Genomic DNA, 288,358 nt, shown 5'->3' with positions numbered 1-288,358 from the left:
GGGGGTGGGGGGTGGGCGTGGGTGGATGGGATGGGACACAGTCTTTTGGTGGTGGGAATGGTATTTATGTACACTCCTAGTAAAGTGCAGTCATATAAATCACTAGTTAATTAATATGAGAGGGGGAAAATTGATTGTATGTCTCAAACTTTTTAAAACACAGACTGAATCTTTTTAATATATAGGCTGTGTATTTGATATGCGGACTCTCTCAAAAGCCTAGACCAAGTAGATCAGAGGCAACCAGTGGCACAGCTATATACAAGATACTGGGTATTATACAGCAAACCCTAACAAAAGGACTTTTCAAAGTTAACCCAGTTACCAAATAATGTGATGATAACAATAACTATCCATTGTCTTTTTGAACCCTAAGACAGCAAGAACCTCCCATTTCCACTATAGAGCCTATATATACCCCAGTCCTGGAACCTTAGGATAGGGTCCACTATCCTGCATACCTCTCCCAATTCATATCAAATAATATTGCATCTGTGGATCACAACCTAATCAACGCAAAGATTGCCACCTCAACATGCTCCAATACACTTTTTAAATAAAGTCTCTTGCCAAAATTTCTTCTGCTTTATGTCTCTGTGTTTTCCAGCTACCAAGTTGCAGATGCTACCATGATCCCAACCTGACTTCCATGAACAGATAACCTCATCATTGAGTCCTGTAACCCCACCTCCCCAGAGCTCTGACCCACTATGGAAAAATAGAGAAAACCTGGAGTTAGGGATTGACCACCCAATGCCCATATCCAGCAGAGAAGCAATTACAGAAGCCATACCATCCACCTTCTGCACCCCATAGAGAACTTTGGTCCATACTCCCAGAGGGATAAAGAATAGGGAAATGTCCAATGGAGGGGATGGAATATGGAACTCTGGTAGTGGGAATTACATGCAATTGTACCCCTCTTATACCACAATTTTACCAGTCATTATTAAATGACTAGTAAAGAAGAAAAACAATAATTTTTTGAAATCTATTATCTCATGTAATTCATGAAGCATTTTACTGCTTAACAAAAAAGAGTGATGGAGCACACAGGTATCCCACCTGATAGAACATACACATTACCACGCACAAAGACCTGGGTTTGAGCTCTAGCCACCACATAGAAGTGTCTGCATTTGTCAAACACCATGAACACAAGCTGGAGTGGTGCTGCAGTGTTTCTCCTCTCGCTGTCTCTCTTTCTCTTTGTCACATTCTGTCTCCCATCTTCTATCTAGAAGAAAAAAGAAAAGGAAAACAAACAAAAATGACTGCTGTAAGAGTTGGAGTTATGCAGGTACCAAATCCCAGAAATAACTCTAACGGAAAAAAGTAAATAAATGGTGATAATTTCTTCTCAGGTTCAAATCCACTTCCCTCTAATTCTCTGCTTACTCAAACTAAGAAAGAACAAACTATTTGCAGGAACAGAAAATAGGTCATTTGGATAATGTGCTGCCTTGCCATGCATACAACTAGGTTTGATTCTAGTTCCCCTTACATTGAAGGAAGTTTTGGTGCTGTGGTATTTGTCCATCTCTGTCTGTCTATCTATCTACTGTCTCCATATAAAAAGAGAGAATATACCATCTAAACATGATTAACATAAATATTTTCCTTTAATAGTATTTAATTGTATAATACCCATTATACTTTTAATATAATGAACCTGAACTTTAAAGTACAAAATTTACATTAAAATATTCCCACAGGATGTAAATTGGAGAGCAGTCTGGAAAACTCTCAGAAGGCAAGAAATGAACCTACCCTCTGACCTGGCAATTTTTTTCCTGGGGATATATCCTAAGGGACCAAACACACCCATCCAAAAAGATCTGTGTATACCAATGTTCATAGCAACACAATTTGTAATAGCCCAAACTTGGAAGCAATCCAGGTTTCCAACAGCTAAGAATGTTGTGGTAATATACACAATGGACTACTCTGCTGTTAAGAATAAGGAAGTTACCTTCTTCACCTCATCTTGTATGGAGCTTGAAGGAATCATATTTAGTGAGATAAGTCAGAAAGAGAAGGAATGAATTTGGGATGCTATTATTCATGGGCAAAACTTACGAAAAAGAACAGAGAGTGAAAACACAAAATAAAACTTGTACTGGTTTGGTGTATTACACCAAAACAAAGGACTCTGAGGAAGAAGGACAGGGAGAAGGATGAGGACAGGGGAGCTTTCGAGTCCTGGCACACTAAGATGGACCTAACTTGGGGGTGAGATAAGTACACATTGCAAACAACTGTACTGTAAGCCAATAATCTCTCAAAAATACAGAAAAAAATGTCCCCACACTAATTTTCTCCAATTTTAATAGAAATAATGTTACCATGGGGCTCACTAATGTTGAGTGTTTTTCATAAACAGAAATAAAATTTCTAAAAAGGTTTATTTTGGTGGGATGCTTGTGGAACATCTAACCAAAAGAACTTCAAAACACCCAGTAGAATGCACATATCACCATGTGAGAGGACCCAGATTCAAGATCCTGGTCCTCACCTGTGATAAAACGGTGTGGAAACTATTTCTTTGTTTTTCCTTCCTTCTCAATTTCTCCTTTCACTTTGTCTCTATCAAAAAAGGGAAAAAAATGACCACAGGGGAGTAGTGGCTTCATTATGCAGGCACCAAGTCCCAGAAAAAACTCATGTGGAAAGAAGGGAGAAAGAAAGAGAGAGAGAGAGAGAGAGAGAGAGAGAGAGAGAGAGAGAGAGAGAGAGAGAGAGAATGGGTTGAAGAGAGAAAGGAGAGAAGGAAAGAGGGAGTGAAGGAGGGAAAAAAAGAAAGTTGTTTTAAGCTACAATGCTAGTGTTAATTTATGACAAAAATAACAGGAAACAGAGATGTTGAAGGCAGAGCTAAGTATATACATATCAGACCACAGAGAAGCTGAAGAAGGATTTGGGGGAAGCAGAATCATTTCTGGTCCAGCTACTGCTTCATGTCAAGGCTAGTCAGCAGATCAGCAATATGTGTTTCAGTTCTGAGAAAGTTTCTGTGTGCCTTCCATTTCCAAATATATCAAGAATCTCCGAGTGACCCACACAATGCAGGAAAAAGGACTCTTGGAAACTTAGTTCAGCACAACCAAACTGACATATTATAAAGTCATTATCTATATCTATATAGATGATATAGATATAGATATATATTCCTTGCCACTGATTTTTCCACTTTCTTCCTTCCCTTGTGGAAACTACTATCAAATTGATTGGTTTTGAAATTTAATCTCCAAATGTTTAAGTGTATTCAGGTTTTTTCTTTAGCAACAGGCAAAGAGTAAATGAAAATATTCCCTATGACATTAGGATATAATTCATAAATGTTAATGTGATTTTTTTGTTTAATCATAAACAAGAGTTGTCTATTCAGTGTAATAATGAATATTTCATGAAAAAGCATCGTGTCTTGAAAATTATCACTACTATAAAACATTTTTACTCCAACTTTTATTAAAAACATTGGAAAACAGGTAAAGTTAGGAAGAGTAGAGAATATCTTTCAGTAGGAACTGTACCCTCTGATCTGTGTGGATTTTAGAAAAAAACTACTTTATTTCTTTAAAACTTAATTACCTGGTCCACAAAACCATAATGATTTCTTCAACTGTCTTCAATTCCAGGAAGCTATAACTTTGTTTTTTTTTCTAAAATTAAAGGGAATGTCATGGAGAGAATTGTTAACACAAGACGGTTGTTCTAGATAGGTTTCTTAACTTCAGCTTTGTATAGTCTGTCTTCATCTGGGCAGAATACAACTTCAAGAGTGACTTAAAGTACCCATAGTGATCTGTTTTTGAAAAATTAACTGAGGAGGAACAGCAAAATCCTTGGACATACTAAGGTTCTAGTACTTCTCTTTAGGCAGTCATAAACCTTTGAAATACATGGAAAGAAGCTGACCTTAACTGCCCCTAAGAAATATTTTATACTGAAGAGTATTTGTGTACTATTAAAAGAAACAGACTGTAGTAGAACAAGAGAATAACTCTAAATTTCCATTGTTTCACAATGACCAGCAGTCACCTCAATCAAGGATGTGCTTTTCTGATGCACAACTATACGAAAGCAAATTTTGACTGTGAAATATATTAGGAATTTAAGTTAATTGCCATATGTTTTATCTAAAAGAGGAAAAAATGGTGTAGAGACAATTTTTTGCCACTTTAAAAGAGTAAGGTACAAAAGGACAAAAGGATAATGATTTTCCCCCTAAACTCCTGGCCTGAATGTAAGTATTCCAAAGTTTCCCTTACCAGATGGCTAGCACAGTAAGGGAAGACAGCCAACTATTGATTTCAAATGCGAGTGTGATTTTTTTTTTTTATTAAATGAAAGATAGAAACTGTCTCAACATCATTATTTCTAGGAGAAGAGGCTCAAGTGTTCAGCATGTGGATCTGGTTTGAGTAAAACTTAGTCTTTTTTGAATAGAAATCATATGTAATCCCAGGCAGTGGCTTGAACCATTTGCTAATACTAATTATTGTTGGTTGAAAGCAGAATAGGAGATTGTTAAAATCTTCCCTGGAAGAAACCTGATCTGTGGAAATGTACTTCACAGGAACTGTGATGAGGTTTGCAGCTGGCAGGAGAGTATGACAATGTGGCCACAAGGGTCTCCATCTTACCCTTGGCAATGGAATCAAGACTCACATGAAACAGTTCTGGGAGTTCACTGTTGACCCAAAGTACATGTTTAGCATTCTGTCCCCCTACACTCCCTCCACAGCCCCAGATCTGACAACAACAAAAAAAATGAAGTGGGTGTATGTAGCAGTTCTAAGAACATATATTTTTAAAAAATTATTATTTAATGATGTGGCTTTTTTGAACTTGATTAATATAAATGTATTTATGCTATAAATTGGCAAGTTGGAAAACCACCAAGTGAGGCCAGATGTGTAAACTGAGTTGATATTTTGATTTAAAACAGCAGCATCAAGTTGAAAGGTCTGTTACATAAGCCAAGTCACAGTGAATTTACACACAAATTACACCTGGCACGTAAAAATCACCTTTTGAAGTTGTTAATCTGTATATCATCGAGTTGATTTTATTATTTAAAACACTGAACAATAAAAGTAAACTCCTGATTTAAATCACTCAAAACAATATTTGAGAAATAGTTATAGTTTATAATACAAATAATATCTTTTACATTTTTGTGGGGCATTTAAACTCATCGTTAAATTACTGTTACATTCTTATATGATTTAGCTTTTGTTCACTAATTCACCTAGAAATCCAGTAGTTCAAATTTCTCTATTCTTCATGAACCCCATAGGACATATGTATGAATCTGTCTTTCAGTTTTGTTGGATATTATTTAGACTTCTTTCAGGTAATGACAATTCAAGTAGTGAAAGTTTCAGGTAAGTGAAGTTCACTAGGAAGACTCGGTATGTAATACCAAGTTGATCCTCTAAATGTACTTTAGAGAATAAAATGTGGGGAAAGGAGGACTTCCTGGAGGCATGGACATGGAGTAACAGGGATCAACTTGGCTCTCCCCCCAGAACAACAAATAAATACAACAAGAACCTAAATATAATTAATAATCTACAACTGAAAGATCTGTAGCCTCAGGTGGGTGCTCACACACAGCTGGGACAAGAAGAAGCACTAGCTGAAAGTTCAACATGGTCAGATCAGAGTTTCAGGCTGCACATCATGGAGCCACACCATTTTCCTCTTACATACAGCAAGCAGTGAGAGTAGCTACCAGTGAAGAAATAAAAGAGAAGAGCTTAAAACTTCACAATCTTTGACTCAGAAGGCTTTTACTCTTTTGAATTTAAAGAACACAGCAAAAAACAGATAGCATTTATGACCATAACTTCCACCCCACCTGCTGCAAAACATATAAACAAGAGAAGCCTAGAGATCACAATAGCAGCACCTTCTGGCCAGCAGTAACCAGCACAATAAATGCATAAGTAGAGAAATAAAATGCAACAAAAGCATGCCACATGAGTCAGATACAAATGAAACAGATATACTCCAAGTAATTACAGATACAGACTATCAGAGACAGACTATAGAAGGCTCATTATGAGGACTCTCCAAGAATCTTAGTATAAAGAAACATATTCAAGACTTGAAAGAGCATTTTACTATGGAATTAAGGCTCACAAAAGGGAAACACAGAATAGAATTCACTGAGCAACTACAAAGCTTGACAGAAGAACTTCAGTCAGAATTCACTAAGAAGTTAGGAAGCTGAAAGAAAAACTTCATATAGAACAGCAGGAGTGAAAGATACTAAGCACAGTTCAAGCTCAGGATGAATGCTTAGGAAGTAGGCTCACACATGCAGAAGAAATAATTCCCAATCTAGAAAATACAGTTAGTCTACTCTTTCAATTTTAAGATGACAGGAAGGAAAGGTTTAGAAATGATAAAGTGACTCTCTGTGAAATTACAGACTCCATCAAAGGGTTGAATATAAAAATGATAGGTCTATCTGAGGAGAAGGACAAGGCAAAAGGTCCAGAGTCCATTTCAGAGCAATTTTAGCTGAGAATTTCCCACACTTAGGAAATCCTCAGAACATACTTATTCAAGAGGCAGACCACTAAACCAGGACTATAAATACAAAAAGGTCAACATCACCGCACATATTGCAAAACCATCAAAACTCAATGACAAGGAAAAAAATTGCAGGCTGCTAGGGAAAAGAAAGAAGTTACATACAAAGGCAGATCTTACTAGGGAAAGAGAGAGGCAGACTGGGGGTATGGACCGACCAGTCAACGCCCATGTTCAGCGGGGAAGCAATTACAGAAGCCAGACCTTCTACCTTCTGCAACCCTCAATGACCCTGGGTCCATGCTCCCAGAGGGATGGAGAATGGGAAAGCTACCATGGGAGGGGGTGGGTTATGGGGATTGTGTGGTGGGAATTGTGTGGAGTTGTACCCCTCCTACCTTATGCTTTTGTTCACTAATCCTTTCTTAAATAAAAAATTTAAAAAACAAAACAAAAAAAAAAAAAAACAAAGGCAGATCTTTCAGAATTTCATCAGATTTCTCTTCACAAACCCTGGAGATAAGGAGAATGAAATAACATATTAAAAATAATTTTAAAAAGGGGGGGATTTCAGCCATGAATGTTGTATCCTGCAAAATTATTCTTCAAATATGAGGGAGAAGTAAAGCTTTTCTCAAATTTTCAAAAGCTAAAGAAATTTGCTGCAATCAACCCCACCTTACAAGAATTACTAAATAGAGTCACACAAGAAAGGAAGAAGAAAAGAAATACACATTCTAGGCAAGGTGAACAGCAGTAGACTAGAACTAAGAACATGATGAAAATAAGGAAGAACAACAAAGCAAATAAGAGAAGGAGTTAAAGGACAAAGCAGTTCAATCAAATGTTTGTTGATCAAGATCAACTTAAAAAAAGATTTTTCTAAATATGCAATTCTATTTATTACAATTATGGTAACCACAAAACAAAACAGAGAACAGAGATTTACAGAAAGCATAAGAATAATCAGTGAGGAATTCACCTCAAAAACTCATCCACACAAAAGGTCAGATAGAAACAAATGCACAAAGAATCAACAATGTAAAAAAAAAAACAATGTAAAAACAAAAAACAGAATGAACATAAGTAAACCACGTGTCAATAATAACACTAAATGTTAATGGCCTAAATTCACCTGTCAAAAGATTCAGGATAAATGAATTAAAGAACAGAATCCATCCATTATATGTCTTCAGGAAATGCATATCCAAAGAAAAAGCAAATGGAAACTTAATATAAGAGGTTGGAGCAAGATGCTCCAAGCAAATAACTAAAAATAAATAAATAAAAATAAATAAATAAAAGGGTAAGGACAGCTATTCTGTTCTCTTACAATATAGACTTTCAGGTAAACAAAGTAATCAGAAACAGAGAAGGGTATTACATAATGGTTAAATGATTAATCCAAAATATATATATATAACCATCATAAATATGTATTACCCACTACTCAGGTGCACCCAATACATAAAACAAATACTTACTGAACTTAAAGCAGACACTGACAGCAACACAATAGTAGTAGGGAATTTTAACATGCCACTTACAATGAGACAGAACATCTGGACAAAAATCAATAGAGAAATAGCAATCTTAAATAAAACCATAGATGAAATGGACCTAATAAACATATTCAGAACTTTTCATCCCAATAGAAATGAATGTACGTTTTTCTCAAATACACATGGAACATTCACAAGGATTGATCATATGCTGGGCCACAAAGACAGCCCAAACAAATATATAAATATTAAAATTGGGGCCAGGTGGCAGTGCAAGTGGTTGAACGCATATGCTACAATGTGCAAGGATCCAAGTTTGAGCCCCTGGTCCCCACCTGCAGGGGAAAAAACCTTACAAGTGGTGAAGCAGTGCTGCAGGTGTCTTTCTGTCTCTCTCCCTCTTAATCTCCCCTTCCCTCTCAATTTCTGACTATACATATCTAATAAATAAAGATAATAAAAATTATTTAAAATGTATATTAAAATTATAAAATGTGCCTTGTCAGACAATGAAGGCATGAAACTAGAAATAAACCAAAAAAGGAAAATAAATTGCCCCAAGGCCTGGATATTAAACATTATGTTTCTGAACAATATATGGGTCATTGAAGAGATAACAAAAGAAATTAAGAATTACTTGGATATAAATGAAAATGAAGAAACTAGCTACCAGACCCTGTGGGGTGCAGCAGCAGCAGTCCTCAGAGGAAAATTCATAGCAACATAGGTCCATATTAATAATAGGAGAAATCATTAGTAAACCATATAACGACCCACCTGAACCAACTAGTAGTAGAACTACAAAGAGACTGAACAATCAGCAGAAGACAGGAAATAGTTAAAATCAGAACAGAAATCAATGAAATAGAAAGCAAAGAGATCATTAGGGAGATTAATGAAACCAAGAGTTGGTTCTTTGAAAGGATAAATAAAATAAATAAACCACTAGCTACACTTATTAAGAGAAAAAGAGAGAATATCAAGGTAAAAATCTCTCAGAAATGAGAGAGGAGATATTACAACAGATGAGGCAGGGATACAAAGGATTATGCAAGAACATTATGGACATTCGTATGGAACTAAATTTAACAACTTAGAAAAAATGAACATATTCTTATTTATTTATTTAAGAAAGGAGACATTAACAAAACCATAGGATAGGAAGGGTACAGTTCCACACAATTTCCACCACCCAATCTCCATATCCCATCCCCTCCCCGATAGCTTTCACATTCTCTATCTCTCTGGGAGTATGAATCCAGGGTCATTGTGGGTTGCAGAAGGTAGAAGGTCTGGCTTCTGTAATTGCTTCCCCGATGAACATGGGTATTGACTGGTTGATCCATACTCCCAGTCTGCCTCTCTCTCTCCCTAGTAGGGTGGGTCTCTGGGGAAGCAGAGCTCCAGAACACATTGGGAAAAATATATACCTGAAAGCAGAAGTACACAAGAGCCTGCAGGGAATATCTCCCCCAACACTTCATCTGCACTATCCAAGTCTTTAGGTCCATGGTTGTTTAACAGTTTGTTTGGCTTTGTATGTTAACTCTCTTGTCAGCCACCAGGTTCGGATGTCAGCACGATGCCAACCAGACTTCCCTGGACAGACGACCCCACCAAAATGAACATATTCTTAGCTTAATGCCAACTGCCAGTCTTGGCAAAAGAGGAAGTAGATAAACTTAACAGACCAATCACTAGTAATCAAAAGCCTCCCCAAGAAAAAAAGATTGTGCCCCTATGGCTATAACGATGAAATTTATTAAACATTCAAAGTAGGACCAGGCAGTAGCGCAGTGGGTTAAGTGCACATGGTGCAAAGCACAAGGACTGGCATAAGGATCCCGGTTACAGTGCCCCCCAGCTCCCCACCTGCAGGGGGGTTGCTTCACAAGTGTTGAAGTAGGTCTGCAGGTGTCTTTCTTTCCCCCTCTCTGTCTTCCCCTCCTCTCTCTATTTCCTCTGTCCTATCCAACAACAATGACAGCAATAACAACAACAAAAATAACAACAAGGGCAACAAAAGGAAAAATGTGGCCTCCAGGAGCAGTGAATTTTTAGTGCAGGCACTGAGCCCCAGTGATAACTCTGGAAGAAAAAAAACCAAACAAACAAACAAACAAAAAATATTCAAAGAGTAACTAATACCCAGCCTCCTTAAACTTTTCCAGAAAATAGAATAAGAGGGAACAGTGCTAAATACATTTTATGAAACTAAAATTACCCTGATCCCCAAAGCAGAAAAGAACCCCACCAAAAGAGAAAACTATAGACCTATATTCCATAATAAACCCTGATGCAAAGAACCTCAACAAAAAAATTGGCTAATTGAATCCAACAACATATTAAGAGGATAATCGACCAAGAGCAAGTGGGATTCAACCCTGGGAAACAGGGATGGTTCAATATCCACAAATCAATCAATATAATCTACTATATCAATGAAAAGAAAAATAAAAAACACATGATTTTATCAATTGATGCAGAAAACACATTTGACAATGTCCAACACCTATTTATGATAAAGACCCTCAAGAAACTGGGATGGGAAGGAAAGTTCCTCAAAATAATAAAGGCCATATGTGACAAACCCACATCTAACATCAAGTCAATGGAAAAAAATTGAAGTATTTTCCCCTAAAATCAGGAACTAGACAGCAATGCCCACTTTCACCATTTTTTTAAATTTATTTTTTATTTAATAAAGGATAAATTAACAAAACCATAGGGTAGGAAGGGTACAACTCCACACAATTCCCACCACCCAATCTCCATATCCCATCCCCTCCCCTGATAGCTTTCCCATTCTCTATCCCTCTGGGAGCATGGACCCAGGGTCTTTGTGGGTTGCAGAAGGTGGAAGGTCTGGCTTCTGTAATTGCTTCCCCGCTGAACATGGACGTTGACTGATAGCACAGCTATATACAAGATACTGGGTACTATACATCAAACCCTAACAAAAGGACTTTTCAAAGTTAACCCAATTAACAAGTAATGTGATGATAACATTAACTATCCATTGTCTTTTTGAACCCTAAGACAGCAGAAACCTCACATCTCTACTATAGAACCTATATTTCCCCCAGTCCTGGAACCTTAGGATAGGGCCCACTTTCCCGCATGCCTCTCTCAATCCATATCAAATGATATTGCATCTGCCAATCGCAACCTAATCAATGCAACAATTGCCACTTTCACCATTTTTATTCAACAGAGACCTAGAAGTCCTAGCCATTGAAATCAGGCAAGAAAGACATATCAAAGAATTTCAAATTGAAAAAGTTGAAGATAAACTATTATTATTTGAGGATGATATGCTGATCTACCTAGAGGACCCCAGAAACTCTGCCAAGAAACTACTAGAAATTATCAATAAATTCAGTAAAGTAGCAGGCTAAAAAAAATCAGTACCCACAAATGTGTAGCATTTCTCTATGAAAAATATTCATCAGAGGAAATGAAACTGAAGGAAGCAATCCCATTTACAATTGAATCCAAAAAGATTAAATACCTAGGAATAAATATAACAAAGGATATAAAGAACCGTTTCAAGGAAAACTATAAGATATTTTTAAATATCATTAAAATGGCAATTCTGCCAAATGCAATCTATAGATTCAATGCAATCCCTATTAAAACCCCAATAACATATTTCAAAGAAATTTAACAGATTATGCAAAAATTAGTGTGGAACTTTAAAAAACCACAAATAGCCAAAGCACTCATAAGGAAAAGGAAAAGATAATGGAGACAAGGCAACAATCAACTTTAGGTTGCACTACAAAGCAGTAATAGTTAAAACTATGGTATTGACCAGGTTCCAGATACTAGCATGATGCCAGCCAGACTTGCCTGGACAGACAACCCCACCAATGTCTTAGAGCTCCACTTCCCAGAGCCCTTCCCCACTAGGGAAAGAGAGAGACAGGCTGGAAGTATGGATCGACCTGTCAACGCCCATGTTCAACGGGCAAGCAGTTATAGAAGCCAGACCTTCCACCTTCTGCATCCCACAATGACCTTGGGTTCATACTCCCAGAGGGTTAAAGAATAAGAAAGCTATCAAGGGAGGGGATGGGATACAGAGTTCTGGTGGTGGGAGTTGTGTTAAGTTGTAACCCATTATCCTATGGTTTATTCAGTGTTTTCTTTTTATAAATAAATAATATTTTTTTTAAAACTGTGGTATTTGAACAAAAATGGTCAAACAGACAAATGGAATAGGATGTATATGTATTATCCACACATATATGTCACATTAGCTATGAGGTAGGTATTGTTATCCCCACCCTACATAAAGTCTAAGTAAATACTCAAAGTTACTAAATACTAAGTGGCAGAATCAAGATACAGGCTGAGTCTTCAATCTAGGAAGACAGTGATGATTCTACTCATCACGGAGTCTTCTTGCACTGACATAAACCCATGCAACTTTCCAGATTTAGGGTCTCCACTGGAGTAAGTTCCTCTGGAAATGCAGTGTGGGAACCCTTTACTGTGGAAATTGTCATTTTATAGAGACCAGAGTGGGTGGAGGATGTGTTATTGGCCTTCTCATTCAAAACTTGAAATATATTTTCCATGGAAAAACATTATGCAGATATGTTCTCCATTTTAAGAAATGTGTGCAACAGCACTTTGTGGAACATGAAGTGATATATAATATGCCTGCAAGGAATTACTTCTCTGCAGTATATTAGCACTATAATTCTGACACATTGTGGGTTAAATAGTCTTTTGTGAAATGGCTGGATAATTTAATCACTCATTATTATATTGTCTCAAAGGAAAAATACATTCCAATAGCCAAAGAACTGCCTTACTACAGACATTTGGAATCTGAGCCATTTATAAATGAGGGCTGCCTGGATTAGCATGAAGAAGGCACATCATCACCACCTTCATCATGTATTATTTATTAAGAATAGTGCACAGGGTGAAGACTTAAGGGTAAAGAGAAAAAAGAAGGGAAGTGTTAATCTAATTTTTAACAGTAATATTCCAGCCCAAATTTTGAATGAATTCAAGCTGTTCTGAAACACCCCTCTCTTCTTTCTCTTTATTTCTGTCTCCTATTTTCACAATGGTTATTTATTGTCCTTTTTTCTTATTTTTCTCTTGTCATTACAGTTTTCTCATCTTCACATGTATTCAACATTTATTCTTGAACTAAGAAAACATTTTTCTTTGTTTTAAAGATTTATTTTATTTGTTACATATGAGAGGGAGATAGATGATAGATAGATGAGAGAGAAAGAGAAAGAGAGTTTCATAAGAGATAGATAAAAGGAGCTAAAGAAACATTCCAGGACACCACTCTGGTACATGTAGTGGCGAGGATGAAACTGGAACCTTCAGCCTTCAAAGTGTGATGCTCCTCTAGTTGGACTATCTTCCCAGTTACAGTGAACTCTTTCCAAGGGCTGGGCTTATTTTCAAACATTGTATCTCATTATAGTAATAAATAAAATCTATAAAAAAATTTAAAAAACAACTACAGAGTAATATATTTTATGAAGAAAAAAAGGACAAAGAATGAGATGTGGTCTTCTCAGCAGTATAATTCTCTAAAAAGGATCTGATAGAACAAAAGTCAGGGAAATTCATGCCTGGTGTTTGCAACTGGTGAAATTTAAGCAAGGGTAGGATAGTGTCAGAAAATACTGAAAAATACCTTAAAATGTTTATTTGCCATTTTCCAAAATTTTGGACCCAGGTGGAAGACTGACACAAACTGAAGTTTCTTCTCGGTCAATAATAGCTCTTAATGCTATCTGTAAGTTTACACCAGTTAAGAAAGAAACACATATGCCCTCTTTTCCTTTCTTTCTAAGAGCTCAGAGTTTATAAATCTGAGACCTGTTGGGTAGAGAAAGAACAAGAATTCCAGAAGTAAAGATGTTCCATAAAATCCAAACTCCCTGGCAACCAAGATTTCAGATCATAGTAGCAATCAGAGATCATGTTTATTCTAAGCTCAGTGGTTTAGGACCCAAATAGAGACTGCTCTATCTCTTTTTGCCCTGAAAGAGCTTCACTGTGAACAGGTTTAGAGATCAGTCCAACCCTATCAATTACTGTGATATTTTTATTGATACCATGAAAATGTACCCTCATTTCTCTTTTGTCACAAAAGCATGTAGTTGAAACATTTAAAACAACTTGGCACACTTTAAAGGTGTTTTTTATAAAAGAGACATGAAATTAATGGTGCAGCTCAGTCAACACATCTCTTACAATGCTTTCTTTTCCCTTCCTTAAATCCACTGAATAAAACAGAATCCAAACAAAACCTCTTAACATTGCTCTGATGGTAATAGCATCAGGATAGCAGGGAATGGGAATCAGTGTTACAATCTGTCTCATACCCTAATGTACACATAAGTAGCATTAAGTAAGCCTTATCATCATATTTCAATTTTTAGTGACATTTTAATTATCCATCTCTTATAATAGCATTTCTATGAGAGGGGGTTGCAGTTTGCCTGCCATTCTCTTACTCCCAAGTCTTTCCCCTGGCCTACCCTTTCTCCTATCCCTTCTCTTCATGTCCCAATTCAAAAATTTTCAGATCAAACGTGAATGCACACCACTTCACTGGTATCAGTTTTTAAACCCAATATTATCCCAACCACACAGAAGTTCCAGCCATCTGACATAAAATCTTAGTTGCACATTAGCCTGTAAATGGGCTCTTTTCCCATCACTCTACCCCCTAGGCCCCCCTGGTTATCTTATCCACAACAGTGCAACTATTACCTCATTCACCCTTGTGCTGGCTCCAGAGATTAAACCCAAAACTGTCATGATAAATGTGCAATTTAAAAAATAGTCAGTTTCCTCAAACTTTGTTTTGTCGGTCTTGTTTTAAATTTCATCTCCTATTCTGACATGACTACCAGAACCTGTCATCTTTTATACTGTTTCATTTCCAAACATTGGAGCCAAACATGATGTCATATGTTCTAGTAGCACAGCACTTATCTGGAGGAAAAAGCAGACCCAGAGCTTTCCTAATGTTTTTATTTGTTATAATAACACACACATAGCACAAGTTGGGATATTTTTGAATGTAAATTCATGATATAACTGATTTTTTTCTTATAAGATAATTTTTTTTTTGCCTCCAGGGTTATCACTGGGGCTCGGTGCCAGCACTACAAATCCACTGCTCCTGGAGGTCATTTTTTCCATTTTGTTATCCTTGTTGTTGCCCTTGTTGTGGTTGTTATTGTTATTGTTGTTATAGATGTTGTTGTTGGATAGGACAGAGAGAAATTGAGAGAGGAGGGGGAGACCAAGAGGGGGAGAGAAAGACAGACACCTGCAGACCCGCTTCACCGCTTGTGAAGTGACCCCCCTGCAGGTGGGGAGCTGGGGGCTCAAACTGGGCTCCCTAGGCCGGTCCTGGCGCTTTGCTCAATGTGCACTTATCCCGCTGCGGTAGCCCAGCCCCCACCTGCAGATAAATTTTTATCCTAAACATTTGGGTTTAATTGATTTGTCAGGAAGGTAGTCCTGTGTGGAAGTTCCAAAGATTGATAATATTATTTTCACACAGTCACATAATCTATATTAAAACATTTTAGGGTGAGTGAAATAGATGGAGGGGAATCAGAAAGTACACATTTCCGGCTGTAAAATGCAAAAGTATTGGAAATTTAATGTATAGAGTACAAACTATAGTTAATAGTACTACTATGTATACTTGGAAGCTACTAACAGAATACATTGGTCTACACTAGTAGACCAATTTAATAATGATCAACAAGATTATGGGATAAGAGGGGTACATTTCCCACCACCAGAGTTCCATACTTCCTCCCCTGGAAGGTTCCCTATTCTTTATTCCTCTGCAGGTATGGACCAAAGATCTTTATGGGGTACAGAAGGTGGGAGATCTAGTTTCTATAATTGCTTTTCTGTTGGATGTAGGATTGATAGGTCAATCCATATCCCCAACCTGTTTCTATCTTTCCTTAGTGGGGTAGGACTCTGGAGAGGTGGAGTTCCAGGACTCACTGGTGAAGTTGTTCTTTGTATAACCCAGGGAAGTCAGGTTGGCATCCTGATAGCATCTGAAACTCGGTGGCTGGAAAGCATTAAGATATAAAGCAGAACAAGGTGTTCAATAATCAAAAACCTAAAGGTAAGAATATAGCAGATGAACTTTGGGTGTTCATAATGGAGGAATCTAGGAAGTCTATTTTCATTATATTCTTAGGGGCCCATGACTTTACTAATTTTTGCCTGATCCCCACAGGTAACATGTAGGTAGGTTAAATATTAACTGGGAAGATAGTGTCAGAGTTGTAAATAGGACTAGAAAGCTGGATCAGGGCAGAGAGTAACTCCCAAATATGGGAAAAGTATGTAAATACTATTAAATATAAACCCCATTAATCTGACCGAAGGTCTATGTCTATTCATATTTAGCACAGGAGTCTGTGTAACCTAGTATTCCTGTCAGTCTGAACTCTCATTCCATGGTCATAGCTAAGAAAATTCTAGGCTTCACTCATTTCAGGACCAGTCTTTCTCAAGTGGCAGAGTAATTTAACCCAGCCTTCCTTCAGAGAGTGGGGTAGTTTGGTTTGTGTGTATGTTTTTTTATTTGTTTGTTTTAATTAGTGATTTAATAATGATTGACAGGCAAAGAAGGTAAGGTAAAGGCAAAGGAGAGCCCAAAATACTTCTTTTTAAAAATTTTTTTATTTATAAAAAGGAAACACTAACAAAAAACACAAGATAAGAGGGGTACAACTCCATACAATTCCCAGCACCAGAACTCTGTATCCCATCCCATCCCCTGATAGTTTTCCTATTGTTTATCCCTCTGGGAGAATGGACCCAAGGTCATTATTAGGTGCAGAAAGTGGAAGGTCTGGCTTCTGTAATTGCTTCCCTGCTGAACATGGGCATTGACAGGTCGCTCCATACTCCCAGCCTGTATCTCTCTTTCACTAGTGGGGTGGGGTTGTGGGGAAGCAGAGCTCCAAGACTCATTGATGGGGTCCTCTGTCCAGGGAACTCCAGTTTGCATCATCTTAGCATCTGGAACCTGATGGCTGAAAAAAATGTTAACATATAGAGCCAAACAAATTGTTGACTAATCATGAACCTAAAGGCTGGAATAGTGCAGATGAAAAATGGGGGGTCTCTGTTTTGTAGATAGTTAGTAGTCCTATTTTAGTTGTATTCCAAAGAGCCCATAACTATAATAGTTTTTTCTTTTTTTTTGAGCCTGACATCTGATATGTAGGTGGACCCAAATTATTGTCTGGGGAGATGATGTCAAGGCTGGAAAAAGGACCAGAAAGCTGGATCAAGGAAGTAAGTAGCTCCCAAACATGGGAAAAGTGTATAAATATTGTTGACTGTAAACCCCATCAATTTGATGTGATCTGGGGTCCATAGCTTAGGAGCCTATGTGACCTCTGCATCCCTATAGATCTGAGCTCACATTCTGTAGCCATGAGTAGGAATGTTCCAAGCTGCCCCAGTTTCAGGACCCATCGTTCTCAGGTGAAACATAAATTATGTTGTCCAGCCACAGAGGGATCTATTGTGTTGTTTCTGATAGAGATGACCAGTAACAATGGAGAGAGGGATCTATTCCAGGTCTAGGCCCAGCCCATCATGTTTGGGAATCTCAGGACTCTCCGACTAGGGCCCCAGTTGACAGGGTTACCTGATAGTGACTAAAGTGTCATTAAAGTATGCCAGTCTCTTGCCTTTATTCAGCTTTTGCTTCTATGGCAGCACGGGTAAAGAATTTCTAACGTACACATAGTACTTTGAAGCATAAGAGGGAGTGCATTCCAAAGAGCCTGAAGATAAGGAACAAACATCTAGGAGTTAACCACTAAGGTAGGATCCATAGTTGCAGATGGCTAATCCCTAATTTACACAGAAAAGCTCTCAGAAACCAACACCAGCATTGCTGAACCTGAGTATGGTTGTTGATATAGTCAAAGAAGTGACATTTCATTCATGAGAGAGCAACCAATCTCTACTGAAAGGATAAGAGAAAATAGCCAGAAAGATAAATAGTGACTGACTACAGCATTGTTTGAGTGAGAATAACTCCGTCCTCCAGATACAATGTCCAGTAGTGGCAAAATCATCCTTGGGTTAGACATATAATTCTAGGATTCAAGATAATCTCTGGGAGACCAGAATAAACATGACCACTCATTGCTGCTATGATTATATGTCTTGGTTGTGGGGAGAGGGTTGAGATTCTCATTTTATTAAATGTTCTTTTCCCTACCCAACTGGTACCAGATTGATAAGCTTTGAGGTCTAGAAGAAAAAAGAAAAAAGGGCATATGTGACTTTTTTTCTTAATTATGTTAAAACAACTTAATTATAATTTTAAGGAGAGTTAAATTATTTATCTATTTATTTTTTACAAGAGCACTTTTCAACTCTGGTTTGTGGTGGTGCTAGGAATTGAACCTGGGATTTTAGAGCCCCAAGCATAAAAGTTCTTTGTATAACCATTATGCTGTCTCCCCAGACCCAGGGGAGAATTTCTTTTAGTATTTCTTGAGGGAGGAGAATTTCTTACAAAATGATTTTTAACTTCATCTTGGTGTATTATTATCTCTATCTTGAAGAAACTAAAAATATTCTTTTATTTTAATATGAAGAACCAGACAAAACTTTATCTAATTTTCTGACATTCAGTAACAATTCATGAATGATATACAACATATTTGATTTTTTTCTATACCTGTCAACAAATATCTTTTTTTATTTATGCTTTTCTATTTTTTATTCTTTTTTTATTATTTAAGGAGACATTAACAAAACCGAAGGATAGGAGAGGTACAACTCCACACAATTCCCACCACCCAATCTCCATATCCCATCCCCTCCCCTGATAGCTTTCCCATTCTCTATCTCTCTGGGAGTATGGACCCAGGATCCTTGTGGGTTGCAGAAGGTGGAAGGTCTGACTTCTATAATTGCTTCCCCACTGAACATGGACATTGACTAGTTGGTCCATACTCCCTGTCTGCCTCTCTCTTTCCCTAGTAGGGTGGATCTTTGGGGAAGTGGAGCTCCAGGACACATTGGTGGGGTCTTCAGCCCAGGGAAGCCTGGTTGGCATCATGATGGCATCTGGAACCTGGTGGCTGAAAAGAGAGTTAACATACAAAGCCAAACAAATTGTTGAGCAATCATGGACCCAAAGGTTGGAATAGTGGAGAGAAAGTGTTGGGGGTACTCACTGCAGACTCTAGTGTACTTCTGCTTTCAGGTATATATTTTGCCCTAGTTTATGGACACGTGAGAACATATGCTCTATCTCACAAAACCCGGTCTATATCTAGGTTTTGGGACTTTGTTAGGAAGTGAACCACCTGAGATGGAATTAGAGAATACTATGAAAGGAAAGGTCTCACCCGAGTAATGAAGCTAAAGGGTTGTCATTCCACACCTGAAGTCTCTGGACACAGTCTGAGGTGAAGTATGTTGAGGTGGTACTCACTCGTTGCGTTGATTAGGTTGCGATCGGCAGATGCAATATTATTTAATATGAATTGAGAGAAGAATGTGGGAAAGTGGGCCCCACCCTAAGGTTTCAGGACTGGGGGAAATATAGGCTCTATAGTGGAAATGTGAGGTTCCTGCTGTCTTAGGGGTCAAGAAGACAATGGATAGTTATTATTATCATCACATTATTTTGTAATTGGGTTAACTTTGAAAAATCCCTTGGTTAGGATTTTCTGTATAATTAACCCAGTACCTTGTATATAGCTGTGCCACCAGTTGCCTCTGATCTACCTGCTCTAGGCTTTTGAGAAAGTCCGCATATCAAAGACTCAGCCTAGGTATTAAAAAGACTCAGTCTGTGTTTTAAAAAGTTCAAGACAGGGAGTCGGGCAGTAGCACAGCGGGTTAAGCGCACGTGGCGCCAAGTGCAAGGACCTGCTGAAGGATCCCGGTTCGAGCCCCCGGCTCCCCACCTGCAGGGGAGTCGCTTCACAGGCGGTGAAGCAGGTTTGCAGGTGTCTATCTTTCTCTCCCCCTCTCTGTCTTCCCCTCCTCTCTCCATTTCTCTCTGTCCTAACAATGACGACATCTATAACAACAACAATAATAACTATAAAAACAATAAAAAACAACAAGGGCAACAAAAGGGGAAATAAATATAAAAATAATAAAATAAATAAAATAAAAAGTTCAAGACATACAATCAATTTTCCCCCTCTCATATTGATTAAATAGTGATTTATATGACTACACTTTAATAGGAGTGTACATAAACACCATTCCCACCACCAAAAGACTGTGTCCCATTCCACCCACCCACCCCACCCCACCCCTGCCACCCGAATGTCCACTCTCCCCCTCACCACAGGGTTTTTACTTTGGTGCCCTACTCATCAACAAATATCTTTTTTTTTCCAGGTAAGAAACAGCTGAAGGAATCTACTATCCATACAGCTTATCTTCTTTGTCAATTGAAGAATTGGACATCTCCATATTGACACACTGTACCTTCTGCATGCAAAGAGAATAATAACATTGTCCAAAGGGATATATATAATATAAAAAGAAGTTATATGAACATGTAACTTTTTATTATTGTTGTCTTGTTGCTGTTTTCATCACCTTCAATTCTGACTGAAAGGAAAAGGGCAATGCTAGTGGAATTTCTATGTATCTCTTTAGTCTTGTATCTGTGGATCAGAAGACTTTATAAACTGTTGGATGACATGGTTCCTTTCTTTTTCAATTAACAGGCACATAGTTTTTATATTCAGTTTCATAATTTCTTCCTTTTGGATCTTCTTGGCATAGCTAAAATTCTGATTAAAATATTTCAGAATCTTGCCATTGTAGACTCATACTCTTTTTTTTAATTTTTTAATTTTTAAAATATTTATTTATTTATTTCCTTTTTATTGCCCTTGTTGTTTTTATTGTTGTAGTTATTATTGTTGTTGTTGTCATTGTTGTTGGATAGGACAGAGAGAAATGGAGAGAGGAGGGGAAGACAGAGAGGGGGAGAGAAAGATAGATACCTGCAGACCTGCTTCACTGCCTGTGAAGTGACTTCCCTGCAAGTGGGGAGCCTGGGGCTTGAACCGGGATCCTTATGCCAGTCCTTGTGCTTTGCACCAGACTCATATTCTTTATGACATAGACTCAAGATTTATATGACCTAATTTACTAGATTTTACCGGATTAAGTCGTAGATTAAATTATATTAATCTATACTGTGTCAAAGAGAGAAGGTAAGCTCTCAGCATATGAGAAGCCTCCTTCTAAGAAGGAAAGTTGGGAATACAAACCTTATGATGGCCAAAATTTGGGAAAATAATATAAATTTATGTGTACTTCATTATATTCAATTACAGTAACCTATCAAATTGATAGGAATTCCCCTAAGATTATATCTATGCAGGTAATTGTTGAAGTTTCTTTTTAAGACTTGAAAGTTAAGAAATGTAATGTGTTGTCCATCTTTTCAAGCCATTCCCATTGAAACATGATGATTTCTGTGCTTATCCTTGCTTGTAGCTTCTTATCTTGTAGTAAGAACTAGGTCTGAGGAGATATAGTTAGAATGAAAGGAAAAAATAGTTTGAACAGTATGGATTTGTACACCCTACTGAGTAGTCTATTCTCATACACCCTTGTGACCCTATGAAAATGGGAACCATGAAAATGTTTTCTGGCTCAGGGGTTAATCTGTGATTCACTTTCTCCAATGTCTTCCATAAAGACCAGATGGGATATTAAAATGAACGAGGTTCTAACTACAAAGCACCCTTGTAGCCTGAGCCTGGGGAAAACATTACAAATATGTGTGTTATGTGGAAATCCCAGCGGGATTTCAACAGAGTCTGTCTGAAGGTGCATGTCCACTCTGGGAAGCAGACCACTCTGAAATTCCCAATTCCCTCTGAACACTGACCTTGCAGCATGGGCACGGAGGCCAATTGGAACCATGTGTATGAGCTACAGCTCTGGGCAGTTTGTGATGCCCTTCCTTTAAGGCCTATGATCATGGTCCCAGAGTCTTCCCAGATCCATGCTTGTAGAACATAAGGGCACTCATTTATCCTGTATGAAAATGTAAACCTTTTGTTATGGGTAAAATACAGGACTTGGTATTATTCAATCCTGGGTTGAATTATAACTCTACCACTTTCTAGATCTATGACTTTGAGAATTCTACCACTGAACCACCCATGCGACAGATCTATGACTTTGACCAAATGATTCAATCTCTGAGTCGCCAGTATCTTCATATATGAGAGGAGGTAATCATGCCTATCTTAAAGATATTGAGCAAAAGAATAGAATAATATAAACAAGCTAGTGAATTGTATCATCTTCAGTTTCCTCAGCTACAGAATGGGAATAATGAAATACTAACCAAATAAGGTATGATTAAAGGATCTAAGGCATTAATACATATTTCATGTTCAATAAATGTTGCCATTATTTGATTATGTGTACAAAATATTTTACAGGGGGCTGGGCAGTAGCACAGTGGGTTAAGCGCATATGGTGAAGCGCAAGGACCAGGATCCCAGTTCGAGTCCCCAGCTCCCCACCTGCAGGGGAGTCACTTCACGGGCAGTGAAGCAAATATGCACTTGTCATTCTCTCCCCATCTCTATCTTCCCCTCATCTCTTGATTTCTCTCTGTCCTATCCAACAGTGGATTCATAATGTAGGCACCTAGCACCAGCAATAACTCTGGAGGTATATATATATATATATATATATATATATATATATATATATATATATATATATTACAGAGGACTGAGGAGAGAACTCAGTGAGTTAGAACACAGAACTTGCATGCCTGAGTACCCAAGTTCAGTTCTTCTCACCCACACTTCCATATGCCAGAAGTGAGCAGTGTCTCTATTCTTTCTCTCATTAAAAAAATAATGAATCTTTTAAAAGCAAAATAAAACATTGTTTTAAAGATATGCATCAGAATGTTATGGTAAAATAAGACATAAAAGTGTCAACATTGGCATCCTTTTATTTTCTTTATAAAATGCAATAGCAGAGAAATTGATGTTTATTTCTGTTGTCCTACAGACAAATTATTAGAATTCTCAAAACTGTCTTCTTTTAAATTGTAAAGCTTGAGTCATCTTTTAATAATTGTTAAATAATCATAAAGATAATATTAAGGGGGCTGGGCGGTGGCGCAGCCGGTTAAGTGCATATGGTGGAAAGTACAAAGACTAGTGTAAGGAACCCAGTTCAAGCCCCAGACTCCCCACCTGTAGGGGGAGGGGCAGTCACTTCACAGGGCAGGTCTGCAGGTCTATCTTTCTCTCCTTCTGTCTTCCCCTCCTCTCTGTCCTCCCCTCCTCTCTCCATTACTCTCTGTTATATCCAAGAACAACAATAAAAAACAAGGACAACAAAAGGGGGGGGGAAGCCTCCAGGAGCAGCGGATTTGTAGCCCCAGTAATAACCCTGGAGGCATAAATAAATAAATATAATTTTAAAAAGATAATATTAGCAAAATTGATAATCAAATGGGACCAGAGACTTAAAAAGAAAAACCCTGACCATTTGTTGCGTTAATTATCATGCCTTTTGACAATCCCTTAATCATTTTCTGTCTCCGATACTCTATCTCAGAATAACTACTTTTCAATTTTTTTATTTACTTTTATTTTACAAAATTACATGTCAATAGGGGTTTAAATCCACACCATTCCCACCACCAGGTTTCTGAATCTTCAGTCTCTCCACTGCAAGCCACCACAGTTCCCGTAAGATTGTAGGCATGGGCCAATCATCATCTATACAACTATCTGTCTACATTTGTACATAATTGCCCCCTTTTTCTTCCAGATCCAATCCTCTGTTACCCTCCAAGCCACTCATGACACCATTACTACTATCTTTTTAAATTCCTCAAAATTTGCTATAACAATAGCTATCCTTACCAAATTCAGTCTGTTGAGTATCTTCAATTTTACAAGCACATATGTACCACAGGTCAAATTAAACTGATTAGGTGGAGGTTAAAAGAAAATGAGGGAGGCAGATTGAGTTGCTGGTGGAGTGATATGGCCCTGCCACAGGAAGATGAGAAATTGTACTCATGTAGCAACAACTGTCTTGTAATTCGTTATTTCTCTAATAAAACTATTTAAAGAAAAGAAAAATGCACAAAGAGAGAAGGTCCAAGATGTGTGATAGAATAACTTGGTAATCTAAAAGTACTTTGGTATTTCTTGAAAATCTCAACAAAAGTTTTGTGAAAAATTATTTTTAGTGAATAAATGAAATATTCACATGAAATATATTTTTAATTTTTTAAAAAAATATCTTTAATCATTTATTGGATAGGGACAGCCAGAAATCGAGAGGGAAGGAGGCAAGAGAGAGAAAGAGAGACAGACACCTGCAACACTGCTTCACCACTGGTAAAGTTTTCCCCATGCAGGTGGGTACCAGGGGCTCAAACTTGGAAACTTGGGTCCTTGTGCATTGTAACATGTGAGCTCGAACAGGTGCACTACCACCCAGCCCCCATGATATTTGACTAAATAAAACAAATTTCATTCTGCTGTTAGGGTACTTAGAAAAGAAGAAAGCCCAATTGTATGTGCTGCCATGGAAATGATTCCAGGTGCAAGAAGTCCTCAAGATTTATATAACTCAATTCTTAATTTATTTCCTTTAATCCACAAGATATTTCCTGGCTTCTCAACTGTCAGTTACACGTTTTTCAATAAAAACCAAGAGGCAGGTGCTGGGTGGGGTCTCAAGGGGGCAAACCCAGTTAAGCACACATAGTACTATGCTCAAGGACCCTGGTTTGAACCCCAGCTCCCCACCTGCAGGGGGGTCTGATTCACTAGCCCTGAAGAGGTCTGCAGGTGTCTGTGTCCCCTCTCAATTTCTCTCTGTCCTGTCAATAGAAAAAAAGGGGGGGCCAGTTGGTGGCGCACCTGGTTAAGTGTGCACACATTCCAGTGTATAAGGTCCCAGGTTAGAGCCCCTTGTCCCCACTTGCAGGCAGGAAGCTTCACGAGTGGTGAAGTAAGACTGCAGGTGTCTCTCTGTCTCTTTCGCTTTCTATCTCCCCTTCCCTTTCAATTTCTGGCTATCTTTATTCAATAAATAAATAAATATAAATTTTTGAAAAGCCACCAGAAGCAGTGGACTCATAGTGCCAGCACCAGTCCCGAGCTACTTCAGGCAAAAGAAAAGGCGGTGGCTCCGAGGGTTAAGAGCACAAGATGTGAAGCGCAAGAACCTGCATAATGATCCTGGTCCGAGTCCCTGGCTTCCCACCTGCAGGGGTGATCACTTCACAGGTGTTGAAGCAGGTCTGCAGGTGTCTATCTTTCTATCTCCCTCTCTGTCTTCCCCTCCTCTCTCAATTTCTCTCTGTCATATCCAACAACAAAGACAGCAATAACAAGAACTGTAGTAGCAACAACGATAACAACAAGGGCAACAAAGGGAAAAGGATGGCCTCCTGGCGCAGTGGATTCCTAGTGCAGGCACTGAGTCCTAGTGATAAACCTGGAGGAAAAAAAAGGGGGAAAGAAAGAAAAGAAAGGGGAGGGGAGGGGAGGGGAGGGGAGGGGAGGGGAGGGGAGGGGAGGGGAGGGAAACCAACAGGCTCTAAACTCCTTAGTCAGATACTGTAAGTTTCCTTCTTGTCCAAAATAAAAAATGTCAGTGATAATCATTTTCTTGTGATATTTCTAGAGTAAAAAAAATCCAGGCTTAATGCTAAATTGTGAAGTTCTGCATATAGATGATGTGCAAATGACTACTGGAAAGTCAGATTTTCATAAGATTGTTAATTTGACTCTGTTTCCACTGTCAAAAGCAGTGCTGGAATTAATTGATAAGCAGCTATCTCCAGGGTCTAGTGTGTGGAGAGTGGGAAAAGTTCATTAACTAACATATGTACCCATTGAAATCTCAATGTAGAAATAGTCTTTGAAAAGATTATGATATAGGAAGGTTACCAAAGGGTATTATTGAGTTTTTATTATCTAGATATCAATGAAAAACAATATAAATATATGTAGATAACAAGGAGAAATTTTATAATATAATAAGTTTCAGTGAAGAAAAACTCAACTTGTTATTAAAAATTAACCTTTTTGTGGTCCTTATCGAAGCTGCAGCTGTTTCCATTTAGCTGCTGTGGTCAAAAAGGAGCCCAAAGTGACATTTTTTCCTTGACAGTCACCATTCTGTTTGTTGTAACAGTTCTGAAACATTTCAGGAAAAGACAGTTTCCATTGTATCTATTTTTTTTTTAATCAGAACACTACTCAGCTCTGACTTAGTAGTGCAGGGGGTTGAACCTGGGACTTGGAGACTCAGGCATGAGAGTATCTTTGAATGACAATTATGTTATCTACTCCTACCCTTGATCAATTCAGGCCTTTAGTAGAAATTATCGTTTTTGGTCTTGTGCAGTTATTAAAATAAGGCTTTTTTTTTTTTTTTTTTTACTGGATGCAGTTGGTGAACTACCAGGTATAGTATACCTTGCTGTGCACAAGCACGTGGGTTCAAATCCATTATCCTCCCACTTGTAGAAGGAAAGCTAAGATAGTATGTTAGTTCCAAAGGGCCTGTGGCTATACTAATGTTTTTTATTTTATTTTATTTTATTTTATTTTATTTTATTTTATTTTATTTTTTCCCCTCAGCCTGAAATCTGATATGCAGGTGGATCCAAGTTATTGTCTGGGGAGATGATGTCATGGCTGGAAAAAAATGACCAGAAAGCTACATTAGAGAAGAGAGTAGCTCCGTAATATGAGAAAGGAATAATGGAGCCCCCCCTCCAACTCTTCATCAGCACTATTCCAGCCTTTAGGTTCATGACTGGTCAACAATTTGTTTGGCTTTATATGTTAACTCTCTTTTCAACCACCAGGTTCCAGATGCTAGCATGATGCCGACCAGACTTCCTTAGACAGAGGACCCCACCAATGTGTTCTGGAGCTCCGATTCCCCAGAACCTCACCCTACTAGGGAAAGAGAGAGGCAGACTGGGAGTATGGATTGACCTGTCAATGCTCATGTTCAGCGGGGAAGCAATTACAGAAGCCAGGCCTTCAACCTTCTGCATACCACAAGGACCCTGGGTCCATACTCCCAGAGGGTTAAAGGACAGGAAAGCTATCATGGGAGGGGAGGGGATATGGAGATATGGTGGTGGGAATTGTATGGCGTTGTACCCATCTTATAATATGGTTTAGTCAATGTTTCCTTTTATAAATAAAAATTAAAAAGAATAAAATAAAATATAGTATGTTAGTATGCAGGGGTTAGATAAGCCTTTGATTCTGAAGACTAAATAAAGTGACGATTTTAAAAAGATCAGCCTTTTCTCAGACTGAAATAAGCCTTTATCAATCAGAAATGTTTATATATATATATATATATATATACTTTTTTAGAAATGAGAATAGCTCTTGGCTCTTTGCAGTCAATTATACAGAGATAATTATACCAATGGATAGCAAATTTTCTATTACACATATTTAAAACTATACCCATAAAAATAAATTGTGGGGAGTCCGGCGGTAGCACAGAGGGTTAAGCACACACGTGGCGCAAAGCGCAAGGACCTGCTTAAGAATCCCCCGCTCCCCACCTGCAGGGGAGTCACTTCACAGGCGGTGAGGCAGGTCTGCAGGTGTCTATCTTTCTCTGCCCCTCTCTGTCTTCCCCTCCTCTCTCCATTTCTCTCTGCAGGTGTCTATCTTTCTCTCCCCCTCTCTGTCTTCCCCTCCTCTCTCCATTTCTCTCTGTCCTATCCAACAACAATGACAACAACAACAATAATAACTACAACAATGGAAACAACAAGGCCAACAAAAAGGAAAATAAATAGTATTAAAGAAAATAATAATAATAAATAAATAAATTGTGCAAAAGTTCAAATAGTTTAACACTATAAGTATCTTTCTCTAAGAGTTCTGAGTAATTATTATATTTGAAAGATAATCTTAAATTTTATGTAAAAAAAACAGTGGCATAAAGCCCTTTTTTGTCATTAAAGATTAATTTGTAATATCCTCCTTTATAGCAGGAAAATCTATTTTACATCATCAATTGCCAATGAAAATTCCATGAGAACAGCATTTGTTCTTTCTTGTGGTGTTTTAAAGCATTTGCAAATATAAGCAGTAGCTATTTCTTATTGAGCAATCAGTGATGATAATTTATTTTTTTAGGATACAACATTCAACTGAACAGCTTTTCACACGCTGTGTATGGCATGTTCATGTCAACATCAGGCAGAAGAAACATGACTTATGAGCGAGGGTTAAATGATAGATAAATCATTTCATGAATAATGTAGGTAAAAATTCTCTAGTCCTCATGTGTATGAGGGCCTTGGCATTGTCTTTATCTTCACTACAGCTGGCTTTCTTCATTTTTTAATATGATTCTCAATGTTTTGATGTCATATGTTTTGCTTTATTCAACCATTTGGAGTACAGGTGTGCCCATGTGTTTCTGATGGAGTGTTGCTATTCCAGAAAGCTCCATCTAAAACACAACCCCACATATGCAATTCAGACTTGAAGATGAGTCAGCCCTTGTGCCTTTGCTCTGAAGTTTAAAAGAATCCTAGAGCCTGTTGACTATAGAATTGATAACATGCACACAATAATTAAGAAACAATCATAAACCTTTAAAAATTATCAATCTCCTCTCATAACTTCTCAAGGAATGAATTTGTTATTAAACCTTATGTTCATTCTGCTAGAGTTACAGTCAACATATTTAGGCTACAAACATTTTTATTTAGTGAGTAATTCCCCCCATGAACACCTCAAAAAATGGAAGCATTCCATAATACTAGTTAAATAGTTTTCCAATTCAAAGAAAAAATCTCCAGTGTAAATACTCCCTAAAGTAATGATTAAGACTGTATTGACCCTGACAAACACCTAAGAAAATTCCTCTTTCTTTGAAAATATTTCAGTTTCTTATTACATCAAGAAAATGACTACTTGCAAAAAAAAAAAAAAAAAAAAAAAACACTTGCAACATCAAAAAAGAGTAGCCAGTTTTTTAGGCTTCATTTGGGTATTATGTTCAAGACATAGCTCGGAATGAGTCTTGGAGTGCTCTGTCACAGACTTGTCTCTGCCAGTGTTTATCTCTTGGACTAACGCAGTTCAGAGATGATTAAAGGAAAAGATGCTGAAAGAAGGTGACTAAACAGGAGGGCAAGTGTCATATTCTTTGTGTTCTTGTTCAGAACTTGCACAGAAAATTTCATGGTGGCAGATTTGGCACTATGTAGGTGGTTACCCAACTTCAAATACTCAGCTGCTGCAGCTCCCAGGGCACTGACAGACTATCTCCTCTACTAAGAAACCTTGGATGATGAGTCTCTGACCCATTAAACAAATGCCCAAGCTCTATATGGCTATTTCTAAAAAGTTCTATCTAAAGATACAAAGACTTTATACAAAGAGCCTTCATATGTCATTCAGTTGCACTGGACCAGTTTATTCATTTTTTTCCTATTTTTATATGCTACTTTCCACTTTGGACCTTTTAATAGATGTGTGGTCACAGATTAGTAGATGGTTCAAACTGGGAAGAATTTTTAAAGCATCCAAATCAAATTTCTTAGAGGATTGAAAGAATATATGTGAAAATACTTTGCAAACTGAAAGAAAACCTGACTAGAAGCAATTTTTTTTATCTGGAAGATGGAGAAGCAAATAGTTGATATGACTTTTCTACTATACTATAGGCTAACAGGTAACTGCATAATTGTTTTTAATATCCTATAGCTTGGGTGGCAGTTCAGTGGGTAGAATAAGTGGCTTTCATTCTTGAAGTCTTGGATTCAATCCCTAACACTGCATTTACTGGAGGAGTATTCTAGTATCTCTCCCTGCTTCTCTCATATTCTCATTAAATAATAAATAACTGCAATATATTTTCCTACAATTTTAATTACAAAGTTCATATAAAACTTAAAATTAGAATATGTTACATGACATTTATTTTGAATGAGTAATTTAGAAATTTGTCATGCAGTATACTTTACAAGCAATACATATTTTTTCAAAGTTTTTCTTTGGGGGAGTGTGAGAATATAATACAGGATATGTGAAATACCTTAAGTATCAGAAGATTCTTAGCACCTTCATCTAGGAGTGTCTGTTTTTCAAAAAGTACGAGGATGTACATGGTTGCCTATGAGTGAGATCATCATATTTTCTCTTTTTTAAATTTCTTTATTAGGGAATTAATGTTTTATATTCAACAGTAAATACAATAGTTTGTACATGCATAACACTTCCCAGTTTTCCATATAACAATACAACCCCCACTAGGTTTTCTGTCATCCTTTTTGGACCTGTATTCTCCCCACCCCACCCACACCAAAGTTTTTTATTTACTTTGGTGCAATATGCCAATTCCAGTTCAGGTTCTGCTTGTGTTTTCTCTTCTGATCTTGTCTTTCAACTTCTGCCTGAGAGTGAGATCGTCCCACATTAATCCTTCTGTTTCTGACTTATTTCACCTATCATGAATTTTTCAAGGTCCATCCAAGATCGGCTGAAACGATGGTCACTATTTTTAATAGCTGAGTAGTATTCCATTGTGTATATATACCACAACTTGCTCAGACACTCATCTGTTGTTAGACACCTGGGTTGCTTCCAGGTTTTGGCTATTACAAATTGTGCTGCCAAGAACATATGTGTACACAGATCTTTTTTAGATGGGTGTGTTGGGTTTCTTACAATATATCCCCAGGAAGGAAATTGCAGGATCATAGGTAGGTCCATTTCTATCCTTCTGAGAGTTCTCCAGACTGTTCTCCACAATGGTTGGATGAGATCATCAGATTTTCAAGTCTGTTTGCAAGACTCCTAAACTAACAGTACTGAGAAGGAAATTCCACACTGTATTCCTAAGGACATCCCACAGGAAAAAAAAAATAGAACTGTTGTAGAAAAATCAAATCTAAGAGCCCTACAGACTGCCACAGACCAAGAACATCAGGCTGTGACAGCAAGGAAGCCAGGAAGCAACTTTAACTTTACACATTGGGCCCTGCATTTGGTGCTCTTAGGTTTGACAGCATAGAGTTGAAGTAGTTGTACATTTACTTCTAGGTGTTCTATAGCATCAACTGCTGTCATGGAACCCAAGACTGCACAAAAGAAATGAGCTCTACAGGGCACAGCTCAAAAAGGCATGGTTTGAGACAGGGATTTAGTGGATTCATGGTCTCTGGTAGGATCTCAACAAAGCCTTCCATTCTATCTTCTCATCATCTCACATAAGTGAAATGCCTCCCAAACCACCGCACAGACAGTGGCCCAAGTATGTGCCAATTCCTCTACTAAAACCTGCTCACACACTGCCACACACTCAGCTGTTTATCATATTTTAAAGAAGAAACAGAGTACTGATGTGGGAAGAGAGGAGTTGGGGAAAGAGAGAAAAAGGAAGTGTAACAGGGTCGACTCACTCAAATCTGAGAAACAAAGCAAAAGGTTTGGTCTCCTTTGAATCTGTTTAACTTCTCCAGTTTTAATCATGATCTCAGCAATCTAGTAGGTAGCAACATGATGCGATTTCCAAGTGACCCAATCAATGGTGAAACTAGACTATAAGGCACCTCAGTGACTTCCCAAGCCTGAAAGAAGTCAGATCTCTATCTTGTATTTCAGTGTCTGGCTGCCTTTTATTTATTTTCTTTAACAAAGTGGTGATGTGGAGGACAGGGATGTACAGCATCACTTATTCAGTAGCTCTATCAAAGCAACTGATAACAACTGTCAGCATACCAGCTGCCCCCCCCCCCATTTCCTGATTAGGTTCTGCCTACTTGTTGGGCACCAGGTCAAAATCTGGCAAAACCAGGAATGAAGTGGCAAAAGTGGAACAGACATCATTTCTTAATTTTACATAGGAAAAGAATATCCATCCACTCTTACTCCCATGATCCTATTTCATTTTTAATAAATAAAGGGAATGGGCTATATTAAATTAGCCCAATACCATATTGGGAAATTTCAGCAATTATCTATTTTTATAAGTTAAATTTTGTCCTGACTTATCCTCAAAGCCAATAAGAGGGATGAAACTGGTTGATAGAGAACACCAATGCTACTCAAGAGAGAATATCTTGCTCAGTATGGTGCATAGGATAAACATACATTCACATACTGTTTATTATACTTCAAAAATTTTTTCTTTCAGTTTAGCATGGGGAAAATTTTTATAGCTGTATTTAGAGAGTGACCTGAGATGTGGGAAAGTTGTCTATTGCTTATGTTAGTTTTTTCACCCACTTTTGAATTCTTTGAGGCTACATTTCCCCCGAGTTAAGCAGAGATTGCCACCCACCTTGGCTCTTCCTGCCTCTGTCCAGACAGAACTTCTTTGTTGTTTTATCTAATCAGATTCAGAGGCCCTGCTATAGTTGGCTCACTTGGATTTTTCAAAGAGGTTATATTTCTTATTTCCCAGGCTTCAGAAGAACTAAAAATAACTGGGTAAAAATCTAAAAGGCAAAGCTGCTCTATGTGCCAGCATTCTAAGGAGATAGAATCCAGCTTCATGAAAAGAAACTGCCTCTTTGTACTAGTGGAACAATTTGAACAAGCTTCTATAGCTAGTACCCATATTAAATAATTTGATTTGTTCTTTTAACATGTCCATAAGCATACCAATATCTTTATGACTATTTTAATAATGAAACTTCCATTAGACTATTTGACCCTTATCTCTGTGCATCTGACATAAAAAGCATTTTGTAAAATAAGCTGAAAGTGACACAAATAGAATGTGTTCTAACCACATGGTCACTCTCATCATTTTTATACTCACAGCTTCTTTCTACGTGTTCACCTCATGTTAATTCTTCCCCCACTCTATGTAGAATCTCATTCAGAAAGTTGAATCCCTAAGATGTACTACAATGGATTTCCTAATCAAGACAAGCAATTCTCTTTTCATAAGGCAGAAACATCTAACTTTGTATTTTCAAAGATGGATTATGCCCATGAAACACGGGTGAAGGAACATCTGTCATATGTGAAAGATAAAACATATCTGGCTTCTTCTTTTCATGTTTTGCTTTTTAGAGCCATAAAAATTAAGAGACTAAGTCGAGGGGGAAAAAGTTCAAAAAAGAAGTTTGTGCTATTAATTCTGCTAGGGCATCAGAGGAGATATAGGATTTCAGTTCTGAACCTACAAATATGTGAAACAAGAGATAATGAAAATAAATCTTAACTATATTCTGAGTTGTCTTCTTGAAAAGTTAACAGTTTCATACTGAATTAAAAGCAAACAAATAGTGGTAAATTAAGAACTTGGTTCAAACTGCTGTCTTTGTTATGCCATAGTGATAATCTACCTTAAAAACCTGAGTAACAGTCACCAGAATAACTGAAAAAAAATACCAGGTTAGAGGGAAACATTTACTTGAATATTTTAATGAATAATTAATCTTAATAATAACATATGAGTAGATGCATATATATGATGTGTATATTTGCATTCTAATCAACAGGTTTGCGGAATTGTTTCCTAGATATGAACTAAATTTCTATCTATAAATCAGAATAATCAGATTGACTTATCCAATAAACAAGATCATCAGCATATGGGAACAGGAGCATCTTTTGAGTTTTCCTTTCTTGGCCACAAAATTGGTTGACAAAGATTCTGGGATCATATGTGGTTTTTGCAAAAAAAATTTATATTTTCTGGACATTTTTAAAAATTTATTTTATTAGTAATTTAATAAAGATTGACAAGATTGTGGGATAAGAGGCATACAATTCCCACCACCAGAGTTTCACATCCCACTCCTCCACTGTAAAGTTTTCTATTCTTTATCTCTCAGGGAGTATGGACCAAAGATACAGGTCCAGAAGGTGGGAAGTCTGGCTTCTGTAATTGCTTCTGTACTGGACATAGGTTTTGACAGGTCCACCCATACCCCCAGCCTGTTTCTATCTTTCCCTAGTGGGGCAGGGATCTGGGGAGGTGGGGTTCCAGGACACACTGGTGAGGTCATCTGCCCAGGGAAGTAAGGTTGGTGTCATGGTACCATTCACAGCTTGGCTGCTGAAAAGCATTAAGATAAAAAGCAGAATAAATTGTTTAGTTTTTTCAGGAACCTAAATGTAAGAATATAGCAGATGAGATTTGGGGTCTTCATATTGGAAGAAGCCAGGAAGTCTATTTTAGGTACATTCCAAGGGGCCCATGACAATGCTAATTTTTGCCTGAACCCAATACCTAACATGCAGGTAGGCTGAAAGTATTGTGTTTTCATGAAGAAATTCCATTGGCTATGAATTTCCCTCTTAGTACTGCTTTAGGTGTGTCCCAAATACTTTTATAGTTTGTATTTATTTGCATTGGATTCTAGGAACATTTTAATTTCTTCCTTAATTTCTTCCTTGAGCCAGTAGTCATTAAGTAGTGTGCTGTTGAGTTTCCATATTTTGGAACTTTTACTAATTTTTTGTTTTTTTTTAAGTGTTACTTTAATTCCACTGTGGTCTGAGAAGATACTTGAGGTGATTTTAGTACTCTTGAATTTGTTCACACTGTCTTTGTGGCCTAGAATATGACCAGGGTCTAAGGGATAAAATACATGTGCACATGTATTCATAATTTAGGGGAAATATATACCTTGGGGTGAGAGCACTCAGCAGTCTGCAGTGAGAAGAATTATACTAAATAAGAGCAGCAAGCAAGTAGAAAGATTTAAGACACCATAAAGTACTTAATGAAAAATTTACTACTTAGGACTAGATACTCTCCTCTCCTACCCCCTACTTCCTGACCCTCAATCACTTTAAGTCTAACCTTGTCAGATAAAGTAAGGAATACAAGCAAAGGACTCTGGGAAAGGAGGTAAAAGGATGGGATGAAGGAACATTGGGATCTTCTTGTGTCTCCTAGACACCAATCAAGGAGAGAAAAGAGAATGTGCCTATGTGTTAATGACTATACTGTAAAACGTTAAACTCCCCAATAAAATTAAAAATAAATTGTTCCAAAATGGACAGAACTGGAGGTGATTATGCTTAGTGAAATAAGTAAAGTTATGAAAGACAAATACCAGATGGTGTCACACATGTAGAATACAGAGAACTGATACACGTGAACTTGGGAAAAAAATTGAAGCAAACAAACTGTTTCTAAGATTGTTCTCAGACCATGCAAGTTAACACGTCTGATAGCTTGCCTGCCATATCCCTGGTGTAAAACAAAACCCACTAAATGTTTTAGTTCATACAGAGTTCATTCAGGGTAGTGAGAATTCTAAGCTCTATAAATGTTCCACCTCCACAGTTAAACTAGTGCAAGTGCTACCATAACAAACCTCCCCCCTCCACACCAAATCAGTTTACTGCCTCTCCTCAGATTTACTAAAAAAATAAATAACATAAAAATAAATGTCTTGTTTGGTTTTTTAAATTTTTTTATTATCTTTATTTATTGGAGAGAGAAAGCCAGAAATCAAGAGGGTAGGGGGTGATAGAAAGGGAGAGAGACAGAGAAACACCTGCAGCACTGCTTCACCACTCATAAAGCTTTCCCCCTGCAGGCGGGGAGCAAGGGCTCAAACCCGGGTCCACTCAACTAGGTGCACCACCACCCGGCCCCATAAAAGTGTTTATTTTTTATTTTTTATTTAAGAAAGGATTAATGAACAAAAACATAAGGTAGGAGGGGTACAACTCCACACAATTCCCACCACCCAATCTCCATAACCCACCCCCTCCCCTGATAGCTTTCCCATTCTCTATCCCTCTGGGAGCATGGACCCAGGGTCGTTGAGGGTTGCAGAAGGCAGAAGGTCTGGCTTCTGTAATTGCTTCCCCGCTGAACATGGGCGTTGACTGGTCGGTCCATACTCCCAGTCTGCCTCTCTCTTTCCCTAGTAAGGTGTGTCTCGATTTGTTTTTTTTAAGACCAAGGTTCAACACTAATGATTTAATATGTGAATTTGTTTCTTCTCAATGACTTGTAGTGCTACATTTTTAAAATTTAAATTAAATCGTAATTAATCACTACAATGTATACAAACCTAAGCAAACTCAAAATATGAAAGTTGTAAACTCATAAGTTGTATTACACTTTTCAAAAGAAAAACAGCTTTAGCATATCTCTTTCTAGTGGTAGAGAGAGAAAGCAGAACATAAAATCAGTCATGCATGGGCCCCTTGGAAAATACCTAAAATAGACCTACTAGTTTTTTCCAAAAAGGAGACCCCAAATCTTCATCTACAATATTCCAGCCTTTAGGTTCACGATTAATCAACAATTTGTTTGGCTGTATATCTTAACTCTTTTTCAGCCACCAGGGTCATCTTCATGATGCCAACCTGACTTCTGTAGGAAGATGACCCCATTAATGTGTCCTGGAGTCCTATCTCCCCAGAGCCCTGCTTCACTACGGAAAGAGAGAGACAGACTGGGAGTATGGATCAACCTGCCAATGCACATGTTCAGTGGAAAAGCAATTATAGAAACCAGACCTTCCACCTTCTGTACCCCATAATGATCCTGGGTCTATACTCCCAGAGGTATAAAGAACAGGAAAGCTTTCAAGGGAGGGGATGGGATACAGAATTCTGGTGGTGGTAATTGTGTGGAATTAATAAGAAAGACAGAGGTTGGGCAGCAGCCGGTTAAAGGCACATGGCACAAAGTGCAAGGACCAGCATAAGGATCCCGGTTTGTGTCCCCTGGTTCCTACCTGCAGGGGGAGTCGCTTAGCAAAGCGGCGAAGCAGGTCTGTAGGTGTCTTTCTCTCGTCTTTGTCTTCCCCTCCTCTATGGATTTTTCTCTGTCCTATCCAATATCAACGGCAGCTATAACAACAATAATAACCACAACAAAGGCAACACCAAGGGCAACAAAATAGGAAAAATAGCCTCCAGGAGCAGTGGATTCGTAGTGCTGGCACAGAGCCCCAGCGATAACTCTGAAGGAAAAAAAAGAAGGGGGGGGAAGGAGGAGGAGGAGGAGGAGGAGGAGGAGGAGGAGGAAGATTTATGTGGAGTTGACTGGAAATTCTACAACTTCCATATCTCTCATTGCGCTACCCTAGACTGCTATGATTGTAATTAGATTAAGAAAGATTATTTTAACCACTAAGTTAAAATGTAAGTTCAAGTGGCAATAAAGCTAACAGTTTCAACAACAACTAACTGGATACCTACATTGTACTCAACACTGGCACGATACATAAATTAGTAACACTTGCCCTCAAAGGTTTTTGATATAGTGGAGAAAACAGAAAGATCAGGCATTTAATAAACAAATTAACTGAAATTTTAAAACACCAATTGAGAAAATAGCTCAACTGTTGAAGCATCAGATGTGTATACCTAAAGTTTCCAGTTTTATTTTTTTTAATTTTTTTATTTATTTAAAAAAGGAGACATTAACAAAACCGTAGGATAAAAGGGGTACAACTCCAAACAATTCCCACCACCAGATCTCCATATCCCATCCCCTCCCCTGAAAGCTTTCCTGTTCTGTATCCCTCTGGGAGTATGGATCCAGGGTCATTGTGGGATGCAGAAAGTGGAAGGTCTGACTTCTGTAATTGCTTCCCCACTGAGCATGGGCATTGACTGGTCAATCCATACTCCCAGCCTGCCTCGCTTTTTCCCTAGTTAGGTGGGGCTCTGGGGAAGCTGGGCTCCAGAACACATTGGTGAGGTCATCTGTCTAGGGAAGTCTGGTTGGCATCCTGATGGCATCTAGAACCTGGTGGCTGAAAAGAGAGTTAACATACAAAGCCAAACAACTTGTTGAACAATCATGGACCTAAAGGCAGGAATAGTGCAGATGAACTGTTGGGGGGTACTCACTGCAAACTATTGTGTACTTTTGCTTTCAGGTATATATTTTGCCCTAGTTTATGGATATGTGTGAATATACGTTCTATCTCACGGGACCTAGTCTATATCTAGGTTTTGGGAATTTGTTAGGAAGTGAATGGCCTGGAATGGAATTAGAAAATAATTTTATAACCAGCACTTTTTGTACCAGAATGGTACTCTGACTTATCTCTCTCTCTAGCATTTGCTCTATTTCTTTCTTCCTCTTTCTCCTCTCTGTCTTATATGAAACACACACTCTCTCTCTCTCATGTGTAATAGAAAAATCATAAATCATTAAAAATAAAAATGACTTTAGAAGCTAGTTATTTTTCACTAGTATTATAAGCAAAGAACTGACTTTTTTTTTTTAAAAGTACCAAAAGGCTTGGGTGGGGTATTAAATGAATATGAATTAAATGTCATTTTATTCTTTATGAAATTTCCCAAGGTTAAATACATTCCTTTAATTATATAGACAGTTATAAAACCATTGTGCCTTTTCATATCTTTTATTATTGAATATGGAATCATGCAGATGGTAGGCTATTTATATTTTTTTATTCCTTTAGTTTTCACCATATGAAATAGTTCACCATTCATTAAAACTTCCTGCAGAGGACAAATGAGGGGAATGATGGAGATTAAATTCATTTTGGAACTTGTTAGAAGCATTGGTGAAAGGTTTGGTGGAATTGTAGAAACAGTCTCTTTATACTTTTTTTTCTTTCAGAGAAACATTGTTTAACATTACTAAATTTATATGGTGACTATAAAATGGTAAGTGTGCTTTGATTACCTGGATAAAGGAGTTCTTTAAAAGAGGACTTTGATGGGGTGGGGGCGGGGAATACAGGTCCAAGAAGGATGACAGAGGACCTAGGGGTTGCATTTTTATATGGAAAACTGAGAAACGTTATGCATGTACAAACTATTGTATTTAATATTGAATGTAAAACATTAATTCCCCAAAAAAGAAATTTAAAAATAATATTAATTTACATTTTCCCTTTTAAGATTAATTTGAACAACAAAAACCAAGCAAAACATTTCTCAATTAACAGAACAGTACAGTATTTTCAAGATTTATGGTCATGTTAAAAACTGATGAACCATAAATATGCTAGAACCAAGCAGATGTACACAATCAAATATTGTAAAACTTTAATATAGTCATTATTATCAAGAAAGGAGCATGAATTAGAATAAAATCTGTAGTGAAGATTTCTGAAGTTCCAGATTCTAGTGCTCATTTGTTACCTCTCACCACCACACATAAATGGCCTTAGCATGAAAATAAAAGGATAGGCAGTTGGCACATATTAGCATTATGGAGGCCACCAGAACTTGATAGCAATCTTAAAATTAAAGAGTAAATCTAATGAAACAGAGTTGACTCAAGGACAAGAGAGATAGCTCAATGGTAAACTGTAGGACAAATATATGTGTGAGATCCCAGGTTCAATCCCAGCACTACACATGCCAAAGCTAATGAGTATTCTGATCCTTCTCACCCTCTCTCTCTCTCTCCCTCTCTCTCTCTCTCTCTCCCTTCCTCCCTCCTTCCCTCCCTCCCTTCCTTCCCACTTCCCTTCCCCTAGTTAAAGAATTTTTAAAAAGGGAATTGTCTCAAAATAATGATAAAAAATGAGGAGGGAGAAATGTTACATTAGATATAACTGAGTAAACATCTTTTCACTTTATTACTAAGGTTTATCTTTACTACTGTTTAAACAAGCAGTCTATAAAAACAGATAGATCTACTGGAAACAAAGGTGTGTTTCTATTTTATTTTATTTTATTTTATTTAGCTTTTTTTATATGTGTGATGACTCTGGGGCTCCAACGGATAAGCATAAAATGTTCTTTTTTTTTTTTTTTTTTGCCACAAGGGTTATTGCTGGGATCCAGTAGCTACACCACAATCCCACTGTTCCAGGCAATTATATTTTCTTTCACTTCTTTTCCTGATAGAAGTAGACAGAAATAAGGAGGAAGAGAGGGGAGTCTCGTGTAAATGCAGCAGGTTAAGTGCATGTGGCGCAAAGCACAAGGACTGGTGTAAGGATCCCCTTCAAGCCCCGGGCTCCCAATCTGCAGGGGTGTCACTTCACAAACAGTGAAGCACGTCTGCAAGTGTCTTTCTCTTCTGTTCTACGCAACAACATGATATCAATAACAACCACAACAAAGATAAAACAACAAGGGCAACAAAAGGGGGAAAAATAGCCTGCAAGAGCAGTGGATTCGTGGTGCAGGCATAGAGACACAGCAATAACCCTGGAGGGGGAAGAAAGGGAGGAAAAGAGGAAGAGAGATACCTACATAAATGTTCCACCACTCATAAAGCTTCCCTCCTCCACAGGTGGTGGGGGCCCAAACCTCATACAAGATAATGTACATCACCAAATATCTTCCTATACATCCGACTGTGGAAACAGAACAAATGACAGGCATAAATAATTGTTTCTCCTATATACTACATGGCATGGCTCACAAATAGCAACAAAGTGGCTAACATATTTTACCACTATTCAAAGTCAAAATGCACAAATAAATGGATCGTGTTATTGTTCAAAGCACATTTTAAACCATTCATCTCTCACAATTGTATTGTATAGATGTGGTAGTTGTACCTACCAAATCAATAAGAAATTTGGAACGGATGCCATCACATTTTATTCTATACTTCTTATGTAATTTATCTTATAATTTCTTTCAGCCAAGCTCTTGTAGATGGTTCATTTGACCAGTCATACCCAGCACAGTTGAGAAGCATTACAGGTGACCACAGGTCCTGGTAACATCAGACTCCACTTTCAGAGGAGAAAATCTTGAGTGTTTAGTAATGACACATGAGTCACAGGATTATTTTCGCTCCACTTTTTAAAAATTGCGGAAGAAAGCCATAAACATAAAATTTACCATCTTAACCATTTCTAAATGTATGTATGATTCAATAATATTCACAACCAAACTACAGAATTCAAATCTTGTGAAACTGAAACTCTATATCCTCAACCACAGATGCTGGCAACCATCATGTATTTCCTGTCTCTGTGATTACTTTGAATAGCTCCTGTAAGTAAAATCACAGTTACTTGTCTTTTCATGACTCATTTTTTAAAATGCAGTCACCTATGCTGGTATAAAAATAGAAACTAAATAAGATCTCATAAGGAAACTTTATTATTATCATCAAAAAGAACAATAACACGAGTGATTTAAGTGCTTTGAGAATTCAAATGGAAATTGTTTTAACCTAGTCTAATAATTTTCCAGGATGAGTAAGTTTCAGATCAAGTTTCTTACTACATGTAAGAGACAAAGTATGTATCATTATAGATACATAAAACTAACTACTATCTGTGCGGTAAGCTATATATTTTGTATTATCAAATTCTCAAGCATAAAGTTTATGAGGGACATTTCGAAGTTTTAAACAGCATACATTATGATTTCAAAGACACTTCTAAGTTTTAATTTCACTTACTTCCTTTCTTTTTATAAACAAAATGATTTTAATTAAAATATTTATAAGTACATTTCTAAGTAAAATAAGTTTGCCATCCTAAGACCCTACAAATTCAAGTGAAATTAAATATTATGTATTGTTAACACAAGTAATCCTCGGTGTTTTGTATATTACATTTTATTCTTTTTAAAAAATTTTTATTTATTAAAAAGAAACACTGACAAAAACCATAGGATAAGAGGGGTACAACTTCACACAGTTTCCACCACCAGACTAAAAATTGAAAGGACAAAAATCAGATAAAAGTCTGGTGTTACTATAAACCACGAGATAACTTCATTTTTAATTGTCCTCCTCACATTACAAATAACTTTAAGTAGATTGTTATTTTTTTCTTGTGGAGTTTTATAGCATGAGTTACAATTCAATTCTCAAATTTAAGTTTGAGAATAAGAGAAAACTCAAATGTTCTGTCCTACACTGTCCTTTCACGACCTCTGATGGCAGAAGTGTAAACTGACATTACAAATACCAACTGAAATAATTCCACAAACTGTTATTGAAGAAGCCTTCCCTTCTTTTCACATTTATTTATCTTAAAATATAATTATTAAACAATATAGAAATAATGTTGGACAATAAGACTAAAGCATAAAAATTTCTATTAGTCAGTCATTAAATTTCTAAGCATATGTGTACACTTTAAATAGTAGGATGAACACTTTAATGACATAGTAATTAATAATTGTGACTACTAACACTGACATAAATTCAGTATTGTTCAGACAAGCTGAAATAATCATTTTAAGTGAAAATAATCATCACTTTTCCTAAATCTCTCTACATATGAATAATTAAGTATAATTGTTTCTTTAGACTAGATTTATTTATTATTCCAACTTAGGTATTACCTATTTGCAACTAATACCCCCTCCAAAGTTTACCCAACAGTAACTTATCTATAAACATGACCTCAGAGATCAAGAATAACTAATGATAGAAAAAAAAGTGAAAAAGAAAAACTGAAATAAGGATGTGTTACCAAAATAATTACAATAGTTATTTCCATCCTATGCAGAATTTCATGTGTCTTGTGAAAAATCTTAATGAAGTCCCTAAACTAAAAAGGAGATGTGTTTTTCCATCACATATGAATGCCTACCAACCACTGTTTCTTTTTAATAATTAGTTAATTTTGGGTAGAGAGAGAAAAATGAGAGGGAAACCATAGAAAAGTAAGAGAGACACATACAGCATTCTCACTTCCTGCACTTTCCCTTCTGCAGATGAGGAGCTGAGGCTTGATTGACCCTAGGTCCTTGTGAACTGCAGTGTGTTCATTCAACCTAGTGAGTCACCACCCAGTCTTGGTACTGTGGTTCGTTATAATAAGTTCAATTTGTATCACACGATCTTCATTTTTATCTCCTGGGTCCCAAGACATGACCTGAGACCTCACCAGTGTGTGAAATGTTATTTCTGTCTGTATACACATGCCTAACTAGGGCACTGTGAATAATGTACATTTCCTCCAAGTATAATTATGTCTAAAGCCATAAATATAGTAGGCCATAACAATGTTCTGTGAAGTGAGGAAACTCTAGTGCTATAATGATTCTCCCTCTCTTCCTTTCTCTTTGTACATATTATACTGGACGCAATGATATCGTGTGTATATTACATCCCAATTCCACAAAGAAAGAAATAATAACCCTAAGTTACCTAGAGATTAATTTCTGACATGTACACACATGGGAATTTGTGTACACACATGTACACAAAAGGGAATTGTGAATTTGAACTGTTGTCCTACATAGGTACATGCAAACTACTTTGATGATTTTTTATTGTTGTCTTTATTATTGTTGTTCTTATTGATATCGTCATTGTTGGATAGGACAGAGAGAAATGGAGAGAGGAGAGGAAGACAGAGAGGGGGATAGAAAGACAGATAACCTGCAGACCTGATTCACTGCTTGTGAATCAACTTCCCTGCAGGTGGGGAGCTGGGGACTCAAACTAGGAGCCTTATGCAGGTCCTTACATTTTGTGCCACCTGTGCTGAACCCACTGTGCTACCGCCCAACTCCCCTACTTTGATGATTTTCAAAAGACAATTTAAAATACTGTATTTTCCTTACTGGTAATAGCGTGCCAAGTGGTATGAACTGTGTTAATCTTTTCCAATTGGAAAAAAATCTACTATAGCATTTAATACCAGTGTTGGCACTGACTTTAATTTTTTACACTCCATTGTCTTCCAATAGTCATCTGGTTTTGTTTGCTTGTTTTTGCAAAAGTCAGAGTGGAGATAGACATGTAATATATACTATATCTGGATTCTTTCTGCTCTTTAAGTCTTTAAATGATGGTGACAACCTCTGCCATTCAGCCCTCAAAGTGCTATTGTTTCTAATTTACTCTGTTGGAGGGGGTGGAAAATATTTGGGGACTTTCATTTGGTTCTTCCTCTATAATGCTTCACAGATCAGGGAAACAGAGTTAAGTACCCTCACATTTACAGTGTATAGAACAGTGTATATTCAACTATTCATTTTGGGGAATGTAGAAAGAGTCACAGGATGGGCCATTGTATGCTCCATGAAACATATTTGAGCTAGAGCTCTAATTTTTACCTGATTTTCATATCTAACTGGAAGACTGTGATGATGTATTCAGGTTCACTGGGACCAGTATCAGTTCATAGTCTCTATTCCATAGTCCAAGCAAAGTCTAAATATTCTTTCCAGTTTCTATCTGCTGTCCATATGTTCCCATCCTGACAAGAACATCATGGTGACTTTTCTGGTCCTCAAGTATTGGTGTCAGCTTATAACATTTATTCACAATTGACCTAAAGAATAATGCCAACTGGACTTCCCAGGGCAGATGAACCCACCAATGAATCCTGGAGCCCCACTTCCCCAGAGCTCTGCCCCACTAGGGAGAGAGTCAGGCTGGGAGTATGGATTGACCTGTCAATGCCCATGTTCAGCGAGGAAGCAATTAACAGAAGCCAGATCTTCCACATTCTACACTCCATAATGATCCTGGGTTCATACTTCCAGAGCGTTAAAGAATAGGAAAGCTTTCAAGATTTGGGATGGGATACGTAGTGCTGGTGGTGGGAATTGTGTGAAATTGTACTCTTCTTATCCTATGGACTTAGTGTTTCATAGATAGAAAGAAAGAAAGAAAGAAAGAAAGATAGATATGTAGATAGATTTCTTTGGTGTATTACTATCTTAGTTAATCGCTTTTCGGTAATTTGTGGAAAGACAAGGAGGATGTTAATAATTATTTTGGTGATATTACAAAGTTTCTCCTCAGGGGCACTAAATCTAGATACTGACTTGTGATAGCTGATACCACTCTTCTCACCAAATGCCTGTTTTTTACTTCCACTATTTAAATGCTATCCATTGAAAATGAACATGTAATATATACAAAAGAAATATCAAAATGTATCTATTTAAAACCCCAAGGCAATAAATGTAAGATGTTGCCATTTAATAAGGGAAAGGCCTGGGGTACTCAGAGAAGTCATTATTATTCCAAGGATCTTGATGTGTGTTTTCATTTCTTGTCCACTAGATGGTAGAATAGAGACACGACCTTCACAATAGAACTTTCTCAGTTTGAGTCTTACAGTGCTAAAAGAGGCCTTCGCAAGTAGAGAAAATGAGATATATCTTTTTTTTTTCAAAACTTCTAGCTGGAAGCTTACAGATCAAACGACAATGATGAAAAAGACTGAGCAGAAGAGACGATGAGAACTACCAAATACACCGAGTAGCTACCCTACATTTCCCAGAAAGCATCAGGCCGCCTACAACTCCCATCATGCCTGTGTGCTGACTCACACTACCCTTTTGACCCTTCCGCTTTTGCAAGGTACAGAGAAAACCGAGGCGCATAAGCTGTTGTTATAACAGTCTCTTCCTCTCCCCATTATCTTATAGAGGCTTGGCTGTTGAAACCTGCGATTTCAGATACACAAGAACCTAGTCACTCTCCTGAAGCCCAAGAACCATGTGACCAGCATGGGTCATGTGATTCTGTAGCGCGGTCGCTTAAGTGTGTTACCTAGACAACTGTCAGGCCCCACCAGACAAGAACAGGCGCAATCAGCTACAAAGGTGGGTGAGATGTGGGCAGCCAAATACATAGAGGTTCATTGTAACTGAAGTGGTGCTCGAACTCGAACCTCAGGGCTTCAACTTCCTGGTTCTTTCCCCTCCTCCGCTGGAAATGCGTCTCAGTCTCCCGCCAACTCTTGAACCCGACTTTCTTGGGAGTCTGGATCCTCACGTGTCTGGATTCTTTTGGTGGGATCTAACTCTGACTCACCTTAGCCTCACCCACCTGGAACTGACCGGACATGCTAATGAGGAGGGGGGGAGTGTTATTTTGTCAGCTGCCTGGCTGTTGTTTGGGTCTCTGAACCTCTCTGCTGAAGTCAGAGCTGGAGCTGCACAAAAGAATTGAGTCCTGGAGCTGGGGCAACTCTGAACGTGTCTTTATTAGGAAAATAGGGGGGAATTTGGCAGGTTATTATTGCATAGTTCTTCTTGGCCTCCCCATGCTCCAAAGTAAACATAATTCGTTCTGATTTGTATACGTTATTAACATTTTGGAGTAATTTCTGTGTCTTAGTAAATTATATTTGTCTTTGTCAGGAAATGTCCCTTGACTTAAAAAGCACTCTGGTTTTGCAGAACTATTAGTCTAGATTAATAAGTGACTAATTGAGATGACAAATGTTCCATTCTTTGCAGAAGAGTGAGAAAGTCTTTTGAGTATGTCAATTTACCATTTTTAAAATACTCCTAGAGAGGACCTAGTTTGTCTAAAGGTTGTTAAATCACACGTGTACACACCAACCAAAATGTACAGATGTAGGAAATAGCATGAAGACCACCCTTTAATAACTGGATGTTAACAGTGAAAATTGTAGTTCTATACAAGGCAAATGTGAAAAACGGTTTTGCCAAATTAGTTTTGTTAAAGAAGTAGGACTGTCTTGTCCAGCTTACTAAGTCAATAATTGTACATATATACTATTTAATAAGTATGTCTGCAGTTTAATCTGGTAGATTTCATGCTGAGGTAAGAATTTCCTCAAAAGATGTTTATGCTTCTTGTTTAGAGCTGTCAGTTTGGCATGCTTGCTTTGGGCAGTGAAAACTATTGAATATGGCTCATTATTCCAAAGAAAAGCTGGATGAAGAATTTGAACAGTTCATGAAAGAGGTAGGTTTGTACTTTTAAGAGGTACATCATGGTCCTGATGCATGATTATGGAAAAGGACCTAAGTTGGGAGTGAGAATGTTTTGCAAACATCTGTCACAGAGATATAAGAGATCGTACCTCTGTGTCAACAGCTGTACCGTACGTAATTCATTGAACCACCCACCCATAAAGAAAGGAAAAAATTTTAAAGAATTCTATTATAAATGCAAGTCATAGGAGACTCATCCTGTAATTGGTCATGTTCTTTCACTGTTCATGGACATCCAGGTCTAGAACACGAGCAACTGAGATCAGTGATTGCAAACACTGGCCCAGAATTTCCATGCCGAAGCCAGCTGGATCATTACTCAAATCAGAGTTTTGTTCCTCCCTAAAGTAATGACTTCTCATCACATATAGAATAAAATCCAAAGTCTTTCCCGTGGTTTTCAAATCCCTGAGTGATTTTGCTTATGTCAATTCATTGACTCTGTACTATTCTTCCTTTTTTAAAAATTTTTTTATTTACTTATTCCCATGTGTTGCCCTTGTTGTTTTATTGTTGAAGTTATTATTGTTGTCATCATTGTTGGATAGGACAGAGAGAAATGGAGAGAGGAGGGGAAGACAGAGAGGGGGAGAGAAAGATAGACACCTGCAGATCTGCTTCACCGCTTGTGAAGCGACTCCCCTGTAGGTGGCGAGCCAGGGGCTCGACCTGGATCCTTACACTGGTCCTTGCGCTTTGCGCCATGTGTGGTTAACCCACTGTGCTACCGCCCGACTCCTACTACTCTTCCTTTTTGCCCACTTCTGCTGCAGTGGTCTCCCCCACTCCCAGATTTATCAAATTTATTTCACTTTAGGGAATTTTCATTAAATTTGCCTTCTGCCAGTAATTTTATTTCTCTGTTCTTTACCTGGTAGGGGCAATTGGAACCCTAAGGTACTAATAATATGTTGCTAGGTTTCACAGTAAAATGATATCTCATCATCTTTATTTTCATTTATCTGATAATCAGTGACAACGAGCATTTTTCATATGTTTATTGGCCTGTTGGATCTCTTTGGTGAATATTCTGTCCATACCCTCTCCCCACTTTTGGATGGGTCACATACAGAGGAAAACCCATAAGATTATCAGCAATCACCTTTTCTTTTTTTAAATAATCGTTTATTTATTTATTGGAGAAAGATAGCCAGAAATTGAGAGGAAAGGGAGAAAAACAGAGAGACACCTGCAACACTGTTTCACCACTTGCAAAACATTCCCCCTACAGGTGGGGGGTGAGGGGGGGCGCTTGAACCCGGGTCCTTGTGCATTGTAACAGGTACACTAAAGCAGGCACACTACCACCTGGCCCCCAGAAACCTCCTTTTATGTCTCACTTCCACCCTCATCTGAGATTGTGGACAAAGGAGTATATAACTTCCTGTAGTCAGAAAGACATGAGTTTAAATTTCAGCTTTAACATGTGTTAGTTCTTTTTTTTTTTTCATTTTTCATTTTTTTATATTTATTTTCCCTTTTTGTTGCCCTTGTTTTTTATTGTTGTTGTAGTTATTATTGTTGTTGTTATTTATGTCATTGTTAGATAGGACAGACAGAAATGGAGAAAGGAGGGGAAGACAGAAGGGGAGAGAAAGACACCTGCAGACCTGCTTTACCGCCTGTGAAGCGACTCTCCTGCTGGAACGGGGATCCTTACATAGGCCTTTGTGCTTTGCTCCACGTGCGCTTAACCCCCTGCGCTACTACCTGACTCCCTAACATGTGTTAGTTCTAAATAATATTGTTGTGTTCTGTTGCTTAGGGAAAATTACCCTTTTAGTCAGTTTACTTATCTGTAAAACAGGCATGGTTATGATGAAGGGTTTCTCATTCAGTAAGGATTAGAGAAAAATGATGGAACTGAAGGTTATTTTACCTGGAAAAGTAAGTAAAAAGATGAAAGACAACCACCAGGTGGTTTCACTCATATGTGGAATCTAGAGAACAGGAATGCATGTCCTTCCGGGGGAGGGTGGGGGGCCAGAAACAAACGGTCTCTAGGACTTTGTGAGAGATAGGGTGGTTAGGAAGCTGGAGCCACAACATTTTGATGGTGGGTATGTGATGCGATCCTATACCCTATAAGCCTGTAACCCTATAGTCTTGTAATCTATTATTAACCACACAAAAATAAATAAATAAATAAGAAATGAACCATGCACATTCTAATATGTAACACAGCAGGTAGGTATGCCTTAAAATAAATAAAAAAATAAATTGACTAACTTTATTAGAGAGAGGGAAAGCCTATGCATGCCCATGAGGGGTCAGAGTTTAGCGCTGGTGTATTAGGGGATTTCACCCAGTGCTTCAGGCCCTGAACTCTATCCTAGCAGCGGCCTTCAGAGCCACTTTTATTCACTTTGGTTTTGTTTGGAATATTTTTGTTTTTCTTCTTGGCCATCTCTGGAGCTTCATTGCTGACTTTTTTTTTTTCTTTAAGATAAAAGGAATGGGACAAAAAGGTGAGGGATTGTAGGGTACAGAGGAAAAGAAACCACAGCACCGAAACTTATTTCATTAATGTGGAGACTGGATTCAAGCCAGGGTCATGCACATGGCAAAGCAGCACATTATCCAAGTGAATTATTTGCCAGCCCATCTTGGTTTTTTTTTTCCCCGTGTGTTTGTTTTTTTAAGTAAAGTAGATTTGAATATTCAATCTTATATTCTATGATTATGGCAAGTACTATTACTAGACTGTGGGGGTGAAATACTAAACCTGTTTATAAACTGAAGGAAGAGGAGGAGGAAGTTAAGATAGGATTTGAAACGGGATAACCACAGAAGTAGGGACCCAAAGAGGTGGAAAATAACACCTGTGCAGATTCTTCTTGGAATCAATGAGGGGATTTCTTTTCTGAGAAAAGAACATAGTGACTTTTCTGGTGGAGTGAGAGGAATGAAGGTGGTTTTTGGCTGATGAAGCACTTTTATTTTCTCAGCAAAGACAAGCCAAAGTTAGGATAATAATTTAGGTTTTGAGTAGAGGGTTTATGATTATTGTCAAATGTGGACCTGAGGAGTAGTAAATTTATAGTGAATTAATTATTGTGACAGAATGCTAGTTTTTCTGGTAAATGCCTGAAATTTTATATTTCCCAGTTTTGGAATTTTGTTTCTCTAGAGTGATGCTAGGTAATAGTGCATAACTATTACTCTTATAGGCCTCAGAGTATCTAAAATAGAATTGTGTCCTTCTTTTTCCTTTTTCTGATTGTTTGCTAGTCAAGTTTCCTTTATTTCCTTGCTTTTATTGTTGATTGTTTTCCTTTGGTTTAATCTGCTTCTTTAATTCTTGACACAGAATTAATGGTAAGAGATATATGTTTGACTGTTAAGTATTTTGTCTTTGTATATTTAGAGATCGGAATTTATAAATTATTATTGAGATTGTTGTTTATTTATACATTAGCAGAACTGAGAGAAGTAATAAAAGCATGTTTAGTGATGATTCTAGGGTTTTCAAATTTATTATATGTGTTTGTGTGTATATGTATATATTTAAATCTGATCTAGCTTTCAGATGATTCTGTTGAAAGTTCAAATAAAACATCTGGTCAGTCTGAGAAAGTCATGAAGAAGAAAGACATAGTGCCATGGTGGATGACTGAAGATGACTTTGAAGATGGTGGTAAATGTTGCTGATTTTTTATTTCAAAGTATTTGGCCACAAGGGGTCAGTCAAGACTTCTAATTCTGTATTTTATAACTGCTATAAACATATGAAAGAAAATAATACCAATATTTTATAGAAAAAAAGAGCATCAATAATCCTGGAGGCAAGAAAAATTTTAGAGTGGGTTTCTTTTTTTTTTTCTTGCCTCCAGGGTTATTGCTAGGACTCAGTGCCTGCACTATGAATCCATTGCTCCTGGAAGCCATTTTTCCCACTTTGTTGCCCTTTTTGTAATTGTTATTGTTGTTGGATAGGTAGAGAGAAATGGAGAAAGGAGGGGAAGACAGAGATGGGGAGAGAAAGGCAGACACCTGCAGACCTGCTTCACCACTTGCGAAGCCATCCCCCAGCAGGTGGGGAGCTGGTGAGCCATGTGCTCTTAACCCACTGGGCTACTACCCAGCCCCCTAGAGTGGGTTTCTTTACCCAGGAGTCTAATCCAGTTCTTGGTTCAACTAAAGATATTTATTGAGTTCTTGTAGTGTTCTGAGTATTAGACAGTAAAAAGGAGTTGTAATTTCTACTATTAAGAGTGTCCCTCAGAAAAAAAAAGGAAGGCCATGACCAATTTCAGATGCCATTAAACATCAGCACTGAGCCACTTGTACCTTAAGAGTTTTGTTTTCCTTGTCAATTACCTTAAAATTAAAATAATCATTTGACATATAAGCTGAAACTATCTAGTCTTTCTGTTCACTGTATTCTTCGTTATAAATACCAGATTGAGTCTTGGTTCCCATTTTATTAAGTCTCTTGTGCACTTGGTCAGTGTAGGTCACATCCTTCAGTTCAGCTGTAGAGCTGGGAGACTGTGGACAGATGCCATGACAGCACCCCAACCTTGACATGCACCTCTTCATTTTGAATAGTTCATGAATCTTTGCAGCTATGTGGTAATTATTCCTTGAGCCAGTAAAACAACATTCATACAAAGCCATAAAATAAATGTACTTCAAACATTCTCCCAAAAGGACACTAATTAGGAAGTTAAAGTCAAGATTTGTTATTTCTTTGACTTAAGTACAAGTTATATTTTCTAATTTAAGTATTAATCTCATACAATATAATAATTTATTTTTGTTATATGTTATTTTATAATGTATAAACTCGTGTAAAGAAATTTTGATACTGTATAACTCTTTCAGTGTTTTCTTATGCTTTGGGATACAGAGCAAAACCTACCACTGACCAGTGAGGATGAGAATGGTCTGATTATTGACCCCTGCTCTGGGCTTCTTTCCTCTGACTCTCCTACATTCTAGACTCAACTTCACTAGTCCTTTATGGCTTCAAATGCTGCATTCTCTCCTCACTGTTAATCCTTTGCCCCTCCTCTTTTCCTTCTTGGAATAATCTCCCTAGATATTTTCTGCTCTTCCTTCATTTAGATACAAGTGGCATGGTATGCTACATGAAGTATTTAGTGGCTCAAAATAGATTTTTTAACTATATCTCCTTATACAAACTTGAACTATTTTATTTAATAAGATGTTCCATCCACAAACTTAAATTGTAATTTTTTTATTTCTAAGTTACATCTATGGATTTTTATTTAGTGGAAAAGATTTATAGCTCTTACGCATCAAATTAGCCTACAGTATTAGTGTTGGCATAGTGGTCTGAACAAGTTTCAGAGCATAAATATCCAGCTATGTTAAATCTCATTCTTAGGACTGCTTGGAACAAATGTAAGCTATTTGAAAACCAAGACGATTTCTCAGCCTATTATGGAACTAGAAGAGGAATCTGCAGAAAAGATTCAATTTCTTAAGAGCAGTGGGACCTCTGTCTTAAGTGCTGACAGCTTAGAAACAAATGGTAAGTGTTCTAAGTTGAAAACTAATGAATTACTATGTTTACAATTAGAGTTTCATAAAAATTGACACCTATATTGGAGGCATGTAGACATTTAATATCTCCCGAAAGGATTTTAGGTTAGATGCTAGAGTTCTAGTGAAGCTTTGTAATGTTATATTTATTATGGATATAGGTCCATAATAAATATAACACTACAAATATATATATATATTACATTAATATATATTTAATGGGTGAGACACTAAGTATTTTAATTTGAAAATTACTATATGTTAATTAACACATCATTAAATTTTATCGCAAGTTTATATATCAAGAAAACACATTTATTCTTTCTGTTTAGAGATAATAGTTTCTGAAGTCAATCATAGTGTTATTGGATTGGGATTGGACACATTAGAAGAACAAGAGGAAAAAGAACAATTTTTTGCCAGACTTGAGAAAGGCTTAACATCATCCATTGACTATTCAAGATTAAATAAGGAATTGGATTCAAATGACTCCACTCATTTTAAAGCACTACATAGGTAATGTAAACACAAAATAATTACTGTATTAATTACATATTTTTCTATTGTAGGAAGGTTTGTATGTGCATAAGTTTATATGAGTAAACGGATGAGAGGTTTTTTTGTTTGTTTGTTTGTTTACTATTGGATAGAGACAGGGAAAATGGGAGGGGAAGATAGATGGGGAAAGAGACAGAATAGATGGAGAAAGAAACCTGCAGTCCTGCTTCAACATTCATGAAACTTACCTTCTGCAGGTGGGGGCCAGGGGCTTGAACCTGGACCCTTATACACTGTCATGTGCGCATTTAACTAGGTGCACTAACAACTGGCCCTAACAGGTGAAAGTTAAACCTTATTTTTAACTCTATTCTCTGTTCATTATTTTGGTCATAGTTTTTCTTACATATGCATGGAATGTATTTGAAAACCCACCTTGTTTCCAGATATGTGAAATTTCAAGCCTGTGATACTGTTGAGACTGATAGCATATTTCCAGAAAGACCTTACTAGGAATGGACTTACTGTGCAACCCAGTGTAGATAACTCAGAGCATCTAGATAACTATTGCAAATTTAGGGGCAAAAGAGAAAAAAAACATGAAGCAAAGAGGTTTGCTCTGTTTCTTACCTTTATATGGGATTGACTCTGATGATGACCAGGAAACATCTTTTACTGTGGAAAAATCTGATAGGTGGCTAACCAGTTCTTTCTATGGACAGCAGATTGTTGATAAATAAATGTACATCTATGTGTGTAAAGAAGTATGGCATTGGGAGTCGGGCTGTAATATAGTAGGTTAAGCGCAGGTGGCACAAAGCACAAGGACTGGCATAAGGATCCTGGTTCAAACCCCGGCTCCCCACCTGCAGGGGAGTCGCTTCACAGGCGGTGAAGCAGGTCTGCAGGTATCTATCTTTCTGTCCTCCTCTCTGTCTTCCCCTCCTCTCTCCATTTCTCTCTGTCCTATCCAACAACGACAACAACAATAATAACTACAATAAGAAAACAACAAGGGCAACAAAAGAGAATAAATAAATAAAATAAATATTTTTTTAAAAAAAGATGTCTTTAAAAAAAAAAAAGAAATATGGCATTGCTTTTCCTCTATACTGAGTTAGCAGCTACAATTAGTCTTACATTTTGAGGATCCTTTATTTCCCAAACCATTTTCCTTACAGCTCCCAAGTTTCTAGTTTTTTTGGTAGAAAAAGAATACTTGAAAAGAAATACAGAATTCTAGACTACTTTTGTTATGGGAGGGAAAGAGAAAAAGTGAATGAAAAACCAGAGCTTCACTTCATATGTAGATCTCGGGTCCTCATTCATGCACAGCAGGTATTTTACCCAGTGAGCCACCTTCTCTGACATGTTTGTGAAATATATACAGAGGGCTATATAGAAATGTATTATTAACATGTAATACTAAGTAAATGCTTTTTACAGCAATCAAGCTAACTTTGAACTAATGGAAGAGAAACATGAAGATGAATCAAAACATGAAGAGCTGTCAGGTAATATCATTGACTTTAACTTTGATAATATTTGATAATTGAACTTTTTAAAATAATTTTTATTTATAAAATGGAAACACTGAGAAGACCATAGGATGAGGGGGTATAGTTCCACACAGTTCCCACCACCAGAACTCCATATCCCATCACCTCCCCTGATAGCTTTCCTATTCTTTATCCCTCTGGGAGTATGGACCGAGAATCATTATGGGGTGCAGAAGGTAGAGGTCTGGCTTCTGTAATTGCTTCCCCACTGAGCATGCGCATTGACAGGTTGATCCATACTTTTAGTATAGATGTTGACAAGAAAAAAATTAAAATCAACTTGTCTTGGGAAGTGTTTTTTTTTTTATTTGTACACTTGAATAATTTCATTCTATGATCTTCTGATACCTCTCATTAGAAATCTGTGATTAAAAAAAAAAAGAAAACTGATGAATCTTGCTTTCAATTTGTATATATTCTGTCTTTTTTCCCTCTGTTTTCAGGATTTTTTATTTCCTGTTTGAAGTTGGTTATAAATCACTGATCTGTGTATATGTAATTTTCCATCAAAATAAAACAATTTGGGATGTTATTCTTTAAATATCATTTGTCCCCTTCAACTCTCCACCCCAGTCTTAATCCCAAATATATTAGAAAGTTAGATTTCATCTGTCACTAAGTCCTTCACTTTTTAAAGCTCTTTTCCCCTCTGTGTTTTAATTTCTATTGCTAAATTTTCAAGTTTATTGATATTTTTATTCTTTAATCATTAATTTAAGAGTGATTTTCTTGTGGCCCAGGAGGTGGTGCAGTGGATAAAGCATTGGATTCTCAAGCAGGAGGTCCCCAGTTCAGTCCCTGGTAGCACATGTACCAGAGTGATGTCTGGTTCTTTCTCTCTCTCTACTCCTGTCTTTCTCATTAATAAATGAATAAATAAAATCTTTTTTAAAAAGTGATTTTCTTTCACTATAGATAATTACTTTTGGATCTTTAGTGTCTTGAAAATAAATTTAGAAATCAATATTAAAGTGTTATATTAAGGTAGTGTGAAATCTGAATAACTAAATTTTTAGTTTCTTAGTAATATAATTGATAAAAAATCTTTTGTTTTTTTGAAAAACTAATAGAATTAAAACTAATAGAAACCCCTAAAAATAAATATCTTAACTATTTGAAATAATAAATAAATAAAATTAAGTTTTTGAATTCTCTACCAACTTTTTTTTTTGTTTTAGATTTTATGTATTTATTAATGAAGAAATAGGAGAAAGGAGAGAAAGAGAGCCAGACATCACTCTGGTACATGAACTGCTGGGGATAGAACTTGGGACTTCATGCTTGGAGATCCAACACTTTACTGCACAACCTCCTAGACCACTTCTCTGTCAATTTTTATAAAACATGTTTTCTGAGAGTCCAGCGGTAGCACAGCAGGTGAAGCACACATGGCACAAAGTGTAAGGACTGGCATAAGGATCCCGGTTAGAGCCCCTGGCTCCCCACTTGCAGGGGAGTCGCTTCACAAGCGGTGAAGCAGGTCTGCAGGTGTTTATCTTTCTCTCCCCCTCTCTGTATTCCCCTCCTCTCTCTATTTCTCTCTGTCCTATACAACAACGACGACATCAGTAACAACAACAATAAAGCAACAAGGGCAACAAAAGGGAGTAAATAAACAATTTTTTAAAAAAATATATGTTTTCTAAAGGAATCTTTAAGTTAGTATTTCATAGGGCTGGCAGGTGACTTACCTGATAGAGCCCACTTGTTATCATGCATGATAACATTAACAAACTCTGAGCCACCTAATGGGAGCATCTGCAAGGGGAAACTTCGCAAGTGATAGACCTGTGCTATATTGTGTCTTCTCCACTTTCTGTTTCTCCTCCATATAAAAGAATGAAAAAGATTACCAATGGGAACAGTGGAGTCATGTAGGCACTGACCCTAGCAATTGAATTATTTTATGAAGAATTCTTCCTTCTGAAGTCAGTTTTTCCTGAAATTTGACATTTTAATAACTTTTATTTGTCATTAATTGTATGTTAGAAGATTGTAAGATTACAATGTATAGTTCTACACCACAACCACCATAGTTCTCATAAATCTTACAATTTGCTTCTGTTTTGTTTGGATTTTTTTTGGGGGGGGTGGGAGCAAGTTTATGTAAATCAGATCTCTAGATTCCACCTAGAAGTGAAACCATCCAGTAGTTGTCTCATCTCTTTACTTATTTTGCTAAGCATAATCACCTCTAGTTCTATCCATTTTGTCCCAAAGGACACAATACCATCTTTTTGATTCCATGGTATATATAGCCCATAATTTCTGTAGTTAGTCGTCTGACGATGAGTATTTACACTTCTACACTTCGGCTATTGTAAATGGTGTAACTATGAACAGAGGGGTGCATGTCTAATTAGTGTTTAAGTGCCCACTGCACAAATGCCGTAGTGTGGCATTGTATTATAAGGTTCCATCTTTATTTTGTTTAAGGATTTCCCATACAGTCTTCCAAGGGACTGTATCAGTTTACATTCTCACCAGCAATGAGGCAGAGTTCCCTTTTTTTCACAACTTCTCCGATACCTGTCATTTCCTGGTTTGTTGATGTAAGCCATTCTCTCAGGTATGAGATATGAGAAATTTGCATTTCTCTAATTAGTGAGATGGAGCATTTCTTCATGTGTCTGTGGTAAATGTATATCTCTTTTTTAGAAAACTGTGTGTTTAGTTCCGTGGCCCACTTTTTTATTGGGTTATTTTTGCTTGTTTTGTAGATCTGTACCTTCTTCTTCTTCTAGCGTTTACCCTTCTTCCGTAGCCAGTCAACAGCAAAGCTGTCAGGAGCTGCTTGTTGCTGCCTTTGAAAGTGACTGGGATCCATGTGGATTCAGTCGGCTAGGAAGGATCGTCAGTTTCCCCAATGAATGGGTACTCACAGGATGCACCACGAGAAGGTCGATCCAATGCAACCCAGATCTGTACCAATTCTGTACAGATGTTTTATATCAATAATTAGTCTGATGTCTGCTGTGAAAATGTCTTCTCCCATTTACTGGGTTGCCTAGTTATCCTTTGTTATTTTGTGTAGAAGCTTTTTGGTTTTGTATAATCCCATTTATTTACTCTTGTTTTTTTTTTTTTTAACTTTTTAAAAATATTTATTCTCTTTTGCTGCCCTTGTTGTTTTATTGTTGTTGTTATTGATGTTGTCGTTGTTGGATAGGACAGAGAGAAATGTAGAGAGGAGGGGAAGACAGAGAAGGGGAGAGAAAGATGGACACCCACAGACCTGCTTCACTACCTGTGAAAGGACTTCCATGCAGGTGGGAAGCCGAGGCTCGAATGGGGATCCTTACGCTGGTCCTTGTGCTTTGTGCCACATGCACTTAACCTGCTGCACTACCACCTGACTCCCTTTGCTCTTGTTTTTATTTCCTATTCCCCAGGGGTTGAATCTTCAAACACCTTTTTGATATGAAGGTCCTGGCAAAATTTCACCGACATTTTCTTCTCTAAATTTTAGAGTTTCTGGTCTGATATCTAGGTCTTAAATCCATTTTGATTTGACCCGGATGTATGGTGTTAGGTGGTGATCTAGTTTCACTTTTCTACATGAAATTTGACATTTTGACGTTGTGATTTTCTAAATAATTTCCTTCAGAAGATTATAGTGATGATTTTGAAGATGAAGATAATGATACACCTTTGAAAACTAAAGAGGAAGAGACTAGTTCCAAAGAAAATTTCAAGTCGCATAAAGTAAGTTTATCCAAAGAGGTTTTTATCAGTTGGATTTTTTTTTTTTTTTTTTTTTTTTTTTTTGGCCTCCAGGGTTATTGCTGGGGCTGGGAGCTGCACTATGAATCCACTGCTCCTGGAGGCTATTTTTCCCATTTTCTTGCCCTTGTTGTAGTTTTTATAGCTGTTGTTAGATAGGACAGAGAGAAATCAAGAGGGTTGGGGAAGAGAGGAGGAGAGAAAGATAGCCACCTGCAGACCTGCTTCTGTGAGGTGACCCCCCTGCAGATGGGGAGCCGGGGGCTCGAACCAAGATTCTTATGCTGATCCTAGCACTTTGTGTCATGTGTATTACCACCCAGCCCCATATCAGTTGGATGTTGGACAACTTTCAAACTCTCATTATTTAGCTAACATAGCTTACATTTGAAGTTCTTGGATCAGAGAGAGAACACAGAGCCACCAAACTTTCATGCCTGAGGCTCAGAGGGCCCAAATTCAGTCTCTGGTACCACAATAAGCCAGAGTTGAGAAGTTCTCTGCTTGGACTCTTTCTCTGTGTTAAAAAGTAAGTCTTTAAAAATTGGAGTTCTTGGGAGTTGGGCAGTAGCACAGCGGGTTAAGCACATGTGGCGCAAAGCGCAAGGACCCGCTTAAGGATCCAGGTTGAGCCTCCGGCTCCCCACCTGCAGGGGGGTCACTTCACAGGCGGTGAAGCATGTCTGCGGGTGTTTATCTTTCTCTCCCCCTCTTTGTCTTCCCCTCCTCTCTCTATTTCTCTTTGTCCTATCCAACAATGACAACATCAATAACTACAATAATAAAACAACAAGGGCAACAAAAGGGAATAAATTAATAAAGATTTAAAAAAATCGTTCTTAATAGCTTATAAAATTAAAAGTCTATTAACAAGCATACACTTTTTTAAAGGAATTTTCTTTTTTTAATTTTTCATTATCATTATTTATTGAATAGAGACATCCTGAAATCAAGAGGGAAGGGAGAGATAAGGAGAGAGATAGAGAGATACCTACAGCCCTGCTTCACCACTCACAAAACTTTCCCCTTGCAGGTGGGGACCAATGGCTTGATCCCAGGTCCTTGTGCATTGTAACATGTGCACTCAGCCAGGTGTGCCACCACCGAGCCCCCATACACTTCTCCTTTTTTTTTGTATTTTATTTATTTATTTCATTTGATAGGACAGAAATAAATTGAGAGGAAAAGACATAGTAAGGAGAAAGTGACAGAGACACTTGCAGCAAGCCTACACCTGCAGGTGGGGACAAGGACAAGGGACTTGAACCCAGGTAGGTCATTGCACATGGTAACATGCACTTTTAAGCAGGTGTGCCACCACCCAGATACTTTCTAAACTCAAGATGTCAGTTTAGGTTAAAATATTAGTAAAATACCTTGGGAATTAATGACTTTCTAAAGGGTTTATTTTGGCAGGTAATTTCCTTGAGCTAAGCTTTAGAAATTGAAAACAGTTAAAATCTTGAATTTAATTTTAAGCCAGTATATTCAACTGCACTTTCTTTGGTGCATCTTATCCTGTGAAGTACAGTCAGTCTCTGTCCTCAGTCATCTGAAACTTACTTGACTAAAATAATGAATTAAATTACTCCATTCACATTGTAAGTAGCTCTGCTCTATTTCCTTTGCTTCTCAGTACTTACTAAGTAACTGATTAAGGATAAAATGTGTATTGCCTTGCAAATAGAATGTATCTTTAAAGTTCTTTAGTCGTACATTTGTTCTATGGGTCTTGATCTGGATACAGCCTCTCTTTGGGGGCTGTGTTAGGACTAGAGGAAGATTCTAGATAGTATTGAATAATTGTTTTCATCACTGGGACTATAAGGCTCTGGGATGACATTTTGTTTTCTAGATAGAGAAAGAGAAAGGCAGAGAGCTGTCACTGTCTACTACACAGTTTATACACATGGGGTGACAAAATTACCTTAGTAATAGAATTAATATAATCTGATTATTATCTACTTACATCCATTATAATTTATACTTAGATGTTGAATATAATAATATTTTATAGTAACTGGACAGCAGAAAGTATGGCAGTGTGACATACTAAGTCACCTAAGCAAATACAGTATCTCAGTTTCTCCTCTTTAAAAAAGAATCTCCATAATGAAAGAAAGCATTGACTTTCAATTTTTGTTTGTGTTGTTGTCATTTTAAATACAGTTTCTTTCAAGTAATATGATCATTTTTTCTTTTAATTTAGGGAGAAGAGAAAACTGGCATGCTTGCTAATGGTAAATATTTTGTACATTCTTACCTATCAGTTGACAGAAAAAAAAAATCCTGTTCAAATTAGGTATTTTGAGATTTATTTTTTATTTATTAGAGGAGAGAAATTGAGAGGGAAAGGGGAAAGAGAGAGAAATCAACAAGCTTTGCTTCACCACTCATGAAGGTTTTCCTCTGCAAGTAGGAACCAGGGGCTTGAACACAGGTCCTTGTGCACTGTAATGAGTGTACTTAACCTGACACAATACTGCCCAATCCTTCAAATTATATATAGTCTGAATAAACCACCACCTTTGCTTTTAAATAGTGCTAATGAGTTTAGAGTCACCAAATTTTTTTAATAATATGTCTCTGATGCATATCTTGAATCCTTCTGTTAAAGAAGTATCATGCTTCCTAATTTCAAACTAATTACAAAGCCTTAGTAATTAAAATGGTATTGCATTGGCATTCAAATAGTTACATAGGTCAGTAGAATAGAATAAACTGGCTAGAAATACCCCATGCATAGATATGTGTATATGTATGTGTAAGGAGTATAGTTTCATACCTATCTGTACAATCTGTACCATATTTTATTGTTAACTATACCTCACTGAAGTTGGGCGGGATAGTATTGTGTTTATTCTTTCCTTAGGCCCTCCTTTTCCCCCCACATATAAATTTACATATGTAAAAATATAAATTATTTATAATTCTTTTTTTTTTTGCCTCCAGGGTTAGCACTTGGGCTCGGTGCCAGCACTACAAATCCACTGTTCCTGATGGCCTTTTTCTTTTTTTCTTTTTCTTCTTTTTATTCTTTCCATTTTATTGGATAGGACAGAGAGAAATTGAGAGGGGAGTAGGAGGTAGAGAGGGAGATAGACATCTGTAGAACTGCAGGTGAGGAGCTGGGAACTCGAAACTGGGTCCTTGTGCATGTCTTTGCACTTTGTACTATGTGCGCTTAAATGGGCCAGACCCTATTATGTATAATTCTTAATATGTAAACATTTATATTTGTTTGTATACAGATGGCATGACAAGGATATTTTTATTGGGAGATTAATAGTTTACAATCAGCGGTAAAATACAGTAATTTGTACATGTGTAACATTTCTCAGTTTTCCACATAATAATTTAACCCTCTCTAGGTCCTCCTCTGCCATCGTGTTCCAGGACCTTAACCCTCCCCCCACCCCAAAGTCTTTTACTTTGGTGCAGTACATCAAACCCAGTCCAAGTTCTGCTTTGTGTTTTCTTATTTTTTTACTTCTTTTTTTTCTATTATTGGTGGTTTAATAATAAACAAGACTGTGGGATAAGTGGGGTACAGTTCATACAATTCCCACCACTAGATGCCATATCCCATCCCCTCCATTGGAAGCTTCCCTATTTTTTATCCCTCTGGGAGTATGGACCAAAGATCTCTAAAGGAACCATAAACATTTTTCTACATTCCTAATAGTTTTCCTTTTATTTCATTCTAGTGGTCCTGCTTGATTCTTTAGAATCCATTGCAGAGGTCAATCTTGATGAAGAGGATAAAGCAACATCTAAGTCCCAGGCCCTGCCAGAAATGATTGATAATGAAATGACAGGGACAGGTAACCATGTCTACAAAAATGTTACCTAAATATGTAATATGTTGTAATAAATGGACTTTTATTTTTAGAGATACGCATGTAATATAAAAAAGTTACATTGACAATAAAAATTAGCATCTCCCATTTTCTGCCATATTAGCAACCTAAATAATCTGATTTAGCTAGTGGTAACAATGATGAGCCACTAACTATAAAAAATGGAGAATCAGGAGGCCAGGTGGTGGCGCACCTAGTTAACTGCACACATTACAGTGTATAATGATGCAGGTTCAAGCCTCTAGCCCCCACCTGCAGGGGGAAAGCTTCACAAATGGTGAAACAGTGCTGCAGGTGTTTCTGTCTCCTGCTCCCCTCTCAATTTCTTTGTCTATCTCTAACCAATAATAGATAAATAAAAATATATTTTTTTAATGGAGAAGTAGCCATCAGAGGCCTAGGAAGAACAGGGAGACAGATGTAGAAGACAGTTGCCACAAGAATACTTTGGAATGCCTCGCGGTGTCAAAGAGAACCAAAGAAGACTGGATGTGGCCATGGGAAATTGCTTTTTATTATATCAGTAGAAGTTTTGGCAGGATATTGGCAAGACCATACACTTGACTGTAAAGTTAGAGGAGTGAATTTCAGTTGAAACACTGGGGGAAAAAAAGGAAAGGAAAAGAAAGGAAAGGGGAGGGGAGGGGAGGGGAGGGGAGGGAAGGGAAGGGAAGGGAAGGGAAGGGAAGGGAAGGGAAGGGAAGGGAAGGGAAGGGAAGGGAAGGAAAGGAAAGGAAAGGAAAGGAAAGGAAAGGAAAGGAAAGGAAAGGAAAGGAAAGGAAAGGAAAGGAAAGGAAAGGAAAGGAAAGGAAAGGGGAAAGGGGAGAGGGGAAAGGGGCAAGAAAAGGGAAAAGGAAAGGAAAACATAAAGAGAGAAAGACTACAAGATGGTTGATGGCAAAGAGAAAGGAGAGGTGTGAGTGAATCATAATGCTAAGGGAGAGACCAAATCCTTCAAAAGAATCTGTCAGTTTGCAGAACTTAATCCTAGTTTAATGCCAAGGTTTTAATTAAGGGTAATAGAAAAGACAATAACTAATGGAATCAAATATAGTCACTGTATTAAGACTTGCTATAAAGATTTATTGAAAATGCTGATTTCACATGGGTAGGGTACAGCTATGCTTTACCAAAGTTGGCATTTAACTCTGCCTTTTGTTAATTTGAACATACTCTTTTGTTAATGCTCCTTTTGTCCTACTGCCTTGTTCATCATTGCTAAGAGATTAAAGCATGGCATTAGTGTTTTATATTTATGTCCTAGTGTGATTATACTAAGGGTTACATTTATCTCAGTAGGTGTTTCTTATGGACAAAGCAATAGTGACATTGAAGCTCTACATCAAGCTTATCATCATGTCGCCCATTCTTTGGGAGATACGGATGAACAAAGAATTGAGGGTTCTGCAGTAGAAAATATCAAGAACTCGGTGAAAGATCATCTTCAAGAAAATGAAGAATCCTCTAAAAATATTTCTACTACAGAATCTGGTAAAAAAAAAAAAATTGCTGTAAATCGTGGAACAATTTCCATGTATTTTTTTCTTTTTTTTATTAGACAAATTTTTGGTTTTTTATTAACCCTGCCTTACAAGGGTATAAATGTTTTAGAAGTACATTTTTTCATTTCTTCAAGATATGTTACTACACACTTAAGTTTTGCAGTCTAAAACTTTTTCCATTGCTTTTTCTATTGCGTTGATTCTTTTTTTTATTTATTTTCCCTTTGGTTGCCCTTGTTATCATTGTTGTCATTATTGTTATTGTTGTCACTGATGTTGTTGAATAGGACAGAGAGATATCGAGAGAGGATGGGAAGATAGAGAAGGGGAGAGAAAGACAGACACCTGCAGACCTGCTTCACTGCTTATGAAGTGACCCCTCTGCAGGTGGGGAGCCGGGGGCTCAAACTGGGATCCTTTGCTGGTCCTTGTGCTTTGAACCGTGTGCGCTTAACCCACTGTGCTACCACTCGACACCCCGTTGCTTTGATTCTTTAGCTTCCCAACAAGAAAGAGAGAAAATGTAAAGCAATTTCCTTTTATAAAAGTTCCTTGACTATTTCTTGCAGGGATGGTTTAAAACTACTGAGTTTGACTGTTGCTTATATAAGTTGTACTTTATCATTCCTTCAAGTCTCATGGTAGTGTAATTTAATTACAATTTCTTGTCATGATTTGTTCTTTTTTGTTTTTTATTAGCGATTTAATATTGATTTACGAGATTATAGGGGTTATAATTGTAATAGGGATGTAATTTTATACAGTTCTACCACCAGAGTTCTTTGACCCATCCCCTCCATTGGAAACTTCCCTATACTTTATCCTTCTGAGAACATGGACCAACATTCTGCTTGGTGTGCAAAAGGCAGGAGTTCTGACTTACGTAATTGCTTCTTTGCTGGACATGGTCATTGGCAGGTTGATCCATACCCCCCAGCCTATTTCTATCTTTCTCTGGTGGGGTAAGGCTCTGGGGAGATGGGGTTCCAGGAAGTGTTGGTGAGGTTGTCTGCCCAGGGAAGTCAGAATGGAATCATAGTAACATCTGCAACTTGGCAGCTGAAATGCAGTAAGATGGAAAACAGGACAAAATGTTTAATAAACAGGAACCAAAAAAGTAGGAATAGAGAAGATGTAAGTAGGGATCATAGGGCTGAAGGAAGCTAGAAGTCTATTTTAGGAATGTTCCTAGGAGCCAATGTCTTAATAATCTTACCTTGAGCTTGATAGCTAACATGGGGGTGGAACACAGATATTGTCTGGGAAGATGGTATCAAGAGTTGAGAGTAGAACTAGGAAGCAGGATTAGGGTAGAGAGTTACTAGCAAACTTGAACAAGATATATAAATGCAATTAACTGTTTACCTTAATGATCTAATCCAGGGCCTGTATCCATTAATATTTAGCACAGGAACCTGTAAAGCCTCTGGAGTCGCTGTCAAGACTGAGCTCACAATCCATAGTCACATCTGGGAACATTCTAGGCTATGCTCAATTCAGAGCTAGTCTTTCTCATGGCAGAGTAGGATGACCCAGCCTCCCTTTCAGAGAGTGGGACAGTCCCTACCGTTGTTATTTCATAGTGAAGGTATAGTCCTGAAGAAGCCTACTGGGAGCCAGGCGGTGGTGCTTCAGGTTAAGTGCACATGGCGTGAAGCACAAGGACTGGAGTAAGGATCCCAGTTCGAGCCCCCAGCTCCCTACCTGCAGGGGTGTAGCTTTACAGGCGGTGAAGCACTGTCTTCCACTCACTCCTCTCTTGATTTCTCTCTGTCCTATCCAACAACAACGACAGCAATAACAACAGTAATAACAACAATGAGGATGATAAATAAGGGCAACAAAAAGGGAAAAAAAATAATTTAAAAAGCCTACTAAAGGTTTTATAGTGATGTTCCTAATGGGTGTTAAGTCTAAGTCCATATTATGATTATTTCTCAATCTCTAATATAGAGTTTGTTCAAACAGAGTCTGGGAAGCACTGGCTTAACTATAAAGCTAGAACCAGACATGGAGTAAAATTTCGCTTCCTCATTGAATGTGTTTTGACTACGTTAAGAAACCTCTTTTCCAGAGAGACAGGCTGAGAGTATGGATCGACCTGCCAAAGCCCATGTTCAGCAGGGAAGCAATTACAGAAGCCAGACCTTCCACCTTCTGCACCCCATAATGATCCTGGGTCCATGCTCCCAGACGGATGGAGAATGGGAAAGCTATCAGGGGAGGGGATGGGATATGGAGTTCTAGGGGTGGGAGTTTTATGGAAATGTACCCCTCTTATCCTATGGTGTTGTCAATATTTCCATTTTATAAATAAAAAAAAGATACTTCTTTTCCATAAAGAAAATGTTCACACATGATTATATGCTTTTACATGATCACACACACATATATGCTTAAATTATGTTTATTAATTTTTTAATTTTCTTTAATCTTTTTTATTTATTGGATAGAGACAGTCAGAAATTGAGAAGGAAGAGGGAAGATAAGGAGAGAGGCAGAGAGACACCTGTAGCACTGCTTCACCACTTGCAAAGCTTTCCCCCCGCAAGTGGGGTCCAGTAGCCCGAACCTGGGTCCCTGTGCATTGTAGTACATGTGCTCAACCAGGTGCACCACCACCCAGCCCCTTTAAATTATTTTTTAATAAAGAAAAATATTTGGGGACTAATTTAACAACATGTTTAGCAAGTGTATACACATACATTTTATATATTTGTATAAATAAATATCAAAATAGGCTCATGGTAAAAGCAAATTTACAGTATGAAACTAAGTTCACTGAATGTGCCCCTTTTAAAGTATGTGACTGTGAAAGAAACTGATGGATTAGATATTAAGCAATTTATAAAATATTTTTTGGTTTCTCTTTTAATATTGTTCTCTCCTCATAGATCTGCCCACAGTAGAAGAGCTGATGAAACCTATCAAAATTGATGCTTTTGGGGTCAGTGGTTTTGACTTCAAATCTATCAGGTATGAGTTTTTTTGGAACAGGTTGTACAGACTGTTCACTTGGGTGAGTTTTTCATTTGTTCCTTATTTTATCCATTCTCAATTAGTTCTTCTCATCCAACTATTAATATCTTGTCAGAAGTAACCAGTAGTAGCTAGTACTTAATGCCCTCATCTCTTCTGCCATTTGTTTTAATAAAGAAGTCATTATTTACAAGACATATGTCACATGGGTTTCTTACCTTTCCATAATATATGTCTGCACACTGCGCAGCACCTCCATCACCATCAGGCACTTAGCAGTGGACCTGTCCTGTGACCCAGAAAGCTCTGCCATTCCTTAATATTCTAAACTTTGTAGGTTTGCTTTGTCACTGTAAAAATGAGCTGTGCCTCTCCACGCTCTAACATCTGTTTCCTTACCACCCTCTACTCAGTAGTAAGCTAGTGACACGCATTTCAAGTTCTTGTCAGCACAGGACTCACATTCTAAAAGAAGGATCTATGAATGGTAGTGCAGTTCAGTTGATATGCAACAAGAATGCGAAAAAGTTTTGTCAAACATCTCACCGGGGTCTGCTGCCATGAAAAAGGAAGGAATTCTATTTTTTTTTTTTTTGATGATTCTGATTACTTTCAAAAACTTCTGACAGTCATTGAAAAACTGATGTTTCTTACATGAAGAATCTTATGCTTTCCTTTAATCTTATTTCATAAGTAACAAAAGAAAACATCTATGATTAAGTAGCTTGAAAATAATTTTTAATGTTCTTCAAGTTTGCAAAATATGCTGGTTTTTAACCATAATTAGATTTTTCGTTGATTTGGTTGAGTTTTTATTTGATTGTTATTTTATCATTACAAAGTTCTAGAGTTATAGAAACAGTTTTAGAATTAATGGTGAATGATTAATTGGTATACATATAAAACTACCTGTGAGTCACTGCTATCATTTTATTCATTCTTGCTCAACTAGTCCATCAAAATTTAAGAATATATCCATATTTTTATAAATATCACACTGAGACATTATATTTTCTGCTGTACTTTAAAATTTACCCTGTACTATAATGAAATGTGTTTTTTAATATATTTACTTTATATCTGATTGACACACAAAAATGATTTCTTACATTTCTTCTAGACATATATGAAAGTGCTTTTATTGCCACAAGTATATATTTACCTTACAAGATATATAGATAAAACATATATAAAAGTTCATTAAGGAGTTCATTATGTTCTTATACAAAAGTAATCCTGGCCTTGTTTGTTTTGTATAAAAGAAAATTGTAAATGTTTTTTAAATCAGTGAGATGATTTTTTTCCATTGGTCCATATGTCCACTTTTGTTCTAAAACACTGTTTTAACTTCTATCACTTTGTAATATAAAATGGAGTCAGGAATTGTGATGCCTTCGTTTTTCTTTTTTTGTTTGTTTGTTTGTTTTGTTTTTTAATTTTGTTTGTTTTGTTTTTTAATTTTTTTCTTTTAATTTTTTATTTATAAAAAGGAAACATTGACTAAATCATAGGATAAGTGAGGTACAACTTCGAACAATTCCCACCACCAGAACTCTGTATCCTATCCCCTCCCCTGATAGCTTTCCTATTCTTTAACCCTCTGGGAGTAGACCCAGGGTCACCATGGGGTGCAGAAGGTGGAAGGTCTGGCTTCTGTAATTGCTTCCCCACTGAACATGGGCATTGACAGGTCGATCAATACTCCCAGCCTGTCTTTCTCTTTTCCTAGTGGGGAAGGGCTCTGGGGAAGCAGAGGTCCAGAACACATTGATGGGGTTGTCTATCCAGGGAAGTCTGGTTGGCATCATGCTAGCATCTGGAACCTGGTGGTAACAAGAGAATCAGCATACAAAGCCAAACAAATTGTCGACCAATCATGGACCTAAAGGCTGGAATAGTGCAGATGAAGAGTTGGGGGTTCCTCCATTTTGTAGATAGCTAGTAGGCATATTGTAGTTATATTCCAAAGGGCTCATGACTATACTAGTGTTGTTTGTTTGTCTGTTTGTTTGTTGCCTGAGCCTGAAATCTGATATGCAGGTAGATCCTGATTATTGTCTGGGGAGGTGATGTCATGGCTAGCAGAAGGACCAGAAAGCTGGATCTAAGAAGAGAATAGCTCCCAAATATGGGAAAAGGGTATAAATATTGTTGACTGTAAACCCCATCGATTTGATGTGATCTGGGGCCCATATTCAGCTTAGGAGCATATGTGACCTCTGCATCCCTGTAGATGTGAGCTCAGATTCTGTGGTCATAAGTAGGAACATTCCAAGCTGCCCCAATATCAGGACCCATCTTCCTCAGGTGTAGCATAGATTATGTTGTCCATCCTACCTTCAGAGGATGTAACATTCTCTACCATTGTTGATCCAATTGAGGGCAAGGTCCTATGTTGTCCCACAAAGGGGTCTGTTGTTTTGTCCCTGATAGAGATGACCGGTAACAGTGGAGATACAGATTTACTCAAGGTCTGGGCCCATCATGTCTGTTTGGGAATCTCAGGACTCCCCAATTAGGACCCCAGTTGATGGGGTGGCCTGATAGTGACTAAAGAGTCACCATTAAAGTATGCCAATCTCTTGTCCTTATTCAGCTTTTGCAGCCCTTGCTTTGATGAGGTTAGCTTTGGAGTGAGTGAGAGAACTGTAATAGAAAGTAGGTGAGGGAGGGTATCTAAGTAGACACTATTTCATTATGAATTTTATACTGACCAGTGAGATGATTTTATGTTTACAAATATCAAATATTTTTAAGTATAGTAAATATGTATGTTATATGTACATATGTATGTTTTTAAAATATTTTAGAAAACCTATAAACTTTATAATTTTGTTTGTTTTGTTTTATAGCTCTAAGAAACTGGCTGACAATAAAGAAACTGAATTTATTAACCCTTCACCTCTGAAAATAAACCCAAATGTTATGTCTCAAGAGGCACAAAATATAAGCCAATTTTTCAACAAAAATGAAGAAAATATTGTTTTACAGAGAACAAATGAAGGTATAGAAAATAGCTGTCTAAGTGCAAATACTACAGAAGAACATATTGATAGAATGTACCTTGATATTTTGAGGAAAAAAATATCTACTGCTCCTTCATTACCTCAGGATGACAAAATTAAAAAGGTTAAGTTTTCATATTCTAAGTTGATATGATGTATTACTGGTATTGTGATCATATGCCCTTCTTAAGCGAGTGGAATTGATAATTAATCTTTAAGTAGATCCTAGATGTTGTGAACAATATCTGTTACAATACCCAACAATCCCCTAGGTCAGAGATAACACTGTGGCTTTAGCTTTCTCTTACAAACTTTATTTACATTGTTTTCATTTTCCAAGTGAATCATAATACTCAAAATTTGAGTATTATAAAAAATAAAGTTTTTTCCTCTCTAGTACTTTCTGTTCAGCTTTCTGGCAATCTGTGTTCTGCAAATGTAAGTGAGCTCTCATTTTATATAAAGTAGCACCTTCTAAGAAACTTGTATTTCACTGTTTCTGATCTATTCTGAATTGTAGTTTCTTTGGTACAAATACTATTTTTTCACTTAATAATGTTGAAGTATGTTTCTTACTATAAACCATCAGGTTAGTAGTACATTTTTAATAGATCAGATCTCTGCTTTTTTATGGTGTTTATTTTTGTCTTATTATTATATGGTGCTGGAGATAGAACTCAGAGCATGCATTCTACCACTGAATAATCTTCCTGGGCCATTTTTTTTTTTTTTAATCTTGAGACATCTGAAGAAAAAAAAAAAAGATTTCTACATGATTTCAGTATGTTCTTATAATCTCTTTCATGCTCATATACAACTTCTTCCTGGCAGTCCTATTTTAATATTTTACTGTTTATCTTGCTTTATTGTACTCCTGACTTTGAAAGTATTTTTCTAAATATTAAATTTAACGTGAATTAGATTGAGGAAATTTAAATGAAATGATTTTTCCCACAAGCTTGATGATATAGTCAAAACTAGTTTTTCGCATGTATTGACTCTGCATTTACAACTGTAGTTAATATTTAATTACTAAAGAATTTGTACTTGTATGCAGACCTCTAAATCTCAGATCAGTTCTGGAGAAGAAGAAGCAGTAAGTGATAAACAGGTACCATACAAGAAGGCCAAAAGTGCACCACCTTTACTTAAAAGAAAACCCCTGAGTGGATTATATGCCTCAGTTAGAAGTTCAGGATATGGCAAACCTAGTTCACCATTCAAGACATTTTCTACTCTTGAAAAGAAAACCTCAAAGGATATCATGAAAAACAAAAATGTAAGGACTGTCCCCACCTCAAATCAAGCTCGGAAAAAAGGTAAGCCTGTGCTCTTTTTATAATTGGGTTATGTGCCTACTGGACATTGTTTTACCTTCTGTATTTTTCTTCTGTCTATGAGCTTTGCATTTTCATAGAAAATAAAATGGACTGGAGAGCTAACACCCACCAGGTGGCACATGCGCTCAAGAAGTGAATCACACATATGTAAGACCTGGTTTAAAAAGAGAAAAAAAAAAAACAGTAATCTACATTCCATTTCTGAAAGATCCAATTTACAGAATGTTTTTTGTTTGTTTGTTTGTTTTGTTCTTTTTCAGGTGACACCTATAAGCCTGGGGAAGTGAATGGAATATAATAGTCAACCTTTCTGAGTTTGTTAGTTTTGTAATGTTCAAATGCTCACTACAAAAGAGCTATAAATTCAAAAATTAAATGGCAGCCTACTATAGAATGTTTATAAGGAGATTGTCTGGATACTATACATAGTGCTTTTTTTTTTTCCCAGCACCACTCAGTTCTGGATTCTAGTGGTGCTGAGGATTGAACCTGGGACTTTTGAGCCTCGGGCATGACTCAGAGTCTCTGCATAACCATGATGCTATATACCCCCTCCCCATAGTGCATATTTTTATATATCACAGTGCCACTTTTAGTCCCTAGCATAAGAATTGTATTGAAAGTAAAAGAAGTTTAATTTTCAACTTAAAAAAACACACAACTATGAAAAGAAATAAAAGTGTTCAGCCACTGCCTTTAGATTCTAGTCTAGAAAAGACTTCAGTGGAGCCTGAAGTATTTTGTACTTTCTTTCATGACATGGTTAACCAATTATAGTTGTAGTTGTCATTGGGGAAAAAAAAGTAGTTTATTTACTTTGGATAGAGATAGAAATTGAGAGGGAAGGGGGAGATAGGGAGAGAGAAGGAGAAACACCTATGACTCTGCTCCACCACTCGTGAAGCTTTCCCTCTGCAGGTGGGGACCAGGGGCTTGAACCAGGGCCTTGTGCATTATAACATGTAAGCGCTGCCAGATGTGCCAACACCTCCCCACCCCCAAATTCATCTCTGTTAGTCTTTCCCTCTACCTACCCACCTAGGATCACTTTGACTATATTTGAAGTTCTAGGCATTAGAGATTATTTCCTTCTATTTATGTGGCTGTGTAGTTGCTGCAGTGACCTGTACATATGAAATGGAAAGGCTAGCACTGACCTATGTTAAGAGAGCAGGAGAACAGCATTTGGGATCGTTTATTCTGGAGTGATAGAGATACAGTTCTGTAGGATTATGATGGTATGGGGAATTGAACCTGGGACCTTGGAGCCTCAGGCATTAGAGTCTGTTTGCATAACCATTATGCTACCCCACCTTCCCCCTGTTAACATGAGAATTTCTAATTTCCTCCCCTAAGAGTGCTCTTATGTTCTTTTTCTGTAGAAAGTCTGCCTGTAATGCTGTCAGCCCATCATTATTAGTAATTAGCTGTTTCTTTGATATAGCATGAATATTAAGGAAAAAAATCTTCTTAAATATTAGAATAATGAGGAGTGAAACTATTTTTCATTAATGTTTTAGAAGCATTCTCCACTTTTGGGAACAAGAAAATGAACTTTTGTTTTTAATGTTATAGTTAACTCCCAACAATTTTTATAATTTACTTTATCCAAATTCATTCATTCAAGGGGATTGGATGGTGGCACACCAAGGTTCAAGTCTGCTCCCCACTTCCCCTTTGTGAAGCTTCATGAGTGGTGAAGCTGGCCTATAGGTGTCTCTCTTTCTCTCCTCTATTTTTCCCTCTCCTCTCAATGTCTCTCTGTCTTAGCTAATAAAATAAAGTAATGCATGGTTGCCAGAGCTATAGATTAGAAGTGCTGGCATCAAGCCCCATTGATAACCCTGGTGGCAATCAAATTCATTAAGTTCATGGATTTTTTTTTTCTTTCAGCATTATTGCTGGGGCTTAGTGCTTCACTATGAATCCACAGCTCCTGGAGGCCATGTTTCCCATTTTTGTTGCCCTTGTTGTTATTGTTATTATTGCTGTCATTGTTGTTGGCTTGCGCAGAGAGAAATCAAGAGAAGAGGAGAAGACAGAGAGGGGGAGAGAAAGATACCTGCAGACTTGATTCACCACCCATGAAACAACCCCTCTGCAGGTGGGGACCTCGGGGTTGGAACTGGGATCCTTACCATGGTCCTTGTACTTAGTGCCACGTGCACTTAACCTGCTCAGTTACCACCTGGCCAATTTTTTAAATACCTTCCTTGGTCCAGACACTGTTAGTTATTGAAACTGCATTGAAAACACACATAATTTGACCACTACTCTTTGATAATCATTTAGATATTATGATTTGTTATAGACATTGAAATAGTGTATTTTTAAAGTATTAAAGATTGAAATTATCATAATGTACATTCTCCTCACATATTTCATCTCCACTTACCATTTGATGTGAATGTTAGGTCATTAGCCTTCTGTGTCAAATTGAGCAGAATACTTATTATGGAAAGCAGTTCTGAGTGCAATGAAACAGCTGTGTTCTAGTGTTCACCAGCCTGCTTTACATGATTACTAAGTGTATAGTTAACTTATTTTCTATTTGTGATACTTTTATTTATTGTTTCAATATTTAGAAATCTTCTCTGGAACAAAACTCATTAGGCCTTCAGGACTGAGTAAACCAGTTTCCCAAACTGAAAGTATTCTAGATACTCCTAAGAAGTCAGAATATCATCTAGAAATTGATTCCTGTATTCAGTTTCATAATGTACGTATTACATTTTAAAATACTATTCAGTTTTTATGTTCTACAACCATATTAAATCTGTACTATAACAAAACACATGTGATCCCTTTTCCTTCAAGAGTGATAATCTAAACACTTTCTGAACATTTATTTTCTTATATTGTAAAATATCGATGACTGTGTTATTCCTAATGGTTTTTTTTAATCACCTGTGTACAAATCTTATTATCAAAATCTACTCAGATAGAGTAATACATTTCTTTAATAGGATTCTTCAGGTTACCAAGGTGAGAACAAGGAAACAGAATTACTTATGTTTAAAAGAGTTCAAGAAACAGAGGAAAAATGGAGAGGTGCACAAGCCCTAATTGAGCAAATTAAAATTACATTCTTGGAAAAAGAAAGAGAACTCGAAAAGAAAATGGAAGAACTAAAGAGCAAACAGGAAAAGGAACTCTTCAAACTGAACCAGGACAATTACATTCTTCAAGCCAAGGTACTAGACACATTGTCCTAGTTTTCCTTCCCTCTTCCCCAGTTAACCTTCCACCTTCTGTATCCCACAGTGACCTTAGATCCATACTCCCAGAAGGTTAAAGAATAGGAAAACTAGGATGAATATGGGATGATCTGACTCTCAGGAGGAAGTTGAAAAACAAGATCAGGAAAAAAAAAAAAAAAAACACAAGTAGAACCTGAAATGGAATTGGTGTATCGCAACAAAGTAAAAGACTCTGGGTTGGGTGGGTGGGGAGAATACAGGTCCAAGAAGGATGACAGAGGACCTAGTGGGGGTTGTATTGTTATATGGGAAACTGGGGAATATTATGCATGTAGAAACTATTGTATTTACTGTTGAATGTAAAACATTAATTCCCCAATAAAAAAATTTACAAAAAATAATAGGAAAGCTATCAAGAGAGGGGACAGGATACGGAGTTCTGGAGGTGGGGATTGTGTGGAGTTGTACCCTCTTATCCTATGGTTTTGTCAGTGTTTCCTTTTTATAAATAATTAAAAAAGAAAAGTATGCTTCCTCCTAAATGCTTTTCCATCTTGTTTTCATGGAACTATGTGAACTGCTGTATTCACTGTGTAAAATACAAAGGTGGTCTCCCAGAATGCCTCTTTATAAAAGAACCTATACAGATCCCCATGGGGGGGCAGAATTTAAAGTAGCTTATGTTGTTAATTTTCTGCAGTCTCTTTGAAAAAAAAAAATCCCCTAGTTCACTATGAACTTCAGAGAACCCAGCTTCAGAAGTAACACCTGTACAAGGCTTCATCTCCAGAACTGTTATCAGAAAACATTACTAGTGTGGCCTAACTGTAGTAGATTTTTGCTCATTCCACTATGCTTATGAGATGGCTCCTTGAGTTATTCTTTCTTCTCACTTTACTAGTTCCTTCCCCAAATAAACCAATGTCTGCATTTTCTCCAAGTTAAGTAGCTTTGAAGAAGCAAACAAAAAACAAAGGTGGCTACATTTTGAAACAACTGATCCTGCTACTGGAGAAAAATTGAAGCAAATCCAAAAAGAAATACAAGAACAGGAGACACTTCTTCAAGGATATCAGCAGGTATGAGAATCCTTCAGCACTTGTGTTTGTTCTTGAGATCCCTTGATTAGAAAAAAAAGGCATAGTGAAATATTTCTGTGTTCATTTCACAGGTTGATAAAATTCTGGTAAGCAGGAAAAAGTAAACATTGACTAGTCTACACATTTTTTTTCCTTGGGAGGAATTAAAGTAGTTAAGAGTACGTTTTGAATTCAAAGAATCTAGATTTAGGCAATTCTCTATGCAACCTAGGGAAAATCATTTCACCTCTCTAAGCCAGTTTGCCACATTTGTGAAATGGGATGATATCTGTGACCTGCCTCATAAGATGGTTTTGAAATTGAACAAAGATGGAACTAAAAAGATGGCTCCCCTGCTTTGTCATGTGTACCACCCAGATCCAAGCCCAGCCCCACTACACTGGAGAAAGCTTTCTCTATATCTGGAGAAGCTTAGGGGAAAAAAAAAAGAAATAGAAATAGAACTAATAAGATGGTGCAAGTCAACATTTTAGTTCCTTATACACAAGATTAGTGAATGCTGCTTGTTAATGTTTATCATATTCATAGTCCTTAGAATCCTATTTTTCTTCAGATTTTTTTGCTGTGCTTCTAAGTAGGTAATATTGGCTAGAGTGATTTTCATTATTATTCAGTTCTTTTCATTGTTTAATGTTTATTTTATTTCATATGAGGTAGAGTTTGCATGAAAGAGAGGCCAGAGCTCACACATGTAGTGCCCTGTCAACTGAGCTGTTTCTCCAGTCATTCTTTGTTTGTTTATTTATTTTATTGTCACCAGGGTTATCACTGGAACTTAGTGCCTATACTCCAAATCTATCACTCCTGATGGCCATTTTTTTGTTCTTTTCCTTTCTTTTTATTTAATAAGAGAGAAAACTGAGAGAACTGAGGAGGTAAGGAGAGACAGAGGGAGAGAGAGACACATTTGAAATACTTTCACCACTTGTGAAGCTTTGCACTGGCTTTCTGCCAGAGCCCACATCCAACAAAAAAGCAATTAAAGAAGCCAGACTTTCCACCTTCTGCACCCCATGAAGAATTTTGGTCCACAATCCCAGAGTACCAAATGTTACGGAAAGATGACCAGAGGGCTTTTAACTCCAATTTCATCAGGACCCAGAAAGAGAAGAAGAAAAAAACAAGCGGGGGTGGGGTGGAGGTGTAGGCCACTCAGAAGTAGAAGATATGACTCCGAGGAAAAGAAGAGAGGACTATATAAGAATGGGCAAATATATATAAATATAGATAGTTAGTTACAGGAATAAGAGTCAACCCATATCTGTGATCCTGGGAGATCTAGTGTAGTTTCTAGTGGAGGGAATGAGGACACAGAACTCTAGTGGTAGAAACTGTAGTGGTGGAATTATACCCTGTTATCTTACAATTTTGTAAATCAGTATGAAATCACTAACAAAATATTTTTTAAAAAGACATTAAAGCAAAGGATTTGAGGAAGGAGGACAAGAATAAGGAGAAGCGTGGTGGGAGGGAGATGCCTTTCAGATCCTGGTACATGACGAACCTAATTTCAGGATTAGAGTGTTTTGTGGTGCCTATCTTGAGAAATTGTACCCATGTGTCAACCATTACTGTACCATTAACCTCCCAATAAAAATATAAAGAGAAAAAAGTCTCCTTATCTATACTGAACATATATCTAAGTTAGATTGATTTCTGTGACTTTTAACTAAATTTCTTTGATAAAAGGAAAATGAAAGATTATATAAGCAAGTGAAAGATCTCCAAGAACAAAACAAGAAAAATGAAGAGCAAATGTTCAAGGAAAATCAGAATTTGTTCAGCGAGTTAGCTTCCTTAAAGTAAGTCTTTAGTCCTTCAATTCAAATAGACTGTTTCAAAGCTTTTTTATTGTGATGTAATAGCACTGTTATTATTTTTCAATGTCAGAGAGCAGCTGAACAAAAAGCGTTTCCTGTCTCAAGTAGTTGAAGATTCAGAACCCACCAGAAACCAGAGTTTTACAGATCTATTAACAGAACTGCGAATGGTACAGGTAGGTTTAATAAGGATTCTAACTATGGAAGACAGAAAAGATAATTATTTAAAAGACCCATATGGAGCCAGCAAGATAGCTCACCTGACATTTGCTTTGTTGTCCACATGGCCCCAGTTGAAGATCACAGCACACCACATGGGAGCACTAAAGGAAGCTCTGATGCATTCTCATTCTTTCTCTTTCTCTCTCTTTCTTTCTTTCTCTCTCTCTCTGAAAAAAGTCAGTCCAGAGTGGTAAAATCACTCATGTGCAAGGCACAAGTCTCACACACACACACACACACACACACACACACACACACACCCTTATAGAAAACACATATATATAGATAGCCAGTGAGAATACACAGTGATAGTACATAGTACTTGCTTGCAAGAGGTCTCAAATTTGACCCCTGGTACAACCAATTGACAAAGCTGAACAATGCCCAGCAAACAAATCAAAACAAAACACCTGCTTATAATTGGCATACTGTTTGAAAATTAAGAGATACCTAAGATCAGCATTTAGCATACTATATAACATTAACATAGAGAAAATATAACCCTGGTGGCAATAACAATTACAAAAAGATTATTTTAAAGTATTTTCAAATATTCTTTTAGGAAACTTTTTTAGGTGTGTGTGTAGACAGAAAAGAAAGAAAGATAGAAGCAGGCTGGGAGTATGGATCCACCTGCCAATGCCCACGTCCAGTAGAAAAGCAATTATAGAAACCAGGCTTTCCGCCTTCTGCACCCCATAAAGAATTTTGGTCCATAATCCCAGGGGAACAGATGTTAGGGGAAGATGATCAGAGGGTTCTTAACTCAAATTTCATCAGGACCCAGAAAGAGAAGAAGGAAAAAAAAGGGGTGTTCAACATAATCCTTACCCAGTGAACCTCAAAATTGTGTAAGAAAAATTTCCAGGGAGATAGCACTAGCAGTAGAACTAACTTTCCTAACTGAGGTCTCAGGCTCAGTCCCCAGGGAAAGACAGATGATAATTAAACAAGTGAAATATTATATAGAGAGGTAAAAGCTGTGAAGAAAATAAAAAAGAGACTGATGGTGAGCAGGACAGGGAGGAGGCAGCAGTTACTAGTATGCTTCCGAGGCACTTTCTGACAAAACGGTATCTTGATTTGAGAGTTGAAGAGTAGCAGCAGCCAAGTGCACAAAGGTTGGTCTCCCAGCCAGGGAAGGAGTACAAGCAAAGTCATAACTAGCCTTGTTACCTTCCAGAAGCAGAGAGCTGTGAGGCAGAAGTGGATGAGTAAGGAAAAATAAGAGGAGTGGCAGACAGGATTTGCCAGCTGAACACCCCAACCCTCAGGATTGACAAGGATGGCCTTCCTGAAGAGGAAAGGCTCAGACTTGGACAGATGCAAGCAAAACATAGAGACATCCACTTAAACAATCACTATGTGATTGACCTCACGGTGTTTCAGATTCCTTTGACTTCTGAAATTCTTTACCTCTGTGAAGTAGACACTACTCAAGAGCATCTCTAACTTGGTTGACTTAATGAAGCAAAATGTATCTGCAGAGGGTACACTGGCACATTCAAACACTAAAAGAAACATAGTTTCTCGTAAAAAGGTATCTATGGAAGACTGCACAGAAGATGAAAGAATGAAATAATATAGTTGAATTTGTGATAGAGCTAGAGACCATTGTTATACAAGGCCCCATAAATGGATGTTTGTTGTAAGACTTGATTTTAGATTGTATGCAAAATTTTAAAGTACTTTTCTTTTGAAACATGACTATTATAGGTATACTACCATGAATCTAAGTGTTTCTTCAACATTTCAGAGTTCAGTTCATTGAATGTCTGTTGACTACTTGCCATCTGCTCTATAGAGATATTAAATAATTCTTTTTGAAGCATTTTCTTTTATTCTTTTTATCAAAAATAGGTCAGCTCTCCTTATAGAACAAAAAGGGAAAATAGTACATATAGAATGCATACATCATATTTCTCCCTATGGCTTTCACCTACCCCAACCTTCCAAAAAAAGACAAAAATAAAAGCCAAAAAAACAAAAAGAAAAAATCAACAACAAAAATAAAATATAACTGTGCCTGACTATATCCACAGGAGATGTTTTCTCTATGTCCAAATGTTTCTTCTACTTGTCTTGAATAATGAATAACTCTTGGTCCTTGTAGAGCTTTCAGCATAAAAAAAGTTAAAAGAAGATAAATGGACATAAATCAAGGTTATATGAAACAGAAAATAATAAATGTTATGCTAAAATTACCGTGAAATTTTATGGGAGTGCAGAGGAGGGGTTATAAAAAATAACTTTTGTTTTCTTTTTTGTTGTTGCTTTTTGTTTAGTTTTATTGAGACAGAGAAGTTAAGAGGGAAGGAGGAGTTAGAGAAGAATACTGCTTCACTACAAGTGAAGCTTCACTCCAGCAAGTGGGGACCAGGGGCATGAACCAGCTTCCTTGCCCATTGTAACACGTGCACTCTACCAGATACGCCACCGCCCAACCATTGTTTGTGTATTTTCCAGATGAGATCAGGCATGTTTGGGGTGGTATGACTGTAGACATTTGTTTGTTTCCATTTGGTGCTAGGCATCAAACACAGGACTTCATATATTTACAGAACTGCTGAACCACTTCCATGCCCCAATTACTACTTTACATATATTTTAGAGTGAAAGACATCAAAGCATTATTTGAATATCTATAGAGTCCTACCTATTTGCATCTTTGCTGTTCTCATGTAGTGCTAGCAGTTGAACCCAGGACCTCACACATCGAAGGCATATACAGTTGAACCCAGGGCCTTACACATAGAGAAAACACTCATCCTACTGAACCAATTTCCTGTCAGGAATAACCATTTGAACTGAACTTGAAGGATAAGTATGATTTGATCAAGCAAAGAAATGCTTTGAGATCAGTGTGGGATGCAGCGTATATTGAAAATTCATTCAACATATTTTCAATGTACCAAACATTTATGCATTTATAACGTATAGGTTAGTAGCATAAAGCCCTGCTTTTAAGTAAATATATGGTGTCAGGTGGCAATGAATGTTGTCCTAAGAAAACAATGCAACTCACTTGAGGGACAAGATGGGCTGCTTCTAAAGTAAGGAAGGTCTTCCTGTAGCTTTATTTGAGCAGACATCTTGATGAAGTAAAGCACCACACTGCATGGCCATCCCAGAGCAGAATGCTATAAAAGAGGAAATGGTTCTTACCAACACTTTTATGTTTGAGTGTGCTGAGGATGTTTCAATAATACCTAAAAGGTCTCTGGAGTGGCGTCAGAGAGGGAGAATTTGTAGTAAGTGTGGCCAGAGATCAGAAAGAGGCTGAGTTATGTGATACTTAGTGTGGTGGCAAGGAGTTGAGTTCACTTGCAAGAGAAATTGGACAACCAGACAGTTTCAGTTAGATGAGTGATAACTTTTCAGAACAACTCTGACTACTGTGAGGAGAATCAGGGTTGAAGAGGCAAAATATCAAGGAGGTTATTGCAGTAATCTAGAATTTTGAATACTTGGTAAGAAGAAAGAAAGGCTTTTACAACAACATTAAAACAACAAGGGCAACAAAAGGGAAAAAATAGCCTCCAGGAGCAATGGATTCGAGCACTGGCACTGTGCCCCAGTTAACCCTACAGCCAAAAAAAAAAGTATTTTAAAGTTGTCCTCTGTGGGAGGAAGAAAGAGAGGGGGTGGAGAGGATGTTGGGGTCCTGGTGTAGGATGATGGTGGGAAAGGATTTGCATTGAGGTTGAGAGTGTTTTTCAGACACCTGTCTTGGGAAGATGAGAAATTACCCATATGTTAGCAACTATACTATAAACCATTACCCTTCCCTCCAATAAAATAATGGGGGTTTTTTGTTTGTTTTTGTTTTATTTTTTAGTTCTGCTTAATATGTGGTTAGAAGCCATTCTAGGAGTAGCTAGGCAGTGGCTCACCCAGTTGAGTGTACATGTCCCATGTGCAAGGATCTGAGTTCAAGTCCTGTCCCCACCTATAGAAGGGAAACTTAGTGAATGGTGAAGCAGTGCTGCAGATGTCTGCTGTTTTATCTACCCCTCCCCTCCCAGTTATTTTCTGTCTCTAAAAATAAATATACTCAAAAAGTATTTTTAAAAAATATTTCGGGGGGTGGGGCTATAGCGCAGTGGGTTAAGCACATGTGGCGAGAAACGCGAGGATCCCAGTTCAAGCCCCCAGCTCCCCATCTACAGGGGAGTCGCTTCTCAAGTGTTGAAACAGGTCTGCAAGTGTCTGTCTTTCTCTTCCTCTCTCTATCTCCCCTCATCTCTCAATTTCTCTCTGTCCTATCCAACAACAACATCAGTGGTAACAACAGAGGCAACAAAATGGGAAAAGATGGCCTCCATGAGCAGTGGATTTGTGGTGCAGGCACCAAGCCCCAGCAATAACCCTGGAGAACAAAAAAGAAAATAAGAGAAAAAAGAAAAGGACAGGAAAGAAAGAAAAAATATTTCTAGTATACTCTAGGAAGGTAATAATTTTAGGAGGAGGGGGTAGTGATAATGTCAGAACTCATTTTTAGGAAAAATAATTAGTAGTATTTATGTTAGGTTTGGTGTAAGAGAAACTACCACAGTTTGTTGTAGTTGGAAATAATTTGTATTTCTTTGCATATAGAAAGACAAAAGCAGCTTACTGGAAGACATCAAAAGATTAAAGCAAGACAAACAAGCTCTTGAAGTAGACTTGGAGAAAATGAGGAAAGAGAGAGACCAAGCCAAAGACCAGGTTGCTTATGCCACAGGTAAAACACTTAAGCTATAGTTTACCTTTATTTCACAACAATTCTAATTTTTACTTAATTTTTTAATTTTATTAGTGATTTATTATTGATTTACAAAATTATGAGATAACATGGGTATAATTCCACACCATTCCCACCACCAAAATTTTGTGTCACCATTCCCTCCATTAGAAACTACAGCAGTTCTCCCAAGGTTACAGATATAGGTTGACTATTACTTCTGTAACTATCTATCTCTAGTTATATATATTTGGCAGTTTTTTCTATGGTCCTGCCTCTATTCCTTTCTCTTTTTTAATTTATTTATAGAAAATAAAAAATAGAAAATGTCAACAAAATTGTATAGTAAGAGAGGTAAATTTCCACACATTTCCCCCCACCAGAGTTCCATATCCCATCCCCTCCATTGGAAGCTTTCTTATTTATCTCTGGAAGCATGAACCCAGGGTCATTATGGGGTGCAGAAAGTGGGAGGTCTGGTTTTTGTAGTTGCTTCTCCACTGAACATGGACATTGACAGGTTGATCCATACTCCCAGCCTGTCCCTATCTTTCCCTACTGGGGCAGAGCTCTGGAGAAGTGGAGTTCCAGGGTACATTGGTGAAGTTGTCTGTCCAGGCAAGTCAGGTTAACATGGTAGCATCTGCAACTTGGTGTTTGGAACATGTGTTCCTTTGCTTCCTCCTTTCTTGGGGGACTTGGTGCATTAGTTCTTGTAAGATGGGGTTGATTGTGGCAAATTCCTTTACTTCTTGAATATTTCAGAAGACCTTTATTTTTTCCTCATATTTGAAGGATAATTTTGCAGGATACAATATTCATGGCTGGAATTCCCTTTCCTTTAGAACTTTGGATATTTCATTCCACTCTCTCATTACCTCTAGAGTTTGTGAAGAGAAATCTGATGAAAGTCTTATAGCTTTGCTTTTGTAACTTCTTTCCTTTCCCTAGAAGCCAGCAGTTTTTTCTTTGTCATTGACTTTTGATAGTTTTACAATAATGTGCCTTGGCATTGGTCTTTTTGTATTTACAAATCTGGGTGATCGTTCTGTCTCTTGAATGAGAATGTTCTGTCTCCGAGTCCACAGGCAGAGCCACTAATCTAGCCAGACTTTGTGAATGAGAATGTTCTGATGGTTTCTTAAGTGAGGGGAGTGTTCAGCTAAAATTTCTCTGAAAATGGATTCTGGGCCTTTGGCCTTGTCTTCCTTCTCAGATATACCTGTCACTCTTATATGGGATCTCTAGATGGAGTCAGCAGTTTCAGAGAGTTGCTTCAGTCTTTCTGAACCATTCTTCTCCCTCATCTTTGAATTGAAAGAGTGGGTTGGCTGTATCTTCTAGAATGGAGATTATTTCTTCTGAATGTGTAGATCTATTTCCTAAGCCGCCTTCTACCTGGGCATGGATTGACTGAAGTTCTTCTTTCAAGATTTGAAGATACTTAAGTTCCTCTCTTGTTTGTTTTAATTCCATAGTAACAGGCTCTTTTAATTCTTGTTTAAATTCTTGGATAGTCCTCATAATGAGTTCTGTGTAGTCTGTATCTGAGAGTCTCTAAATCTGTGTATTACTTGGGTTTCCTCTCATTTCTGCCTGGCTGATGTGCAATTTTTTTGCAAGTTATTGATGGCCAGCAGGTGGTGCTATTGTGATCTCTAGGTTTCTCTGTTTTGTATCATCTGCAATGGGTGGGATGGGGTGGAAGGGTGGTTGCTTTGGGCTGTCTTGTGATCACAAATGCCGTTTTATATTGTGTCCTTGCCTTAAATTCAGAAGGCTAGCCCCCCACCCACCCACCCACCAGTCAAAGACTGAGAGGTTTTAAGCCCCTGTCTCTTTTCTTCCAGCCCTAGAAACAATGTTACTTGCTTGCTGTGCTTAAAGTGAAATCCCCAAAATGGCGCAGGGCCTGCACTTCCCAGAGCTCTGGTTTGACTTCCCTGTTCAACCCTTGCCCACATCCCTTTTCACTCCAATTGCAAGCGTGTACCCACCTGAGGCTACAGAACTTTCAGCTGTAGATTATGACTTCAGTTGGGTCTCTTGTTGTATTTATTTATTGATTTGGGAGGAGCAGTGATTTCTCCTTTTATTTTTCTTTAACTCAATCTTACAGTTCTAATTTTTAGTTTAAGTATTAACATTTGAATGATAAAATTAAAGCACTTCCTGTAAGAGTGTTACCATTTTAGAAATGTTTTTTAAATTCATTATTAATAGGTATGTACATTTTGATTGGTTTTAGAAGGACTAATCATAAAATAGAAAAAGAAAATCATGGGTGATTTAAGGTTGTGGTATTTTATGTTAGCTGTTTATTTTTCTGTCATGTAAATTGTCACCTTCCTGTGGTCATGATCTGCCTTTTTTATCCTTGGGTCGGAGGCAGAAAGACTTAACGTATTTGTCAGATGAGCAAATCATACTGTATTTTGTAGAAGACTCAGATAAATCTGGCATTCCCCACCAAGGCAAAGGAGAGTAAGAAAAATGCGGCAACATTTACTGTTTCTTAAAACCACAACTGAATCAAGATAGAGTTAGAAAAGAGTTTTCAGCAGGGAGTGGTATTTTGAGTGGGGTTTTTCTCAGGTGTTTTTCATGAGCTTGTTAATGGACAAATGTACCTGTGAAGCAAAACAGCTAGCAGAGCACAGAACGGAAAGGCCTTGTTTGCCAGAGTAAAGATCTCCACTCTGTCTTGTAACATTGAGGGTAAACTATGAGCAATAAAATCTATACCTGTTTATAAGAAAAATCACATTTGCTTTCCTCATCTGTAAAATAGAGTAAGTAGTTAGTACCCATCTTATAAGTTTATTGATATAAGCATATCATGTGTGGTAAGCTTTCTCTACCATCACTGTATTTCAGCATAACTAGCTGGCGTCTGATTCTTCATTCTTGTTATTGCTAATATGCAACATTTATTTTCCCATGCATGCATGCAACTTTTATAATTAGAGTCCACTGGAAAATTGTTGATTTATGTTTTTATTTTTTTTTTAATATTTTTAAAAATTATTTATTTATTACTGGATGGAGACAGACAGGAATTGAGAGGGAAAGGGAAGAGAGTGAGAAAGGCAGAGAGACACCTATAGCCCTGCTTCACCACTCATGAAGCTTTCCCCCTGCAGGTGGGGTGAACCCAGGACCTTGTGCACTGTAGTGTGTGCACTTAATAAGGTGCACCACCGCCTGGCCTCAATTGTTGATTTAACTGTTAATTGGAAAAAAAAAATCAATGTAGTTAACTTGCTACAAATTGAGGGTTTGGACTATGCACACAATCTCACCTCCTTTTACTAGGCACCTAACAAATTAAACTAGGCACCACCTGGCAAATATCAGTTGTTTTTTGCTTTCTGTATATTTATAAGGCTTCTTTTAGAACAGTGCTGTTTATTTAAAATCTTTAAATTTCATTCAGTTTCATATTTTGAAAAATTATATTCATGTTGTGTTACTTTATCTTTTTGGGGGGAATTCTTTATATTTTTTTAAAGAAATCTCTCCTTTTTTTATTATCTTTATTTATTGGATTGTGACAGCCCGAAATCAAGAAGAAAAAGGGGAGATAGTGAGGGAGAGAGAGACATACATGCAGCACTGCTTCATCACTTGCAGAGCTTTCCCCATGCAGGGGGGACCAAGGGCTCGAATCAGGGTCCTTGCCCATTGTAACCTGTGCTCAGCCAGGTGCACCACCACCCAGCCCTGTTACTTTATCTTATAGGTGAAAAACTGTATGAAATAAAAATTTTAGAAGAAACCCATAAACAAGAAGTCACTCGTCTCCAAAAGAGATTACAGTGGTATGCTGAAAATCAGGAACTTCTGGATAAAGATGCAATTAGGCTTAAAGAAGCAAATGAAGAAATTGAGAAGCTGAAGCTTGAGGTAACCATTCAGAATGTGTTTTCTTCCTTTTATTTATTTTTTTCTGCCTCCAGGGTTATTGCTGGGGCTTGATGCCTGCACCATAAATCCACTGCTCCTGGAGGCCATTTTCTCCATTTTGTTGCCTTTGTTGTTATTGTTAGTATTGCCATTGCTGTTGTTGTTGGATAGGACAGAGAGAAATCAAGAGGGGAGGGGAAGACAGAGAGGGGAGAGAAAGATAGATACCTGCAGACCTGCTTCATTGCTTATAAAGTGACGCCGTGTAGGTGGGGTGCTGGGAGCTCGAAACCTAATGCCAGTCCTTGTGCTTTGCACCATGTGCACTTAACCCACTACCCTACTGCCTGGCCCCCCAGAATGTACTTTTTGTAGATGATGCCTGTTAGTTTCAGCAGTCAATTCCATATCATCTTACATGTCACTGAATCAGTACTATAAACTATATTAGCTAAAATATTCAGATTTGGGAGTTGGGCAGTAGCGCAGCGGGTTAAGCGCAGGTGGCAGCTCAAGGATGTAAGACTCCCGGTTCTAGCCCCTGGCTCCCCACCTGCAGGGGAGTCACTTCACAAGTGATGAAGCAGGTCTGCAAGGTGTCTGTCTTTCTCTCCCCCTCTCTGTCTTCCCCTCCTCTCTCCATTTCTCTCTGTCCTATCCAACAACAACATCAATAACAACAACAATGAAACAACAAGGGCAACAAAAGGAAATAAATATTTTAAAAAAAATTCAGATTTTGGTTTTCAAATACTTTCAAGTGTATATTCTGTTTTATATTAAATTGAAGAGAGTTCAAGCTCTTTATCACGATTTTTCAGGTTCCCATGTAGTGGAAGTTCTGTCTACCTCTTCAGCCTATTTGGTCCCACACTTCCCCTGGCTGCATTATTCCAGCTCACCACATCTTTCTTTGAACATTCAAATTTATTCTACTTGTTGCATTGGTCTGGAAATATCTGGCCTCAGTTTTCAGTGTCTCACTCTTTGAGTCTCAACTCCAATTTCTTCCCCAACTTTCTTAGCTGCCAGTCTCACCCCCTCTGACACTCCCTTTCTCTCCCTTCATTCTGTTTTATTTTCTATGGAGAACAAAAAGAGCTTCAGGAAATTGTTTACTTACTTGACTAGCTTATGGGTAAGCACTAAAAGAGCAGGGATCTCAGTTGCCAGGTTTGCCCGCTATATGTCCAGCACAGTGCCTTATCTGAGAACTCACTGAATGAACTCACATTCTACTTTTTCTTCTTGGTATATCTATGCTATGTTACAGACTTCTATACCGTGTTCTTTAATCTTTAGGTTGAGAAACTAAAAGCCGAATCTGGAAGTCCATCTATTCAGCAAAAGATACGTTTAAAAGACAGAGCAGCTGATGCCAAAAAGATTCAGGATCTAGAGCGACAAGTATGTATTATGAGTAAATTTTTATTAAGGCATTTTATGTATAGTACACTTTGTCTTTTTGTTTCAGGAATTCTTTAAAGTTGTAGTCAAACTCCTGGAAATAGTTTTTATATATTTATTTCAATAATAGATTATTCCTAATTTAAATATACAGATTAATATAAGTAGCAAATAGAATCACTATGAAATATACTATATATATATATATATAGAGAGAGAGAGAGAGAGAGTATTTAGAATAATGTACCTTTAAGAGAGACTAGACCTCTTGTTGAGAGGTTATTTTTGCCTTCTAGGTTTGTTAGACATCAGGGAAGACACAAAATTTTAAATTCTGGACATATAGTTAGGATTCTCTATTAACTTTACATCTAATTCTCGAATTCTACTGAATAGGTACAATAGATGAAAGGCAAATGGGAACAGAGACTTGAGTTTAGAACCTATTACTAATACTTAGAAAGTTTTACAAAACACTCTGGAATCAGAACATTGAGATTCCAAAGAACCCAGAACATTTAGGCCCCAAAGAATTCATAATCTTGAATTTTTTAACTTTTTATTAATAATAAAGAAACACTGACAAAACCACAGAATAAGAGGGGTGCAGCTCCACACAATTCCCACCAGCAGAACTCCACATCCCATCCCCTCCCTTGGTAGCTTTTCTATTCTTTAACCCTCTGGGAGTATGGACCCAAGGTCATTGTGGGATGCAGAAGGTGGAAGGTCTGGCATCTGTAATTGCTTCCCTGCTGAACATGGGCGTTGACAGGTCGATCCATATTTCTAGCCTGTCTGGGCTTTGGAGAAGGTGAGTTCATTGTTCTTAATAGCTACATAGTATTCCATTGTGTATATATACCACAGCTTTCTCAGCCACTTATCTGTTGTTGGGCACCTGGATTGCTTCCAGATTTTAGCTATTATAAATTGTGCTTCTACGAACATAGGTGTTCACATTTCTTTTTGGTTGGGTATTATGGAGTCCTTAGGGTATATCCCTAGGAGAGGAATTAGTGGATCATATGGAAGGTCCATTTCTAGCCTTGTGAGAGTTCTCCAGACTGCTCTCCACAGAAGCTGGGCCAGTTTACAGAATTTCCACTGGCAGTGCAAAAGAGTTCCTCTGTCCCCAAAGCGTCTCCAGCATTTGTTGCTGCTGTCCTTTTTGATGTATGCCATTCTTGCAGGAGTGAGATGGTATCTTAATGTCTTTATTTGAATTTCTCTGACAATCAGCGACCTGGAGCAATTTTTCATGTGTTAGCTTTTTGGATCTCTTCTATAGTGAATGTTCATATCCTTTGCCCATTTTTGGATGGGGTCATTTGCTTTTTTGTTGCTAAGTTTGCTGAGCTCTTTGTATATTTTGGTGATTAGTGTCTTGTCTAATGTATGGCATGTGAAGATCTTCTCCCATTCTGTGAGGGGTCTCTTTGTTTGGGTGATGGTTTCTTTGGCTGTGCAGAGCTTTTCAATTTGATGTAGTCCAACTGGTTTGTTTCTGCTTTACTCTTCCTGTTTGTTTCATCAAAGATGTCCTTGAGGTTTAGATGGAAAAGTTTTCCACCAATGTTTTCCTCTAAGTATTTGATAGTTTCTGGTCTAACATCCAGGTCCTTGATCCATTTGGAGTTGATTTTTGTTTCTGGTGAGATAAAGTAGTTCAGTTTCATTCTTCTGCATGTTTCAACTCAGTTTTCCCAGAACCATTTATTGAAGAGAGCCTCCTTCTTCCATTTAATACTTTGGCCCCGCTTATCAAAGATTAGATGTCCATCCCATCGGTGTGGGGGTTTAGTTCTAGGCTTTCAGTTCTGTTCCACTGGTCTGTGTGCCTATTTTTGTTCCAGTAACAGGCTGTTTTGATGATGGTGGCCTTATAATATAGTTTGAGATCTGCGAGTGTGATGCCTCCATTTCTGTTTCTTTTCCTCAGGATTGTTTTCGCAATTCTAGATGTTTTCTGGTTCCAGATAAATGATTGTAGCTTTTGTTCTATTAAAGGAGCTTGGTGGAACTTTGATGGGTATCGCATTAAATTTGTATATTGCTCTGGGGAGAATATTCATTTTGATGATATTTATTCTTCTAGTCCATGAGCATGGGATGTCTTTCCATTTCTTGGTATTAGTTTCTATTTCCTTGAATACTGACTCATAGTTTTTAGTATACAAGTCTTTCACTTCTTTGGTCAGCTTTATTCCCAGGTATTTTATTGATTTTGCTGTAACAGTGAATGGGAGCGATTTCTGGATGTTTTCTTCTTCATATTTGGTGTTTGCATAGAGAAATGCCACTGATTTTTGTACAGTGATTTTGTAGCCTGACACCTTGCTATATTGCCTAATAACTTCCAGTAGTTTTCTGCTGGATTCTTTATATATATTATCATATCATCTGCAAATAGTGAGAGCTTGACATCTTCCCTTCCTATCTGTATTCCTTTGGTTTCTTTCTCTTGCCTGATTGCTATGGCAAGAACTTCTAATATTATGTTGAAGAGTAATGGTGATAATGGGCAGCCCTGTCTGGTCCCTGGTCTGAGGGGGAGTGCTTTCAGCTTCTATCCATTGAGTATAATGTTTACTGTAGGGTTGCTATATATGGACTCCACGATCTTGAGGGATTTCCCATCTATTCCCATTTTTGTAGTGTTTTGAGTGTGAATGGGTATTGAATTTTTGTCAAAGGCTTTCTCTGCATCTATTGAGATATCATGTGGTTTTGATTTTGCTTTTATTGATGTGGTGAATGACATTGACTTATGTATGTTGAACCATCCTTGCATTCCTGGGATAAATCCCATTTGGTAGTGATGAATAATCTTTTTGATATGTTGCTGTATCCGGTTGGCCAGGATTTTGTTCAGTATTTTGGCATCTATGTTCATCAGAGATATTGTTCTGTAGTTTTCCTTTTTTGTTGTGTCCCTATCTGCTTTTGCTATCAGGGTGATGTTGGCTTCATAGAAGGTGGAAAGGAGTGTTCATGTTTCTTCGATCTTATGGAAAAGCTTTAGAACTATGGGTATTAGCTGTTTCCTGAAGGTTTTGTTGAATTCATTTGTGAAGCCATCTGGTCCAAGACTTTTGTTGTTGAGAAGATTCTTAATAACTATTTTTATTTCTTTGTCTGTGATTGGTGCATTTAGGTTTTGTGTTATGTCGATTTGAAAAGAATGTGTATTCCAGTTTTTTTGGGTGAAGAACTCTGAAAATGTCCAGGAGGTCTAGTCTGTCCATCTCTTCATTTAATTCTCTTGTTTCTTTGTTGATTGTCTGTTTCATTGATCTAAGTGTGAGAGTGGGGTGTTAAAATCTCCCACTATTATTGTATTACTGTTGATTTTTTTTGTAGTTCTTTCAGTAGGTATTTGATGTATTTAGATGGGCCCTCATTGGGTGCATAGATATTAATACTTGTTAAATCTTCTTGGTTGATTGATCCTCTAATCATTATGTAATGGCCTTGCCTATCTTTTATTACTTCATTTAATTTAAAATCTATTGAGTGAGAGATGAGAACAGTTGTCCCCGCCTTTTTTTTTTTTTTTTTTTTGGTCCATCTCTTCACATTAAGCCTGTGTTTGTCTTGTTGGGTCAGATGGGATTCTTGCAAGTACCATATGGTTGGGTTGTGTTTTCTGACCCATCCTCCCACTCTGTGCCTTTTAATGGTTGAATTTAAGCCATTGACACTTATTGATATTATGGATTTAATGTTTTGTAGTGCCATTATTTTACAATTTTTTATTTTCTCTGATTTATTTCAGGTATTATGGTGATGTTCTTGTTTATAAGATATCTTTTAGAATCTCTTTCAGGGCAGGCTTGGTGACAGTTGCCTCTTAACTGTTGTCTGTCTAAGAAGGTTTGATCCCTCCATCTAGTTTGAATGAAAGTCTAGCAGGATATATTATCCTTGGTTGAAACCCTTTTCCATTCAGCGTTCAATAGATATCTTGCCAATCTCTTCTGGCTTTTAGAGTTTGAGTGGAGAAGTCTGCTGATAATCTTATGGGTTTTTCCCTTGTATGTGACTTTTTGTTTTTCTCTAGCAACCTTTAGGATCCTTTCTTTATTCTTGCTACTTTTCATTGTAACTATGATGTATCTTGGTGTCTTCAGGTCTGGGTTGATTCCGTTTGGGACTCTCTGGGCCTCTTGAATCTTAATGTTCTTTCTGTTGTTCAGGTCTGGGAAGTTTTCTTTTATTATTTCCTCTAGAATGTTTACTTCCCCTTCCTCTCCTTCTTCCTCTAGCAGGCCAATTATAAATGTTACTTCTTTTAAGATCATTCCACATGTCTCTGTTGTTGTTTTCAGTACCTCTCAGTCTCTTTTTGAGCTCTTTTACCTCTTTCTTAGTTTTATCTAGCTCCTCCTCTGTCTGGTTAATTCTGTTTTCTGCTTCTGTTCGCCTGCTTTCCCTTCCCTCAGCTTCTTTCTTCAGTTCAGTTATACTATTAGCTTTTTCTGCTAATTGACCTTTTAGTTCAGCTACTTCAGCTTTCAGTTCTATTAATTACCTTGAGGTAGCTTGTGTTTTCCTTGAGGGTCTCATCTGTTGTTTCCCTAATTCTGATAGCCCTTTCCTCCATGGTTGTCTTCAATTTTGTGATTATTAGGTTTGTTATTGCTTACATACTTTTCTTATCTATGGTTACTTCTGACTGATTTGGAGTTTCTTCTGGGCTCCTGTCTTTATTCATTGTGGTAGCAGTTTTATTTATTCTTGATTTAACCATTTTCTTTTTATTGATGTGTTTTTTATTTTTCTGTTATGTCATTCTTCAGTTGTTGTGTTTTGACTACAAGCCACACTATATTAAATACTTTTATGACAATTGTAGTCACCCAACCTCAGAAATTACAGCAATCGTAACTTAAGCAAGGATTGATGCAGTTCAACCAAACCAGTTAGCCAAAAAACAGCTCCAGTCCAAGAAAAAATAGCAACCAAAGCCAAAGGAAAAAAGGGAAAGCAAGAGTAGACAATTATACAAATCTACTGTCCACTGTAAATTTTAGGGATAGCAAGAGGAGAAAAGAAATTAGAAAAGAGAGACACGCACAGAGAGAGTCCACTCTGAGTCATAGTTCTTCCCCAAAATAATTCACAAACGAGTATTAGTGAATTCAGAAATCTTAAGAAGGAGGAAGGAAGAAAAGAAGACAAGAAAAAAAAAAAAGAGCAATGAAAGGAAAGTTGTTTTTCTTTTTTTTAATTAGGTAGGAGGAGGAAGAAAGGAAAGTTGAGAGAAGAAGTAGAGAGAGACAAGTTCCTCTCAAACTGGATAGGACACCCAGTCACCTAGCAATGGAGAAAACAACAGTTAATTTTGGTCAACCTGAAGAAGGAGGGGACAAAAGGGACACACTAATATAATAATAGTAATAAAATAGAATAGAATAAAAAACCCTAACAGTCAGTATGCAGCTTGGAGCACTCCAGATTTGCTGCAAGCAGCCTGAGCAAAGACAACCAATTGTAAGAAGTATCCAAAAAAAGAAAAGAAAAAAAAAAAAACTCCAAGTAGTGTTTCCCAGGCAGGGATGGGGTGAGGCTCTGATTGGTCAGGCATTTTGTCACTTAAATAGAGCTCCAGCCACTTAGAAAAAAAAAGAGAAGGCAAACAAAAAGGAAAAGGTTTGGAATGACACCCCTAGTGAGCCAGGAATCTTGATAAAGAAAATAGGTCAGCAGGGAGCCTGCTAGGAGATGCTGTTCAGACCTTGGGGGCTGGTTCAGGGGTTTGGGGGAGCAGTGAGCTTCAGAAATAATCAAAATTTCCTTTCTCTTTCTCCCTGGCCTAACCCAAGAGTGGTCTTACCATTAGGACCCCTTATTCACCCTCCTCCTGATGGCCCAGTATCCTACCCTATTCAGAGAATCCCCAGTCACAAGCTGCTGTTTGTTTGAGCTCACACCAGCTGCTGCTTGCAAGTCACCATCTTGGCTCCACACACCGCCCTTTTTTTTTTTTTTTTTTAAACCAGAGCATTGTTCAGCTCTGGTTTATGGTGGTGCTAAAGGTTGAACCTGGGTCTTTGGAGCCTCAGACATGAAGTTCTCTTTGCATAACCGTTATGCTATCTACCCCCCACCACTCTTATAATCTTGAATTCTCTCACTCACTGTTTTCATGGTCAGTGTAACTACATATCTTTCCAAGATATAGTATACTTATCAATATAAGGATTTTTTTATTAAAATGCTTGGTTTGTGTGGATTATTAAATTTTTCCTCCAGTTTCTTATAAGTTCATTTAAATAATGTGGTATTCGTATTCATAGATAAATATAAAACAAAGTAAGAATTTCCAGCTGAGGGCTGATGAAATAGCTCACTTGGATAATGTACTGCTTTGCCATGTACATGTCCCAGGTTCAAACCCCATGTGCATAGCATTGAAGGAAGCTTTTATGTTATGATCTCTTTCACTTTATCCCTCAGTCTTTCTACCTCTGTGTATCTTATAAGGGATCCAGACCTGTAGTCATGCCATGATACTTACATATGTAGCTATTATTTCATCATAAATCCAAAACTGTGAGGTCACCACCTGATTCAATATTACCCTAGTTTTATGAGAAGAAACTTAAGCAAAAATTAACTGTTATAGGACCTGCTCGTACATTAAAAGGTATGATTTGATAGCTGTGTCCACTGACAAGAAAGGAACATGAAAGATATAGTTTGAAGAAATTCTATTTTATTTATCTGTTATATAACTGTAGTCTAAGATTGCTTGCATTTTATTTTGATTAGCCAGTGCAGGGCTATGAGAAAAATAAGGCCAAAATCATCACTAGATGACTTTAAGAGAAGTTGTATAGAATGGAATGTATGAGAGTGAAAGAATAAACCATGCTTATTAGTAACAAAATTGAGACTGAAAATAGCAATACATATTGACCAGAAATATACTATAGTATTAATAATTGCCTTCTTAATAAATTCATTAAAATTTATTGGTTTATGATCTATATCTTTCTAAAGTATTATTTGTTATCATTGTTTAATTTCATGTTACATGTACATTTCATCTTACTGTTCCCATAAACATTTCTATCCTAATGACTTTAAACCTTATTAAGTATTAATCTGTGATAACAAAATTATATCCCAATATAGCTCAGATAATTTTAGAGTCATATTCTGAGATAACTTGGTTATCAAATAAAATCATTCATTTTCTAAGTCTCACATAGATAAAAATGAGGCTAAGTGTGTGCTATAGTGAAAGTTTCAAATTCTATAAATTCATTCATGCTTCTGTTTTTAAGAACCAGTTCATAGTTTAGTGTATTGTAAAAGTTACCATTTATTTACATTATGTGATAACCATTCTAGTATTCGTTACCAAAGATTAATGTTACAAAGCAAAATTAGAGCTGCGGAGATAGCTTGGCCTGTTAGAGCACTAGCTTGCATGCCTAAGGCTGTCCCTGTCTCCACCTCTAGCCAGAGTGTTGTCCTTTCTCTCCTTTCTCTCACTCTCATAATAAATCAATCATTTAAAAACAAATAAGGAAGATATAAGTAAAATTAATTTTTCTCCAAAAATGTAATATACACTTCAGGATATCAAAATTAGGCTGAATTTTTTAATTAATATAGTAATTATGGATATGTTAAAATAAGTGATTTTTAAAAATCTAAATCTCCTTTTAATATAAATATGTGTGTGTTTTATTATGCTTACATCTAACTTGAATAAACTACAGTTTTAATAATGCCAGAGGAAGCAAAGCTTTCAAAACTATGCTGATGGACCAGATCATAAATATTTATATGTGAATATATCTCAATTTATGATACACCTATGAATGTGAGGCATTTTTGTGAGTGGGTATATTTGCTGTTACCTTCACAAAGCATGAGCAATTCTTAGTTTATAAATGGGATTTTTAAGCACCAGCAGCCCATCTTACTTGAGGAAAGGTATGAGTTCAAATCATCTAGTTTATTTTTCCATTATTATCTTAATTGATTGAATATAGATAGTCAGAAATCGAGAGAGACAGGGGTGGTAGAGAGAGAAAGACAAGAGAGACACCTGAAACACTGCTTTCACCACTCTCAAAGCTTTCCCCCTGTAGATGGGGGCCAGGAGCTGGAACTCAGATCCTTGAACATTGTAACATGTGCACTCAGCCAGGTGTGCCACCACCCAGCCCCCAAATTATCTAGTTTTTGACATAATATAGATCTCACCATATGCTGGGGACTCTGATACACATGTTAGCAAGATGAATGTCATATGATTTTTCCATTAACTGTATCAACCCCATTTTATCAGTAAAGACAGACTTAGACTGAACAGTTGATATACATACTAAAACAGGTGACACAAGCTATTTCCATATATATTTTAGCCATTCTATTAGACTTCCCTTTAGGTACTCTTTTATATCCTGTTCAGACACTCAAAGATTGTTAACGGAGCATTTAGCTTTTTGATATGTTTTACTAAAATACATAAGCTAACCATCATACCTTTAACAAAATTGGATAAGCAACTATATGTCAAGATCTCATTTCTGTGGCCCCTCGTGCTGTTCATTATTACTAAAGGATGGTATAATATGTTATTAATAGATTAAATGAAGAGAGCAAAAGTTTGAAAGCTTTGCTTCCTCTGGAAACTTCACTAGACTTCTCTAAATGCTGTTTAACTTTCCGTTATCATTATGGGGGGGAAGTAATACTAAAATAGATCGGAAGAGAATTATGATGAGGAAGAGATTGTTGTAGGTACTTAGTAAGCTGTATGTTAATTGCAAAAAGTTATAATGTTTTCGATCACAATAGCATAAGCACTGTCATCTGAAGGCATCTAAGAAAGAGGGGGGATGAGGTTTCCCCTTAAACAAAAAAAAGAAAAACTCAGTGTATACTACTAGAATAGTATCAGTAGTATTTCCCAAGATCCATTTCAAATAAACCCAAGAGAATTTCTGTAAATTAACTAGTATTTAATTAAATTTGATACTATAAATTTTTAATAAGATAATAAGGATGTGAAGTTTGAAATTAAAGTGTGCTTCTGAGTATTTGATTCAGTCTTGAAATGAACCATAAACATCTCTTGGAAATCAATATATGATATAGCACAATCTAAATTTATACTGTAGCCTGATAATTATTATATATCTGTGACCTTGACATGTACAAAAATGTTTTCATAGGTTAAGGAAATGGAAGGAATTATAAAGAGAAGATATCCCAATTCTTTACCTGCTTTAATATTGGCTGCATCAGCAGCTGGTGATACAGCAGATAGAAATACAGTAGAATTTATGGAAAGAAGGATAAAAAAATTAGAAGCTGACCTTGAGGGCAAAGATGAAGAAGCAAAGAAAAGCCTTCGTACAATGGAACAACAGTTTCAGAAAATTAAAGTAAGTGCCTGGTAGCCATGGCCCTCAAATGGTCATTGGGGACTGAGGCCTTCCCACAGGCCTCCAGACCCTGGTGTATCACATCCCTTCTGCATGTGTTCATAGTGACATATTCACAGTTATCCTAGGACACTAAGACTGTTGCCGATTTTGCTCCTCACCAGATTGTGAGCTACTTGAAGGCAGCAATTGAGTTTCTCTGTCTTGATTATAGAGCAGTTTTGGTTCAATAAATAATGATGATGAATGAGCAAACACTATTGGTACCTCCCTCCTTTACAATAAACTATATTGATTATTTAGTCTAAAGCTCAAGTACTCAAATTCCAAACTGGTTTATTCCTTTAAGATTTCTAAACTAGAAGTTTATGTTAGAAAAGTTGGAAAATGTGCTATTTCTCAATGACTTTAGTACCCCTCCATATTTTACCTATTTATCCTCAAAGAGTTTTTCAGTTTTCGTGGAAAGAGGTACTAAATAATGAGGTTGTATGGTTTTAAAATAAGTTTAGTTTAAGTTGATTGTGGTTTAAAGCACATGTATAATTTAATGTTTATGAAGCAGCATTTGTTATGAAAGTGCATGACATAAATGGGGACTACATAGTGTACCCTTCAAAGATTAAGGCTTGATAATGTGTGACTGACTGGGTCAAAGTTGATGGAATTAGCACATATAGTGGATGCCTATAAGAAGAAATAGGTCAGTCCTGGTAGGAATATAGGGCTACAATAGATGATGAAATGTTTAGCAGTGACTTGACATTTTATGGATCCTTTTTCTCAGATTCAGTATGAGCAGAGACTAGAGGAGCAGGAACAGCTACTTGCCAACGAATTGAAGGAGGCACCCCAGAACCAAGAGGACAATTCCTCCAGGGTCAAAGCCTTAGAGAAGGAACTCAACGACCTTAAGGAAGCCCATCAAATCACTATAAGAAACCTTGAGGCTGAGATCGATATTCTTAAAAATCAGAATGCTGATTTAGAACACAAGAAAAATGATAAAGATGATAAAGATTTCCAGTCTATAGAGTTCCAGGTAGAACAGGCACATGCTAAAGCGAAACTGGTACGACTCAATGAGGAACTGGCTGCAAAGGAGCGAGAAATACAAAACCTTTCAAAAACTGTGGAGAGGCTTCAGAAGGAGCGGAGAGTGATGCTTTCCAACCAGAACTCTAAGGCTAGGGAGGAGGCGACTCCAAAAAGGGTGAAGAAAGATGTTTTGCTTCCAGGTAAAGGCAATGCTGACTCCTTCCCTGGAAGCCTGAATGGCAAACTTTACCAACCATATATTTTTATGGATTCCGATATTTCAGAGGTCTTACAAGAAAACAGCAGATTAAAACATGAACTAGACGGGTTAATTCTGGAAAGGAATGAACTGAAGAAGAAATCTGAAGTAGCGGTGAACCAACTTGAAAATTCTATGAGAAGGTAAAAATGGGGATTTTTTTTTAAATGGGAATTTTAAAATATATGAGTATATAAGCATCGAAAAATATATTAATGTGTGTTTCCTCTGAATATCTTAGTTTAATCCAAAATTGGGTTTGCAACCAAATTGTAAGAATTCTATCACATTTCTGAGCATAGTACTGACTTAGAGTTGGATTTCTGAATGTTGGATGACCATATTATGATGAACTGAAACCTTTGTATGTGAATCCAGACCGTAACCTCAGGCTAACCAGTCTTGCCTTTTTTTTTTTTCCTTTTTTTTTTCCTTTTTTTTTTTTCCTTTTTGCCCTTATTGCTGGGTTGGGTTCTAGGTGCCTGCACCATGAATCCACTGCTCCGTGTGGCCATCTTTTTTCTATTTTTGTTTTTTAATATGACAGAGAGAAATTGCGAGAGGAAGGAAGACAGAGAGGGAAAGAGAAAGATAGTATAGACAATGTAAAAAAAGATGGCCACCAAGGGCAGTGGATTCATAGTGCAGGCACAGAGCCCCAGCAATAATCCTGGAGGCAAACTAACAAAAAACATGAATATGAGGAGTGGGCAGAGAGCTACCTCATTTGGTAGGATGCCTGTTTTGCCATGTGTGGTCCAGGTTCAAGTCCCCAGCATACCACAAGATAGATATTATAGCATCAGTTGAAACTTCAGTCTTGTGGTGTCCGTCTCCCTTTTCTTCTGTCTGAAAAAAAGTCACCCAGAGTTGTGCTTTACATGAGCACAGCCATGACAAAAACAAGCAAGCAAACAAGAAAAACCATGAATATCCTTTAAATTCTCCTATATCTGAGCCACTCTGCCCTTATTATCACTTAACTGAATTATCTGACTAAATTCCTTTACCTGAATCTCAACTTCCATCATTAACACTACTCTGTGGTCCCAGCTTGCCAGATTTCCATACTGTCTTTGTTTCAGTCTTGTTTGATGTCCTATGTCTTCCACAAAATATTTCTGAAAGCTCCTCAGGAAATGTCCTGCTCTCCCCTCCAGCTCCTCCTATATAATTTATAATATTGTAACCCCCCCAAAAAAAAAAACCACTAGTCATCTACCACCTTGAGGCTCCTAGAAAGCTGAATTTTTTTAATGTTTTTTGTATTTATTTCCTTGTGTTGCCCTTATTTTATTGTTGTAGTTATTATTGATGTTGTCATTGTTGTATAAGACAGAGAGAAATGGAGAGAGGAGGTGAAGACAGAGGGGGGGGGAGAAAGAGAGACACATGCAGACCTGCTTCACTGCCTGTGAAGCGACTCCCCTGCAGGTGGGGAGCCAGGGGATCAAATCGAGATCCTTATGCTGGTTGTTGCGCTTTTTATGCTTAACCCACTGCACTACTGCCCAACTCCCCTGAATTTTTTTAATTTCAGAAATTTTATTCTTAGAATGCTGTTAGTCCAAGGATCATATGTATAGACCAAAAACTGGCAGACTTTGCTTAGAGACAAAGCAGTAATGAGTCTGCAAAGGAACAACTATGATTATCCAGATAAGAATAATAAAGCAAGAAATCTGAATGTATCTTAAAAGATAAAGCATCAAGCTCCTTGCTTTAAATTCAGACAAAGCTTTTAGGGCCTTTGATTCCCTCAAAAAAAGTGAAACTAAAGTGAAAGACCCAGACAATAACATCCCACGCAACTCCTAGCTTTCTTGGCTTGAGAGCCTAGATAATTCAAGTTTCCCCTTAGAGTAAATAATAATGAACTCATGGAGTAATTATAAGAACTGATAGGCAGTAATGTATAAAACAGTAAATGTTGGGTCCTCTCTGCCTTCACTACTTTAATTGCTAAATCTCTTAAACTTTTTTTCCCCCCAATTTTATTGGGGTATTAATGGTTCACAGTACAGTCTTTGACACATAAGCACAACTCATCTCTTCTTGACTCACTCGTCCAACCTAGGGTCCCCCAACATATAGCAGGACCCAATATCTCTTCATCCCATCCCTTTCCCTCTGACTCCAGAATCCTTTACTTGGTACAATACACCACACCCAGTACAAGTTTCACCCAATGCTTTCCTTTACTATCCTTTTTTTTTTTAAATAAAAAAGTTCCCACCAGTGAGTGGGTCATTTGGTATTGATCCTTCTCTTTCTGGCTTATCTCACTCAACATACCTTCAACTTATTGCAAAGGAGATTATCTCATCATTTTATTAGCTTTATAGTATTCCATTGTACACACACACACACACACACACACACACACATACATACATACATATATCACACCTTTCTAAGCCACTCATCTGCCACTGAGCATCTGGGTTGCTTCCAAGTTTGGGCTATTACAAACTGTGCTGCTATGAACACAGGTGTGCATAGGTCTTTTTGGATAGATGTCTCGGTTTTTCCTGGGTATATCCATAGGAAAGGGATTGACACAGAAGTACAATTTCTCATCTTCCCATGATATATATCATACAGACTATACTCTCATTTTTTTTTTTTGTACTCACTCTGAATTTGGGCTTGAAGACCTACTCATGTGTGGTTTGCTTTTTATTTGCTCTCAAGGGTCAAGGAAGATACTTCAGCACACATAACATCTCTCCAAATATCTCATCAGAGGGAAATAGAGAAACTCCTTTGCCAAAATGCTGTCGAAAATTCTTCTTCCAAAGTAGCTGAACTAAATCGAAAAATAGCAACGCAAGAGGTAGACGACTTTACACAAACTTTTCTTTGATTTTAATTTCTTTTTTCTTCATTTTATTACTGTTATTTTATTACTGTTAGCAGAAAATTATTTACTTTGGAAGTATTTCAACTTCACTTCCTGAGACTGGTGACAGAAATGGAAAACATTATTGACTCAGAAAGAATGCCATTAACATATGTTTAACTATTCTGTTTCAAACTTTTGTTCATACATTTTTCAAATGAGCCTCTGGTAAGTATGTTGTGATGGATGACTAAAGAATATGTCTTATGTGATTGAGATTTTAATACTTGAATGGTTTCCTTTTTTTTTCTTTTTTTTAATTTAAGAAAGGAGACATTAACAAAACCATAGGATAAGAGGGGTACGACTTCACACAGTTCCCACCACCCGATCTCCATATCCCATCCCTTCCCCTGATAGCTTTCCCATTCTCTATCCCTCTGGGAGCATGGACCCAGGGTCCTTGTGGGTTGCAGAAGGTGGAAGGTCTGGCTTCTGTAATTGCTTCCCTGCTGAACATGGGCATTAACTGGTCGATCCATACTCCCAGTCTGCCTCTCTCTTTCCCTAGTAGGGTGGGTCTCTGGGGAAGCGGAGCTCCAGGACATATTGGTGGGGTCGTCAGTCCAGGAAAGTCTAGTCGACATCATACTGGCATCTGGGTCCTGGTGGCTGAAAAGAGAGTTAACATACAAAGCCAAACAAATTGTTGAACCATCATGGACCTAAAGGCTGGAATGGTGCAGATCCTTTTTTTTAACCAGAGCACTGCTCAGCTTTGGTTCATGGTGGTACACGGATTGAACCTGGGGCTATTGGAGCCTCAGGCATGAGAGTCTTTGCCTAACCATTATGCTATCTATCCCTGCCCATACGTGAACTTTAATACTGAGTCATCTCCCTCTACCAACTCCCATCCAACATGTCTTACTCATTCTTCTTTCTCTCTTTCATTCATTAGATAGTACTTCTGGATCATAGACAGTCTGGCACAGAATAAAATAATGAACAGGTTATATATAACTCTTGCTATTATGAAGCATAGTCTTCTCAGAATGAGGAGAGGATCTACCTTTTCTCAGATGTGTTTTTCTTCTTGGATTATATGTTTACCTCCTCACCGTATCTCTGAATGTCTACTGTGTGGCCTTTCCATTGTATTAACAAGTTGATTATAATTAAAATTGAATTGAGACTTGTTTTCAAATGGTATATCCAAATAAAGATTTTTATTTGCTTATGATAGTTTTACTGTTGACTTGGTATGAGTAAAGATTGTTTTAAAAAGCGAATATGGCACAATGTTAGCAGTTGTTAAATCAAATTGATAAACATGAATATTCATTGTGGTCTTCATCTTTTCTATAAGTCTTTTTTTTTTTCTTTTAAAGATTTTATTTACTGGGGGTTGGGTGATAGTACAGTGTTTAAGTGTAAATGGCACAAAGCACAAGGAATGGCAAAAGAATCCTGGTTCTAGCCCCCGGCTCCCCACTTACAGGGGATCACTTCACAAGCGGTGAAGCAGGTCTTCAGGTGTCTATCTTTCTCTCCCCCCTCTATCTTCCCCACCTCTCTCCATTTCACTTTGTCCTACCCAACAATAACAACAATAATAATAACCACAACAACAATAAAACAAAAAGGGAAAAAATAGCCTCCAAGAGCAGTGGATTCATGGTGCATGCACCAAACCCCAGCAATAAACCTGGAGGCAAAAAAAGAAAAGAAAAAATATTTATTAGTTAATAAGAAAGATAAGATAGCGTTAAAGAACCAGACATCACTCTGGTACATGTACTGCAAGGGACTGAGCTTAGGACCTCATGCTTGATAGTCCAATGCTTTATCAATTTTTAAATTTTATTTATTTATTACTGAATAGAAATAGAAACTGAGGGGGCTGGAGGAGAAAGAGAGAGAAAGAGACAGAAATGCCTGCAGCCCTGCTTCACCACTTGTGAAGCTTTTCCTCTGCAGATAGGGACCAGAGGCTTGAAACTGGGTCCTTGACACTGTAGCATGTGTGCTTAACCAGGTGCCCCACCACCCTGTCCCCAATCCAATGCTTTATCCACTGCACCATCTCCCAGACCACTAGCTCTACAGTTGTAGGTAACTTAGGTATTTAAAACTTATGTATACAAATATATTTTTAGAGCTACTTAAAGTTAAGCCCAGTATCAGAATTTGATCATCTTACAAATCTGAAACATTAAATTCTTAGGCTAAAGGAAATATGTATATGCAGAGCTAGATCTAATTAGAAAACTATTATTAGAAGTATTAGATCTGTTTTTCACCCTTGACATATTGAATCAATAGTGAGTTACAAGATAAGTTAATAGGAATATAATTGTACACCATCTGCCACCCAAGGTCTGTGCACCCCCACCCCACTCCATGTTCCCCTAGGTAGCCATTATAGTTTTCCCACAGTCTTGGATATAGGTTGACTTTTTTTGTTGCTGTGTGTTTGTTTTCATGTTCCTGCATTCAATTCTCTACATCCCACATATGAATGAAACCGCTCTGTAGTTGTCCTTTGCCTCCATACTTACTTCACTAAGCATAATCTCCAATTCCATCCATTTTATCCCAAAGAACACAATATCACTTTTTTATTGCTGAGCATTATTCCCTTTGTGTATATGTCCCATACCTTTTTTTTATTCAGTCATCTGTTGAAGATGTGCTCCCAGTGAACAAAATTTAAGGTGTTTTCCAAAAGTAACCATTTGGGCTGGGCAGTGGCACACCTGGTTAAGTGCATATAGTACCAAAAATAACCATTCATATAGCCTTGCAGGTAACTTCTAGCTTTTTCCTCTGTGGGACTGGGGTACCCGTGGACAATGTAAGCACTTTGACAATTGGTTATATATGAAGGAGCAGGCTGGGAGGAGATGGGAAAAGTGATGTCATTATGCCGTAGTGCAATAAATAAGTCATGTTCTCAAAGTTCTCAATAAATGTCAATAAATGTGAGTTAGATGAAAGGCAGCATAGTCTAGTAGTTAAAAGAAAAACTTTAGAGATAAGAAAGTTGTTGTTTTTTTCTTTCCTTAATGTTTGAAGTTTCTCAGTGAAAGTATGTATATATGTCAATTTCGTTGCAAAAGAAAATACAAGACACATTTGGTTTGCATGGATATTTTTAAATCTCTGTTTTCTTATTTCGTTGTTAGTGGGACTTTTTTTTTCTTTAATGATGTAATATTGATTTAAAAAATTACAAGAGAACAGGTGTACAAACAGGTAACTCTGTACCATTCCCACCACCAGAGTTCTGGAACCCCAACCCCTCTATTGGAAGCTACAGCAGTTCTCCCAAGGTTGCAGATATGGGTTAACTATTATTCTACAACTATCTGTCTAGATTTGTATATATTTGCCTTTTTTTTTTTGGCCTCCAGGGTTATTGCTGGGGTTCGGTGCCTGCACTACAAATCCACTGCTCCTAGAGGCCATTTTTTTCCCATTTCGTTGCCCTTGATGTTGCCCTTGTTGTTGTCATTATTGTTATTGTTGCCATTGATGATGTTGTTGGATAGGACAAAGAGAAATGGAGAGAGGAGGAGAGAAAGACACCTGCAGACCTGCTTCACCACTTATGAGGCGACCCCCCTGTGGTGGGGAGGGGGAGGGTGCTCCAACTGGGATCCTTAAACCAGTCCTTGTGCTTTGCGATACATGTGCTTAACCCTAACTCTGCCCTACCGGCCAACCCCCTATTTGCCCATTTTTTTTAAGTAACATCTTCTCCTTTCCAAGTCATACATACACCTATTACTACATGCAAATGCCCCTCCCTTTTTCCTCCTCTCTCTCTGGTTCCTGATAGAGTTGGAATTCACAGGCTTCTGGTCATTTCTCCCCTCTTTCTCCCCCACTGAGAGTATGGATCAAAATTATTTTTGGAGTGCAGGAGGTGGGAGTTCTGGCTTCTTTAATTGCTTGTCTACTACATGGGCATTAGCAGGTCAATCCATACCCAGTAGTGGGGCTTTTTTTAGATTAATTATTTTATGAGCGAGAAGAGCAAGAGACCAGAGGTCCACTTAGCATCTATGGTTCTAGGGATAAAAACTATGGGGCCTCACATAAGCCAAGTCTTGTGCCATACCTACAGAGCCACCCCACCCACGCAGCCACATAGCCACTAGTTTTGATCAAAACGATTAACCTACTCAATCAGAAAGTACGAAGATAATAGTAGCCACTTCACAATGCTTAGCCTTTATAAGAATTTATTTTAAAAGCCCTTGTAGGCCTTTAGAAGAAGAAACACTAGAGGTAAAGAAGCCAAGTAATTGCACATTTATTTGTAGCACATATAGCATTTACAAGGTGAAAGAATAATGAACTTAATTGAATGATCTTTTTTACTATTGCATTTTAGTTCTGTTAAAGACTTATTAAGAGAGAGGAGAGAAAAAAAAAAAGAGAGAGAGGAAGAAGAGAGAACCTGATTGTTGCTTCAGCACATGCTTGCAAGTCCAGTGCTGTAACCACTGGACCACTTGAATTCAATAGTTTTATATATAAGGATTCTTTTTACTTGTTAGGAGAAACAAAAATCATTAATTTATTTATATTTTCCAAATTATGTTTAAGGAAGAAGTTTATTAACTCGGTACTTCTATTTCTTAGGTACTGATAAAACATTTCCAGTATCAAGTTAGTGAGCTGCAAAACAAACAAGAGTCTCTTATAGCTTCTCAAATTCGAGAAGAAATCCTGCAAAGAGAGGTAAGAAATCACCAAAATATTGGGCTAACAGATTGCTTTTTAGCTATTTCTATCATATTCCTACCTCTTTATAATCTTTTTTACTTAAATATGCAAGGAGATACAGCCTGAAAGCATGACATATGCAATGAAAATATCATGAATTCGTTGATAAGTTTGAAACTTAAGGATTGTTATTTCAATGTTTATTGAGGATTTTTCTGGGTAGTGGGGAGATACGGACATTATTTTTTGTTGTTGTTGTTGTTGTTGTTGTTTGTTTTTTTGAGTATAAAATTGGATAGTTAAGGCCCTTTAGTATCAATTCTGACACTGTTGAATTAATTAAGAAAGAGTTAAAGCGGCCGTTGAATCACTAGTAACACTGTCATTTCCAGGAAATAGGTCTTCCTGGAAGCTCATCATTTTTACTACTCTTAAAATCCTTTGATTCTGGAAAGTGTGAAACAAAGATAAGCCATTCACTGTGCTCCTTGAATCATATACACCTTTATTTTATTTATTTTTTCATTCTGTCTCTTGCTTAATGATGGTCTGCCACTTAATAAGCCATATATTCATGATATTTTAACCCAGCTAATGTATTCCCACTGCCAATAAATACCCTGCTAAACTACATCCCTGCAGACCTGTACCTCTCAGGCTGGTGACAGCATGAACTGTTCCCAGCCCTTTGTGAGCTCCAGGAACTCTTCAGTGTACTATTTCCAGTGGCTTCAGAACTGCTTCCCGGCAATAAAACAAAGCAATTATAGAACTCATCTTGCCCATGGCCCTTCTCTCAGGAATTATCAACCCTTCAGTGCTGCTAACTAGAGTTGCACAACATTTCATGTGGTTGTCTGGTTTTTCCTGTTCTTTAAGGAAAGGGGAGGGGGTATCTTCCAGTCTCTTCATATTCATCGGTGAAAGCACACTATACATTTTAAAGCAACATTGTAATAACTTAATTTTTTACTATTTATTTATTTATTTATTTGCCTCCAGGGTTATCGTTGGGGCTCAGTGCCAGCACCACGAATCCACTGCTCCTGGAGGCCATTTTTTCCCATTTTGTGACCCTTGTTGCTGCCCTTATTGTTGTCATTATTGTTATTGTTGTCGCTGGATAGGACAGAGAGAAAGTGAGACAGAGATGGGGATAGAAAGACAAATTTTACCTGCAGACCTGCTTCACTGCTTGTGAATTGACCCCCCCCTCCCCCGCACGCAGTTGGGAAGCTGGGGACTTGAACCGGGATCCTTATGCCTGTCCTTGCACTTTGCATCATATGCGCTTAACCCGCTGCACTACCGCCCAACCTCCAGTAATTTAATTTTTAATAGTAATTTAGGGTTATTTTATAAACCTGTAAAAAACAGGGTTGAGTTTTTCAACATAGTTCAACACTGACATCATTGGGCAGAGAACTGTCTCACACTTAGCATAATAATTATGTAAACTTGACAGGTTGTTTTTGTTTGTTTGTTTGTTTTAATTTTTATTTATAAAATAACAACACTGACAAGATGATAGGATAAAGGTATACAGGGCAGGGCTCTGGGGAAGTGGGGCTCCAGGAGTCATTAGTAGGGTCATCTGCTCAGGGAAGTGGAGCTCCAGGGCACATTGGTGGAGTTGTCTTCAGGGAAGTCTGGTTGGCATCATGTTAGCATTGGAACCTGGTGGCTGAAAAAAAAATAGTTAACATACAAGGTCAAACAAATTGCTGACTAATCATGAGCCTAAAGGCTGGAATAGTTCAGATGAAGAGTTGGGGGGTTTCCATTTTGTAGACAGGTAGTAGTACTATTTTAGTTACCTTCCAGAGTGCCCATGACTAGGTCACATAGGCTCCTAAGCTGAATATGGGCCCCAGATTACATCAAATCAATGGGGTTTACAATCAACAATATTTATATACCTTTCCCATATGTTGGAGCTACTTGCTTCCCTGATCCAGCTTTCTGGTCCTTTCTGCGGCTATGACATCATCTCCTCAGACAATAACTTGGGCCCACCTGCATTTCAAATGTCAGGCTCAGAAAAAAAAAAAAAACTAGCATAGTCATAGGCCCTTTGGAATATTATTTTTTAAAAAACAACTATATATAATTACATTGTCCTAGGATACATAGTTAATGAATTTTCTTTTTCTTTTTTAAAATTTTTTATTGGGGAATTAATGTTTTACATTTGACAGTAAATATAATAGTTTGTACATGTATAACATTTCCCAGTTTTCCATATAACAATACAACCCCCACTAGGTCCTCTGTCATGCATTTTTTATTTATTTTTTATTTAAGAAAGGAGACATTAACAAAACCATAGGATAAGAGGGGTACAGTTCCACACAATTCCCACCACCCGATCTCCATATCCCACTCCCTCCCCTGATAGCTTTCCCATTCTCTATCCCTCTGGGAGTATGGACCCAAGGTCATTGTAGGTTGCAGAAGGTGGAAGGTCTGGCTTCTGTAATTGCTTCCCCGCTGAACATGGGCATTGACTGGTCGATCCATACTCCCAATCTGCCTCTCTCTTTCTCCAGTAGGGTGGGTCTCTGGGTAAGTGGAGCTCCAGTACATTGGTGGGGTCCTCTGTCCAGGGAAGTCTGGTCGGCATCATGCTGGCATCCGGAACCTGTTGGCCGAGTGATGAAGCTGAAGGGTTGTCATTCCACACCTGAAGTCCCTGGACACAGTCTGAAGTGAAGCATGGTGGGTCTTCTGTCATTCTTTTTGGACCTGTATTCTCCCCACACACACACCCTCACCCAAAGTCTTTTACTTTGGTGCAGTATGCCAATTCCAGCTCAGGTTCTACTTGTGTTTTCTCTTCTGATCTTGTTTTTTAACTTCTCCCTGAGAGTGAGATCATCCCAGGAATATTACTTTTAAATTGAAGTTCCCGTTATAATTTATCTCAAATAATATGCCACAAGCTGTTGTATGATATGAAATGATAATAGAGTCTGTGATAATATCTGAGCTTAAATTGTTGACTTGCCTCACTGTAAGATTCCCTCAGAGAGTCAAGTAAACTTATAGAATCACAGTTATCATAGAAAGATAGAAATATGCACATAGTACTGTATACAATATTCTGGGCACCAGCCAAGAAACATTCTGGCAGAAAAGTAGCTGCAAGCATTTCTCTATAATGCAAGTAGTTCTCACAGCAGTCCCAGCAGTGGTCCAGGGGACTGAACAGGAGGTAATTGTTAGTGTGGCATGTTCCACAAAAACCAATGTCTCTTACAGTTCATGCACAGTAGTTCTGACAAGAAAACACCTAGCTCAAGAGTAACTATCCTCATTTCTCACTTCCAGAAGGCATTTCAGTTCATACAAAGTTCTCCAAGGCCAGATGATTCCACCCACCCATCAGGGTACATTGCTACTACAAGCTTACATGTTGTAAGGTTACCTGACATTTACCAGCTAAGAGGAGAGTTAGAAAGTTCACTGCGGGGGTTGGGCAGTAGCATAGCCGGTTAAGCACAGGTGGCGCAGAGTGCAAGGACCATAAGAATCCCAGTTCGAGCCCCAGCTCCCCACCTGCAGGGAAGTTACTTCACAAGCAGTGAAGCAGGTCTGCAGGTGTCTATCTTTCTCTGTCTTCCCCTCCTTTCTCTCCATTTCTCTCTGTCCTATCCAACAACAATGACATCAATAACAACAACAATAACCATAACAATAAAACAACAAGAGCAACAAAAGGGAATAAATAAATAATAAATACTAAAAAAAATTCACTGGACCCCAGATCCATTTTAAGCAAAAAGAAGAGAAGCTGTACCTTTTTCCTACAGCCACTCTCTAATGTTCTTAAACACTCCCTATCTCCTTTTTTAAGCTTTTACATAGGATAGAACACCTTTCTGCCCTTCCTCATTCTTTCAGCAAATATGGAGGGGGTGTTAGAGGCATTTAGGATGCAGTAGTAAATAAAGCTTTAGGCCTTACCTTCCCAGAGCTTGGATTCTAGTAATGGTTGGGACAGAAATAGATTGAACCTGATTCGCATATGCTATAAAGCTCCCCAGTTAACTTTATGGGATGTGAGTTACATACTCACCACCAAAAAAGGAATTAATGGGTTTAACACAGTCCAGATTTACTCAGAGTCCCATGAACACCTAAACACTATCAGGGATTTGCCTACAAAGGAAAGAAGCAATGGATATTTTAAGGCCTGTTATGCTCAGTATCTCTGTCAGTGCTAGATCCAGTTAACCTGTAGACCTTCTGAGTTAAGTGCTTATACTCATTAGTTGTTGCTCCCAGCAGGTCAGCCAGGAAGATGCATGATGCCAAAAGTTGGAGAGTATGGAAGTACATGAGATGCATGAAAAGCACATAAACATACTGCACTAGAACAAAGGACTCTGGGGAAAGAGAGGAAGGGAGGGAGCTGGTGAGGCTTGTGGTCCTGATGCATGATGGTGAAAAAGAACCAGAATTAAGAAGAGTGAGAATATTTTGCAAAAACTTATCACAGGGAGATGAGAAATTGTAGCAGTATGTCAACAACTGTTGTATGAATCATTAATTCCCCCATCCAAGAAAATGATAGAGATTACTCAACAGTGTAAGAGGACATATCTCTTCCAGGAAAGAAGTAGAAAAGTAAAAGAAAAAAAGAAGAAAAAAAGTATTTTGGCACAGTGGGTTAAGCGTAGGTGGCGTGAAGTGCAAGGACCGGCGTAAAGATCCTGGTTCAAGCCCCGGCTCCCCACCTGCAGGGAGGTTGCTTCACAGGCAGTAATGCAGGTCTGCAGGTGTCTGTCTTTCTCTCCCCCTCTCTGTCTTCCCCTCCTCTCTCCATTTCTCTCTGTCCTATGTAACAGCGATGACATCAACAACAACAATAATAATAACTACAACAACTATAAAAAAAAACAAGGGTAATAAAAGGGGAAATAAATAATTTTAAAAAGTATTTAAAAATCGACCTTTATCCACATGATCCATAATGGGTGAATCAGAGTTTCATGTATTGAATTGTATGTTTTCATATTAATGTCACTCCATTTTATAATAGCAGTTTACAGTGTAGGAGTTTTAGTAATTAGTGTTTGTTACATACTATGACAAGGGCTCTTTGTGAGTCTCACAGTGAAATGGATCAGGGCTCAGTCCATCAGTATTCATAAGGATCGGTACTGTTCTGTTTTTATAGGTAAAGAAAAGTGGTGCTGAGAAAAAGGAAATGGGAGCTAGATAGGTGGCACAGTGGCAGAGCACAAAACTTGCCTGCTTAAGGTCCTCAATTCCATTCCCAGTACTGCATATGCCAGAGGGGTGATGTGGTTCTTTTTCTCATTAGTAAGTAAACAAGTGAATCTTAAAAAGAAAGAAAGAAATGAAATAGCTGGCCTGAGGTTACCAAGCAACATGAAGAAGCTCCAGCTTTAGCATTCAGGCACTTACCCAAGGTCCTAATCTCTTAATTGTTTGTTTGTTTTTTTATTAACTTCCCTGTCTTTGAAACCTCAGACTATTTTCAGCTTTTGTTAGCACTATTCATGTATCATGAAACATTTTTGATCAGCATCTCTGATTATGTATTCAGTTATCTCCTAGGATAAAAAAATTCAAGGATTTTTGAGATATATTCCACTTCAAGATTTCTCTGCTCTTTGTATAGAGCTAAATTTCTAAGTGTATATAATTCATTATTGAATGATGAATATTTTCTTTTTTAAAAAAAAAAAAAGATTTTATTTAATTATTAATGACAAAGGTAGGAGGAGAGAGGGAAAGAACCAGACATCAGTCTGGTACATGTGCTGCCGGGGATTGAACTCAAGACCTCATACTTGACAGTCCAGTGCTTTATCCGCAGTACCTACCACCTTCCAGACCACTAATATTTTCTTTTTGTATTGTTGTATCTTTAAGTTAGGTATCCCTACCACCCTATCCCCATTGTGTTCCCATATTAGCATTCTCCTTCACTCACTTGCTTGTTTCCCTTGGCCAGCACTTCTTATTCTGTGTGCCATAACTGGATACCTGTGAATATCACAAGTCAGTCATGGCTGTAAATGAGAAACAACCCCCCTTTTTTATATCATCACTAAAAATTGAACTGAATATTTGGCAATTCATGTTGAACTATGCTCCTTACAATTTCCTGAGGTCAGCAGTTATCTTTTGGGGGTTTGTTTTACAATTGATAGTACTTGATGTTTTCACACATCAGATGGTTATGTTCAGCAGTTATCACCACAATATACTTCTTCCTCACTTTTCAATGAGTCTTCTCAATTACAGTCTCCATATTTCTTTTATCACTAATGATAGCACCTGTGCATTTCACAGTCAAAATATTTAGATTTGTGTCTGAGTTCATGTACTTGTAGTTTCATATTTTTAAAAACTAATTTAGAAAGAAGATATGGGGGGGGGGGTCAGGCAGTAGCGCAGTGGGTTAAGCTCACATGGCGCGAACCACAAGGACCGGCGTAAGGATTCCTGTTCCAGCCCTGGCTCCCCACCTGCAGGGGTGTTGCTTCACAAGCAGTGAAATAGGTCTGCAAGTGTCTTTCTCTCCCCCTCTCTGTCTTCCCCTCCTCTCTCCATTTCTCTCTGTCCTATCCAACAACGATGACACCAACAACAATAGTAACTACAACAACAATGAAAAACAAGGGCAACAAAAGGGAAAATAAATAATTAAAAAAAATTTAAAGATGGTAAGTTTTTAATCACTATTTCTGTTAGGTTCTGGGAATTTATATCCAAATCAAAATTGAACTTGTGAAATTTATCCATTTTTACTTGTTTATTTAATGTTTGGTCTTTTAGTGTGAATAGCTAGCAGATTATCAGATCTATATGGTATAAAGACACTGCAATTAATCGTTTCACTGAGTCTAACAAACAGGTCCCCTCAGACCTACATTTTACTCCTCCTTGTTTTCATAGCGTTATTTCTGTTTTCTCTGTGAACTGTGGTGTGAAAAAGAAGATACTGTGCTGGACTGAAATCTCTCTGGGGGCAGAGACTAAGTCTTTGATCTCTATATCCCCAGAACCTAAGATAGTAGCCAGTACAGAAAGTTTTCATATCTCTATATGTACATATCTACTTGTAGAATGGATTAATATAAATTATAAATTGATAAGAGCTTGAGAATTCCATATAGAATTATTGTATGTGTGCACCCATGTATACATATTATTTATTGAACTGTGTATTGGATGCTATGCTTTGTTATACATGTATTTGCTGCATTACATGTATTATTTAATCCTAAAAGTGATCACATTTTTTTAGCAGATACCTAGTAGCAAAGCTGAACAAACCAAAGAAAACACATAACTTCATTTTGAATGCCATAATCAAATTGAGAGGCAGAGATTGATCCAATTATTTGGAAACTTGGAACTTGATTTTCATACAGAGCTAGGATGATCCTTTATTAACTGGACATAGGAAATAAAAACAGCTTGTCTAACTATTCAAGATACCTTTGTAGTTAACAAGAGTTTTTTTTTATCTAAAGAAATGTTTTAAGAGAATGTGAACATTCTTGCTTCTTTTTACTAAAAATAGTTTCTAAGCCAGCATGATAGCTTACATGGATAATTGCTTGTGTTGTCATGCACAAGACCAAAGTTCAAGCATGGCTCCCACCCTATTAAAGGAAGCTTTATTGCTGTGATATCTTTCTGTCTGAAAAAGTCAAGTCTGGAGTGGTGAAGTCCCAGTGATTACAAATAAATAAATAAGTAAATAAATAGTTTCTTTGAACATAGTTTTTTATTTATTTATTTAATGCCTTAATTTTAGATTACAAAACTTTTAGAAGAATTGCAAAAAGCCAAAGAAAACCACACACCAGAAATGAAACATTTTGCAGACTTAGAAAAAAAAATTAAACAGATGGAAATGAGGCATGAACAAAGAGAGCAGGAACTTCAGCAGGTAAAGTAGTAATATATATGTATGTATGTACATAAAATGTACACAAAATATTATATATGTACATAATTACTTATCAGTCAATCTATCAAACTTGCCACAGTTTTGTCATCCCTGGCAATAGTTTAGTTCCTTTGTATTTTCACTGTGATAAGTACATGTATGTTTTTTAACAGAAAGTAAGATTAAATCTCAAATACTTGAAGACTGATTTGTCTTGCATCTGGAGAAATAAACAATGTGTATCATGTACTTTTTTCACCTGTTAAATTTATTAATGACATTATGAAAATATATACATATCCAGTAATTTTCTTTTTAACAAATTCTAGTATTCAGAAACACATTATTATTATTATTATTATTATTATCTGTATTTGTTAGATAGAGACAGTCAGAAGTTGAGAAGGGAGGGGGAGATAGAGAAGGAGTGAGGGGTCTGCGGTAGTGCACCGGATTAAGCGCACACAGTGAAGCGCAAGGACCCACGCAAGGATCGCGATTAGAGCCCCAGGGTCCCCACCTGCAGGAGGGTCACTTAACAGGTGGTGAAGCAGGTCTGCAAATATCTATCTTTCTTCCTCTCTATCTTCCCTCCCCTCTCAACTTCTCTCTGTCCTATCCAAAAAACAAAAAGAAAAGAAAAAAAGAAAAATGGCCTCCAGGAGCAGTGGATTCGTAGTGCAGGCACCAAGCCCCAGCGATAACCCTGGAGGTAAAACAAAAAAAAAAAGAGAGAGAGAGAGAGAGAGAAACACCTGCAGCCCTGCTTCACCACTCACAAAGCTTTCCCCTATAGGTGGAGGCCAGGGGCTCGAACCCATGTCCTTGCACATTGTAACATGTGCATTCAATCATGTGTGCCACTGCCCGGCCCCTATTTTTCCTTTCCATCATTTAATAATTGTTACACAACCCACCAGCCACCACAGTTCTGTGTCCTCCCTTCTTCCTTTCCCAACTGTCCTTCTCCCCCTTCAAGGATAACCACCATAGTTTTCATAAAGTCTTTGTGATAGTTTGACTACTTTTTGTTTCTTTATAACAAGCTTATGTGTTTCAGTTCTTTATATTGCAAATATGAGTGAAGCCATGCAGTAGTTATCTAACAGAGAAACTGCAGGTCATTTGGTAACAGATATAAACTATAGCAACGAGAGTTCTTTCACACAAATACCAAATTAAAGAACCTCACATTTTTATATAGGATAAGAAGGATGAAAAAAAAAGATGTAATTTTAAAAGTGCTATACAGAATGACAGCACTTTATGTGTATATAAATGATATAAATGTGTTATACATAAAAGTACTATTATATACTAAGTATGTTGTATATTGATATATCTAAGAGTCTTTTTGAAATGGGTCTTGTCTCACCATTCTTTGCTTGCGTTTCATTCTTGTTCCTTTGCTTGTGTATCCATTTCTTCCTCCTCTTTTCATCCTTTAAAGTTACCTTATTTTATTGTTATTATTATTATTTTGTATTATCTTTCTTTCTTGGATAAAAACAGCCAGGTCTCAAGAAGGAAACGGGTGATAAACAGACACCTGCAACACTGCTTCACCACTTGCAAAGCTTTCCCCCTGCAGGTGGGGACTGGAGGTTCAAATCTGGGTCCTCATGCATTATAATGTGTTTGCTCACCAGGTGCGCCACCACCTGGCCCCAAGTGGTCTTGCATTTCTCTGGCTTGTTTGTCACCTTTTTAAGGGTTAAATTTTCCTTGTTTGCTTCTATGTGACACTCATTTTAGTAACACTTGTACAGCAGGTCTGTTAACAGCAAACTCCTTTAGTTTTGTCTGGTACTGTTTTTTATTTGCTTATTTGTTTTAAGTTTTTATTTATAAAATGGAAACACTGACAAGACCATAGGATAAGAGGGATTCACACAATTCCCACCACCAGAACTCCATATTCCATCCCCTCCCCTGATAGCTTTCCTGTTCTTTAACCCTCTGATAGTATGGACCCAAGGTCATAATGGGGTGCAGAAGGTGGAAGGTCTGACTTCTGTAATTGCTTCTCCACTGAGCATGGGTGTTGACAAGTCGATCCATACTCCCAGCCTGTCTATTTCCCTCAGAGGCCAAGGATCTGGTGAGGTGGGGCTCCAGGATATATGGTGGGATCATCTGCACAGGGAAGTCCAGTTGGCGTCAACCTGGTGGCTGAAAAAGAGTTACGATAGAAAGCAGAGCAAAGGGAGTCAGGCAGTAGCGCAATGGGTTAAGTGCAGGTGGCACAAAGCACAAGGACCGGTTCGAGCCCCTGGCTCCCCATCTGCAGGGGGTCACTTCACAAACAGTGAAGCAAGTCTGCAAGTGTCTGTCTTTCTCTCCCCCTGTCTGTCTCCCCCCCCCCGTTTCTCTCTGTTCTGTCTAGCAACGACAACATCAATAATAACAATAATAACTACAACAATAAAAATAAGGGCAACAAAAGGGAATAAAGAAATATTTTTTTAAAAGAAAGTAGAGAACATTGTTGACTAATAATGAACCTAAAGGCAAGAATATTACAGATGGAGATTTGGAGTCTCCATTTTGGAAAAAGCTCATAGGTCTATTTTAGGTATATTCCAAGGGGCCCATGACCCAACTAGTTTTTGCCTGCGCCTGACATCTAATATGCAGGTGTCCTAAGCTGTTGTCTGGGGGGATGGTTTCATAGTTGGAAAAAGGACCAGAAAGTTTAGTCTAGAGTATTAAGAGAAGGGTGGAGAGACCCAAGACCTCCTCCTTCCAGACTGTTTCCTAAAAGTAGGAATTCTGCTGGGAGGTCATAGTCACTTTTTTCTTGCAGGGCAATCTGATCACCAGGATCTCTGTGGCAACTTGGACACCTTAGAATCTGATAGACTTTCCTGCTGCCATAGAGTACAGTGTTAGTTCCCTGGGGGTTGCCCAGGAGTCTTTGGCTTCTACAGCTTTTAACACCAGTGCTGAACTTTTATTTTCTAACCCACTTGGTCCCTAAATATTTCTGTGTGGGTCCTTTCAGTCCACCAAGTGGACTGGAAGCAATTGCAAGGATGGCACGTGTCGGCAATGCAGTGCTGCATTTCTGCTTCAGTTCTTCTCTCCCTCCCCTCCTGCTCCCACTGTCCATGTGCAGTCATCAGCCTTCAGGTAGTGATATTCCTAACTTTACCAGAAATTTTAGTTGTTCTATGATGAAATTTGTTGAATGATTTTGTTATATATAACAACTGTTTTCTGGGGAAGAGTCAACTTTTTTTTTAACTATTATTAGTAGTGATTTAATAATGATCGACAAGATTGTGAGATAAGAGGAGTACAATCCCATATAACTCCCACCACCAGAGTTCACTTCTTTACCCCATCCCATCCATTGGAAGTTTCCCTATTCTTTATCCCTCTGGGAATAAAGACCAAAGATTTTTATGGAGTGCAGAAAGTGGAAGATCTGGCTTCTGTAATCCCTTCTCTGGTGGACATGGGCATTGGCAGGTCAATCTATACCCCCAGCCTATTTCTATCTTTCCCTGGTAGGGTAAGGAAGAACTAACCTTCCATTACTAAGTCACTATAGCTGCAGAACTATGAGAAAATACATTTCTCTCTTTTCTGTCTATGGTGTTGTATTGTGTTGTGGCAAGGCAAGAAGACTAGTGCTCTGTTCAGATAAAGGAAAGTAGCAGCAGTGAAATGAATGTTTCCAGTCACATCATGCTATCTAGTCATTTAAAAAGTCAATAAATTTTTTGTAATTAGTTATAGTAATAATGAGTTTACTAGAGCAAGGTATATTACTACTGGTAGAGGTCTTAATAATATTTTAAACAATCAGTTTAATTCACCTTGTTTCTTATTAACATTTATTGAAATGATTTTAGTATTTTAGCACCTATTTATTATTAATTAAGTACATAATATGGACTTCTGGGGAAAGAGCAATAGCTCACTTGGATAGTGCACTGCTTTGCTATATGTGTGTTCTAGGTTTGAGCCCAGCCCCCCAAACACTGAAGTGTCGGGCTGCACCACGGAGAAGGGAGAGAGGAGATCCGGAGCAAAGAGGAAAACACAAATCTTTATTTGCGCTGGCACCTCAGAGTTGGGTGCAAGAGAAGTAGGTTGGGCCACGTGGAGGTAGTAAAAATGGCCGCCTTACGCAATAACCTTTCCTGCGTCTAAACACCGAAGTGAAGCGCCGGCAAAAGAGGTGCGGAAGAAGAAGGGCTTTTATAGGAGCAGCTTTCACGAGAATGGGAAGGGGGAGGAGTAACCATAGCACTCCAGGATAGGAAAATAACTCTCGTGAGAATGGGAAGGGGGAGGAGTAACCAAAGCACTTCAACTATGGCGGGGAAATAGACAATGCCCTGAGGGCACAACATGGTGGAACAGGTGCTCTGAGAATGTCCCAACTCTTACGGGAACTAGCAATAGCCTGAGGGGACAACATGGCAGATGTGACTGCGTCTGCACAATTTCCCAGCATCTCCCCCTTTCCTTTTATCTAATGGCCAGGGCAGCAGTCTGTAGAGTCTATGATATCTGAGACCAAGCTGGTTTGTCTTCTGGCAGGAGCAATCTTGTAGATAGATGAGCTTTCCTTAGTGTGTAGGAGTAGGAAAGTGAGAGAAAGACCTACTTGTGTCTCTTAGGAGACTCACTCAAACTGATTAGAACCCCACACATAAAACTATTAGACCTTAGTTCTGTGCTCCTAATAGAAACATCACTATGTCTAAGGGGGGGAGCCGGGGGCTTGAACCGGGATCTTTACACTGGTCCTTGCGCTTTCTGCCACTTGCGCTTAACCACTGCACTACCAGCTGATTCCCTTTTGCTTTGTTTTTTAAAGAATAGAGTAAAGCTCTTAGAGTCTATGAACTACTCAGGGTCAGTCTATGAAAAACCAGCAATGTGAAGGGAAGGAAGCTGCTGTAAAATTGTCTAAAGTGTAAAAAGGGTATACCAGCAAGTCCGATAGAAGTCGCAGTCCAAAGTAGGCAACTAGACTAGGGGGAGAAATGGCAGGGGATGAAATGCTGCATGAGAAAGGTCAGCCTCTGGAATTCTGCTTTTCTGTAGAGAGTGAGCTGGAACCGCCAACACGTGACAGTCAAAGCAGAAGCAGGAAAGGCAGACAGGCAGGAAAAGAAGTTCTGTCCTTGGAGTCTGTGAATCAGGTTCTTCAGATCACGTCAGGTGACATCTAGGGTTTCGGGGGGTGTGCTACTGTAGTCGTGCCATCTATGGGGGATGTCAGGGTGTGCAGGGGTCCAGATGGTTTTTTCCAGGATTCCTGTGGAAGACACAATCTGCTTCTCGTGGTTAGCAGGGCATCTGATTGAATTTTTTATAGAAAAAGAGGTTTGGTGCCTTAGCCAACTGAGTATTGGGGGATATATCTTTCCTATTTATTTATTATTATTTTTATTTTTATTTGTCATGGTAATCAGCCGTTATCTGGAAGGTCCTGGGTGATTCATGGGGAAAAAGAACTTATCTTTTAACAAAGACCCTTAAGGTGTAGGGAAGCGGGAACTTATCTTTTTTTTTTTTAGTATTTATTTATTTGTTGCCTTTTGTTGCCCTTGTTGTTTTATTGTTGTAATTATTATTGTTGTTGTTACTGATATTGTGGTTGTTGGATAGGACAGAAAGAAATGAAGAGAGGAAGGGAAGACAGAGAGGAGGAGAGAAAGAGAGACACCTGCAGACCTGCTTCACCGATTGTGAAGAAACCCCCTGCAGGTGAGGAGCCAAGGGCCTGAACCAGGATCTTTATGCCAGTCCTTGCACTTTGCACATGTGTGCTTAACCTGCTTTGCTACCGCCCGACTCCCAGGAACTTACCTTTTAACAAAGACTCTACGGCCATTCCAATAGCAAAACTTGAGGGCACATGTGGCTCCCCACATGTCCCCCTTTCTTATATATATATATATAAGGGTGCATGTTTTGATGTTTGGCGGACTTTATTTTGTGGCAGGGTGGACTGTGCCTGTCTTAGGTTGGGGATCAGCCTTCCATCTTACCCGTCATTGGAACACCTGGTCATTTTTGCCCAGTAGTACTAGGTGCCCTGTCTTAGGTTGACTGGATAGCGCTAGTTTCCCTTTTACCCGTCATTGGCTAGCCAGCCCTCTACATGGTGGACGTTCTGATGGAGGGGGTCAAATCCTCCATAGCAACTCCATATTCTGCCATGTCCAGCCTATGATAGTGAGCTTGTATAGGTTGCATCTTTATGGCATCAATCTGTTGTTGCAAAAAGGCCATGAGCTTGTTAAGAATTATAGGACCTACTGTGAGCAGAAGAAGTAAAACAAGGAAGTGTCCCACAACTAAGGGTAGCCAGGGTAAGGAAGGGGGAATGTATCCATTGGTAAGAAGAGGTGGGATCATATCTCAAGTCTAAGGGAAGCAGTCAGTGGATGTGATGTCCAGGGAAACAGCCATTTGTCTTTGGAGGTAGTAAAGGATATCTGTGGCATGGGTGATGTTATAAAGGGAAACATCTTTAAATTGTTGGCTGACAAAGGCAGGCCTATGGTGGCAAGACAAGATACACCAGTTAAGTGTACAAGAATATGTGAATGTTGTTAATTCACATAGGTTGAATATAGAGGAACTTCTTACAGTTTAATACCTTACCATATGAACAGATGATTCTTCATATGAAGGCTTGATAGCTGTAATCACTTACTTGTGAAAAAAAATAAAACTTGTAACAAGTTAGAGGTTTACTATAATTGATACCTCGATGACTATAATTGGTTTAAATATCTTTATAATTTTGTTTGAAGGTCATCTAATGTTACCTCTCGTAGCAGTCTCTACAGCAAGATCTTCAGACCAATTTTGGTTAAAATATATATTTTGGTTTTTTAACTATTTTTACTTTGGACTATAAACAGACTCAGGTTACTTAGAGAGTTAATGCATGTTAGTGACAATGGTTTTAACATTTACAGTACTCTGAGCAGATGGGTCATAAAAAAATTTTTGGTCATTCAACACACTCACTCAAAAAACACAACTGGCCAGTCATAATACAAGACATTCAGGGAAAGGGTAGGAGAGAGGTCTCTGAGAGCCAGATTTCCCAGATTCTGCCATGACATATTATGAATCCTGGGATGTATCCTGCATCTAGTCAAATACCTTTTGTAGTATTTGTTGTTCTTCAGGGATAGCAGTGCCATCATGCGGGTATTGTGAGACATGGTGGGCAGGAACCCAGACAGGTTTAGAGTAATTATGTGGGAAAATGCATGCAAAACCCCATCCCATGGTCAATAGAGGGTCAGGCCCTTTCCAAATTGTATCGAGTGGGTCTTTCCACTTGACCTTAATAGCTGGAAGAGTAGATGGTGTTTGCCAGTGAAGAATAATAGGAGGTAGGTCCGAATTATTGTAAATATTAAAGAGATTTAATGTAGCTAAGGCTTTTGCTAGCTGGATATTGGGGGGGTACATTCCTCCTTTATCTTTATTTAATTGAGCCTTAAGGGTTTGATGGGCCCTCTCGACAATGCCTTGTCCCTGTGGATTATAGGGAATGCCTGTGGTATGAGTAATGTCCCAGAGGGAACAAAAATCTTTAAATTGTTTGCTGGTAAATGTAATCCCATTGTCAGTTTTCAGTTGAAGATGTAAGCCCATCACAGCAAAACAGGAGAGCATATGGCTTATAAGCTTTTTAGAGCTTTCTCCCATCTGAGCTGTCGCCCACAGAAATTTAGAAAAGGTATCAATTGAGACAAACACATATTTTTGTTTGCCAAAGTTTGGTATGTGGGTGACATCGATTTGCCAAAGAGTTTTAGCTTTTAAGCCTCGGGAGTTTACCCCAAGAGTCTGAATAGCAGGTGTTTTTATGAGACTTGCACAGGAAGAGCATGTAGCAATGATATGTTTCAACTGTAGTAAAGGAACATCAGGAAATCGAGCTGTAAGGCCTTTAAGATTAACATGGGTTAGGGAATGCAAGTCAGCAGGATCAGAGACAGAGACTAGGAGAGTTCCTGTGGAGGCAAGTTGGTCAGCTACAGCATTCCCTTCAGACAGGGAACCAGGAAGAGGGCTGTGGGAACGAAGGTGTTGAATAAACAGTGGTTGGGTTCGAGAACAGAGCATAGAGGTGATTTGAATCAAGAGAGGGGAAAGTGGGTTGTCATCAATTTTCACATAAGAATGAGCAAGCCATGGAAGTAAGTTAACAGTATACACACTGTCAGAAAAAAGGTTGAAGGATTCTGGTACAGCTTTTAATGCAAGGAAAAGAGCATAAAGTTCTTTGTACTGAGGGGAATTATCAGGAAGCTCACTAAAGAGAGGTAGGGGATTGTTTGTCTGGATAATATATAAGGGCAGCAGCTCCTTTTTTTCCACCATCAGTGAAGACTGTAGGAGCAGAGGGAATGGGATCCCGAGAAAAAAGTTTAGGTACTTGTAAAGGCAAAAGAGGTAATGAAGCTATCAATTTATTAGAAGGAAAATGGTTATCTATTTGTCCTGGAAACCCCACAAAGCTTATGGCAAAGTGGGAATGATGGCTTATGAGCCACTCTGTATCTGTGAGAGAAAAGGGAAGAATAATTAAATCCACTTCTTTCCCTAAGACCTGCACAGACCTATTTCTTCCTTGGTGAACCATGAATGCTAATGCATCTATCTCAGTGAGAAGTCTTGGAGCTCTGCCTACTGGGCTGTGAATTCACTCGAGAACCCCATGGTTCTGCCACAATGCCCCTACTACTGTGGGGGTGGAGTTAAAGATTAGAAGGTTTACCGGAGATGTGGGGGAGAATCGAACAAGGTGCATGTCCTGGAGTACCTGGTTAACCCTTTCCAGTGCCAAGGAGGCCTCGGGAGTTAACCTACATTTTGAGGTTAACGTTTTGAGGCTGTTTGTTTCCTTTTAACAGGTCAAACAGTGGTTGGAGGCAGCTTGTAGGCGGATAAAGATACTGCCTAAGCCAATTTAAATTTCCAAGAAAACTTTGTAAAGAAGCAACAGTAAGGTTAGGAGGAAAAGTAACACTAGGTTTTAAGGGACGAATTTGCATTAGAGAAATCTCTGAACCTAAGAAAGATATTGGAGGAATTAGCTATATCTTCTCAGGAGCTACATTAAGGCCACTTTTCTTTAATGCAGGAATGAAAAAATCATGTAGGGCACAGAGATCTGTATCTAATTTTCCCCACATTAAGACGTCATCCATGTAGTGAAAAACATTAAGGCCCTTATGAATATATGGGAAAATGGCAGATTTAACAGCCTCTTGACAAATTGTAGGACTATTGGCCATGCCCTGGGGCAGCTCCACCCATTCAAATCTATTGGCAGGGCTGGCGTTATTAATAGAAGGAACAGAGAAGGCAAAACGCTTACAATCTGTGGATGCAAGGGAATAGAGAAAAAACAATCTTGTATATCAATAGCTATGATTGGAATTCCCATGGGAATTGCAGAAGCAAGAGGCAAACCCCTTTGGGAGGAGCCCAAAACCGGCATGGTTTTATTTACCACACGGAGATCTTAGAGGAGGCGCCATTTTCCCGAGCGCTTTTTAATCACAAAGACAGGAGTATTCCATGGGCTTCGAGAATGACGAATATGTCCCAAGGACAACTGCTCTCAGACGAGCTCTTTTAAAATTTCTAGCTTATCCCTAGGCAGAGGGCACTGTTCCACCCAGACAGGCTCATTAGAAAGCCAGTCTAAGCAGGGAGTTTGGTTTCGAACAGTTGCAGTTAGTATTGGGGGTGCTAATTAGATCTGGTCTCGCAGGAGCGAGTGTTATGCTCTGCAGAGGCATCTGTGGGTATCCTAACATCAAGACATTCCAGAAGATCCCTGCCCAGTAGGTTGTTGCTAATATCAGCTATCAAAGGGCAGAAGTGTCTGGTAGAACCTTCTGGGTCTTCCCACACGAGCGAGTCTCGTGTGCAAAATGATGGGATCACCCCTCCTACTCCATGTATACTGGGTCCTGGGAGGAGTTTCCAATTTTGGGGAAACTTTGCTTGCCTCAAAATCGTCTTTTCTGCCCCTGTGTCAATCAAAAATTTAAAAGGAATATTGCCAATATTTACTGTCATAGTAGGGTGACCTCGTTCTAAAACAGGAGTGGTCCACAAAATCTCAGACCCCGAATTTGTGCCATTCAGGGGCGTGCCATCTTTATGAAATTTGGACCAACAATCTGTCTTCCAATGAAAACCTTTCCGACATCTGGGACAAGTGTTCGTGGCTTCTGGCTCCCTGACTGAAGGCGGGGTTGTCCTGACTGGAGGTGTGGTTGCTCTAACTGGAGGCGTGGTTGCCCTGACAGGAGACGTGTTCGCAACTTATCTGGACATTGTTTACGCCAATGCCCTTGGCGGCCACACTGAAAGCAGGCCCCGTTTTGATTACGTGGGGTAACTGCATAAACCTGTGTCGTAATGGGTGCCTCATAAGAGCCTGATGTAAGTTCCTGTGTCGCTAAAATCCAATTATCTGGGTGTAGGTGTTTAAGACTAAGGCATGCCTGACGGAATTGTGGAATCATGCCATCCCAGACAATAGAACGCAGGAGGAGAGAGCAGACTTCAGGATTATAAATCTTTCTCTCTAAGGTTGACCGCACCCTGGAGATGAAGTTCGCTAAGGATTCATCAGTGTTTTGGTGAAGAGAGTTAATGGGGATTGAGGCCTCTACTGTGGATGGGTTTAACCTTTCCCATGCTTGTGTTGCGCAGATGCATACTTGTTCAAAATAACCGGTTGGAAACTTGGCTTCTGCCTGCTGAGTTCCAGTTTCAAACTCTCCTGCTCCAAACAATGCATCAAAATTCCATTCTAGCTGTTTGTGAATATTTTCCTGTGATTGTCTAGAGCATTCATCACGAAAGCATGCCTTTCATTGCAGATAGAGGGGTTCTGGGAGTGCAGCACAAGCTAAGTCTTTCCAGTCTTGGGTGGTGTTAAGGTGCTGGAAAAAGCTTCGTAAAATGGACTTGGTCCATGGGGCATGATACCCATCCTCCTTCACGGCCTGCCTAGTTCTCTCATTTCTTTGGAGGAGTATGTATGCCACACCTGAGGTTTTTTGTCTATTGGGGGCCATATTTACTGGGAAGGTGTGGACTTGGTTTGATGACATGGGGGAAAGAGTCACAGAAGTGGAAGCTGCCATAGTGGCCGCAGTGGACGGAGCTCTCGGGGCAGACTGCAAAAGGTTTAAGGTCTCTAAACGCTGAAAACATATCTTTTAACTCTTGTATCTCAGCCACAAGGTCTCTTAATAATGAGGTTTCAGCGGGGGGAAGGGTCATGTAAGCAGAAGCCACTGCAGGAGAAACCGAACACATGTCTGCAGGGGCAAAAGTTTTGGGGCTGACTACAGATTGCTTAGGGCGTTTAAGTCCTAAGCACTTATCCTTTAACTCTTGTATCTCAGCCTCAAGGTCACTTAACCTTTTGGCAGGAGGCCTTGTACATATCCTGAAAGTAGCAAATATAGCCACGAGAACCCACAGTATAGCGAAAATTAAAGCATCTCTAAGATCGAGAACCTGTCCCAGGAGAGAAGGATATAATGTCTGGGACACCTCCTCGTAAAGCGGAAAAAATCCCATGGTGGGGGGAAACGTGGGGCCGCAGAGTCAGGCTGCTGCCACTTGTGTCTGGGCGACTTTTCTGGACCTCAGGCCGGGAGTGAGTGCGGGACATGTCGGGCAACAGGTGTCGGGCTGTGCCATGGAGAAGAGAGAGAGGAGGTCTGGAGCGAAGAGGAAACACAAATCTTTATTTGCTCTGGCACCTCAGAGTTGGGTGCGAGAGAAGCAGGTTGGGCCATGTGGAGGTAGCGAAAATGGCCACCTCATGCAGTAACCCTTCCTGCGTCTAAACACCGAAGTGAAGCACCAGCAAGAGAGAGAGGTGCGGAAGAAGAAAGGCTTTTATAGGAGCATCTTTCGCGAGAATGGGAAGGGGGAGGAGTAACCATAGCACTCCAGGATAGGATAATAACTCTCATGAGAATGGGAAGGGGGAGGAGTAACCAAAGCACTTCAACTATGGCGGGGAAATAGACAATGCCCTGAGGGCACAACATGGTGGAACAGGTGCTCCGAGAATGTCCCAACTCTCGTGGGAACTAGCAATAGCCTGAGGGGACAACATGGCAGATGTGACTGCGTCTGCACAATTTCCCAGCATTGAAGCACCCTTCGGTTTTGTGGTCTCTTTCACTCTCTGTCTCTATCTAAGAAAAAAATAAATAAATAAATCTAGCACTTTATTGTTAGTAGACACTAAGAAATGTTAGATGTAGGACAAAGAAATTGCTGTAGTTGATGTCTCTTTCTAATTCTTAAAAATTTAATTTGTGGCCGGGTGGTGACCCACCTGGTTGAGTGTACATGTTACAGTGCCCAAGGACCTGGGTTTGAGCCCCTGGCCCCCACCTGCAGGGGGAAAGCTTCACGAGTGGTGAAGCAGGGCTGCAGGTGTCTCTTTGTCTCTCTCCATCTCTATCACCTCCTTCCCTCTCGATTTCTGGCTGTCTCTATCCAAAGAAATAAATAAAGATAATTTTAAAATGTCAAAAAAAAATTAATTTGTAGACTACTACAAGATGTATGTCAAGAGTACCATCAATCATTATTGCATTATGGCTTCATGGTATGTGAACATTTCACTGGTTTCGCCATACATAGCACTTTATAATGGCTGTTCTAGATAATCATTGTAAGTTGTTGATAAATATGTTTGGGGGGTGCAGTAGCACAGCAGGTTTAGCGCACATGGCTCAAAGCGCAGGGACTGGCACAAGGACCCTGTTTCCAGCCTCCGGCTCCCCACCTGCAGAGGGGTCGCTTCACAAGCGGTGAAGTAAGTCTGCAGGCATCTATCTTTCTCTCCCCCTCTGTCTCCCCCTCCTCTCTTGATTTCTCTTTGTCCTCTCTAACAACAGCAATAACAACAACAACAATAATAATAATAACAAGGTCAACAAAAATGTGAAAAATGGCTTCCAGAAGCAGTAGATTCATAGTACAGACACTGAGCCCGACTGATAACCCTGGAGGCCAAAAAAAAAAAAAAAATGTGTTTAATGTTTGCTTCCTTACATAGTACTATAAGTCCAATCAGGCAAGATAAGAAATAAGCAGATTGGAAAGGAACAAGTAAAATTTTACAGATGACATAATTTTGTACATTGAAAATCTTACAGACCCCATCCAAAAATAATGCTGCTGACTAGCCAATGAATTGTCAGGGTACAAAAATTAGGAGTTTTTCTATATACTAATAAGTTATTTGAAAAGAAATAAAGCACTTAAACACAAATAAAACTGGAGTCATAATATTGTTAAAATGTCCATACATGCCAAAATTATCTATAGGTTAAATGTGATTCCTTTCACTATTCCAGTAATATTTTTTATAGTAATAGAATAAATAATCCTGAAATTAGTATGGGAGCAAATGACCCAGATATCCAAAACTGTTCTATGCCTTCCTTTCCCTACCTGTTAAATGGGAATTGATGCTTTACACTTATCCCCTACTGTGCTAGTAGGACAGGTGGGTTAAACATGTTAAATTAATAGACTTAGAACTTAATAGACTTAACACTTAGTGTTACCACTTCATGCGTGTGTTTTTATTATAAGTTCCTCAGTTGTAGTTAGCAGTTTGGATTGCATCTCATCTGCTGAAAAGAAACAGCTTGTGGGGGATGTTTAGATTTATGTTAAGGTACTAGAAATGCATGATGCTTTAAAAACTCACCTTTTAAAAGGTGACCTTTTAAAATATGGCCTTTTAAAAACTCACAATTTAGGGCAGGGAGACAGCATAATGGTTCTGCAAAGATGGTCTCATACTTGAGACTTCAAAGTGCCAGGTTCAGTCCCTTGTTCCATCATAAGCCAGAGATGAGCAATGCTACAGGAAAATAAATAAACAAATAAATAAATAAATATTTTTTAAAGCTCACAGTTAAAATAAAACTGTAAAAAAAAATTTTTTTTTAATGTAAAGCCCAATTACCTATCCAAGCTAGATACCAAGTTCCTCACTTCTTACCCACTTCACCTGCAAGGGTGTTTACTGAAACATTTGAACCTTTTGGCTAACTAAGGCTGCGATTTTTCCTGTCCTTGACATAGAGCTTACCAGTTTACTAAACCACATTAGCTCATTGAGATTGCCCAAGTGTTCTTCACGCTGTTTTGAACTATTAAGAGTAGTGTGATGATTTTTTTTTTCAGATCATAAAGCAGACACGCCAAGTAGTAGAATCTGAGCAAAGCAGAGAAATTGAGAAATGGAAAAGACTAGCCCAGTTAAAGAATCGTGAGCTTGACAGATTCCGCACAGAACTGGACTCGATATTGGATGTTCTCCGAGAGCTGCATCGGCAGGGGGTGATTGTACCAGTTGCTTTTACAGATGAAGGGAATTCACCAGAGTACTAATAGAGGCTTCTGCTTCATACAACTGCAAAGATAAGCCTGCAAATGGATGATGGATAGACTTGTGCCATTGTCAGAAAAAAGCTTTTGAAAATAAGTGTGCGCTGTGTAGCCAGAGAACTAACAACCCAAAAGCAACATTTCAAAATAAATTGCCCGTATCCAATAAGGAAAAAAGAAAGCAACATAGTATATATTACTGAAAAATCATAAGCTAGTTGCATTGTAAATATTTATGGATAAGGCCCATAGATCCAGATGAGTAGAACTAGTGAGATTTACTGGGGGGTGGGGGAAGGTTCTTATTTATAAGCTAGATATGGAGAGAAAGAAAAAAAATTATATACTACCACTGTTGATCAAGTTTGGATTTTTAATTCTTGCTGCTGGAAAAAAAATAATCTCTTTTTTATCAAAGAAGCATAGAGAAGAATGTGAGCAGAGCAGTGTGGACAATTCCATCAATCATTACCTGAATACTGGAGCTTCCACAATAATTTAGACAAGAATTGTAACTTCCTTACAAGCAGACAGTGAACTCTTGTATTCTCCCACATTTCTAGTTCTACCTCTCTCTGCCTCATTTTTGCACCTGATTATTAGGTAAAGTATTTCATAAGTGACCAGGGAATCTATACATCTTTTGTATCTTTTGTGCAATGTGTCTTAAATGCCTACTCATTTTGTAACTCTGAATTTCAAGATTATAAATAACTTAATAACATTTCTGCTTTCTCCAGCTAAAGCAGCAATACATGTTAATTAGGAAAAAAATACTCTACAAAAGCATGCATGATAGTAACTAAATTCTTATTTTATTTTCTCCATGTCTAAATGCAGAGGTTGAGTATACAGTGTTGATCAGTTAGAGTTGCAGCCACTTTCAAATACTCTAAATGAGTCTGGTCAATAATAGGATAAGGTGAATTATAATAATTTTAGTTGAAATTTTCATATTAAAGGATTAAAGAAAAAATTAAATTTATGTAGACTAATATTTTAATAACAAAGTGAAATTTCATTTTTTTCGTACTAAATTTTTTTAAAATCTTGTATAATTTGTGGCAATCTCAATTTAGATTAGCCATTTTCCAAGTCCCAGTAACAACTTGCTATTCAGTACCTCTGTAGAACTATGGTTATAAAGTGCAATGAAGCAGTAATTATAAAGCAAAGGTTTGTGAGCTCTTAGCAGAATTGTGGGTAGCAACTGTGAAATGTAAGAAATGAAATTTTTGTATTAAAGTTTTTTAATGTCCTTTTCCCTATATTGGGTGGAAGAATTTCAAATTATAATAAAACCTTAACTGTTTTTCATGTGAAAGAAATTTAAATTATAATATAAGCTATTTTTTTATAATTTGAGTGTTTACGTGTGTGTGTGTGTGTGTGTGTGTGTGTGTGTGTGTGTGTTTATCTGCAAGCCTGTTACTTCATATATCCATCCCTGTTTTGGTTCTTTTAAATATACAAAAGGTGATTATTCCCAGCACTAACATGACAGACTCTAAAACATGAAGTATAAACATCACATAGATTGTTATATTAGAGCACAGTCTATTTTGATGAGGATTCTCTATTCTACCTTGGGATAAGTTGTACACATCATGGGTCTCCAATTGTACTTTCATATTAATAATTCACAAGTGCCAGGAAAAATTCAGGAACAACACCTCACTTCTTACCTATGACCCTAAAATTCAGGATGAAAACACGAAAGATAGATATAAACTGTCATGAAGAGGGGAATTTTTTTCCTAGTAATTAAATTCCATAGATTATACAGTTCCATATGCTTCACAGTAAGATTGGGTGCCCAACTCCTCTATAGGACTCCCTTTAACAACTGTTGGAGAGCTTTCATATCTGATGTCCTTCAGGTTATAACCTGAAGATATAACTTTAGGTTTATATCTAACCTAGTACTTAAAAGACTTTCCAGTAAGCTATCTGCATATCCCTCCAGTATAGTCAGGTTGTTGAACAAATGCTCAAGAGCAGTAACAGCTCCTAGGCATAAATTCTTTTTTAAAAAATATTTTATTTATTTCTAAGATAGGAAGAGAGAGAAAGAAACAGACATCACTCTGGCACATGTGCTGGCAGTGATCGAACTCAGGACCTCGTGCTTGAGAGTCCAAAGCCCTCACTGAGCCACCTCCCGGACCACCTAGGCATAAATTCTTAGCCTTGTATGTGTGGAAGAGGAATAGCACTAAGCTACTAATTAGTAAGAAGAAGCCATTTATATGCTGAATTTAAATCTACTTTCTTTAGGTTCAGTTATCACACCCTATGTTTTAAGCTGTTTAATCAGTCATTCTGTTGTTCTGCTTTCCTACCTGATCCTACCCCTTTGATATGTAATTTCCTGATGTTTTGTAAACCTTGTGAATAAATAAATGTATTCAGGACTTGAAGAAAGGGCTTTTGCTGGGTCAGTAGTGGTACATGTTCAGGGAAAGTCTCCTCTAGGCTCTAAGAACACATCTGAGTAATTTTCAGTGTTTCCAGCATCCCCAGCCCTAAAAATGAGATCCTTACCTGTATGTGTGGCATGCTTGAAACCATAGTTTTTGCATAATTTTTTATTGTATCTGTGGACCAATATACTTAGTAGCTACCTGTCCATAAACCCTGATAAACAACTTTAGTACCAGGGTCCCATTGTATACTACACAAATCTTTAATTTCTCATTAAATGTCAAGAAAATGAAAACAAATACTCCTCTTCTACACCCATAGTTACTAAGAGCCCTAACTGGTAGATGACCTTACACTAGATAAGACAAGGGCCACCTTAACTCAACAACAACTTACAAGTGTGAAGTTTGAAAGTTTTCTAAACCTTCCAAGTTACTACTAATCCTGAAGTTAGTACTGAACCCTCAATAGTCGTTTAGTTTTGTAGACGGGTATTTAAAGACAAGTATCTGTATTCCTTCTCAGCAACTATCAACTTAGTAAGGGAGTGAGTTCTAGGCCCCAAGTAACCCATTTCTCCCCACTAATATAGATCATATATGCAGTTTTTCTGCATACTTGCTGAAAGCTTCAATCACAACCAACAACTCAGTAGTACAGATAGAGGGAAACACTCTTTTCACATAGACCTATTTTATAAGATTAGCACAAGAAGTTTATTGAAGAGCAGCATTAATCATAGGGGAAAGGTATAGGAAAGAATTCAATAATATAAAAGGAATTTGTAGATTCAGGACCAAAAGAAAACGACTGGACTTTGCTGAGATGTAGAAAAGCAGTAAATGGGGGAGCTGGGCAGTAGCACAGCAGGTTAAGCGCACATGGTGCAAAGCGCAAGGATGGGCTTAAGGATCCCAGTTCGAGCCCCCTGCTCTCCACCTGCAGGGGTCACTTCACAAGCAGTGAAGTAGGTCTGCAGGTGTATATCTTTCCTCTCTGTCTTCCCCTCCTCTCACGATTTCTCGCTGTCCTATCCAACAACAACAACAGCTATGACAATAACAACTACAACAAGCGCAACAACAAGGGCAACAAATTGAGGAAAATGGCTTCCAGGAGCAGTGGGTTTGTAGTGCAGGCACTGAGCCCCAGTGATAACTCCAGACGCAAAAAGAGAAAGGAAGGAAGGAAGGCAGGCAGGCAGGCAGGCAGGCAGGCAGGCAGTAAGTGTGCCAGGCATGCATTATACAAGCATCCCAAAAGTCAAAAGTCAAGAAATAAGGATACTAAAAAGGGGCAGGGAACTAACTCAGTGTGCCCAAGCATAAGATTTATGTGCTTGAGACCTCAGAGCACCACCATATCCCAGAGATGGGCAATGCTCATATTTCTCTTTCATTCTATCTCACAAAAAAATAATAAATCTCTTTTAAAATGCACAGCAGAAGTTTGACCCGATGGAGCTAGTCTCAGTACATCTGCCCTATCCTGGAACTCCTCTTGATGATTCTGTTTGGTTTCCATCTTTCGTTATTAATAGGAAAGTGAGAAAGTGCTGATAAGAGGACTACTAATAGAAGTAAAATTACATTTTCCCTCTTCAAAATTCTCTGAGTTAAAAAAAAAAAAATCTGTGAAGGCTTTGTGAAATAAGAAAAATTGAAGTCATGAGGAAAAGAATATAGAAAGGGTTAAAAATGAGCTTACTGAGAGAAAAGTGAAAGGTAGATCTTGTGTTTTGTTTTCTTATCTACAAAAACAAACACCCTTCTTCCTCCAACCCCAGATATTGTATCTGCTGTCATACTCAAAGCACGACTCATCATACCAGAAGTCAGCCTACTGACTGACATAAACAAGGAGAAGAGAGAGACTAAAGAGAGAAAATCTATAAAAGCTGGTGGGTTTCCATAGTTAGGACAGAGCCATTCTCTGCCAACTCACCTGCTCCCAGCCCCTTGGGGCTGCACTTTAGCTTACCTTTCATTCTTAGATCCCCTTTTTCCCTCCTGTATCTATCCAATAAACTGTTTCTAAACCAGTGATAGAGTTGGCTTAATAATTTTTTTCTTTTTGTTGTTGTGTTTTCCTCCAGGGTTATTGCTGGGGCTCAGTGCCTGCACCATGAATCCACTGCTCTTAGAGGCCATTTTCCCCCCTTTTTTGCCCTTGTTGTGGTTATTATTGTTTTTGTTGATCTTTGTAGTTGGATAGGACAGAGAGAAATCAAGAGAGGAGGGGAAGACAGAGAGAGGGAAAGACACCTGCAGACCTGCTTCACTGCCTGTGGAGTGACTCCCCTGCAGGTGGGGAGTTGGGGGCTCGAACCGAGATCCTTAACGCCAGTCCTTTGGCTTAACCCGCTGTGCTACCGCCCAACCCCTACTTAATAGTTTTTTTTTATGTGAACAAGAAGTCAACTGGCTTTAAGTCAGCATCTTGACTTCATGTAATCCTAATTACCCTCTAAAGTTTCACCATCCAGTAACATCATATGGGACCATACTGGCTCAATACATAAATTGGGATAAGAGTACACAAAAAAATACATAACATGCACTCTCCCCAACATAGTGTTATCATACTAATTTCTTCAAGCAGTCGGTTTATTCAAAATATGTATCCCTTTCCATTCTCATAGTCATTACGAAACCTTGTTACTAAACCTTGTTACTATTCTGCTTGCAACTTGAGTGAGTCCTCTACCCTAATGTTCTCCTTACTCCACACAGCCTACACAACAATATACCAATATTACTAATATTCCTAGATCTCTGCTTCACATGTACCATCTTTCCACTTCACCACCCAGTTGCTTTCAAGTGTTAACCTCTTCTCCATGCTCTAGTCCAGACACCCAGTCCTTTACAGGAAGGAATCTACCCTATGTAGTGGCTTAAAACAGCATAGATTTCTCACCTTACAGATCTATAGGCCAGCATTCCAACACAGCTCTCACCCAAGTTAAAACCAAAGTGTCAACAAAGCTGTCTTCCAACTGAATGCTAAAGAGTATGTGTCCTAGCCTTTTCAACAATGATCTAGAGACCACCCACATTCCTTGGTGTGTGTACCTTTCACTCCATCTTCATAGGAAAATTGCTTTTGAGCTCTCTTCCAGTCATATCTACCATTACCTCTAAGTTCAACTGGGAAAGTTAGTCCAAATTTAAGACCCCTTATGATTAGATTGGACTCACCTGACAATTCAGGTCACTCTTCCCATCTCAAAGTCTTTATCATACCTGCGAAATTCCTTTTGTCATGTATGTTTAAACCAGTATACTAGTCTGACCATGCCATCAATACCCCACCTTTGATTATATCTTCCTTTCTATTTGCTAATCTCACTCTAACCATTTCCTTTGCTCATCACATGTTTTTATGATCATGTTCTTTTCTGAATAGTATATACACACATCTAATATCTGACTACTGTTCTCATTTTACAACAAATACACCCTTTATTCATGTCATTATTGTCCTAGGATGATTGACAATGACAGGTTTCTTGGAGACTGCTAAGGGGAATCATTGCAAAAGTTGCCACAAAAATGGGTCAAAAGGTAAATAATTGCTAAGCTCATTTTTAAAAACATCATGACATTATATTTGAGATCTTAATGTGACTATTCTTTGCTTACAAACCAAAACTGTGTTAAAGAAAGATCTGAATAGCATCTCTTTCTTCAATTAGATCATCTACCACTCATCTTTTTTTAACACATAGGACTTTGATAGAGATTTATATGATCTTACCAGGTGTAACTAAAATGAAAAGACTAAGGAAGAGAAACAAAAAGCCATACAAAGTTGTTTAACTCTTGATTTGCTCACAGGAGAAACCATTACTCAAGCTGAGTGGCACATTAACCTGATTTCTAAGTGTGATGAGAATGCTGATTTTCCCACTCACTTATCCATAACTGCTAATTTGTTAGATACTAAAACAATTTCCTTATTGTATTTGCTCCTACTAAGTATACAACAGTTTAGGTTTTACAAAAAAGGAAGCTAAAAACATCCCCCATACTGTCAGAGCCCCACAAGAAAGACATAATACTTCGCGCGCACACACATGCGCGCGCGCACACACACATACACACACACACACACACACAAATCTTCTTGAGAATAATAGCTGTAGTCTCCACTAGTGGAGGACTAGAGTAGAACTAGAGAGGATCCTTGGAAATAACACTGTCCTGGGGTAAGATACAGCTCCTCTGGTAGCCAAAGCTCATCATGGATCTAAGGACATGACATTTTCCCCATGAGACAAATGACGGAGTACATGAACTAAGAGCATGGGAAGACACAGCTGCACATAATTATCATCACAAGTCAATTGTGTTGTGTTTTGAAAATTGTGAAATAATTATCTCATTATTCTTTGAAAAATGCAGCTGTAGCAGTAATGAAGACTGAATCATCTTACTGATAACAAGCAAGAGACTAAACAATTCTAAGTCTGGTGGATTCCTGACAATGTGCAGGAAATGAGTTGTATATCTTCTGGGGTTCTTCCCCAAAGCAGGACTCACTCCCACAAAGCATCAAACTCATGTTGTTTTTCTGCCACATCTAAGTTCAAGCCCAGCCCACACCCCCTTGGGGAAAGCCTCAGTGCCAAGTTGTCTTTCCCTCTCTCTGTCTGAAAAACTTAGCCTGGAGTAGTCATGCCCCAGTGACAACAAAAATAATACCAAAACCAAACAAACAAACAGCCAAGATTTGTTTCTGAGCAGACCGAGGAAACAAGATTCCTTATCATTAGAGGTTTATGCCTAGAAAAATCAGACAAGTACATAGAACCAAATCTTAAGTTAATGTGTATTAGAAAGGTTGTGAAGTGTTAATCGAGCACAGAGAAAATTTCTTTCACCTGGGGCCTGAAAAAACTTTTGGAAAATATAGTTTTGGAAATGAATCATACAACATAAGTAGAACGTTGGTGAAACAAGATACAAAGAACGGTGTTAAGAGCCAATTCTAAAATTCATAAAGGATTCCAAATAGACAAAACTAATATAAACAAAGACAACTGTTTATGATTTAAAAGGCGATATAGAAAATTCAATGGGGGGGCTGGGTGGTAGTGCAGTGGGTTAAGTGCACATGGCACGAAGTACAAGGACCAGCGTAAGCCTCCAGGTTCGTGGCTCTCCACCTGCGGGGGGTGGGGAGGGCGGCAGGTCACTTCATGAGCAATAAAGCAGGTCTGCAGGTGTCTCTCTCCCCTTCTCTGTCTTACCCTTCTTTCTAGACTTCTCTCTGTCCTAACAACAACAATGATAAACAAGGGCAACAAAACAGAAAAAATAGCCTCTAGGAGCAGTGGATTTGTAGTGTAGGCACCGAGCCCCAGCGATAACCCTGGAGGGAAATAAATAAATAAATAAATAATAAAACAGGGGCCAGGTGGTGGCGCACCTGGTTGAGCACACGTTACAATGCACAAGGACCTGAGTTCGAGCCCCCATCCCTACCTGCAGGGGAAAAGCTTTTCTAGTGGTGAAGCAGGGCTGCAGTTGTCTCTGTTTGTCTCTCTCTCTCTGTAACATCCCCTTCCTTCTCAATTTCTGCCTGTCTTTATCCAATAAAGATAATTTAAAAATTAAAATATAAAAAGAAAATTCAATAGGAAGGTTAAATAATAACCTTAACTTTTACTATTATGCCCATTAAAATCCAGGAGTAATCTCTAAAATACTGATTGAAAAAAAGAGAATATAAATCAAGAATACAGAAATGGAGGTGTACAGAATAGGCCAGTCACTGTTCTAAGTAATTCATATATTAATGCTCACAAACTTTTCCCTTTTAACCTATGATGAAACAGCTTCAAAGAGACTTAAGTATACCAGTTAGGACTGCATGATTAGCAAATGATGCAATGAAATCCAGAAAAGGATATCTCTACATCCCCGGCTCCTGACTTTAGTGACGTATTATAAGGCAGGAAAGAGAGAAAGCAAGGCAAAGTAGATAAAAATCATAAAATGACAGACATACAAAAACATCCACAATCATAATACATTTAGATCTGACTCACATTGTTAAAAACCTAGATGTCCATATTTCACTTGTTTACCCAAACAAAAAGTGCATTCAAAGTTTTTCTATATATTCTTTTATCTTTATTTATTGGATACAGACCTTTGAGAGGGTGAGAGGGAGAGAGACAAAGAAATGCCTGCAGCCCTGCTCCACCCCTCATGAAGCTCCCTACAGGTGGGAACTGGGGACTTGAACCTGGGTTCTTGGACATTGTAACATATGCACTCAACCAACTGCACCACCACCCAGAGGACCCCCCCCATCCAAAGTTTTAAAAAATGCCAGAAATATTTTGAAGGTGGGAAAGAGTGAGATACTGGATAGATAAAAATAGAAATCACTGAAATATTTCAAGGCTTTTCTATTTGAAAGGATGTTCTGTCTCCTTCCCCAGGGTCTGGTTCAACAATTTCTCTTCTGTCCCTCTGTGTAGAGCATAAGTTATGCCACTTTGTAAAATCAGTGTTTATGAATACTTGAAAGTGATGATGTAAGCCGGTATGAACAGCCAAGAGGGTTATTTGTGAACTAACAAAACAGTGCCATCGCCACCCATGACTAAAGATGACAAGCCAGAAAGAAAAATACCAGTACTAAATGATCTCCCTTATAGATAGAACTCAAAGACAAAAGAGCAGGGAGTCAGGTGGTGGCACACCTGGTTGAGTGCACACATGACCATGCACAAGAACCTGGGTTCAAAACTCTGGTCTCCACCTGCAGGGAGAAAGCTTATATTTTTAAAAAGAACAAAGAACAGTAAGAGCATGTAAGGTGAAATGTGCACTGGGTGTGCCATATTGCATCAAAGCAAAGGGCTCTGGGGAAGGAGGAAGAGGGACAGGATGAAAGGACATTGGGTTCCTGGTGTGTCTCCTAGACCCCACTCTAGGGGACATGAGAGGCTGTGTTAAAGACTATACTGTAAACCACTAACCCCAAATAAAAAATTATATATATATATATATTTTTTAAATATGATGGGGGCCGGGTAATAGTGCACTCGGTTAAGTGCACATATTACCATGTTCAGGGACCCAGGTTCGAGCCCCCTGTTTCCCACCTGCAGGAAGGACGCTTCACAAGTAGTGAAGCAGGTCTGCAGGTGTATACATATCTCTCTCTTCTCTATCTTCTCTTCCCTCGCAGTTTCTCTGTCCTGTTAAATATAAAGTAGAAAAGGGGGGAAATATGGCTAGATCAGGGTGATATATACCTGCTAAGGGTTTTCATTTCAGTACAGAAAAAGAAAAAAATATAAAAACTAGACTCTGATAGTCCAGGAGGTGGTTCAGTAAATAGAGGGTTGGACTATCAAGTCTGCATGAGGTCCTAAATTCAATCCCTGGCAGCACATTTACCAGTGTGATGTCTGGTCCTTTCTCTCTCCCCCTATCCCTCTCATTAATAAATAAATACATATTAAAATAAATAAATAAATAAATTAGACTTTGAACAATGGAGGGTCCTACTCCCTCCAGTGTAGCAGTGGCCAGGTTTCTGGATCTCTGACCTGGAGACTGATATCTAAAAGCAACTGTCATCACCAGGGCAAGCAGATATCCCCATCTCTAGCACTCTGTTGATCTGAGGATGTCAACTTGAGACTCCTTTCTCTCCCTGCATTGTTCACCTCCTTTTACAAGTTGGCACTACTGAATTAAGTGAGTAATGATTGGCATTGTGAAAAAATACAAGGGTGTGTATAATTCCTGAGCTTCACTCAAGAACTGTACTCATGACACCTTCATCAAGTTTACACAATCAAGAAAGAAGGTGTGATGTACATGCTATACTTTACAGGGTTTGTTTATTTATTTTTTATTTATTTTTTGCTGGGGTTTCAGGCCTTCAAGATTCACTAATCCTACTCACAAATCATCTGTCTCCTTGTTGTTATTGGTCTATTTCTTTCTCTTCTTCCTTCCTTTCTTTCTTTCTTTTTCTTTCGTTAGAGAGTGGAAGACAAAAATGGAGTGTCAAAGAGAAAAGAGACACCACACCACAGCATCACTCCACCACTCATGAAGCCTGCCCTGTTCATGTGCTCCCAGGTAGTATGGGGGTTCAAACCCAGGTCCTTGTACCTGATAAAATGTGCACTCTCCCCAGTGAGCTATCTCTTGGCCTCACATCAGTTTTATTATGGTTAAGCAAAACAAAAAGGCTATGTGATGTATATGCCTACGCATGTATCCTGCCCGATGTGCACTATTCAAAAGTTCCAGGAAGACTGAGAAATGTGGGACCTGAGACCTAGTCTCCACATAAAGTTTTGGCTTATTGTCTGCAGGTTAAAGCCTGGTATTAAGGCATCGGCAGGGCTGGCTCTGAGGGGTTGAGGAAGAATCTTTACTAGGCCTTTTCCTTGTTTTGTTGATGGCCATTTTCTCTTAACATTTCTTCAGGTTATCTTTTTGATTTTGCAAGAAGAGTTTATTTTATTTTTTTATGTTTCATTAGGGAAATAATGACTTACAAGACAGCTGTCACATGGGTGAAGTTTCTCATCCTTCCATGGTAGGTGTCAGCATACCATTCCTACCACCACCATCCTTCTCCACTATCATGCATTCAATCCCCAGTGCCCATTTACCCCCATGTCCTTGGTCTTGCAACAGGCCATGTCTAGTCTTACCCTGTGTTTTTAAACCTCATTGCTTAAGTTCCAACTGTGAGTGAGATCGTGTGGTATTTGCCTTCCCTCCTCCTATAAACTGATCTCACTTATCATGATTCCCTACAGCTCCAACTTTTTTTTTCTATGCATGGCTGAGAGTCCAAATCTCCCCTTTTTATAAGGCTAGAAGTTGTCCTAGAGTTAATCTTAACTAGTTACACCTGCAATAACCCTATTCCCAAATTGGGTCACAGTCTGAGCTACACATAGTCTGGGGATTACGGGTTTAACAAAAGAATTTGGGAGGAGCAAATTTGAAAGTTAATAAAAGGCAATTAAGAAATAACTTCAGGGCCAGTGACATAATTCACTTGAAGAGTGAGCTGCTCTACCATATACCCAGTCCAGGTTCATGCCTGGCATCCACTCTGAAGGAAACTTTGGTGTTGTGGTCTCTCTCACTCCATATCTGCCCCTCTGTCTCTTGTCAAAAAAAAAAAAAGGAACATTTTGAGTGTCTCTATTTCATCAATAAATTTACTTCTCTTGCTTTCTTCTTCTAGCGTTTGCCACTTCTCTTGCTAAAAATAAATAAATAAATAAAAACATTTTTGTCAGGCTTTTTGTTGACTGTAACAAAATCTATTAAGTGCATGTTACCTGTTGTTTTCTATAAAAGGTCAAAGTTGTTGAAAAAAAGGAAGAAAGAGAAGAAGGAAGGAAGGACAAAAGGAGGGAGGGAGGGAAGTAGAAAGAAAGGATTGAGGGAGGGAGAGAGAAAGAAATAAAGGAAGAAAGAACTTGAAAGAAAATGAATATTTCAGACAGAGCACCTACTTGGGACAGTGGCCCTAAAATCAAAGCTTTATGGCTGGAACAGAGTGAACAGGGGAGAACAGTAGTTGAGATTAACTGTCATAGAGGGATGGAGGAAGGGTATTAGAGGTCAGTGGAAACACTCTGGATTCTTCTCTGAGTAACATGAGAAGCCATTGCCAGAATTTGAGCAAAGACATAACCAGATTTAACTTACAAATAGAAACAGCTGACTATTATTGCCAGTAAATAGCCTCTGTGCTAGTTTAGGTTTATAACCCTATTACGATAATTCTGAATACAGAGACTTAACTAAATCTTTACAGTGCTTATATATTCACAGTGGAATACTATTCAGCTATAAGACATGATAAACTCCCCTCTTTTGCTATATCTTGAATGGGCCTTGAAGGAATCACATTAAGTGAGATAAACCAAAAGAAGGAGGACAACTTGATGACTTGATGACTTCACCCATAGAATTTAACAAAGAAAAAACAGGTGAAACTTAGAATTGCTGTGGTCTGGTGCAGATACGATTATGTTAAAGATTTTGAAGTAGAGGTTACTATGGGAAATCCAATATATTCAGGAAGGCTATTATCAGAAGGAAACAGAGAAGTAACATAGAGGCACAAATTGTGATGTTACAGATCTATAAGCCAAAGAATATAGCAATTTCTGGATGTTAAAAAGACAGGGAAACAGATTGTCCTCTAGAATCTTCAGACGGAATACAGTCCTAAAGACACCAATAGATTAGCCCAGTGACACTGACTTTGAACTTCTGTACATTAAGAATTATGAGAGGATAAATATGTATTGCTGTGGGAATCGGGTGATAGCGCAGTGGGTTAAGTGGGTTAAGTGCAGGTGGCACAAAGCATAAGGATCCCGGTTCAAGCCCCCGGCTCCCCACCTGCAGGGGAGTCGCTTCACAGGCAGTGAAGCAGGTCTGCAGGTGTCTATCTTTCTCTCCCCTTCTCTGTCTTCCCCTCCTCTCTCCATTTCTCTCTATCCTATCCAACAAGGATGACAACAATAATAACTACGACAATAAAACAAGGGCAACAAAAGGTAATAAAAATTTTTGCATTGATCTAATTTGCTTACCACCAGGTTTGTAGCATTTTGTTCTAATAGTAATAGTGAATGAGTTCTGCTCCCAACACAAACATAAAGTGCATTTTATCCACCAGATCCTACCTACCTTGCTATGTTTCTTATCTGACCCAGGAATCCTGTGTCTTCTGTGAGTATCCATGAAACTCTGTAGATTGAATTGTTAGCTTGCGAGAGGGGTTAAAATCTTAGACCCACCAGTTTCTGACACTTGGTTCATGAACATGATGCTATTGTCCTGGGTATTTTTCTAACTTTAATGGATTTTAGTCTTCTAACTACTAAATTTACTTCTAAATAAAATACTACTTGAAAAAACTTTGAGTCTTAAGAAGTAACCCATGAGTACATGGCTAGGAGAATAATAATAGTAAATAGAAGTTAATATGACCAGCATTCTAAGATCACTATTCTTATTCTCTTGTATTATAATATTGATGAAAATAACAAGCATCTATTTGCAAGAATTACAGACACTTTATGTTTCTTTCTTCTATTTAGTGTTGGTCTTAAAAAATTGTATTTTCCTCAAAAGGCACTATGAGAAAGAGGTTTCTTTTGGTAAGATAACTTTTAAATGAAATATAGCAGATGACTCAGACCACTGGGAATACAGTGACAATAGATGTTCAGGGGTCATTTACAAACAGGAGATGGTTTTCTAAAAGATTTAAAAAATTGAATTGTTGGGAACATGTGTGAGCCTGATAGAGCTTAGGGAGAACCACCCCCATCTTTGGATGGAGGTCTGAGAAGATAACCTCTTGGTAAGTCTCTCTCAACCGAGGTGAGCATAAGGGGGGAAACTCAGACTTGGTTCTTTCCTTCTTGACTCTCAGGCCCACAGATACCCCAGTACTTCCCTCCATTAACTGCAGGCCACATGGCTGCAGATTCACTTATTCAAAGTCACCTTCTGATCACAGAAGAACACACCTTATCACACACTTCATCACACACCTCAGAGCCCAGACAAGAGAAATTCCAAACTATATGGCCTTTTGATATCCATCTTCTCTCTGTCTCACCCTACGGGTTTAACCCCTATGCTTCTCTCAAATACCTTTGAATAATTAAGTTGCTTGTGTTATGGAAAATAACTGTACTGTATCTCATCAATTCCTGTCATACCAACCCCCTACCTTAGGGGCATGCTGACTGTTAAGAAACCTGTAATTTCTGTCATATTGCAACAATAATTACCTCCATTGCTTTTCTATTTAACTCATGTCCACTTTGCCAATAAACGGACTCTAGGATTCTGGGACTCTAAGGACTCAGATTCTAGATTCACGCTAAGAGTCCCCTGGTGTCTTTTACTTCGTGTCACCCCTGTCGTGAGCAAGAAAGAACCAGCCCGTTACCTTTCCCCTGGAGGACACCCTGCCGGAGAAGGAGAGAGACACCCCGAAATTGAATATGGAAAAATGAGAAACCAGAAGAAATTTCTGTGCAATCAAATGCATTTATTTTGGGAGCATAAGCAAGACAGGTGGTAAGGTAAACCAATTCATAATGAAAATGTCACCCAGACACTAGCAGCTGGCCATGCATGCAATTGTTTTTGCACAAAAATCAAGTTGTTCCCACTACCAGTGTGCAAGCTTGATTCCTTTATGCAATAAATTCTGGGCTCATCGCCACAATAGCTGTTGGTGGTATATTTGCAATTCATTCACTAGCTCACCTGGAAACCACACACCAGTCAGATGACCTTTAGGGACATATCTGTCAAATAAATGGAAAGCATGACAAAGAGCATTTTTCTTGCTCTGAAGTTAACCATCTAGTGATGTGTCGCAGATGCAAAAATATCACCACAGACACACAGATGCTATCTTCTACCCCCTTTAGCTGGCAAACTCTGCTCCATTTCTTGAGAGTAGGAGTGCCATGTGATCTACCAAGGATCAATACTCATTCTGGAAAGGTGAGGGGTAGGGTTGACCTCAGGTATGGGCCTAATAGCTAACGATCCTCAGTCCAATCCACAGAAATGTTGGCACAGTGACTGTGTGAGATCAGTCTCCTGACAGTGTTACGTTTGATACTCAGATCCCTGAGGAAAGGTAGTCTCAGCTAAGGCTCAGTAGAAGATACACACATTCAGGGAAGACTACAAGAGACAGGAGGTAATGTCCTAGTGTATACTGCTTTACATATATTCTAACCTTAACAGCATACAGACTAATAGATTCACAAAATAGTAGAGCTGGGGTAGATGATCTATTTAAGACTCCTCACTTTACAGTTAAAAATGTAGCAGCTCAGAGTGATAAAGCAACTTGCTCAAGGCAAAGATGACAGAGTAACGGAGGCGGGAATCGGGTGGGAGCACAGCGGGTTGAGCTCATGAAGCACAAAGTGCAAGGACCAGTGTAGGGATCCCTGTTTGAGCCCCTGGCTCCCCACCTGGAGGGGGGTCACTTGCAGGCGGTGAAGCAGGTCTGCAGGTGTCTATCTTTCTCTCCTCCTCTCTGTCGTCCCCTCCTCTCTCGATTTCTCTCTGTCCTATCCAACAACGACGACAACAATAACTACAACAAAAAAGGCAACAAAAGGGAATAAATATTAAAAAAATAATAATTAAAAAAAAGAAATAGCAGAGGCAGGCTGGAATGCAGTGTGCCAACCATGTTCATGCACACTGACACCAAGTATGTGGCCAACTTTTTCAACAATGACAAGGATAGACAGTATAAATACTTTAATCCTAAAAACTCCCCAAATTTGTTTAAAGGCATTAAAACCTCTGCTTAACAATCTTCTGAGGGCTCTGCATTCTCTGTCCATCTCTCTCTGTCTCTCTGTGCTTCTCACAACTACACATATGTGTACATATGCACGCACACACACACACACACACACTCACACTCACACTGAGTTTTGGACAATGGCAATTTCTTGCCCTACAAACATAAAGGCCACATGCTCAGAGGGACACTTTGCAGAGCATGTTTCTTAATCTAGGACTCTGTGTGAGATCTGGGCAACTGGCTTATTTTCTAGAACAATTGGTGGTTCTGAAATTAGAAGATCATCCTCCCCAAAGGAAGAGTTCTGGTCTGTGTTCACGAAGTTGGGGATGTCGAACTTCATGAGCCTGTTCAGCTCCTCCTCTGACTGCCCACCATTTCTCATGGTTTCCTGAAGCTGAACATCACTGTCGAGGGCTGTAGTCTGGTGAGAAGCCTTGGCCCTGTCCAAGTGTTCCACTTCATTGATGTAGCAGTGAAAGAAAGACCTGGACTCCTCAGTCCCCTGGCGAGAGAACACCTTATCTGGCTCCAGTGGTCTTCCAAAGTCTGAAACAAAGCTGTTCATTCGGAATCTCTTCTCCAAAGACTCTGCATTGCTGTAAAGAGAAGAGAAGACAGTGCTTAGGCTCTAGGTTATTCACCTTCAGCATCATGATTTTCTGCAATTTTCCTTTCTAAGTAAGAAGCCTGGTGAATAAGTCTAACTGCCTGTTGAGCAAATGTGAAAATCAAGGATTTATACCAGAGTATAGCAATCCCTGGGTCAGGTATTCAAAATTCAGAGAAAAGTCACTTCAGAGACTGATGGCTTTTACTTTACTGCAAATCTAAAGCATTGCCTTTCCTTTCCTTTTTTTTCCCCCTCCAGGGTTACCGCTGGGGCTTGGTGCCTGCACTATGAATCCACTGCTCTTTGGGGTCATTTTTTTCCCATTTTTGTTGCCCTTGTCATTGTTACTGTTATTTTTGTTATTACTTGTTGTTGGATAGGACAGAAATTGAGAGAGGAGGAGGGGAAGACAGAGAGGGAGAGAAAGACAGACATCTACAGACCTGCTTTATCACTTGTGAAACAACCCCCCCTGCAGGTGGGACGGATGCTGGGGGCTCGAACCAGGATCTTTACACCAGTCCTTGTGCTTTGCACCAGGTGCGCTTAACTCGCTGCACTACTGCCTGGCCCCCAGCACTGCCTTTCTATAAATGATTTCTTTTCCTAATTGTCATTTGAGAACAGGAATAAAAGTTCCAGCTAAATATGACTTCACAAACTAAAAAGTCACATAGGAAAAAGAAGGATTGATGATAAGATCTGGGAAAAAGCATGATTAAGAAAATTGGTATCCATCCTTTTCTGTAGTTTTCTGCTGGCTAGCGTGGGGGTGCCTCTTCCCTTCTTCCTGGACACATACTCTCTGGGTAGGAGAGAATGCGACCGGAGCCAGCCTGGGCTGCTACTCACTCAGCAATGTGAGGGAGATAACTCAGGAACCAAAAACGTGGCACGAGGCAATGCAATATCTTTATTGATCAGAGAGCCAAGGCTTTTAAAAGGCAGACCCGGAAGTGGCAAGTTGGAAACAGAAATGGCTAGGAAAGGAGTGGAGAAAAGCAAAAGGGGGTTGGGAAGGTAGAAACTTCCTTAGCAACTGTTGCGAGGGTTTTGACTGGTAGGATTAATATTACCCTGCAGGCAGGGAGGGTCTCGAGGTTAGAAAGAAGATAGAGCAAAGGAATGGAATGGGTAAGAATCTTTCAGGCAAAACAATGATTATGTAGATAGGCCATAGTATCAGGAATGCAGGATGCTTTGTGAGCCATGCCAAACTCAACCACATCTGCACAATTTCCTGACATCTCCCCCTTTCTTTTTATCTAATGACCATAGTATCAGGAATGCAGGGTGTTTGTGAGCTAGGGAGTCTGATAAGACGAGTAAAACCTTTGGGGTTATTCCTGTCTCTCCTTGCTCAACCTCTTGGTAGAGAGAGAAACTGACAGCATAGATGTACTCCTCAGGTCAAGCCCTGCCAAGCTCAACCACATCCTCACAATTTCCTGACAGTTTTCAGCTTAAGATAACAGCTCTCTGCTTAGGGGGAAAAAAAGCTGAGAAAGTAGACCCAGAAACCCAACTATCATAGTTCTTCAATAATACAAGCTGTCTTCTCAGAATTGACAATTGGTTCCATTAACCACGTCTGAAAAAAAAAAAAATGAAGAGACAGGAGACTAAGGAATCTTTGTCCTGCTCTATGGCAGAGCCAAGACAGTGAACATTAGGGCTCTTCAGAAGGCTTTTCTCTATCCACTTTGCTCCTACTGATCTTGCTCCTGATGATCTCAAAGCAATATGCTAATAATAGGAAATAGTTGCCTTAGTCTCTTGTTGAAGAAACTGTCAAAGAAATTAGCCTGAACCTACCATCTTTCTTGAACATGTGCATAAGTCAAAAGTCAAAACTCCGGCTCTGTGAAAAAGACTGCACACTCAAACCTCCTGACTCACTGAAGAAGAAGGGCTGCCTCTTCATTCACCTGTCATAGAGCAACATTAATGAACATCAATGAACAACTAGTTCATGACACCCAGAACAGATTAACTAGAGAGATAGAAAAGTAACAAAGTGAACTTCATTGGTTTCCTGAATGCAGAGATAAAACTGACTGCTACTGTGAAACAAAATTTTCTGATGTCTGTCTGTTATGCATGTTACAAATATTTCTCTTTTAATTTTTTTATTTGTGATAATAGTGGGTTACAAGATTGTTGGATTACTGGGTATAGTTCCACACCACACCCACCACCAAAGTTCTGTGTCCCCACGCTCCCACCTCCCAACAATAACCACTATCATTCTCACAAGTCTTAGAAATAATTTGCTTGGGAGCCGGGTGGTAGCGCAGAAGGTTAAGCGCAGGTGGTGCAAAGTGCAAGTACCAGCCTAAGGATCCCAGTTCAAGCCCCGGCTCCCCACCTGCAGGGGAGTCACTTCACAATCGGTGAAGCAGGTCTGCAGGTGTCTATCTCTCCCCCTCTCTATCTTCCCCTCCTCTCTCCACTTCTCTCTGTCATATCCAGCAAACAACATCAATAACAACCACAATAATAACTACAACAATAAAACAACAAGGGCAACAAAAGGGAATAAATAAATAAATAAAAAGAAATAATTTGTTTTTTGCAAGTTCATGTGTATCAGCTCTCTAGATTCCAAATACGTGTGAAACCATTGTTAGTTGTCCTTCATATCTTTGCTTATTTTGCTAAGCATAATCACCTCTGGTTTCATCCATTTTGTATCAAAGGACACATATATTTTTCTTGACTGCAGAGCAGTATTCCATAGAGAATATATCCCATAGGATGCTTCTAGACTTGACCACTGTGAATAATGCAGCTATGAATACAGGGGTACATGTGTCCCTTTGCATAAGTGTTTGTGTGTCCTTTGGGTAGATTCCTAAGAGTGGTATTGTTAGATCATAAGATAATCCTATTTTTAACATTTTCTCTTGATCTATGACTTTCAATTTCTTATTTTAAATTTTATTAGCCATTCTATATTCACAAAATTACATGTCAGAAAAGGTGTAATCCACACCAATCCCACCACTAGAGTTCTGAATCTCATGTCCCTCCATTGCAAACCACTATGGTTTTCCCAAGGTTGCAGACATGGGTTAACTGTCATCTCTACAACTATTTGTCAACATCTGTACATATTTTCCCCCTTTTTCTTCAAGGTCCAGTCCTCTCTTCCCCTCCAAGTCACAATGTCACTCTATTACTATATCCAAATATTCCTCTCCTTTTTCTCCTCTCTCTCTGGGACCTAATGGAGCTGGAGTTCAGAACCCTTTTATCCTATTCATTCTATCACTTCTCTCCCACTGGGAGTATGGAGCAAAGTTGTTTTGCTTCTCCACTGGAATTGGGTGTTGGCAGGTCAATCCATACACCCAGCCTGTTTCTGCCTTCCCCTAGTGAAGTAGGGCTTTAGAGAGGTGATGTTCCAGGACACATTGGTGAGGTCATCTGTCCAGAAATGACTTTCAATTTCTTAAAAATGACTGTTGATGAGCAAATTTTAGCTTAAATTTTAGCTAAACTGAATGTATTAACATCTTATGTTTAGTGTTTTTTTGTCGGTCAAAGTTCAGGGCGCCATTATGCCAGGCTTGCTTCGCGGCGGTAGACAGACGACCAGGGACACAAGGCTGAGTGGAGAAACTGTATTTCTTTTTTCATGAGCCAACAGTTCAAAAAACTAAACTAATCTAATCACCACACATTCTGTCCTGCATCTTTCTCTTCTGGCGGCAGCATCAGGAACACAGGAAATACCTAGGATGGGGGCAGGGAAAAGGGAGAAGCGCGAAAAGGCAAAGACTAAACCACAATCTCCCAGAGGTGGGGGGGAGTGAGACCAAACCAATGTAACAGAATGACCATGTAAATAGACCACAACCTCAAGCAATGTAACAGAAGGGATCCCAGAAGCAGAACTAGAAGCATACCAACACTTTTTGTATCCTTTATAAGAAATTATGACTGACTCTCAAATCATGAAGCGATACATCTCGTATGCTTTCTTTTAGAACTGTGAAGTACACTCCAGTAGCTGTGAGTTGCGGGTGATTATTTAAAATTAAGTAAAGATTTAAAAATTTGATTTTCTCAGTTATTACATATGTCTCAACTGCTCAACAGGCCCATGTGGACTCAACAGAACCCCAGTTAGAGATACTCTTTTGTAGTACAGAAAAGTCTACATGTAGAGAAAGTACATAATATAGCTAACAGGGAGGAGACCAAGAATCACATCAGTCTGAACAGTATTTTTATTCTGGCTAGTGGATTTCAGTGAAGTTGCACATCAGTGGATGGAATCCAATTGCATTTCTTATAACAAGCTAAAAACGAGGAACATCCCTTAGCCTTTTCTTGCATCAAGTCCTTTGACAGCTGCAATGTTTCATTTACTCCATGACACTTCCTTGTTCCCAAACATTTCAAATTCTTCTGCCTGATCGTTCAAAGACTCCTCTCTCATTTCATCTGAACTTTCCAGAGTCCTTTCCACTACCTTTCTAACTCCACACTCTGAGTCAACCCACCTATGAGTGTCCCTCTCTGTGCCGGTGCTGTATTGTTGCCTTTAACTCCCTGGTAAAAAACAAACAAACAAAAAAAACCCAACCCATTTTGTCTGTTAAAATTAGATCTATCCAACCGGACAACATTAATGTCCAGTGGAGAAGCAATTATTAGAAGCTAGATCTTCCACCTTCTGCAGCCCATAATGATCCTGAGGGATAAAGAGTAGAGAATAGCCCATACTACCAGAGGGATAAAGACTAGGGAAGTTTCTCCAATATCCTGCTTCTAGTTTCCCTTTCTGTTCTTCTTTCTTAACTTCTGTTTATGAGCGGGATCGTCCCATATTCACCTTTATCTTTCTGACTTAGCTCACTTAACATAATTCCTTCTAGCTCCATCCAAGGTGGGTTCATTTTCTTAATAGCTGCGTAATATTCCATTGTGTATATATACCACAGCTTTCTCAGCCACTCATCTGTTGTTGAGCACCTGGGTTGCTTCCAGGTTCTAGCTATTATGAATTGTGCTGTTATGAACATAGGTGTACAAATATTTTTTGGTTGGGTGTTATGGAGTCCTTGGGGTATATCCCTAGGAGAGGAATTACTGGGTAATATGGAAGGTTCATGTCCAGCCTTGTGAGAGTTCTCCAGACTGCTCTCCACAGAGGCTGGAACAATTTACATTCCCACCAGCCATGCAGAAGGGTTTCTCTGTCCCCACAGCTTCTCCAGCATTTGTTGCTGCTGTCCTTTTGATGTATGCCATTCTCACAGGGGTGAGGTGGTATCTCAGTGTTGTCTTTATTTGCATTTCTGTGACAATCATCGACCTGGAGCAATTTTTCACGTGTTTGTTAGCCTTGTGGATCTCTTCTGTAGTGAATGTTCTGTTCTCTGCCCATTTTTGGATGGGGTCATTTGCTTTTTTGTTGCTAAGTTTGCTGAGCCCTTTGTATATTTTGGTGATTAGTCTCTTGTCTGATGTATGGCATGTGAAGATCTTTTCTCATTCTGTGAGGGGTCTCCTTGTTTGTGTGACAGTTTCTTTGACTGTGCAGAAGCTTTTCAATTTGTTGTAGTCCCACTGATTTGCTTTTGCTTTAGTCTTCCTTGTAATTGGGTTTATATCATCAAAGATGTCCTTGAGGTTTAGGTGGGAAAGTATTCCACCAATGTTTTCCTCTAAGTATTTGATAGTTTCTAGTTCAACATCCAGATCCTTGGTCAAGCTTGGAATGTTCTTACTTATGACCACAGAATGTGAGCTCAGATCTACAGGGATGCAGAGGTCACATAGGCTCCTAAGCTGAATATGGGCCCCAGATCACATCATATTGATGGGTTTTACAGTCAAATATATATATACCTTTCCCACATTACAGAGCTACTCTCTTCCCTGATCCAGCTTTCTGGTCCTTTTTTCCACCCATGACATCATCTCCCAGACACTAACTTGGATCCACCTGCATATCATATTTCAGGCTCAGGGAAAAAAAAAACTACTAGTATAGCCACAGACCCTTTGGAATATAATTGAAATATGCCTACTAGCTATTTATAGACCAGAGGACCCCCCCCCAACTCTTCATTTGCTCTATTCCAGCCTTTATGTTCATGACCGGTGAACAATTTGTTTGGATTTGTATGTTAATTCTCTTTTCAGCCACCAGGTTCCAGATGCTAACATGATGCTGACCAGACTTCCCGGGACAGACAACCCCACCAATGTGTCCTGGAGCTCCGATTCCCCAGAGCCTCACTCCACTAGGGAAAGAAAGAGGCAGGCTGGGAGTATGGATCGACCTGTCAACACCAATGTTCATCGGGGAAGCAATTACAGAAGCCATATCTTCCACCTTCTGCATCCCACAGTGACCTTGGGTCCATTCTCCCAGAGAGTTAAAGAATAGGAAAGCTATCAGGAGGGGATGGGATATGGGGTTCTGGAGGTGGTAATTGTGTAGAATTGTATGCCTCTTATCCTATGGTTTTGTCAATGTTTCTTTTTTATTAAAAAAAAAAAAGAAGAAGAAGAAGAAGAAGAAGACTAGGGAAGTTTCCAATGGAGGGGATAGGATGCGGAGCTCTGGTGGTGGGAATTATATGGAATTGTACCTCTCTTATCCAACAGAGTTGGCATTCATAACTAAATCAATAAAAAAAAGAATAAACTGAAAATAATCAGATCTATCTACTTTGTTGTCCAACTCCAATGTCCCTGCCTCTATGGAGATCCTGTGTTATCCCAACAGGAAGGATTCTGGATGGTACTGAGTTTTACTGATCTTCTCTTACTGGTTGCAATGCTGTCTGCATATCAGAACCCTTTTCAGAATTATTTGTGTCTGATCTTTCCTAATGGGATGGTAGTCCCAGATGGAGGTTAAGAAACATAGCCAACATCCAGATTGGTAGTGGCAGCGTCTCCTAGCAGGCAGTTCAATCTGCACACATCCACATCCAGCACCGCCTGACTAATTTCATAACTGCCCACTTACTTCCCTCCTGCAGAAATCAAGGACACAGTTACCAGTGAATTGTGCAGATCCTAATGTCCAGCTATTAATCAGGACAAGGAAAACTAAGGGGTACCTGGCCCGTGCCATCCTCCCTTAAGTCTCAGCATGTATCTGCTTCCTATAGATCTCCAGCTGCAACTCAGCAAGGAACCCTTAACTATCTTGGTTCATGACATGTGCTTCTTTCTCTCACTAATACAACTTTTAAAAAAAATTTTTATTTTTATTTTTTTTAGAGACAGAAACTAAGAGGGGAGGGGTAGATAGAACGATAAAAAGAGATACCTATAGCACTGCTTCATCACTCATGAAGCTTCCCCCATGTAGGTGGGGATCAGGGACTTGAACCCAGGTTCTTGTGCCTTATAACATGTGTGCACCACCACTTGGACCCAAGGCTTTTTTTTTTTTGATACTTAATACTCTGACTTCTTTCTCTCCACTCCATTATGCTATCATTTCCCTCAGTATACATAATAGTGCTATAGTCATTCACCCATCCATCTCTCCAGTCCTAGAAGTCACCAGACCTTGAAGACTGGATGGCTTTATCTATGGGTGACCCAAAAGCTTAATACCTTGAAAGGTACCATGACACCCAAGTGTCCAGCAAAGTGCTGTCTCCTCTGTGCCCCCCAAACAAGTCAAGTCTGAAGGAAAGACTCCTCCTGCTTCCACGTGTTGATGGAAAATGTTTCAGTAAACTGGGATATCCCCTCAGGAATTTTCCAGATGTATGAAGGGCCTACTACTCTACTAAGAGTCTTGGTATGCCTAACATGGCCCTTAGGCCTCCCCTACTCCTGAGAAACAGTCAACAGATCAGTCTGTGGATGCCTGGTAATATAGTCCACTTACAGTGAACTTTTTAAAATTCGTAAGCAGGGAATGACTGGGAGATGACTCGGCAAATAAAATCTATGCCCCGCCTACATGAAGGCCTGGGTTCCTTCTCCCGCACCACATGGGAGCTCCATAGGATTTCTATGAATAGTGGATCAGTACTTTGGTAACTCTCGCCTTCACCTCTCTTACTCTCTCTCTCTTTCTCTCTCTCTCTCTCTCTCTCCTTTCAAAGGCAACAGATCAAAAAATGGTGACTAGGAGGCTGCTCAGCAGTCCTGGGCATGCATGAGTCCCTGGGTTCATTCCACAGTAATACATTAAAAAAAAAAACTGTAATGTAAACAGAAAGTTATTACAAATGCAGTCTTGTGACTGTCAACTAGTGAGGAAACAACATTAATCATAAAACACTCATGAAACCTGCACTGAGAATTTTATCTCATGCAGACAGTCTTAACAGAGGCACCAACCAAACTCTCTTGTCTTTGTGGAAGTCTTTTGATAGCTTTAGTTGGTAGCATTGGTTCACCAGGACGATATCTGATTTTCTGGGGCAGGAAACATTCCTTAGGACTGTCTTCACACCATCCAGCTACAACAGCGTACTAAGTAAGAATGTAATAAATGATAAGAAATTAAACGCAGATCCTGAATGAAGGTATATAAATTAAATTGGATTTATAAAATAGTCAGATGATTTACCTATTGATAGTAGAAGACATTTTGGAATTATCAAGAACTTGAACATTGCTATCTTCCTGTAGTCAGTTTTAAGTTGCACAGGACCCAACCTTTAGTGAGTGCCATAGTGCAGTAAATTGCAATTGAAAGTAAAATGTAACTTCCATTTGGACAAGGTCATGTGAAGTTCTGCACTCACCTCTACATGGAGAACATCGTCACTAGAACAAGGTGCTCTTAACAAAGACTACAAAAGGAGAGTATTTTTACGAGAGTAGTCAGCACAAAAATGATTCAAGTCTTTCCCATTACGAGCTTTCTGGCAGATTTATGATAATGGATTTATAATACTTTAACAAGATAACATGCAGTGTAAATGGCTCCTTTACTGAGAAAGTAGAAGAAAAAGGTTCTGTTATCTTCACTGTCCATAAAAGATCCAAGAGGTTTATTTTAACCCCCCTCCCACAATTGCAAAATAATCCATGGGGGGGGAGTAATTCCTATTAAAGCTGTTTCTGGTGCCTAAACTTTTAAGAGAGGCAATGTGAAGAATTGGGGGGGGTCTCCGTTCTATAAATAGCTAGTAGGTATATTTTAGTTATATTCCAAAGGGCCTGTGGCTATGCTAGTTTTTTTTTTCCTTTTTTTTTCTCCCTGATCCTGAAATCTGATATGCAGGTGGATCCAAGTTATTGTCTGGGGAGAAGATGTCGTAGCTGGAAAAAGGACCAGAAAGCTGGATCTGGGAAAAGAGTAGCTCCCAAATATGGGAAAGGTATATATATATTGTTGACTGTAAACCCCATCAATATGATCTGATCTGGAGCCCATATTCAGCTTAGGAGCCTATGTGACCTCTGCATTCCTGTAGATCCGACCTCACAGAAAAAAAAAAAATCTAAGTCAGAAAGATAAAGATGAGTATGGGATGATCCCACTCATCAACAGAAGTTGAGAAAGAAGATCAGAAAGGGAAACTAAAAGCAGGATCTGACTAAATTGAAAGTAGGGCACCAAAGTAAAAACCCTGTGGTGAGGGGGAGGGTGGAAATTCAGCTTCTTGGGACGGTGGGGGAGGGGGGTGGAATGGGACACAGTCTTTTGGTGGTGGGAATGGTGTTTATGTACACTCCTATTAAAGTGTAGTCATATAAATCACTATTTAATCAACATGGGGGGGAAATTGTATGTCTCGAACTTTTTAAAACACAGACTGAGTTTTTTTTAATACATAGGCTGAGTCTTTGATATGCAAACTCTCTCAAAAGCCTAGACCAGGTAGATCAGAAGCAACCAGTGGCATAGCTATATACAAGATACTGGGTACTATTCAGCAAACCCTAACAAAGGGACTTTCAAAGTTAACCCAATTACCAAATAATGTGATGATAACAATAACTATCCATTATCTTCTTGAACCCTAAGACAGCAGGAACCTCACATTTCCACTATAGAGCCTATATTTTCCCCCAGTCCTGGAACCTTAGGGTGGGGCCCACTTTCCCACATGCTTCTCCCAATTTATATCAAATAATATTGTATCCACCGATCGCAACCTAATCAACACAATGAGTACCACCTCAACATGTTTCACCTCAGACTGTGTCCAGAGACTTCAGGTATGGACTGACAACCCTTCAGCTTCCTTACTTAGGTGAGACCTTTCCTTTCATAGTATTCTCTAATTCCATCCCAGGTGGTTCATTTCCTAACAAAGTCCCAAAACCTAGATATAGACCAGGTTCCGTGAGATAAAGCATATGTTAACATGTATCCATAAACTGGGGCAAAATATATACCTGAAAGCAAAAGTAGACTAGAGTGTGCAGTGAGTACTCCCCAACACTTCATCTCCACTATTCCAACCTTTGGGTCCATGACTGTTCAACAATTTGTTTGGCTTTATATGTTAACTCTCTTTTCAGCCACCAGGTTCCAGATGCCATCATGATGCTGACAGGCTTCCCTGGACTGAAGACCTCACCAATGTGTCCTGAAGCCCGCTTCCCCAGAGACCCACCCTACTAGAGAAAGAGAGAGGCAGACTGGGAGTATGGATAGACCAGTCAACACCCATGTTCAGTGGGGAAGCAATTACAGAAGCCAGACCTCCCACCTTCTGCATCCCACAATGACCCTAGGTCCATATTCCCAGGGGAGGGGAGGGGATATGGAGTTGGGAACTTTGTGGAGTTGTACCCCTCTTATCCTATGGTTTTAATAACCCCTCTTATCCTATGGTTTTGTCAGTGTTTCCTTTTTATAAATAAATAATAAAATAATGAATGAAAAGAAAGGCAATGTGAAAGTTAAAGTAGTTTTTTCCTTCTGCAATATGCTTCTCTAGTGCTCACAAATATTGGTTTCTCTTCTATCTCTGGGAACACAGAAGTTTACTCCTCCAAGTTTGGACAATCATGGAGGTATGACTACTCTGACTAATGATCTGTAAGAAGAAGGGATGTGTTCTTCCTTGCTGAATAACAGCACAGGTGTTATATCTCCATTTGTCCTCTTCCTCATCACAATAACTCAGGAGGTTTGATACAGTGCAGCTTATAAGAGGAAAAACTTCTGTCTACCTCTTGTCAACTCTAGACAGACATGTAATTTAAGTAAATAAACCCAAATTATGTTATGCTGAGGGTTTTATTTTTATCTTTAGGGCTTTCTGTAATATAAAGTCCCATCATCAATAAATAGTGATAGTGCTACACCTTCTTTCAATTTCTTTTTCTTATTCAGTTGCTAGGCTAGAGCTTCCTACACTAAGTTAAATAAAAGTGGGGAGAGTGTGCACCTCTGTTTTGTTCCTAATCTTGGGCTAAAAGTTTTCAGCTTTTCCCTGTTGAAGATTAAGAGGAACTGTAGGCCTGTCTGTCACATGTGCCCTTTATGAAGTTAAGTGTGCTACCTCCATACCCACTCTGCTGAGGCTTTTTATCATGCACAAAAGTTGTTTTTTCTTTGTTTGTTTGTCAAATGGAATTGTACAAGCAAAAGAATGGAACTGTACCACTCTTGCATACCATACAGAAAATCTAATTTAAAATAAATTAAACACCATCTCATAAAATACATAGAAGAAAACCTGAGTGACACATTGCTTGTTGTAAGGTGTCCTTGGGCAAGTCACTTTATCAGCAATGGGAAGAAAAGCAAAACAAATAGAACTGAAAAGCTCTTGTATAAGGAAAGAAACTATCATCAAGATGAAAAGATGTATTACTTCAAAATAACAGTCCAGCAAATGGTTAATAGCCAAAACATGGTCAGGGTATATATATCACAGGACTTGCATGCCTGAGCCCCCAGAAACCCCAAGTTCTATCACCAGTAATATCATAATCCAGAGCTACCATAATCCGGAGAAATGCAAATTTAAAATGACAATGAAATATCAATCTATACCTGGGAAAATAGTTATTATTCAAAATACAAATAACAAGTGCTAGAAAAGATAGGGAGAGAAAGGAACCCTTGAACATTGTTGGTAGGAATGTAAATTGGCTCAGTCATTACTGAAAAGAAGTATTAAGAGTTCTCTAAACTTAAAAAATAGAAAGTCTATATGGTCCAGTTAGTCTGCTTCTGGGTATTTTCCAAAAGAATACAAAAAATATATGTATCACATATGCTCATGCAGCATTACTGATAATTTTCAAGAATTGGAAATCACCTATGTGCCTATCAACAGACTATTCAATAAAGAGTATGTGCTTTACATACAAAATGTAGTGCTGCTCTGCTATTGAAAAAAAGATGAGTCTCCTCTCCCAGGCCAACTAGGAATGCCAGGGGAGACCACCGCAGACCACAGCAGGACAGGACTAGAGGGACTTTGGGAACCCAACAGGTCACAGGTGAGTGCAGGAACATGTGGCTCCCTGACAGAGAGGGGCTTAGGGAGGGATTGAGTGGCTGGTAACAGTCTGGCAGATTGCCGGTTGGGACGCAGCCTCCAGTCTGTTTCATCAATGGTAAGAAGGCTGAAGGGAGGAGAGAACTCCCTTGGGACTCACTAGATGCAACTGTGGGTCTTCATTGTTGCTGCACTCAGAATTTGGATCAGTGTGGGGGGCGGAGGTGTGTGCTGACACCAGGGGACAGAGAACTAACCAAGAAACTCAGGAGAAGACCTATACCTTGGTGGCCTAGCAATAGGGCTGTGAGAATCTCTTTGCATAATCACTGGATTATCTTTGCTACACCCTGCTTTACCTCTTGGTCAGGAGTCAGTGATTAAGCTAAGAAGCCTACTTATATTTTTAAAGCCCTCAGGCTCCCATAGCCTACAGGGAAGTAAAATAACAAAAGAGGCTTTCAAACCACTGTGCTCCAACTCAGGGATTAAAATAAAATTGATAAAATAAATTAACTGTTAATTTCCACAACTCTGAACCCTTTAATTACCTTATTTAGACACAAGTCAATCCAGGCAAGAGTGATCAGTAATTTGGAAAGTACTGAGAGAGGGACCTCATCACATACTATTTAGAATGGTTAAACCAACAAGAAGAAATATTGGAGAAATGAACCAGGACAAGAGTCCAGCTAAAAGCTGCCCAAAGGTTGAAGCACAAAATAATGAGGTCAACATCCAAACACTAGTTAAGGGAATAATCACTGGAGTGAGTAAAGAGTTTGAAAGAATTGTCATCAGAAATGCAGAAAGAACAAATGAGACTCTGGAAAAAAACACTAATTACCTCAAGGTCACTAGAGAGCTGAAAGCTGAAATAGGTGAGCTAAGAACACAACTAGCTGAACAGGCTAAAACAGTATTAGAACAGGGTAACAAAATAGATAAACTCCAGAAAACAGTAGAGGGGAGAGAGAATAGAATAAATGAGGCTGAAGACAGAATTAGCAAGATCGAGGAAAAATTAGAGACAACTAAAAAAGAAGAGATCTCAAAAAGAGAGTAAGAGATACTGAAAACAAAAACAGACACCTATGGGATGACTTCAGAAGAAATAATATGTGCATTATTGGCTTACCAGAGGAAGAAAGGAAGGGAAGGGAAGAAAGCATTCTTCAGGACATAATAGCTGAGAACTTTTCTAGTCTAGATAATATCAAAGACATAAAAGTTCTAGAAGCCCACAGGGTTCTAAACAGAATTAACCTAGACTTAAAGACACCAACACACATTGTATTTAGAATGCAAAGGAATAAGGATAAACAAAGGATCCTTAAGGCTCCAAGAGAAAAACAAAGAGTCAACCACAGAGGAAAACCCATAAGATTAGCAGCAGACTTCTGCACACAAACACTACAGGCCAGAAGAGAATGATAAGATATCTATTGAGTGCTCATGAGAAAGGCTTTCAATCAAGACTACAGTATCCTGCTAGACTGTCATTAAGACTAGATGGTGGCAAAAAACCTTCTCAGACAAGCAAAAGTTGAAAGAATCAACTATCACCAAGACTGCCCAAAAGGAGTTCTGAAAGGTCTCTAATAGTCAGACCACCATAAATATGCCATATGTCAGAACACTCTAAAAATCTATAAGAATGGTGTTAAAATATCTTCAATCTGTGATATCAATAAATGTCAGGGGCCAGGTGGTGGCACAGCTGGTTGAGCACACATGTTATAGTGTGCAAGGACCCAGGCTCGAGCCCCTGGTACCCACCTGCAGGGGGAAAGTTTCACAAGTGGTGAAGCAGTGCTGCAGGTGTCTCTCTGTCTCTCTCCCTCTCTATCATCCCCTTCCCTCTCAATTTATGACTGTCTCTATCCAACAAATAAAGGTTTTAAAAAAATTTTAAAAAATAAATAAATGTCAGTGGGCTGAATTCACCTATTAAAAGGCACTGAGTAGGAAGATGGCTCAGAAAACACAACCCAACAATGTGCTGTCTACAGGAAACCTACCTAACTCAACAAGACACAGACTCAAAGTGAAAGGGTGGAAAACTATCACACAAGCCAATGGCCCACAAAAAGGATCAGGAACAGCTATTCTCATATCTGTCATGATAGACTTTAAAATAAATAAAATTTAAAAAGATAAGGATGGACATTACTTAATACTCAGAGGATCAGTCTATCAAGAGGACTTAACAATTATTAACATTTATGCACCCAATGATTAGACACCTAAATACGTCAAACATCTACTGAAAGAGCTACAGCAATATATTAACAGCAACACAGTCATAGTAGGGGACTTCAACACCCCACTCTCTCAACCTGACAGATAATCCAGGCAGAAAATCAATAAAAACATGAGGAAGCTAAATGAGGAGATAAACTAGAACTATTGGACATTTTCAGAGTCATTCATCCCAAGAAGCTGGAATACACATTTTACTCAAGTTCACATGGGTCATTCTCAAGGATAGACCATATGTTAGGCCACAAAGACAGCATCAGCAAATTCAAGAGCATTGAAATCATCCCAAGCATCTTCTCAGACCACAGTGGAATTAAACTAAAACTTAACAATCAACAAAAGATTAGTAACAGTCCCAAAATGTGGAAGCTCAACAGTACACTACTTAACAACTACTGGGTCAAAGACGAAATAAAGCAAGAAATCAAACTGTTTCCAGAGTTCAATGAAAATGAAGACACAAGCTATCAAAATATTTGGGACACATTTAAGGCAATACGGAGAGGGAAGTTCATAGCCATACAAGCACATATAAGGAAACAAGAAAAAGCACAAATAAAAAAACAGATTGTACATCTAAAAGACCTAGGAGAAGAACAAAGGAACCCTAAAGCAACCAGAAGGGCAGAAATCACTAAAGTTAGGGCAGAAATAAATACCACTGAAAATAAGAAAACCATACAAAAGGTCAATGAATGTAAATGTTGGTTCTTCGAAAGAGTAAACAAAATCAACAAACCTTCAGCCACACTCACAAAAAAAAAAAAAGGGAGAAGACCCAAATAAATTGGATAGTAAATGAAAGAGGAGATATCACAACAGACACCGTAGAAATTCAACAAATCATGAGAGACTTCTATGAACAACAATATGCCAACAAGCTAGAGAACCTGGGAGAAATGGATGGTTTCCTAGATACCAACGATTTTCCAAAATTAAGTAAAAAGGAACTAGATAACATGAACAGGCCCATCACAGCTAATGAAATTGAAACAGTTATCAAAAACCTTCCCATAAATAAAAGTCCTGGACCAGAAAGTTTTACAGATGAATTCTACAAAACCTTCAAAGAAAAATTAATTCCTCTACTTTTAAAAGTCTTCCAAAAGATTGAAGACACTGGAATACTCCCTTCCAGCTTCTATGAAGCCAATATCACTTTGAGATGCCAAAAGCAGACAGGGACACAACCAAAAAAGAAAACTACAGACCAATATCTTTGATGAACATAGATGCTAAAATACTGAACAAAATTCTAGCCAACCGGATACAGCAGTATATTAAAAAGATTGTTCATCATGAATAAGTGGAGTTTATCCCAGGGGTGCAAGGTTGGTTTAATAAACATAAATCAATAACTTGATCCACCATATCAATAAAAGCAAGACCAATAACCACATGGTCATATCAATAGATGCAGAGAAAGCCATTGACAAAATACAACATCCATTTATGATCAAAACACTATAAAAAACAGGAATACTTGGAAAATTCCTGAAGATAGTGGAGTCTATATATAGCAAACCTACAGCCAACTTGCTACTCAATGGTGAAAAACTGGAAGTATTTCCCCCTCAGATCAGTTACTAGCAGGGATGCCCAATATCACCATTACTATTCAACAAAGTGTTGGAAGTTCTTGCCATAGCAATCAGGCAGGAGCAAGGAATTCAAGGCACACAGATTGGAAGAGAAGTCAAACTCTCCCTATTTGCAGATGACATGATAGTATACATAGAAAAACCTAAGGAATCCAGCAAGAAGCTTCTGGAAATCATCAGGCAATACAGTAAGGTGGCAGGATACAAAATTAACATTCAAAAGTCAGTGGCATTCCTCTATGCAAACACTAAGTTAGAAGAAGTTGAAATCCAGAAACCAATTCCTTTTACTATAGCAACAAAAACAATAAAATAGCTAGGAGTAAACCTAACCAAAGAAGTGAAAGACCTGTATACTGAAAATTATGAGTCACTGCTCAAAATTGAAAAAGACACAAAAAAGTGGAAAGATATTCTCTCTTCATGGGTTGGAAGAAGTAACATCATCAAAATAAATATACTACCCAGAGTCATATACAGATTTAATGCTATCCCCATCAAGAGCCCAACCACATTTCTTAGGAGAACAGAAAAAATGCTACAAATGTTTATCTGGAACCAGAAAAGACCTAGAATTGCCAAAACAATCTTGAGAAGAAAGAACAGCACTGGAGGCATCACACTCCCAGATCTCAAATTGTATTATAGGGCCACTGCCATCAAAACTGCTTGGTACTAGAACATGAATAGACACACTAACCAGTGGAATAGAATGAGAGCCTGGAAGTAAGCCCCCACACCTATGGACATCTAATCTTTGACAAAGATGCCCAGACTATTAAATGGAGACAGGTGAGTCTCTTCAACAAATGCTGTTGGAAAAAATGGGTTGAAACATGCAGAATAATGAAACTGAACCATTATATTTCACCAAACACAAAAGTAAATTCCAAGTGGATCTAGGACTTGGATGTTAGATCTGAAACTATCAGATACTTAGAGGAAAATATTGGCAGAACTCTTTTCTGCATAAATTTTAAAGACATCTTCAATGAAATGAATCCAATTACAAAGTAGACTAAGGCAAGCATAAACCTATGGGACTACATCAAATTGAAAAGCTTCTTCACAGCAAAAGAAACCACTACCCAAACCAAGAGACCCCTCACAGAATGGGGGAAGATATTTACATGCCATACATCAGACAAGAGGCTAATAATCAAAATTTATAAAGAGCTTGCCAAACTCAACAACAAGAAAACAAATAACCTCATCCAAAAATGGGAAGAGGACAGGGACCGAATATTCACCACAGAAGAGATCCAAAAGGCTGAGAAACACATGAAAAAATAGTCCCATCTTTGATTGTCAGAGAAACACAAATAAAGACAGCAATGAGATACCACCTCACTCCTGTAAGAATGCCATACATCAAAAACACACCTATTAAATTGTAGTCATATAAATCACTATTTAATTAATATGAGAGGGGGGAAAAGACTGTATGTCTAACAAAGGCAATTACCAAATAATGTGATGATAACAGTAACTATCCATTGTCTTCTTGAACCCTAAGACAGCAGGAACCTCACATTTCCACTATAGAGCCTAAACTTCCCCCAGTCCTGGGACCCTAGGGTAGGGCCCACTTTCCTGTATGCTTCTCCTGTATGCTTTTTCTTCTTATCAATTAATATTGCATCCACTGATTGCAAACTAATCAACGCAACGAGTGCCACCCCAGCATGCTTCACTTCAGACTGTGTCCAGAGACTTCAGGTGTGGAATGACAACCCTTCAGTTTCATTACTTGGGTGAGACCTTTCCTTTCATAGTATTCTCTATTTCCATCCCTGGTGGTTGACTTCCTAACAAAGTCCCAAAACCTAGATATAGACCAGGCTCCGTAAGATAGAGCATATGTTCACATGTATCCATAAACTAGGGCAAATATATACCTGAAAGCAGTAGTACACTAGAGTTTGCAGTGAGTACCCCCCAACACTTCATCTCCACTATTCCAACCTTTGGGTCCATGATTGTTCAACAATTTATTTGGCTTTATATATTAACTCTCTTTTCAGCCACCAGGTTCCAGATGACATCAGGATGCCAACCAGACTTCCCTGGACTGAAGACCCCACCAAAGTGTCATGGAGCTCTGCTTCCATACTCTGCTTCCATTCCAGACACCCACCATACTAGGGAAAGAGAGAGGCAGATTGGGAGTATGGATTGACCAGTCAATGCCCATGTTCAGCGGGGAAGCAATTACAGAAGCCAGACCTCCCACCTTCTGAAACTCACAACGACCCTGGGTCCATGCTCCCAGAGGGATAGAGAATGGGAAAGCTATTATTGGGGAGGAGATGGGATATGGAGATTGGGTGGCAGGAATTGTGTGGAGTTGTACCCCCCTATCCTATGATTTTGTTAATGTCTCCTTTCTTAAATAAAAAAAAAAAAAAGAATAAAAAAAAGGTAGCAGCAGCAAATGCTGGATAGGTTGTGAGGTCAAAGGAACCCTCCTACACTGCTGGTGGGAATTTAAATTGGTTCAACCCTTGTGGAGAACAGTCTGGAGAACTCTCAGAAGGCTAGAAATGGACCTATGGACCTACCCTATGACCCTGCAATTTCTCTCCTCGGGATATATCCTAAGGAACCCAACACACCCATCCAAAAAGATCTGTGTACACATATGTTCTTGGTTATTACAGTTTGTAATAGCCAAAACTTGGAAGCAACCCAGGTGTCCAACAACAGATGAGTGGCTGAGCAAGTTGTGGTATATATACACAATGGAATACTACTCAGCTATTAAAAACAGTGACTTCACCATTGTCAACCGACCTTGGATGGACCTTGAAAAATTCATGTTAAGTTAAATAAGTTAGAAACAGAAGGATGACTATGGGATGATCTCACTCTCAGGCAGAAGTTAAAAAAGAAGATCAGAAGAGAGAACACAAGTAGAACCTGAACTGGAATTGGCATATTGCACCAAAGTAAAAGACTCTGGGTTGAGGGGGGGAGAATACCAGTCCAATAAGGGTGACAGAGGACCTAGTGGGGGTTGTATTGCTATATGGAAAACTGGAAAATGTTATGCATGTAGAAACTATTGTATTTACTGTCAAATGTAAAACATTAATTCCAATAAAGAAATTAAAAAAACAAAAAGAAAAAAGATGAGAAAACATAAAGCAGAATTTGGACTGGAATTCTTGTATTGCACCAAAGTAAAAAACTCTAGGAGATGGGGGGAGGATTCAGGTTCTGGAACATGATGAAAGAGGAGGATGGCAGAAGGGGTTAAATTGTTATATGGAAAAATTGAGAAATGTTACATATGTATAAACTAATATATTTTACTGTTGACTGTAAACCATAAATCTCTCCCAATACAGAAAAACAAAAAAAATTAAAAATCCTGCTATTTGCAACATCACTAAAGGGTACTGTGCTTACAAAAGTTATTCAGACAGAGAAAAAGACACTAGATGATTTCATTCATATATGGTGCATTAATAAACAAAACAAACTAATGAACTAAATAAAATGAAAATAAACAGTTAACAAATCTATAATCAATCCCTTCCCTCCATCTATCAGAAGCAAGTCCAAGTCTGATCAGTCTGAATGCCTTCAGTTCCTTAAAGGGCAGAACAGCTATTTGGAAATGGTCCAAACTTACTCTTGGTGTGGGGCTCCTGTCTTGGTCAGCAAGGTCAGCACAAAAAACATGAAAATCACGAAGACGGCAAGACCAACCCAAAATCCAATCACAATGGAATCTGCAAGACAGTTAACATTGGGATTAGTGCTCTACAACAGTCTGAAACTTGAACATTCAAGCATCCTGGGTTTCTTGGTACATGAAATGATAGAGGAAGTTACAATCAAATGTGACAGTCTTGATTAATAATCTGTAAATAGTGAGAGTTTGACTTGTTTTTATAAATTTATTTTATTTTTATTTCTTTATTGGGAGATTAATGTTTTACCATCAATAATAAATACAATATTTTGTACATGCATAATATTTCTCATTTTTCCACACAACAATACAACCCCCAGTAGGTCCTCTGCCATCTTGTTCCAGAACCTGAACTCCAGCGTCTTTTACTTTGGTGCAATACACCAACTCCAGTCAAAGTTCTGCTTAGTGTTTTCTCTTCTGATCTTGTTTTTCAGCTTCTGCCTGTGAATGAGATCATCCCATATTCATCCTTCTGTTTCTGACTTATTTCACTTAACATCATTTCTTCAAACTTCTTCCAAGATGGGCTGAAAATGGTGAAAACACCCTTTTTACTTGTCCATTAGTTCTACTTTATCTATCTCTTCATTTAGTTCTCTCCTTTCTTTATTGATTTTCTGCGTGGATGATCTATCAAGTTGAGAGAGTGGAGGGGGGGTTAACTCCCCTACTATTTCAGTGCTGCTGTTAATACATTGCTGTAGCTCTTTCTGTAGATGTTCAATGTATTTAGATAGCCTCTCCTTGGGGGCATAGATGCTGATAATCATGAAGTCCTCTTGATTGATTAATGCTCTGAGCATTAGGTAATGTCCATCTCTATCTTTTTTATTTTTATTTATTTAGGTCTATCATGTCAGATATGACCATAGCTGTTCCTGCATTTTTGGGTTTTTTGTTTGTTTGTGGTCCACTGGCTTGTATGATAGTTTTCCATCCTTTCACTTTGAGTCTATTTGCCTTGTTGTATTAGGTGGGATTCCTGCAAACAATATATGGTTGGGTTGTGTTTTCTGACCCACCATCCTATTCTGTGCCTTTTAATAGGTGAATTCAGGCCAGTAACATTTATTGATATCATAGACTGGAGATATTTTAATGTCATTATTGTAGTTTTTAGAGTGTTCTGATAGATGACATGTTTATGGTGATGTGACTGTTTATAGGAGACCTTTCAGAACTTCTTTCAGGACAGACTTGGTGATAGTTGATTCCTTCAATGGTTGCATGTCAGAGAACGTTTTTATGCCTCCATCTAGTCTGAATGATAGTCTAGCAGTCTTGGTTGAAAGCCTTTCTCACTGAGCACTCAATATATATCTTGCCATTTTCCTCTGGCTCTTTGTGTTTTTGTGGAGAAATCTGTTGCTAAGCTTATGGGTTTTCCTCTGTAAGTGACTCTTTGTTTTTCTCTTGCAGCTTTCAGGATCCTTTCTTTATCCTTATTCCTTTCCATTCCAAATATGATGTGTCTTGTTGTATTTAAGTCTGGGTTAATTCTGTCTGGGACCCTCTGGTATTCTTGACTCTTCTGTCTTTTATGTTGTCTAAAGTACGGAAGTTCTTAGCTGTTATGCCCTGTAGAATGTATCCTTCCCCTCCATCTCTTTCTTTCTCTGGAAAGCCAATGATGTGTCTATTACTTCTTTCAAAGTCATCCTATATGTTGTTTTCAATATCTCTTAATCTCTTTTTGAGATATCTTACTTCTTTCTTATTTTTCTCTAACTCATCTTCAATCTTGCTAATTCTGTTTTCTGTCTCACTTATTCTGTTCTCTCTCCCCTCTGTTGTTTTCTGTAGCTCAACCATTTTGTTACCCTGTTCTAAGACTGTATTAGCTTGTTCAAGTAGTTGTGGTCTTAGCTCAGCCATCTCAGCTTTTAGCTCTCTGATTACATGACAGTGTTTTCTTTTAGAGTCTCATTTGTTGTTTCCTCTTTCTGATGATATTATGTTCAAAAGCTTTCCTCATTCCTATAGCTATTGCATCAACTAGTGTTTGAATGTTGTCTTCATTCTTATGTGCTTCTATCTTTTGGGGGCTTTATCTGGAGTTTTTTCCTGATTCATTTATCCAATGTTTCATCTTGGTTTATTATTTAAAAAGAAGATATTAGCTTTGGGTAGGGGTCAAAATATTCCTCAGAGATTTCAACCAATTACAAATTTGAAAGTAATTAAAATTTTGCATATTAAACTGTAGATTTTGTTATAGAATAAAAGGCTCTTAAAATAATAAGTTAACAGTTTAAGTACTGGGTTGTTTAATGTGGCTATTACATGTGATTGTAAAATAAAGGTTTTAAAACATTCTCCAGTTTTAACTCAAACAAAATATTTATGAAGGAAAACATTCCACAGCATTCCATACAGATTTCCAAAGTCTGATGATTCACAACAGGCATCATTTGAACCTGTATCTAGCTGCTTCAAGTTTAGTTTGGCAAAGATACATTTGAGGGTCAGGGTCACAGAATAACAGCTTTCAAAAATGAGGAGACTATACTGATGTATACAGTACAAGGGCTTCTAATGTAGCTATACCCTTGACATTAGAACAATAAAGATTCACTTCGGTACTTTCCTCCCTTAATTTTAATGTTAAAACTAATTCCTTATGTCTAGTGGGGAAAAATTATTCAATGTGCTATGCAAATGGAAATTCCTAATATATATTTTTCCAGATATAAATCATTTTTGAAATATGATATTCTTAAAAAAATAAAGATATCTGTTTGAAGAAATGCAACATTAAAATTCCAGCAGCAGGCTTGTCTTCTGTACCCTTAAATTAAAAGAAAAAAAAGATAGGAACTAACTCCACCCACCCCTGTCAAACGCGCACACACACACACACACACACACACACACACACACACACACACATATCCAAACTATAAAGGCCCACATTACAGGGGAAAACATGGCAATTGGCAAGCTGCACAGTCATTTTTTTTTCATTTTGACTTTCACTACAATTCTTAAAGAAAAATGTTCTTATTTACAGATTGCACCAAGGGGCTGGGTAGTGGCACACCTAGTTAACTGCACATAGTACCATTCACAAGGAACCAGATTCAAGCCCCTGGTCCCCACCTGCAGGGAGAAAGCTCCACGAGTGATGAAGCAGTGCTGCAGGTGTCTCTATCTCTCTCTCTCTCTCAAGATCTCCCTCCCTCTCACTTTCTCTCTGTTCTATAAAAATAAATAAATAAAGCTTAAAATAATTTTAAAAAGAGATTATCCCAGAACAACAGATTAAAGAATTAAGGAGAATAATTCCTCATCTCCATTAGCAACAACCTAAAACCAGATAATCAATGATGTTATATCCTAATGGGTTCCATGTATTTTTTATTTTTTTGTTGGGATTAATGGCTTACAGTAAATACAGTTGATGATACATGTGTAAAATTTTCTCAATTTCCTGCAAAACACTCTCACCCCTGCTGGGGCTCATGCGGGGGTGACTCTCAGCCATGAAGGTAAGCTACCGGTTCTCCCTCGCTAGCCTGAGGACTCAGCAATATAGACAAGAGACACCTGGAAGAATTGGGACACTCTTGTTTATTGGAAGGTGGGCTTGGGTTTAAATAGGGATGCAGACAAAGAAATTTTTCAAATACGTCAGAAATTACAGGTTTCTTAAAGGTCAGCTTGCCCCTATGGTAGGGGGCTGGTATGACAAGAATTGATGCAGATACATAAAGGTCAAGATAATTAGTCTCCTGATGCAGGCATTTAATTACCCAAAGGCGTTTGAGAGGAGAATATGGTTAAACCAGTTAAGGTGAGATAGAGAGAAGATAAGCAAGGTTTGATGTAAATTAAGGACATCAAAGAACACTATTAGGAGTATATGATAAGGTGTGTTCTCCTTTGTGATCAGAAGGTGAGGTGAACTTTGAGTAAATGAACCTTAAAGCAGGCAGCCATGTGGCCTGCAGTTAGAGGAGAAACTGTGAGATCTCTGTGGGCTTGAGAGTCTAAAAAGGCAAGCTTAGTCTGGGAGACTTTTTCCCTCTTGGCTCATCTCTATGATGAGAGAGGCTAACAAGCGGGGTGTCTTTCCAGACCTCCATCCAAGGATGGGAGAGCTCCCCTAAGCTCTACCAAGCTTTCACATAGTCCCACACATCCCCAGCCTAGATCCTCCTCAAACATTATTATTTTTTTTATTATTTCACAAATCAGTGAATGAGTGGAAGAATTTATTACAATTCACTTCAGCTTTAATGAGGAGTTTATGATTTAGTTAATGCTTTTTCAAGGAACAAAAGTAAGCAAGCTCTAGAGTCCAGCAAGATAGCTTACCTAAGGTGTCATACACGAGTCATGTTCAAGCTCAGCCACTAAAGCACTGGGAAAAGCTTCTGTGCTGTGGTCCCTTTCCCTCTCTCCCTGTGTCTCTGTCTTTCTCTCTTTCTATCTAAAAAAAAGTCATCCAAGAGTGGTAAACCCCTAGTGATAATAATAAATAAATATGCCCTCATTTTAAAAAATGGGGTTCTGGAGCCTTGAACAGCCCTGCTGATAAAAGACAAAAGGCAGCAGTCACAGCACATCACTGCACCCTGTCCCTCTGCCTTCCAACTCAATGCTCAATCATAGCCATCAAAGAATACTGGTACCCCAACCCTAGAAACCTATAGCACAATCTGGGATCTCAAGGTCCTCACTGCAATATGTAGGAACAAAGTTAAACCACACACATAACTGGAATAGTAAGTTGACTATGATGGAGACTTAGGGGGATTCTAGAGACCCCTCCTTCCATGGAGACACTAAATGTATTGCCACACATGGAGTAATTCCTCTGAAAGGCATCCAGAAAGTAGGTGAGCAACTCCTCTAATCTGGAAAACGAGAAGATATCCCACATTGAAGAGTATGGGAGATGCTGACATACTCTTGCCATAAACCTCACTTCTGGCACAGCTTCATACAATCAGGAGAGGATTGCCAACTCCCACTTTCTCCATCAGGAGTGAAAGGTCTGGACCACACATATACAGCCCCAGTTTTTAAGACTTACACCAGGAAGACAACCTCTAAAATACCTAATTCTGAGAACCAGTGGGGCTTATGTTCATGTGAAGCTTCAGACCACAGCAAACAAAGCAACTTATTATTATTATTATTATTATTATTATTATTATTGGATATAGAGAGAAATCAAGGAGAGACAGAGAGCAAGCAAGGGGGCATTTTCTGGGTGCTTAGCTTTAAAGAATAGAATTCTATAAAAAGACAGAACATTCAGAAGAAGTAACCATGGGGATATCACAAGTAAGACAAAAACACAGGGTGCTTACAATGGGCAAATGTATACAACTTACATTTATGAGCCTTTAGTCCTTCAAAGGAAACTGGTCCGATCTCATAGTACTCATACTCCCAGGTGTAATCAGGACTAGGTGTGAGTTGCTGAGATGTTCTGTTAGAAAGTGACTTCTGGGCAGACATCTCTACCCTGCAAAGTGAATAAAGGCAAATGCACAGCCAGTTAATTCACTCACAGTCACTCGAGTTGCTCCTGCACACACTTGGGAGGTCAACACATAAAGTCTTCAGAGAGATCCTATCACTAGGCCAACGAGAGGCTCTTGCTGGCTGTCCATAACTCATATCATGTGGCAATTATTTCCTTTTATCCCTTTGGTGGAATGGCGTGAATCTGAAATCAGACACCATGCCTTTTGTACTGTGTCCCCCAGAACTCAGTCCTCTATCTGGCATATAATGACTGTTTGTTTTTGTTTGTTTGTTTTTTAATAACAGATGATGGAAAGGAGGGAAGGAAGAAGACAGAACATCAAATCTTTTGCCTTCCAAAGTTGGCCTCCTCAACTAAACCTGTTGAGTGTGCAAAAAGCCTATAGAAAGTAGATAAAGTCAGAAGCAAATTAACTCAGCAACTATATTCTGAGCACTTACAATGTAATAAGAAAGACATACCCTGAGCCTAGTACAGTGGAATGGAGAAAACAGAGGCTGACAGTGGGAATCACATGATGGGAGATGAGTCCCACTGAAGTCCAAAACTTTTTTCTTTTTAGGGGAGTTGAGGGTTTCATAACTTACCCTCTCTAGCCCCCTCTCTATTTTTCACTGTCTCTATTACAAAATAATGGCCACAGGGAGTAGTGGGTCATCATGGAGGAACCAAGTTCCAGTGACTATCCTGTTGGAAAGAAAAAAAAAGTTCCAATGTCTTTGAGAGAGATAAGATGGCCATGTGAAACATAGGTGCCAAAGATGGCATGTCAACAGAGTCATCATGGCATGGGGAGCATCTACTATTCATAATATACCACATGATGGGTGGGAGAAGAGGCATGAGATACTGGCCAGGGCGCCACACACTTCCCCTTACAGTGGTGAAAAGGAGACAAATTGACAAATTACAGCAATATAAAAACTGAAACCAGAATTCATGGAGCAGTCATCATTTAGCATTTTTCTCCTGCTAAGATCTTTCTAGAATTTCCTTCCCTCCTATCCACTTCTGGCTTGGCATCATGCAAAGTTATCCCAAAGACAGCAAATTAATAACAACCTTCTGTTCCAATGGCAGGGATGTCACCTTTCCCTCTTCCTTTTCCCTTATTAAATCAAGTTCAGGACCTCATAAAAACACTGCCAACTCCAGCAGTGCTCACAGGGTGGAGTGTCCTGTTCCACAGAAGAAGGTTGGACCAAATTGTAGATGCTATCATGATTCTATCCTGATTTCCCTAGGCATATGACCTCACCAATGCGTCCCAGAATCTCACCTCCCCAAGCCTTAGCCCACTAGGGAAAGACAGAAACAGGCTAGGGGTATGGAGTGACCGCTCGCCATTGCTAATGCTCAGTGGAGAAGCAATTACAGAAACTAGCCCTTCCATCTTCTGTACCCCAAAAAGAATTTTGGCCCATACTCCCAGAGTGGGAGAAATGAAAGGGGGAAGATGACCAGAGGGCTCTGAACTCCAACTCTATCAGTACCCAGAGAAAGAAGAGGAAAAGAGGAAGGACACTCTGAAGTAGTAACCGATGTGGGTGTGACTGGGAAGGGAAAAGTGTGAAGGATCATAGAAAAAAATGAGAGGTCTGGTGGTTGTGCACCTGATTAAGTGCACACATTACAGTGTGCAAGGACCCAGGTTCAAGACCCTTGGTCCCCACCTGCAAGAAGAAAGCTTCGTGAGTGATGAAGCAGGGCTACCAGTGTCTCCCTCTCTCCCTCCCTGTCTAACAATCCCTTATCTCTTGATTGCTGGATCCATATCCAATAAATAAATAAAGATAATTAAAAAGTTTAAAAAATGGGCAAATATATAAAATATTAACATCTAGTTATAAAAATAATAGTCAACCCATATCTGCAACCTTAGGAGACCTACTGTAGCTTTCAGTGGAGGGGATGGGGATACAGAAAGCTAGTGGTGGGAACAGTGCAGAATTATACCCTGGTTATTTTATAATTTTGTAAAGTAATATTAAGTAACTAACAAAAAATAAAAATAAATAAAATCACAAAAAGCAAAAAATATAACACTGACATAAAAACACACATTGATCAATGAAACATAATTGAGACCTCAGAAATAAGCATATAAATATATGAATAAATAATACATGATAACAAATAGGTCTAGAAATCTCAATAGTTCCAGGATATTCTGCCTGCAGTACATGATTTTGGAAAAATTGAATAACTATGAAAAATAATCTGGGTTCCTATTTTAGTCTATGTGCTGCCAAAGCAAGCACTCTGGGTTCCTACTTTACAACATGCAAAAAATCAACTTGCTGTGAATTAAAGACTTTAATATCCAAAACTGTAAACCTTAAAGAAATAAAATATAAAGAAAAAAATCTTAAAAAAAAACAGAGAGATAGAGAGAAGCAGGCTGATATCAAAATTGGACTGCAACTTGAGTGCCAAGTCAGGTGAATCATTCCTCTAAAGACAGAAGAATCCAGACATAACAATTCTCATGTGGGAATGAAAGCTATACAAATTTTAAGACAGGCTGACCTTCAAGGTTCCAGCTACATTTCTAACACTAGCGTGCACACACACACACACACACACACACACACACACACACACACACACACAATAATAATGATGATAATAATAAACAACCATTACCACTTTGGCCTTTCTATTATTTGAACAAGTCTGAAATAAATTTTCTCAGGAAATTAAAATTAACAAATTAAACTGAAGAAGCATCATTCTCATTTATGAGGACTACCTCCAGCAGTAAGAGTGTGTGTGTGTGTGTGTGTGTGTGTGTGTGTGTGTGTCAGCTCCACTGTAAGTTTCAAAGGCAAAAAAAAAAAGATAAGAATAAACACAATTTCCATCTGAGAATATTATTTCATGCCATCCATGTAAAGGCACTGGATTTGAAATTCAAAGAGAAGGGCCCTTAGGCTTGTTATGACATTTCACTTCTTCCCTAACTATCCTGACTGTTAAAGATGCTATTGTTAGACAATGGTTCTGCCTGCCCTGCTACCATCCTGCTGGTCCATTTTTTGAGCTTTCTAAGTCGATTTTTCTGCTTTGTTTGTAATTAATTGACTAATTAATTCTGCACCCAAGTCCCACTCTCTGAGTCACTTCCCTGGGCTCCGCTTTGATTCTGAGTAACCTTTAACTTACTACACTCTCCATGCACAAGCCAATTAGCCTTTCCTTTTAGGTTGATTGATTTACATTTTCAGATAGGCACCAGAGCACTGTTGCACTCCAGAAAACGTGGTATCACATCAATCGATGTACGGGGCCTCATGCATGCCAGGAATGTATTCTACCCATGGAGCCACCTCCAGCATCAGATCTGATGAGCAAATTCCCCTTGTCACTTCTCTGCATAACACTTCTACTGCCTTCTCTTTACTCTAAGAACAACATTCCAAGTCCTTAAACTGTCCTACAAGGTTGAAGCTGGGCAATGGCACACCCAGTTGAGTTCTCATGCTGCCATGTGCAACGACCAAGGTTCAAGCCCCCAGTCACTACCCGCATGGGGGAGGGGGAGCATTATGAGCAGTGAAGCACTGTTGCAGGTGTCTTTCTTTTTCTCTCCCTCTATATTATTACATAGGGCAGAGAGTAAATTAGAGCAGAGGGGGATTTGATTGCTCTCTGACCTATCCAATAACTGCAAAAGGAAAAAGTTACCATTAAAAAGTGTCCCACGAGGTCATGAATTGGCCTATCTCCTCTTACCTTGCTCTAGAACCTATCAAACTGTGTTTGCACCAATAGCCACTATCCCCAAATACTCTCAGAAGTGTTCTTTCCTCCACCCCCCCGTCCCATTGCTTGATGTGTTCATCATTTACATTAAGATTTGGCAAATCTGGCCCACTATTTTTTTGTGCAGACTATAAATCTTAAGAGAACTGCTGTAGCTTACAGTGGAGGGATCGAGGATTCACAACTCTGGTGGTAGGAACAGTATGGAGTGGTATCCTGTTATCTTGTAATTTTGTGAATCAATATTAAATCTCTAATAAAAATAGATACTAAAAATAAATAAAAATAGAATTTCAGAGTAGAATTAAATATATGTCCCATAACTTCTTTATTCAGTCTAAATGCTAATTTAAAGTTAAATACTAATTTTTTAATTAAATGCTAATTTAGAATTTACAGAAGGGAGTCGGACGGTAGCGTAGCGGGTTAAGTATGCATGTGGACCGGTGTAAGGGTCCTGATTCAAGCCCCCGGCTCCCCACCTGCAGGGGAGTCACTTCACAAACAGTGAAGCAGGTCTGCAGTTATCTATCTTTCTCTCCCCCTCTCTGTCTTCCCCTCTTCTCTCCATTTCTCTCTGTCCTATCCAACAACAACAGCAAAAGCAACATTATAATAACTATAACAATAAAAGGACAAAGGCAACAAAAGGGAATAAATAAATAAATATTTAAAAAATCTTTAAAAATTTTATGGAACTAGTGATTTATATGACTACATTTTACTAGGAGTGTACATAAACATCATTCCCACCACCAAAAGACTGTAACCCATCCCTCCCACCCACTCCCCACTGGCCCAGGAAGCTGCATGTCTACCCCTCACCACTGGGTTTTTACTTTGGTGCCCTACTTACAATTTGATCAGGTCCTGATCAAATTGTTTCACCAATGTTTTCCTCTAAGTATTTGATAGTTTCCGGTCTGACATCCATGTCTTTGATCCATTTGGAGTTGATCAGGTCCTGATCAAATTGTTTCACCCATGTTTTCCTCTAAGTATTTCATAGTTTCCCTTTCAAATGTAGTCATATAAATCACTAGTTAATTATACGAGAGGGGGAAAATTAATTGTATGTCTCAAAGTTTTTCAAAACACAAACTGAATCTTTCTAATATATAGGCTGTGTAATTGATATGCAGACTCTCTCAAAAGCCTAGACCAAGTAGATCAGAAGCAACCAATAGCACAGCTATATACAAGATACTGGGTACTGTACAGCAAACCCTAACAAAAGGACTTTTCAAAGTTAACCCAATTACCAAATAATGTGATGATAACATTATCTATCCATTGTCTTTTTGAACCCTAACACAGCAGGAACCTCACATGTCCACTATAGAGCCTCTACTACCCCCGGTCCTGGAACCATTGTATAGGGCCCACTTTCCCATATGCCTCTCCCAATCCATATCAAATAATATTGCATCTGCCGATCACAACCTAACCAACACAATGATTGCCACCTCAACATGCTTCACTTCAGACTGTGTCCAGAGACTTCACGTGTGGAATGACAACCCTTCAGCTTCATTACTCGGGTGAGACCTTTCCTTTCATAGTATACTCTAATTCCATCTCAGGTGGTTCACTTTCTAACAAAGTCCCAAAACCTAGATATACACCAGTTTCTGTGAGAGAGAGCCTATGTTCACACGTATCCGTAAACTACTGCAAAATATATACCTGAAAGCAGAAGTACACTAGAGTTTGCAGTGAGTACCCCCCTAACACTTCCTCTCCACTATTCCAAGCTTTGGGTCCATGATTGCTCAACACTTTGTTTGGCTTCGTATGTTAACTCTCTTTTCAGCCACCAGGTTCCAGATGTCATCAGGATGCCAGCCAGGCTTCCCTGGACTGAAGACCCCACCAATGTGTCTTGGAGCTCAGCTTCCCCAGAGACCCATCCTACTAGGGAAAGAGAGAGGCAGATTGGGAGTATGGACTGACCAGTCAATGCCTATGTTCAGCGGGGAAGCAATTACAGAAGGCAGACCTTCTACCTTCTGCAACCCACAAAGACCCTGGGTCCATGTTCCCAGAGGGATAGAGAATGGGAAAGCTATCAGGGAAGGGGGTGGGATATGGAGATTGGGTGGTGGGAATTGTGTGGAATTGTACCCCTCCTACCCTATGGTTTTGTTAATTAATCCTTTCTTAAATAAAAAAAGAAAAAAAAAATTTACGGAAATATCTCTCAGCCTATTTGTTACTATGTGACTACCCAGGCATAATTGGAGCCGGTAAAGAATCCAAACCACTGTCTTCTCTGAATTGCCTGCAGCCGGAGGCAGGCCATCCAGTAATTAATTATGCCATCTCTCTGGTTCAGGTCTTAGATGAATAGTTTTCTGAGCAACAAATTAAGTTCTGCTTCTGGCTTTGGAGCTTGTTATATCATTTGATATTGAGATGAAGGAATTTTTCAGCTTAAGAACATTTCCGTACATTCCCTGTTTTGCTCCTGGAAACAGGTAACTGCTGTCTGGAGAAGTGGAGATGGCATGGAAGAAGATACATTCAGAATCTCCCTGTCACCACATCAGGGAAGCTTGCTAAGCAGTTGAGTACTTTCTAGGAAATATCCGGGAGAAGCATACGAACTCACACTGTAGAAAAATTTGGGAAGCCTATCCATTTGAGAGCAAGGGAAGAACAGCGTGTGTATATCTGTTTGTAAAATATCTCTGACCTGAATTGAGTGTCAGATATTAAAAGAGAGATGTGCAGTCATGTGAACATATGGTAATGGGGAGAAAAAAAAGACACTCAAGTCCTGGAAACAGACTTAACTAGAGGAAATACAAATGTACAGCCCTGTGAAAGGAACTTAAAATGGATTCACAGAAAGGAATGTTGTGTTTATCAGAGAATTAAAGTGACAAGTTTAAGTAGAAGGTAGGGTTCCAATAGAGCATTTGCTTTATCATCTGTGAAGGCCTGGATTTGAGCTCTAGCTTTGTAAAGGGAATACCGTGGAAGACACCAGGGCCCCTCCACGGATGCTGGGGTAGTGCTATGCTTTCTCTGCTGTCCTTTCCTTCACTCACTCTGAACCCCTCTCTTACTAAATTAAGAAGAGAAGAAAAAGTTGGATCCATGACTCAGCTCAGTGCTATGCTGTGTGCATGAGGCCTTGAATTCAGCCTGTTTGTTTATTTTTTCCTTCCCTTTCTCTTCTCACTTTTCTTTTTTCTTTTTTCACCAGAGCACTTTTAAGCTTTGGTTTATGGTAGTGCCTGGGATTGAACCTGAAACTCTGGAATCTCAGGCATGAAAGTCTCTGCTTGACGTCTATGCCACTTCCCAACTTCCCACTCACTGGCTTTGCCTTTTAAAAAATATATATATATAGGGAAGAGAAGATAAAGTTAAGGAGTTTCATCCTTCAGCTTTTTGGGTTCGAAGGCTCTTGTTATTATAGTTGATATCTGATGACCTGTGTTTCTCTGACAGACAACTACCAAGTGGTTTCACTCATATGTTCAGTATAAAGAACTGAAACACATAAACTTGGGGGGAAAAGTAGCTAAACTGTCTCTAAGATTCTGTGACAACTGTGGTAGTTATCTTTGGAGGGCAAAGGAGGACACAGATTTTTGGTGGTGGGTGCAGTGTGGTACTATACCTTAGTAATCTTATAATCTTGAAAAGTCATTATGAAATTATTAATCTTAAAAATTATAAGAAAGAAACTGTACTGATGTGAACAGAAGATGGAAAGAGAAGGACTAGGGAGACAGTGCATTGTTACACACGACACTTTAATGCTTGAGGCCCAAGGGGTCCCAGGTTCAACCCCCAGCACCACTGTATGCCAGAAATGAACAGTGCACTGGTTTCTGTTTCTGTCTCTATCTCATAAAAATAAATAAAAGTTTTAAGGTACCTAGAATTTGAGTGGGAACCTGGATTAAAGAAGGCAAACAAGATAAAGAAGAGATGAAAATGTTGGAAATATAGATGAGAGGGGGGTCTTTGGCGCTTGCTAGTCACACTTACAGTTTGACATAAACCCCACCATTAAGCCACCTGTGTACACTTAGAAAATGTACAATTCCTTCACAGTTACAGCTTTCAGGTACACTTATACTTTTTCATGATTTCATGCTTTTGTGGGCCTTTATCTGCTCCAAAGAGCCAATGGCGTCTATAGTGCTCCAAGTAGCTGTTTGGGATCTCTCTCTGGGAAAAGTTCTTTTAAGATTTTTAAAAAATATTTATTTCCTTTTGTTGCCCTTGTTTTATTGTTGTAGTTATTATTGTTGTTGTTATTGATGTCATCACTGAATAGGACAGAAAGAAATGGAGAGAGGAGGGGAAGACAGAAAGAGGGAGAGAAAGACACCTACTTCACCGCCCGTGAAGCGACTCCCTTGCAGGTGAGGAGCCAGGGGCTTGAACTGGGATCCTTACACTGGTCCTTGCGCTTTGTGCCACATGCACTTAACCCGCTGCGCTACCGCCTGACCCCCAAGAAGTTCTTTTTAAAACTGCCAATATTATCAAGCAATCTGACCATAAGCAAATCTGGGTGTAAGGACAAGGTGCTCAGGAGCAGCAGAGATTCGGGAACCTGTAGCTCCCCTTCTTACAGCTCTGCATCTCCTGTGCACTGTGCTCTGGAGAGAACAACTGTGGGTTCTTCAGCTTTCTAGTGAGTAAACCCTATGACAGACTTCCTGTCCCTCCCTGTGTGGTGTGATCCAGATGCGGTGCTGAAAAGATCAGACAGGCTGATTAGTTCCAAATGATGACACAGTACTAGCTGATGTTTCTGCAGAGATCAAAAAGGCAACTCTGGGTTTTGCTTAGGAACATCATACAAAATACTCCCTTCCTACAACCTTCTGCTTATTTGCTCCTATGCAACTTAGGCCCCCATGCTGGTTACTTTGAGAACTGAATGGAAAAATGTTGGCTGATAGATTTTTCTCAAGGGTGCTAAGTGACTGCTTTAAACAACAGGCCAAAGGAGCCTTATTTAAGACCAGAATGTATATAAATCAGTAGTTAATTAATATGAGAGGGGAAAAATCAATTTTATGTCTCAAAGTTTCTCAAAACACAAACTGAATCTTTTTAATATATAGGCTGTGTATTTGATATGCGGACTCTCTCAAAAGCCTAGACCAAGTAGATTAGAAGCATCCAATAGCACAGCTGTATACAAGATACTGGGTACTGTACATCAAACCATAACAAAAGGACTTTTCAAAGTTAACCCAATTAACAAATAATGTGATGATAACATTAACTATCCATTGTCTTTTTGAACCCTAAGACAGCAGGAACCTCACATCTCCACTATAGAGCCCCTACTTCCCCCAGTCCTGCAACCCTTGGATAGGGCCCACTTTCCTGTATGCATCTCCCAATCCAAACCAAATAATATTGCATCCGCCAATCACAACCTAACCAACGCAACGATTGCCACCTCAACATGCTTCACCTCAGACTGTGTCCAGAGACTTCACGTGTGGAATGACAACCCTTCAGCTTCATTACTCGGGTGAGACCTTTCCTTTTATAGTACACTCTAATTTCATCTCAGGTAGTTCACTTTCTGACAAAGTCCCATAACCTAGATATACACCAGTTTCTGTGAGAGAGAGCTTATGTGCACACGTATCCATAAACTACTGCAAAATATATACCTGAAAGCAGAAGTACACTAGAGTTTGCAGTGAGTACCTCCCTAACACTTCCTCTCCACTATTCCAAGCTTGGGATCCATGATTGCTCAACAAATTGTTTGGCTTCATATGTTAACTCTCTTTTCAATCACCAGGTTCCAGATGCCACCAGGATGCTGGCCAGGCTTCCCTGGATTGAAGACCCCACCAATGTGTCCTGGAGCTCAGCTTCCCCAGAGACACACCTTACTAGGGAAAGAGAGAGGCAGACGGGGAGTATGGACTGACCAGTCAACGCCCATGTTCAGCGGGGAAGCAGTTACAGAAGCCAGACCTTCTACCTTCTGCAACCCTCAACGACCCTGGGTCCATGCTCCCAGAGGGCTAGAGAATGGGAAAGCTATCATGGGGGGGGTGGGTTATGGAGATTGGGTGGTGGGAATTGTGTGGAGTTGTACCCCTCCTACCTTATGTTTTTGTTCATTAATCCTTTCTTAAATAAAAAATTTTTTAAAAAAAGACCAGAACGTAATGGTTTTAGACTTTTTGAAACACATTGCGTTAAGTCACAACTTCTTAGCTCTGCTGTTGTAATACCAGAGAAATCATACAAACAGAAGAACATGTAAAGGAAACCACGTGTCAGAAAAAAAACTCCATAAAGTCCCCTCCCCCCCTCCAGAGGGGTGCTAAGCTCTAGCTGATGGTACTACTGGGAATTGAATCTGGAACCTTTGGTGTCTTAGGTCTGAAAGACTATTTGTATAACCATTATGCTATCCCTCCAGCCCAATAAAACTTTATGGGCACTACTGTTTGAATTTCATATAATTTTGTCATGCCACCAAATAATACTATCTGAATGGCTTTCAACCATTAAACAATGTAAAAAGAAAAAAAATCAAGGTCAAATGATAGCATACCCAATTGAGCACACATGTTACCAATTGCAAGGATCTGGGTTCAAGGACCCTCCCTTTCCACCTGCAGGGGGAAACTTCACAAGTTGTAAAGCAATACTGAAGATCTCCTGTTCCCCTCTCAATTTTTTTGTCTCTCTCTGAGAGAAAGATCTTTCTTTCTTTCTTTCTTTCTCTCACTAATAGGACAGGTGGGGAGCCAGGGGCTTGAATCAGGACCCTTACACTGGTCCACGTGCATACTTGACCCACTATGCTACTGTCTGACTCCCTTCTGTAAATTCTAAATTAGCATTTAATTAAAAAATTAGTATTTAATTTAAAATTAGCATTTAGACTGAATAAAGAAGTTATGGGACATATATTTAATTCTACTCTGAAATTTTATTTTTATTTATTTTTAGTATCTATTTTTATTAGAGATTTAATATTGATTCACAAAATTACAAGATAACAGGATACCACTCCATACTGTTCCTACCACCAGAGTTCTGAATCCTCGATCCCTCCACTGTAAGCTACAGCAATTCTCTTAAGGTTGTAGAAATGGGTTAACTATTACTTCTACAACTATCTGACTATGTTTGTATATATTTGCCCACATTTTCTTTTCAACAGTCCAATCTTCTCTTCCTTTCCAAGCCCTTCCCTTTTGCCTTTTCTCTCTCTGGGTCCTGATGGAGTTGGCTACTCTGCAATTTTAAAAAGTTGCTACTGTGTCCTTCGGATCACACACAATAAAGGATGGAACTAGAGTTGATTGTGCAAGTCAAAAAAAAAAAAGGTGAAAGGGTGAAGGATAACTACTAGGTAGTCATATATGGAATACAGAGAACTGAAACACAAGAACTGGAAACAAAAAAGCATTAAGGCTGTCTCTTAAGACTTTGGAAGAACTTTGGGAACAGTGTTTATGTACACTCCTATTAACTTGTCATACAAATCACCATTTAATTTATATGAGTTAAAATAAAATTGAAAAATAGGCTTTGAAAGAACTATAGTGGAACTTCGGTGGTGGGTGCAGTTTGGAACTACACCCCTGTAATCTTATGATCTTACAAACCATTATTAAATCACTAATTTAATAATAAATAAAGTTAGCATTTCATGACTTTGTTATACTCCTTAGTTTACTCCAGAGCATGCTTATGGCAGAGATAATTAGCTTTTCTTGGCCCCAACAATGATGTCCTTCGAGGTGATATCCAGGACAAATACTTGCAATGCACAATAGTTTGGGCTAGGGTAAAAGTGCACAGTATAGTCCTTGAGTGGTCTCTTTCCTCTGGCCTACAGCAGAAAAGACATATGTACTATCTAAGTCAGTTTCTCATAAAGTTGCAAAAACACAAAATAGTTATCTTTCACCCCACCTATCAACCCTGAACCTGACCAAAGAGCCAGACTTTCAAGTTAGACACCAAGAACATCATGCCAACACAGGGAAAGACCATCCCAGAAAGAAGCTGGATAGGACTTCCCAGGAGAAAACGAGGCATGACTGTTAGTGGGTGAGTTGCAGGAAAACTGCTCCCTGTGACTTTCATCTCTGCCTCCAGTTCCACAGATGGAGGATATTTGGGATTCTGATGCATGACGGTGGAAAAAGACTTAAGCTAGGGGTGAGAGTGTTTTGCCGACACCTACTATGGCACAATGACAAATTGTACCCATGTGTCAATAACTATACTGTATACCACTAACCTCCAAATAAAATTATTAAAATGTATACAATATATACACAAACATAATAAGAAAATAAATACAATAAAATGTCTAGCTAGGATACACTGTTGTCCTATGTTCTCAGCGCTGATGTTCTGTTGCCACAAAGTGAGGCGACTCCCATGGCAACTAGGCTCCCCAAACACAACAAACACTAAGTCCTGCTTCCTTCTGAACTTCATTTTTCTTGGTCTGGTCTTCACTCACTTCTAGGTATGTAGAGGGCACCAATGAAATCCTAAGTCAAGTTCTCTATGACAGTTTGGATTTCTGGGCTCCCATCACAGTGCACATTTTACTCTACTTCTGAGCCTTTAGTACAAATAGTTACTTTAGTTTAGTACAAATAGTTACTTTAGTTACTCTCGATCGCACTCTGTCATTTCACAAACATCTCATAAAAACTGCAGCAAAGGTGGGCGCGAGGAATAACATCATTGCAAGACTGGCCAGCTCCTCATGGGGCGCGAGCGCTTCCACTCTACGATCATCATCTCTGGCATTATGCTATTCCACTGCAGAATACTGTGCCCCAGTATGGTTCCGTAGCCCCCATGCCCACTTGGTCGATTCCAAATTATATTCCTACATGAGGATAATTTCTGGAACCATGCGTTCAACCCCGGTTCCATAGCTGCCAGTTCTTAGCAACATCGCCCCGCCAGATATTCGTCGGGATGCGGCATCATCTAAGTTCATTTCCCACGTCTACGCTCGACTGGACCTGCCAATATACGCGGATATCTTCGCCTACCCTGTCCAACGCTTAACGTCTCGTCACCCAATCTGGTCCCCTACGCCTACACTGAACTTCTCTGTTCCAGTCTCTTGGAAACAGAGTTGGCAGTCAGCTGAGGTAAAGAACAAACACCTCATCACAGACCCCTGCAAGCGTCAACCCAGCTTTGACCTAGCACGTTATGATTGGGTCCTCCTCAATCACTATCGAACAGGCCATGGCCGGTGTGCCGCTATGTTCCATCGCTGGGGAGCCAGAGACGACCCGAACTGCCCCTGCGGCTACAGACAGACTATGACCCACATAGTCAACGACTGCCACCTCTCCGGATTCAAAGGAGGTCTCGAAACTTTACATCAGGCTCAACCTGACGCTGTTGACTGGCTACGGAAGAAGGGCAAATGCTAGAAGAAGAAGAAGTACAAATATGCTGAAAAGCATCAAAATCAAAACAAAGAAGCAACTATTGAAAAGAACTGCTTCATAATGAGATTCCACTTTATGCCTATTAGGGTGACTACTACTTAAAAAAATAACAAGTGTTGGCTGTTCCAGTCAGATCCACTGGCTAGCTGCATCCAAGAGGTTTCTTAGATGTGATTTCTCCCCTAGGACAGGTGAGAGGACAATTAAAAAAAAAAAAAGATGTTAGTGTTATTTAATGCTTTATTCTTGCCCAAATCCTAACTTAAAAGAATTTTTGTTTATAGAACTTGCTAATATAACATTGTAGCCTGAAACTATATGAGAAAATGTAAAATAAAATTATATGTAGCTTAAGGCCATGATGCCAGCATTTGGTCTGTTCCTTGACCATTAATGGAATCACCAAGTGCCTTGCTAATGGGAGAGGTCACTATCAACTTTAAGCCTAATGTATTCAGTTCATATAATATTTTGTTGAACTTTTTCTAAGTGGTGACCATGTCTAATTTTTGTGTTTCACATTCTCATGCTTTGATGTATGTGTGACTTCATAAAAAAAGAGGGTGAATGAGAAATAAAGCCATTTATTTAAAGAAATAATAATAACAAGTGTTAACAAGGGTGTGGAGGAATAGGAATCCTCATGTGTTGCTTCTGGTAAGGGAAAGTGGTGAGTCACAGAATTACCCTATGATCCAGCAATTCTACTCTAGGTATATATGCAAAAGACTGAAAGCAGAAACTCAGATGCTTTTAAATCAGTCTTCATAGCAGCAGTATTAACAATACCCAAAAGGCAGTGGTCACCTAAGCACACATTGGCAGATGAATGAATAAACAACATACAGTGGTGTAAATACAATGAAATAGTGTGTAGGGCTTTTCACCGAATTTTATGGCGCTTAGATTCCACTATTCCCAGTGGTGTCTGTCTGTCTGTCTCTCTTTCTTTTAGATAGATGGTGTGAGACAGAGAGAGAAGAGACATCACAGCATTGTTCTACCACTTATGAGGCTTCCCCTTTGTATGGAACTCCCACGTGGTGGCTGTAAACTAAAACCAGGTCCTCATGCACATTAAAATGTGTGCTTTACCTAGTGAGCTATCTCCCAAACCTTTTTCTTTTTGTTGTTGTCATCACTGGGGCTTCAGTTATGCACTGGGCTGGCTTTTTCAGATAAAGAGAGGATGAGAGAAACCACAACATGGAAGCTTCCACCAGTGTCTTAGGACTCCCATGGTTCTACAGAGAGCTCATACCTGGATGTCATGCATAGTAAAGCAAGCATCCTCCCAGGCGAGCTATCTCCTCAGCCCCCATGGAAGGAAATCTTGACACATGCTACAACATGGCTGACCCCAAACATATCAAGTGAAATAACTGGATAGTAAGGGACACAAATTATATGATTCTGCATATGAGTTATTTAGTGTTCACATTATAGAGACAAAAAAGTAGATTGGTAGTAATCAAGGGCTAGAGCAAGATGAAAATGGGAAGCTATTGCTTAATGCATGTTTTGGATAATGAGAAATAAGTTTTGGATAATGAGAAATTCTAGAAATGGACAGTGATGATGACTATACAATAATGTGAATGTACTAAATACCATAGAATTACACACTAACAAAGGATAGAGTATGTTATGTTATGTTATGTTATGTTATGTTATGTTATGTTATGTTATGTTATGTTATGTTATGTTATGTTATGTTGTTAAGTTATGGATATTTTTCCAATTTTGTTATGTTCTTAATTTTCTAAATTAAAATGAAAATCAGTGCTTCCCAGCAAATGTACTTGGGTAAGGAGGATAACAACCATGCCAAAACACAAAATGGCTCCAGGGGGTTGAAATGGCAATGGGACATCCAGGTACTCTTGCATTTTTCAATATCAACAGCCTTCAAGGATCCAGCTTAGCTTTTTTCAGGAAACCCTGTGGCAATTTATTGCTTTATAAAAAGATTACTCTGTGTACAAAATGAAGAATCATCCTTCTCTGTGCCACAGGATGCCCTAGAAGTTAGGAGATAATCTTTGCTATGGCACTACGAACCACCAGCCAGTTCTGGAAATAATGCTGACTGCTTCCCAAACTCCCCTCTCGATAAGCCCCACCTGTCATTAACCCACCTCATTTCAGTAGAAGTTAACAACCCTAAAATAAAGTTTCTAAGACCTCCTTATGGATTACAAATTTTTAAATATGTCCATTGGTCCATAAGACAGAGACATAGGCAGGCAGAGAGAGAGAGAGAAAGAATTGATCAAATCACTGCTTAGTTCTCACACACACAGAGAGAAAATTGATCAAATCGCTGCTTAGTTCTGACATACGGTTGTAAAAGAGATTGAACCTGGGCATGCGAGTCTGTTCCATTACAGCTATACTATCTCCCCAGTTCTTATGGATTACATTTTCAAATCAGTTGCTTCCCAGTGATGAAAAGAGAGATCACTGTGTAGGGTACATACCATTCTATGTGTGCAGTCCAGGTTTTATTCCCAGAAGTTCATGGCATACCAACGCACAGGGGGAAAAATCCAGAACTATGATGTCTCTTTCTCTGTCTCTATCTGAATGGAAAAAGTCATCCTGAGATCAGTGAAACTGTACATATGTGTGGTCCTGACTCTGAGGGGAAAAAAAGAAGAAGCTCTTGAACCTCATGAAACTGGCTTTAATCCCTGCAAAATGTTTTCTAGAGACCATCAGGTTACATAGGCCTGAAAAAAAGTTTCTGACATTCATCAAGGAATGCTTTTTTAAAATAACTAATTTGCAATGACCGTTTCCTATCTAAGTAGTCATTCTGAACACCCACCAAGTAGGGAAGAGCAATCATGTAATAAAAGCAGCCTTATGTAAGAAGGAGAGCCAGGGGAGTCAGGCTGTAGCGCAGCGGGTTAAGCACAGGTGGCGCCACGCAAAAGCACCGGCATAAGGATCCCGGTTCGAGCCCCGACTCCCCACCTGCAGGGGAGTCGCTTCACAAGCGGTGAAGCAGGTCTGCAGGTGTCTATCTTTCTCTTCCCCTCCTCTCTCCATTTCTCTCTGTTCTATCCAGCAACAATGATAGCAATGATAACTACAACAATAAAACAACAAGGGCAACAAAAGGGAATAAATAAAATAATAATAATAATAAAAAGGAGAGCCAGCAGGCTGACAGCAATATTTCATTGCAAATGGATACTTTCATGCAGGTCTAAAATACATCCCTTCTGTCCACTGCGTTCACATCACAGCTACCTGCCATGGCTTAACTATTCATTTTCTCTGAAAGTAAAGGCAAAGGACCAGCAAGCATGTAGAGAAACTCCTTTCCAGATCTATGATTCTGGAACTCAGTAAAATACCAAGTTGCTTTCCTCTGATACACACTCAACGATGTGTGAGCGTGTGTGTTTGTAAAAATCATGTGTGTGCATTGTAACATGAGCATGTTGTAATAAGGATATTATAAACACCCAAAGTTCACATGCTGAAACCCTAACCCTTAGTACCTCAGAACGCAATTGCATTAGAAGACAGGGAATTTAAAGAAGTAAATAAATAAAAATGAGGCTGTTAGAGTCAGTTTGTCTGACTGATGCCCTGATGATAAGAGATTAGGACACAGAGAGAGATGTATAGAGACAACCATGTGAAAAGACTGTAAGAGGAAGACTACCTGTAAGCCAAAAAAAAAAAAAAAAGCAAGAACTCCTTCCCCACGGTGCTCAGAAGAAAACCACCTTGCCAACACTTGGACTTCCAGTCTCCAGAAAAATGACAAAATAAATTTCTGGTTCAGAAAAGAAAAGCACAAAAATAAATTTCTGTTTGAGCCACTCAGACTCTGGCATTTTGCTCTGGCAGTCCTAACAAACGAATATAGCTATGGAGATTAATTTTTAAAAACCAATGTTCTTTTTGATGAATCAGATAAATTGCTCTAGAAAATCCATTAAAATGACTTGCTTTATACCAGTCACTCTTACTATAACTAAACATTGAATATATTTTTAGGTTACAAAAATATATTCAAAATACCATTAATCTGTTGTTCCATTATAGCCTATCTTCGACAAACACATTTATTGCATTCTCATCAACAATGTCCTTCAAGAAGAAAGAGCACTAGTCTGGACCATGCTAAAATTAGTAGTGGTCAACACAGTACAAAATTTTTTAAACACCATGAATTCCACTGTGAAAGATTTAAAGGAGGTTTAGAAGTTAAGGTCTGAACCCACAAAGAATTTTGCAACTATCTTTTCCCCATGAAAAAACCTCATGCTCTCAAACACACACACACACACACACACACACACACACACACACACTCTCTAAGAAGTAACACAAGATGGTGCACTCCATTGAGTGCATATGTCACCATGCTCAAGGACCCATGCGCAAGGACCCAGGATTAAGCTCCTAGTCCCCACCCACAGGTGAGGAAGCCTCATGAGAGGTGAGGTAGGAATGCAGGTATCTGTCTTTTTCTCTCCCTATCTTCCTCTCCTCTCTCAATTTCTCTCTGTCCTATCAAATAAAAATTTAAAAAAAAAGAAACACTTGATCAGTGAGCCAAACAAGTGCAACAGAGTCATCTAGGAGAAAGTTCATTATGATATCAGAGCTAAAGGTGGGAATGAGGAGGTCAAAGAAAGGCCTCCAAGCTTTTGTGCTCTCTATTTCCCTTACCAGCCTAGGGGACACTCTCCCTCCACTCCAGACTCCTGTCTGCCTCAATCACCACTTCGCCCTCCCCCAACAGTGCTCTTTCCTCTCTCAAATCCCATTACACTGATTACCTGAGAGAGTATAAGCCATGATCCCCAAAGATTAGACACTGCCTCTCTCCAGAGGCTCAGAGTGACTCTCAGAGCTGTCATTACAAAGCATCAGGGCCCAGTGAATTACCCTTTTACTAATTCTAAAAATCAACCATACTTCCTGTCTTAGTTAATGGAGTTTTTGAAGCACTTGACACAATAAGACTAAGATGAGTGAGACTGACCAGGTCTTAAATTTCTTTTAGGATGTTCTGGCAAAAAAAAAAAAAAAAAGCCAACTTTGTATTTATTGCTTGTGGTATATGCCTCCAAACAGTACACTCTGTTCTTTATAGTCCTGAGCTGAATCATCCTTTTGATAAACAGGCAAAAAAAAAAGGGGGGAGTCCAGGTATTTCAACTTCTCTTCCACAGAAAAAGAAAAGTTAAACTAAAACAGTGGTTTATTTAAAGGCTAGAGACAGAGCATTGGGATGATTACATTATCCTCTGAGGCCTGGGCTTCTTAGACTAGGGAGGGAGAGGAGATTGTGTGTGTGTGTGTGTGTGTGTGTGTGTGTGTGTGTGTGTGTGTGTGTGTGTGTGTGTGTGTGTGTGTGTGTGTGTGGTGTGTGGGTGTGTTTTGTGTGTGTGTGTGTGTGGTGTGTAGGTGTGGGTGTGTTTTGTGTGTGGGTGTTTTCTAGTTTCTCCATCTACTCCACCAGTTGCCGTTTAGTGCAACCTCTGATTACCAGCAGAGCTTTGTGGATAGAACAAAGGCATATTGACTTAAGAATCACAGGGGACCTCCTGAACTTACAAGGAGAGGAGTGATCAGAAGAGAGTCAGAGGGGAGCTTTTAAGGCAAGAGGAGAAAGCAGGTTCACCTCTCTGCATGCCTAGAACTGAGGATTCTAAAACTCTCCCAAAGTCTTGGGGTTTACCTGGCTTGTCATCCTGGAGTATCATTTTCAAAAGAATACTGGAGGATTGTTGTTATTATTATTATTAAAATATATATTTATTGGATAAAGATATAAATCAAGACAGAAGGACGAAAGAGAGAGAGAGACGAATAGAGAGAAACCTGCAGCCCTGCTTCACTACTCGGGAAGCTTTCCCCAAGGTGATGGGGACCAGATGCTTAAACCTGGTTCCTTTCATTTTGTAACATGTATGTTCAGTGGGGTGGGCCACCACCCAGCCCTGGAGAATTATTTTATATGCAGTAAGTAAAGCAGTGCTGCAAAGTAAACTGCAAATATCAAATGAAGGTTCAAGATAAACACATACTTTATTCTGGCAGCTTCTTCTGTCTCTCCTTCAAACTCCCAGAGATAGGGGACAATTATCCTCTCCCACTGAACCATTCAGAAGCATTCTTAAGAAACACAAATAAGAAGATACATAAGTTTACAAGATACAGCTGCCAGTTCATTAGATCTTCACCTTAAACTGTGTGTGTGTGTGTATGACAGAATTCAATTTTCTAGGGAAATCTACACAAGGCTTTATAGAAAGACAGATGATGTTTATTACCTCACGACTTCACTCATATCTCTGTTTTCCTGTCTGAATGAGACAAGTTCAGAGCCAGCCCCTAAGAAACAGACACCTCAGCATAGCTGCTTTTGCCTAACTTGTTGCTTATGATGTTACCAAGGCCATGAAGAAAAACAAATGCACCATTCAGTAGATTCATTACTTTAAGCCTATAAATTATTCCCACTTGAAGGGGTGAAGTTTACTAATATTCTCTAGTCAGGCAGAAAATTTCACAGATCTTGATAACAGACACTATCTCAGCAACACTCTAAGTGATTAAAGAATTACATTTGCAAGAAAGGAGAACCCCCCAAAAATGTATACCTACTGTCTTTAATAGGACTAAACACTTGTAAAACTCCAGGCAAGAAAAAAAAAGTTGTGCCTTGAAGTAAACCAAACATAACATGCCCATCCTATCCATAAACTGGATCCCCAAATAAAACCTCTAGCATATTCACAGGGTGAGGGTGAGGGTTCTGCAGATAAGTCAAAATGGTGAAGAATAAGATAGTCATGTGAAAAAGTGGTTTTCTAGGTGGTGGTGGGGGAATGGATTGACCTGCTAACCATTCATGTCCAGCAGAGAAGCGATTACAGGTGGCAGAACTCCTACCTCCTGCACCCCAAAAAGAACTTTAGGCCATACTCCCAGAGGGGTAAAGGAAGAAGACCAAAGAACTCTGAATCCCAGTTCCACCAGAACCCAAAGCACTTGGTATCAACAATCTTGTGTTTGTACCATCATAGAAAGAAGAAGCCAGGCACTGTTTTCCTTGTCAGAGAGAAGAGGGGAAAAAAAGACACTCAAAAGTAACAACAGGTATAGATGTGACTTAGGAAGTGAAGGCAGCAACACAGAAGAGTATATAGACATAGATATAAACAGTTATAAAGTCAGCCCATATCTGTGACCTTGGGAGAACTACTGCAGTTTCCTGTTAACTGCAGGAGATGAGGACACAGAACTCTGGTGGTGGGAACATTACAGAATTATACCCTATTATCTTATAATTTTGTAAATCAATATTGAGCCATTAATAAAATGAACAAATAGTAGGTTTCAACCATGAACAATAATGAAAACTTGGGACTCTTGAGAAGTTTATGAGGCATTTTTTTCCCTGAAGTACATATTGTTTTTATTTGAAGATCCAGTCTTCTCAAGTATATCTCTTGCAATTTGGACAAGTAAATATTTTCTTTCCTTCTTTTTTTTTTTAAAAAAATTAATAGATAGCATAATGGTTATGCAAAGAGACTCTCATGCCTGTGGCTCCAAAGTCCCAGATTTAATCCCCTGCACCACAATAAACCAAAGCTGTGCAGTGCTCTGTGTTTCTCTCTCTGTCTTTCTCTCTCTGAATCTCTCTCAAAAATAAAATAAAATAAAAATTTAATCATATTTATTCCCTTGATTCCACAAGATTGTAAGCATTTTGCCTTCTCTGTTCCTTCTATTAATAACGCCAGCCCTGCCGATAGATTTGAATGGGTGGTACTACCCCAGGGCATGGCGAATAGTCCTACAATTTGTCAAGAGGCTGTTAAATCGGCCCTTTTTCCATATATTCATAAGGGCCTTAATGTTTTTCACTACATGGATGACGTCTTAATATGGGGAGAATTAGATACAGATCTCTGTGCCCTACATGATTTTCTCATTCCTGCCTTAAAGAAAAGCAGCTTTAATGTAGCTCCTGAGAAAATACAGCTAATTCCTCCAATATCTTTCTTAGGTTCAGAGATTTCTCTAATGCAAATTCGTCCCTTAAAACCTAGTGTTACTTTTCCTTCTAACCTTACTCTTGCTTCTTTACAAAGTTTTCTTGGAAATTTAAATTGGCTTAGGCAGTATCTTTATCTGCCTACTAGCTGCCTCCAACCAATGTTTGACCTGTTAAAAGGAAACAAACAGCCCTCCTCAAAAAACGTATGTTAACTCCCAAGGCCTCCTTGTCACTGGAAAGGGTTAACCAGGCCCTCCAGGACATGCACCTTGTTCAATTCCACCCTCCTCTCTGGTAAACCTTCTAATCTTTAACTCCACCCCCACAGTACTGGGGGCACTGTGGCAGAACCATGGGGTTCTTGAGTGGCTGCACACGCCAGTAGGTGGAGCTACAAGACTCCTCACTGACATAGACATGTTAGCATTCATGGTTCACCAAGAAAGAAACAGGTCTGTGCAGGTCTTAGGGAAAGAACCAGATTTAATTATTCTTCCTTTTTCTCTCACAGATACAGAGTGGCTCATAAGCCACCATTCCCATTTTGCCATAAGCTTTGTGGGGTTTCCAGGACAAGTAGATAACCATTTTCCTTCTAATAAATTGATAGCTTCTTTACCTCTTTTGCCTCTACTAGTACCTAAACTTTTCTCTTGAGATCCCATCCCTTCTGCTCCTACAGTCTTCACTGATGGTGGAATAAAGGGAGCTGCTACTCTTATATATTACCCAGACAAACAATCCCCTAAATCTCTCTTTACTGAGCTTCCTGATAATTGCCCTCAGTACAAAGAACTTTATGCTCTTTTCCTTGCATTAAAAGCTGTACCAGAATCCTTCAACCTTTTTTCTGACAGTGTGTATACTGTTAACTTCCATGGATTGCTCATTCTTATGTGAAAATTGATGACAACCCACTTTCCCCTCTCTTGATTAAAATCACCTCTACGCTCTGCTCTCGAACCCAACCACTGTATATTCAATACCTTCATTCCCACAGCCCTCTTCCTGGTTCCCTGTCCGAAGGGAATGCTGCAGCTGACCACCTTGCCTCCACAGGAACTCTCCTAGTCTCTGTCTCTGATCCTGCTGACTTGCATTCCCTAACCCATGTTAATCTTAAAGGCCTTCGAGCTCGATTTCCTGATGTTCCTTTACCACAGTTGAAACATATCCTTGCTACATGTTCTTCTTGTGCAAGTCTCATAAAAACACCTGCTAGTCAAACTCTTGGGGTGAACCCCTGAGGCTTAAAAGCCAACACTCTTTGGCAAATCAATGTCACCACATACCAAACTTAGGCAAACAAAAATATATGTTTGTCTCAATTGATAGCTTTTCTAAATTTTTGTGGGCGACAGCTCAGATGGGAGAAAGCTCTAAAAAGCTTATAAGCCATATGCTCTCCTGTTTTGTTGTAATGGGCTTACATCTTCAACTAAAAACTGACAATAAGAATATGTTTACCAGCAAACAATTTAAATATTTTTGTTCCCTCTGGAACATTACTCACACCACAGACATTCCCTATAATCCACAGGGACATGGCATTGTAGAGCAGGCCCATCAAACCCTTAATGCTCAATTAAACAAAGATAAAGGAGGAATGTACCCCCCCAATATCCAGCTAGCAAAAGCCTTAACTACATTAAATCTCTTTAATATTTACAATAACTCAGACCTACCTCCTATTATTCTTCATTGGCAAACACCATCCACCCTCCCAGCTATTAAGGTTAAATGGAGAGACCCACTCGATAAAATTTGGAAAGGGCCTGACCCCCTATTGACCATGGGGAGAGGTTTTGCATGCATTTTTCCACAGAATTACTCCAAACCTGTCTGGGTTCCTGCCCACCATGTCCGACAATACCCGCATGATGACGCTGCTATCCCTGAAGAACAAGAAATACTACAAGAGGACTAGATGCAGGATGCATCCCAGGATCCATAATACGACAGGGTGGAATCTGGAAAATCTGGCTCACAGAGCCCTCTCTCCTACCCCTTCTCTGGATGTCTTATGTTATGACTGGTCAGCTGTGTTTTGTGAGTGAGTGTGTTGAATGACCAAAAATTTTTGTATGACCTATCTGCTCAGAGTACTCTAAAAGGTAATTGACTTTATATAAAAATGCTGGATGCAGGGAGTCGGGCTGTAGCGCAGCGGGTTAAGCGCAGGTGGCACAAAGCACAAGGACCGGCATAAGGATCCCGGTTCGAACCCCGGCTCCCCACCTGCAGGGGAGTCGCTTCACAGGCGGTGAAGCAGGTCTGCAGGTGTCTATCTTTCTCTCCCCCTCTCTGTCTATTTACTATTTATCCCCCTCCTCTCTCCATTTCTCTCTGTCCTATCCAACAACGACAACAACAATAATAACTACAACAATAAAACAACAAGGGCAACAAAAGGGAATAAATAAATAAATAATAAATAATTAAAAAAATGCTGGATGCAGCAAAGTTTTCTGGAGATGTCCAGAAACATTCCAAAATAATTTTTTTCTCTTTTTGATTTTTTTATGTAAGTCTTGGAATATATATATAAGTGCCTAGTCTTAAACTGTGTGAGTAAAGACAGATTTAAATTTGTTTTTAAAATGATATGTTTTCATAACAAAAGTTTTTCTCCTCCAGTGTGCTATAACTGTTTATGGGTATGTTTCAAGTTTGGTAAACATTAACTTAACGGTTAAAAATGTAACCTTGAAGCTACATTACTCCCAGACAAGGCAAAATTAATTTGCTAAAAGTAACTAACTATTTAGGTAAAGTCTAAATATTTAACATGACAATACATTCCCAAAACTAAAATACAAATTCTCTATACAGGGTGCTTTTGAAGGGCCCCCAAAAATGCCCTGTAAACTATCTTGTGGAAATTAATCCACAACAGATCTGGCATCAATCTTACACTGTAAATGTTAAAAACCATTGTCACTAACATGTGTTAACTCTCTAAGGAACCTGAGTCTGTTTATAGTCCAAAGCAAAATGGTTAAAAAATCAATATATATATTTTAACTAAAGTTGGTCTAAAGATACTGCTGTAGAGTCTGCTACAAGAGGTCACATTAGATGACCTTTAAACAAAATCATAAAGATACTTCTTCTTCTTCTAGCGTTTGCCCTTCTTCCGTAGCCAGTCAACAGCGTCAGGTTGAGCCTGATGTAAAGTTTTGAGACCTCCTTTGAATCTGGAGAGGTGGCAGTCATTGACTATGTGGGTCATAGTCTGTCTGTAGCCGGAGGAGCAGTTCAGGTCGTCTCTAGCTCCCCAGCGATGGAACATAGCAGCGCACCGGCCATGGCCTGTCCGATAGCAATTGAGGAGGGCCCAATCATAATGTGCTAGGTCAAAGCCAGGTTGACGCTTGCAGGGGTCTGCGATGAGGTGTTTGTTCTTTACCTCAGCTGACTGCCAGCTCTGTTTCCACGAGTCTGGAACAGAGAAGTTCAGTGTAGGCGTAGGGGACCAGATTGGGTGACGAGACGTCAAGCGTTGGACAGGGTAGGCGAAGATATCCGCGTATATTGGCAGGTCTGGTCAAGCGTAGACGTGGGAAATGAACTTAGATGATGCCGCATCCCGACGAATATCTGGCGGGGCGATGTTGCTAAGAACTGGCAGCCATGGAACCGGGGTGGAACAGATGGTTCCAGAAATTATCCTCATGGAGGAATATAATTTGGAATCGACCAAGTGGACATGGGGGCTACGGAACCATACTGGGGCACAGTATTCTGCAGTGGAATAGCATAATGCCAGAGATGATGATCGTAGTGTGGAAGCGCTCGCACCCCATGAGGAGCTAGCCAGTCTTGCAATGATGTTATTCCTCGCGCCCACCTTTGCTGCAGTTTTTATGAGATGTTTGTGAAATGACAGAGTGCGATCGAGAGTAACGCCAAGATATACTGGCTGGGCTTCATGCCGGATTCTCGTATCGCCAAGCTGCACATTAAGCTCACGCGAGGCCGAGGCATGGTGTAGATGGAAAACAGATGATACTTAAACCAATTATAATCATTGAGCTATCAATTATAGTAAACCTCTAACTTGTTACAAGTTTTTTTTTCACTAATAAGTGATTACAGCTATCAAGCCTTCACATGAAGTATCATCTGTTCATATGGTAAGGTATTAAACTATAAAAAGCTCCTCCATATGCAACTTATGTGAATTAACAACATTCACGCTGCTGGCTTTTCAAAGACTGACCCTGTGTAGTTCATAGACTTCACAGACTGTTGCCTTGAGGACTATACAATGCCAAATAGCCTCTCTGCTGGCGGGCCATGCCCTCCTGCCTACAGGTCCTGCCCTTTGAGGCAGGAAACACCCCCTTATCACGAACCCTTGCCCCCCCCCAGAGACAGGGTACATTCCTTTGTGCACTTTCCCTTGACATCACACTGGCTCTTAATGCTCCCCTACTTGTTCCTTCCTGTTTTGTTATATCATTCAGGTTTGTGCCCAAAAGGTTTCTGCTCACCCCTACACTACTATTCCTCTGTCACAGATAGAGTCTTTTACAGGCATTGACCCATCCTAATGCAATGACTAGATAGAAAGATAGGGAAAGATGTAGAAATATTGTGCAGAGATGGTGGAGCCTGGCAGAGCTTAACCTATGAGATGAGTCCCTCCAGGTAAGTCTCTCTCTCTCTCTACAGAGGGGTTGAGCACAGGGGGGACACATAAATCTCAAAAGGTTGGCGGCCATGTAAGTCTTCCCTCCCCCACAAAAACATCCTACATCTTCCCATCTGATCATGGCATTCCTCAAAAACATTTAAGCTTGCTCCACTCTAAATTTCCTATACTATGGCCATTAGATATAAGGAAAGGAGGAGATGCTGGGAAATTGTGCAGATGCAGTCACATCTGCCATGTTGTCTCCTCAGGCTATTGCTAGTTCCCGTGAGAGTGGGACATTCTAGGAGCGCCTGTTCTGCCATGTTGTGCCCCCAGGGTATTGTCAATTCCCTGTGATAGTTGGAGTGCTTTGGTTACTCCTTCCCATTCACATGAGAGTTATTATCCTATCCTGGAGTGCTATGGTTACTCCTCCCCTTCTCACTCTCATGAGAGCTATTCCCATAAAAACCCTTCTTCTTCCACCCCTCATTCTCTTGCCCACCTTTCACTTCGGTGATTAGACACAGGGAAGGTTCTGTACGCGCTCAACCATGTATGCCACCACCAAGCCCCTAACTTTTCTTTCCTTCTATTAATAGTCCTACATTCAAGTGTTTCTTTATCTGGTTTTCATGTCACAGCAGAAAAACAGTATTACACTGTTCTATTTCAACTCAAGAATGATTCATACTTCGACACAACCTGATCATACACCAATTTTATTTTTATCTTCCACTGTGCCTTAAAATTGCACCTTCCCTGCCTTCAAACCCTTGAGTAGATTCCTTGACTTTACTGTTCAAGCAATCCCTTAAAAGTCCTCAAACACCTACCGGGTAAAACATTCTATCTCTAGTCCTGTCCCAGCTAATTCCTGCTGTGTGTAGGTGTCCTATAGGAATTGGGGGAACACTGACTGACCCCTTTTCTTTTTCTCCACTTGTGCTCAACTGCTGAATATCTTCTCACCTTGCTAAGAGTAAAGCATGAGATCTCTACATATGGGTACTTTCATAACCTTCAGACAACTGCAGCTGACTGCTCAATCCTACATTAGTCTCAGAGGTTCTGAAACATCTAGGTGTTGGAGTGGCCTCACTCTTGGGCAAACTGCTCCTAAGCCAGATCTCTTGTCCACATAGTCCCACCCTGTTACCAGGAAATCTTCAGTCGTCCTCTGTTTCAACACACTCCAGCAAGGCAAATGATTCTGATCCCAAATTCAAGAAACAGCTCAACTAATAACTCTAGGAAAGTCCACTCCACTAGGTGTGTGGTGAAGGAAGAGACAACAAGTCTCTCCAAGGAATTTCTTTTTTGTGGTCTAGAAGGTAGCACAGTGGATAAAGCACTGGACACTCAAGCATTAGGTCCCTAGTTCAGTCCCCAGGAGTACATGTGCCAGAGTGATATCTGGTTCTTTCTCTCTCATCTCCTCCTATCTTTCTCATTAGTAAATAAATAAAATCTTTAAAAAAAAAAAAAGAAACTTCTTTGTCTCTGCCTTTCCACTGCTCACTCATTCCCCCCACCCTCCCCTCTATCCCCTACTCTCTTTCTTTCTATTGCTCTTTTATCTTTCTTTTCTTTCATCAGGGCTTCACCACTCCAGACTGTTCATTTTCAGAGAGAAAGAGAAACAAAGATATAGAGAGGCAGAGAGAGTGGAAAACAACAACAACAAAGCATCCTCCAATGTGATAGGGGCTTGGTTTGAAACTAGGTGCTATAGCAGAACACTACCCAAGTGGACTATTTTGCTAGCCCTCTCCAAGGAACTTTCTCTACCAAAGTTGCCTCAGAAGTGACTACTACCAGTATTGCCACCAGGACCTTTGCTACATAACTCCACTGCTCTCCACGAACTTTCCTTTCAGTTTCAGTTAGAAAGAGACAGAGGAAAAAGACACCACAGCTGTGCTCCACCATCCATGGAGCTTTTACCCCTTGGTGGTTTCATGTGGTGCTCCCACTTTGTACTGGGGGCTTAAACCCAGGTTTCCATGCACTCTATCTCTCAGCCCCAGTGCTCATACTATATCTTGGAAATGGCGAATGGAATTTAAATGACATGGAAAAGTTCTCAAGTATCTACAATGAAATTTCTATTTGGTGGCCTAGCACTATATATATATTTCCACATCAGTTGAGCATGCACTCAAGTGAAAACTTTACATGCCCTGTTCTATTTGTAGACATATATAAATATTTCAAAAAGGTTGGTAAGTTCTGGTTATATGTAAAGTTCATTCTACTCTTATATATCTAATAGAATAGAGAAATTTCAGCACTGACAAGGACTTTCAGAGACATAACATCAAATATTCTCATGCAGTAAAGAGTCTCTTCAGCTCTTTGGTGCTGACAGATCACCTAGCACTGGCATCTGTCAGTGGGAATAAACCTACTTCCTCTCCCTCAGATAACTAAGGACAGGCCTCATAGCTATTGGTCACAGGCCTTCTTTACTACTTCTTAGGGATATAATCTTATGCAAAGTAATTAATCCCTCAGTGTCACTGCATCTTCATATACTAAATAAGAACAGCAGTAAGTATAATCCCTATTTCATGATGTTAGGGAGACTGAAATAACATTGTGAAATACTAACAACTATGCCTCAAACATAGTAAGGTGCATACAAACTTATTTTTTTACATGAAAAAAATTATTTTAGTATCTTTATTTAATGGATAGACAGCCAGAAATTGAAAGGGTAGAGAGAGATAGAAAGGGATAGAGACAGAGAGACACCTGCAGCAAAGCTTCACCACTCTCAAAGCTTTCCCCATTCAAGTGGGGAATGGGAGCTTGAACCAGAGTCCTTGAGCACTGTAACATGTGCACTTAATCAGGTGTGCCACCACCCAGGCCCCCAAGCTACCATTTAAACAGAGCTGGATGGATCACTGATACTCTCACATCCTCTCTTGCAAATGAGTGGGGTCCCTCTTATCCTTTCCTTTTGACTTTTGAGTTTACAGTTCTTAACTCTGATAAATGAGTCCTCCTCCTCTCTCTTTGAAATTCTTTATCCCTACCCCATTCCTTGTCTTCTTTTTACTACAGAACTTACAGTCATCCTGGTTATCTGTATTTGTATAACTGAATGTGTTCTTTTCTCTTCCTAGTCTAATATTCTTCTGATTACATGATCATCCCTAGAACAATCCTTGTGGATACAAGAAAATTTCCTCTCTGCTCCTACACCCATAATGAGCAAGGAGGGGGTGATTAGCTAAATTTTTCACAAGTCTGTAGCTTCAGGACTGTTAGGACTCTCATCTGCAAAATGTAAATAGCAGCAGCTACCAGGCAGTGAGAACTAAAAAGGACTACAGCAGAAATCACTTAGACCAGATATTATCTCACACTCACAGAAGCGAAAGGTGAAAAATAAAGGATACAATGATGAAGTCTCTTGGAAACATACCTAAACTCACAAGGTATGGAAGGGTGTAGCCTGAAAAGTTGAATAGGAGCAGCCCAGGGGAGAACTGCACACCTAAGCAGAGGTAGCTGAACAGAGTAACAACACATACAAGTTTCACAAAACAGAACTTACCCTTGCACACACAGAGCACTACTATGTCTTCTCTTCTATTACATTGTATTGCATGTTTATAAAAAACCTGCTGCAGTCCCTTTTTCCACTATGACACCATCTCCCCAGACAACAACTTGGGTCCACCTGCATATTAGACGTCAAGTTCAGGCAAAAACCAGTGAGTCATGGGCCCTTTAGAATATATATAAAGTAGACCTACTTGCTTTTTCCAAAATGGAGACCCCAAATCTCCATCTGCAATATTCTTGCCTTTAGTTTCATGATTAGTCAACAATCTGTTTAGTTTTATAGCTTAACTCTTTTTCAGCCACCAAGTTCCAGATGCTACCATGATGCTAACCTGACTTCCCTGGGCAGATGACCCCACCAATGTGTCCTGGAGCCCCACCTCCCCAGTTCCCTACCCCACTAGGGGAAAAGAGAGACAGGCTGGGTGTATGGATTGACCTGTCAATGCCCATGTTCAGTGGGGAAGCAATTACAGATGCCAGACCTTCTACCTTCTGAACCCTTTAATGATCCTGAGCCCATACTCCCACAGGGATAAAGAATAGAAAAGCTATCACGGGAAGGGATTGGATATGGAGTTCTGGTGGTGGGAATTGTGTGGAATTGTACCCCTCTTATCTTATGGTCTTGTCAATATTTTCATCTTATAAATAAAATTTTTTTTAAATCCTGCTGCAATTCACTGACACCATTACCCTAAGAAGTCATAATTCACAGCTAAGAAACAGTGATGATCAATGTTAACTGAACCTGTGGTGGTAATTATTTTTTTAAAAAAACATATAAAGCAAGCCACCAAACCTTACACCGTAATCTTATATAGAAAGTAAGGTGTGTCAGTTATTTATCAGTAAAACAGTGCAGGGGGTGGTGGTGGGGGAGTGGAGGACAGAATAAAAGTTGCTCAGATGAAGGGGGGATGAAAAGAAGAAAAACAGAAGCTACGGAAAACCTAATCTTTACAGCCTGGTAGGTTGCCAGAAAGAAGTATAAATTTTCTTTACAGTTCTTTACAATTACTTTCTTAAGTGGATTTGAGCTATCTTCTTTAATAATTTGCAAAGAAGAAAAAGGAGGAGGAGAAGGAGGGAGCGAAGGAGGAAGAGGAGAAGTAGGAGAAAAAGCAGGAGGAAGAGGAGGAGGTGGAGAAGAAGAAGAAGATTCTAGAAGGTTTCCAGGATTTCAATTTTTCCCTCTTTCAGGAAACCTGCTGGTTCTGCTTTTATCTTCGGAGCCGCTCTAAGGATGCTCCAGGATGCCTGTACTAGGACCATGAACAACCCAGTCCAGTTTGAGGGTTTAAGACCCTCTTAAGGGGTTTGGAATGGCCTCCCTATTCTGAAAAGGAAAAAAGAGACAGGGACCAACTGCCACCTGTTACTGTCACCTCATTTCTCACAAACACTGAACCATCATCCTAGTTCAAACACAGTTCCTTATTACAAAGACCCCTACTTCCCCTTATAAGTAGTCAACTAAGCTTGGAAAATTGATTCGCTGCCTTAACCTAGTTTTCTTCATGTGTAAAGTGGAAAGATAACCAACTACCATTGGGAATTCCGTGAGAATGAAATTATAGATGGGGGTTCCCTTCTCTCCCTGGAGTAGCAAGTCACTCCCCTACCCACCTTAGCTTCCTTTTTCATTGCTGTCATTAAATCCAGAGGAATAGCTAGGAGCTACTCCCCCAGCCCACACCGCCTTCTAAACTGCTAAGGGAACCCTGGAGCCTGAAAAAATGTCAGATGAGGTTGATTCTTTGTCTTCCTCAAATCAAGCACACCGAAAGGAGGGGTGGGGGCGCGAATGTACTGGGCATCTTCCCGCCAGACTCCCCAGTGAATCAGCAAGCCAAGCCAGAGTGCATTTCGAGAATACTGCCCACCGCGAGGGGGCGGCCCCTGTGCGCGGACCGAGCGTCTCCCTGGACCTGCAGGGTCCCCACGCCCTACTGGGGTCTCCCGCGACTGGAAGCTAAGGAGCTGGGAAAGTTTCCCACCCTCCGGACTAGGCTACCCTGTCCTCGGAGTCCCGGGGACAAAGCCCACCGCGCCCCGACTCGGGTGCCCTCCAGCGGGGCGCGCACGGCTGCGCGCGGCGAGGAAGCTCTTAAACTCGGCTGCCCTCCGCAGAGTCCTCACTCTCCTCCCCCTGATACCCGCAACCCCCAGCTCTCTGCTGGAGCACCCCAAACTGACAACCACCCCCTAAATCCAAGAACCCAACTGTCAGAGCCTGAGCTGTACGCACCCTGAGTCCAGAGCCTCTAGGACCTCGCCTGGCTCCTCTGAGCTGCGTGAGCGCCGCCGGGGCCTCCAGCCGTAGTCACCTCCCTGGACCCCTGCAGCCGCCCGGGGTTGGCGAGTCACTCTCTCCCGTGCTGCGCGCCTCCGCGGCGGGACGCGCGCTCCCGGGCTGCGGCGGGGGCGGCGCGGGGCGTCCAGCAGCCTCCCGGGCTCCTCGGTGAGGTGGCCCAGCTGCGCCGGTTGCCGCTCCCCACGTCACTCTTAATCTCCCGGAATCTCTAGCCGGGGAGAGAGTCTGAGTGTCGCCCCCTCCCTGCCCCGCCGCACCCTCCACACACATACCCCACCCTGCACGTTCCTGGCGGGGGGGGGGGGGTGGGGGGCTCTAGGGTAAATTTTGGGTCACAGGAGCTTCTGAGTCAAGTGAGAGGGGGTGAGGCAGCTTAAATGAGGTCTATGAAAAAACCCTCAATGTGGGTTTCGGGTTCAGTGAGACCAAGGTCGTCCATGATTGGTTACTTAAATTATTACCTCAATTTTAATTCCTCCTCTGAGCTTCTGATACAGGAACCAACAGTCAAGTGTCCCCAAAAGAGATTCCCAAAATGAAGCCAGGAATGATCCTCCCTCCCTCCCTTCCTTCCTTCCCTCCCTCCCTCTTCTCCCCTTCCTGGAGGCCAACAAAAATCTCTCTCTCTCTCTCTCTCTCTCTCTCTCTCTCTCTCTCTAACAAATAGAGGCAGAAATTAAGTGCCAGAGACCATAGTACTGAAGCTGCTTTCAATGCGGTGGGTGACAGGTTTGAACCTGGGTCGTGCATTTTGCAAAGCAACACTACCCAAATGAACTATTCCACCAACCCCAATTTTATCATTTATTTATTTGTTTGTTTGTTTGTTTGTTTTTACACCAGAGCACTACTTAGGCTCCACTTTATAGTGGTGCTGGAGATTGGACCTGGGACCTCTGGTACTTCTGGCATGAAAATATTTTGCATAACCATTATGCTATTGCACCAGTCAGCCAGGGATATATTGAGTTAGCAAAAGCAACTCATTCCTCCCATCCATAGTCTGTGCTAAACTCTGATTTGAGTTCTGGATGTACAGCTTCCAGTAACCTATGTTCTAGTGAAGAGAATAAGCACAGCCTAAGAAGAAACATTGATGGAAGATGGAGGTCCAAGCCAACATTACGTTGTTCTCAGCATGGGCAATTTACCTGAATAAGAAAGGAAACAGGTGGAACAGTTTCGGGGAAATGAGGCTGAGGAATGAAGTTTGGGAAAACAGGTAGTTACCGAAACTTACATGAAACTGATGGGAAGTTGGAAAATTTTTAGAAACCCCCTGTCCTGACGGAAACTGTATGATGTTTGCTCAATAATTACTGCTTGCTCAATGTGCTTAGAAATTCCTATAAATGAAGCTCGCTAGTTGGGGTCTGGGTCATCGGCACCTGGAGCAGCTGAGACTGTGGCCGTTACGGGGCCCGACCCTAGCCTGGGCTAGAAATAAAACTCCTTTGCACTTGCATACCCAATCTTGTCTCTTGGTGGTCTGTTGGGAAGCCCACCGGCACAACATATGCCAGGAACATATAAGGCCAGGAGATAGCTCACCTGGTAGAGGTAGTACATTCAGGCCCCTGGCACCCCCATGGAAGCACTAGGGGACAGCTCCCTGAATGGCAGAGCAGTACTATGATGTCTCTTCTCTCTCTGTATGTGAAATTGAAAAGGAGGAGGAGGAGGAGGAGGAGGAGGAGGAGGAGGAGGAGGAGGAGACAGTCTCCCTTGAAGCAGTAGAATTGCTCAGGAAAGAGGTTCCAGTAGGCCTGGAAAAGAAAGGGGGTGAAATACGTAATATATGCTATAGGAATGAGTGCAGTTACGAAAGAAAGGAAGGAAGGAAGAAAGAAAGAAGGAAGGAAGGAAGGAAGGAAGGAAGGAAGGAAGGAAGGAAGACAGGCAGGAAATAGAGGGCTGGGGCATGAAGTCAAATACCCTGACAGTGCACGGTCTCTCAGTGAAGTGGCTTTTGAGGTAAAAACTGAAGATGAGAGAACAAGTCAGATAGACTGGCATCTGGGGAGGTCATTTTTCCCCCTACTAATCAGTGCTTTGTCAGACAGCATGCATGCCATTTCCATTTGACAAGAGAAGAAAATTAACTTCAGCTAGAGGAATTTCTCAGTCTTATTATAGTACATGGAGGTACTGGTCTACACTCTGGGGAAGAATGGTGACCCCAGATGCCTAGTGTGAACAGGATCCCAGGGCAGAGCGGTAAATGCCACAGTGACAGCTCAGGTACAAACAAGTGGCAGTCTGAATGACCCAGTCTCCTGCTTCCAGACTAAGATTCCTGGAAATGACATTGATCGAATTCATTGATTTTTTTTTTAATGTCAGTTTCATTATTATGTGTAGAATGAAATATTTTGCAAGTTACCTTCACAGTGTGTATCTAGTCCTCAGTTTCATTCACAGGCTGTTTAACTCTAATGACTTTTTTTTCCAACTGTGATGAGATTCATTCTTTGATTTTTCCATGTTGATTCCAGTTGCAGGTTCTTGTGCTGGGGGTGCAATATATCTCCCATGCAGGAGAGGCTATCTCAAATGTCATCAATAGTAACAACAGTCATAGAAAGTAGCAACAGAACTGCTTTTATTGGGGACAGCAGCACCAGAAGACCAGGCTCTGATTTAATTGTCAGAATCAAATGGCCTTTTATGAGACAGAATGCCACTAGCTCCTGAGGCAGAAATACAACACGCTGTACTATGGAGAAAAGGTCATGAGGTATCAGTTTTAGAGGATGAAGCTACATACAGCATGCAAAGAACCAGGTAACAGAGCTTCTGTTCCTGTTTTCTTGTCTTTTCTTTTTTCTTTATTTTTGAGCTCTTTTTCTTTTCCTGGCTACAAGTAACAATTCCTTTTCTCCCATCCCTAATGCCAACATCTTCCTACCTTCTTTTCCATTTCTTTTCACTCCACATCTGAGTGAAAGAATAGAGGAAGTAACTGATGAAATAAGATTTTACAGAAAAGAGAAAAAAATAAGACAACTGCGGAAGGCAAAATAATGTATATTATCTTAATCAACCTTTGGTAATTCAATAATCCATTCATTGTTGAGTACTTAACTTTATTCTGGACCCTAAACAGAATGAGGAACTTGGGGGGAGAGGGGGTTAGAGTAGATTCTTATTATTCATGATGATATCATTTTGTTAAGAAATTTCTCGGATCTGCAAAATAACTCTCTTGGATAGTGGACTGCTTTTCCTTGGGTTTGAGCTTGGCCTCTAGCACACTGAAGGAGATTTCAGTACTGTGGTTTCTTTTCTTTCTCTGGGTCTCTCTACTTATCTGATTCTGTCTTTGTCCCCCCCCCCCTCTCTCTCTCTCTCTCTCTCTCTATATATATATATATATATATATATATATATATATATATATATAACTGTAAAAGCCAGTCCAGAGCACTGAGGCCTCAGAGATGATCAAGGAAATTGAAAAAGTACACAAATGGGCAAAAAGACACTTCTCATGGTAGAAGATAAATAAGCAGGGAGATATTTTAGTGGTAGAGCACAGGACTTGCATACCAAATGTGCAGGTTGTGTTCTCAATACTACTACATTTGCCAGAACTCATTGTTGCTCTGCCCTGCTCTCTCATAGAAATAAATATTGTAAGAATTTTTAAAAAAGAGACAAAGATAAATACCAATAAAACACAGCAAGAATCTTAGATGTTTTTGTAATAAAGAAAGATTTGGAGACATATCGTTCTGTGAAAAATCCCAGTGTTTGGAACATCTGCAACAGAGGTGGAGAGGTGGTAGGAACAAAGAAGTGGAGAGTAAATGGGGGAGATAAGTTCTGGTATGAGCTGCAGGCCATGGGCTAGCTGGCAGCTCTCAGGATCTGAAAGGAAGGAACTCAGTGTTGGCTCAAGAACTGGAACAGCTCTATTTATTTGATAGTTCATTAGGACTCATGCCAAAAAGGGACCAATAGGAAGCACTAAAATCAGACTTGTCTTGGAGAAGAACACATCTCTCATAAGCTAATGTGTCTGGTTGAGGAAAACTTGGCAATGTTCAGTAAGTCAGGATCTGAGGCAAAGATCAACTAAAGAAAATGAGGGGGAAGAAAACATTGTTTCCAGATGCTGAAACAGATAATATGACCCAATTGCCTCTCTAACATGGGTAAGTTCTTCAGAGAATATGAGACTCTATGAGCTATTCAAATTGAAGGTAAACACACATACAACTATGGTGTGTTAACTGCAAAAAAAAAAAAAGACATAATTAAAACCTTAAGGTGAGTTTATTAATGAACCAAATTGACGAATGGAGTTCAGGTAGGATTAGAACCTGGTAGCAGTCCTTACCATGCTTTGAGAAAACTGGTCTAAGGGTGAATCCTGATGTAAAGACTCTCTCACCTCTATCATCTATCTATCTATCTATCTATCTATCTATCTCCCTCTCTTTCTTATATTACTTCCTTTTTTATTGCCACCATGGTTATCACTGTAGCTCAGTGCCTACAGGATGAATCCACCTCTCCCAGTGGCCTTTTTTTCATTTTTATTTATTTTTTAAATTTTTTATCTTTATTTATTGGATAGAGACAGCCAGAAATCAAGAGGGAAGGGGGTGATAGGGAGAGAGAGACACCTGCAGCCCTGCTTCACTACTAGTAAAGCTTTCCCCCTGCAGGTGGGGACCGGGGGCTCGAACCTGGGTCCTTGCACATTGTAATACATGCGCTCAACCAGGTGCACCACCACCTGCCCCCCTTTTTTCATATTTAAAAAAGTAATATTTGATATGACAGAGAAGGGAGGAAGATGTAGTGAGGTAGAGAGAAAGAAAAATACCCACATCACTACTTCACCATTCATGAAATTTCCCCCCTATGGTGTATTACAGGGGCTTGAATCTGAGGCTGTGTGCATAGTAATATGTGCTCTCAACCTGGTGAACCACCACCTGGTCCCTGTGATGTAGAGACTTTATACACTGTATACATGAGAAGGGGGTTACAGCTCAAATAAGAAAATCTACAGCATAAAAACAGTTAGATAATATGATTTATAACTGTTATCTCAACATTAGAACAGCCATAAAAAGTCTTTTATTTTATTGTATTTTGCTGTCTACTCTGTTAACCCATTCATCTGGGAACTGAGGAACAAGTGTCATGAACTGGTGTTACCAAAAGGAAGTTTCAGTGCTTGTCACTCAAAGGGTCAATTAATCAAGAGTCAAGGTTTGATGCAGGGAAAGCAAGCTTATTTCAGATGCTAATTAAACCTGAAAAGGTGGCAGATTCATGTCTCAAAGGGCTTTCTCAAGCACAATAGGTTAAGGGTGGGAGGAAGAGGGTTGCAGTCATGCTGTTAACTGGATGACTACTTCACATAGCTTTCAGGCTGCTAGAAGGACTCTGATCACTCAGAAATTACCCAGTAGAATTTGGTTGCCTCAGAAAACTTGAGGGGACATCATAAAATATAGAAGCTAAAATTTCAAGATAAGATCTTTAAACAATAGTTCTTAAGTGGCATGCTGTTAGTTTATCATTTCCTAGTGCCATAAGAAATACATTGTTGAGGGCTGGGTGGTAGCACACCCAGTTAAGTTCAAAACATAAGGATCTCACTCTGCAGGGAAGTCACTTCTCAAACGGTGAAGCAGGTATGCAGGTGTTTATCTTTCTCCCTCCCTCTCTATCTCTCTCTCCTCTCTCAATTTCAACAACAACAGCAACAACAGTAACAATGGAAAAAATGGCCCCAGGAGCAATGGATTCATAATGATACATCTGGAGGCAAAAAAATAAAAATAAAAATAAAGAAATACATTGTTATTTTTGATTGATTATTGCCTCCAGGGTTATCGCTGGGGCTCAGTGCCTACACTGCTCCTGCAGACATATATATATATGTATTGATAGTGACAGAGAGACACCTGAAGACCTGCTTCACTGCTTGTGAGTCGACCCCTCTGCAGGTGGGGAGACAAGGGCTTGAACTGGGATCCTTGAAGGGGTGGGTCCTTGAGCTTCATACTATGTATGCTTGGCCTAGTACATCACCGTCTGGCCTCAAGAAATAATCAGTATCAGTTAATCAGTATCTTTTTCTTTTTTTTTTTCAGTATCTTTTTCTAAGTGACAAGCTTATACACAAAGGACTGATATAATACATATCTATACATGTAGAGATTAAGGTTGATTCTATAATGCTTGTTCATCCTTGACGACTGGTGAAGATCATGCCTCAGGTTCCTTCAAAGAAGCAGGAAACTTGGGCTTCACCCTCTTCACAGAACCAGACCTGCTGAGTTTTGTCTTGTGATTCACATACACTCCCACAGAAAGATGATGAGCTCACCCTAATTTTGCTGACAGTGCAGGTTTCCTTAGCAGAAGGTACCCATTGGTACAGCCAGTACAAATCTCTTCAATGTTTTATTTTCTTCCTGCTGACCTGGGATTCAGAAAAAATGAATATTGAGGTAATTGTATAGAAATCCAGAGGCCCCTGAGATGTATGGGGGTATAGATCACAGTGGGTTGTGCTCTAATCATGGCTCTCTCTTTGTCCTCATTTTATACTACTGCTCTTTTCAAGTGAGCATGATCATGTTTATTTCTTTGTACACAGCTTTTCCTTGACAACTGTTCTCTTCGATGGCATAGAGCAAGCACACCCCAGGGAATGCTATTGCATGCACCTGCACACACAGGACCCCTCCTGGTGAAAACTATCACATTCCTTCTCTTCTACTGCTCAAGCATTTGTTTGGAGCTTGCCTCTTGCCATGAATCCTAATCCTCCTGCAGGACTGCACAGACTTCCACCCCCAGAGCATAGCCACCAGGGAAGACAAAATATCTTATGTACTTGGCATTCAATCAGGAAGAAGGAGCTGTCAACCACTCTAAAATGTCAGCTAGAATGCATTGCCTGGGGCCATAACACTTGGCTACTTTCCCCCCCCTCAAAGTCAAATATCTCCATTTCAGAGTGAGTTCCTGTTGGCTTCTTTGTTTACTGTCACACAACAATGAGGCTTCAGTTTATTGGCTCTGGGCTCATCGACTTTTTGACACCAAATGGATACGAGAGATTTATCCTGGCCATTTATTCTTGATTATTCCTTAAATTGTATCAAAGCCAACAGAAGGCATGCAAGAATCACTTCTAAATGGAAAACTTTATTGACTCCAACTCTTATACTGAACATTAGAGCCAGAAGGGTGTGTTCTCATGCTCAGCCATCTCTGTATCTGCATAGCAACTTCTAATATTGAGGACAAGTTGAGCTCTTGCAGCTCTGTCTGACTTCACATTCCCACAGAGTCTACCTTTCTTCTATAGAATACCTTTTTTTCCCTGACCCTCTTGCTTCAGGGGAATTTGTTACTCATCTTTGCATTCAGGACATCACTCAATGACTTAAGTTTGTGACTGAGTCAGTGTTTCCCCACCACCACAGAATACAGACTAAAGCAGATGCATTTCCTAAATGACCCTTGCTTAAATAGGAGTCCTTTGTCACCAGTTTTCACTGAAGTCCTAGGCCTTTCCACACCTTCTTATTTCTCCTCCAGCTTCCAGGAGCACCAGGCAGTCTGATCTCTGGTGTACCTGACTGACAGGCTCTCCCTCTAACTCTCACAGTCCTGTCAGTCTTGCTCACCTATCCCTCTGCTTCCTTAACTACTCATATGCATACACGCACATACACACTATCAGTCATTTGAGCCTTTATAACTATTTCAGAAGCCAATAGTATTTATAACATGTATTCCATGTTATATCAAATGCTTGAAAGACATCACATTTAATCCTTGCAACAAGACTATGAAAAGGCTGCTGTATTACTACTATCATTTTAAAATGAAGAAACAAATGCTGGACAAGAATAGGAATGAGTCTATTAACTGAAAGCATCCATTATACTACTGCCTCTTCTTGAATTACTGCTATTACTTTTCTTAATATAGCTGGCTCTATCAAAAAGCATGCTTGTTTTTTCTCCCCAGAAACTCAGTGTGAAGAAGATGAAGAGTGGTGGCTGGGGGAGTCTAACATTGAGACCAGTTCAACGGAAGAAAATGAGGGAGAAAACTTTAAACTTCACATTGTTTTCATATGTTAAAGTACATAATGACTCAGTTACTTCTCTATAGTTTGATTCTCCCCCCCCCCCGCCTGAACCATGAATCCACTGTTTCTAAAGCTATATTTTCCCCTTTTGTTGCCCTTGTTGTTTATCACTTCTATTATCTTTATAGTTGTTATTGTTGTTGGATAGGACAGAGAGAAATGGAGAGAGGAGGGGAAGACAGAGAGGGGAAGAGAAAGACTGGCACCTGCAGACCTGCTTCACTGCCTGTGAAGAGAACCCCTTATAGGTGGGGAGCTCAAACTGTGATCCTTAGGCTGATCTTTGCACTTCACAACATGTGCACTTAACCCTCTGTGCCACCACCGGGTGCCCAGATTGTCTTTTTTTTTTTAAGATAATAGAATGATCTACCAGTCATTCAAAGACAGTCTCTCACTCTAACACATACACAAAACTATGCTGTGTAACTAAAAATGAAACAAAATACTTAAACACTTTGATTTTTCCTTTTTTTTTCTTTATTAGGGAAAATTAATGGTTTACATGCGACAGTAAAGTAGAATAGTTGGTACATGTGTAAAATTTTTCAGTTTTCCACATAACAATTCAACCCCCAATTTAGGTCCTCCTCCACCATCATATCATGTCCCAGGACCTGACCATCCCCCCACCCCAGAATCCTTTACTTGCTGCAATACATCAAATTCAGTTCAAGTTCTGCTTTGTGTTTTCCCTTCTGTTCTTATTTTTCAGCTTCTGTCTATGAGTGGGATCATCCATATTCATCCTCCACTTTCTGGCTTATCTCACTTAAGGTAAAAAAGGTGAATTCACCATTTTAATAGCTGTGTAGTATTCCATTGTGTATACATACCACAACTTACTCAGCCACTCATCTGTTGTTGGACAACAGGGTTGCTTCCAGGTTTTGGCTATTACAAATTGTGCTGCTAAGAACATATGTGTACACAGACCTTTTTGGATGGGTGTCTTTGACTCCTTAGGATATATCCCTAGGAGAGGAAATACTGGGTCATAAGGAAAATCCATCTCTAGCTTTATGAGGGTTCTCCAAACTGCTCTCCACGGGGGTTGGGCCAATTTATATTCCCACCAGAAGTGCATGAGTTTTCCTTTGCCCCCATAACCTCACCATCATTTGTTGTTGCTATCATTTCTGATGTATGACATTCTCAAGGAGTGAAGTAGTATCTCATTGTCTTCATTTGCATTTATCTGACAATGACTTGGAACATTTTTTCATATGCTTGTTGGTCTTTTAGGTCTCTTCTTTGGTGAATATTCTGTTCATATCCTCTCCCTATTTTTGGATGGGGTCATTTTGTTGTTATTCTTGCTGCTGCTGCTGAGTTTGGTGAGCTCTTTATATATTTTGTTTATTAGCCTCTTGTCTGATGTATGGCATGTAAAGATCTCCCATTTTGTAATGGGTCTTTCTTTGTGTGATGATTTCACTTGCTGTGCAGAATCTTTTTAATTTGATGTAGTCCCATTGGTTTATATTTGTTTTAGTCTTCCTTGTCATTGGATTTTTATCACTGAAGATGCCTATAAAATTTAGATGGAAAAGAGTTTTGCCAATATTTTCCTCTAGGCATTTGATAGTTTCTGGTCTAACATCCAAGTCCTTGATCCATTTGGATTTACTTTTGTGTCTGGTGGAATGTAGTAGTTCAGTTTCATTCTTCTGCATGTTTCAACCCAATTTTTCCAGCACTGTTTGTTGAAGAGACTCTCCTTCCCCCATTTAATAATCTGGGAACCTTTGTGGAAGATTAGATGTCCATAGGTGTGGGTGCTGACTTAGATTTTTTTAAATGTTTTGTTTCTTTACTGGATAGAGATAGAGAAATTGAGTGAAAACGGGAGACAGAGATGAAGATATAAAGTTACTTTCAGTAATTCTACACTGGGAAACTTTCCTCTTGCAAGAGGGGACTTGAACTTGGGTCCTCGCATATTTTAACCTATCTGCTCTATAGAGTGAGCTAGTGAGCTACCACCTGGCCCCTATACCTAGATTTTCTAAAATTTATTTTTCAGATCACTTTACTGTAGGGGGGAATAATGGTTTATAAGGCAGTTTTTATCACATAAGTACATTGATATGTGTGTCTGTGTTAGTGTGTCCCTGTATAATCATTTCCACCACTAATGTAGTCCTCTACCATTGTGCACTGGGTCCCCTCATCATCTTAACCTTTTACCACCTTCTACTTTTATGGTCTTTAAGGTGAGTTTATTAAAATATCTAATTTAATTCAAGGGGAATTCCATCCAACATGGCTTCAGACTCATATATCTTGTTTTCTTTAGTCACTAACACAGACATCAAAAACAACATAAATGAAAAAAAAATAGCACAAAAACAAATAAGAAGCTCAGATAAACTAACAAAAGAGAAAATTCTAGATTCCAGGTGGTGAGGACAGAAAGACTTTCATGACAGCAAAGGCAAAGTTTAGTTCCTGGCTCCTGCTTGACTCCTAACTCCCACTGACACCATACTCTAGTTAAGCTTCCCACCCTCAAGTATCCTCACAGCACACACAGGTCCATTTAAACCACTATCATCTACTTCTTTTTCACTTTCACTGACATATCCCCTTTCAGCTGGTTCCTGCAACAAACTGCTAGTCCTGATCTTCACTGAAAAATCAAACATTATGGGAAAACAAAGAAAATCACCTGCAATGAAGGACCAGGTTGGCAGCTTAAAGTAAAGCTATACAAATCAACAGAGCTATACAAGACTTCAAATTACTGCCCTAGATATGCTTACTGGATTGAGAATAAAAATGAAGGATGAGAATTAAGAAATTAATATAAATTATGAAGAAAATTATAGAAAATTGCATAACGATAATCAGAGGAATTAATAGTTTAGTTGCTGAGGCAAAGATCACAGTAGAGAAGAATAGCTACAGGAAGACAGATGCCAATAACTAAAGAGAAAAGATAAGGTATAAGAAGTCATACAAAGAAAACAGCAAAAAGAAAAAAAAAATACTAAGACAAATGAAAATAACTTAAGACTATTATGGGCCATGAAGAGGAACAATATTCACATCATAGCAATACAAGATGGAAGAGAGAGAGAAAAAAATGAACAGAACTACAACTTAAGAAATATGAAGACCAAGAGAACAGCATAATGGTTATTCAAAAAGACTTTCATGCATGAGGATCTGAGGTCCCAGGTTTAGTCCCCAACATCACCATAAGCCACAGCTGATTGATGTTCTGGTCTTCTGTATCTTTCTCATTAAAACATAATGCTTTATGTTTTAATGTATGTCTCTAATTAAGACATAAAAATAAAAAATAAAATATTTTTAAAAGAAATATTAGCTGAGAATTTTCCTGAAACTAAAGAAGGAAACAGATCTCTCTCCCCAGGACTAGGAAACTCAAATAGATCCAAAAAAAAGTAAATTTAAACCTAAATTCACCAACATACATAATTATTAAAATGGAAAAAAATCAAAGAAAAGAGGATTATGAAGGATTCTAGAGAGAAGTAAAAAAGCAAAACGTCACCTATAATGGAAATGACATAAGACTGTTAACTGATTTCTTCATATAAACTCTAAAGGGTATAGCAGAATCTATTTAAAGTTTTAATAAAAAAGATATATTCTCAAGAATCCTTTTGTCTCTTTCACTATCAATTATGTTTGAAAGAGAAATAAAAAACTTTTCAGAAAATATACAGCTAAAGGAATTCATTACACTAAACCATAACTACAAGAAATACTAAAGGGACTTAAAGAAAATAATGATATAAAAAAGTCACTCTAGGTAGCAGACAAAGCAAGGAAAACAAGCAAAGCCCAACAAACATGGACTTGGATTGCAGAACTGAGGTCAATGAAGTATCTGTTTGGAGTGGGTGGTTAGTCTCACACAAGTATACGGAAGCAGATTTTGGTGGACAAATATTGGTATTTTGGTGGGGAAGCATATTTAAAAAAAATTTTTTTTAAATTTAGTCATCAGAAAGATAGGAGGAGAGAGAGAAAGAACCAGACATCACTCTGGCACATGTGCTACCGGGGATTGAACTCAGGACCAAGTGCTTGAGAGTCCGATGCTTTATCCACTGTGCCACCTCTCGGACCACAAGGGGAAAAATATTTTAAGGTAGTGGGAAATAGAATTTCTAAAATGTTTGTAGGCTTGGAAACCAAGGTTACCTAAAAAATAAATTAAAACTACTTAAAAAAAAATCAAACCAAGAAGGAGACGTTAAAAATGTTGACTGAAAACTGTTGAAACTGAGGGACATGTGGTGGGATACCATACTGAATGCACAAGTACCTGGTTCAGGGCTGGGATTCCCACCAGTAGGGAGGAAACTTCACAAGAGATGAAGCAGTGCTGTAGGTGTCTCTTTCTTTTCCTTTTCTATCTCTCTCTTTTTCTTTCAATTCACCTCTGTCTCTATCCAAATTAAATTCAAAAATAAATAAAATATTTAAAAAAGAAAACATTGAAATAAATGTAAAATATATTTCTATTATTTAAAAGCATCAATACTTAGGGGCCAGGTTATGGTGTACTGGGTTAAGCACACATAGTAATAAGCACAAGAACCTGCACAAGGCTCTTGGTTCAAGCCCCAGGATCTCAACCCTCAGGGGAGTCACCTCACAAGCAGTGAAGCAGGTCTTCAGGTATGCTTCCCTCCCCTTCTCTGTCTCCCCCTCCTCTCTCAATTTCTCTCTGTCCTATCCAATAAAATGAAAAAAAAAAAAAAAGAAAGAAAAGAAGAAAGGAAGGAAGGGAGGGAGGGAGGGAGGAAGGAAGGAGGGAGAAAAGGTAGGAAGGAAAGAAGAAAGAGAGAAAGAAAGAAAGAAAGAAAGAAAGAAAGAAAGAAAGAAAGGAAGGAAAGAAGGAAGGAAGGAAGAAAGACTGCCAGGAGCAGTGAATTCATAGAACAGGCACTGATCCCCAGTGATAACCCTCGAGGAAAAAAAAAAAGCAATGCTTCAAAAAAACTTTAAATAAGAAATGTATCTATAATTTTACTACCATCAAACTAGCAGTGGTATATTTTTTTAAATTTATTTTTAGGCTATTGCAAAATGAGTTTTTTTTTATATTAATCATGTGGCAACTGTAGATTTGTATATTGAGTTTTTTAACTTAAACTCACTGGATTTGCAGGTGTCTTCACTTTTAGCATATAATATATTTTTTTAATTTAAAAAAATTTTTAATTTATTTATTTTCCCTTTTGTTGCCCTTGTTGTCTTCCTTATTTTTTTTATTTATAAAAAGGAAACATTGACAAAACCATAGGATAAGAGGGGTACAGCTTCGCACAGTTCCCACCACCAGACCTCCTTATACCATCCCCTCCCCTGATAGCATTCCTCTTCTTTAACCCTCTGGGAGTGTTGCTGACTCAGTGGCAGGGCACAGAAGGAACACAAATCTTTACTTTCTGGTCAGACAGGTGGTTCAGGCCACATGGAGCCAGGCCAAAAAGTGGCTGTGTCCTGCTACCTCACCACCAGGCAAGAGAGAGCACGCGCGAGGGGAGGGACAGTAGGCAGAATTTTTAGGTCAAGACCCCGGAGTGATGTGTTGGGACATTATTGGTTGGGTAAAGCTTTCAAAGTACCATATTACTCTGTGTAGGGTGGCAGGGCCTTGGGAAGACATCTGCATATTATCTCCCCCTTTTCTTTTATATCTAATGGACACAATAAGGAAATGTATAGAGTGGAGCAGGCTTAAATGTTTTTAAGGAATGCCGTGCTCAGGTGGGAAGATGTAGAATGTTTTTGTTGGGGAGGGAGGCTTAAACGGCCACCAACCTTGTGAGATTCATGTGTCCCCCCTGTTCTCAACCCCTCTGTAGAGAGACTTACCTGGAGGGACTCATCTAATAGGTTAAGCTCTTCCAGGCTCAACCATCTGCTCACAATATTTCTACATCTTACTCTATCTTTCTATCTAGTCACCGCATTAGGATGGTTCAATGCCTGTAAAAGACTCTGTCTGTGACAGAGGAATAGTAGTGTAGGGGTGAGCAGAAACCTTTTGGGCACAAACCTGAATGATATAACAAAACAGGAAGGAACAAGTAGGGGAGCAAAGGAATGTTCCCTGTCTCGGGGGGGGGGGGCAAGGATTCGTGATGAGGGGGCGTTTCCTGCCTCAAAGGGCAGGACCTGTAGGCAGGAGGGCATGGCCCACCAAGCAGAGAGGCTATATGGCATTGTATAGTCCTCAAGGCAATAGTCTGTGAAGTCTATGAACTGCTCAGGGTCAGTCTTTGAAAAGCCAGCAGTGTGAAGGGAAGGAAGCTGCTGTAAAAATTGTGTAAAGTGTCCAAAGTGTAAACCAGCAAGTCCAACAGAAGTGTCAGTCCAAAGTAGGCGACTAGGGGGAGAAATGCCAGGGGATGAAATGCTGCATGAGGAAGGTCAGCCGCTGGAATTCCACTTTTCTGTAGAGAGTGAGCTGGGACTGCCAAAAGGTGACAGGCAAAGCAGAAGCAGGAAGGGCAGACAGGCAGTAAAAAAGTTCTGTCTTTGGAGTCTGTGAATCAGGTTCTTTAGATCACGTCAGGTGACATTTAGGGTTTCAGGGGGTATGCCACTGTAGTCGTGCCATCTAGTGGGTGATGTCAGAGTGTGCAGGGGTCCAGACGGTTTTTCCCAGGATTCCTGTGAAAGAAACACAAACAATCTGCTTCCCATGGTTAGCAGGGCATCTGATTTGAATTCATTATAGAAAAAGAGGTTTGGTGCCTTAGCTAATTGAATATTGGGGAGTATATCATCCCTTATTTATTTATTTATTATTTTTATTTTCATTATATTATTTTTTATTTTAATTATTTAATTAATTGAGCCTAGGTGTTTGGCGGGCCTATAGTGGCAATATGAGATACATCAGTTAAGTGAAGAAGAATATGTGAATGTTGTTAATTCACATAAGTTGCATATGGAGGAGCTTTTTATAGTTTAATACCTTACCATATGAACATATGATTCTTCATGTGAAGGCTTGATAGCTGTAATCACTTATTAGTGAAAAAAATAAAACTTGTTGAGACCTGGGAAAACCCATGTACATATCAATAGCAGTCAACTTACATTGTGGAAATAGTGGTCAAGGAGGGAAGGAAGGAGAAAGAGAAATTAACTAATTAGTCGTGGTCCCAGTTAACCTACCTAGTTTTGGATAAGGCATTTTTTTTCTGAAAAAGAATTTTTAGAGAGGTAGAAAACAAGTAAGTTTAAAGTTTATTTCAAGCGGTAGGGGGGACCCTAAGGAATGAAACTTTTCTCATTAAGTCTGAGTCATTTTACCATTTATTTATCTATTTTTGTCACCAGGGTTATGTCAAGGGCTCAGTGCTGGCACTATGAATCCACAGCACCTGGCAGCTGAAGATAGAGAGGGAGAGAAAGACACCTGCAGACCTGCTTCACTGCTCATGAAGTGGATCCACTGCAGGTGGGGAGCTGAGGGCTTTAACCCAGGTCATTGCGCTTGGTGATAACCTGCACTTAACCTGGTGTGCCAGTGCCTGGCCTTAATCTGTTTCAATTATTTATTATAGAGAGATAGGAGAGAGGAAAGAGGCAAAGCTTCACTCTGGCACATGTGCTGCCAGGGATTGAACTGTGGAATCTCATGTTTGAGAATCCAGCACTTTACCTACTTCACTGCTTACTGCCCCACCCTTTTAAAAATACAATATTTTTACATATTTAAATAACTGGGAGGATATGTACTTTTTTCTCCTTTTGTACTGGATTTTGAGCAGCCTCCCCCCATCAATTTAATTTTTCATTATTTTTATCATTCTTTGGGGGCTTAGTAGTTTACAGCATCATTCTTATTAAAAAATATATTTTTGTTTAGTTTATTATAGTGAGAAAGAGTGGATACAGAGGGAAAGATACTAAGAGGGAGAAAAAGACCAGAACACTAGAACACTGCTCAGTTCTGGCTTATGGTGGTGCTGGGGATTGAACCTGGGATTTCAGAGTCTCAGCTTAAAAGGCTTTCGCATAACCATTATGCTGTTTCCCTATAGCATCACTTTTTTTTTCTTAAAAAAAAAATTAAATAAAACTTGTAACAAGTTAGAGGTTTACTATAATTGATAGCTGGATGATTATAATTGGTTTAAGTATCTTTATGATTTTGCTTAAAAGTCATCTAATGTGACGTCTTGTAGCAGACTCTACAGCAGTATCTTTAGACCAACTTTAGTTAAAATATATATATTGATTTTTTAACCATTTTGCTTTGGACTATAAACAGACTCAGGTTCCTTAGAGAGTTAACACATGTTAGTGACAATGGTTTTTAACATTTACAGTGTAAGATTGATGCCAGATCTGTTGTGGATTAATTTCCATAAGATAGTTTACAGGGCACTTTTGGGGGCCCTTCAAAAGCACCCTGTATAGAGAATTTGTATTTTAGTTTTGGGGATGTATTGTCATGTTAAATATTTAGACTTTACCTAAATAGTTAGTTACTTTTAGCAAATTAATTTTACCTTGTCTGGTAGTAATGTAGCTTCAAGGTTACACTTTTAACCGTTAAGTTAGTGTTTACCAAACTCGAAACATACCTATAAACATTTAGTTATAACACAGAGAAGGAGAAAAACTTTTGTTATGAAAATGTATCATTTTAAAAACAAATTTAGATCTGTCTTTACTCACACAGTTTAAGACTAAGCACTTTACATATATACCAAGACTTACATATAAAAAATCAAAAGAGAAAAAAAAATTATTTTGGAATGTTTCTGGACGTCTCCAGAAAACTTTGCTGCATCCAGCATTTTTATATAAAGTCAATTAAGTTTTAGAGTACTCTGAACAGATGGGTCATACAAAAATTTTTGGTCATTCAACACACTCACTCACAAAACACAACTGACCAGTCATAACATCAGACATCCAGAGAAGGGGTAGGAGAGAGGGCTCTGTGAGCCAGATTTTCCAGATTCCACCCTGTCGTATTATGGATCCTGGGATGCATCCTGCATCTAGTCCTCTTGTAGTATTTCTTGTTCTTCAGGGATAGCAGCGCCATCATGCGGGTATTGTCGGACATGGTGGGCAGGAACCCAGACAGGTTTGGAGTAATTCTGTGGAAAAATGCATGAGAAACCTCTCCCCATGGTCAATAGGGGGTCAGGCCCTTTCCAAATTTTATCGAGTGGGTCTCTCCATTTAACCTTAATAGCTGGGAGGGTGGATGGTGTTTGCCAATGAAGAATAATAGGAGGTAGGTCTGAGTTATTGTAAATATTAAAGAGATTTAATGTAGTTAAGGCTTTTGCTAGCTGGATATTGGGGGGGTACATTCCTCCTTTATCTTTGTTTAATTGAGCATTAAGGGTTTGATGGGCCCTCTCTACAATGCCATGTCCCTATGGATTATAGGGAATGTCTGTGGTATGAGTAATGTTCCAGAGGGAACAAAAATCTTTAAATTGTTTGCTGGTAAACATATTCCTATTGTCATTTTTCAGTTGAAGAGGTAAGCCCATTACAACAAAACAGGAGAGTATATGGCTTATAAGCTTTTTAGAGCTTTCTCCCATCTGAGCTGTCGCCCACATAAATTTAGAAAAGCTATCAATTGAGACAAACATATATTTTTGTTTGCCAAAGTTTGGTATGTGAGTGACATCAATTTGCCAAAGACTGTTGGCTTTTAAGCCTCAGGGGTTCACCCCAAGAGTTTGACTAGCAGGTGTTTTTATGAGACTTGCACAGGAAGAACATGTAGCAAGGATATGTTTCAATTGTGGTAAAGGAACATCAGGAAATCGAGCTCGAAGGCCTTTAAGATTAACACGGGTTAGGGAATGAAAGTCAGCAGGATCAGAGACAGAGACTAGGAGAGTTCCTGTGGAGGCAAGTTGGTCAGCTGCAGCATTGCCTTCAGACAGGGAACCAGGAAGAGGGCTGTGGGAACAAAGGTGTTGAATATACAGTGGTTAGGTTCGAGAACAGAGCATGAGGCGATTTGAATCAAGAGAGGGGAAAGTGGGTTGTCATCAATTTTCACATAAGAATGAACAAACCATGGAAGTAAGTTAACAGTATACACACTGAAGATTTGACTTCCGGAGGCGGAGCTACGAGCAGCAGATCGCTTTCTCTCCTCTCCTCTCCTCTCCCGGATCAACTAGGAATACCAAAGGAGACCACCCGGACCGAAACAAGACAGGACTAGAATGACCACAGAAACCCAGTAAATCACCCGTGAGTACAAACACGCATGGCTGGTGACAGACAGGAGAGAGGGGCCTAAGGAGAGATTAAGGGACTGCTAACAGTTTGACAGTTTGTCAGTGCAGACACCACCTGCAGTCTGCTCCACCAACAAGGGGACAGCTGAAGGGAGGAAAGGACTCCCCAGAGACTCACCAAGTGCAACTCTGAGTCTCCAATGCTACTACCCTCAGAATCTGGAGCAGCAACAGGGAGGGACACCAGGGGACAGAGATCTAACCGGGAAACTCAGGAGAAGACCTATACCTCGGTGGCATAGCTGAGGGGCTGTGAAAGTCTCTTTGCATAACCACTGGATTATCTCTGCCACACCCTGCTTTATCCTTTTGGTCAGGAGTCAGTGATTAAGCCAAGAAGCCTATTGATAGTTTAAAAGCCCTCAGGCTCCCATAGCCTACAGGGGAAAAAAAAAAAGGCTTTTACACCACTGAACTCCAACTCAGGGATAGAAAAAACTGTTACCTTATATAAAATGGTTAAAACAACAAGAAAAAATATTGGAGACTCGAACCAGGACAAGAGTCCAGCTAAAAGTCCTCCAGAGGGTGAAGCACAAAACAACGAGTTCAACATCCAAACATTAGCTAAGGAAATAATAACAGGAGTGAGTAAAGAATTTGAAAAAATTGTAATCAGAAATGCAGGAACAACAAATGAGAATATGGAAGAAAATTCTAATTATCTCATGGTTATTAGAGAGCTGAAAGCTGAAATCGCTGAGCTAAGAAGGCAACTAGCTGAACAAGCTAAAACAGTATCATATCAAAGCAGGGCAACAAAATAGATGAACTCCAGAAAGCAGTAGAGGGCAGAGAGAATAGAATCAATGAGGCTGAAGACAGAATTAGCAAGATTGAGGATGAATTAGAGACAACTAAAAAAGAAGTAAGAGATCTCAAAAAGAGATTAAGAGATGCTGAAAACAACAACAGAGTCCTATGGGATGACTTCAAAAGAAATAATATACGCATTATTGGCTTACCAGAGGAAGAAAGAGAAGGGGAGGAAGAAAGCGTTCTCCAGGCCATAATAGCTGAAAATTTCTCTAGTCTAGACAACACCAAAGACATAAAGATTCAAGAAGCCCAGAGGGTCCCAAACAGAATTAACCCAGACCTAAAGACACCAAGACATGTCATACTTAGATTGGAAAGGAATAAGGATAAAGAAAGGATCCTCAAGGCTGCAAGAGAAAAACAAAGAGTCACCTACAAAGGAAAACCCATAAGATTAGCAGCAGACTTCTCCATACAAACACTACAGGCCAGAAGAGAATGGCAAGATATCTATCGGGTGCTCAATGAGAAAGGCTTTCAGCCAAGAATACTATATCCTGCTAGATTGTCATTCAGACTAGATGGAAGCATCAAAACCTTCTCAGACAAGCAACAGTTGAAGGAAGCAACCATCACCAAGCCTGCCCTGAAAGAAGTTCTGAAAGGTCTCCTATAAACAGTATACACACTGTCAGAAAAAAGGTTGAAGGATTCTGGTACAGCTTTTAATGCAAGGAAAACAGCATAAAGCTCTTTGTACTGAGGGAAATTCTCAGGAAGCTCAGTAAAGAGAGGTTTAGGGGATTGTTTGTCTGGGTAATATGTAAGGGCAGCAGCTCCCTTTTTTCCACCATCAGTGAATACTGTAGGAGCAGAAGGGATGGGATCCCAAGAGAAAAGTTTAGGTACTAGTAAAGACAAAAGAGATAAAGAAGCTATCAATTTATTAGAAGGAAAATGGTTATCTACTTGTCCTGGAAACCCCACAAAGCTTATGGCAAAATGGGAATGGTGGCTTATGAGCCACTCTGTATCTGTGAGAGAAAAAGGAAGAATAATTAAATCTGGTTCTTTCCCTAAGACTTGCACAGAACTGTTTCTTCCTTGGTGAACCATGAATGCTAACACGTCTATGTCAGTGAGGAGTCTTGGAGCTCCACCTAATGGTGTGTGAAGCCACTCGAGAACCCCATGGTTCTGCCACAGTGCCCCCAGTACTGTGGGGGTGGAGCTAAAGATTAGAAGGTTTACCAGAGAGGAGGGGGAGAATTGAACAAGGTGCATGTCCTGGAGGGCCTGGTTAACCTTTTCTAGTGCCAAGTGGGCCTCGGGAGTTAACATACGTTTTGAGGAAGGCTGTTTGTCTCCTTTAAACAGGTCAAACAGTGGTTGGAGGCAGCTAGTAGGCAGATAAAGATACTGCCTAAGCCAATTTAAATTTCCAAGAAAACTTTGTAAAGAAACAAGAGTAAGGTTACAATGAATGGTAACACTAGGTTTTAAGGGACGAATTTGCATTAGAGAAATCTCTGAACCTAAGAAAGATATTGGAGGAATTAGCTGTATCTTCTCAGGAGCTACATTAAGGTGCTTTTCTTTAAGGCAGGAATGAGAAAATCATGTAGGGCACAGAGATCTGTATCTAATTCTCCCCATAATAAGACGTCATCCATGTAGTGAAAAACATTAAGGCCCTTATGGATATATGGAAAAAGGGCAGATTTAACAGCCTCTTGACAAATTGTAGGTCTATTGGCCATGCCCTGGGGCAGTACCACCCATTCAAATCTATTGGCAGGGCTGGCGTTATTAATAGAAGGAACAGAGAAGGCAAAATGCTTACAATCTTGTAGATGCAAGGGAATAGGGGAAAAAAATTGTATATCAATAGCTATGATTGGAATTCCCATGGGAATTGCAGATGCAAGAGGCAAAGCCCTTTAAGGGGAGCCCCAAACCTGCATGGTTTTATTTACCACATGGAGATCTTGGTGGAGGCGCCATTTTCCTGAGCACTTTTTAATCACAAAGACAGGAGTATTCCATGGGCTTCTGGAATGATGAATGTGTCCCAAGGACAACTGCTCTCAGATGAGCTCTTTTAAAATTTCTAGTTTATCCCTAGGCAGAGGCCACTGTTCCACCCAGACTGGCTCATTAGAAAGGCAGTCTAAGCAGGGAGTTTGGTTACGAACAGTGGCAGTTAGTATTGGCGTTGCTGATTAGATCTAGTCTTGCAGGAGTGGGTGTTACACTCTGCAGTGGCATCTGTGGATATCCTAACATCAAGACATTCCAGAAGATCCCTGACCAGTAGGTTGGTGCTAATAACAGCTACCAAAGGGTGGAAGTGTCCAGTCATCCCTTCAGGGTCTTCCCCCATGAGCGAATCTCTTTTGAGAAAGGGTTGGGTCACCCCTCCACCTCCATGTAAATGGGGTCCTGGGAGGAGTTCCCAATTTGGGGGAACCTCTGCTTGACTTAAAATCATCTTTTCTGCCCCTGTGTCAAACAAATATTTAAAAAGAATATTGCCAATCCTTACTGTCATAGTAGGGTGACCTCATTCTAAAACAGGAGTGGTCCACAAAAATCTCAGGCCCCGAATTTGTACCATTCAGGGGCATGCCATCTTTATGAAACTTGGACCAACAATTGCTCCTCCAATGAAAACCTTTCTGACATCTAAGACAAGGTGTTCGTGGCCTCTGGCTCCCTGACTGAAGGCGGAGTTGCCCTGACCGAAGGTGTGGTTGCCCTGACTGGAGGCAGGGTTGCCCTGACTGGAGGCAGGGTTGCCCTGACTGGAGGCATGGTTGTCCTAAGTGGAGGGGGGGTCACGGCTTATCTGGATATTAGTTGCGCCAATGCCCTTGGCGACTGCACTGAAAGCAGGCCCCGTTTTGATTATGTGGGGTAACTGCATAAGCGTGTGTCATAATGGGTGCCCCATAAGAGCCTGATCTAAGTTCCTGTGTGGCTAAAATCTAATTATCTGGGTGTTGGTGTTTAAGACTGAGGCATGCCCAATGGAATTCTGGAATCATGCCATCCCAGACAATAGAATGCAGGAGGAGAGAACAGACTTCAGTATTATAAATCTTTCTCTCTAAGGTTGACCACACCCTGGCATTGAAGTTAGCTAGGGACTCATTGGTTTCTTGGCAAAGGGAGTTAATGGGGACTGAGGCCTCTCCTGTGGATGGGGTTAACCTCTCCCATGCTTGTGTTGCGCAGATACGTACCTGTTCAAAATAACCGGTTGGAAACTTGGCTTCTGCCTGCTGAATTCCAGTTTCAAACTCTCCCCCTCCAAACAATGCATCAAAATTCCATTCTAGCTGTTTGTGACTATTTTTCTGGGATTGTTTTGAGCATTCATCACAAAAGCATGTCTTCCATTGCAGGCAGAGGGCGTCTGGGAGTGCAGCATGAGGTAAGTCCCTCCAATCTTGGGGGGTATTAAGGTGCTGGAAAAAGCCTCGTAAAATGGACTTGGTCCATGAGTCATGATACCTGTCCTCCTTCACTGCCTGCCTGAGTTCTCTGAGTTCTTTGGAGGAGAATGATGGTTTTGTTTATTGGGGTCCACATTTACCGGGAAGGTGTAGACTTGGTTTGATGATGAAGTATCAGTGGGGGAAGGAGTCACGGAAGTGGAAGCCGCTGGGGAAGTGGCTGCCGGAGAAACCGAACAGATGTCTGCTGGAACAGAACTCTTGGGGAAAACTGCAGAAGAATTAGGGTGGTTAAGCACTGAGAACATCTCTTTTAACTTTTGTATCTCATCCTCAAGGTCTCTTAATGACGAGGTATCAGCGAGGGGGAGGAGTCACGGAAGTGGAAACCACTTTTGTAGTGGCTGCCGGAGAAACCCAACACGTGTCTGCTGAAACATAAACAGAACTCTCGGGGCAAACTGCAGAAGGCTTAGGGTGTTTAAGCGCCGAGAACATATCCTTTAACTCTTGTACCTCAGCCTCAAGGTCTCTTAATGACGAGGTATCAGCAGGGGGAGGAGTCATGGAAGTGGAAGCCACTAGAGTTGTGGCTGCCAGAGAAACTGAATATGTGTCTGCCGAAACAGAAACAGAACTCTCGGGGCAAACTGCAGAAGGCTTAGGGTGTCTAAGTGCCGAGAACATATCCTTTAACTCTTGTATCTCTGCCTCAAGGTCTCTTAACCTTTTGGCAGGGCGCCTTATACATATCCTGAAAGTAGCAAACATAGCCAAGAGAACCCACGGTGCAGCTCCAACTAAAGCGTCTCTGAGAGCCTATCCCATGAGAAAAGAATAGAGTGTCTTGGATGCCTCCTCATAAAATGGAAGGAAACCCATGGTGGCCGCAGTCAGGCAGCTGTTACTTACCTGTGTCTGGGAGGCAGGAGGGTTGGGTGGGGTCTCGTGTCTCCTCAGGCTGCAGCAGGGTCCGCGTCTCTTCAGGCGGCTTCACGAACAGTCACCCAAAGATAGGCTGGCCCGGCACTGGCCACAGGGTGGCTGCAGGTATGTCCAGGTGGCCCCAGCTCCACCAGCGGGGCAGCTTCTCTGGACCTTAGGTCGGCTGGCGGGAATGTGGGCCTGTCGGCCTTACTCTGGGCACCAGGTGTTGCTGACACGGCCGCGGGGTGCAAAGGGGAGAGAATCCAAGTGCAGAGGGAACACAAATCTTTATTGTTGGGTCAGACGGGTGGTTCAGGCCACATGGAGCCAGCCAAAAAAATGGCTGTGTCCTGCTACCTCATCACCGGGCAAGAGAGAGCACGCGAGGGGAGGGAGATGTTTGCTAAAATAAAAAATAAAAATAAAAATAAAAAATAAATAAAAATAAAAAATAAAATAAAAAAAATAAAAATAAAAAATAAAAATAAAAAATAAAAATAAAATGGGCTAACCAGATTCCTGGCAAGGACCGAGTTAAGGAAATTCAAGTAAACCTATAAGGTTGGGCTGAGTCCTAGATCACATCTCTTCTACCACCCTGAGATGTACCACGTTCTATAACATGCAAAATGAAATTTTCCCTGTGCAAAGCAGCAAAGAATCTACCATCCGAATTTTGAATTATTTAAAGTAACAAAGCAAACTCCTTTGTAACAATGTGTATTCATTCAATCAACAAACTGTGTACTGTTTCAATGCTAGATTATGCATGCCAGTGAGTTAAACAGAAATCAGGGTCTCACACAGCTTGAAAAATACCAACGTAGTTTCATAATATATTTTCTAATTTGACCTCATGCTGACTGTGTGAAAAGAACACGTCAGGGGCTCCCCCTGTGACTCACAAGAAAGCTAAAACCTAGAGAGGTGTGATGACTGCCTAGAAGCACACACTGAATTGTGAGGAAGACTCTGCCCAAAAAATACCTGAGTTTTCTCTCCCACTAGGCCATGTGCTTGTGTGAGGGAGGAGCCTGTACTCCACAGCACCTTCTCATATTTTGACTAGCAATTCATCCTGAATCCCTAAAGAGAACTTCCTGTTTAACATAGCAAAGAGCTCACCCTCAGAATCAGTCTTAAATATCTAAAAATTTTTAACTATGATGCTCCCAAAGATTGACCTGTTTTACACAATTTTTAAAAAGTTGTTCCTAAAAAAATCATTTGTGGCTCAAAGAGCATAATTTTATAAGCATTAGTTAATGGATTATCACAGTTCATAAAAAACACATGCTCCTCTTATTTACTTTGAGGTTGCTGTTATTTTATACAGAGCTAAGGCATAAGGTATGAAACAATTTTATCTTTCCAGCACTAGTGTTTTCATTCTTTTTGTTTAAGACAGATTTTAGAGATATAGATAGACCAGGCAGTGGTGTGCCTCGTTAAGGGCACATATTACAGTGCACAAGGACCTGTGTTCAAGCCCCTGGTCCCCACCTGCAGGAGGAAAGCTTCACAATTAGTGAAGCAGGGCTGCAGGTGTCTCTGTCTCTTTCCCTGTTTTCCCCTTCCTTCTCAATTTCTCTCTGTCTCTATCCAATAAATAAAACAAAACAAAATATTTAAAATAAAGAAAAAGAAAAGCTATTAAGAGATAGAAAGAAGGGAGTCGGGCGGTAGCGCAGCGGGTTAAGTGCAGGTGGCGCTAAGCACAAGGACCAGCGGAAGGATCCTGGTTAGAGTCCCCGGCTCCCCACCTTCAGGGGAGTCACTTCACAGGCAGTGAAGCAGGTCTGCAGGTGTCTGTCTTTCTCTCTCCCTCTCTGTCTTCCCCACCTCTCTCCATTTCTCTCTGTCCTATCCAACAACAATGACATCAATAATAACTACAACAACAAAACAACAAGGGCAACAAAATAAACTAATTAATTAATAAAAAAAAAAAAAAGAGATAGAAAGAGAGAGGAATACAGATATCATAGCACTGGAGCTTCCCCTAGTTCCATAACACTCTGATGTGGTGCTGGGGCTTGAGCCCAGATAGCATGCATGGTAAAGCACACATTCCACTCAGTGATTTATCTTATGGCTCCCAAATATTAAAGTGTGCTGGTTTCAGTACCTTGGAAATGGACAGACACTTCATATGACTTCTGAGAAGCTAGGAGGGTAAGCTAAGTGTCAGTGTATAATTACAGAATTGTTTGGGAAAGCAAATGTAGAACCGTTGCCTTGGTGAAACAAGGGGTCTGAATTAATCTTCATTTTAAAGCTCTGGTTATTTTGAGAGTTGTATGAATAATTTTCAGTGCAATTCAGTTAGTTCTGTTGAATGACATTCTTCATTATAACCACTGATTGTGTTTACCCAGAAGAAGAGTCATCCTGTAGTATCGTGAGCATTCTCTGCACTTGGAAATTAAGAAAAGTAAACATATCTTTCAACAGCTTTTAGCAGGTCTTTGTTTAGAGGGAGAAGCTGATGAGAAAGTGAAAGTATGCTCTCTAAGTTCTTATTCATTGAAGATAAAATCCTATTAGATCAAAAGTAGAAGAGGACACATATAAGTATAGACACATAAGGAGATATATGTGTATGTCTTGTATGTACATATATGTATATATATAGACCTCATATATTCATGATCTTTATGTTTATATTGTATGTGGCATTTAAGAAGGAGAGATTTTGGTAGGGGATGACATTAGGAAAAATGTAATTTAGAATTTGTTGGGAATGATATGTGTTTTGACTATAAACAATATATATAATTAGTATATAGCATCAGCATACAACAGAGGTATATAGCAGAAAATGTAAATTCACAAGCATTTGTGGGTACAAGAACAATTATTTAAGGGAGAGTGTGGTGGAAATTCATCTCATTTGTCTCTTTTGATGATGTGTTCTAGCTGCCTTTTGTCCTGGGACCAGCGATAAAGTTGAATGGTGGTGAACTTTAAAGACTCATGGCTCAAAACCTGGAAGCAACTGAGGTGTCCAACAACAGATGAGTGGCTGAGCAAGTATATATACACAATGGAATACTACTCAGTTATTAAAAACGGTGACTTCACCGTTTTCAGCAGACCTTGGATGGATTTTGAAAAATTCATGTTAAGTGAAATAAGTCAGAAATAGAAGAATGACTATGGGATGATCTCACTCTCAGGCAGAAGTTGAAAAACAAGATCAGAATAGAAAACACAAGCAGAACCTGAACTGGAATTGGTGTATTGCACCAAAGACTCTGGGGTGGGAGGGGAGCAGAGAACACAGGCTCAAAAAGGGTGACTGAGGACCTAGTGGGGGTTGTATTGTTATATGGAAAACTGGGAAATGCTATGCATGTACAAACTATTGTATATATTGTCGAATGTAAAACATTAATTCCCCAATAAAGAAATTAAAAAAAATAAAAGAGTCATGGCTCCTGCCACTTGGCTGGCTAGTCTATTCCTTCTCTCTTGCTTTTTTTCCCCCACTGTGGTTTTTAAGCATCTAATAATCCTGCACATAAAAGAGCCATTTGTTGTTGCTTGTTGCTATTTTTTTTTTAATTTTTACAAAACAGCAGTCGTCCAATCCTCAAATTTTACAACTCATTTTTTAATTTAATTCCAGAGTCACATAAAAAGTGATGACTGTTGGGAACATGTGTGAGCCTGATAGAGCTTAGGGAGAACCACCCCCATCTTTGGATGGAGGTCTGAGAAGATAACCTCTTGGTAAGTCTCTCTCAACCGAGGTGAGCATTAGGGGGGAAACTCAGACTTGGTTCTTTCCTTCTTGACTCTCAGGCCCACAGATAACCCCAGTACTTCCCTCCATTAACTGCAGGCCACATGGCCACAGATTCACTCATTCAAAGTCACCTTCTGATCACAGAAGAACACACCTTATCACACACTTCATCACACACCTCAGACCCCAGACAAGAGAAATTCCAAACTATATGGCCTTTTGATATCCATCTTCTCTCTGTCTCACCCTATGGGTTTAACCCCTATGCTTCTCTCAAATACCTTTGGATAATTAAGTTGCTTGTGTTATGGAAAATAACTGTACTGTATCTCATCAATTCCTGTCATACCAACCCCCTACCTTAGGGGCATGCTGACTGTTAAGAAACCTGTAATTTCTGTCATATTGCAATAATAATTACCTCCATTGCTTTTCTATTTAACTCATGTCAATTTTGCTAATAAACAGACTCTAGGATTCTGGGACTCTAAGGACTCAGATTCTAGATTCACGCTAAGAGTCCCCTGGTGTCTTTTACTTCGTGTCACCCCTGTCGTGAGCGAGAAAGAACCAGCCCATTACCTTTCCCCTGGAGGACACCCTGCCGGAGTAGGAGAGAGACACCCCGAAAGATGACATACTTCCAGTGAACAACAACATACCCGAAGCTTTTGCCTTGCACAGCCTTTGAATTAAACTAGAACATTTCTGAGGGAGATGTTAACCTCCATGATGTTACTCTCCATGACTCATATTTTACAAGGTTGGATATTTTTCTGTGCTTGAGAGCATTTTCTAGAGCTGAACAAAAAATTGTGATGGCCTGGGAACTCAAACTTAAAACATAACGAGGTGGGGAGCTCTCTGTGCAGAAGTATTCCCAGTTCAAGTAGAAAAGACTATTTGTTGTTTTGAAAGATCTCACAACATGGCTGGCTGTTCCTTTGATGCTTTGATGCGAAGAGTGGACTCTGACTTTGCTTTCAAAACAGATTCTCTAGAGCAGAGCTCTCCGAGGATTCAAGTGAGGAGTTATTTATTTTCTCTCTGAGAGAACAAGGTTAAACAGCTATCTGCAATTCATTATTCCCATGAGGGGAAGCAGGCACACCATAGGAAATTAAAAAAAAAAAAAAAAAAAGAGAGAGATGACTTGGTCTAATATCCTAATATGCTAATGACAGGTCTCCTGCCAAGCAAAGTAATCAAATTGCTAGTGGTAGAGCTTTTTTCTTAGGACAATGTTGGTAAATGGCTGCGGGTAAAAAAAAAAAACCCTAAATCTGTGAATTTCACATGAGTTGTGGAACTGAATATAAAATCAAAAGCACAGTGGCCTGACATTCTTATTTAAGAGAACTGAACTGAATGCATCACCTAAAAACCTTTCATCCTCACCTGGGCTTTTGGGGATACAGTTCTCCAAGGGTAGGGAAACCAGTGTTGACAGACTTAGACCTATCTGTGCTCAAATTATGCCTCATGAGTATTTGTTTCCTTAAAATACTAATAAAGATTCATACCAGGTAAAATTTCTGGTTCCTGTGAGTCTGTTTTAATGATTCCATCCTTGTGATTATTCTTCTTGATAAACAAAGAGGGGAGGATATATATACTAACCTTTCAACACTCAGACATAAGGCTACAGGGGAAACTTCACACCTCTAGGACAGGGTCTGTAAAGTGAAGTTTGAATAAGCTTTGAGATCTGCCATATGGAAAAATTTGAGCGGGGTAGATAGCATAGTGGTTATGCAAAGAGATTCTCATGCTTGAGGCTCCATAGTCCCAGGTTCAGTCTCCCATACCACTAGCCAGAGCGGATCAGTGCTCTGCTACATCCCCCCCCAAAAAAAAACTTGGAATTTTCTCCTCAAAATAGAGATAATCTAGATAAGTATTAAGTGAGGGTTAGTTTAGAGGAAAATATTTTAAAACCTTATTTATTTTTAATGAGAATGAGACACACAGAAAGAAACAGTGAAAACAAGACCAGAGCACTATGGAGGTATTGGATATTGAACCTGGGACCTTAAAACACTAGGCATGAAAGTCTTTTTGCATAACCATTATGCTGTCTCCCTAGTCCCTAATTCTATTTTTTTTAAGGAAAGAGAGATAAAAAGAGGGTAAATAATGAGGCCAGGTGGTGGTGCACCTGGTTAAGCACATATATTACACTGCGCAAGGACCCAGGTCCAAACCCCTGGTCCCCACCTGCAGGGGGAAAGCTTCACAAGTGGTGAAGCAGGACTGCAGGTGTTTCTTTTTCTCTCCCTCCCCCTCCCCTGTCAATTTCTCTCTGTCTCTATCCAATAATAAATAAATTAAATAAAAATAAAAGACTAAAAAGAGGATAAATAAAGAATTTAGAATATCAAGTGGAGAGTGTTTTCAATGCCATCTAGCACATTTTCCTCAAGTTCAATGTAAATGATGTTCTCTGTAAATTGCTATATGAATCTGTACTCTACTAACATCAGAGCAGGAAAGGTGATAGCTAACATTGCCAAATCTTGTCAGACAGAATGCTTGATTGAAAGTAGTCAAATTGTAGTCCAGGAGACAGTGACAGATAAAGCATTGAGTTTCCAAGCATGAGGTCCTAAATTCATTCCCTGGGATTGCATGTGCCAGAATAATACTCTGGCTCCCTCTCATTCTCTCTCTCTCTCATAATCAAATTAAGTGAATCAAGCAAAACAATGAGGTTAAGCAAAAGTGCAGAATTTTCCATGTAGCCCAGGGGTCAGCAGGTACAGGACCCATATTCCCTCATCCTAAATCTTGCTTCCTCCTCTCAACAAGCACACCACTGAGTCCACATAGTCTATCTTTGCCTCTGGACTCCCCCACCACATTTTAAAAATTTATTACCTTAATAGCAACAGAAAGAAATTGAGAGAGGAGGGGGAGATAGAGAGGGAAGAGAGATAGAGAGATGCCTGTAGCCCTGTTTCACCACTTGGGACACTTTATCCCTGCAGGTTGGGACCAGGGTCTTCGAACACTATAGTATGTGAGCTTAACCAGGTGCACCACTGCCTCCTCCCCCCACCATCACACATCTTTACTCATTTCCTCTTTAATTTTCATTCCTCTGGACTGAACTTTGGTAAAATACCTGTTTTGTTAGGAAAAGAAATAAAAAAGTGGATGACAAAACCCTCTTTCTTTATGATGGATGGAGAGGTCAATTCCTTTACTACTCCTGAGAATATCCTGCCAGGCAAGCTACATGAATCAGGAGGAAGGATGCCACCAGATTAAATGCAGAATATGGATGCTCATGTGATTGTGTTCATCACCAAAATCAGTGGAGTAGGTATAAGAAACAGAGCTGTCTATTCCCTCCCAGGACCTGCTGAAATCATTAACCTATAAAAATCAGACAAACTAAGACTAATGATCAAATTATTTGAAAACTAATTCTCCTCAGCAGTTTTTCTTTTTTTTAGCTTTTATTTATAAAATGGAACACTGAAAAGACCATAGGATAAGAGGGGTACTACTCAACATAGTTCCTGCCACCAGAATTCCATATCCCATTCCCTCCCCTGATAGCTTTTCTATTCTTTAACCCTCTGGGAGTATGGACCCATGGTCCTTATGGGATGCAGAAGGTGGAAAGTCTGACTTCTGTAATTGCTTCCCTGCTGAACATGGGCCTTGACAGGTCCATCCATTGTCCCAACCTGTCTCTCTTTCCCTAGTGGGGCAGGGATCTGGGGAGGTGGGGCTCCAGGACACGTGGTGGGGCTGTCTGCCCTGGGAAGTCTGGTTGGCATCATGATAGCATCTAGAACCTGATGGCTGAAAAAGAGTTAAGATAGAAAGCAGAACATGCAGGTAAGTGAGCCCCACCCTAGAGGTTCCAGGATTGGGGAAAATATAGGCTCTATAGAGGAAACAGGAGGTTCCTGCTGTCTTAGGATTTAAAAGGCAATAGATAGTTACTGCTATAATAAAATTATTTGGCAATTGGGTTAACTTTCTTAGGATTTGCTGTATCATACAAAACATCACCATGATTTATGTCCTTTGACATTATTTGTATATAGCTGTGTCTTATAGAGTAATGCCACCGGTTGCTTCTGTTCTCCCTGGTCTAAGCTTTTAAGAGAGTCAACATTTCAAAGACTCATCCTATGGTCTGTGCATTAGAAATTTTGAGACATTCAATCAATTTTTACCCCTCTAATATTAATTAAATAGTGATTTATGTGACTACAAGTTAATAAGAGTTTACATAAAACAGCATTCCCACCACCAAAAGACTGTGTCCCAACCCATCCTCCTATCTTACCCCTCCCCCATCCATGAAGCGGAACATCCACCCTCACCCTCCACCCAGAGATTTTCACTTTGGTGCCCTACTCCAAACTCAGTCAAATCCTGATTTGAGTTTCCCTTCTGTTTATCTCCCCAGACAATAATTTAGATCCACCTGCATATCAAATGTCAGGCTCAGAGGAAAAAAAAAAACAACTAGTATATATAGTCATGGGCTCTTTGGAATTAAACTAAAATAGGACTACTAACTATCTACAAAATGGACACTCCCTCCCCAACTCTTCATATGAACTTTTCCAGCCTTTAGTTTCATGATTAGTCAACCTTTTTTTTGCTCTATATGTTAACATTTTTTTCAGCCACCAGGCAGACGCCCCCACCAATATACCAATATGTCCTGGAGCCTCACTTACCCAGAACCCCACCCCACTAGGGAATGAGAGAGACAGGCTGGGAGTATGGATCAACCTGCCAATGCCCATGTTCAGCAGAGAAGCAATTACAGAAGCCAGACCTTCCACCTTCTACACCCCATAATGACCCTGGGTCTATACTCCCAGAGGGAAAAAGAATAGGAAAGCTATCAGGGGAGGGGATGGGATATGGAGTTCTGGTGGTGGGAATTGTGTGGATTTGTACCCTTCTCATCCTATGGTTTGTGCTAGTGTTTCCCTTTTATAAATTAAAAAAAAAAAAAAAGAAAGCAGAACATATTGCTGACTAGTCATGAACCTAAAGGCAAGAATATTGTGGATGGAGATTTGGAGTCTCCACTTTGGAAAAAGCTAGCAGGTCTATTTTAGGTATATTTCAGGGGGTCCATGACCCAGCTAGTTTTTGCCTGCATTTGACATCTAATATGCAGGTGACATAAGATATTTTCTAGTGCAATGGTATCACAGTTGGAAAAAGGACTAGGAAGCCGGATCAGGAAGAAAGTATCTCCCAAATATGGGATAAGTATACAAATATTGTTAAATGCAAACCCCATCAATCTGATCTGGGCCCACAGTCAGCACAGGAGCCAATGTAACCTCTGCATCCCCATAGGTCTGAGCTCATATTATGTGGTCATGGCTAGGAACATTCTAGATTGTGCCAATTTCAGGACCCATCATCCCCGGGTGATAGGCAGAGTATGCTATCCAACCTCCCTTTGGAGAATGAAACATTCCATACCATCATTGATTCACATTGAGGGCCAAGTCTGATAAGAGCCTACAGAGGGAAGCATTATGTTGTTCCTGCTGGAAATTACCAGTGACAGTGGTGAGAGGGATCTGCTAGAGATATAGGCCCATAATATCTCTATGGGAATCCCAGGACTCCCTGACTAGGACCTCAGGTGATGGGGTGGCCTGGTAGTGATTAAAAATTCATCATTAAAGTATACCAGTTTCTTGTCCTTATTCAGCTTTCGTAGTCCTTATTTTGTCTGACAAGGTTAGCCTTGGAGTGGTTGAGGGACATGCAATGGAAGATAGGTGAGGAGGGTATCTAGGTCTAAGTAGAAATTATTTCATTAGGTACTGTATGGTGTCTTTTTAGGTCTTCCTGCTTGCTTGCTACATTTACTGACTTACTGGAAACTACTGTGCACTTTTGCTTTAAGGTATATGTTTTTCCCCAACTCCTGCTTATATGTACTTATGCCCCATCCCATAGACCCTGGTCTATATCTAGGTTTTGAGGTTTGTTAAGAAGTGTACCACCTGAAATGAATTTAAGGAGTCCTATGAGCTAAGGAAGATCTCACCTGACTCACCTGATATCTCTGGATGTAGTCCGAAGTGAAACATGCCAAGGTGGTGCTGGTTGCGTTGATTAGGTTGGGATAAACAGATGCAGTACCAGTTGGTATGAACTGGAAAAGCATGCAAAAAAGTTAGCCTTACCCTAGAGGTTTCAGGATTGGTAGTAATATGAGCTTTATAGAGAAAGGGGGAAGTTTTCTGCTGTCTTAGGGTTTAAGAAAGCAATAGATAGTTATAGCTATAACCAAATCATTTGGCAACTGGGCTAACTTCAAAAATCCCATTGTTAGGATTCGCTGTAGCAAATAAGACCTCACCATAATTTATGTCATTTTATGCTGTTTACTTATAGCTAGATCTTATAAAGGAACATCACCAGTTTCTTTTGTTCTCACTGGTCTAAGCTTTTAAGAGATTTAATATTTCAAAGAGCAAGTCTAATGAAATGAATTCAGGGCATGTAGTGTTGACTAGAGTGCTGAGTTTCAGAGAGACAGTGAGGGTGTTCTGCTAGATTTTGGAAGCATAATGAAAACAATCAGTCATCAGTGGGCTTCATTTCAGAAGTGTCCTTGGGCAAGAGATAGTGAACTCTACTAGGTATAATGTTTAAATCAATAATTCATGCTTCTTTCTTAAATCTAATGTAGCTACTATGGACTTCTGCATACTCTAAAGTAGGCAGGAAATAAAGAATATTTGCAGCAGAATGAGCAACTTCAGAGTTTGCATCTTTATCTCCCTTCTCCAAAGACAGTGTTTAACACTTAACTAATACTTTCATATTGTTTATAGCTAAAATACTTTATATTTTTATTTGTTTATTTATTATTGGATAGAGACAGAGAGGAATTGCGAAGGGAGAGGGAAACACAGAGGGAGAGAGACAGAGAGACACCTGTAGCTCTGTTCCATCACTCATGAAGCTGTCCCCCTGCCGGTGGGGACTGGGGACTTGAACCTGCAACCTTGTGCACTGCAAAGAGTGTGCTTAACCAGGTGCACCACTGCCTGCCCCCTATAATATTGTTGTTGAACCAACATCCACCACCCAATAAAGTAGAAAAATAAAAGCTAAAGTGGGGGAGGGAATGAGTGACATAGAACCTTGGTAAAGTCTGTGGCGATTTACACGTACTATGTGTGAGTATGCAAATACTCCTGAAATTTTATAATTATTAGAGCAATGTTGAATTACTAATAAAGTTTTTTTTTAGGAAAAATACCTTATAAAGAGGATCCCATTTGTTCTTATTAAAACTAGATGAGATAGGATAGACTTGTCATTACTGTGTTTATTCCCATTTTACAGATGAGAAAACAGAAACAAGAAACTTCAAAAAACTACTCCAAGGTCACACAGGCTCTCTTATTTAAATAAGAGTTTGCTTCAGAATCTCTGTTCTTATCTACTTTGTTATGTTATAAAATATCTTAGTCATAAAATTTAAAATAATCTGATTTATTCTTTATTTTAGAACACTTCTTGTCCATCTAAAAAGATGGATGCATAGAAATCTTGGCTTATGGATTGGGAGTCTCCTGCAGAAACTGGTCAGAGATCTCTTACATGATGGTGAGCAAAGTAAGTAATTGCTGCTTTCATACAACCATTTGTTTGTCAAGGCCTAGAAAGTGCCTTCTTATCCCATTTCTGTCTCCACTGATGACTGAATGGTGAGTCCCACCTGTTTGATCTATTTTATGTGCCCAGGCTCCCAAATTACATCTGTCCATTGGACACCAACTAACACTTCTAAAGGTCATTTATCCATTCATTCCTAATGCATGACTAAATAAATTCCATAACTCCATGCATCAACCCTGTATTTCTATTGATTTATTAAGGAAATAAATATCTACAGTTAGTATTGTCACAGGAATATAGCTTCACATCTCCCAAAGATATGAATCTGCATACTTCACTACACAAAATGGCCACCCCCACCCCACCCCAAGCTCCATTTCACCCTTTTGATCTCCTTTTATCTTTCAAGCTTGTATTTAGCATGGAAAATAGTTGGAATATCTTTTGAGTGAAAATATAAGAACATAACTGGAAACACAATTATAAAATGGAAGTGTAAAACCCTGATGTTAATGCAAGTTGATGCAGTGTGTTTTTTTAATAATTTTTATAAGTGATTAAATAATGATTTACAAGACTGTGGTATAAAAGGAGTACAAGTCCACACAATTCCCACCACCAGAGTTCCATATCCCTTTCCCTCCACTGGAATCTTTCCTATTTTTTACCGCTCTGGAAGTATGGATCAAAGATCTTTATGAGGTGCAAAAAGTGGGATGTCTGGCTTCTGTAACTGCTTCTCCTCTGGACATAGGCAATGACAGGTCAACCCATAATCCCAGGCTACTTCTCTTTTTTCCTAGTGGGGTAGGGTTCAGAGGATGTGGAGTTCCAGGACACACTGGTGAGGTTTTCTGCTCAGGGAGGTCAGATTGGTATCATGGTAGCATCTGCAACTTGGTGGCTGAAAAGCATTAAGATATAAAGCAGAACTTTTTTTTTTGGTAATCAGGAATATAAAGGTAAAAGTATAGCAGATTGTCGGTTGGGGCCAGGTGTCGGGCTGTGCTGCAGAGAAGAGAGAGAGAGGAGTTCCGGAGCAAGTGGGGTACACAAATCTTATTATTGGATGGGGGGGTGGCTAGGCCACGTGGAGTCAGCCGACAATGGCCATCCCCATTACCTCACCACCTACCTCACCACCAGGCAAGAGAGAGAGGGCGCTGTGAGAGAGAGAGAGAGAGCCGAGAGAGTGCGGGGCGGGGGTGGGGGTGGGGAGGGAGGAAGTGAGAGAGCTTTTATTGGGCAACAACCAGGGGTGACATGTGGGGGCAGGATTGGTTGAAGGGGACACCGCTAGGATTTCGCTGGGCGTGGTAAAACCTGGGGGCAGAGACTGCATCAGAATAATTCCTCAGCATCAGCAGATGAAATTTGAGGTCTTCATGTTGGAAGAAGCTAGGAATTTTATTTTAGGTATATTCCAAGGGACACATGACTTTACCAGATTTTGCCTCAGCCCAACAGTTAACATGCAGATAGGCTAAGAGTGTTGTCTCGCAAGATGGTGTCAGAGTTGAGGATAGGAGTAGAAAGATGGATAAGGACAGAGAGAAGCTCCCAAATGTGGGAAAAGTATATAAATACTATTTACTGGAAACCCCATCAATCTGATCTCAGACCTATCAAACCGAAGGGGAGGGTGATTCATCCTGTTGTGACACAGTAAACTGGCCAACTATAGAAAGTTGGATACAACACATGGCCTGGCAACAGAACATTCTACAATCTGCACAAATGCACAATGGATTATGAGTGAATTGAATGGACTTAAGCACAGCCAGCTGGAAGTCTCGCCCTTTGGCCCTTGTTTCTTTTCTTGCTCAGATAGCTCCCAGCTGAGGATGCTCGAGACGTCCACCATGGCTACCTCTCCTGGGAACTGAACATGTGAGATTCAGCTAGCCAGTAAACTTTAAGACTCCTCTACAGCCATATGAGTAACCTATATTGCTGCCAAAAACTGTTTTTCTTGTGGGGCTGAACTTTTGATAATTAGTTCATGGGCTTATGAAACTGGCTTATTTACCCCTGCCTATAATTTCTTATTTGTGATACCTAGTATATTATGTCCTGTACCACTGTACCACCATAATAAAGCTTTGGTTGTTGAAACCCATTCCCAGTTGCACCACAGCCGAGTCCATCATGCACCTCAGCAAAGTCTTTCTGCTACCCTTGCACTTTTGTATCTTGCAGAAAAGAACATTTATAAACTCACACTTATTTTTGTTCATCTGACTATCCTTAAGCAGCCAGCATATTGCCTTCAGGCTCCATAGGTCTCTTGAGACCTAAATCTGAAGCACACAGATCAAAAAGAAAGGGAAACGATCAAGAATGTTGATGTGATGATTCAAAGTACTAATTCTTCCTTAGAGAGAGCTACAAAGGTAGCAGAGAGTAAAGACTTGCAAGGGTTTATCAGATGGCAATAGAGAAAAACTATTTCTTTTTTTAAGTTTATTTATTTTTTATATTTATTTATTTCCTTTTGTTGCCCTTGTTTTTGCTGTTGTAGTTATTATTGTTGTTGTTGATGTCATTGTTGGATAGGACAGAAAGAAATGGAGAGAAAAAGGGAAGACAGAGAAGGAAGAGAAAAAGACACCTGGAGACCTGCTTCACCTCCTGTGAAGCTACACCCCTGCAGGTGGGGAGCCCAGACTTGAACCGGGATCCTTACACCAGTTCTTGCGCTTTGCGCCACGTGTGCTTAACCCGCTGCGCTACTGCCCGACTCCTGAGAAAAACTATTTCATAGCAATTAGACAAGCCTGGAAATGCATGATTTCTGATACCTGTCATGAGTCAGAATGACCTTGTTCACCCTAAACCACACACTGTGCAATATCCAGATAATACAAATTGATTTCTTCCAACCAGTTAGTAATTGTATTGAACCTAAGAGGAAATTGACTCTAAAGTTTAGGAAAGTTCACAGTCTATACCTTATTTTCTGATGTCCCGATATAGATTCTCAACTTCATGATTTTCTGAACAAACTGTAGAAAATGACAATTGCGGTAAAATGTGCTATTCTTTTACTTTCGTCTTTTTTTCTTTTTTTGCCAAATTTCAAAAGACCTTATCATGAAAATCTCAACAAAAGAAAATTTTGCCTGGGGTTCTAAATGACTAGAAACAAACAAACAACAACAACAACAAAGATTTCTTTGTGTGTGGGTTTCTTTTCTTTTTTTAATAATTTTTCATTTTTAAAATATTTATTTATTCCCTTTGTTGCACTTGTTTTATTGTTGTATTTATTATTGTTGTTGTTATTGATGTCATCCTTGTTGGAAGGACAGAGACAAATGGAGAGAGGAGGGGAAGACAGAGAGGGGGAGAAAGACACCTGAAGACCTGCTTCACAGCCTGTGAAGCGACTTCCCTACAGGTGGGGAGCTGGGGGCTCAACCCGGATCTTTAAGGTTATTGCGCTTTGCTCCACGTGCGCTTAACCCACTGCGTTACCGCCTGACTCCCAATGTGTGGGTTTCTTTTTATTTTTTTAATCAGTTTCCTTTTTTCTTATTTTTAATATTTATTTATATTTAGTTTTCCCTTTTGTTGCCCTTGTTTTTTGTTGTTGTTGATGTCGTTGTTGTTAGATTGGACAGAAAGAAATGGAGAGAGGAGGGGAAGACAGAGAGGGAGAGAAAGATAGACACCTGCAGACCTGCTTCACTGCCTGTGAAGCGTCTCGCCTGAAGATGGGGAGCCAGGGGCTCAAACTGGGATTCTTTTTTTTTTAATATTTTATTTTATTTATTTATTCCCTTTTTGTTGCCCTTGTTGTTTTATTGTTGCAGTTATTATTGTTGTTGTCGTCGTCGTTGTTGTAGGACAGAGAGAAATGGAGAGAGGAGGGGAGGACAGAGAGGGGGAGAGAAAGACCCCTGCAGACCTGCTTCACCGCCTGTGAAGCGACTCCCCTGCAGGTGGGGAGCCGGGGTTCGAACCGGGATTCTTATGCCGGTCCTTGTGCTTTGCGCCACCTGCGCTTAACCCGCTACGCTACAGTCCGACTCTCCAAACTGAGATTCTTATGCCGGTCCTTGCGCTTCACGCCATGTGCGCTTAACCCGTTGCGCTACCGTCAGACTCCGGTGTGTGGGTTTCTAAGGAGAAAATGGGATCAAGGATTTATGTGTATTTGTGTTCCTTTTCTAACTTCAAGAATGGAAAAAAAATGAACTAATTGAAGAAACTTGGGACAAAGGTGAGTGTGGGAAGAGATAAGACATGAGCTGGTGGAAACCAACAGAGAATTTGAAGTGAAAAGCCTAGGCAAAACTTCAGGGAACACAAATCAAATGAAACACTGTAAAGTAATTATGTCAAAAACATTTATTTCTTTAGAACTTTATAAACATTAGAGAGAAAATGTTAAACAAATTGACCATGTTGGGTGTTTTCAAATAAGGCACAAGCAGCGTGACTATTAGAGAAACCAAAATAAACAAACAAGTAAATAAATCAGGGTCCTAGTTACAATATCAGAATAGATGAAATACCAGAAAAAGAACATTAAATGAGACAATAAAAAGACATTTTGTAATACTAAACTTGAAAATTATGGTAAATATATGACAGCTATAGATTTTTTAAAAAATAGTTTATAGATTTAATAATAAAAGAAACAGAAAAAGAAAAAAATCGGAGCATCACTGGTATCACATATAGGAGAATAATACTTTGGTTCTCTCTCTCTCTATCAATCTCTCTCATGAAAACAAACAAACAAAAAAATAAATACTACAGGGGCCATGTGGTGGCACACCTAACAGAGCACATAAGTCACCATGTGCAAGGACCCAGATTCAAGGCCTGAGTCCCCATCTTCAGAAGGAGGCTTAACAAGTAGTGAAGCAGTGTTGCAGGTGTCTTTTTCTCTCCTTGTATCCCTTCCTTACTGATTTCACTCTGTATCTATAAAAATAAACAAATCTTTAAAAAATATTTATAAGAAAAGTCTTTATTTTTGTTTAAGAAAATAACAAAGTTGCAAAATCATGTTCATAACAATTTTTTAAATTTTTTATTTATAAAAAGAAAACATTGACAAAACCATAGGATAAGTGGGGTACAACTTCACACAACTCCCACCACCAGAACTCTGTATCCCATCCCCTCCCCTGATAACTTTCTTATTCTTTAACCCTCTGGGAGTATGGACCCAAGGTCATTGTGGGATGCAGAAGGTGGAATGTCTGGCTTCTGTAATTGCTTCCCCACTGAACATTGGCGCTGACAGGTCTATCCATACTCCCAGCCTGTCTCTCTCTTTCCCTAGTGGGGAAGGGTTCTGGGGAAGTAGAGCTCCAGGACACATTAGTGGAGTTGTCTGTCCAGGGAAGTCTGGTTCTGGCATCATGTTAGCATCAGGAACCTGGTGGTTGACAAGAGAGTTAACATACATGGCCAAATTGTTGACCAATCATGGAACCTAAAGGCTGTCGCATAGTGCAGATGAAGAGTTGGGGGGTACTCCATTTTGTATATAGCTAGTAGGCATATTTTAGTTAAATTCCAAAGGGCTTGTGGCTATACTAGGTTTTTTTTTTCCTTTTTCTTTTTGCCCCTGAGCCTGAAACCTGATATGCTAGTGGATCCAAGTTATTATCTGGGGAGATGATGTCATGCTTGGAAAAAGGACCAGAAAGCTGGATCAGGGAAGAGAGTAGCTCCCTGATATGGGAAAGGGGTATAAATATTGTTGACTGTAACTGCATTGATTTGATGTGATCTGGGGCCCATAATTAGCTTAGGAGGCTGTGTGACATCTGCATCCCTCTAGATCTGAGCTCACATTCTGTGGTCATGAGTAGGAACATTCCATGCTGCCCCAATATCGACCCATCTTCCTCAGGTGTAGCATAGAGTATTTTGTCCATCTCCCTTTGGAGGATGGGACATTCTCTACCACTGTTGATCCAATTTGAGAGCAAGGTCCTATGGGGGCCCACGGTCTATTTTGTTGTTCCTGATAGAGAGGACCGGTAACAATGGAGAGAGGGATTTATTCAAGGTCTAAGCCCATCATGTCTGTTTGGGAATCTCAGGAATCCCAATTAGGACCCCAGCTGATGGGGTGGCCTGATAGTGACTAAAGTATCATCGCTAAATTCTGCCAGTCTCTTGCCTTTATTCAGCTTTTGCAGTTCTTGCTTTGGTAAGGTTAGCTTTGGAGTGAGTGAGAGAACTGTAACAGGAAGTAGGTGAGGAGGCTATCTAAGTCTAAGTAGACACTATTTCATTATGAACTTGATACTGACTCACTACAGACTATTGTGTATTTTTGCTTTCAGGCATATATTTTGCCCTAATTTATGGATACATGTGAACATATGCTCTATCTTATGGCACCTGGTGTACATCTAGGTTTTGGGACTTTGTTAGGAAGTGAACCTCCTGGAATGGAATTAGAAAATACCATGAAAGGAAAGGTTATTCCATTAGAATTAAGCTGGCAAACAATAAGTAAGAATATGGAATACAGAATAGTAGAATTATGAGAGACAAATTATTAAATTCACAATACTCAGAAAATACAAAATTCATTTTCTTTTTGAACATCCACAGTATAGTCATCAAAAATGAGTAGGTGAAAAAGAAAAGCTCAATAAATACTAATAACTTCATAACACCTAAATATTGATTTTTACCACTAACAAAATGAATGTCTTTGTACGTGTTCAAGTCTTAGTATTTTTCCAGGATGATCTTATCATTTACTTCACATATTTTTTATGTAGGCATTGCCATATTTTAAAATTTTTTATTAGTGATTTGATAATAATTAATAAGACTGTAAGATAGCAGGGTACAATTCCATATAGTTCCCAACACCAGAGTTCCATGTCCCATCCCCTCCAATGGAAGTTTCCTTTTATTTCTTAATGTTTCATCTTATTTTTCTCTGTTTTTAGTAGACTTTCACTGTACTGGTATTCTGACTATCTATCTATCTATATACATGTAAATTGAATACTGGCTTTATACTCTGCTCTACTGAACTTTATATGATTTTTTCAGCTAATTCATGTTACTATATACCAAGAAATCGTAGTAAATTTTACCCTATTTTTCAGTATTTATTCATTTACTTTCTTACTTTTACCACAACAGTTTTCAGCTCTGGCTGATAGTGGTGCTGGGGGTTAAACCTGTGATCTCCCCTACCTCAGGCATGAAAAACTGTTGCAAGAACAACAAGGGCAACAAAAGGGAAAATAAATTATAATAATTTTTTTTTAAAAGAAAATCTGTTGCACTACTAATGATGATATCCTCCTGACCCACATGTAAACTTTTTATAGAAAACATCAGCACAATATGTAGGTGCTGTCTTTCTAGCCCCATTTTTGAAATTTTCATTACAAACAGCTGACAATCTGCAAATGCATGGATAGGAGAATGGCTAAGTGGATAGTGTATATTTTTCTTTTCTTTCTTTGTCTTTTTCTCTTCTTTCTTGCTCTTTTCTTTTCTTTTTGCCTCCAGGATTATCTCTGGGGCTCGGTGCCTGCACTACCAATCCACTGCTGCTCCTGGAGGCCATTTTTTCCCTCATTTTGTTGTCCTTGTTATCATTATTGTTATTGTTGTTGTTGAATAGGACAGTGAGAAAATGAGAGAAGAGAGGAGACAGAGAGGGGGAACGAAAGACACCTGCAGACCTGCTTCACCACCTATGAAGTGACCCCCTTGCAGGTGGGGAGCTGAGGGCTAGAATGGGAATCCTTACACTGAACCTTGCACTTTGTGCCATGTGTGCTTCACCTGCTGCACTACTGCCCGACCCCTATTTTGTTTTTCTTAAAAATTTGATTTTTTAAAATATTTTGAAAATGAGATGAGAGAGAGAGATATTCCTGCATCACTGTTTCACCACTTTTGAATCTTTTGCCCCATAGGTGAGGACTCAAAACTAGGTTCCTGAGCATGGTAATATGTATGCTTGATTGAGTGCACCATTACCTGGCCCCCTATATTATATTTTGCTTCTTAAAACAAGCAAACAAACAGAAAACACTAAACTGACTTGAAAATATTTCCAACTCATTGAATGAAAAAAATATTGAGTTTAGGAAGACAAACCTAAAATTCTGTTTTTAAAAAGAAAGAGCACAAGGACTGGCATAAGAATCCCGATTCAAGTCCCCGGCTCCCCACCTGCAGGGGAGTCGCTTCACAGGCAGTGAAGCAGGTCTGCAGGTGTCTGTCTTTCTCTCTCCCTCTCTGTCCTCCCCTCCTCTCTCCATTTCTCTCTGTCCTAGCCAACAACAATGACATCAATAACAACAACAATAAAACAACAAGGGCAACAAAAGGGAATAAATGAATACATATTTAAAAAAGAAGAGAAAAAAATCATATGTGTTGCACCAAATGTAAGTGCTAGAATTCTGGAAAGGCAAATAGAAAACTAGCAATAGGGGCAGTAAAAAACAGGCAGATGAGGAGTAGAGTAGAAAAGATACTATTGGGGCTTATTTTTAAATTATATACATGCATTGTTAATTCAAATAAATAAGTGACTTTTTAGGGCATTAGCGCAGGGGTTAAGCACACGTGGCACAAAGCGCAAGGACCAGCTAAGGATCCTGGTTTGAGCCCTGGCTCCCCACCTGCAGGGGGGTCGCTTCACAGGCAGTGAAGCAGGTCTGCAGGTGTCTGTCTTTCTCTCCCCCTCTCTGTCTTCCCCATCTCTCTCCATTTCTCTCTGTCCTATCCAACAACAACAACAATAACTACAACAATGAAAAACAAGGAAAACAAAAGGGAAAATAAATAAATAAATAAATATTAAAAAAAGAACAGGGAACTTTTAAAATAAATAAATATGTGACTTTTTAATAAAGGATATTGGAGATGGGAAAGAACTTGGCAGAAGTTCAGAGGCTATATTAAAAGCAATATTCAAAGTCCAGTGGCAATATAAAAGACAATATTAAAAAATTTTTGAAAATAAGTTTCACAAGGAGTGAGGTGTGGCAGTAATTCAGTGATGAAAGAAAAAGTTAAGGGGTGCTAGAATTACATATAAGTTGACTGTTAATAATTTTCCATCTTACATGAAAAGAGGAGACAGTAGGGTTTTAGCATGATGATTTAACTTGAATGTAAAACTGTCAATATGAGACTTTCTGAAGCCAACCAGTTTACTTACTTAAACACCCTCACAGACTCTTGGTCCAGTTATTGGAGGCCATAGTACAGTGTCCTTTATCATTAGCACCAATATATTTTTCAGTGCAGCTATGCTTAGTTGTTTTCTGCTTTCCTCTTTCCACACAATATACTCTCACTGCTGATCAGGTTATAGCTTCCTCGTATTTATTTATTTATTTATTTATTTGTAATAAAAGAGTTACTCTATGCAGGGTTTATGTGGTTATAGTATACTATTCAATCTGCTTTTTTTTTCTTAGTGTTCGATTTAAATAGCATTCTAGTACTTGATCTGAAATGCTTCTAACATGATGCAGACTAACAATAATGTAGCCAATCATTTCCTTAGACAAGCAGGAGGCAAACATTTGAGAGAGACTTGCTATCCAAAAACCACTTTTGTACTCTTGGTTCTCAAGCTACAATTTACGTATTGTGACTTGAAATTAAAGTGAAATATCACCAGATAGAGAGAAGCACAGCCTTGAGTTTTGCATGTGAACAGTACTAGACAGATGCCATTTTTCCCTTTTTAAAAATATATTATTTGATAAGACATAGAGAAATTGAGAGGGGAGGGGAGATAAAGAGGGAGAGAGAAGGGGAGACATCTGCAGGGCTGCTCCACCTTTTGTAAAGCTTTCCCCCACCCTGTGGGTAGGTGGGAAGTAGGAGCTTGAACTCTGATCCCTGCACCTGACAATGTACACTCAGCTGAGTGTGCCACCATCTTCTCCTCCCACCCTGTGAATTTGCCTATCTTTAAAAATGTAAGTGTCTTTAGTTTATTTTTATTACCAAGAAAAGCCACAAGGATCCAGGTTTGAGCTCTCACTTCCTACCTGCAGGGAGGACACTTTCATTAGTAGTGAAATATGTCTACCAGTGTCTCTTTTTCTCTCTATCCCTCTCCCCTTACATTTTTTTCTCTGTTCTATCCAATAAAAAAAGAAATCTAGAAAGAAAAAGAAAAAAAGAAAGAAAGAAAGAAAGAAAAAAAAAAAGGAAAAAGTGACCACCAGAAGTGGTGGATTCATAGTGCTGGCACTAAGCCCCTGTAAAAACCCTGGTGGTAGGGGAAAAGAAGAAGGAAGAAGAGGGGTAGAAGGAGGAGGGAGAGGAAGAGGAGGCAATAAATAAGGTAATTTTTTAATAATGTATTTAAAACTTCCAAATATAATTAATTACTATTTTTTTAGCATTTTTGGATTATTTCTTTAAGGATAAAAAGAAGAAAGAATTCACAAATGCTTTTACCTTGAACTCTTCTACCTTCACATCTGCAATAATAAATTACTCAGTTTTGACAAGCTGTCTCTAAGACTTTGTGAAAACTATGGTGACTGTCATTGGGGGAGCTGCATGGTGTGAAGAATACTTTGAATGCAGTTAAGGCTCAGGTAGCAAGCCTAAGATATGGACTAAATGCAGTTGAGGAGAGAATATCAACACTTAAAGACACAACCCCCACAATTTGTGATTTTAAAGCTGTTGGTCAGGAAATGTGTGGGGAAAAAAAGGAAAGATTTCTCTTTGAAATAGCAGACTCCATCTGAAAGATGAATGTGAGAATCATTTAGATTTCTGAGGAAGAAGAAAGGAGAGAGGAGCTGAGCACATAATCAAAGAAATGATGGTGGAACATTATCTACACCTGGGCTACATTCACAGGATAGACATTCAGGAAGCTCAATAAACACCCAAGTTCCTGAATCTAAAACAGCACACACAAAGACACATCATAGTAAAAACTATATAGAAGCAAGGACAAAGAGTAATATTGTAGGCTGCTAGGGGAAGGAAAAAGCTGCCATAACGAGGTATAACCATCTGGTTCTCATCAAACTTCTCATTACAAGCCCTAGAGAAAAGGAAGGAGTGGAAAAACATATTCAAAGTACCAAAAGATGAGAATTTCTAGCCACACATACTCTATACTGCTGAATTGTCCTTCAAGTAGAAGGGAGAAGTAAAGATCTTTTCAAACATGCAGAAACTGAAGGAATTCGTCACTACCAATCTTGCCTTGCTAGAATTACTGAGAGAAGTTCCACAAAAAAAGAATAAGCAAAGGAATTCCAACTCTTAATCAGATGATCAGTAATAGAAACCAGGAACACAACAACAACAGCAGGGAAGAACAGACACAGGAAATGGGAGAGCAAATAGAATAACACAACCTAATGTTGATGAACTAAGGCCAGCTTTAAAAAACACTGTTGCAGACAGTGTAAGTTCAACATAATACTCATGATAACCACAAAACAAAATGTAGAACAAAGACAAATTGGAAACCTATATACAATAGGCAAGACCATCTTGGAAAACTATCCATACAAATTAACAAGCAGAAGCAAAAAAGAAAGAATCAACAAGAACATAAAACAACCTTAAACCATAAGTTAGAACGGCTATAAGTAAATCACATTTATCAATAATAGGCTAAAATAAAAATAAATCCAGAAGCAAACAAACAGTTTCTAAGATTTTGTGAGAAGTGTGGTGGTGGTTATCTTTGGAAACTGGGAGGGTGGAACACAGGACTTCTGTGGTGGGTATAGTGTGGAACTATATGATGTAATCTTAAAATTTTGTATCCTACTAATAATATGGTAGCTATGACAGAAATTAAAGAAAAACATGAATAATGTCCACAATATATGCCCAAAGTCCACAATAGTGTCTCAACACAACTATAGTTGAATAAAGAGGTACCTTTGTATTAGGTGAAATTAAGGAAAATATAAGAGAAAGTTAAAAAATATCCACTGATAACTGTATGCAAACTGATTCTATGAATTTAATTTTTAGGTGAACTATATTTGAGAAAATAATGCTGATTCCATAATGGGTTGTAAACACATTTAATAAAACTACCTCAATATCCTCCTCTTCATACACAAGTGTTTCATCTGTGTGACTAATTTAATTAGCATGATTAGCTTTAAAACTGGGAACTACTCCAGCAAAATGCGAAGAAGAGTAATTAGGGCAAGTGTTTGAATGCTGTAATTGAGCACTCAGAAGACTAGCCGTGCTTTGCTAGCTAAAGTTGGAGGTACTTGTACTTACACTTTAGAAGAGAAGAGGAATACCTGAATCTGAAAAACACATGCTTCTTCTCTCACTCTTTATACTTCTGGTGCATAACAGTATATTCAGTCTTTTTATTAAAACAATTTGGAAAGAGGGTGCTGGGCGGTAGCACCACGGGTTAAGTGCACAAGTGGGGAAGTGCAAGGACCAGGCTAAGGATACAGGTTGGAGTCCCCAGCTCCCCCACCTGCAGGGGAATTGCTTCACAAGCTGTGAAGCAGGTCTGAGGTATCTCTCTTTCTCTCCCCCCGCTGCATCCGTCCCCCTCGATTTCTCTCTGTCCTATATAACAACAAGCAATAACAACAACAGGGCAAAAAAAAAAAAACAGGAAAAAATGATCTCCAGGAGCAGTGTATTTGTAGTGCATGCACCGAGCCCCAGCAACAACCCTGGACGCAAAAGTAATAATAATAGTAATAATAAAAATAAAAAAGAATTTACTTGAAAAATTACAAAACCTGATGTTTAAACCTAACATCTGCAGAAACCTAAAGTAACTCAGATAAGTTTTAGGCAAATTAGTAAACAGAAATTATTCATATATATATGAAGCAGCCTGGTAAATGAAGTATATTGTTCATTGACTGCAAACAAACCCACCAATATGATGATCTCTGGCTTTCCATAAAAGATGGCATTAGATGGGTGTGTTTGATTTCTTCAGATATATCCTTAGGAGAGGAATTGCTGGGTCATAGGATAGGTGCAGTTCTAGCCTCTAGATTGTTCTCCATGGAGGATGGAACAATTTATATTTCTACCAGCAATGTAAAAGTGTTCCTTTACCCCCCACAACCTCTCAAACATTTGCCATTACTGTCCTTTCTAATGTGTGATATTCTCACAAGAGTGAAGCATTTTCTCGTTGTTGTTACTAGCATTTCTCTGATTATCAGTTACTGAACATTTTTTCATGTATCTGTTGGCCCTTTGGAATTCTTCATTGGCGAATATTTCTTTATTTTTATTTATAAAATGGAAATATTGACAAGACCATAGAATAAGTGGGGCACTACTCCATACAATTTCTACCACCAGAACTCCGTATCCAGTCCCCTCCCTTGATAGTTTTCCCATTCACTATTTCTCTAGGAGTATAGACCCAGGACCATTATGGGGTGCAAAAGGTGGGAGGTCTGGCTTCTGTAGTATAGGTGCTGATAGGTAAATCCATACTCCCAGCCTGTCTCTCTCTGTCCCTAGTGGAGTAGGGAGCTGGGGAGGTGGGGCTCCAGGACACATTGGTGGGGTCATCTGCCCAGCGAAGTCCGGTTGGCATCATGGTAGCATCTGGAACCTGGTGGCTGAAAAAGAGTTAACATATAAAGCCAAATAAATTGTTGACTAATCATGAACCTAAAGGCTGGAATAGTTCAGATGAAGATTTGAGTCTTCATTTTGGAAAAGGCTAGCAGGTTTATTTTAGGTATATTCCAAGGGGCCCATGACCCAACTAGTTTTTGCTTGCACCTGACATCTAAAATGCAGGTGACCTAAGCTATTGTCTGGGGGGATGGTGTCATAGTTGGAAAAAGGACTAGAAAGCTGGATCAGGGAAGACAGTAACTCCCAAATAGGGGAAAAGTATATAAATATTGTTAACTGCAAACCCCATCAATCTCATCTGGGGCCCATAGTTATAGCACAGGAGCCTATGTAACTTCTGCATCCCTGTAGGTCTGAGCTCACATTCCATGGTCATAGCTAGGAACATTCCAGGCTGTGCCAACTTCAAGACCTGTCATCTTTGGGTGATAGGCAGAGTATGCTATCCAACCTTCCTTTGGAGAATGGAACACTCCCCACCCTTGTTGATCCACACTGAGGGCCAGGTCCTATACAGGCCCACAAATGGGTCCATTATGTAGTTCCTGCTGGAAATGACTAGTTACAGTGATGAGAGAGATCTGCTAGAGGTCTAGGTCCATCATGTCTCTATGGGAATCCCAGGACTACCTGACTAGAGCCCTAGGTGATGAGGTAGCCTGGTAGTGACTAAAGAGTCATCATTAAAATATGTCAGTCTCTTGCCCTTATTCAGCTTTCATAGTCCTTATTTTGTCTGAGGTTAGCTTTGGGATGATTGAGGGACATGCAGTAGGAGGTAGGTGAGGAGGGTATCTAGGTCTAAGTAGAAACTATTTCATTGGGTTCTTTATGGTGTCTTTTTAGGTCTTCCTGCTTGCTTGCTACATTTATTGCCTTACTGGAAACTACTGTGCACTTTTGCTTTAAGGTATGTTTTTCTCCAACTCCTGCATATATGTACTTATGCCCCATCCCATAGACCCTGGTCTATATCTAGGTTTTGAGGTTTGTTAAGAGATGTACCACCCAAAGTGAATTTAAGGAGTTCTGTGAACTAGGGAAGATCTCACCAGAGTAATGAAGCTGGTGAATTGGCATTCCATGCCTGATGTGAAAGTGAAACAAGCCGAGGTGGTACTGGTTGCATTGATTAGGTTGGGATAAGCAGATGCAATGTCAGTTGGCATAAATTGGGGGAAACATGCAGGAAAGTGAACCTCACCCTACAGGTTTCACGACTGGGAGAAATGTGGGCTTTATAGAGAGAGGGGGAGTTTCCTGCTGTCTTAGGGTTTAAGAAAGAAATAGATTGTTATTGCTATAAACAAATCATTTGGCAATTGGGTTGACTTTGAAAATCCCATTGTTTGGATTTGCTGTAGCATACAAGACCTCACTATAATTTATGTCCTTTTATGCCATTTACATATAGCTGTATCTTATAAAGGAACAACAACAGTTGCTTCTGTTCTCCCTGGTCTAAGCTTTTAGGAGATTTAGTATTTCAAAGAACAAGTCATTATCACAACTGTATTAACAATTTGAGCCCACTGTTAAAATTCAATCTGATTGCCAATTTGAAGTCTTAAGTGCTTAGATTTAAGGAACATACACCATAGGGCTATGCATCAAAAAGTTTGAGACATTTGATCCATTTTCCCCCGTCTCATATTAATTAAATAGTTACTTTGAGACTCTAAGTTAGTAGGAGTGTATATTAACATCATTACCACCAGGAGGGTCTGTGTCCCTCCTTTGCTCCTCCTCCTCCCCAGTGAAACTAAACATCTACCCTCACCCTCCAACCAAAGATTTTTACTTTGGTGCCATACTTAAAACTGAGTCAGATTCTGCTTTGAGTTTCCCTTTCTGTTCTTTTTTCTCAACTTCTGTTTATGAGTGGGATCATCCCATATTCATCTTTGTCATTTTGACTTATCTCACATAACAGAATTCCTTCTAGCTCCATTTAAGATAGGTCAGTGAATGTGGGTTCTTTGTTCCTTTTTTAAAAAATATTTTATTTATTTATGAGAAAGATAGGTGGAGAGCGAGAAAGAACCTTAATAGCTGTGTAGTCACTGGTGAATATTCTGCCAATATCTTCTCTCTATGGAATTTTTTTTAATGTTGTTGCTGAGTTTAGTGAGCTCTTTGTATTTATTTATGCACACATATATAAAATAAGCCCTCTAATTTGGGTAGATGACAAGTTCAGCTAGAAAGAAACCTTTTTCTTACATTGATATTATTTTTAGTAAGAACAATCAATTTTTGTTGTAACATATAATGGCAATGAGGATGTTTACTCAGATACCTCTGGTGTAAGAAATAATGCAGAACTTCCTGTTCAAATTAGAGGCCGCAAGTTAGATCTGCTATCTATTAATTGCTTATCAAAGCACAGTGTTATGAGCCCAGAGAAGCTTTGGTCAGTGGAGACAAGAAGATAAAGCTCATGAAGTTCTTACCAGGGATTGTGCTGCGGACCACCACAGTGGATGAGCAGCAGGAGGGTCAGGGGTCTTGAAGGCAACCTCCCCAGTGGGTCAGGAGTCGGCGCGAGGGAGAACAGATAGATACCACACTCTATTGGAGGGTGAATCTGGACTCATTTTAATAGTGAAACTGCATTAGCTTTTATACTTGTTTCAGGTTACATTCAGGTTGCCTAAACAACCAGCTCATAAGGAAGTAGGAATAAGCATCATAGTCTTGTGGCTTTGGCAGGCTATATGTTACTCCCCTTTTACTGTAAAGAATGGTATAATACTTAGTAGATTAGTATTACTTAGATACTTAGTATCTCCCTGTTCTCAGGGGAGGTCATACCCAGAATTGTTTTTGACTTTGGCGGAGGGCTATTTCTATCATTAATCTTCTATGGGGGGCATACGGATCTTTGCCTAGTCGTGGACCACTGCTCATCTAGGTCTGGTACAGTTTAACTATTAGTCTTTCTTTGTTTCAATACATCAACTTGTACCAGGGAGGCCTCAATCTCTGCATTCTTTCTTTGAGGGGCAGTCATAACATGACTTGTTTTGTCCATCTATGTTGACCCACCTTCCCCACTTTCATAATGTAACTTTCAAATATGCCCCTGTCTAAGGGAGAGGGGGTGCTTCTGACTCTCCATTCCCACCAGGCACTGCCAAAGCACTATTAATCAATTGTGACAGTATAATTATTTGTAGCGATAACGGGGAGAATGCGTCGACCCATTCTTGTCCTCCTACCCAGCTTCCTTGAAGTCTGAATGCAGGTCCAGAGGACATGACCCTGTCAGGCTCCCTGGCGTTCGTGACGGGGTGGTGCAGGACTGTCCTGTACACACATGATACTTTAACAATAAAAGTGAGCACACACAGTTGCAAAATAACCAATGAGAAGTTTAACCTGCCAAGAGTACACTGCTATAACTGTTGTAACTTAACTTAAATAGGGGTTTGTGGGGCTGCTGTGGTGCGTGAAATGATTCACAGCAGGGAGCTGGGAACAGGTTTAAACAATATAAGGTTTATTAGGGTGAAACAGGTAAAAGGCAAAATAAGCAATTATCATCAAGGGTTAAGAGTAAGCTAGGTTCATAAAGTCTGAGTATACTTATCAAAAAGTTTAGCCCCATAAGATAAACAATTATCAGCTCTGGTAAAGGTGGCTCATGGCTGTAGAGGGGTCTAAAAGCGAAGCCCAGGGAGTCAGGTGGTAGCGCAGCGGGTTTAGCACATGTGGCACAAAGTGCAAAGTGTGAGGACCGGCGTAAGGATCCCGGTTCGAGCCTTCAGCTCCCCACCTGTAGGGATGTCACTTCACAAGCTGTGAAGCAGGTCTATAGGTGTCTAACTTTCTCTCTCCCTCTCTGTCTTCCCCTCCTCTCTCCATTTTCTCTCTGTTCTATCCAACAACAATGACACCAATAACAACAATAATAACTACAGCAATCAAACAGCAAGTGCAACAAAAGGAAATAAATAAATAAAAGCGAAGCCCAAGGATCGGCGTAAGGATCCCGGTTCAAGCTCCCCACTCTCCACCTGCAGAGGGTCACTTTACAGGTGGTGAAGCAGCTCTGCAGGTGTCTATATTTCTCTCTTCCTGTCTTCCACCTTCTCTCAATTTCTCTCTTTCCTATCCAACAGCAATTGCAACAATAACAACAGGGGCAACAAAATGGGAAAAATGTCCTCCGGGAGCAGTGGATTCGTAGTGCAGTCACCAAGCCCAAACAATAACCCTGGAGGCAAAAAAAAAAAAATTCTCATATGCATTTAGGGTAGCACTATATACAGTATATACAGTTAGACATTTATATTTATAGTGACCAGCAATATAGATAAGAGCAACTATTTTTTAAATATACTTGTATGCAAGTGGCTGTATATAATGTTGTATTTAATGTTCCATGAAAACTGATGAAATGTGAGCTGGAAAGTAGATCATCTGGTATGCCACATACCTTGCTATGCACATGGTATAAGTTCAAATCCCTGTACCACATGGGAGTGCCATGGAACCATGGGAAACTCCAGAACTGTAATGTCTTTTCCTGTCTTTCTTTATCTCCATATTTATATTTATTTGAAATTAAAAGAATGAAAAAGTTGACCCAAGAGCAATGAAAACCTGTATGGTCAAGGTCTAACACCAAGAACAAAAAAGATTTCTTCTTATGAAAATTAGATGAGATGACTAGTATTATCACTATTTCATAGTTGGGGCAGTTAAGGCAAAGGAGAAACAAATGAAATGGTCAAGTCACAGAGCTAGTCATCAACTGGCTGGAGGGTAGGACTTTCAGCTTCCATCACACTTTCTCTTCTTGTTGAACTATTTCCTAAGATTCTTATTTTAGTTTAGTTTAATTAGTCAGACACAGAGAGAAACATAGAGTGATAAATAGGTAAATAACTAGACAAGAGCACTATTCATCTCTGGCTTGAATCTGGGACCTCTAAGCCTTAGGCATGAAAGTCTTTTGTATAGCCATTATGCTGTCTCTCCAGGCCTGTTCCAAGATTCTTGACTGGGGGTTCAACTCAAGATCTGAAAACTCAGTGTTCCCAGGAGAATGTTCTCATCCCCCTCCCTGCCTCTAGCATACCAGCAGGCATACACATACATGCACACGTACATGCACACACATCTTGTCATGGACTCAGGATTCCATAAGTCTGCCCATGCAGAACATGCTGTCTTGTGGCTGAAGTGCCTCCAAGGAAATCTCTGCATCTTAGCCCAATTCCCTGTGCATTGTTTTGTATTTCACTTTCTACCTTGAAGCCTTGGTCTTCTTTTCCTGGTTTCATCTCCTGACTTGCTTAAGGAAAAAAAAAAAATCCATTTCATTAGCTTGATTCAAGTAGAATTTTCAGGACAAAATAGGCTTTGTCAAATGAGCAATGAGGAATTTAGTAAAGATGGTGAGAGAGCTTTTAAATATTCAGAGGTCTTAGAGCATGGTTTTAATAGCTATGTCCTATGTGAATAATGAACACCTTCTTCTTCTAGCATTTGCCCTTCTTCCATAGCCAGTTAATGGCTTTGAAAGTGACTGGGATCCATGTGGATTCAGTCGGCTAGGAAGGATCGTCAGTTTCCCCAATGAATGGGTACTCACGGGATGCACCACGGAAAGGTCGATCCAATGCATCCCTGAGACGATACCAGACCCCCATTTCATAAAGCGTCCTATTGTCATTTTCCCCTGTCTGTGTAAGAAATGAGTCATAATCTGGAGTGAGGAGAATGCAAGGGGCAGGGTGAAATGCCTGTTTCTTAGTGATGCTTTTAAATTTACTTTTCTATTTATTTTTTACCATTGAGGTTTTTGCTGGGACTCCCTGTAGTCATTTTTCTTCCCTCTAGATAGAGGGTGAGAGACAGAGATGGAGAGACAGAGAGAGAAGAGATACCACCACTCATGAAGCTTACCTGCTAAGGTGTTTCCATGTGGTTGCCCAGGACTTAAACTTGGAGTCTCCGTGCATGGTAATGTAGGTGCTCTACCAGGTGAGCCATCTGTCAGTTCCCTGAAGAAAAGGCTTTTTATATATGTTGGTTTTAAAACTCTTGTCTGATGTATGACATGTAAAGATTCTGTGAGGGGTCAGAAACAGAAGGATGAATATGGGAAGATCTCACTTTCAGGCAGAAGTTGAAAAACAAGATCAAAAAAGAAAACATAAGTAGAACCTGAAATGGAATTGGTGTATCGCACCAAAGTAAAAGACTCTGGGGTGGGTGGGTGGGAAGAGTACAGGTCCAAGAAGGATTCAGAGGACCTAGTGGGGGTTGTATTGTTATATGGGAAACTGGGGAATGTTATGCATGTACAAACTATTGTACTTACTGTTGAATGTAAAACATTAATTCCCCAATTAAAAAAAAAAAGAGGCTTTTTATTTGGGGAGTGAGGAGACCCTCTGAGCTCTAAGACATGGAGGGAATGAGAACAAAAGCTGTCAGCAGAGGACAGCCACATCTGTTTTGCACAATTACTTCACTCTTTTGGCTTAAACTCCTTAGGGGATTAGATAATTTCATCACTGATGGAGCTGAAAGAAAAAGATAAACTTAGTCCAACCAACATAATCTGGACATCATACAGAGAGCTGCTCTTGGTAAGTGGTCAAAAGTAATGATGTTAGTTGGAGTCAATGGATAAACTCTAGAAATTGAAATTGAGTTTAATGTACCATGCTCTCACAATCTCAACCGGAGAAGCTAGACCACCAGAGCTGTAAATATTTCCCTTTGAAATCACAACTGTCCAATGAAGAACATCACCACAGTAAAAACCCTCCCTCTTGGCTGATAAAATTAGTTGCCATGGTAACAGAATCACAGCAGCAAGTGATAGAAAATTGTTTTCATCCTCAGCACTATGCCTGCTTTTTGCACAAAATAGTACCAACACACAGGCAACTAAGAAACATCCCAGCTGTGCATGTAGTAGAATGCACAGATACAATCTCTTGCTTGTTCCCTCAATTCACCTCTCACACTACCATCCTCTGAATCCTACCATATATATATATATAATATTATATACTACATATAATATATATATTCATCCTATCCCATACTGAAAATCTGCTTTCTTTTTAAAAAGATTTTATTTATTTATTAATGATAAGATAGAAGGAAAGAGAGAGAGAGAAACCAAATATCACTTTGCCGCTGGGGATTGAACTTGGGGCCTCACACTTGAGAGTCCAATGCCTTATCCACTGTGTCACCTCCGGAACCACCAAATCTCCTTTCTCTTTGGACTGACTTGATGGTGAAAATGTCATCCCATAGCTTGTTATAAATAACCAGGGGCTAGCAATGTCCAAATATCTAGATACTGAGTCTATTATAAATAAATCCAGTTGGAACCTTGACTGTGAAATTTAACACATCACCTTCCCCTTCAAATGCTCCTCCCTCCCAAATTCCTCATTCCTTTTTTAGGTGCAGTCACTTTCCCTGTTCCCAGATTCCAAGTTCTGGTGTCACTTTCCCCCTTCTCTATCTCTTTTATTCTGCAGCCCCCATCAGCTACTCCTGTCAAAATGGTATTTTGTCACAATGCTTGATTTCAGCCCTGTTTCTTCCCATCCTACTAACTTAAAAAAATTTTATTAGTGATTTAATAATGATCGATAAGATTGTGGGATAAGAGGGGTACAGTTCCCACCACCAGAGTTCCATATCCCCTCCCCTCCATTGGAAGTTTCCCTATTCTTTATCTCTCTGGAAATATGGACCAAAGGACTTTATGGGGTGCAGAAGGTGGGAGATCTGGCTTCTGTAATTTCTTCTCCACTGGACATGGGTGTTTCCAAGTTGAACCATACCTCCTGCCTGTTTCTATCTGTTGTGATCCCAACAGGAGTTTGGGACAATTAGCATATGAATGATGTCAGCCTGAGGCAGGGAGACACAAGGGAACAATGTATAAAGCATGGACATCAAGCAGCCTGCTTTCTTGATACTGTGACCTCCACTATGGACTCTCCATTTGCCACTCCGGAATGATCCTGCTTTCTTGATACTGTGACCTCCACTATGGACTCTCCATTTGCCACTCCGGAATGATCCTGGTCTTTCATGTGGTGATCTTGGGTAACCTAGTTTGTGGGCTTTGGACTTTTGCCTATTTTCTTAACTAGATTTCTCCCCTCACATTCTCAGTGATTTTATTGAATAAACCTCTCTTTTGCTTTACTTTAAATGGAGCTGCTTATTTGCAGCACCTAGATATCAGCCCAAATAAAGCCTCTATTGTTTAAACCCATTCTCAGCTCCTCCACTGTGAACCGTTTACATGCCACAGCCCTAAGCTCCTTTTAAGTTAAGTTACAACACTCTTTCCTTAGTGGGATAGGGCTCTAGGGAGGTGGGGTGTCAGGACACATTGGTGAGGTCATCTGCTCAGAGAAGTCAGGTGGCGTCATGGCAGCTGCTGAAAAAGCATTAAGATATAAAGCAGAACAAACTTTAAAAAATTAGTAACTAAAAGGAAGAGTATAAGAGAATAGCTGGGGAGTTGGGTGGTAGTACAGTGGGTTAAGCACAAATGGTGCAAAGCACAAGGACAGGCATAAGAATTCGGGTTTGAGCCCCTAGCTCCCCACCTGCAGGGGAGTCACTTCACAGGTGGTGAAGCAGGTCTGCAGGTGTCTATGTTACTCTCCCCCTCTCTGTCTTCCCCTCCTCTCTCCATTTCTCTCTGTCCTATCCAACAATGATGACATTAATAACAACAATAATAACTACAACAATAAAAAAACAATGGCAACAAAAGGGAATAAATAAATATTTTTTAAAAAGAGTATATCTGATGAGATTTGGAGGTCTTAATCTTCATGTTGGAATATTCTGAAGGGCCTGTGACTGCTAATTTTTGCCTCAGTCCAAAAGCTCACATGCAGGGAGGCTAAAAGTATTGTCTGGGAAGATGGTGTCAGAGTTGGTAATAAGACTAGAAAGCTAGACCAGGGCAGAAAATAGCTCCCCAATATGGGAAAGTATATAAATATCGTTAACTGTAAACTCTATTGAACTGACCTATTCATATTTAGCAGAGGGGCCTGTGTAACCTCTGCATCTGTTGGTCTGAGCTCACATTCCATGGTCATAGTTAAGAACATCCTAGGCTGCACCCATTTCAGGACCGTTCTTCCTTGAATGGTAGAGTATGTTGACTCAGCCTCCCTTTAGGGCAATTTATATCATTGCTCTACATTGAGGACAAGGTCCTATAGAGGCCCACAGTAGGGTTTATGATGTTGTTCTTGATGGAGATGACTAGTGATGTTGAAGAGAGTGATCTGTTAGAGGTCTAGGCCCATCATAACTATGTGGAATCCCATGATTCCCCGACTAGGGCCCTGGATGATGGGGCTGCCTGGTAGTGACCAAAAGGGTAATCATTAAAGTGTGCTGGTCTCTTTCCTTTATCCAGCTTTTGTAGTTCTTAACTTTATCTGTCAGGGTTAGACTTAAGAGTGATTGGGAGAAGTGAAATAGGAAGGAGGAATGGAGGGCTGACCAACTTTTCAAATGCAGAAAATTCATGACATTCTCATCATGTGCTAACCAGCCTCTCCCTGGAACTATCTAGTCTTTTTGCCATCTCCTTGTGATCCTTGTCCTCATCCCCTTATTCCAATGTAGAGGTGTAAAGACAGTTTCATCTTTGTGGTCATGTGTTAGATGCATGTTTACATGATATTTGAAGACTAGAAGGCTCTATGAAGTGAGGATTGAGTCACCAAGTGGAGTATACATGTTACCAGGCAAAAGAACCCAGGTTCAAGTTCCCGTCACCTCATGGGAATGCTAAAGAGTGAAAAGACTCACTAGTGATGGAGAAGTACTGTGGTATCCTTCCTTTCTGTCTCTCTACCTCTGTTTCTGGCCCTATATATTTAAAAGGTGGCAAATGACCACCAGGTATAGCACAGTTGTATAAGCAACAAGTCCCAGAGATAACCCTCAGGGCAAGTAAATAAATAAGAGTAGAAGGCCCTGGTTGATATCTAGCTTTCATTCTACTAAACTTACGTAATTTTGTAAATTATCTTTCATCTGTTTTGGCCCAAAGGAAAGTAAATAAATAAATTATAAAAATGTGTAAAAAGGGCTGGGGAGCTAACATTATTGGTGTGCAAATGACTTCCAAATTTCAGACTCTGAGCTCTTAGGTTTAGTCCCCAGCACTTCCATAAGCCAGAGCTGAGCAGTGCTCTGATTAAACATATGTGAGAAAAGAAAACTACTAATATAATGTGATTATAATCTGATCAAAACTGCTTATAGGCAAAATAAGGAGACGATATTAACAGTAAAATCAAATATGTTTAGCAGTAGGGTTATGGATAGTTTTCCTTTTCCTCTTTCAAATGTTCTATATTACAGTTCCTACTATAATAATTTAAAAATATAATAATGTGAGGAATTATTTGTGGCAGAATGTAAACCCTGTAAAATCACAGTAGGACCTTGGTATGTCTAGAATAATAACAAGTAAATTAAGAAAAGACAAGTTAAAGGGGTATTATTTACTGGTTTTTTTTCTTCACCCTGGGAAACAGCTTTTGGGACAGAATTGGCTTGAAGATGCTTACCAGGGGTCTCCTAGGGTCAATGCCTAAAGAAAGTAGGCAAGAGAAGCAGCATAGGGTGTGGCCCATATTCCAGGGAAGAGCTGGCCTTAGGACATACCATTCTCTGTGCACTGGTCCTCCTGCTAAAGGATGATGCTGACAGCACTCCCAGCATCTCAGGTTAAAGTGCTTCCTTGAAGAGGAGTAGGAGACACATATGTCCATATCTGGGACAAAAATGACAGCATTTATTACACAATGACAGAGTAAAAATGCCTTTCCAAAATGTTTGTAATCACTTCAAAAATATTTATTTATTTATTGGATAGAGACAGAGAGAAATCAAGAGGGATGTGGGAGAAACAGAGAGAGAGAGAGAGAGAGAGAGAAACTGAGAGAGAGAGAGAGAGAGAGAGAGAGAGAGAGACCTGCAACACTGCTTCACCACTTGCAAAATTTCCCCCCTACAAGTAGAGACCAGGGGTTTGAGCACAAGCTCTTGCATATTGTAATATATGCACTCCACCAGATCTACCACTGCCTGACTCCTTTTAACCACTTTTGATGCAGTGTATCAAATTTTGCATTTCTCTTAGGTAGGAATTTTTAAAATTTAGTTTCGTAAGAGGCAAGATCAACACTCAGCTCTGCAATTTGGAGGTGCTCATGCCTGAAATAGAACTTCAACCATGGAAATCTTGTCCTCTAAAATCAAATTTTCATGGGCCAGGTGGTGGTGCACCAGGTTAAGAGTACTTAGTGCAAAGCACAAGTACAAGGGATAGGATCCTGGTTCGAGCTTGCAGCTCCCCACCTGCACTTGGGAATCGATTCACAAGCCGTGAGGCAGGTCTGCAGGTGTCTTTCTCTCCCTCTCATTACCTTCCCCCTCTCTCTCAATTTCTCTCTGTCCTATCCAATAAAAAGATGGGAAAAATGGCATCCGGAAGCAGTGAATTTACAGGGCTGGCACTGAGATCTAGCAATAACCCTGGTGGAAAAAAAAAGAATAAAAAAGAGAGAAACAACTCAAATTTTCCTGTACACATCTTAAAAGGCTGTTGTAAGGGTTTACCTTCACAATGCTTGATGACCAATGCTCAATATTATCATAGGCCTTGCATAAATTGTCAGTGCTAGACCAATTTTTTAACTTCATTATTGGGGGATTAATGCTTTACATTCAACAGTAAATACAATAGTTTGTAGATGCATAACATTTCCCAGTTTTCCATATAGCAATACAACCCCCACTAGGTCCTCTGTCATCCATTTTGGACCTGTATTCTCCCCCATACCCACCCCAGAGTGTTTTACTTTGGTGCAATACACCAATTCCGTTTCAGGTTCTACTTGTGTTCTCTCTTCTGATCTTCTCTTTCAACATCTGCCTGAGAGTGAGATCTTCCCGTATTCATCCTTCTGTTTCTGACTTATTTCACTTGATATGACTTCTTCAAGCTCCATCCAAGATGGGCTGAAAATGGTGAAGTCACCGTTTTTAATAGCTGAGTAGTATTCCATTATGTATCTAGACCAAAACTTGTTCAGCCACTTATCTGTTGTTGGACAACTGGGTTGCTTCCAGGTTTTGGCTATTACAAATTGTGCTGCTAAGAACATATGTGTACACAGATATTTTTGGATGGGCATGTTGGGTTCCTTAAGCTCTATCACCAGGAGAGGAATGGCAGGATCATAGCGTAGGTCTATTACAAGCCTTCTGAGAGTTCTCCAGACTGTTCTCCACAGAGGTTGGACCAATTGACATTCCTACCAGCAGTGTAGGAGAGTTCCTTTGACTCCACAACCTCTCCAGCATTTGTTGCTGCTACCTTTTCTGATGTATGACATTGTCACAGGAGTGAAGTGGTATCTCATTGTTGTCTTTATTTGCATTTCTCTGACAATCAAAGACTTGGAGCATTTTTTCCTGTGTTTCTCAGCCTTTTGGATCTCTTCCATGGTGAATATTCTATATCCTCTCCCCATTTTTGGATGGTATTATTTGTTTTCTTGTTTGGCAAGCTCTTTGTATATTTTGGTTATTAGCCTCTTGTTTGATGTATGGCATGTAATGATCTTCTTCCATTCTGTGAAGGGTCTCTTGGTTTGAGTAGTGGTTTCTTTTGCTGTGCAGAAACTTTTTAATTTGATGTAGGAATACCAAAGGAGACCACCTGGGACCACAAAAAGGCAGGACTAGAATGACTTTGGGAACCCACCAGTGACTGGTAAGTGCAAACACGTGTGGCTCATAGACAGGGAGGAACCTAAGGAGAGATTGAGTGGCTGGTAATAGTCCGGCAGTTTACCAGTTGAGGCACCACCTCCAGTCTGCTTTACTAACAAAAAGACTGCTGAAGGGAGGAGAGAACTCCCCTAAGACTCACCAAATGAGTCTCCATTGCTACTGCCCTCAGAATCTGGAGCAGCGGGGGGAAGGCCCTTTGCTGACACCAGGGGACAGAGAACTAACCAGGAAACTCAGGAGAAGATCAATACCTTGGTGGCCTAGCAGTGGAGTTGTGTGGTACAAACATTTTCTTTTTTTTCTTTTTCTTTTTTAATTTTTTGAATATTTATTTATTAACTTTTTGTTGCCCTTGTTGTTTTTATTATTGTTTTAGTTATTGTTGTTGATGTCATCATTGTTGGATAGGACAGAGAGAAATGGAGAGAGGAGAAGAAGACAGAAAGGGGGAAAGAAAGATAGACACCTGTAGACCTGCTTCACTGCTTGTGAAGTGACTCCCCTGCAGGTGGGTAGTCAGAGGCATGAACTGGGATCCTTACGCCAGTCCTTGCATTTTGCACCACGTGCACTTAACCCGCTGCACTACCACCCAACTCCCGGTGCGAGCCTTTTTATATTGTTCTCCTGATGAGAACATAATGAATAGTTGTCTCAGAACCTACAGACTATAAACGGGACTTGTTTAGAAACTCACAGGGCCCAGCAGTGCTGCCCAACTTGGCAGAAAAGCTGAATTGAGCCCAGAGCTGTGTATCCTTGGGGTGTGAGAGTCTCTTTGCATAACCACTGTGCTATCTCTCCCTCACCATGCTTTATTTCTTGGTCAAGAGTGAGTGATTAAGCTAAGAAGCCAACTTATATTTTTAAAGCCCTCAGGCTCCCATAGCCTACAGAGGAGAAAAAGAACAAAAGAGGCTTTTAACAGTCTCTGTGTTCCAACTCAGGGACTGAAATAACATTGAAACAACTGTTAATTTCCACAACTGTGAACTCTTTAATTACCTTAGTTAGATACAAGTCAATCCAGGCAAGAGTGATCAGTAATTTGGAAAGTACTGAGAAAGGGACCTCATAACATACTATATAGAATGGTTAAACCGACAAGAAGAAATATTGGAGAAATGAACCAGGACAAGAGTCCAGCTAAAAGCCCCCCAAAGGCCGAACCACAAAATAGTGAGGTCAACATCTAAACACTAGTTAAGGAAATAATCACAGGAGTGAGTAAAGAGTTTGAGAGAATTGTCATCAGAAATGCAGAAACAACAAATGAGACTCTGGAAGAAAACACTATCTCAAGGTCACTAGAGAGCTGAAAGCTGAAATAGGTTAGCTAAGAACACAACTAGCTGAACAAGCTAAAATGGTATCAGAACAGGGTAACAAAATAGATGAACTTCAGAAAACAGTAGAGGGGAGAGAGAATAGAATAAATGAGGTTGAAGACAGAATTAGCAAGATTGAGGACGAATTAAAGACAACTAAAAAAGAAGTAAGAGATCTCAAAAAGAGATTAAGAAATACTGAAAGCAACAACAAAGACCTATGAGATGACTTCAGAAGAAATAATATGTGCATTATTGGCTTACCAGAGGAAGAAAGAGAGGGAGGAGGAGAAAGCATTCTCCAGGACAAAATAGCTGAGAACTTCTCTAGTCTAGACAACATCAAAGACATAAAGGTTCAAGAAGCCCAGAGGGTTCCAAACAGAAGTAACCCAGACTTAAAGACACCAAGACACATTATATTTAGAATGTAAAGGAATAAGGATGTTAAAAGGACCCTGAAAGCTGCAAGAGAAATACAAAGAGTCACCTGCAGAGGAAATCCCATAAGATTAGCAGCAGACTTCTCCACACAAACACTACAGGCCAGAAGAGAATGGCAAGATATCTATCGAGTGCTCAGTGAGAAAGGCTTTCAGCCAAGAATACTATATCCTGCTAGACTGTCATTCAGACTAGATGGAGGCATCAAAACCTTCTCAGACAAGCAACAGTTGAAGGAAGCAGCCATCACCAAGCCTGCCCTGAAAGAAGTTCTGAAAGGTCTCCTATAAACAACCAGACCATCACAAATAGGACATATATCAAAATACTCTAAAACTCTACAAGAATAGCGTTAAAATATCTTCAATCTTTGATATCAATAAATGTCAATGGCCTGAATTCACCTATTAGAAGGCACAGAGTAGGAAGATGGATCAGAAAACACAACCCAACAATATGCTGTCTACAGGAAACCCACCTAACTCAACAAGACAAACACAGACTCAAACTGAAAGGATGGAAAACTATTATACAAGCCAGTGGCCCACAAAAAAGGAGCAGTAACAGCTATTCTCATATCTGCCATGATAGACTTTAAAATAAATACAATTTAAAAAGACAGGCATGGACATTACTTAATGCTCAGAGGACCTGTCAGCCAAGAGGACTTAACAGTTATTAACATCTATGCACCCAATGAGAAGCCATCTAAATACATCAAACATCTACTGAAAGAGCTACAGCAATGTATTAACAGCAACACAGTAATAGTAGGGTAATTCAACACTCCACTCTATCAATTTGACAGGTCATCCAGGCAGAAAATCAGTAAAGAAATGAGGGAGCTAAATGAGAAGATAAACTATAACTATTGGACATTTTCAGAATCAGGCCAATTTTTAAATTCATCTTTTATGGTAAGTTTTCAAAGTAGTAAGCTGATGTTATAATGGTGACACAAGATACTTTTGTATTACTGTGAATTTAGGTACTTAAATATATTTGATATGTTTTGATCCATAACAATTACTAAATTATTCTTCAACTTATCTTGTTTTGAGCTAGTGGGAGCATAGAGAGATATGTTCCTGAGCATTTATGACAGAAGAGCTTCTTTACTTCCAGAAATGACAAGGTGTTCCAGATTCATCTTGTACATTTCTTGTCCAAGACCTGGATCAACTATTTTTCCAAGAAGATTAGTTTCTCTCATCTCAGTGGAAAATAACATTCTGTGACTGCAACAGGAGGACAGGATGATTCTTTATTGTATTTCATAATACAGAATTCATGCAGCCATGTTTGATATTTTATTCATGCAAGTGTCTATTTGAAAACATCAGTAGATTTTGAAACTTGATAACTGATTTCTTTGTAGTAATGATTATTTTAATGTGCAATAATAGTGCCTTTATATGTATCAAATATCAAATATCAATGTGGTAAAGCTTTTCAGAAAATGAAGAAATTTATTTTATTTTATTATTTTTAGTGATCATTTGAAATAATGCTCAGATTTTAATGTTTACTATTAATATTTACTTTTTAAAAAGTAAACTAATATTGCCTAACTCTTTTAACATGTGTGCTCAACTAGGTGTACCACCACCCTTACTCTGCCTAGCTATTTTAGTTCCGTATTGCTGCACACAGTCACAAATTTAGTGGTTTAAAACAATAAAATGTAGGGCTGAGACAATAGCTTACTTGATAGTGTGCTGTTTTGCTATGTGCACAAATAATATTCAAGTCTAACTCCCACCTCACTGGAGGAAATTTTGGTGCTATAGTGTCTTTCCCTCCCCTCTCTCTGTCTCTCTTCCTTCTCAGTCTCTACCTAAAAACAAAACAAAACAAACAATACTTCACACAATATATTATTTTATAGTTCTGAATATCAGAAGTCCAAAGTCAGTCTCACTAGTCTAAACCTTAGGTAAGGTCATGTATTCTTTCTGGAGGCTCCAAAGAAAGGTTTGCCTTGCTCAGTCCTCCACTTCATTACATGAGAATCTCTGCCTCTGATTACATCCCTCTCATGAGGATTCTGGTGATTACATTTAGGGCCCCTACAAAATAGTCTCCTTATCTCAAGATCTTCAAGCAAACCCTCAAAGACTTGGGTCAAGGAGATGGCTCAGTGAGGATGGTATCTCCCTTCCATGTACAAGGTCCTGGATTCCATACCATGTACCCCACGAGAGCAACAACAATAGGGACGAGTAAACTCCATAGTTGGTGGTGCAGTGCTTTTCTGTCTCTTTGACTCTCTCTTATAGAAATATGAGATAAAGATTGAGTGAGAACTTAAATATGTTCATGTGTCTAAGTCCTAGATTCATCCAGAGATTAGGTAAACACACTTGAATGTCTTTATAAATTGGGATGTTACTCACAAATAGAAAGGAACAGATTGCTAATCAATACAGATAAATTGGGCTCTGGTTAAATACATAAATAAATAAATAAGGTCGGGCCTGTTGGTGGCATAGCCAGTAGAACACACGCATTACCAGTCACAAGAACCTGGGTTCAACCCCTTCAGTCTCCACCTGCAGGAGTAAGCTTCATGAGCCCTGGAGCAGGTCTGTAGGTGCCTCTCTTTTTATCACTGTATCTCCCCCTCCCTTTTCAATTCCTCTCTGTCCTATCAAATAAAAAAAAGGAAAATAACTAACTAAAAAAATTGAAGTGCAGGAGGAGGGGTTGGCTTAATGGTAAAGAACATGCTGAAAGCTCTGGGTTCAATCCCATCACCACATTAAAAGTATAAATAAAGATAAAGCCAATCCCAAGGGGTCAGTGAGGTAGCTCACCTAGGAGTGTGCCTGATAAGCTTGGATGTGTGATCCAGGTTCAGTCTCCCAGCGTACCACATGGGACTATTATTCTGCAAAAGTTGACCTGCAGTGGTAAAATTGTGTATGTGTGAGACCCTATCAGATCTGAAAAGGAAAAGAAAAAAGTAAATACTAAATACTGAATGATTTTACTTATAGGTAGAACTTAAAAATCAAAAGACAGAAAGGGGAAACAAAGTTATGGGTGTGGTGTATTATATCAAAGCAAAGGATTCTGGGGATGAAAAGGAAGGAAGGAGGAGGAGAGGGTATTAGGTCATGGTGCATGGTGGTGGAAATGGACCCAAGTTGGGGGTGATAGTGTTATGTAGACAAGTACCATGGGGAGATGAAAAATTGTACCCATATGTCAACAACTGTACTGCAAATCATTAAGCCCTCAGTAAAATGATAATTAAAAAAGAAGGGGATATGTGGTAGTGCACCTGGTTGAGTGCACACATTACCAAGCACAAGGACCCAGGCTGAAGCCCTGGTTCCCCACCTACAGAGGAGACACTTCATGAGTGGTGAAGCAGGTCTGTGTGTGGGTCTCTCTCTCTCTCTCCCTCTCTCTCTCTCTCTCTCTCTCTCTCTCTCTCTCCCTCCATCTATCTATCTATCTATCTATCTATCTATCTATCTATCTATCTATCTATCTCTATTCTACAGGGTTATCACTGGAGCTCATTGCCAACACTATGAATCCATTGCTTCTGGAGGAAATGTTTTCCATTTTATTGAACAGGACAGAAAGAAATTGAGAGGCGGGGGAGATAGAGATGGAGAAAGAAAGACACCTGAACATCTGCTTCACCATTTGAGAAACATCCCCCCCGACCCTACAGGTGGAGAACCAGGGGCTTGAACGGGCATCCTTGTGTGTGTCCTTGTACTTGATATACCATTGCCAGGCCCCTTTTTATCTCCCTCTCTATCTCCTTCTCCTTTCTCAATTTCTCTCTATCCTATCAAAATAAAATGGGGGAGGGTAGGAGAAGAAAATTTTGCATTTCTTTTGCCATATAATATGACACTTATAGGTCCCAGAGGTTAGAAGGTAAACCACCATTTTATTTTAAGTTTCCCATTACCTTTGTGCTTTCTGACACTGAAAATGATTTAAGGATGTGAAGTTGGAGTCATGCCAGCTATTCCTTGTTGACAAGCAAGAGGACACAAGCTCAGCACTCTGAGAATGGGGAGACAGAATAAACAGCCTGGGTCTTTAATGGTATTATGGAGACGCTAACAACCCTGAAATTGTCTAATTCTGACTTCTATTAAATTAACAGTAAATATCCTCAGGACTCAAGCTACTCTTAGTTATTTCTGTTTGTTTATAGGTGAAAATATTTCTAACTAATATTTATGGCAGTGAGACTAGATGGAAGATTGAAAGAAAATAAATAAATATATTTATAAGCTGCTTTAAGTTCGTAGGTTGGGAGAGTTGTAAGTGTATGGGTTTTTAATAAATATAACTTGATAAGATCACTTCTGACTGTGACATTATCAAAGTGATCCATGGCTTAATTTTCTGCATGCCTCCCTGCTCATGATAGAAAGCAAATTAATCCCACATTTGCCTTGAAGCTATGTGGAGCAGGTGTGTGGGGACAAAGAAAAGAAACTAATGAGGTTTTCTGTTTATTGTTGCATCCCAGTGTGACTATTGGAAAACAAGAAATGAGACCTCTTCATTTAGTACACTGCCTAGAACTTTTGTAAAAAGACCTGAAGGTTGGCAATTTCCAATAATACCTATAATGCTAAATGTAATTTTTTTCTTGTTCGTTTATTTATTGCCACCAGGGTTATTTCTGGGACTCGGTGTCTACACAACAAATCCACTGATCTTCATAGCCATTCCCTCCTCCCTCCCTTTTTTTTCCCCTCCTTTCTTTTATTTGATAGGACAGAGAGAAATGAGAGAGGGAGAGAAAAGGGGGAAAAGAGAGATACATGAAGCATTGGTTCACTACTTCCGAAGCTTCTTTCCTATACTAGGTGCCCAGGGATTTGAATCCACATCATTGTGCATGGCAATATGTGCAGTCAACCAGGCACACCACTGCCCAGATTCCAAGCATAAATTATTTAGAATATATATATGTGTGTGTGTATATATACATATATATACATATATATATTTAGCAGGTACCATCTTCTTGGAGCTATGAAAGACAATTTAACCTCCATTCTTAGGCAAATTGTGTGAACAAGACTCACCTAGTTATTGAATATGGACCATGGAGAAGAAATTCAGGAGCGAGGAATTAAGATTCCTGCTCAGAATTCACGTAGAAGATAAGAAATGGGATGGGAATAGACATAGACTTTAGGGGCCGGGTGGTAGTGCACCTGATGGAATGTACATGTTACAATGTGCAAGGACCTTCGTTCAAGCCCCCAGTCCCCACCACCTGCAGGGGGTAAGCTTAGGGAGTGATGAAACAGTGCTGCAGGTGTCTCTCTACCTCTTTCCCTCTCTATCACTTCCCTCCCTCTCGAATTCTGCCTGTCTCATTCCAATACATAAAGGTAATATAAATTATACTTAAAAAGTAGGAATAGACTCTAGTGATTCTCAAACTTTTACTCCTCAGCCTAACGTGACTTTCTTTCACAGAGGTACATTTATAGCTTTTATATTGTCATAAATAAAAAGGAGATGACTACAGAAAAAAAAACCCTCAATTATCATTTAAGATGAATTTCAAGAACTTGAGAGTTTTCAACTGGAACATGATAAAAAAAAAATGAGCCAGAGTTTCTGGCTTGGATATAAAGAACAGACTAAGTCCATTTCTGAAGGAGATGGACACAGTATTGATCCAAATCCCAGGTCTACGGGGCATGCACACTTTAATGTACATTTGGGAGCTTTGATTTAGTAAGCTGCTGCCTTGCTAAAGTCCAGCAGATAAATGTGGGCATTTATCCCAGTCCTAGTGAAATGGCATCTCAGCTAACAGTTTTGATCCTCTGGATTAACTGAAAAGCTCCCTGTTCTACTTCTAGCACAGATATCCTGACCCAGGTTTCTGGTTCTTTGCTTCCATGAAGATGTGCTTTTCTTAGACCAATCAAGTGTCTGAGCAATGAAGCCCACACATATAATATCCATGGGGCCTGATTCTGCTCTAAGAATCTGCCTGCAGCTTGATCTCAGCTTATTAGGTGAGTTCACAAGTTCAGACAGAGGCAGAGAAGGTACTGATGCAGCCTGGATGTCTGGGGCTCCAAAGCCTCACTGTGAGGAGTGCTGCTATGGCAGGCTAGTTGATAATTTCTTTTGTTCATATGCCCACCCCCATCTCCCTTAACCCTTCTGCTCATTGAAAATGCCTCCATTTATGCATTCTTATTTATTTAATTTTGGGCAGGGCTTAGACCTTGCATCTGTGTGATTTTATTGCCGACAGGCTTTTGAAAATTTCATTTTACTCATGAAATAGAGAGACAAGGTGGGGAAAGAAACTATAGCACTGGCATTTCTCTTGTTGCCACGGCTTTCTCTTAATGGTGCCAGGATTCAAACCAGGCTCTTGTGTGTGCCTTTTACTAAATTAACTATCTTCATTTTTTTTCTTTCTTTATATTTTATTTATTTTGGATAGAGAAAAATTAAGAGGGAAAAAGGAGGCAAAGATGGAAAAAAAAACAACACCTGCAACACTATTTCACCACCCATAAAGCTTCCTCCACTGCTGGTGGGGACTAGAAACTTGAACATGAGTCCTTGTTCATTTTAATGTGTTCTATACCAGATGTGCCACTGTCCAGCCCCATAACTTATATCTCAATGTGAGGAGGAGTATCTTTAAGGAGGAATAAAATGTTTATAAACCAGTAACCATTTGTTTATACTATATGCCTGTCATTACAATATAAACTCCCCCATTAATCTTTTTTTCATTTCTACTGTATTTCTTTTTTTTCTTATTTTACAAAATTACATGTCAACAGGGGTATAAATCCACACCATTCCCACCAGAGTTATGTATCTTCAATCCACCACAGTTCTCCTAAGGTTGTAGACATGGGCTAACCCTCATCTCTACAACTACCAGATGAACTATCTTCCAATACTATGTTTTTATTTTTCTTAAATACTTGGTGTATTGTCTAAATTTCTTTCCATGTCTCATTTACAGAATTTAAAATCTATTTTCCTGCTTGTTTGGGGGAGTGAGTTCTCTTCCCAGTGGTCAGCGTGCTGCCATACAAACACCTTGGCTACTGGTTGGGGCAGTGCTATGGGAAGTATGAATAGAAGTAGTCAGACAATTTGACAAGCCTGCCTGAAGATCATGTGGAAAAAATAACTTGTTCACACTAATCAAGTCCTGGAAAAGTGGGCCTGAATACCCAAACATGAATATTTTAATTTGATTTATTGAGCAAGCTGTAACTATCAAAGTTCACTGGAATACCAGCTCATTCTCTTCCAAATCACAGAGCCAATTTGAGAAAAAATATTAGACTCCATGAACACCAGATCTGGGAAGCAATGAACTCTGAGATTGTATCACCCAAATTTATCATATTACAAACAAACAAATCAGTCATCAAAGGGGAAGAAATAGGCTAAGGCCTCATTTCCCATCATCAATACACTCTTGTGACATCAAGAAAATGGCAAATAGTAAGACCAGTTACTGGATTCTCAGACATGGGTCAATATTTCATTTTTTCTTAATATTGTTAACAAAATGATGTTGAATGAAGTGAAATCATCCCAGGACTTGTTTTATGTCTTCTGGGTGGTGGAGAAAGCTCTTAGCATGTATGTGTGTAGAAAGAGAACTGGCACTAGCTTCTCAATAGAGCCCTAAGCTGTCAGTCATGGGGAAGTAGTGATCCCCTCTTACTCTCCATCTTTCTTTGGCTGACATCCCTAGAATTTTCTAGAAACCTCTGCTCAGTTTTCTAGATATGTGCTCATCCTGAACATTTTACACCAAGAACTTCCTGGCTCCTTTAGAGATACCATCTTATCTTTACAAACATGTGCTATTAACTCTTAAAGCCAGAAAAAGGGTCATCAGACAGGAGACAGTGACAATCAACAATGGGAGAGACATTAAAAAATGTATTGAAGGTATATATGCATTGCTTTAAGAGACTATTACTATAAAGAAGGAGAGAGAGAGACATATTTATAGTCAAGGAGAGCACTATGTATTGGTTATCAATAACAGAGAGGGGAAGTAGTGTGCATATGCCAGATTGCATGTTCATACTGGAAACGCCAAGAAAGAAAAATGCAGTGCAATCTCTGATTGGATAGAAAAATGATAGTTTTAGTAGAGAATAGACAGCTCAAGAACAGGCCAAGCAATGTGCACAGTGCCTCATGACTACCAGGTCCTCCCTTCTACCACCCTCTCCCCCCACCCTTTACTAGCTGGCCTATGAACACCCTTCTCCTGTTTTAAAGGAAACCCATCCCTTACCCTATGAAGTACTGAATCTGGGGGTGCTGCCCGAGGGCCACCAGAAAATATGTCTAAGCAAAGCAGAGGAACTATCATGGAGCCTGAGTCTGGGAAAGTCTCCCACACAGGGAGACACATCACATGTAGGCTATGGAGGCGTTTTATCTTGGAAGGGAAGCAGGAGACTGATACCTATTCTGGTCCAGCAGAACTGAACCTTACTGACCACCCTCCACTCCCAACCCTTTGTTGATCTAAGTTCTGTTAAATTCATGATCTTCTTTGAGCTTCATTTATTTTCCTATTTTCATTTGTTGTCCCCTTTTGGATGAGGTCATTTAATAATGTCTTCAGTTGATTGGATGAAGTTTATACACATTATGTAGAGAACTAAAAATCACATCCTAAAAATACCTTCATGGAAACAACTAGGCTAATCATGAATAACTGGTCATCATAGTCTACCACAATTGACACATAAAATTATACACCGTTGGACACGGTGTATAATTTTCTTGTCTTGTGTCACAAGTCACTGGTTTTTCCACTGGAAATTTACCACATATCATTACTTGCTCTGCATGGTACAGTTTCTCTGAGGGAAAAGACTTAAAAGGATCTACATTGTTCCTATAGTTAAATAAAAAGTCCTCTCCTGACACATAAGAACTTCCATGACCTGGTCACAGTGTCACTTGCCATCACACAGGCCCTTAGGCCACACTCTGGGCCCATTCAGACTCCTGTGTTTTTTGCTGACTATCCTGCCTGCTGTCAATATCCTCCTGTCTGACAAAGGCCAGCTCACTTACCTAACCCATTCAAGACTCTTCTTTGAGGTTTATAATGTAATAATGAGGTTTATAATGTGATAAAATAAATTCCTTAAAGCTTTACTTTCTACTTTATACAGAGATCTTCTAAATTCACCGTCTCCTTTCCAGATATAAGCAGGTGAGCATGAGTCCCTTTACAGAACTCACGTATTCAATTTATTTCAGAGTCAGAGAATAGGGAGTTGAAAAACTTCCCCCCAAAGTCAGAGAGCAGCATGAATAATGTTACTTTTTCACACCAAAAAGTGGAAAAAGTACTGAAGTTCTACTGTAATGATTCTCTCCCTCCCTACTCCTCTACCACTTCATCTCACCTGTATAGACCTGCTACCCTGAATCTGACCTTGGCTGAAGGGTGCTAAGTGTGACAAGACCCATTCATAGATTTTCCTGTCGTCAAACTATAGACCCTGCACTTCCCCCAACTTGGACCTTGCTTTGAATGCCAGACACTGAAATCCTGCCTGCCCTACCCTCATCCTCTCACAGCTGGGGGATATGGAGTCACCCAGAGCCACAGTCTGAAGTAGGAAAGTAGTGTGGTTTGAGAAGCCAAAGAACTGGTTTTGGTCTTGAATGCCTCACTCACAGACTGAGAAATGAATTAGCCGTGTCAGTTCCTCTAGCATCTAATCCCATCTGCCATCAAAGAATTAATTCAATGCAACCCATAGCATTTAGTGATAACTACATGAGATGCAGCTTATGAGACTGCTTTGTCTCATTAGTTCCAGATTGCAATAGCTCCTGTAATCAGATTAGACATGAGTGTTTGCAGCTCTTCTCATCCAAGAATACTTTGGATCAGAAACTTGGTCACACTTTTATTCTAACCAAAATACTGCCTAATTCAGCTTTAAAAGCTTTATTTATTTATTTTATTTGATAGGAGAGAGAGAAATGAGGAAGGGGAGAGAGAGAGAGAGAAAGAACTAGAGAACTGCAGCACTGCTTTACCACTCATGAAGATTTTCTCCTGCAGGTGAGGACTGAGGGCTTGAACCTGAGTCCTTGCACATGAGTACATGTACACTTAACCAGATGTGCCACTGATTAACACCCCCACCCAGTTGAAATTTACCAGTCTTTCATCTAGTGCCAGATAAAGGTTGAGGTTACATCAGATAAATTGATGTAAATCTCATAAATATTATCAGAATGCTCTTATATGTCTTTTATCTTAAGACAACTCTAAAGTTAGTTTTGAAACGGAAAATTCCCCAAATATAAAGTCTATGTTCTCACCAATGTGTCCCGGAACCTCATCTCTCCAGAGTTCTACCCCAACAGAAAAGACAGAAATAGGCTGGGGGAATGGATCAACTTGTCAGTGTCCATGTACAATAGAGAAGCAATTACGGAAGTCAGAACTTCCACCATCTGCACCTCCAAAAGAACGTTGTTCTATGTTCACAGAGGGGTAAAGAATAGGAGGAGAAGACCAAAGGAGTCTGAATCCCAATTCCACTGGGACCCAAACCATTTGTCAAGATCAGGAATCTTGATCTATACCATCACTGAAAGGGAATAGACTTTGGAAAACACCAGAGGAATCCAAGCACTCTTTCTCTATGTGCAAAAGAAGAGCAAAAAAAAAAAAAAAAAAGGAAGGACACTCAGAAGTAAAGGCAGGACCATAGAAAAAAGTGGGCAAAAATGTGTATATATATATATAGATATAGATATATGGATATAGATATAATATATCTATATATAAGAATATAGATGTATACTTATAAATAGAAAGTCAACCCATATCTGCGACTTAAGGAGGACTACCACAGCTTCCAACTGAGGGGATGGGAACACAGAACTCTGGTGGAGAGAACATTATGAATTATACTCCTAATATCTTATAATTTTGTAAATCAATATCAAATCACTAAAAAATAATTTTTTGAAAAGTCTAAGTCCCACGAAAGTTGGATAAAAGCAAGAGACTGACCCACTTAATAATGGCTTATTTAGTCAATATCACACCATCTGATCATCTGGGTTCCTAGTTAGGGAATCCTTGGATTCCCCTACACATATGATGGGCCTCCACCTCGAAAGGCTCCCTCTCTCCTCCACTACCACTGGTCTCTTCCATAAGGAACAGTGTCTTGTAGGCCCTCTCAGGACCTTGACTCTACCATAAAGCAATGACGTTAGGGATAATCCCAGTCTCTGAAGGGAGGCTGGGGATATCCTACCCTGCCACTTGAAAAAAAAAAACTGGTTCTGAAATGAGTGCAGCCTGCAATGTTCCTCAGATGTGACCATAAGCTCAGACCAATAGAGACTTAGAGGTTACACAGGCACTGGCACTAAATATAAATATGCATTTACATATGGGCCCTGGAGCAGGTAGATGGAGGTAAACACTTAATTTTAGGCAAATTTTTTTAAATAGTTATTTATTTATTCTCTTTTGTTTCCCTTATTTTTTTATTGTTGTGGTTATTGTTGTTGTTATTGATGTCATTGTTGCTGGATAGGACAGAGAGAAATGGAGAGAAGAGGGGAAGACAGAGAGAGGGAGAGAAAGATAGACACCTGCAGACCTGTTTCACCATTTGTGAAGCGACTCCCCTGCAGGTGGGGAGCCAGGGGCTCGAACTGGGATCTTTATGCCAGCCCTTGCACTTTGCACCATCTGCGTTTAATCCACTGTGCTACCGCCTGACTCCCTCAAAAAAAATTTTTTTATAAGAATGGGAGCTACTCCTTCCCCTAATCCAACTTTCTAGCCCTTTTCTCCACTCTGACACCATTCTCTCAGACAATATTCTCATCCAACCTCAGACTAGCTACCAAACTCAAGCAAAACTACTATAGCTGTATGCTCCCAGGAGCATGCCTAAAATGGTTTTCCTAGCTTTCTTCTACCCTAAAATTCCTAATCTCCTCTGCTCTGATCCTACTTTCTGGTTCCTGTTCACTAACCATCTTGTCTGAACTTAGGTCATGCCACCTTCCAGACACTAGGTTACAGATGCTACCATGACTTCACCCTGACTTCTATGGGCAGATGACCTCACCAATGTGTCCTGGACCGTAGCATCTCCAGAGCTGTGGTCCACTAGGGAAAGAGAAACAGTCTGGGAGTATGGATTAACCTGTCAATACCCATGCTCAGCGGAGAAGCAGCTACAGAAGCCAGAACTCCTACCTTCTGCTCCCCATAAACAACCTTGATCCATACTCCCAACGGGGGAAAAGTGATAGGATGAAGAGGAATTTGCTCTCCAGCACCATCAGCACCCAGAGAGAGAGAAGGAAAAGGAGAGTTACATATGGAGGTAGTTATGATGTCATGAGTGGCTTAGAGGGAAAGAGAGGATTGAATCAGAAAAAGAAGGGGCAACTATGTATATAAATGTGTACAGATAGTTGTAGAGAAGATGGTTGGCCCATGTCTACAACCTTAAGATAACTGTGGAGGATTGTAGTGGAGAGAGTGATTATTCAGAACTCTGGTGGTGGGAATGATGTGGATTCAAACCCCTGTCTACATGTAATTCTGTAATATAAAAAATAAAAAATAAATTAAAAAGTCTAAGTCCATAATTTGCTGTCCCCAGGCAGATGATGGGGCCAGCCTGATAGTCAGTCTATATGACCTTCATTTGGCTTTTATTCCTAAGATCTGACATTTTTCTGACCCCTGATGCTCAATCACTCTTGTCTGGCTCAGCTGATACTCCTTTCTAGAAACCACATGGCAGGTGAAAAAGTCAACAATGGCAAGGTCGAGATAGGTAGATTGATATTCAGATCAGCCATCTGGGATCACTTGCAGATGGCAGAACAGTCAGATGAGTCAGAGGAGCACCTGACTTAAGCTGGGGGTGGTTCTGGTTGAGAAGTGGCACTATGCTCCCTCTACGTGAGGTCTGAGAGCTGGCATACATTTTCTGTGCTGGAATGTATTAGCAGTGACTTTAATTATGAGTACAATATCTCAATGCATAAACAGTCTACTTTCCTACCTCATTTCTCTTTTGTTTCTAGAATCAGCACATGGGAATACTGACTCCTCCACAGGCCTGGCTTCTTTGCCTTTGCACAGCCCCACCAATCCCTGTACTCTCTGGTCTTAACTCATCTTATCCTCCATGCCCATTCTAAATCAGAATCCATCTGCCTGATAATGTGAACTTCCATTCTTCCTCCAGTAATCCTGTTATCATTTCTTTTTTATTGTTATTATTAGTAACTTAATAGCGATGAATAAGACTGTAGAATAACAGGGGTATAATTCTTTTTTAAAAAATTTTTATTTAAAAAAGGATTAATGAACAAAAACATAAGGTAGGAGGGGTACAACTCCACACAATTCCCACCACCCAATCTCCACAACCCACCCCCTCCCATGATAGCTTTCCCATTCTCTAGCCCTCTGGGAGCATGGACCCAGGGTCGTTGAGGGTTGCAGAAGGTAGAAGGTCTGGCTTCTGTAATTGCTTCCCCGCTGAACATGGGCATTGACTGGTCGGTCCATACTCCCAGTCTGCCTCTCTCTTTCCCTAGTAGGGTGGGTCTCTGGGGAAGCGGAGCTCCAGGACACATTGGTGGGGTCTTCAATCCAGGGAAGCCTGGCCAGCATCCTGGTGGCATCTGGAACCTGGTGATTGAAAAGAGAGTTAACATACGAAGCCAAACAATTTGTTGAGCAGTCATGGATCCCAAGCTTGGAATAGTGGAGAGGAAGTGTTAGGGAGGTACTCACTGCAAACTCTAGTGTACTTCTGCTTTCAGGTAAATATTTTGCAGTAGTTTATGGATACGTGTGCACATAAGCTCTCTCTCACAGAAACTGGTGTATATCTAGGTTATGGGACTTTGTTAGAAAGTGAACTACCTGAGATGAAATTAGAGTGTACTACAGGGGTATAATTCTATACAATCCTCTCTACCAAGGTTCCCTATTCCATCACCTCCATTAAAAATTTCTGTATTATTTCCCCCTTTCTACCTTCCTTCCTTCCTTCCTTCCTTCCTTCCTTCCTTCCTTCCTTCCATCCATCCATCCTTCCTTCCTTCCTTCCTTCCTTCCTTTCCCTCCTTTGTTGGGGATTAATGGTTTACAGTCAATAGTAAAATACAGTAGTTTGTACATGTGTAACATTTCTCAGTTTTCCACATAACAATTCAACCCCTCTAGGTCCTCCTCTGCCTTCATGTTCCAGGATCTGAACCCTCCCCCCACCCCACCCCAGAGTCTTTTACTTTGGCACAATAAACCAAACCCAATCCAAGCTCTACTTTATGTTTTCTTATTTTTCAACTTATTTTTTTATTAGTGATTTAATAATGATCAACAGGATTGTGTGGATAAGAAGGGTACAATTCCATACAATTCCCACCAGTGTTCCATGTCTCAACCCCCCATTGGAAGGATTCCTATTTTTTATCCCTCTGGGAGTATAAGGCTGAATGGAGGGTCCTGTCTCTATCTTTCAGCACTCCCTATCCATTTCTAATGTACATTCACTGTAACACAGCAGAAGTGTTGGTCTCCTTACTTATACTCTTCAGTAAAATTGGAGTTTCTTGATTCTATAAATGTTCATTATAAAAAGAATATAATATCAGTTCATTGATTCTCTTGATAAAAACATATAATATGGTAATCAAGGAAATAGTTAAACTAGCAGAGCATTAAACTGAGGTCGAAAGGGAAAAAAATCACACTGAGCGACATTCAGCAATGCTGAAATTTCTTGCTCAAAAGTGCTCATATAATGGGTGGAGATAGATAGCATAATGGTTGTGCAAAGATTCTTCTGCCTGAGGCTCCAAAGGTTCAGTTATCCACATCACCATAAACCAGAACTGATCAGTGCTCTAGTGAAAAACAAATAAACAAAGCTTTTATATCATAAAAGTCAAAGAAAGACCGAAGAAAATATTCCAAACTAAAGGAAACAAGGAGACACAACGATGAAATGTAATACATGAATCTGAGCAAGATCTATTACTATAAACAATAATTTAAACAAGTGGCAAAACTTAAAATGATTATGAAGATCAAATTATACAATTTTTAATTTAAAATTTCTGCTTGTGGGGCTGTAGTTAAGCAGAATGTGCTGACTTACAGTAAATAAACTCTACATGAATAAATGTATGGTGATATAATGCTAGCAATTCACTCTCAAATTATTATTTAAAAAAATACTAGTAATTTACAAAATGATAACACCACCAGAGTTCTGTATCCCCAGTTCTCTATTGGAAGCTACAGAAGTCTCCCAAGGTTGCAGATATGAGTAAGCTATTACTTCTACAACTATCTGTATATTTGTATATATTTGTCCATTTGTTCCCTACATTCCCATCTTCTCTTCCTTCCCAAGTCACACCTACACCTATTTCTGCTTCTGAATGTCCTTCCCCCTGCCCCCCTCTCTCTCTAGATCCTGAAGGAATTGGAATTCAGAGCCTTCTGGGCATCTTTCCCCTATCACTTCGCCCCCATTGGGAGTATAGACCAAAATTATTTTTGGGGTGCAAAAGGTGGGAGATCTGCCTTCTATAACTGCTTCTCCACTGGACATGGGTGTTGTCAGGTCAATCCATACCACCATCCTGTTTCTATGTTTCCTTAGAGGGATAGGGCTCTGGAGAGGTGACTACTTTGCTTAGGCTAGTCTACCCAGGAAAGTCAGGATAGAAGCATGATAACATCTGAAACTTGGTGGCTGAATCTACGGGGCTTCTGAGGATGTCTCAGTTTTAGTTGGTGAGCTTTGTTGTTCAGCAGTTGTAGATTTTTGTTGCTTTGGAAGAGATTGGTTCTATTCCATGTTACTCATGGCCACCCCTCCCAGAAGTCCTCAAACTGTTCTTTGTATTATATTTGGAGTTTTTCTCTAACTGTAAGTCTATTTCCAACAAGTAAATAAAAATAAATAGAAAAGGTTAAGAAAAAAAAAAAAAAGGAAAGAAAAGAAAAATTGAAATGTCCACTCACTATACTGAGGGATGAGAAGACCAGGCCAAAGTGTGTTAAGAAGACATCAGAAATTCTGAGTTACTAAAAGGTAACAAAATGGTGATCAATGATAAAGAAATGGACAAACCAACTCTTCCTAATACGTCCATAGCACTAGGTACTTGTAGATGCTGGAGACAGGAGGTAGAGGAAATTCTGCCTCTTGTGTGCATTTTGTTTACATAGACATAGGAGCTGACCAATTAGGAAAAATGACAGAAACAAAAAGCCTAGTCTATGGCCTGTGACTTACAAATAAATTGTATAGGTAGTTATTGATTTCTTGTCTTTTGTCTCCTTTGTTTGCCATGCTGTGATTTGTGAGCTCTGCCATAAAAGAAAACGAAAGACTCTTTTGCTTCTAAGGTTACATTATAAATTATTAAGTAATAAAAACATTAACATTCCCTGAAAATGTTCCCCAGCACATACCTTATCTAGGACTTTTCAAATAGCTCAGAACCAGCATTTCAAAATATTTCCTTTAAAGAACAACTTGAATCTAGCACTTCTCAGAGGAAATACCAAACTCAATTTTTCTTGGCTTGATTTCATTTCAAGAATAGTACATTTTCTTCTTCATGTTCTCAAACTCTATGTCCCTAGTCCAAGGAAGAAAAGGAGTAACAGTAAAACAGTCAGAGTTAGTATATAGTAAAGGTAATGACAAAGGCAAGGGCACTGAAAATATCTAAAAGAAGACAGACAAAAGCAGACATCCTTTCCTTAAAAATATGAAAACAGTTAAAAGATCTATGAGAGAAAGAGTAAATGGTAGGAGTGAAAAAAATGGTTCTAACTTAACGATTCAGCAATATCCCCAAATGAGAAAATATTTTCAGCAATTTTTACAATACATTAAAAATGCTAGCAGCCTGGAAGGTGGTGCACTGGATAAGGTGATAGACCTTCAAGCATGAGGGCCTGAATTTTATCCATTCAATCCAAAATAATTTTATTTATAAAATGGAAATATTGACAAGATCATAAGATAAGGGGTATAGTTCCACACAATTCCCACCACCAGAACTCTGTATCCCATCCCCTCCTCTGAAAGCTTTCCTATTCTTTATTCCTCTAGGAGTATGGACCCAGGATCACTATGGGGTGCAGAAGGTGGAAGGTCTGACTTCTATAATTGCTTCCCCACTGAACATAGGCATTGGCAGGCCAATCCATACTCCCAGCCTGTCTCTCCTTTTCCCTAGTTGGGCAGGGATCTGGGGAGGCAGGGCTCCAGTACGCATAGGTGGGCCGTCTGTCCAGGGAAGTCAGGTTAACATCAGAAGCCTATGTAACCTATGTATCCCTGTAGGTATAGGTATGAGCTTTCATTCTGTGGTCATGACTGGGAACATTTCAGGCTGCACTAACTTCAGGACCAATCTGTCTTGAGTGTTACAGTAAGTTGCCCAACCTCCCTTTGGAGAATGGAACATTTCCTACTATTGTTGATCCGCATTGAGGGCAGGGTCCTATAGGGGCCCACAAATGGGTCCATTATGTTGTTCTTGATGGAGATGATCAGTGACAGAGGAGAGAGGGATTGGTTAGAGGTCTAGGCTCATCATATGTGTGTGGGAATCCCAGGACTCCCTGCCTAGGGCCCCGGGTAATGGGGTAGGATCCATGGCATTTCATGTGACAGAGTGATGCTTTGGTTCTCTCTCTACTCCTTTCATTAATAGAATATATATATTTAAAAAGGAAAGAAAAGCGGAAGACATATTACAGAATCCCCACTAAAATCTGAATATTCTTGTATGATAAAATTCATATGCTAAGCTTCTAAACCAAGGAGGTGGTGGTATTAATAGACAGAGTTTTGGGGAGTCCTGTAAGCCATGAGTCTGGAAACTTCTTGAATAGAATTTGACCTTTAAAAAAAGAAACTCCACACGTGGCGCAAATCGCAAGGACCGGTGTAAGGATGCCAGTTCGAGCCACCGGCTACCCACCTGCAGGGGAGTCGCTTCACAGGTGGTGAAGCAGGTCTGCAAATGTCTATCTTTCTCTCCCCCTTTCTGTCTTGCCCTCCTCTCTCCATTTCTCTCTGTCCTATCCAGCAACGAACAACATCAACAATGGTAATAATGATGGCCACAACGAGGCTACAACAACAAAGGCAAATAAAGGGGGGGGAAATGGCCTCCAGGAGCAGTGGATTCATGGTACACCAAGCCCAGCAATAAACCTGGAGGAAAAAAAAAAAAAGAAACTCCAGAGATATCTCTAGCCCCTTCTGCCAAGTGAGGATAAAGTGAAAATACATCAACTAGAAACCAGGCAGAGATCTTTCATCAGAACAGGACTCTGGAAGCGTGACTTTGACTTCCCAGCTTACAACACTGTTAACAATTCCCTTCTGTTGTTTCCAAGCTTCCCAGTCAGGATACTTTGGTATAGCCACCCAAACAAAGACAATCCTAAACAGATTTTACAGTATTAAAGACAATCAGAATATAGACATCTGCCCATGGAATTAGAGGAAAGATAGCTTTACAAATGATATCTATAAAACTGTTGAAGAAAAAATTTCATCCATGTAGGAATTGTAAATTGAAATATAAACAGATTTACAGCTCACTCCAAGATACCTGTTATATGACTGGCATTACTTTGCTATTAAAGCCATGTCAGAATGACAATAGAAAGCTCTTCTTACTCATGACCATTGACCAAACAAAAACAAAACCAAAACTTCCTACCTAAAAGATCAGCACACAAAAGTCAACAACAATTTGGTTGTCATCAAGATGTGAGTATACAAAGTTGCCTTATTTTGCCTCCTGGAGAGACAGCTAACAAAAACACATGACACTGTGAGAGTCCCAAAACTCAGATGAAACTGGAGTATGCTTTGCACCTCTGGACCAAAAAAGACTGTAGAAGAGAGAAGATTTAGAGGAGTCTCATGCATCTTTATATGGAAAGCCAGTGAAGATAAGTCTCTGATGTCCATGGTCAAAAGTGAGGGGCATTAGCCAGAGAACCTGCAGAGGGAAAAGTAGAGCTGTTGTTTGTTGTGGAGGTATTTGCCATAGAGAAGCTGGCATGCTCCATAAGGTTTGCACCCTCACAGGGAGTTGAACAGCGAAAGCACTCTAGACTATATTTCCTTCTTCAAATGGGCATTAATTTTAAGAAATTCACTGACTGCAAGCAGACGACAAGTCAAGGCCCTGAAGTGGAGGAACAGAGTTGCCATACATATAAACCACCCTGCCAGTCACGTTCATGACATCTGCTGAATGCCTCCACAGCCCTGGCCCACATTGCTGACACAATAATCTTAAATAGAGTTCACAGAAACTACAACAATGAAATCAAGTCAAATACGACCACAACACCACCTGCTGGAATAGTTGTTAAAGTTGATATAGGCTGAGGAAAAAAGAAGACAGGAAAATTTAAGGTGGCAAATGAGCAGATTAAAATATATATATATATATATATATATATATATATAAATATAAACATATATATTCAACATATAATCTTGAAGGAGTGTGAAATTACAAAAATAGAGCAGATCTCCAGAATCCAACTTCAAATATTTGGAAGATTATATTTCCCCTGGTGGAGAATTCAAAACTACTATGGCAAAGAAACTCAAAAAATTGAAAAAAAAAAAAAAAAACAACCTCAGAAATGCAAGTAAAAGTGATACAAAGTAACTCAGAAGAGCAAATCGGATAGATTAAGAACTCAGAAAAGGGGCCAAATGGTGGTGTACCTGGTTGAAAGCACATATTACAATGTTCAAGGACCTAGGTTTAAGCCCTCAGTCCCCACCTGCAGAAGGGAAGCTTTGCAAGTGGTGAAGCAGTGCTACAGGTGTCTCTTTCTCTTTCACTCTCTATCTCCTGCTTCCCTCTTGATTTCTGGCTGTCTCTGTCTAATAAATAAATAAAGATAATAAAAAATTTTAAGAACTCAGAAAATAAACAGATGAACTTAGTAAGAAAAAGTGAAGTAAACAAAGATAAAGACTAAAGTTCTGAATAAGAAAACAGGAGAGATTCAGGATGTGAAGAACATAACAGTATGCTCAGGATGTGAAGACTTAACAGTACTACAGAAAGCCATGAAAGACTAGACTGAATGTATGTACAAATTAGTGAACTCAAAAATAGGAACATACAAAAATTTGTGGGAAAGAGAAAAATAAAATGTTAAAAGAGAGAGAGAGAGAGAAGAAGAAGCTATGATAAATATCTGGTTCTATTGTGAGAGGCAATATGGTGATAATGGGTCTTCCTTAGTAGGAGAGAAGAGAATTAAATGAACAGAACTTAGCTATTACAGAAGCCAGACCTTCAACCTTCTGCATCCCACAATGATCTTGGGTCCATACTCCCAGAGAGTTAAAGAATAGGAAAGCTAGCAGGGGAGAGGAGGGGATACAGAGTTCTGGTGGTGGGAATTGTGTGAAGATGTACCCCTCTTATCCTATGGTTTTGTCAATGTTTCCTTTTTATAAACAAAAAAACTTAAAAAAAAAGAAATTAACAGCAGCAATTTTTTGAAATCTGAGAAATGAAATGAGTATGGCAATCCATGTAGCTAAAAAACTTTCTTTTTTTCTTTTCTTTTAACTTAAATGTATTACCTGGTATATTGCACCAAAGTACAAGACTCTGGGGAGAGGAGTGGGGACTTAGGTCCTGGAACATGATGGCCAAGGAGGACTTAGTGGGGGTTGAATTATTATGTGGAAAACTGGGAAATGTTATGCATGTACAAACTATTGAATTTTATGGTCAACTATAAACCATTTTACTGTCAACTGTAATCCCCCAATAAAGAAATTTAAAAAAAATGACTAGGGAAAGAGAAAGACAGTCTGGGAGTATGGATCGACCTATCAATGCCCATGTTCAGTGGGGAAGCAATTACAGAAGTCAGACATTCCACCTTCTGCCTCCCACGATGACCTTGGGTCCATACTCCCAGAGGGATAAAGAATAGGAAAGCTATCAGGGGAAGGGATGAGATACAGAGTTCTGGTGGTGGGAACTGTGTGAAGTTGTACCCCTTTTATCCTATGGTTTAGTCAGTGTTTCCTTTTTTTAATGTTTATTTATTTCTTTTTGTTGCCCTTCTTGTTTTATTATTATAGTTATTGATGTTGTCATTGTTGAATAGGACAGAGAGAAATGGAGAGAGCAGGAGAAGACAGAGAGGGGGAGAGAAAGATAGACACCTTGCAGACCTGCTTCATCACCTGTGAAGCGACTCCCCTGCAGGTGGGGAGCAGGGGGCTCGAACCAGGGTCCTTGTGCTTTGCGCCACGTGTGCTTAACCTGCTGCGCTAGCACCCAACTCCCAATGTTTTCTTTTTATAAATAAAAAATTAAATTAATAAACTAGAAATAAAAAATGTATTACTTAAATGTAAAGAGACCTGCACTGAGACTCAGAGGAATGAAATGATCCAGTATTCATGATAAAGAAAGTCTATCCAAAGGAAAACAATACCTTAGACTTTTATTGCAAAGCTGAGATCACCATAAGGGTGTAGGGAGGGGTGGAACTGCACCAGGAAAGGGACTGAATGGACTTTGGTAAAGGAATATTGGTACTTTGGTGGTGCGTGTGCTATGGTAACAAACATTAGGAAGAGATGTGAAATTGTACTCCATAAACATACTGTCTTGTATAAAAACAGTAAAATGCGAGAGTACATTGAAGGTGGCTGGGGAAAAAGGAGAGTATTTTATAAAGGTTTTGTCATCAGGCTTTCATTAGACTGCTCAGTAGAATCTCTGCAGGTCAGAAGATAATGAAATGGCACATATTAAAATACTCAAAGTAGGGGGTCGGTGGTAGCACAGAGAGTTAAGCACACGTGGTACAAAGCGCAAGGACCAGCGTAAGGATCCCGGTTCCAGCCCCCAGCTCCCCACCTGCAGGGGAGTCGCTTCACAGGCAGTGAAGCAGGTCTGCAGGTGTCTATCTTTCTCTCCCCTTCTCTGTCTTCCTCTCCTCTCTCCATTTTTCTCTGTCCTATCCAAAAACAAAGACAACAGTAATATTAACAACCTATCCAAAAACAACGACATCAATAGCAACAATAATAACCACAACAACGATAAAAAAACAACCAGGGTAACAAAAGGGAAAAAAATGGCCTCCAGGAGCAGTGGATTTGTGGTGCAGGCACCGAGCCCCAGCAATAACCCTGGAGGCAAAAATAAAATAAAATAAAATGAAATAAAATAAAATAAAATAAAATACAGTAGAAAATTACCAGATGAGAACATTGTAGCTGGATCAATTCTTGTTCAGATATAAAGGAGAAATAAAAGTGTTTACATAGAAGCAAAAACTGAAGGCGTTTAAGGAGCTCTCCTAAGTTTAAAAAGAATCTCACAAAAAAAAAAATGAGCAAGAAATAGAACCAGGACACTAAAAAAAAAAAAAAAAAAAAGTAAAGGCACCAGGTGGCCTGCCTGGTTGAGCACACATGTTACAATATGCAAGGACCCAGGTTTGAGCCTCCGGTCCTGTTCCTGCAGGGGAAAAGCTTCACAAGTGGTAAAGCAGAGCTGCAGGTGACTCACTTTTTCTCTCCCTCTCTATCTTTCCCACCCCTCTTGATTTATGACTATCTCTATCCAACAAATAAAGATAATAGGAAAAAAAAAAGAAAAATGCAATAGTACTTCTTTATTTATCATTATATATATATATATATATATATATATATATATAAACAAAAAGAAAAAGTATAGACCAATATATCTAATGAAATAGTTGCAAAAATCCTTGACAAACAAAATTTAACAATATATTCAAGGAACTATAATATAATCAAGTGGAATTTATTTCAGAGATGCAAGAGTAAAGTTCAAACATAAGTGAATCAAACAACCTGATACATCACATCAGCAGACAGAAGGACAACGATGTATGATGATCTCAGTAGGTGCAGGGAAAGCATATGGCAAGAGTCAGCATCCACTCAGGATAAAGACCCTCAACAAAATGTTGATAGAGGAAATATATCTCAATTAGTAAAGGCCATATTTGACAAACCCATAATCAACTCTCAATCCTTAGAGAAACAGAAAAATTCCAGGAAAGATATCTCATTATGCCAGGCTTGTACTTGCCATAGGCTTGTGCAACCCATGTTCTAATTATTCTGCATGGTTGGCAGGCATCTGTAATGTGTCAAACACTTACAGATGTCATTGAATGCCAAAGCTCCAGGCCACAACCAACTTGAGAACTGATGTGAATGAGGAGTTACTGACTTGTTAATAATTGCAGTCATAACTCTGCTTAGAAGTGTTAGTCAGGAGATAGCTTAAAACAAAGATTGTTAGAAAAGACTAATAGTTTCAGTACCCCTTATCAGTGGGAATTTCCTATGCAAATTTTTCTGCTTCATCTGTTCCCCTTAAACTGTTCTTCCTTTTGCTAATTTAATCTACTTTAGAATTCCTTCTATGGATCTTGCAACTAATTAAAAAACAAGATATTCAAAACTAAACCAAGAAGAACTACAAAATCTAAATGCACCAATCACAGACAAAGAAATTGAAACCATTATTAAGAATCTCCCCAACAACAAAAGTCCTGGAACAGATGGCTTCACAAACGAATTCTACAAAACTTTCAGGAAACAGTTAATACCCGTACTTCTTAAGCTATTCCATAAGATTGAA

At 39.3% G+C, this 288,358-nt stretch overlaps 2 protein-coding genes and 1 non-coding gene across 8 annotated transcripts; 2 read left to right on the top strand and 1 right to left on the bottom strand.

The window, feature by feature from the left end:
- Nucleotides 1-26,183: 26,183 nt before the first annotated feature.
- Nucleotides 26,184-26,319, top strand: LOC132532555 (small nucleolar RNA SNORA16B/SNORA16A family). Its single transcript, XR_009544495.1, has one exon. It is a non-coding gene; the product is annotated as a small nucleolar RNA SNORA16B/SNORA16A family (small nucleolar RNA).
- An 18,992-nt stretch (nucleotides 26,320-45,311) lies between these two features.
- On the top strand, nucleotides 45,312-129,051 carry CEP162 (centrosomal protein 162). 5 transcript variants are annotated; one of them, XM_060205458.1, is made up of 28 exons: nucleotides 45,312-45,562; nucleotides 46,573-46,676; nucleotides 50,228-50,342; nucleotides 52,059-52,205; nucleotides 52,549-52,732; nucleotides 54,161-54,228; nucleotides 57,881-57,978; nucleotides 60,206-60,236; nucleotides 61,704-61,820; nucleotides 63,153-63,347; nucleotides 66,253-66,334; nucleotides 69,190-69,466; nucleotides 70,400-70,661; nucleotides 73,268-73,401; nucleotides 73,649-73,876; nucleotides 74,824-74,961; nucleotides 76,672-76,784; nucleotides 76,873-76,978; nucleotides 81,621-81,747; nucleotides 85,490-85,653; nucleotides 86,956-87,060; nucleotides 96,261-96,473; nucleotides 97,261-97,711; nucleotides 97,796-97,913; nucleotides 100,465-100,606; nucleotides 105,266-105,364; nucleotides 113,151-113,285; nucleotides 127,536-129,051. In XM_060205458.1, exons 2-28 carry the CDS (start codon nucleotides 46,620-46,622, stop codon nucleotides 127,740-127,742), a joined length of 4,113 nt encoding a protein of 1,370 aa, XP_060061441.1. In that variant the 5' UTR covers nucleotides 45,312-45,562; nucleotides 46,573-46,619; the 3' UTR covers nucleotides 127,743-129,051. The 5 variants fall into 5 exon arrangements, with proteins under 5 accessions (XP_060061441.1, XP_060061440.1, XP_060061439.1 ...); XM_060205457.1 differs by having other exon boundaries at nucleotides 63,156-63,347; nucleotides 97,261-97,913; XM_060205456.1 differs by having other exon boundaries at nucleotides 97,261-97,913.
- Nucleotides 129,052-143,528: 14,477 nt separating this feature from the next.
- MRAP2 (melanocortin 2 receptor accessory protein 2) lies at nucleotides 143,529-169,595 on the bottom strand. Of its 2 annotated transcripts, XM_007526138.3 has the most exons (3): nucleotides 169,466-169,595; nucleotides 164,058-164,157; nucleotides 143,529-144,136 (listed from the first exon to the last, which is right to left on the bottom strand). In XM_007526138.3, the coding sequence occupies exons 1-3, from the start codon at nucleotides 169,590-169,592 to the stop codon at nucleotides 143,743-143,745; spliced, it is 621 nt and encodes a 206-aa protein (XP_007526200.1). In that variant the 5' UTR covers nucleotides 169,593-169,595; the 3' UTR covers nucleotides 143,529-143,742. The 2 variants fall into 2 exon arrangements, with proteins under 2 accessions (XP_007526200.1, XP_060061438.1); XM_060205455.1 differs by lacking the exon at nucleotides 164,058-164,157 and having other exon boundaries at nucleotides 169,466-169,585.
- Between the last annotated feature and the right edge of the window lie 118,763 nt (nucleotides 169,596-288,358).

The sequence above is a fragment of the Erinaceus europaeus genome, chromosome 13, assembly GCF_950295315.1.
Source record: "Erinaceus europaeus chromosome 13, mEriEur2.1, whole genome shotgun sequence".
Taxonomy (NCBI): domain Eukaryota; kingdom Metazoa; phylum Chordata; class Mammalia; order Eulipotyphla; family Erinaceidae; genus Erinaceus; species Erinaceus europaeus.
Note: the sequence above shows the minus strand (reverse complement) of the source record. Positions and strands in the feature narration are given on the sequence as shown.

Coding starts and splice junctions, on each gene's coding strand:
- CEP162 (XM_060205456.1), top strand. CDS start 46,620: ATGGCTCATTATTCCAAAGAAAAGCTGGATGAAGAATTTGAACAGTTC. Junction 52,206..52,548: donor TGACAGCTTAGAAACAAATG/GTAAGTGTTCTA, acceptor CTTTCTGTTTAG/AGATAATAGTTTCTGAAGTC. Junction 70,662..73,267: donor AAATCAAGCTCGGAAAAAAG/GTAAGCCTGTGC, acceptor TTCAATATTTAG/AAATCTTCTCTGGAACAAAA.
- MRAP2 (XM_007526138.3), bottom strand. CDS start 169,592: ATGTCTGCCCAGAAGTCACTTTCTAACAGAACATCTCAGCAACTCACA. Junction 164,158..169,465: donor AGGACTAAAGGCTCATAAAT/GTAAGTTGTATA, acceptor ACTGTCTTGCAG/ATTCCATTGTGATTGGATTT. Junction 144,137..164,057: donor ACAGGAGCCCCACACCAAGA/GTAAGTTTGGAC, acceptor TTCTCTTTACAG/CAATGCAGAGTCTTTGGAGA.